The sequence below is a fragment of the Panthera onca genome, chromosome D1, assembly GCF_046562875.1.
Source record: "Panthera onca isolate mPanOnc1 chromosome D1, mPanOnc1 haplotype 2, whole genome shotgun sequence".
NCBI classification, from domain to species: Eukaryota; Metazoa; Chordata; class Mammalia; order Carnivora; family Felidae; genus Panthera; species Panthera onca.
Window position 1 is genome coordinate 51,854,860 of NC_138348.1, and position 285,564 is coordinate 52,140,423.

The 285,564-nt window shown below is 43.5% G+C and overlaps 10 protein-coding genes, 1 long non-coding RNA gene and 1 pseudogene across 31 annotated transcripts; 6 read left to right on the top strand and 6 right to left on the bottom strand.

Moving 5' to 3' along the window:
* Positions 1 to 6,482: 6,482 nt before the first annotated feature.
* On the top strand, positions 6,483 to 29,179 carry APBB1 (amyloid beta precursor protein binding family B member 1). 5 transcript variants are annotated; one of them, XM_060605845.2, is made up of 15 exons: positions 6,507 to 6,614; positions 14,017 to 14,751; positions 18,854 to 18,967; positions 20,493 to 20,668; positions 20,761 to 20,817; positions 20,897 to 20,982; positions 21,097 to 21,160; positions 21,608 to 21,757; positions 22,110 to 22,237; positions 22,645 to 22,759; positions 22,909 to 22,993; positions 23,274 to 23,357; positions 28,083 to 28,198; positions 28,346 to 28,522; positions 28,607 to 29,179. In XM_060605845.2, the coding sequence occupies exons 2-15, from the start codon at positions 14,031 to 14,033 to the stop codon at positions 28,772 to 28,774; spliced, it is 2,241 nt and encodes a 746-aa protein (XP_060461828.1). In that variant the 5' UTR covers positions 6,507 to 6,614; positions 14,017 to 14,030; the 3' UTR covers positions 28,775 to 29,179. The 5 variants fall into 5 exon arrangements, with proteins under 5 accessions (XP_081646448.1, XP_060461829.1, XP_060461828.1 ...); XM_060605848.3 differs by lacking the exon at positions 6,507 to 6,614 and adding an exon at positions 6,665 to 7,036; XM_060605846.3 differs by lacking the exon at positions 18,854 to 18,967 and having other exon boundaries at positions 6,489 to 6,614.
* A 132-nt stretch (positions 29,180 to 29,311) lies between these two features.
* SMPD1 (sphingomyelin phosphodiesterase 1) lies at positions 29,312 to 33,981 on the bottom strand. 2 transcript variants are annotated; one of them, XM_060605850.1, is made up of 6 exons: positions 33,488 to 33,981; positions 31,803 to 32,575; positions 31,087 to 31,258; positions 30,588 to 30,664; positions 30,238 to 30,383; positions 29,312 to 30,095 (listed from the first exon to the last, which is right to left on the bottom strand). In XM_060605850.1, exons 1-6 carry the CDS (start codon positions 33,767 to 33,769, stop codon positions 29,686 to 29,688), a joined length of 1,860 nt encoding a protein of 619 aa, XP_060461833.1. In that variant the 5' UTR covers positions 33,770 to 33,981; the 3' UTR covers positions 29,312 to 29,685. The 2 variants fall into 2 exon arrangements, with proteins under 2 accessions (XP_060461833.1, XP_060461834.1); XM_060605851.3 differs by having other exon boundaries at positions 29,961 to 30,115.
* Positions 33,982 to 34,092: 111 nt separating this feature from the next.
* Positions 34,093 to 152,386, top strand: LOC132661377 (uncharacterized). 6 transcript variants are annotated; one of them, XR_009602193.2, is made up of 6 exons: positions 34,093 to 34,682; positions 49,664 to 49,750; positions 134,029 to 134,196; positions 134,719 to 134,938; positions 142,091 to 142,376; positions 152,076 to 152,386. It is a non-coding gene; the product is annotated as an uncharacterized LOC132661377 (long non-coding RNA). The 6 variants fall into 6 exon arrangements; XR_009602192.3 differs by lacking the exon at positions 152,076 to 152,386 and adding an exon at positions 104,478 to 104,606 and having other exon boundaries at positions 142,091 to 146,158; XR_009602191.2 differs by lacking the exon at positions 152,076 to 152,386 and having other exon boundaries at positions 142,091 to 146,158.
* CAVIN3 (caveolae associated protein 3) lies at positions 85,604 to 93,381 on the top strand. The gene is made up of 2 exons (XM_060605856.3): positions 85,604 to 86,099; positions 86,645 to 93,381. The coding sequence occupies exons 1-2, from the start codon at positions 85,716 to 85,718 to the stop codon at positions 87,044 to 87,046; spliced, it is 786 nt and encodes a 261-aa protein (XP_060461839.2). The 5' UTR covers positions 85,604 to 85,715; the 3' UTR covers positions 87,047 to 93,381.
* Positions 111,989 to 113,160, top strand: LOC144613013 (TBC1 domain family member 12-like; annotated as a pseudogene).
* Positions 136,208 to 146,714, bottom strand: CCKBR (cholecystokinin B receptor). Of its 3 annotated transcripts, none has more exons than XM_078433145.2 (5): positions 146,165 to 146,714; positions 138,419 to 138,670; positions 138,026 to 138,275; positions 137,559 to 137,731; positions 136,208 to 137,368 (listed from the first exon to the last, which is right to left on the bottom strand). In XM_078433145.2, exons 1-5 carry the CDS (start codon positions 146,313 to 146,315, stop codon positions 136,830 to 136,832), a joined length of 1,365 nt encoding a protein of 454 aa, XP_078289271.1. In that variant the 5' UTR covers positions 146,316 to 146,714; the 3' UTR covers positions 136,208 to 136,829. The 3 variants fall into 3 exon arrangements, with proteins under 3 accessions (XP_078289271.1, XP_060461835.1, XP_060461837.1); XM_060605852.3 differs by lacking the exon at positions 146,165 to 146,714 and adding an exon at positions 139,307 to 139,533; XM_060605854.3 differs by lacking the exon at positions 146,165 to 146,714 and adding an exon at positions 139,265 to 139,533.
* A 5,677-nt stretch (positions 152,387 to 158,063) lies between the features above and the next one.
* CNGA4 (cyclic nucleotide gated channel subunit alpha 4) lies at positions 158,064 to 169,731 on the bottom strand. Its single transcript, XM_060605844.3, has 7 exons — positions 169,418 to 169,731; positions 165,276 to 167,731; positions 165,040 to 165,141; positions 164,731 to 164,837; positions 163,764 to 164,409; positions 162,639 to 162,988; positions 158,064 to 160,930 (listed from the first exon to the last, which is right to left on the bottom strand). The coding sequence occupies exons 2-7, from the start codon at positions 165,335 to 165,337 to the stop codon at positions 160,470 to 160,472; spliced, it is 1,728 nt and encodes a 575-aa protein (XP_060461827.3). The 5' UTR covers positions 165,338 to 167,731; positions 169,418 to 169,731; the 3' UTR covers positions 158,064 to 160,469.
* Positions 169,732 to 169,973: 242 nt separating this feature from the next.
* FHIP1B (FHF complex subunit HOOK interacting protein 1B) lies at positions 169,974 to 203,806 on the top strand. 7 transcript variants are annotated; one of them, XR_009602190.3, is made up of 14 exons: positions 169,974 to 170,086; positions 180,278 to 180,606; positions 180,734 to 181,372; positions 181,741 to 181,899; positions 182,089 to 182,175; positions 182,366 to 182,533; positions 186,074 to 186,153; positions 186,418 to 186,623; positions 187,008 to 187,787; positions 190,248 to 190,426; positions 190,584 to 190,746; positions 193,197 to 193,385; positions 200,007 to 200,256; positions 202,371 to 203,806. XR_009602190.3 is itself a non-coding variant. In XM_060605835.3 (13 exons), exons 2-13 carry the CDS (start codon positions 180,469 to 180,471, stop codon positions 200,081 to 200,083), a joined length of 2,865 nt encoding a protein of 954 aa, XP_060461818.1. In that variant the 5' UTR covers positions 169,974 to 170,086; positions 180,278 to 180,468; the 3' UTR covers positions 200,084 to 202,337. The 7 variants fall into 7 exon arrangements, 5 of the variants coding, with proteins under 5 accessions (XP_060461818.1, XP_060461816.1, XP_060461820.1 ...); XR_009602189.3 differs by lacking the exon at positions 202,371 to 203,806 and adding an exon at positions 201,290 to 202,337; XM_060605835.3 differs by lacking the exon at positions 202,371 to 203,806 and having other exon boundaries at positions 200,007 to 202,337.
* CD1H11orf42 (chromosome D1 C11orf42 homolog) lies at positions 193,944 to 198,925 on the bottom strand. Its single transcript, XM_060605838.2, has 3 exons — positions 198,776 to 198,925; positions 194,438 to 195,236; positions 193,944 to 194,169 (listed from the first exon to the last, which is right to left on the bottom strand). The coding sequence occupies exons 1-3, from the start codon at positions 198,845 to 198,847 to the stop codon at positions 194,039 to 194,041; spliced, it is 1,002 nt and encodes a 333-aa protein (XP_060461821.1). The 5' UTR covers positions 198,848 to 198,925; the 3' UTR covers positions 193,944 to 194,038.
* Positions 203,807 to 203,929: 123 nt separating the features above from the next.
* Positions 203,930 to 207,047, bottom strand: OR52W1 (olfactory receptor family 52 subfamily W member 1). 3 transcript variants are annotated; one of them, XM_060605841.3, is made up of 4 exons: positions 206,885 to 207,047; positions 206,486 to 206,608; positions 205,739 to 205,801; positions 203,930 to 205,623 (listed from the first exon to the last, which is right to left on the bottom strand). In XM_060605841.3, the coding sequence occupies exon 4, from the start codon at positions 205,061 to 205,063 to the stop codon at positions 204,101 to 204,103; it is 963 nt and encodes a 320-aa protein (XP_060461824.3). In that variant the 5' UTR covers positions 205,064 to 205,623; positions 205,739 to 205,801; positions 206,486 to 206,608; positions 206,885 to 207,047; the 3' UTR covers positions 203,930 to 204,100. The 3 variants fall into 3 exon arrangements, with proteins under 3 accessions (XP_060461824.3, XP_060461823.3, XP_060461825.3); XM_060605840.3 differs by lacking the exon at positions 206,486 to 206,608; XM_060605842.3 differs by lacking the exons at positions 205,739 to 205,801; positions 206,486 to 206,608.
* Positions 207,048 to 242,807: 35,760 nt separating this feature from the next.
* OR52B2 (olfactory receptor family 52 subfamily B member 2) lies at positions 242,808 to 243,875 on the top strand. The gene has a single exon (XM_060605832.3). The coding sequence runs from the start codon at positions 242,907 to 242,909 to the stop codon at positions 243,873 to 243,875; it is 969 nt and encodes a 322-aa protein (XP_060461815.1). The 5' UTR covers positions 242,808 to 242,906.
* A 37,925-nt stretch (positions 243,876 to 281,800) lies between these two features.
* Positions 281,801 to 282,766, bottom strand: LOC144613080 (olfactory receptor 56B34-like). The gene has a single exon (XM_078433994.2). The coding sequence runs from the start codon at positions 282,764 to 282,766 to the stop codon at positions 281,801 to 281,803; it is 966 nt and encodes a 321-aa protein (XP_078290120.1).
* Between the last annotated feature and the right edge of the window lie 2,798 nt (positions 282,767 to 285,564).

The following is a 285,564-nucleotide window of genomic DNA, read 5'->3' on the forward strand; positions in this document are numbered from 1 at the left end:
TATTTATTTATTTTGAGAGAGAGACAGGGAGAGAGACCGAGAGAGGAGGGGGAGGGGCAGACAGAGGGAGACACAGAATCCAAAGCAGGATCCAGGCTCTGAGCTGTTAGCACAGAGCCCAATGTGGGGCTCGAACTCACGAACTGTAAGATCATGACCCGAGCCAAAGTCAGACACTTAACCGACTGAGCCACCCAGGTATCCCTCTTCCTCTTTCTATGCGGGTTAAATTCCTAAATTCCTTCTTTGACATCATGCAAGTGAGCCATACCTCTCTTTTTTTTTTTCTTTTTATGTTTGTTTATTTATATTGAGAAAGAAAGATAGAGAGTGAGCAGGGGAGGGGCAGAGAGAGAGGGAGAATACTAAGCAGGCTCTGCACCATCAGCTTGGAGCCTGACATGGGGCTTGATCCCTCGAACCACAAGATTATGCCCTGAGCCAAAACCAAGAATCCGACGCTCAACTGACTGAACCACCCAGCTGCCCCAAGCCATACCATTCTTTTTTTTTTAATGTTTATTTATTTTTGAGAGAGAGAGAGAGAGAGAGAGAGAGAGAGAGACCATGAGTGGGGGAGGGGCAGAGAGCGAGGGAGACAGAATCTGAAGCAGACTCCAGGCTCTGAGCTGTCAGCACAGAGCCTGATGTGGGGCTCTAACCCATGAACTGTAAGATCATGACCTGAGCCGAAGTCGGACGACTAACCAACTGCACCACCCTTGTGCCCCCATACCATTCTTATGGCCATCTACCAACCTTCTGCTATGTCCTCTCAGTTGGTGAAGCCATCCAATTAGTATGACCAAACTCTGACCCTACTCATTATTCACAATTGCTCTTCCTGTGAAAAAAATGCCTTAAGTTCCACCATCCCACTTGTGACCACAACCTCTTATCCTTATGTTTCTGCCTCCTGCACAACTACATTCTCCTTCTCCACCTCCTTGATTTTATAGAGATGTTTGATCCCTTAATTATCTCCCAGTCCTCCATCCCCTCAAAGCCATTCTTTCCTTACCCTAGGTGAACATCAAGATTGATCACCTGAACAATTTACTTAACAATACTTTTCTCTGTCCCCTCTAATTTCTACTTAATCTAGCTATAAAAAAAGAAAAGAAATATAAAAACCAATGTTAGGTCAGAAAAAGAGTGAGAACTTTAGAATCAGTCATGTCTGAATTCCAATCTTAGCTAGGCCACTTACTAACTCTGTATATTTGAGAAATTTAGCCTCTCTGAATTTTGTGAGTGGTGTATGTGTGTGTACATGCATGTGTGTATGCAAAAAAGGAATGCATATTGTATTGATGGCTGTTCAATAAAAATACAGAAATCATTCCAGATATAACAAGTAGAGGAGGATTTAAAGCAAAGAATTTGTTACAAAGTTGTAAGGGGGGGGGGCAGCTGGCTGGCTTGGTCAGTAGAACATGTGACTCTTGACCTTAGGGTCATGAGTTGAAGCCCCACATCGGGTGCTGAGCTTACTTAACAACAACAACAACAACAACAACAACAACAACAACAACAACAATGTAATGGAGATCTGCAGAAGCATAAAAGGGAAAACAGAGTTATTCAGAGACCAGGAAACTACCATTCACCTTGGTTTAGAGGGGGAAAAGGGAGAAAAGTTATTGCCCAAGAACCAAGGAGCTGGAATGTACACATCTACACGAGTGGATCAAGGAGCTGGAGCCTACAAATCTGCACTAGCTGCTGATGCGCCCGGAGTTTGCACTGCTGATGCTACTGGAATCACCTCTGCTTTTGCTGGGCAGGAACCACTGCTGCTGATGTTGCCAGAGGCACCTCTCCCTTCCCCCTACTCTCCTCATGCTACAAAGGCATCTGAGAAATGTGGCTTTCAGATTTCCAGCCCAGTTAGTACAGGGGAGGCTACAGAAGAGTGGGTGTGGGGATGAGTACCAATAGGCAGCATCTGCCACATATATTCATCATATATGAGTTGGGTGATAAAACCTAACTCAAATTAGTATTAATTAAGCACAAAGTAAATTTACTGACTTATGGGACTTTAGGCAGAGGTAAATATAGGTATTAAATTGATGTTGTCAGGCATCTGTCTCACTCCACCCCTTAGCTCTGCCTTGAGTTGGCTTTGTTCAGGCAGGCTCATCCTTCCCTGTGGCAAGATGTCTACCAGGTTTGCCTTCTATGAACACCTCTTGCCCAACAGTTGCAGGAAACTGCTCATATTCCATCATGTACCCATTTCTGAATTGATCACTTTGACCTGACTCTAGGTTAGGGATCCAGCACTGACATGGATATGGGACTGAGATGATTCCCGTCTGAACCACACAGAGTGGGGTGGGGATGGATCTTCAGAGAAAACTGATGTGCTGTTACCAATAAGAAGGGGGTGGGTGCCGTGCAGATAACAACAATGGCAACAACATGTTCACGACAGGGTAATACCCACCTTATAAGGTTTTTCTTGTTCTTCATCCAAACATATTCCTTCCTCAGATAAAGATTTTGACAATATTGATATCACCAGGTGCAAAATCCCTCAACCTCTTGCCTGCTCCACTTTATTAATTACCCTACCTATACCCTTGTCTTCATTCCTATCCATTCAGCCCATAAAGTTAAGGTGTCTAATTCTTCTCCATGAACTCTTGATCTTACCTCCTCTTATTGCCTCCAGGATCTCCCTCCATCTCTCATCATCTTTTTTATTTCTTTTTTTTTAAAGTTTACTTTGAGAGAGAGAGAGAGAGAGAGAAAGTTGGGGTGGGGCAGAGAGAGAGGGAGAGAGAATCCCAAATAGGCTCCGTGCTGTCAGCACAGAGCCTGATCAGGGGCTCAAACTCACCAACTGTGAGATCATGACTTGAGCAAAAGTAGGATGCTTAAATAACTGAGCCACCCAGGTGCCCCTCATCATCTTTTTTATTTTCAAATTCATCTTCTCCACTGGTATCTTTTTGTAATTTATACCCATGTTCAAGTCTCTACCATCTTAAAAAGACAAAACCAGAATCTTTAAATTCACATATCACTTTTCAGCTGTCTATTCCTTCTTCCAAATTTCTTGAAAGGGGATGGGTCTGCACTTATTTATTCTACTTCCTTATTTTCATTTGTTCAATGTTCTTGCATTGTGGCTTCTGCCCTCATTTTCTGCTGACACAGATCATATCATGAGGATCCAGGCCTTCAATGTTGCCAAATTCAAAGGATACTTTTTTATTGGAAATCTTTGCTGCATTCAATGCTGTTGACCACTTCTTCCTCCTTGAAAGTCTTTCCTCCCTTGGATTTCTTCCATGACATTACTCTTTGCTGATTGTTCTCTTACTGTGTCTTCTCAGTTTTCTTCTTAGCCTTCTTTTCCTCTGCTGGCTCCCCAAATGCTGGTGGTACTCCTAGACTTCACCTCAGTCCTTTTCTCTTCTCACCCTATATCCTCTTCCCAGGAATATACTAAAATAGTTCTGTTCAAGAAGGGCATTAAGCAAGTCCTTGCTAGGCCTAGCATCTGACTTATGAATGCCACTCCATATAATATTTGGAAATATTTTACTCCTTATAGATTTTTCAAATCATAACAACCACCCAGAAGAGGGTTTATTGAATAAACTACAAGAAAAATTGCAATATCAAAGCAATACTTATATACAGTGGTATAAAAGGCTGCCTTTGCATCATTAAGTGTCTTTGCTGCTAATAGAGATGAAAGATCTATTCTTCCATATAGGTGACACAGGTGCCAACTGCCTGGTAATGTTAAATGGCTGGTTTATTAATCCAAAAAGCGTAAAGCCAGTATTCTTGGTATGTGACTTTGGATAGATTTGCTTTTTTTTTTTTTTTAAGTTTATTTATTTATTAATTTTGAGAGAGAGATAGAGAGAGAGAGAGGGAGAGAGGTGTGTGTGTAAGCAGGGAAGGGGCAGAGAGAGAGGGAGAGAAAATCCCAAGCAGGCTCTGCGCTGTCAGTGTGGAGCCCGATGCAGGATTCAAACTCACAAACTGTGAGATTATGACCTAAGCCGAAACCAAGAGTTGAGTGCTTAACCAACTGAGCCATCCAGGTGCCCCTGGATAGACTTGCTTCTAAATAAAGTTTTTTCCTAATAGTTTCAAAGTAATAACTTTAAAAGATTGCTGCCTCAGAGGGATCTACATTGGTCAGAACCACACACTGAGCATCTGAGGCAGTTCATAGGCTATTGATTGCTCTGAGGCCATGGAGAGCATTAGAAATGGAGAAGAGATACAATAGAGAAAGGATGGGTGAAGGACACAGTTTGACTCCCCATTATTCAGGAAGCTTTGCAGACTCACGAAGGGATCAGGGATTCAAGAAGACTGTGTGTAGGTCAAACTGCACTATGTGTGAACTGTACAATTTCCTTTTTTACATCTTAGGTAATTAGACTCCTTTCCCCACCTTCCCCACCCTGTACTGTGTGCCTCTGGTTATCTGAAGAGATTTCCCTGAATACTGCAGCCATCCTACTCAATGGGATTGGGAAGACAAGTATTCTGATTTGTAAATGGGTGATATTTCTGGATTTTCATTTGCTCCAGCAGAAATCCAGAAGTCATCTCTTTATTCATACTTCCATAGCCAATCAATCAAATGATCACTATTTTTGTGAATTCTACCTACTGAATTTTTGTTAAACCTATGCAACTTTCTCCATCCCTACTCCCACCACTATAATTATTTGCTACCTAGACTACATCAATTGCCTCCTAACTGGTCCCCACACTGCCAATTTTGCCCTCCTCCTATCTATTCTCCACTTAGCAGCTGAAGTGATCTCTAAAATACAAGGGGGAACATTCTACTCCCCTGCCTCAAACCCTCTGATAATTATTTATTCCCCTTAAAATAATGTCCAGAACGCTTAGCCTAATATACAAGGCCCTTTTTGATTTGGTACCTATCCACCTTTCTAGCTCATCTAATAAGATGAGAATACTTCTCCATTCTCACATCCATATTGGCCTTCTTGTACTTCTCCTTGGCCTTGGAGTGATTTCCTCTTCTTCTGGATGACCTCCATCTCCTTTACCCCTTCCCCTCTCATAAGTGCCACTGCCTTATAAAAGCCTTCCCAAACCTCCCAGGCCAAATTTAGTCTGCTCCTAGCATCCTGTCCATCTCCTTCAAGATAGTCATGACATTTCTAACCACATGTTAATGTCTCTTTCCCCTGTTATTCAAGTTTTATGAATGTGGGGACAATGCCATGTATTCTTGTTTCTTTACATGTTCCTAGCACCAAGGACAGTGCCTCACAATTATTTGTTGAAAGAAAGAATGAATGAATGAGGAGGACACCCTTCCTCTCTTGGATAATTCTTACTCATCTTTCAAGAACCAAGGTCAGATATTATATCTTCAGATTGGGTTACAGTAAAATCTGATTCATCTTTGGATCCTTAGGTTGTAGGTTGGGACCTGGTACATGGTTCATATATCATAAATGTTTGTCAAGTCATAATAAACTCTTGGCCAGGAATTAATAATTATTGAAACTGAATGATGGGTATATGATGGTTCATTATACTGTTAAGTCTCCTTTTGTATATATTTGAAATTTTCCATAGTAAAAAAATTTAAAACATTCATATTCACCTCAAGTCAAGTGAAAGTGTAGTCAAGGATGATCTTGAGGCTTCTGGCTTGGACAGTCTAGTAGAGGGTGGTGCCATTCACTGGGAAGGGCGAAGTAAACTGTATCCAGGCTACTGTGTATGTGTGTGTCTGTGTATGCGTGTGTTGGGGAGAGTTCTTTTTCACCACAGTGAAACTTCTTAGAAGGCCAATAAAAGGATGAGGTAATGAATTTAGATTTGGACATCTTTAGTTTGAAGTACCTTGAGGGCTTCTCCAGTCAGTTGTTCAATGGTTAGCATTTCCAATAAATTGAAACCTCTGCCTTAGAAGAATGCACCAGGCGAAGATTTCTGGATGGTAACATTCCCCCTCATATCCTTGATGGCCTCCTGGCCGCTGAGAACTATCCCACCATCCAAGGAGTAGTCTGTGCAGCATGGAGCCCCTCCGTACCTTCCTTCCCTCTTTTCACCCACATTCTCCCTTTTTCCTTCCCTCTCATGAATTTCTACCAGGGAGTGATTTATTCCAGACATTCTAAAGCCCTTGGGTGTCGCAGCTTTACCTTCAGCAGCAGGGGTAGAGTGTTAAGAGACATATGGGTTTCAGTCTGATTTCACCACTTACTTGTGACTGCAGTCAAGTCGCTTTACCTTTCTTAATCTCAGCATCTGTCTCTGAAAAATAAGGATAATAGTGGCGACCTCACAGAGCTGGTGTGAGGATGCATGCCTGTAAAAGGTTTAAACACAGAGCCTGGCACAGTGTAAGCGATCAATAAATACGATCTATTATTATTATTATTATTATTGTTACCAACCCTGTGTCCTCATTGCCTCTCCACCAGGACGTCAGGGACTGTTGCCGCAAGAGTGGAGCAGGCTGTCTCCTCGGGGCCCCTCCCCGCGCCGCCGCGGCCCGGCCACCGCCACAGCCGCTCCCGCTCCAGCCTCGTCGGTGCGGCGCGCGCGGGAGTGCGGGCCCTGGGCCCTGCGGGGCGCGCTCGGTGAGTCCGGCGCCTCGCCACAGAGGGCGGTGCCGGGCTGGACAGGGGTCTGTGGAGGCAGGGGCAGAGCTCTGGGACCCGGGGACCCGGGCGCAGGGCTGGCGGCTGACCAGGGCGGCTGGGCCGCGGGGCGCCCTGAGATCCGAGCGTCCCGCAGGGTGCGGCCCTCGGCTAAGCTGCGGCAAGTGTCGCCCGCGACGGGCTCGCGCGCCCGTTCCCGCGCGCGGCCCAAGATGGCGCCCCTCCGTCCAAACCGCGCCCCCCCTCCCCCCCGCCCCGCGCGCGCCTCCGCCGCTCGGGGCGCGGCCCCGCGGCCCGCGCGCTCCAGGGCGGGGGATGTTGTGATGGAGAAGCCGCCGCGGAGCCGGAGCCCCGCAGCCTGAGCCACCTCCGCCACCTGGGCCTGGGGCCTCCCCGCGCAGGTAGGAGCTGCCCCTGCCCGGTCCCAGCCCCGGAGTCCGGATCCCGACCTCCCCAGCGGTCGGCGGACCCCGCAGCCCCTTCCCCACGCGGCCTGGGTCTCCCCCGGCCAGGCCCCATCCTTGCGGGCGGTCCTCCAGCCGCGCACATTCCGACCATCCCCCTTTCTCTCCCTTGTAGGCTCCACCTCGGTCCTCACAATGCCCCCTCCCCGACCTTTACCTGGTGCCCCTCCGGGCTGGAGAGGGGCGAGTATGGGGGACCCGAAACGGGAGCAGGTGGGGGATGGGGGTTGGGGGAGGGGAGGTCAAGGGCTGGGAATGGGACGTGGGGTGAGGTGGACAGAACCCTGGCGGATTTCTCCAGGGTCCCAGGCCTGGAATCTGTCAAGCCGCATTCTGTTGCCCTCGGCGACTAAGGGGTGTGCCTTGGGGCCGGCCGGCTGTGTCCCCAGCTCGGCGAGAAGGCCTAGCACTAGCTGAAACACTCCTCCAGGGCAGCTTTCCCACCGCCAATTCGGAGGTTATTCGGAACGTATTTTGCAACTGCCTGTGCATTTCTTGCATTCCCAGCCCCTCGAGACTAGTCCCAGCTCTCTCTACTCTTTCAAAGCCGAAACCTTGCCTACACTTGCTGTCTTCATTTCCTCACTTCCATTCATTCTTAAAACCTCTTCAATTTGGTCTCTGTCGCGGACACCCACTGAAACTGCTGGAGCCAAGGTCACCGGAGACCTCCAGGTGGCCAACTCCGAAGGACACTTTTCTGTTATCCCCCTTTACCTTTCAGTAGTATTCAGTGGTGTGTGGTAACTGTCCTGGAAGCATTTTCCTGGTTTCTCTTGTCCGGCATTGTCTGCTCCTTCGTGGTCTTCATTTGTTACCTCCTTCCCCCCCCCCCCCCCCCCCTTTAGATGTTGGTAAAGCTTTTAGTTCCATCTTGAGCTATCTTCTCTCATTATGTACTTTCTCCTTGGGTATTTTATTCACTACCAAGCCTTCAAATTTCATATATATATTCTGATGATTCTCAGATGTTTATATCTGGCCCAGACCTCTTTTCTGAACTCCAGATCCAGCTGCCATCATGACATCCTCATTGAAGTTCAACAGAAATTCCAGACCTACAGATCCGAAGCTGAATTATCTTCCCTGTGTTCCCTCTCTACCCTTCTTCCAAACCTGTTCTCCCTTCAGCTTTCAGAAATGGCTACTTTCCAGTCAGTTATCCAAGCTGGAATACTGGGCAACATTCTAGATTAACCTCTCTCACCCTCTGTATCCCTCACCCTCTGTATCTAATGTCACCAAATTCTGTCACATCCACTACCTAATTTTCAGATATTTTCCATTCATTTCACTCTGTTCTCACTGATACTGAATTTAATCTAGGCCAAAACTCTTTTTTTCCCTTCATTGCTCTAATAGCATAACCTCTTGCCTACCTCCCCTTAAATACTCTGAACACAGTGTGATCCTTTAAAAAAAGTGGCATCTATCTGATCAGTTATTCATTCAACAAATATACTTTGAGCACTTTTTATATATCTGGTACTGTGTTAGGCACTGAAGATATAATTATGAGCAAAATAGACTGGGATCTTGTCCCCACAGAGCTGATAATCCAGGAGGGAATCAGAGAAGAGTAAAATCACAAGTGTAATAAATACTGTGAAGGAAAGGTGGATGGTGCCTTGAGAATACATAAAAGCACAAGCTAAACTGGTCTGGGAGATAGAGAGAGGGCCAAGGAAGGCTTCTCTGAGAACATGACATTTGAACTAAGATGTAAAGGATGAGTATCAGTTAGTTAGGCTGAGTGAGGGTTAGCAGAAGGAGGTTCCAGGCAGCAAGGAAAAATCACATGCAAACACCTTGTGAAAGGAGAGAGCATCATGTCTTCGAGGAATCAAAAGAAGGCCAGTGAGGCTGGAGAGCAGAGTGCTGATACTGGAGAGGAAGGCAGAGGCCACACTGAGCAGGACAATTTAGGCCTTGTTAATAATTATGATCTTAAGGTCTTTGTCCTTGGTACAGATTGTGATAGTAGTGGATGTGGAGAGTAGATGAAATCCAGAAATTTTCCTCAGAGAGAAAATTATCAGTATCTGGGGATGGATGGAATGTGGGGAGTGAGGGAGAAGCTAGTGTCAAGGATGGTACCCCTGCTGCACAACCGGAAAGGTGGTTATATCACTCCATGAGCCAGGATCCTAAAGGAAGACTAGTTAGGGTGTGGGAGAGAGAAGCTTAAGCAGGCATGTTTGTCTGAGAGGCCTTTGAGACATCAGATGGAGATGTTGAGTAGGAAGTTGAATGTACATGTTGTGGAGCTCAGATGAAGGGTCTGAAATGGAGATGTAAATTTGGAAATGAGCAGTGTATAGGTGGCATCTGAAGCTATGGGCATGAATAAATACATTGAATATTTGGTGAGAAAGAGTAAAGGGCATAAGAACAAGCCATGAGAAACCCTAGTGTGTGACAGTTGGTAAAGGAAGATGAGCCAGCATAGGGGGCTAAGGAGCCACGGGGCAAGAACTAGAGTGTAGGAAGAAAACCAGGAGATGTAGTGTGGGGAAGCCATGGAGGAGAGCCATGGATGAAAGTTGGATGAGAGGCAGGGTGTTGAGTGGTGTTGAGAGTACAACCAAGATGCTGTGTGGGTTGGATTAGATGACACAGGGTCCTGTTGACCTTGGCAGGTGTTACCGAGGTGTGCTGGGAATGCAGGCAGGGTTGGAGACGGCTGAGCAGTGAGTGTAAGGTGAGGAAATGGCAACAGTGAGTAAAGACAGCTCTTTCAAGAAGTTTGCTTAAGCTGGGGAGAGAGAGCAGCTAGTGGTGCTGGAGGAGCATCTGTCAAGAAACATTCTGTTTTTAAGCTGGGAGATAGTGAATCCCATTGAGAAGGAGAGGTTGATTATATAGAAGAAAAAATGGATAAACAGTGGTAGAAAATTCCTGGAAAGGCATGAAAGGAAGGAGCCAAGTAACAGATGAAGCAGTTGGTCTTAGGAAGAAGGAGAAAGGGGTAGGTGCTGAAGTCAGCAAATTTGTGTTTCTGGACATTCTCCAACTGCTGGCTTCCATTTCCTCTGTGAAGGAGGAGTGGGAGGTCTTCCGCTGGCAGGGAGGGGTGGTACAGGGGGTGGTCCAAGGACAGTTGTGTTTTTGTCTCAACTTAAAGGTCCCTTCCTTGGGGCGCCTGGGTGGCTAAGTCAGTTAAGCATTTGACTCTTGATCTTAGCTCAGGTCTTGATTTCAGGGTCGAGTTCAAGCCCTGCATTGGGTTCCATGCTGGGTGTGAAGTTTACTTAAAAAAAAAAAAAAAAGTCCCTTCACCAAGTTGGGTCTTTGCCGATGTCTAGGCTGGAATAAGCCTCAGACTCCTATAGTGCCCTGTTCCTCCCCCATCACAATACGCCATCATTTATTCAACAAATAGGGAGTGCTTATTGGTGCCAGGGACTGTTCTAGACACTGGCACTACACTGCTAGATTGTGTACATCACTGGGGAGAAACCATTTCTTTATAATTCATCACTCTTCCCCATGCCTACTACAGTGCCTCACAAATAGTAAGCTGGCAGGCTAGAGGACTCTTGACCTTGAATAGGACTCACCCCTACCCCTGTGGTCTGATATCAGCTCCTTCAGGCTTAGTGGCCACTCTTTTAGCTCCTTGCCTTGAGCCAGAATCCATGTGGATCTTTCCATCCTTTGAGAGGGATCAGGGACTCCCAAGGAGAAGGGAGAAGCTGGCATGTGCCCCTTCTTAAAGATACTAGTCATCCTTTGACCTCAAAAACTTAGGTGATGGTACCACACAGTGTCTTGAACCAGGTGCTCAGGCTTCAGTATTTGTTGACAACAGAGCTGCCTCATTTCTCCCCCAGTACTTTCTGCCCTGGTGACCGGAGGGACAGGGATGCCCTGGAGTCGAGCTGGCTCTTCACCGTCTCAGCCTCACAGTATATGTGCCCATCCCAGATCACACCTCCAAGTGCTAAGGAGATTGGTCCCATCCTGACCTCTTAGAAACCTGGAACCATATACTGCTGCTTCAGAGAAGGGCTCATCATCTCCATCATTCTCTGAGTTTGCCAGAGTCATGGGGTCTTCTACATCCTGGAACTCATGGAGATCCGACTATTGAACAGACTCAAGCCAGGATGTTGGTTTATGCTGACTCCATCCCTCCCTTTTTCCCTAGATCTCGGTCCTTGCTGCTCTGGGATTCCTGCCTTCATCATTCTCCAGCACCTTACCTAACACTCCTATTGCCCATCCCCAGCCCACAGGACCACACAAACCTGTCTCAATGTCTGTTGCCACTAGTTCTGGGCCTCCTAATTCCTTTCTTCCCATATCTGTCTCCTCCATCTTTCCCTTCCATCCACACCAAGGGCCCACTCTGTCATAGACGCACAGCACACACTCCTTGGTAATGGGAATGTGAAGTTGAATAAGACTTCACTGGGGCACTGGGTGTCGTGAGACAGAGGAGGGAACAGTCTCCTGAGCATGAGGAGAGAGGACTGAACCAGAAAGGCTCACTGCTTAGGGGCTTTGACTGCTGAGCCAACTTTTGAAACATGAGCAGAGATTCTCACATGGGGACGTAGGATTCCAAGCTGGGGGAGCACTATAAACAAAGAGCCAGGGTTGTGAGGGTACGACCAATTCCGGAATCTGCCATACTTTGTGAGGGTGGAGTGTAAGGTGTGAAAGAAGGAGGGAAGGGGGAGGAGGTCTGAGAGGTCATAGGGATTGGCTCAGGTAGGCTCTTGGTGTCCTGCTAATGAGCACAGACTTTATCCTGAAGGCAGCACTGAGCCATCTAAGTTTTCCAACTGAGGAGTGACACAATCTGGTTTCCATTTTTGGAAGATTACTGTGGTTCTAGGTAGCGGCAGAGCCATTTATTTTTCTCATTTATACCAGTGACCGTGAGTTTGCTTATTGCCCAAGTGGAGCCACACCAAGCAGCCAGCAGTTACATGTGAGGCAGATACACAGACAACATGTTTTCATCTATGCCCCAGACGTATACACAGCATTGTGCTAGGGGCGGAGGAGCTGGGCAGGATGGAAGGGTAGACTATGGCTCCTGCCTCAGGAACGCGCACTGCGCCTGAGAGACAGCAGAATGTTGCTCAGGCAGCCAAAAGCACCTCACCAGCAGCCTTGGCTCAGGGCTCAGAGCTGCACTGAGGTGCAGAGAGACCCGGGGCCAGAGGTTCTGAGGGAAAGAACTCCCCAGTGGGGCCAGGGGGAGAGAGAACTCTCAGGTGAGAAATCAGGGAGAAAGAGCCATATGGTAGGAGTCAGAAAGAGAGGTGTGTGTTGAGGGGCAGTCAGTGAGGGAGAGCTGTGCTGGGGGGAAGGGTCAAGTAGGAAGAGAGGACTCCAAGAGAGGGTATCAGGGAGGGGGAAGGGTGACACAGTAGGAGCTAAGAGGGCCAGGATGAGAGAGAATTGGGTAGTAGTTGGTCAGGGAGAATGACCTGTGAGGTGGTGGCAGGGAGGCTCCAGGAAGTAAGCACTTTATAGTGGGGGGGTCACTGAAGGAGAGCAGCAGAGCAATGGAAGGTCAGGGAGATGCGGAGGGGAGGGTGAGGCCTTAATGGTGGGATTGTTGGGCTATGTGGCTGGAAGGATAGGTAGGCAGAGAAGGTGGTCCACAAAGGGCTTGTAAGGAGATGGGGTCCAAGGGGATAGGAAGTGGGTGCTGTCACTGTGGAACAGGAGATCCCCTCACCTGAAGGGCAGATGGGGTTTAGTTGGGGCACTGTTGAGACACAGTAACATGGCCAAAGTGTGCTTTCTGAAACTGGGAGAGGAGATGATAAAATGGGGCCTTTAGGAGATGGGAGGGTGGAGTTATACATTCATTCAACAAATATTTATTGAATTCTTATTCTGTGCCAAGAGTGTGTTAAGCTCTGAACATATTGCATTGAAAAAAAAAGACAAAATCCTCCACCATGGAACTGAAATTATAGTCATGAGGAGATAATCATAAAACAGATAATAATAATAATGTTGATTAATAGCTTGACAGTCTAGGCACTAGGGAAGGTTTGGGTGTAGCTGAGAGAGGGATTGGTGGCCTTCAGTTTTAAAAGGGTATCAGGGAAAGTGTCACTGAGAAGGTGACAGTTGGATCAAGACCTGAAGGGCTGAAGAGTATAGGTCAAAAGCCCCTGCAATGATCCAGGCATGGGGCATTATAGGAGCTGGCAGATGGAGTAATGCCCATGGTGAGACACTTTATAGAAACAGTCATCAAAATGTAGCTTCAACTGGCCAAAGGAGCCACGGATTGGAACTGAAGGTCCTTCCTCTGTGACCTTCCTTCCTAGGTCCATGCCCTTGAGGGATGGCTCTGCAGCTCATTCTCTCCTATTCTTACAGCCCCTAGTAGGGGTGGGCTTCAGGGCTGGTTGAGCCCAGTGATTTAACAACAATGGGAACACAGCCTGGGGAGCTCACAGTAGGGGGCTGTGGATAGCAATGTGGCAGGAGGAAGGGAGCAGTGAGTGTCCAGTGTCCAGAACACATGAGCCAGTCCCACGCCAGCTGGGTCCCTGGCACAATAAGCACCGGTCGGATAAGCTGGGGGTGGGGATGCACAGAGAGCCATTGTGTGGAGGCTCTGCTGTTGGGAGCGAGGGCAGAGCAGGGGCTGGCTGTACTGTCCCAGAAAGCTCAGGGCTGGGGATTTAGGGCCGGAGTGGACTGTGGGGCCTGGCCCCAGCCTTTGGTGGAGATAGGGTTGAGCAGGTGATGGTGAAGGGGGACAGCAGTTGGGCCTAGTTGTTGTCATGGGAAAATAGCTCACAGGACATGGAGTGGTGGGTGCTGGCCTGCTGTGTGTAAGGGAGATGAGGAGGTGCAGAGCACAGCCCCGGGCAGAAGCAAGGGTGCTGCTATCCAGACCTGGAGGCTGAACATGGTCTCCTCTCCCGACCCCGCAGGATCTGCCAAGGCCATGTCTGTTCCATCGTCACTGAGCCAGTCGGCCATTAATGCCAACAGCCACGGAGGCCCCGCCCTGAGCCTACCCCTGCCCCTGCACGCTGCCCACAACCAGCTGCTCAACTCCAAGTTGCAGGCCACGGCTGTGGGACCCAAGGACCTGCGCAGTGCCATGGGGGAGGGTGGTGGGCCTGAGCCAGGCCCTGCCAATGCCAAATGGCTAAAAGAGGGCCAGAACCAGCTCCGGCGGGCTGCCACGGCCCATCGTGACCAGAACCGCAACGTGACCTTGACCCTGGCAGAGGAGGCCAGTCAGGAGCCTGAGATGGCACCCTTGGGCCCCAAAGGCCTGATGCACCTGTACTCTGAGTTGGAGCTCTCCACCCACAATGCAGCCAACAGAGGGCTCCGAGGATCTGGTCTGATCATCAGCACCCAAGAGCAGGGGCCAGATGAAGGAGAGGAGAAGGCAGCAGGGGAGGCCGAGGAGGATGATGAGGAAGAGGATGAGGAGGAGGAGGAGGAGGACTTGTCTTCTCCCCAAGGGCTGCCTGAGCCCCCGGAGAGTGCGGAGATGCCCCCCAGACCCCAGGCCCTTGCCGACGGTCCCCGAGAGCACAGCAAGAGTGCCAGCCTCCTGTTTGGCATGCGGAACAGTGCAGCCAGTGATGAGGACTCAAGCTGGGCTACCTTATCCCAGGGCAGCCCCTCCTATGGCTCCCCGGAGGACACAGGTACCTTAATGGAGCTTCACTTGGGGAATATGGGAGGGCAATAGAGGCCAGGGCCAGCCTGGGGATGAATCACAGAGCACATGTCCTCAGTCCTCAGCAGACCATATCCAGCCAGGTTTTCCTGAACGAAACCATTCCTGCATTCAGAGTGCTTGCACAAGTTGATAGATCCTCCCGTCATGCACACCCTGATGGATGGTAAACTAGGTGCGTTTATGGAGTACTTACCAGGTACTGCCCTGTGCTCAGCATTATCATATTTAATCCTCACAGTAATGTTGTGAGGTAGAGACTGTTATGATGTCTGTACTACAGATGACAAAAAAAGGAGGCCTGGAGAGGTTAAGTAGCTTTCCTAAAGTCACAGACAGTCTGGGATCACAGTAGAACCGAGTCTAGACCTGAGCTCTTGGCCCTGCATACCCTGCCACTGATGCACACAGCACGATGAACCAGGTGCGCTTGAAACAGGTTTTAACAGGCCGGGTCTGGAGGCAGCAGCAGCACCTCCCCACAGAGGTCTATTTGGAAAGACTGAGGTCGGGGATTATGTGCAGAGACCCCTCTGGGCATTGCAAGGGTACCATTTTGTATCCTTTGTATCAGGAATGGAATATTGACTAAAAGGAAGTAAAGGAAGAATAAACATATTCTTCTTTGTAGGGTGGGTGGGGGGAGAAAATAGATATTAGGACTCCAAAGATTGATCATTAAATGTGTTCTATTTAAGTAAATTGAGTCTCCATATTTGCTCATGTCACATAGAGATGCAGACAGGGCTGAGGAACAAAGGACAGAGATAATGGGCTGTAGCTACTATCCTGGACTTCTGTGGGCTGGGGTGTAAGTAAAGATCAGGAAAGACTCTTGTGTGTGCCTGGCAGCAGGCACCATACCAGGCCCCAAATGGTAGAGCCTTTGCAGGGGGACATGCAGTTCATGGAGGTGAGCAAAGGGCAGTACACCATCCCCTTTCAAAAAACTTGTTACAGACGTTTTCAAACATCTACAGAAGTCGAGAGAATAGAATAATGAGCCCAATTTACCCATGACCCAGTTTCAACAATTATCAACACATGACTAATCTTGGTGCATCCATACCCCCACCTACTCCTGGGCCCTAGCCTAGGTTATTTTGAAGCAAACACTCAAGCCCAAAAGTGTTTACCCATGCATTTCCAAAAAACAAAACTCTTTTAAAAAGATCTACAACATTATTGTCATGAACACAAAATTTTAACAATAATTCCTTAATATTATCAAATATCCAGTTAATGTTTATAATTTCCCAGTTGTTTAATAATGACCCCCAACTCAGCTATTTAAAAAAGTTTTGATTGTTTGAATCAATAACCAAAGAGTCCCAGACCTTTTGGCGGTGGATGTGTATCTTAAATTTTCTTTTGGATCTGTATATTGTTGTTTCATTCCTCTGTCTGTCCTCTATTTTTGCTTGCAGGTTGTTGTTGTTGTTGTTGCTGTCATTTTAAATTGGAGACACTGTGTTTTTTGTCTTGGATTTTCCATGGTCTGGATTTGCAGACGCTCTCGCTGTGGCAGTGTTGAACAGGTTTCTCTTCCCCTAGATTTCCTGTAGATTTGGGAGTGAGTTCCAGAGCCTTGATCAGACTCAGATTTGAGAGGTTTTTTGTGTTTTGCTTTTGCAAGAACACTTCATAGGTGGTATTGAGTACTTCTATCAAAGACAAAGTCTGATTGCCTCTCTTTTTGTGATGTTAGTGGCCTTCGATGGTCATTGCTTGGACCCCCTTTAAAGGGAGCAGCTGCTAGCTACTCCACTCTAGCTTGTTTTTTATAGGGTTGGTGGGGGGAAATGTAGTTGCAGTGGAGCCAGTTCATGCAACTTTTCTAGGTAAATGGAAAACTGGACATTGATGTGAAATATTCCAGTTTCTTTTTTTTTTTTTAATTTTTATTTTAATGTTTATTTATTTTTGAGAGAGAGAGAACGTGAGCAGGGAAGAGGCAGAGAGAGAGAGGGAGACACAGAATCTGAAGCAGGCTCCAGGCTCTGAGCTGTCAGCACAGATCCCGACGTGGGGCTCAAACTCCTGAGCTGTGAGATCGTGACCTGAGCTGAAGTCAGATACTTAACCGACTGAGCCACCCAGGTGGCCCCCCCCCAAATTCTTTTTTTTTAAAAAGCACCATGCAGGCCCCACCAAATCTGAGTCTTGTATCGGTCTATAGGCTGCTGGTTTGCAGCCCCTGTCCTAGCGGTGGGTATGAGTCAGAGGCCTGATTGCTCAGGGGCTGCTAGGATGGTCACTGCAGTAGCTGCCCTTGTGAGTCTTCTGGGAGAAGGAGGATAGAACTGCTGAAGGAGTGGGAAGGGTATGCTGGACACGGGCATCAACCTCAGTGAGAGACAATGGTCAAGGATCAAGCTCTGGTGGAGACTGTGGAAGTTCAAAGTAGTGAGTGGTGTGGGGCCAGCCTAAGGAAGGGGCTGAGTCACTGCTTACTCTTTTGTAATTGTGGTACTATGACCATGAAGGCCACAGAGGAAGTCTGGACTCCTGAAGGAATGGAGTAGAATTGAACAAAAGTATTTTCTCCTTCCCATCTTAGGATCTCCACAAAGTTGTTTATTGAATGCATAAGTGCATGAATAAATGAATGAATGAATGGTGAACGGATGAGCAAAAGAACTTTATTGCCTGTGTTGGGTTCATACTCGGCACCAGGCCTTGTCCTAGATGCTGAGAATGCATTCTACAAGGGACCTGCCCTTATGGTACTCACAGTCTAGTGGGGGAGACAAAGATAAACAGGCAGTTCTGATCAGCATGGTGAGCACTGGGATGGGAGAGATGCAGGAGGGGCACTCAGCCCTGCCTATGTGCATGGTGGGGGGAAAGGGGTGGGCCAGTTTTGAGAAGTGACCTTTACATGGATGCCTGAAGGAGGAGTGGGTCATAGCCAGGTGAAGATTGAGGGAGGGAGGCTGGACTTGGAAAGGATGAGGGGCTTACCAAGCAGGGAGAGAGAGAGACAAGGAGGGAGCGGGGGTGATCGGAGATAAGGCTGAGGGGCAGAGGCTAGGGGCTCATAACAGCACCCAAACCCTAGGAGTTTAAGTTCTATCCTGAGAGCAAGAGAAAACAATTAGGAATATTAAAGTGGAGAGTAGTTTAGCATTTTGGAACAATCAATTTTGGGTTGTAGTGTGCAGCCCAGATTGGTGGAGATGAGGTTGGAGGAGGGAGCCCACCTGTGAGGCTGTTGCAGTGATCTGGGTAAGAATTCCAGGTAGTAGCTTGGACTACTGTAGTGACATGGGAGTGGAGAAGAGGAGAGAACATTATGCGATTCATTGACTCCTGAGTAAATGGCCTCTCCTGGTTTCACCATGAAGGTGTGCATGGATGAATGAATGAACACAAACCTTTGAATTCGTGCGTGAGTGCCTGAATGAGTTGATGCAGGAGTGAAGATTCCTGAAAAAAATGTGTGCATGTGGCAGCAAAGGCCTGAGTGGGGCTGTGCTTGGAGGGAGATGTGCCAGGCTCCAGAAGGGCCTCCCAGATGGTCAAAGCGGGGAGAGCGGCCCCTCCAGGACAGATCGGAAGGATGAAGCTCTTTGAAGCAGGAAGGTACAGGCTACCAGGGATGGCAGATGGATTGGTATGTGTGACTCAGTCAGAAGATGGTGAATTGGTCTCCAGATTCAAAAGGTGTATGACCCTTCATGAAGAAGGGTGTGGCTGTGTAAGGCATGGTTGCCCTGGGTGTTGGTGTTCCTGAAAGGTTTGATAGGAGAGCCCTGAAGATGATGGAGGGCTCCTGGGGAAGAGCAGGCATTCTAATTCCCTGGGGCCTCAGGAGAAGGGAGGGTGGAGGGAGAAGAGGTGGTAATGGCTACCTAGAAGGCTGGACAGGCAAGAAGAGCCCCTCCTCTGTGAACCCACCTCACTTGGAAGCTGAGGGTGGTGAGATATCTTGCTCAAATAAATGACTCTCACATTAGGTGTGCATCCACCTTGGGTATCCGCGCCTGCTCCCAGTCTCTCTGTGCCCGGTTGCCCAGCAGCCTGGGTCTGGGGACTGCCTGTATCCTCACTGCTGCCTCTTGGACCAGTCAGGATTCCTGGTTTCCTTGGTAACGGGAAGCACGTCAGCAGTCTGGGCGCTCCCAGCCATCCTGGTGCTGCGGTTGCCGAGGAGACGCTGCAGCCTAGCTGGGCCCTGGCAGGTGAGGGGGGCTGTGATGGGAAGCCCCAAGCCCAACCTGAAGCTTGCTAGGGCCCAGCCCTTAAGGCCCACTTTTGGCCTCAAACTGCCGGGCAGGTTCTGGGCCCGGGAGGGAGCTCTGGGAGCCCTGAAGCCACACCCTTTTTGTTCTGAGAGGTACAGGCTTTGCAGGGCCCCAGGTGGCTGGGGTATTCCCGAGGGGTTGAGCTTCCTGGTGTCCCCAAGAAAAGGTTTAACTGTGGTGCTGTGGCGACTGCTGCTGCTGCGAGGTGGGATGGAGATTCAGGATTGGGGGAGGGGAGCCAGGATTAGAAAGAAGAGATGTAAGCAGGATGGGCTGGGGTCTTATGAGGACCCTCCATCCCCACACCAAGGAGGTCCCCTCCTGTGGTGGTCCTGGCCCCTCCTTGGCGAGCGCCAGGCGGGGGAGGATCTTGCCTGGCAGGCGCTCTGCCCTGGTGAGAAGGGGGTGGGATGAGCTTTCCTCTGCAGCCCAGCACCAGGCTGTGAGCCCAGCTGTCTGGGCTGGAGGGGCTGTGAGGAGGGAGGGTGGAGACAGGAGGGGCTGGGAACCAGCGCCATGTTCTCCCAGGACTTTTTCCTGGCCATCATCCTGCAGGACAGCAGTCCAGGTGAGGGGTGGCATGGGGCTGGGCATAATGTGGGGTGGGGCTGGGTAGGAGGAGAGGCAGAGGAGGCATAAGCTGGGCCACAGAGCTGGAGTGGTGTGGCTCTGCTAGGGGACGAAGAGTGTATGTCACAGGTATGTGTGCATGTGCATGAAATATTTGCCTGCGTCTGTGTGTGGTAAAGGGTCTGGGTGTGAGTGTCTGTGGTATCTGCACACGTGTGGCAGAGGTTGAGTGTGCACTCACTATTTGTGTGGTACCCACACATGCTGGGGGTTGTTGTGGGTGTGGTCTCTGCGCACATGTGGTGGGAGCTGATATATATAACTGTGTGTGTGCACACCTCTGTGTATGGTGTCTGCATTAGTGTATGGCTGGAGTTGGTGTGTGTATGTATGTTTTTGCCCTTGCACATGTGGGTGCCCCTGACTTTGATACCTGCCGTCTATATTGGCATTTTCTATGTGTGCACATCCTTGTGTTTCTGTGTTTCTGTGGCTGCACAGGTGTGTAGTAGGGCTTGTATGTGTTGTGTGCCTGAGTGCACATGTGTGTGCAGGAGCTGATATGTGTGTGCACCTGAGATATGGATATGTATGATAGGAGGTCAGTTGGGGTCACCCAACCTCCCTCCTTCTCTCTGCCTTCCTCCTTCCCTCTATGTAGCCACATTAGCTAGGCGCAGGGTCCAGGGGGAGACCTGAGTCATGTCCCCTGCGGGTGGTCCCCCATGTTGTGATTCCAGACTGCAGGCTCTAGGAGGAAGCAGGAACCTTGTGCTGGAGCCCTCCCCTCATTCCTCCCTCTGTACAGTGGAGTGTCAGTGAGGGGACTGGGCATAAGTACCCACTGCTTGTTGGGTGGGCACACCCTCATCAGCACCCCCCAACCCGGCAGATTCCTTCTGGAACCCCAACGCCTTCGAGACGGATTCCGACCTGCCGGCTGGATGGATGAGGGTCCAGGATACCTCAGGGACCTACTACTGGCACATCCCAACAGGGACCACCCAGTGGGAGCCCCCGGGCCGGGCCTCTCCTTCACAGGGGAACAGCCCCCAAGAGGAGTCTCAGGTGAGCTCACAGGTTTTTTGTCCAGGGATGGAGGGGTGGTGCTGCTGGAGCAAGATGAGCCACCCATTCATTGCTCCCATCCCTCTTCCTAGCTCACTTGGACAGGCTTTGCCCATGGAGAAGGCTTTGAGGATGGAGAATTTTGGAAGGTGAGGGGACCTGCTTTATAATGGGGGAACTGGAGAGGGGGCATCATTTTGGTCCTGACTCCTCTCACCCCTTCCCAAGGATGAACCCAGTGAGGAGGCCCCTATGGATTTGGGGCTGAAGGACCCTGAGGAGGGGACATTGTCCTTCCCAGCTCAGAGCCTCAGGTGAGTGGGAGGGCATAACACAGTGGGCTAGCCGGGGGATGGATCTCTCTGGGAGAGGCCTTGGGACAGTTCCCTGTTTGGTGATCCATACTAAGTGTTACCATCTTCCTCCAGCCCAGAGCCATTACCCCAAGAGGAGGAGAAGCTGCCTCCACGGAATGCCAACCCAGGGATCAAGGTTTGTTCAAGACCAATGCCCATTCCTCAGGCTGGAGCTCCTGTGTGTGTGGGAGACCCCCCTCATGTCATGTTCTGGGAGTATCTCTGGTCTCAGTAAGCTCTCCAGGTCCTGAGTTAGGAGCTCCTCTAGTCTTAGCACAGACCCCTGTGTCAGGACCAGAGGCATGTCAGTGTTTAACTCAACCAGCCCAGTGGCTTGGCGGGGGTGGGGTGGGGATCCATCCAGGCTTGGCTCAGATGCTTCCTTGTACTAGCAGCGGTCTCCTCTGAGACCAGCACCCCTCCCACCAACCATATCCTGTTTGGGGAGCTCAACATACCCTCCCAGATTCCATGTTCTGAGTCAGGAACTCCTCTGCTCTCAGCAGGAGAGTGTCCCATGTTGGGGGTCCTCCGGTTCTAGCTCAGACCCTCTACCTCCCACCCCCTCTTCTGTGTCTGGCAGTGTTTCGCCGTGCGCTCCCTAGGCTGGGTGGAGATGACCGAGGAGGAGCTGGCCCCTGGACGCAGCAGTGTGGCAGTCAACAACTGCATCCGTCAGCTTTCCTACCACAAAAACAATCTGCACGACCCCATGTCTGGGGGCTGGGGGGAGGTGAGGGCTGAACTGGCAGGTGTGGTACAGTGGAGAAGGGAAGGGAGCTGTGAGGGAGAGGAGAGCTGGGCTGCCTGAGCAACGGCGGGGTGATGGAGGTGTCAGCCCCCCAAGTGACAGCCCTGTGACATGGGTGTGTGATCCCAGGTTGGGGCCTTGGGAGATGGTTTCTAACAGTGACTGGATGTTAAAAGGAGTCACATAAGAGATGACAGATGTGACCTCTACTAGAGTGAGGCTTGCATGGTGGGTGGTCCAACGCCAAGGTTGGGGGTGCCCTGAGCTGGAGGTGGCAGAGATCAGCACCTCCCCAGCTGGGGCTCCACTGAGTGCTTGCTCTCTGGGCCCACAGGGAAAGGACCTACTGCTACAGCTGGAGGACGAGACACTAAAGCTGGTGGAGCCACAGACTCAGGCCCTGCTGCATGCCCAGCCCATTGTCAGCATTCGCGTGTGGGGCGTCGGGCGGGACAGTGGAAGGTGGGAGCTGGGCCTGGGATCCTAGGGCGGGGACTCATCCATCAGTCAGAGTGGGGGCTCTCCTCCCTAACTTTATTCTTTGCCTCTCTTGTGCTGCCGGACCCAGAGAGAGGTACTTATGCCTAATTTACCTTCCTGTTCCTCCTCCCACACTTGGACCAGACACCTCAAAGCACCTGAGGTCCCCTATTCTGCCCTGCCCCTTCCTGCCCGCTGTGCTCACCCATTTTCCCCTCTTCAGCATGCTTGCCTGTCTACCCATCAGCCAGAAGGCAGCACCCACAGGACACCATCCCGAGGCTGGAAGCCCTGAGGAGCTGCGATGGACAGGGAGGGTGTGGGTTTGTAGGGATGATGCCTCGCACTGGATGGCACTGGGAGACACTGAGGTGCCCCTCCCCCAACAGGGACTTTGCCTACGTAGCTCGTGATAAACTGACCCAGATGCTCAAGTGCCACGTGTTTCGCTGTGAGGCACCTGCCAAGAACATCGCCACCAGCCTGCATGAGATCTGCTCTAAGGCACGGCCCCCTCCACTCCTTGGACTAGCTGCCACCTTTGCTCTACAAGGATGTGGGTGGGGTCACTGAGTTGGGGTGGGGGGGCTCCAGGGCAATGAAGCCCTAATGGATTCTCCCTCGCTCCTCCCCTCCGCTTCTCCCTTCCTCAGATCATGGCCGAACGGCGTAATGCCCGCTGCTTGGTAAATGGACTCTCCCTGGACCACTCTAAACTTGTGGATGTCCCTTTCCAAGGTCAGTGACACAACTTTTCCAGATCCAGCTCAACTGTGTTAGCAAAGGTGCGGTGACTCAAGAAAAGGCATGTGCTACTACATGAACATGATAAAAAATGGGCACATGGAGACTGAATTCTTTGGAGCAAATAAGTGAAGGGACTCTGGTTAAAGGCAGATGGGGAAGGGGTGGAGGTGAGGACTTGGCTGGGTGCATGTCCAGCTTATGCCCTCGTGGTGGGGACTGGGGGGTGAGCAACACCTGCCACCACAGTTGATCCTCCTTTTCTTTTCCACAGTGGAATTCCCAGCACCCAAGAATGAGTTGGTACAAAAGTTCCAAGTCTATTACCTGGGGAACGTGCCTGTTGCTAAACCTGTTGGTATGTGTGTTCTTTACCTAGGGACCACCAACACTGATCCCAAAGCAATGCTCCCACCTTCTGCCTCCCAATACCTCTTTTATCAGACCTTCCTCATGCTTGATGTCACCTTGCCCTTTAAAGGTACACCTCCTGTACCTCTGTCCCATCTGCACTCTGTGTCCTGCCTATAGCAGCAATTGGCATGCCTTTATGGAGTGTGAACCAATGAACTAGGCAAGGGAGACCAACTCTTGCATCCCGTGGAAAAACTTTGATTGGGTTGGGAGGTAGGTCTTAGATGACTGGAAACACCAAGTAGCAGCTGGGAGCTGGGTTTGGTATTACAGCACTATGAGCTGTGAGCACCTAGAGAGGAAGCAGTGAGCATAATTGTGAGATGCTTTATTGTTTGTGAAGTACTTCTATATATGTCATTTAAATTTTATTTTTATTTTTTTAATGTTTATTTTTTTGAGAGACACACAGAATGCGAGTTGGGGAGAAGCAGAGAGCAAGGGAGACACAGAATCTGCAGTAAGCTCCGGCTCTGAGCTGTCAGCACAGAACCCGATGGGGGGCTTGAACTCGTGAACTATGAGATCATGACCTGAGCCTAAGTCGGATACTTAACCGACTGAGCCACCCAGGTGCCCCTTTGTCATTTAAATTTTGATGATCCTATGAAGTTGGGATTTTGGTAATACCCATTTTGTAGATAAGGGGACTGAGAGTAGAAATCTGGTTCTCACTTATATTTCCAGTGCTTTCACAGTACCTGTTATTTATTTGTTCATTTGGCTAACAAATACCTATAAAGCCTACCATGTGCTAGGTCCTGGGAGAACAATGGCCACAGCTTTCATGGAGGTTACAGCAGAAAAAAAAAGGAATTAATCAAATAATCATATTAATAATAAATGTGTAATTACAAATGAACATTCATTGAAAGAAAGTAGCAAGGTGCTATAAAACTTGTAACAGAGGAACTTCATTTTGTTTAGAATGTCAAAAAAGACTTTCTTGAGAAAGTGACATTTGAACGAAGACCAAAAAATGAATAGGAGCTAATGTGGCAAAATGGGATAGAGATGAGAATAAAGCAGGGGAAGATCATTCCAGGCAAAATGAACAGTGTAGGGGAGGACCCATAGTGGAAGGCATTTTGGTACTTCAAAGGCATTGAGAGAAGATGATTGGTGCCAGATGACGCTGGGAGCTGGGTAGCAGTCAGACACTGTGGGACCCCATAGGCCATGTTAATGATTTGTCTTCATCCTAAGAACAGCAAGGAGCTATAGAAGAGTTTTCAGGAGGCACTTGGCATAATCAGATTAGAATGTTGTAAAAGCTTGCTTTGGCTATGCCATGGAGAAAGATGTTTAGCAGGTGGAAGTGGACGTGAAGAACTCAGTTGAGAGGGTCTTGGAGTAGTCATGGCTGGTAAGAAGAGTATTGTGGACTATGGTGGAGCTGAAGAAGAGTGTGCAGATTCAAGAGATGTTTAGACAATTAAAATCAAATATCTTGGTGATTGACTGAAGGTGGGACGAGGGACAGAGGCATTCAGGCTGACTCCTGACTTCCTGGCTTTGGGAACTAACTGGATGGTGATGTCATTCTCTAAAGGTAGCAGACTTTGGAAGAGGCCAGTTTTGGTATAGAGATTGGAGTTCAGTTTTGGACATGCCAATTTTGATGTGCCTTGGGGAAGCTGAGTGGCAAACTCAGGTTGGCAGCTGAATTCACAGAGGAGAGGTCTGGGTTGCAGATTCAAATGTGGCATTATTGGGTTATAGAGGTAATCAAAGCCATGAGTGTAGAGAAGACTGACCCCCGAAAGTAGGCAACCCACAGTGAAAAGAGAAATGAGGCTAGGCTTAGCTTTTAGGTCCTCCAGCATTTAATGGACAGTACAGGAGGATGAAGTTGACAAGGATAGTGAGAGCAGCAGGAGAGAGGCCAGAGGAAAAAAAGAGACTGCTTCAAGATGTGGTCAGTTGTCACATCAAAAGATACTTAGGAAGAACTCAAAAGTGTTTGGTGAATGGATAAACAAATCAAAGAATGAATGAGACTTGCTTCAAATGACATGACCAGGACATGGTAGACCTAGGACTCAAACCTGGTCATCTTCAATTCTCTGCTCTTCCCCTCAAACAATACTGACTTTAATGACCAGCATCTTATATCCAATGAAGGAACCCTTCTTGGAAAGGATGGGGATTGAGGTGGGGTTTGAAAGAAGGCCTGGATTTGCAGCGGGCAATTGGTATTCCAGTTAGGTTCAATGGCACTGCCACAGACATGGAGCTGGAGGTGAGAAAATCATGTTCAGGGAGCAGGAAGGAAGCTTGGCTGACCTCTTCACCTTTGCTTTCGTTTCTTTCTGCCTTTCACCCTCAACTTTCAAACCCTCATTGCCTCTTCCAGTTACTACCCCTACTCTCTTGTCTTTCTGCCACCTTACGTAGGTTCTCATAATGATGAAGCAAGCATCTGCAATCCTTGACGCTCCTCTGCTGCCTGTCACCTTGATGGGTCTGCTCTGTTGAGTCCCTAACCTCACTTCTTGGTTTGTCTTATGCTCCCTTTGTAACCTCTAGGAGTTTAGCATTGGCCCCTCCTAAAGCTGCAATATTCACTCAATCATTCATTTATTCAATGAATAAGTATTGAATGCCTGATTTGTGCCAGACACTATTCTAGGTTCTTGGTATACATGAATGAACAAAACTGACAGACTACTGCCTTCAGGTAGCTGACATTCTAGCCAGGAGAGAGAGGCAATAACAAAATTACATACTATGTTGGAAGGCAACAATTGATCTGGAAAAAAAAATGCACAGTAGGATAAGGGGTATTGGGAATGCAGGGCTGGGGTTCAGGGTGTAGGTTTCACTCCTGAGTTGTTACCAAATATGGCAGACTTTCTAGGCCACTTGCTCCACTACTTTCCCCCGCTCCACGCTGATCCTCCCCCTCCTCTGAGGCCAGGCCCCATCCCCACAGCCCCATGAGCTTGTTAAGCTGTTTGACTTCGATATCTTGTCCACACTCATGGTCTTCAGGAGTTTCCATTGAGTGGTATAAATGTCGAAAACACCACAGCCCTTGGCAGTCGGATCTGACCCACTCAGGACTGCCTGTGTTGTCACCGTTCTGTGGGCTTCTAGGTTCCTCGGTTATGCCAGTTTGGATGCATTTGCCCATGTTGCCTTCAGGGTGACTTGCTCGTACATCTGGAATTTCTTCTGTGCTAGGGTTGGGGACATGGGGATGAATTAAACTTGGCTTCTGTTCTTGAGATGGTCACAGCCCAGTATGGAGAAAGGTTTTCTAGCAGTTACCAGATGTGCTAAGAGTTGTTCCTGCAACATCCTCTCTCTTCCTTGCAGCAGGGAAGGCTTCTGAGCGGGACTTGGATGAACCCCAAAGGATGAGTATCGGGAGTTTCTCAGTCAAGAGGGAAAGGGTACTCCAAACCGAAGCTTTTCCACAGTTGCAGCCTGTGTCCCTTGAGGGCATCCTCTTCTCTTACTCTGCATTCCCCATTTGCCTAGTAGGGCATTTGCCAGGACTAGATGTTAATAAATGCTACATAAATCATTTGAAGCTCCGGGAGCAGTAAAATATGAGGCTTGACAGCTCAGATGAGGCCAGTTTTTGGAGGACATGCATGCTTGGGAGAGGAGTTTGGCCTTGATCCAGTCAGAGGTGAGATGAGCAAGGCCAAGATGAGGGAGGACTTTCGAGGAAGACATTTGTCCTCTTCCTTGTCCTCTGCCCAAAGAGGGTCCATGTAGTCTGCTCCTTTGGGAGCCCGAAGGCACTGAGAGGGGCAAGAGGGCCCAGGAGTGGCCCACAGGGCTGCATGCCTCCACGTAGGCACTGCTTATTCTAACCTTTTAGCTGCGAAGGTAAAGACCAGTAGATCACACTGCCTGTTCATGAGTAGTGCAGGGACCAGCACCCATGCAGCACCATGCTATGTGCTTCTCCTGCCATGGTTTTCTGCTGAGTGCAGGCAAAAGTGGGATGCAGGAGTGAAGTGTTGAATAACAGTTTGAGATGGAGGAAACCACTGTGTTACAGAGGAAGTTGATTGATCTAAAAAACCAGGAATCTTGCATTACTTCCTTTGAGCACATTATAGAAATTACTGAATCCAACTAAGATTTGACATTCCTTCTACTTCTGAAAACTAGGAATATAAAGAAGGGAACTTTAAGCATTAGTTTCCTTATCTGTAAAATGGTAATAAAAGAACCAATTGGGAGATTGTCATAGGTGTAAATGCAATTGTGCACTATAATGATGTAGCACGGTGGGACACAAAAGTCAACTTACCTCAAGTGGATACAAAACAAACCAAAGTTTGGGTCTTGGGAGAGGAGTGGCCTTTAGGGGCTGATTTGAGAGTTGTTGTAGTGTGACGTAGTTGAATGTCTGAATGTGGGTGAACACTGAGCCAAGATGTGGGGAGGTCAGAGCTTTGGGGGATCAGCTTATTTAGGAGGCTGAAGGAAGAGTCAGAATCAGGTGAAGAAAACCAAGCCTAGGATTCAATATTGAAGAAACCAGAAAAGTGCTAAATTACTGAAGCCAAGTAAGAGGGTACCAAGGAAGGGATATCTGTGCAGCATTGTACAGGGCTGTAAACTGGTGAAATGGGGATGGAGCAAAGGACCTGGGGTAAACTCTCCCCACCCCTAGTGGTATCATGTTTGTGTCCATATCTTCCAGGGGTAGATGTGATAAATGGGGCCCTGGAGTCAGTCCTGTCCTCTAGTAGCCGTGAGCAGTGGACCCCAAGTCACGTCAGTGTGGCCCCTGCTACCCTTACCATCTTGCATCAGCAGGTAAAGACTGGGATGGGAGAAGGCATGGCTGTGCCTCGCCATGGAGGGGAGCCTGGGGTGGTGGGGGAAGAGCTGCCAGTAAGGTGGATGTGCTCAGTGGAAGAGAGGGTTGGGCTGTTCCTTTCTAACTGGGCTCCCTCCCTCCAGACGGAAGCAGTGCTGGGGGAATGTCGGGTGCGTTTCCTCTCCTTCCTGGCTGTGGGCAGAGATGTCCACACATTTGCATTCATCATGGCTGCCGGCCCAGCCTCCTTCTGTTGCCACATGTTCTGGTGCGAGCCTAATGCTGCCAGCCTCTCAGAGGCTGTGCAGGCTGCCTGCATGGTAAGTGGGTAGGGTGATGGAGTGGTGATGCCCACCCCACATGGGGCAGGCTGGAGAGTGACTGCCGCACCTGCCTCTTTGCAGCTCCGCTACCAGAAGTGTCTGGATGCACGCTCCCAGGCCTCCACCTCCTGCCTCCCGGCACCCCCTGCAGAGTCCGTTGCCCGCCGTGTAGGGTGGACTGTCCGTAGGGGCGTTCAGTCGCTGTGGGGTTCCCTCAAGCCCAAACGCCTGGGGGCCCATACCCCCTGAAGTCCTCAGTCCTCCCTCCACCTGCTTGCATTGGGCCCCAGGGAACTCAAGGGTATGGGGCAGGGAGGGGCCCTAGAGGCTATTGTTAGGCCTCAGGCCCCCTCAAAGCTGCCCCTCCCTAGTAGCTGGGATTCCCTGCCTAGGGGCTGGGGAGAGAGAGACCTAATCCCTTCGGGGAAATGACAATATCGGATTGATAAGAGGAGCAAGAAGCAAGGCCAGCCCCAGGCTCTCCACCCCCATGTTTCAGGTGGAGCAGGAGGAACTGGTCTAGGCCAGGCCCTATCTTGGTAGGGTCTGGCAGGGGCAGAAGGGGGACTGGTCCAGGCATGGGTCCCCTCCCCACTGTTCCATGGGCACCTCTGCTGTACTGATATCACTAATAAAGTCTGTCTGCCCTGCTAAGGTGTGTGCCTTCCTGTGCCTGCACCATACCATCACCCCCAGTACCCTGATCCCTCAGTTAGGATTATATTCCCAAAGCCCCCTTCCCCTGCCTCCTTGAAAAAAAGAAAGTGGGACACTTGCAGAGGGGTCTGGAGTCCAAGTCTCTTATCTTTATTTTAATGGCCTGACAACCAGGCAGCAGCAGTCCAGGGTTCCTGGCTGGCCAGCACAGGCCTGGGGTGAGAGCTCCTGTGTGGTCTGCTGCGGCAGGACCAACTTAGACCTTTGCTCCATAGTTATGAAAGGCAGCAGTCCCAGGGCAGCTTAGATGCTGGGCACAGAGCAGCCACCCTCTCTCCTGTATCTTGCCAAACCAGCTCCATGAAAGAAGGTCCTGTTTCCCCAGTGTGCTTGGGGCTCAGGGATAGGGTTTTCCACCAGATGCTCTTCTTACCACAGCTGTCCTCTGGAGTTTTTGCAGCTTTCCTCACATTTGCACTTTCACAAATCTGGGCCATGGGGTACTAGCAGAAAGATGGCCTTGGCTGCAGGCTCTGGACATCAGGGAGGCTTCCATCTGGCACCAGATGGCGACATAGAGCAGGGCTATCCGAGCGAGCTGAGAGCTGGGCGCACAGTGTAGTCAGGCGGCAGGGCATGCCACAGGGCTCTGAGGGGGGGTGGCCCTTATGGTAGAGAAACCAGAAGGTCTGGAAAAGTTGTGTGTCACCCCGCATGCGGTACACCAGATCATGCCAGGCGGCAGGCAGTGCATTGGGCAACCCGTAGGTTTCTCGAGCTCTATAGAGACGCTGCCAGTGTGGTATGGCTCCTGGCTCATTAGCCTGTGTCAAGTTCAGGATGTAGGTCTCATGATCTAGGACCACATGAGAGCTCCCCGGATAATTGCCATCTATTTGGTAGACCCGGTAACCTGCAAGGAGGGAGGGCTGACTGGAAAGGGAAGGAACCAAGGCAACTCCAGGGAGAGGTCATATGTCCCGCCTGCCCCTTGCCAGCCATGGCCCCAACTCTGTTTCTGCTTCCTCTATCTCAACAACTCCCACATCACTCACCAGGATTAAGGCCGATGTAGGTGGTGGCACTGGGTGCCAGGAAGGCTACAGACAGTGGCCGGCTCAGGGTCTCCTCATCATAGAATACCTCAAACTCATCCACGTGGGTGTGGCCAAAGAACTGACCAGCCAAGGTGTTCTCATACCTGGCCAGAAGACACTAATTAGATTCAGAAGGTTTTAGGGACAGGGAAGAAATCTGGGGAGATGGGATGCTTTCTTTCTCCACACATTGAAGTAAGTAGCCTCTCTACCCCAAAGGGGCACCAGGAATGATAAAATACCCAAAGGAGTTTTCAAATGAACTTCAGACTCTTCATCTACCCCTCTTCTCCCCACTTCCCTCCTACCTGGCTACAATTCGATAATAATTCCAGCTCCAGCTTTTCAAGCAGTGCCCTGGGGGGATGTGGCCAATTATATGTACCTGTAGGGAGAGTTAAGGGAGGTTATCAGGGAGAATGCCCCTCTATTTGCTAGATGGAATGCTGCTTGGTTCATCAATTGTTCAATAAGGCCAATTAGAACTTGAAATTTGGGGGGGGGGGGGAAGGGGAAGGAAGGTTATGAGGACAAGGAGGGGTCTAGGCAGCCCTGGCCAGGAGAGTTGGTACTCATCGCTCTTACAACAGCTATTACTGCTGGCCAGAGACGGGGAGTGAATGAGAGCTCCTAAGGGGGACCAGGAGCTGAACTCCCAGGGAATCCTATTGTTGGAACTCCAGAAAACCAGGCTTCTCTGCTCACAGACGCTCTGGCTCCAGATAGGAGTATGGTCATAAAGGGCCTGCTTCTCCCCGCCACCCCCATGGAGCACCTATCCACCATGTTCTCACCACTTTCCCTCACCTTGTCTCCTCGATCCTCAGCTGCCTGAAGCTCTCCTACCAGCCACTGGAGCTGTCCAGCAGGATCTGTGGAGTTGATCAAGAGCCAGAAGTTCTCACGGGAACAAAAATTCATATTGAGAGAGATGAGGCGGAGGCCAGGGCGTGGGGAAAGGGCATAGAACCCCCCAATTCTGAAACAAAGTGAACACAAACGGTCAGCACTCATTCATAATCCTGGTCCTGTGCTCACAGTCCTATACTAAGCATTTGGGTGGAGGGCAGAGGCATACGGGACATCATCCCTACCAAGGGGCTCACATTCCAGCAGAAAACCAAACAGCACCAATTATAGGGCCCATATGACTGGGCAAATGGCTCAGAAAGCTAAGGGCTCTAGGCCTCAGAGATAAAAGAGAACTATAATGGGAAGCAAGGGCCATTCAGAAGGAGTATGATCTGGACCTGGAAAGTTGGGATGTTAAAGTTGCAGGGGGAGGGGAGGTGTTTTAGAGGGCCAACATGAACAGACACAGACTAGCATGGAGAAAGTATGCTGTCAATCCTGAGGGAGAGTGGCTGGACAGACATAAGGGCAGAGGTGGAGTATGGGGTCAGAGCCAGTGAAGACAGCTGAGGACTCATGCTAGAAGAGTCACAGGTATGCCCAGGTCCCCTGCTCCCTTCACTATTATCCACTTTCTTTTCCCTTCCTGGGTTTCCATGGACCTCAACTACCTGAGGGTGTGAAGGGCTTCAGGAGGGAGCCAGGACTCCCATGCCTTGGCCATTGCCTCATAGAGCCAGCTGGAAGAGTGATTGCCCTCTATGAAGGGGGGAGGGAAGCCATTGACAGGTGTGCTCTCATGGTTGCCCACAGCAGGGTACACAGGCACTGGCCCCAAGAACTTCTTCACAAGGGCTGTGACAGTGGTCAGGGCCCGAAGCTGGTCCTGACGTGATTGGTGCCAGATATTGTGGGCGGGGATGTCTCCTGTCCAGTACACCATATCAAAGGGGCCGGCAGGGCCCAGCCCGCTCAACAGGCTCTCCAGGGTCCGCAGGGGCAGGTCACACTTGCTGTACTCGCCCCAGTATCCAGCACCTGGGCGGGAGGCAGGTGGCAGGCCAGAATCCTGGCGGCAACACAGTGGGTTCTCACAGTCAGGATCTGTGCCCTCCAGGTAGTCATGATCCCAGTGCAGGTCAGTGAGAAAGAGGATGCGGCTGACAGGGGCGCCTGGGGCCGGGGGCTTGGGTGGTTGTGGGGCCGGCTTTGGTACAGCTGGCAAAGAGATGTTCCAAGATGAGAAGACGTCCCAGTGCCCACAAGTGGAGCCCAGGAGCAGACCACAGGCCTCAGATGGGCTCAGCACTGAACGTGTCCACACCTCCACCACATCATCTTCAAAGAGCTGGACAGTTGACTGGCACACAGCGGGCGGTGCTATCTTCAGCAGTTTGCAGAGCTTGGTGGCTATGGAGCCCACCCACTCCACACCGGACTCCTTCTGTGGTGGGAAGAACCAGTGACGAGAGGTCAGAGACAGCACAGGGACCAGGCCAACCCCTGGCTACCACCATCTGTGCCTTCATATCCAAACTGGAGCCAAGCCAGACTCAATGCCACTGTGGTGAAGAGACCTCAGAGCACCCCCTGACTCCCACAGATATTGCCCTGTGACTCAGGCAGCACCAGGCCAGTACTTCCTCTTCAGCTCAGTAGGCAGTGGCATTTCAGGCCTTTTGCTTGCCTGGCTGGCTTCCTCAGTCACTGTCTGCAGAGTGCCTTGAAATTCGGGCTGGGCAATATAGCTGTCCAGTTTGGGGACACACACAAAGGCAGGTTCCCTGGGGAGACCTGCAAAACTCACCTACCAACCAGCATTCATCATCCCATCAGGATCAGGGCAGCCCCATCTACTCCCACACCCTTGGATCTTTCTGAATTCAAGTCCCTTTTGAGCAGCTAGTACAGGCATGGTGCTCCGGATTAGCGATGCCAAATGTAAGGCACAGGGGGATTCAGAGTCAGATATACCAGGAAAGGAGTCCCAGCCTTGTCGCCAGCAATGTGCCCTCGGTGAAGTTACTTCACCTCCCCCAGATGCTCTTCATTTGGCAAATGGAGATACTGTAATGAAAACACCTCACAGACTTGACTTGACCTGTATAAAGTGGCTAGCACAGTGCCCGGCATATAATTTGAGCTCTTTCCTTACTTCACAAGGTCACAATGGAGGTAGTGGTGGCGTGTAGACATGGGTGTCCCTAAAGGAGAGCAAATCCGGTAAAGGCTTGTATCCTTCAGCCTCTTCATCAGGGATGCTCTTCATGACCCCAGCCCCAGCCCATCCACTCCCCGCCCCCGCCCCCGCCAGCGCACCCTTGGCTGCTCCACTGCAGGCCCTTTAAGCGCTCACCTTCAGCCCAAAGTCGATAGCGGTGAACAAGCTTTTGCAAACTGGGCAGCTGAGGTTCCACCACCCAAAGGCGTCACGGAGCTGGGGCACTAAGCGACCGACGTGTTGGCTTTGGACGGGAAGAGGGTGGGCCCCGGCCGGGGCCCAGAGAACCAACGCCAGAATCAGAGGCAGGCCCATCCACAGAAGCCTCAGTCTGGGGGATCCTCGGGTCCGGTCCGATTCCTGCTCCGGGCCGGACCTGCGGTGGCCCTGGCCGGGAGATACTCCATGGCGGGGCATTGCCCGGCTTCCTAGACAGGGCTGGTTCACCCCTCCGGGTCCCCCGGGTCTCGGCCCTGGCTAGCTCTCAAAGCGCGGGGCAAGACCAGGGACTGCCGAAGAGCCCCCGAGGCAGTCGGCTGACTGCTCCGCGTCCAGCCGCAAGGCAGCTCCGCCCCTTCCTCTTCCTGGGTTCCCCAGCAGGAGATCTCCCCAGCAGCCGGGATCCGGGTCGGCGAGGGAGGCTGAGGGGGCGGCGCGTACCAGGACCCCGCCCATGCCCCGCCCCGGCTCTGACCGGACTGCGCGCGCAGCTGAGCGGAGGGAAGCTGTGTGCGCCCTAACCGCGGGAGGTCGCTGTCGTAGCCCTTGTACATGCTGTGGAGGCAATCAAATGTGGCTGGTGAAAGGCTCGCGGAGGCTCCTAGGCGCCTGCTCTCTTCAAACCTGGACTAAATTCCTGGAATAGCTAATTGCCAGGCCCACCTGGCACACTACTGGCCCACCACAGGGAAGGAAATCTGGAGAACAGCACGCCCTAGTAGGGCAGGGATTCTCACACTGAGTGTGTTGCCTCTGCCCTGAGAGCGCCTCCCCTCCATCTCCCCTGTTCTGCCACAGGCACCAGGACCCTTGAGTCACCCTGAGAATCTTTGAGTCACATTTGATGCAGAGTTCCTGATGGAAGGGGCTCTGAACTCGTGGGGACACCCATACATTTACCTTACAGATGAGGAAACTGTGGCTCAGAGATGGTGAAGTGACTAAAAAGGAGTACAGATCATACAGCGAGGAGGACCAGGAACATGAACTAGAACTTGGGTGTCCCTTGCATCTATGATGGTGAAAGTAACATTTACTGAGCTCTATGCATGTTCCGGCACGGATCCAGACACTTTAGAGTTACTGTCTTCAATTGGAACAACCCTAAGAAGTAAGTATAATAGTATTATTACTTCCATTTTGCAGATGGGGAAAATGAAGCATGGGGAAGTTAAGTGGCAGGACAGCAGTTAAAACCTGAGCTGTTTACCTCCTAGAGTGCTTCTCCAAGATCCACAGAGCTACCAAAGTCCTGTCAGTTCTTTCCTTTGAGAATTTCAAGTGACTCTTTTCCTGAGTTCATCAGGGCACCATCTCAGAGTAATTGTAGTATAATAAGTATATTTGGTCTTTGTCTCGAATTCTTGTTCAGGGCATTGAGCTCCTAAAACCCTTTGAATTTCCTGGGTGATTGAGTGCTTTTGTTATTTATACTACCCCTTTTCAATCACACCTAAATTTATGCTAATGAGCCTGAAGATGGGGCTGGTGACTTAAAGACAAAGTGATTAGAGGGTGAGAAGTTTCAGCTCCACCCTCAACCTACAGGGAAGGGAGGAGTGGAGATTGAGCTCTTTATCTCTTTGATAGTTTCCTGTTGGTGAATTTAAGGAGTTGCTAGTAGGGTGGCACACCTGGAGAGCACATGACAGCTTCATGACATCCCCCCCCCCCCCCTTCTGTGCCTTATCCTGTGGATTTCTTCCATTTGGCTATTTCTGACTATACCCTTTATAATAAACTGGTAAATGTAAGTAAGGTGTTTTCTGAGTTCTGTAAGCTGTTCCAGCAAAATATCAAACCTGAGGAGAGTGTCCTGGAACCCCAGAAGCTGGACAATTCTGTGGGACTGAGTTCTTTAATTTGTGGGATCTGATGCTGCCTCTAGGTAGTGTCGGAATTTAATTGAATTGTTGTATAGCCAGTTGGTTTTGGAGAATTTGAGAGTTGTTAGGTATCACCAGAAGTGGTGTCAGAAGTAGGATATGCTGGGGTGCCTCGATGGCTCAGTCAGTTAAGCATCAGACTTTGGCTCAGGTCATGATCTCACGGTTCATGGGTTTGAGCCCTGTGCTGACAGCTCCAAGCCTGGAGGCTACTTCAGATTCTGTGTCTCCCTTTCTCTCTTTGCCCCTTCCCTGCTTGTGCTCTCTCTCTCTCTCTCTCTCTCTCAAAAATACATAAATAAACACTTAAAAAAGGATTTGCTAAAATAATAATAATAATAAATAAATAAAATAAAATAAAATAAATAAAGAAGTAGGATTTACTGGCCTGGCCCTAGCTTATGAAAACATGTGTTTTGGGAAAAGAGAGAATGAAAGGGTGGAGGAGAAGAGGAGGAACCTTTGATTCCTGGGTGGCAATGTTCACATAGTCACCCATAGTATCAAACAGTAATTGTGCTATAATCAATTACTAAAGGTAAAATTTACCAATGGAATTTAGAGATGGATCTAACTCCTGGGAAATTGATTCACTGGATGCTTAAGGAAATGGAAACTAATAAAAAAGCAAACTATATAATCTCTCTTTCTCTCTTTATTTATTTTTGAGAGAGAGAGAGAGAGAGCACTCACAAGCGGAGTAGGGGCAGAGAGAGAGGGGAACAGAGGAACCAAAGTGGGCTTGGCACTGACAGCAGAGGGCCCAATGTAAGGCTTGAACTCACCAACTGCGAGATCATGACCTGAGCCGAAGTTTGATGCTTAACTGACTGAGCCACGCAGGTGCCCCCAAACTATATAATCTCTTGGTTGTTGTTATCTGTAATCGCTAAAATGAAAGAAAGGTAGAGGGCTGGGTGAGACCTTGATGCTGGACCAAGCTCAGATTTTGGTTAGTCTGGGTTTTTTGGCTTATGTCGGGACTATTGAGAGTACCTCTAAAACTCTGTCATAAGAAGATGGGCCACAAGGGAGAGGACAAAACCAAGAAACTACTGAAACCAGGAGGTATCATGTGAGGGAGTTGTTTTATTTTGTAGATTAGTATCATCAACTTCCTGAAGAACCTTTACTGAAATGGATTGTGAGTGTGACTAATTTAGGGGCAGTATCTTTGTTTTTACATGCTTCAGCATGGAAGAGCATGTTTGGGTTGTTACTGGACCCATAGCTCACTATGGAAAAATCGCAGATGGCCATACAGAGACACAGAGGGTTATTCCTGAGGAAATGACCAGCCTGCTAGATTGGATAAAACCACTCCCATCCCCCACCCCCCACCCCCCACAAGTAACTTTCCTGCTGCAAAATCAGTCCAAGAAGCCTTATCAAATTTGGTGTCTAAGCTTCCCTTCATGGGTGTTACTGATGTTAATAAAAACATTAGATTAACAAGAGAATGGGGAGACAAAAAGGGGAGAGTCAAAGTTCATCTTGATGGACAGCAGGATGGACATATCTAGATGGTTATTAAGAAGAAGATTTCAAGTAGCCCCATTTGTCCTTAACTATTGTTGCTCTCAGTCTCTGTCCTTGCTATGTAAGAGGACATTGATGACCCTCAGGGCCCAAATTCTACCTGTTTTCCAAGATCTTATCCCATGAAGTCCTTTCCTTTGCTCACATACTATTTCCTTAACAGTATCTTTCTTGCTCACTCCCTTCTTGCTCATTTGCCCAATTCTCTTTCTTACAGTGTTCTCTTTCTTACAGTTCATATAGTTGGTTTTGGTGGAACCATTATCGATGCATATCACACACCCTTATCCTTCTGAGTAGGTTATCAAAAGCCCCTCTTCCCCTGACATGGATGACATTATTCTTCAGGAATTGAATTAGATTCTGAGACAAAGATGAACATGCAAGAGATTTCTTCAGGGACGCCTGGGTGGCTCAGTCAGTTAAGTGTCTGATTTTGCTCAGGTCATGATCTCATGGATTGTGAGTTCAAGCCCCACATTGGGCTCTGTGCTGACAGCTCAGAGCCTGGAGCCTGCTTTGGATTCTGTGTCTCCCTCTTTCTATGCCCCTCCTCAACTCATGTGTGCGTATGCGTGTGCTCTCCTTGCTCTCTTTTTCTCTCTCGAAAATAAATAAACATTAAACAAAGTTTAAAAAAAAAAAGATTTTTTCAGAAGTGCTTTTGGCATCTATAGCTGTGGAAGGATGGGAAAGATAGTGGGATTGAGCAGAGGGACATGTTGAGCTTTGATGCTACCTCAGTAGAGACCTCAGCAGACCCAGTGGGAGTTCTGAAGCTGGGATGACCCTTCAAAGTTGTCCTGAAATGGCATGAGGGGGCTTGCTTCATTTGGGGAAGTTCCTGTGGGTGCTGATAGCTGAGGGCTTTCTGTTGAGAGCAGGCCTAACAGATGGGAGAATAAGTCCTTCGTTCCTGGAGGGAGACCAGGCGGCAATGACAGTGTTTACCACAGTCCGTCCACCTCGTGTGCCACTTGGATCCATTTCTTCATATAAGTTCTGGGAGCAGTTCCCCCAGCATTGTGGTGAGCCTCTCTCTTCATGGTGGAAACTTAGAAAAGGAAAGCTGGTAGGAAGAATTATGGTTACTGTAACTGATAGCAGGATAGCAAGGGATACCCATCATTTTTCTTTTCTACCGCACATTCTAGATTTCCTTCCTCCTTAGCTAGCACCTCTGCTGATTTCAGTGGCTTTACCTGACGGTGTGATCCAGACTTTTACTCCTGAGGTGTGTGAGCATCTGGTATCCATGCCGTCCTCAAGCCATTGCTTCTGCATTTTTTTATTTTACCATCAAAATAGAGGAGGAGAGTGTCAAGAGGCTCCCGAGTGGACAAGCTGATGCCAAACTATTTCTCCTCTATCTCTTTTGTGTAGCAGCTGCCCTGCCTCCTCTATTCTTGTAATTAGTATCTACTCTGTGGCCAAGATGGTGATGCTTCTTCTTGCCCTTCACACAAGGAGCCAAAAGTTGCTGGGCAGCAGCTATACTCTCTCCCCTGTTGGACACATTTTCCCTTTGGGAATCAGGACCTCTAAACCTGTGGGGCCTAGCATTGTAGGGACAGGAAGCACAAATTCTCCAGGCAGATCATAGGAGTAATGGTAAGAAGCCAATTCCTGTTTCCTCCCTTGTTTTTGGACTCATGCGTTCTACCTGTTGGGCACACTGCATAATATGAAGGTTGCTATTTTAAAGTGGACACTGCATGCTGGAAGACAGCACGCTGTCTTCTCTAGGTATCACTTTCAAGTTTATGCTTTAGCTGTGCCTTCACCAGCCCATTCCATCACTGTATCAGGCTGGCAGTTTCTGGGTTGTGTGGTATGTAATGTGACCAGTGGGTTGCCTAGTCATGGGCTCACTTTATACCTCCTTTGCCAAAGACTGGGTCCTTGGTCTGATGTGATGGGATTCCATGCCGGTTGTTCAAACACTGTAAGCTCTTAGATGATGGTGATGGTTGACTCCCAGTGGGCAGGAAAGGTAAAACCATGCCTGAAATATGTTATTTATTCCTGACAAAACAAACTGCTTCACCCTTTAGAGTGGAAGGAATCCAGTGTAGTCAACTTGCCACCAAGGGGCTAGTTGGTCTCTTCAAGGTATGGTGCCATCTTGGAGACTTGGCTTCTGTTTTTGCTGCTAGCAAGTTTGCTGCTAGCAGGTTAGACACTTGACATTTGGCAAAAACCTTTATCAGGTTTGGTAAGTGGGAGCCCACCCTATTGGGCGTATGGGAATGGGTTTCTAATGATTAATGCTGACGCCTAGCCTCTATTTTGGGAGGAGACTCCTATCATTTCTATTGCTGTCAGTGAGTCCACCAACTCAGCAGTAGTGTTTTCTGCCATCAGCCTTGGCCTATATAGTAGAGCCATTATGGAATGTCTTGGTGATGCTGGTAGCCCTCCTACCAAACATTCCTTATTACTTTGGCAAATTATGTATCCTGTGGAATATAGTTATTTCATGAGTTTTCCAACCTTATAAAGTCTATCCTTCTTGACACCCACTTTCTGAGCCTTTTTATCTTTCCTGTCAGTTACGGCATTTCTGCCTCACTTGGTGCAGGCTGTCACTTTCTCCGTGCTTTTAGCTGCAGATTAATTATTTTACACTTTTCATTACTCTTTTCTAGAGCATCCATGAGCTTAGCTATAATCACTCAACTTCCTTATTCTTTTTTTTTTAATTTTTAAAATGTTTATTTATTTTTGAGAGAGACATAGACAGAGTCGACCAGGGGAGGGGCAGAGAGACGGAGACACAGAATGGGAAGCAGGCTCCAGGCTCCAAGCTGTCATCCCAGAGCCCGATGTGGGGCTCAAACTCATGGACTGTGAGATCGTGACCTGAGCCAAAGTCAGACGCTTAACTGACTAAGCCATCCAGGTGCCCCTCAATTCCCTTATTCTTATAGTTACAGATTCCCTCATGTTTCTCAAAAATCTGATTCACTGAACCAGCCAGTGCATTTCTTTTGCATCCCAATTCACCAGGGACTCTCCAACTCCACCTAACTGATGCTGGGTCCCTGTCAGCTGGGTGGCGAGTGATCCTGCTCTAAAATCCCATGTTAGCATCTGCTTTCTTAGAGCATCCTGGCACCAGCTGCTGCAGGTTGGGTTATCCATAGCAGACCCTAAGATGGAAATGAACTTGCTGGAGGTTTCTTAGGGAGTACTCTCAGGATAACCTCTGTGAAGGAAAGGAAGCAAGTAGGATTGGGCACGGGGAGAGGATGAATGTTGAGGCAGTCTCTGCAGAGGCCTCAGCCAACCCTACAGTGGGTTCTGAAGCTGAGAAGACTTTTCAGATTGTTCCAAGCTGAATCAGGGGGACCGAGCCTTTGCTCCCTTCTAAATTAATTGGTCATAGGATGCTTCAGAAAGGGGGTATGACCTTGGGCAAGGTGGCTTTCCTAGGTGAGGGCTTCTGTATGGGCTCATCATTGAGGGCCATATTCCAGCAGCACCCCCAACAGCTGGGGGGGCCAAGTCCTTCATTCCTGAAGGGGAACCTGGGTGACCCATAGCAGTGTCCACTACACTCCTATTCCTAGGGTCCATCTTAAGAAAGGACATAAATACAACTTGGATATCCTATGGCCTAAGAATCATTATGAGCAGAGTTCTGTGGGGCTAAGAGTGAGAGTGGTAAGGGCCACTTTATTCTTTATTTTCTCTGGATTTTAGAAACTCTGAAACCTATTTTGGAGGCTCCTAGGCTACTGGACAATGGGTAAAACTCAGGGAAGGGGAGAGGAGCCTGGTGTTAAAGATCTAAGGCTCACACAGCCCCTGCTTCCATAGCAAATTGGGTGCCAGGCTTGGAGAGTGATTGGCATGGGAATAATATGCCTGGTTGGGACAGAGAACTTCCTAGTTAATTTGGACTAATTGGATCAGGTACCACTAGGGTACCTATGCTCTTTTGTGTCAGGAAACCTGTTCAAATTCTGTGCAGGTAACCAGCCAACTCTCCAGCTGCCTTTAGAACTGCAGATTAAATCCATAATCGCCCCTCCTCCCTGGCAGCAGCCTAGAACTGATGGGAAGAGGTCCCCCTCTTGTGGATATTTTAGGGAGTACTAGAGAACTAGGAATCTATGGATTCCAGGGCATGGACCCTGAAGAAATGGAATCTTCTGACAGGCAATTGCAACAGTGTGTCCCAAACCCTCCATGGTAGGGACTGTGGCTGTGGGGATGGGCATTAGATTCAGTCTCCTGGGTTAGAATCCTGGCTCTGCTGCTCACTCATTGTGTGACCTGGAAAAAACACATCACTTTCTGAGCTTTGATTTCTTCCTAGATGACATGGGGATAATAATGGTGCGTGGTGGTTGTGAGATTCAGTGAGATCCCAAGGACTTAGAACAGTATGTAGTGTCGAGGAGGTGTTTAGTGTCTGATGCATCCTGTTAAGCTACATCTTCCATCTGTACTATCATTGCTTTAATGAGGTCCAGCTCAGGGCTCCCGGCTACCCATGCCCCATTCATAGTATCCATTGCAGGGGAGAGGAACTTACTGTGGTGAGGTGAAGGCCAAAGGAAAGAATGTGGGAAGAGGCATCTAGGTGGCTCAGTAGGTTAAGCATCCGACTTCAGCTCAGGTCATGATCTTGTGGTTTGGGAGTTCGAGCCCCGTGTCAGGCTCTGTGCTGTCAACTTGGAGCCTGGAGTCTGCTTCAGATTCTGTGTGTCTCTCTCTACCCCTTCCCTGCTTGTTCTCTGTCTCTGTCTCTCTCTCTCTGTCTCTCTCTCAAAAATAAGTAAACATTAAAAAAATGTTTTAAAGGAAAGAATGTGGGAAACTTTGAAAAATCCTTTCCCTCACTGCCCTCACTTCCACCTAATTACCCATGGAAGATGTAGGGAGCATTTACCTAACAGATGGTGACTTGGCTCCTTTTATTGCCAGGCAGTCATACATTTATTAGCTCAACACACACACACACACACACCCCACACACTCATACTCTGTTTGTCTAAACAAAAACCTCACAGAATTCAGCCTCCCTAGAAAAGCCCTTTAGTCATCTACTGTTATTCATGCAACCTCTCTCTCCCCACCCGAATTCCTTATGAAAGGATTCTTTCAGTAACAACAATTCCCTTCAGAGGGGGGAGAGAGAAATTTTGCATCTAAGAGAAATAGAATTTAGAAATTTCCCTATATTGTTATACTAGTAACTGAGCAATTCTAACCAGTCCAATAGGAGTTTCCATGGGGGACATGTGGAGAGTTGTGGGAGCAGAGAGGAGGCATGTCACCTGGATCTGAGGGCCTTCGTGCAGGTTCCCTAGGAAGTGAGTTACGTCTATGCTAGGACCAAAGAATGGAATGAGACTAATGTCCCTGCAGAGGGAACTGCAAGTGCAGTCCTGTGGCAAGGAAGGGCTTGCAGGTTTGGGAACTGAGGCAGAAGACAGTATGACCACAGGAGCCCTGGGAGGGAGTTGGAAGGTGTATGAGGCTGAGGCTGGAGACTGGCACTGGCCAGAGTAGGAGAATTACATTAGAGTTTAGTTTTAATCCCCAAAGGAATGAATGCATTTATTATTAATTAATTAATTATCCAGCCATCCAGCCAGCCAGCCATTCAGGTGACACATATGCAGAAGTTTATTCTGCGCCAAGTGTTGTGCCAGGGACCCTGAAACACAGAGATGACTGTGCCCCAGCACCTCCCACAGACAGCTCATGGTGGTGGGAAGACACAGACATGAAGCACAGACCTACGAGAAAGGGCTCCTGGAGACAGCTTTCTTGGTACTGTAGAAGCCAAAGGAAGAAGTGGTTGATTCCCGCTAACTGCAGAGAAAAGGTTCATGGAGTTGAGGACATTTTTTCCAGGAGGCCAGTCTTGAAATATGAGTTAGTATTTGCCTGGAGAACGAGATTGGGAAGAGGTTTCTCCTTCCTTTTCAATGCTTGAGATGTACTAACCATCTTTCAGAGCCTAAACAACAGGCTCCCAGATTTCTCAGGGCCTTTGCACCTATACTGTTCCTTCTACCTAAAAAGATCTTCCCTCTCCTTTCACTTAATTAACCGCAACTCATTCTTTTAAAAAAATGTTTATTTATTTTGAGAGAGAGATAGAGAGCAAGCAGGGGAGAGGCAGAGAGAGAGGGAGACAGAGAATCTCATGCAGGCTCCACACTGCCAGCACAGACCCGGATGTGAGGCTTGAACTCATGAATCATGAGATCATGAATTGAGCTGAAATCAAGAGTCAGACGCTTAATGGCTGAGCCACCCAGGCACCCCTGCTACTCATTCCTTAGTTCAACTGTGACTTCCTTGAGGATGCTTTCCCTGATCTATTTTTTTCTTTTTCTTCCTCTTTCCCCTTTCCCTCTTTTCTCCTCCTTCTCCTTCCCCCTCCTCCTTGTCCTCTTTCTATCCTACCCCCCCTTCTCTTCCTCCTCCTCCTCCTCCTTCTTCATCCCCCACCATAGTTCTCATTGCAGTTATAACATTGCATTTGTTTATGTGCTTATTTAATTACTGCCTGCCTTCTCCAGTACACTGTAAGCTTCATGAGAGTCGGGACCATGTCTAGTCTTGCTCCCATCGTATCCCTAGTATTCACCACAATGTCTGCCAGTGCCTCCATAAGATTGTTTGCTTGAATAAATTGGAAGTGAGAGGATAAGCAAAGGGCCAAAAGCATGAAACACTATGCAAAAGAGGAAATTTCCAAAAGTTTAAATGAAGGCTAGTTGTGCAAGGAGATGCAGGGAGATAGGCACGGCCCATGTGTTGAAGAGTTTGGTTGCAAATTTGGACAACTGAGTATTAAAGGATTTTATTGGAGTTTGTCCCGAAGGCTATGGAACTTCAGTGAGGAGAGCCAGAGAGATCAGCTGGTAAAGAGGGTGATAGGTGAGGTTAGAGATGATGAATTCTGAAGTGGGATTTAAGAGGGGTGTTTGGCAGGGAAATAGATAGAAGAGATACCTGGAAAGCAGCATCCACAGAACCACCTGGATGCTGTGGGAACAGGGCTCTTGATGCCTTCCAAGTGGCCACCTCAGATCTGTACGTAAACAAATGAACACAGGGAGCACTTGAATTAAAGACACCAAGGTTTTTGTTATAGCTGATAGGCAGATGGAGCACACATGTAAGAGTTGGGCTGGCACAAGAAAAGGGATGCAGCTTCCTCTGAGGTTAAAGGTAGGTGTAGGAGGACAGAAAACAGAAGGATTGCAAAGTCCAGGTGATCTTTTAGGAATTGAGGTCACGTAAGCCATAATAACCTGCTTCCTCCCCCATCTGCCTAGTTCCTTGTCCATCAAGTTTTACCTTAGTCACTCTAGCACACACAGGGCACCCTCCCTATGCTTCACCCGAATCACACTCATCTAGCACCCAGCACTACACAATTACTCAGTGGTTTCCCCAGGAGATCACAAGTGATGGGGGGTAGGGGGGCAAGACCTTCAGTGTCTCCCATTTTATCCCCGCTCCCTGGCATAATGCCTCGGGTATAGTAAAGGCTTACTGTTTATTTGTTCAAAGAGAAAGGAGAGGTTTTCTAGTATCTAATCTAATAATTTTATATACATACTCCCCTTTCCCTCAGTAAAACCTCATTCCCCCCAAAGAAATTTTTTCAACTGTGTTTCTTGGAAGTTTAGCTTCCTTGAGGGGAAGTTTGAAATAAAACTGTAACCTTTGCTTGAAATCAACTTGTGTAAGTTGCTTTAACAAAGCCCTTGCTTTGCTTTATGTGAGTAATAACACCCACACTTTTTTGTTACATCAGTGTGAGGACCACACCCTATGTGTTTCATTTTGAAAACCAGTTCTCTTAAAACCAGAAATGCAATATATTCACATGTTAAAAAATTTGTTTTCAGGTACTTAAAGGGTTTACTTTAACTAGAGAATGCTTCTTCCTACCCCAACTCACTGAGCCTTTCTTTGGAGAGAAACATGGTTCCTTTTTTGTGTGTTTTTTAGAATGTTTCTAGAATGTTTCTACTATAGAGAGAGTGTGTGTGTGTGTGTGTGTGTGTGTGTGTGTGTGTGTAATAGAATGTTGAATGGGACTTCTGATGCCTCAATTAAAAAAATTTTTTTTTTAATCTTTATTTTTGAGAGAGAGAGAGAGACAGACAGACAGAGTGCGAGTGGGGGAGGAACAGAGAGAGGGAGATGCAGAATCCCAAGCAGGCTTCAGGCTCCGAGCTGTCAGCACAGAGCCCGATGTGGGGGTCGAACTCACAAACTGTGAGATCATGACCTGAGCTGAAGTTGGATGCTTAACCGACTGAGCCATCCAGGCGCACCAGTGATGCCTCAATATTTTGACCAAAGCTCTAAGGTTAGACAATATACATACCCAAAGGATTACTTGAAAGTTGGCTGAGCAGATCCTTTCACCCTCATCCTAACATCCACCTTTGGTCTACATAAAAGAAGTCTAAAAATTCTATGGCAGTTAAGCACAGGGGCAAGTGCTGTGATTCTTCTAAGTATGTGTATGTTTGTGTACATGTGTGGATGGCAGGAGGAGGCTGCTAAGGAAACCACTAAGTGATTGGTAATCTAGTATCTTTCTTGGGGAGAAAGGCTTGGGGAGTTGCAGAGACTTATACCCAACGCAATCCCAATACAGCTACCACAGCCAAGTATGGTGAGAGAGTTCTTGGAAGAGCTTCATATGTGACATAGACTCTCCTGCCTCCTCTCCCACCTGTATGTTTCAGGCGGGGAGGCTGGCTGGAGTAGCCCTCAGCGTGAGGGCGAGGAGAGAAGGCAGTGATGGGGTAGTGTGCGTGCTAACAGTATGTGTCTAAGTCACATGAATACCAAAGAAAAGAGCTGAATGGGAAGGAACCTTGTGCAAGGGGGCACTTGGTACTGCAAGAGGAGACAACAGAGTATGCTTCACTAGAGAGGAACTGAGGACGTGGGGACTCAGGACATTCACTGGAGGGTGCATACCCCTTCCTGCTCACTTCTTCCCCATCCCCCAGGTCAGAGAACTGGACACTGTCCATATCCCTAACAGGGCCTCTGAAATCCACACATGTCCCCAAGAGAGAGCCATATTCAGACACCTCTATACAGAGGGTTATGCAGAGCTCAGTTACAGCAGGCCAGTGCCACAGTATAAGCTCACACCCACACACCCCATGTGGACTCTGGAGGAGCCAGTTGCAGAAGGTGAAGGAGGTGGATGGAAAATGAAAGCACTGTCCACACCTCTTTTATTATTACCAGTTCCCAAACCACAAGACTGGCCTGAGATGGAAGTGCAAGGCTGGTGGGGGAAATTTTGAGTTGGAATCATTTCAATACACAGAAGTAAGCTTAGTGTTAATTATCAACTTGAAACTATTTTCTATCTGAAAGTGACTGTAAATTTATGGGATTAGTTTGAGACATCATGGGAGGGGGCTTGTGAAAAGGGCATTCAGTGGGGCGTGTGTGAAGGCTGTGTTCAGAAGGAAAGCTGAGGCATGTTTGTGCTCCACTGAATTCAGTTCATTCAATAAATCCATTGCGTCTGTGTTTATAGGCTTGTAATGCAAAATACACAAAGGAGACAACAGTACATTGTTTCTTCTGCTTAGCAAAGTATCTTTTCATATCAACTGGCAGAGAGCTAACTTCTGGATAGTTCCAGGGAAACAGTGAATCACATGGGCTTTTCACTGGATTCTGAACAGAGGGCAAATGCCCAGGGGCAGACGAGGATTGAGGTACACTATCTGCTTTAACCTGGTACTGTACTGGAGAGGGATGCTTGGGCCTGAGGCCACAGTGAGACTTTCTATGAATCTTCTGTCCTGGCCAGCCTTCAGCTAGATTTAGACTTTGGGATAGGTCCAAAAGATGGGCTTGGCCCATGGCCCATCTACTGGGAGAGGAGAGCAACACATCTTTAGGACCGTCTCTAAAATAATAATACCCTGGGGCTCCTGGGTGGCTTAGTCAGTTAAGGTCTGACTCTTGATTTCAGCTCAGGTCATGATCCCAGGGTTGTGGGATCGAGCCCCATGCTGGGCTCCGTGTTGAGCATGGAGCCTGCTTAAGATTCATAACAAAATAAAAAATAAATTAAAAAAATAAAAATAAATAAATAAAAATAAGCATCTGCCACACACACACAGAAAGATTCTCTTGCTCTCCCTTTGCTCCCCTCCCCCTCTTCCTCACTCAGGCTCTCTCTCTCTCCCAAAAATAAAAATAAAGATAAAAGAAAATGAAGTGAAATACCCAAACTTTTTATTTGCAAATCCCTATGAATAAATGATTTTTCAGCACTCATCCTCAAATGTTGCTTCGTTTACAAATTATATACAAATTTATAGTCATATTGTTTTTCTTTAATGACTTATTAGAATATAAATTTGAGAATGAAATAAAAGTAAAAATAAATACCCGTTCTAATAACCTAGTGTATTATTCTTTCACCTCCATGGATTGGCCTACATGCTGTACCGCCTGGGATGCACATACTCAGCTGCTCCAGAAGGAGAATCTAGGCCTGACTTGAGAACAGAAGTGGAGGAAGAGATGCTCCATGTGGGCCTGCAGGTCCCAAGAGAGAGCAAGAGCCAGGAGCCTGGGCTGTGGTTTGGCAAACACGGCTTCATCTCACCAACTGAGTTACAAGTTCGATGAGAGGAAAAAGAGACCAGAAGTACTCTTCCAATAGAGTTTTCTCTTGGAGAATGGAACAGAATCCTTCCCCTCCTTGAAAACTTCAGGATGATAAGAGTGATAGACAACTCCTCCTACTTTAAAATTTAAAATCAGTGTAGTATTCCACTATCATGAGATATCTTGGAATATTTTTCTTTGTGTGTGTGTGTTTTTCCTTTCTGCATGTTCCAGCTCTAGACTGGGGTGGGAAGATTGCCATTCATGGGCCAAGTCTGGCCTGTTGCCATTTTTTTGTGGGGGGACAGTCTGTAAGCTAAGAATGGTTTTTACATTTTTAAATGGTTAAAGAAAACCAACAGAAAAATGGTATATTAGGACATACAAAAATTATAGGAAATTCAAGTGTCAATATCCATAAATAAAGCTTTATTGGAACACAGCCACCTTCACTCATTTATGTGTGAAGAATGGTAGAGCGGAGTCGTTGCAACAGAAGCCCAATGAACCTCAGACCCAAGGTGTTTACCGTCTGGCCTTTTACAGGAAACGTTTGTTGAGCCTTCCTCTAGAGAATTAGAAATAGCCATAGTATTTCAAGGAAAAATAGGATTGTTGTAATAGTAGGAATGCAAGTAGAAGCAAAGGGCTAATGTTAAGAGTGGTGCGTTTGTATCTGGGGTGTATGTTTATTTTTAAATAAGTTTTTGAGAATAAAAAAGAGAAGGGGAGAGGTGCCTGGGTGGTTCAGTCAGTTAAGGGTCCCCAACTCTTGATTTCGGCTTAGGTCATGATCCCAGGGTTGTGAGATCAAACCCTGCATCAGGGGCTCTGCACTGAGCATGGAGCCTACTTAGGATTCTCTCTCTCTCTCTCTCTCTCTCTCTCTCTCTCTCTCTCTCTCCCTCTCCCTTTCTTCTTCTTCTTCTTCTTCTTCTTCTTCTTCTTCTTCTTCTTCTCTCTCTTTCTCCCTCCCTCTGCCACTCCTCTGCTCATGTGAACTCTCTCTCAAACAAAACAAAACAAAACAAAAACGGAAAGGGGAATCAAGGCATAGACTTCATGTCATTACAGTGATAGGGAACAGAACAAGGCAGGTAATTTAATTCCCCTTCTCCTTGCCCTGGAGAAACTAGAAAAATCTTTGGGACTTCAGATTGCAAGGAGTTGGTGGTAAGAGGTGGGCTGGGGGTCTGGAGGAGAAGATCAGACTGGGAGGAACTGTTATGCCAGGGTCAACATCAGATGGATGAACAGCCTGCCCCACCACCGTCAGGAGGCCGTTTATCCAGCTAAAATTCATAGATTCAACTACCATGGAATTTGGGAGAAAGGCTATTGGAGGACATTAATAGTCTCAGCCATACTCCCCCCCCTCTGGCATCTTCAACCTCTCCTGCTCAATTTGAAAATTCAACTGACACTCCCTCTTTAAAAATGAAGTAAGCAGGGGCGCCTGCGTGGCTCAGTTGGTTGAGCATCCGACTCTTGGTTTCCACTCAGGTCATGATCTCCTCATGATCTGAGGCCCCACATAGGGCTCTGTGGGTTTGGAGCCTGCTTGGGAGTCTCTGTCTCCCTCTCTCTGCCCCTCCCTTGCTTGTACATGCTCTCAATCTCTCTCTGAAAATAAAGAAATGAAAAAAAAAAAACTTAAAAAAATATAAATAAATAAAAATAAGCAAACAAAAGTAGGACAAAACAAATGCAATCCCCTCTCTGGACCTAACCTGATCTCCAACTATCCCCGTTTCTCTGCTCTCCTAAACAGGAAGCATCTCAAAAGAGCTCTCCACACATGCTGTCTCCACTTCCTCACCTATTTGTCCTTCAAAACACTCCCATCTTGTCTTGACCCCACCAATCTACCAGAACAGCTAAGGCACCTATGACCTAGGTGGACAGATCTAATGGACACTCTTCGGTCTTTCTCTTCTGGATCTGGACATATTTGATTGTCTTCAAGCACTCCCTGCTCTCTGCTTCTCTGACATCTCAGTTTTGGCTTTTCTCCATTTCCCCGCAGCCTGTTCCTTCTCAGTCTTTCACAACATTGACTTCCTGTGTCTGCCTTGAAGAAAACCCTGTGAACAGGAGGTACTGCAAACACAAGGTAAGTGTACTGTTCACACATTATCTGATTTCACTGATGGATGAAAGAACCTTGTTGTTGTTGTTTTAAATGTTTATTTATTTGTTTTGAGAGGGAAGTGGGAGGAGCAGAGAGAGAGAGAGAGAGAGAGAGAGAATCCCAAGCAGGCTCAGGGCTGTCAGTACAGAGCCCAAGTCAGGGCTTGATCTCAGGAACTGTGAGATCATGACCTGAGTTGAAATCAAGAGTTGGATGCTTAACCCACTGAGCCACCCAGGCACCCTGAAAGAACCTTGGTTTTATAAGCTACCTGCTAACCCAGCCTAGCATCAGTGGAGAGTTCAAGATGTAAAGAAAAGAATCTGGGCTGATATGTGAAATCATGGTTCTTCTCTTAGCTTCAAATAGCATCAAAAACTCTAGATCCTGTTTATGACACTCAGTTCCCAGTATTGCCCTTTGTTAGGGCTTTATGCTCTTTCTCCTTAGAATGCTTAATCTCACATAGGCAACTTGTAATATACTTGTATTTTGCCCTTGTTGGGATGGGAGAGGGAGCTTCCTCTTCACCAAGGCAGCTAATCTCAGCCTCTATTACCTAAGAGTATATGAAGTCATTGTCTGACATAAGGACAGATCCCATAATTGGGCCTCCTGCTTGCCTGGCTCAGAACCTTATTCCCCTTATCTTTCTTGTCTTGCTTAAATCTAAGCCAAGAGTCAAGGCAGGTGTCTTATTTTCTGCAACAGTTTTCTTTTTTTTTAGTGGTTTTTCTTCTAAAAATATCTCTTATCTATACCTCCCTTATGACCCTGTATGCAGTGTTACTAGTAGCCAATGATGGACTTTCTTTTGCTTTTTATCTACTGAAGAGCTCCAGCCAAAATCAGGCTTCCTGTTTTAACTTTCTTGAGCTGATGTAGACATTTCAACCACTCAAAGATGCTTAGAAATCACTGGGGCTGAGGTGTGTAGGTCTCACCTCACTGCAGAGTTGGCTGCTTTCCAAGTCCTATGATGCTGTGCAGCATGGGTAGGGCAGGTGACCTTCTAGAACTTGCCAGGTCTGTTGTATCCTTTATGTTGAAATCTTATTTGTCCCTCTCGCCATTTCTTTGGATTGGAAATGTTCAAATTCTTACTTTCATTTATTGTAGTCAGAATTTAATCCACATAGTCTGGAGGTAGTGGGGAATAAAATCAGATTCTGGGCTCTAGTGTCTTAGCAGCTAAGAATGGAAGGAGGAAGCCTGGAAGCTGAGAATTTAATCAAATTATCACAACATGACCCTGAGACAGGTACTGTTATCATCCCTAGTTTATAGGAAACGGAGGCTTGGAGAGATTAATTGACTGACTGGTAGAGTCAAGTCTTGGGACTTGCTTTCAGGTTGTCCAAACCCTGGCCATGCTCTCAAAATTCCAATGTCCACATCCCATTGTGAAAGTCTTGCCAGATAGAAACAGGCCTATAAAATGTCAAGCTTTCCTCCAATTTAGGAAATAGTTGTAGATATCAGGATGCCATGTAAACCTCTCAGAGAGTGTGCCTCAGGGACTGGACATCATTGAAAAGGGGGGAAATTCATGTGAAACTCCAGTGTCTACCAAGAACGTAATGAATAACTTTAACATAACAAAAAAGGTCTTTTCTCTACCCTTGGTTCAGTAAGAAGATATCTAGAGTTGTAATAAATGACTAAGGAGGTGGTCTGATTCTTTAGCTTAAAAATAGAGTTTTGGTTTTCTATCCTTGGACAGACAGATCCCTATCACTGTAGTATGAAGATATAAATGAAGAGTGTGGATGGGAATTTGCTGATTTGAGGAAAGTTAGAAAGTTGTGGATAGCACAAAAGCCAGTTGATTAGGGAAACATAGTTAATATTGTGGGACAATTTTGGCTTTGTAGGACTATTACTCTAGTTCCATACTTGTGTATTAGTCATGATAAGTAACATTAGCTGCTTTAAGAAACAATCCTAAAATGTAAGTGTCTTAACACAACATGGGTTTACTTTTGGCTCTTGTCACTGTCCACTGTGGTGAAAGAGAAGCAAGGAGGACACAGGTAGGTGGAGGTTCTATCACCTTCAACTCATGACTTCTGGAATTGCCTGGATGTTGAAATCCAGGCATCAGGTGGGGATGGGAGTGAGGGTGGGAAGAGAGAGAGAAAGAGAGAGGATCGTGCAGATGATCTAGGCTTGGAAGTAGTTTTCATGAAGCACCAGACTTGGAATAGTGCCTGCTGCTACTGCCCAAATTCCCTTGGCAGGAAGTAGGGCAAGGAGGAGGCCTGGGGAGGTCTGTGGGCCAAAGTGGAGAGAACAGGGATATTGCAGAGCATTGCAGCCTCTGTTGCAAGAGCTAATTGAACTTGACATTCCCTCCTTGCATTCTCTCACCTTCTCAGTGTCTCCACCTACAGGAGCTCAAAAACTATGTGGAATTGTTGAATGACTTAGTGCTCAAGCTTGGATAAAAATTCAGGCTTTCTAATTTTTAACTCAGTGTTCTTTTACCCCCTGTATTTACCTGATTCAGACTGTGTAAGAAGATGACTGTTTGGCGGGGGAGAGGTCAGTGTGGGCTAAGGTGAATGAGAAAGGCTCCAGGGGAAAGCAGAACTTGAAGTGGATCCTACAGTTTGTGTAGGATTTGGATGGGCCAATCAGAGGCACAGCACATTCCAACCCAGTTTGCAGACATAGAATTGGGCTCAGCCAATGAGTTTATTTATTTATTTATTTATTTATTTATTTATTTCAATTTCTAATCTTTTATTGATTACAATAATTTTAAATAAAAATTTTTTAAAGATAACACATTTGCATGGTTCAAAATTCAAAAGGCACCAAAGGACATAGAAATGAAAACAAATCTGTCTCCCATCCCTATCCCCCGCCCCCATTAGCTCCCCTTCCCAGAGGCAAACATTGGTGTCTTTCTAGAGACCTGCGCATTTAAAATTAATATTTGGATTGCCTGTCTCCTAATAATTTCACCATAGCAAAGCATTATATTTGCTAGTAGGATCAGATAAAAAATTGTATTTCAGAGTTGTTTTAGTTTGTACTTTAAAGAAATTTTTTAAAAATCTTTATTTATTTTTGAGAGAGAGTAAGACAGAGTGGGAGTGGGGGAGGAACAGAGAGAGAGGGAGACACAGAATCTGAAGCAGGCTCCAAGCTTTGAGCTGTCAGCATAGAGCCCAATGCAGGGCTCGAACTCGAGAACTGAGACATCATGACCCAAGCCAAAGTCGGCTGCTTAACCGACTGAGCCACCCAGGTGCCCCTAGTTTGTACTTTTTTAAAGTAAAGTTGATCATTTCATATTTAGAGCTGTCCGTATATTGTTTTATCTGAACCCTTTCCTTTGCCCATTTTTCTGTTGGATTATTATTCTGCTGGTATTAATATGATTAATTTCTAGGAGTTTTTTTTCCATATTAGAGAAATTAGGACTTTGTCACTAATATGAGTTTCAGTTTTTTCCAGTTTGTCTTTTCTTTTATGGTAGTTTTTTCAATGCAGAATCTCAATTTTGTGTTGTTAAAATTTTGATCTTTTCTTTTATGGGTTATGAGTTTTGGGGGATACCTAGAACGATCTTCCATCCTCCAAGATCCCTTTTACAAAAATCCTGTTTCTTCCTCTGAAGGGAGGAAATAGGGACCATGGCCATATGGATCCAGACACAGACCCACCGACAGCACTGCTGGTCTCAGCTAGTCCCAGGCACCAGAGGACACAGAAAACTTTGATCCCTCGAGTCATGGGGTTGGAGCAGGGGCCTTGCTTATAGGAATCCAAAGGCCTTACTGGTTCACTTCTGACCAAGGGGGGAAAAATAAGAAAAGGGGACTCTAGCTGTCTACAAAGTGATAAAGAAGATCTGCTGCCTATTCTGGGAACTTTTTGGGGGGGTCAGTTTGACCCAGAATCAGCATTCCTTTGTCTCCTGAGAGCCAGATGATCACAGCCTCACATACATTTTATGTGTTGATGAATTCCAGATTTATATCTCCAGTCCCAGCCCCTGAGTGCAGATATCTCTAACTTAACTATTTCTAAAATGGAATTTGAGATCTTTCATCCTGAATTTGGCACTGCTCCAGTCTTCCAAACCAGGGATTAGGTGCCTCAACCTACATAATGATTTGTACCAGGGACTTGGAGTCATCTTTGGCATTCATCTCTCTTTAGCTCTAAATTTTATCCATCACCAAGTCGTATCTATTTCCCCTCCAAAATCTGTCCTGAATCCTGCTACTGCTAACCTCTGCAGCCACTGTCTTAGCCAAAGCTGTGTCATGTCTTGGGTAGATTGCTTCAAGTTATCTTAACTGATTTCCTGCATCCATCCTTGCCTCCAACCTCATAGTCTACTTCTCATAGCTGACTCTTCAGGTCTGTCTTCTCCCTCCCTCCCTGCCTGCTTTTCATGTTGTGCCCTGCCAGATGGATATGGAGTTCTCTGAACAGCCTGGCCCACTGTGTACTATATACATCAGTTCCTTCTTCAAATACCTTCGTATCCTTTGACCCCCTGGCAGACTCCTACTCACCCTTCACATCTGAGCCCTTTTCTGCGCTGCTGTCCCCTGCATGCAAACCCTCAAGCCCTCATTTAGGTGATTCCAAACACATGTAGAGGCTCATTTAATGTTTGTTTGAATGAATAGATGAATTTGAGTGGAATGAAGACCAAGGAGGGAAGGGCCTGACTCATGCTGGGGTATGGAAGAAAGGGACAAGGGAAGAGTTAGCAGTAGGGCCTGGAGGAGGTATCAGGCCTGGTGAGATGCTGGGTCTGAGGCCTTTGCATGGCAGGACCGTGGTGATGTGATGGAGACCTTGTCTGTGATGGGTCTGGGGAAGTGTGGGGCTGACACATAAATGTGTGGTCTGGTGTTGGGGGGCCAGCAGAAGTGAGCCCCAGGTGGTAATGGGTAGGCCGCCCTGCTATGGAATCTGGTCTTCTCAGGCCAGAGTTCCTGGGATGGGATTAATTGCCTTAGCAGAGCCCAATTTCCTCATGAGACCAGGGCACAGCTATGGCCATATCTGAAGCAGGGACCAGGAGTAAAGGCCAAAAAAAAGATGGAAATCCCTGGTGACCAGAAGCCTCTGTTTTGGACACCAGGGGGAGGGAGCCAGGAGCTCCCCAAAATGCCACTCCTTATGCCCACTGGGCTCTGAGTAAACGTGTGTAGTTGCCGAGGTACAGAGGGTTCTGAATGAGGGGCTCCACGTGACTGAGGGGCCGCAGGTGACTGAGGGGCCCTGGTCTCTGGGAGCCATAAGCTACAGGTCCTGGTCACTGAATGGCCTGTGTGTAAGGCCAGGTCACTGAGGGGGCCTGAGTGAGAGACCCTGGTTACTGTGTAGCCTGAGTGAGGGGTTCTGGTCATTGAAGCCCAAGTAAAGGTTTCTGGTTATTATGGGGCCTGAGTAAAAGGCCCTGGCTGCTGGGAGCTGGAATTAGGGGCTGAGTGAGGGGGCTTGATCCCTGGGACCTAGGGGCCATGGCCACTAAGGGACATGAACAGGGTCCTCTGATCACTGCAATCTTAGTGAACTTGAACCTTAGTGCCAAGAAATTTGGCAGCTGGGTTCTTAAGGGGAAGGCCACTCCATTAATCCTGAGCTGAGGTACTTGGGGAAAGCTTCCCAGTGCCCCCAATCTGCCCAGCACGCTCTGCATGTTTTAGGCCTGACCAGCATGGCTCACAACAGACAGCAGGTGGCACTGTGGCCCCATGCAGCCTGGACTCACAGAGGGGCAGCTGGCAAGCAGTCCTTGGGGTAAAGTTCAGCTGAGACAGGCTCAGGGGCAGACTCAACCAGCTTTGGGAGCTGCAAGGCCTGGAGGTGGGGTCGGGGGGCATTAGGTGGACTCTAACCAAACTCCCTGGGGTGATGGTCCATGGCAGATCCCCTGGAGGCAGAGGATTCCGTGCTGTGGGTTAGGAGTCCTGTGTCTGTTCCATATCCCAGGAGCCAGGGCAGGCTTGAGCAGTAGTTCTGGAGCACAGAACAAACTTTACTCAAAATCTGGCCTAACACACCCAAATGCACTTTCACCTCTGGATCGGTTCAGCTATCCCAGTCCACAGATCCAAGACAAACCAGGATCCACACTAAACATTAGAGCTGTTGTTTTGCATAACATTCAGTGCCTTGTGAAACTCAGATAGAATTAGAGTCTGTTCCTTGCCATAGCCAGAACTTGTCACAGCCCAGAACTTGTCAGTACCTCACATCCCAGGGCCTGGTCACATTCCAGGACCATGTCACATGACAGGGCTTTGTTGTACCTCAGATACAGCCACAGAGCAGGGCTCTGTTATTTTTTGAATAAAGGCACATCGTAGGACCTTGTCAACAGCCTAGATAGAGCCTGTCCTGTCAGTACTTCCCAGGATCCTGTCACAGCCCATGCTTGACCTTGAGCTGTGACAGTATTGGGTATGTGACTGAGCCCTGAAATGTGCCTGAATTTGAGAGATACAGGGCCCAGGGCTGTGACTGTATCCACAATGTACAGTAACTGGTCCACAGACTTGCACCTGTGGTTTGGCCGTCATCAGCAATATTCAGGATCAGCCTCCGTAATGATCATGGTGACAAGTGCTGTGGGGGCATACAGATAAAGCAGTTCTTCTCCAACTATCTGTGGGGACCATTTTTGTTTTTTAAATTTCCATTTTGGATCCATTACAGACTGACACTTTTGTAAAATGCAGTTAAATTGCTCAGAAAATGAAATTTAAAAAACACACAAAATATAAGCCCATAACTTTTAAAAATACAAGCTTCATTTTAAAATAATTTTAGATTTACAGAAAAGTTGCCAAGAGTATAGAGATACTGTATAACCTGCACCCAGCTTCCCCTAATGTTACCGTCTTAGATAACCAAGGTACATTTGTCAAAATTAACAAATTAACATCAGCACAGTATTATTTCCTAAACTACGATTCTCTTCAGATTTTAGTAGCTTTCCTGCTAATGTCCTTTTTCTATTTCAGGATATAAGCCTGTATACCACACTGCATTTAGTGCACTTTTTTTTTTTAATGTTTATTTATTTTTGAAAGACAGAGTGCAAGCGGGGGAGGGGCAGAGAGAAAGGGAGACACAGAATCGGAAGCAGGATCCAGGCTCTGAGCACAGAGCCTGCCGCAGGGCACGAACCCATGAGCCATGAGATCATGACCTGAGCTGTAGTTGGATGCTTAACCGACTGAGCCACCCAGGCACGTCTAGTGCATTTTTTATTATTGGATTCCAATGACATAATTATTCTGTCAAATTGCTATATAAGTTTCTAAGCACTTAGTCTTAATTTTGGAACTTATGTCATCATGGACTGGTACAATTTGTGGCCTGGTACTGGCCCACAGGCCACACCTTAAGTAGCACTGGCATGAAGAATAGTTATTATATTTTTAGTGGTATAGCAGGGGAGTGAGAAGGATAGGAGGCAGCTGGCATGAAGTTAGAGTACGGGGTACAAAGGAAGATGGTAGCCATGTGGGTGGGCCTTGGGATGGCCTGCTTAGAACAAGATGGTGATAATGGAGGCATTTGGGAAAGAAGTCCCAAAAGATACCCAGTAAGGCTGTGAGTCTGCATTTGTTTGCATTGCACTGAGGTTTGCATTGCACTGCTGCTAAACACTGAGGCTACAGCATAAATATCTGCAACAACCAGCAGGTCCTGATGACTATGGGAACTCACTGAGCTATAAAGGTGTTTGGGTGGAGGGGTGCCTGGGTGGCTCAGTCGGTTGGGTTGAGTGTCTGACTCTTGATTTCAGCTTAGGTCATGATCCCAGGGTGGTGGGATTGAGTCTGAGTTGGGCTCTGCGCTGAGTGTGGAGCTTGCTTACAATTCTGTCTGTCTCTCCCTCTGCTCCTCTCCCCTGCTTACACACACTCTCTCTCTCCAAATAAAGTTAAAAAAAATTATATAAAGGTGTCTGGGTGGAGAATATAAGACTTGAAAAGATAATGATGCATATGGGGCCAGAGATTCCAAGGTCTGACCCAGGGCCCTGCTAGTCCATGGACTCTGGTGAGTCTGCACAGTCTTAGGAAGACTCAGGTCTAGGATCATATGACAGGAGACCAGGAAGCATAGAGTTTCAGGGATGGGAGCAATCCCCTCACCCCTTCCGAGGAAGGAGGAGACCAGGACAAGGGGGCTGTGTTCATGCTTTAGGGCCTCCCTTCATCCTGAATATGTTGTGATCTGGGCCTCCAGCAAGTGGGTAATGTAAACACTTTGAGTGTGTGTCTCCCCATGTAGGCAGGGGGGTAGATAATGCAATCTCAGGGAAGGTTCTGAGAATGAAATGAAAATCACATGGAAATGCTGTCATGACACCTGCGTGGAGAAGGAGCTCCTTTGTCCTGCTCCAGACAGCCAGCTAGAGTCATTAGTTTCCTGTCTTCACCTCTTTCTTTTCCTCCAGGAGCTGGAATCAAGTAGGGGTGACCTGGCCCAGGTCCCATTACATCCCAGATTCTGCCAGCCCCCTCTTCTTTGCATTAGTGCCACTCAATCCTCCGGTGTCCATCACCTGTAAGATAAACAGGTTGCTGCTAAACACTTTCCACACTTTATCATCACTGCTTATTTTTTTTTAAATGTTTATTTCTGAGAGAGAGAGAGTATGTGAGTGGGGAAGGATGAGGGAGGGGGGGATAGAGGACCAAAGCAGGCTCCATGCTGACAGCAGTGAGCCTGATGTGGAGCTTGAACTCATGAACCATGGGATCATGACCTGAGCTGAAGTCAGACACTCAACCGACTGAGCCACCCAGCTGCCCCTCTTCATTGCTTATTTGATTGTGAGAATAGCGATGGCAGAAACTGCCTGGCTTATTCTCCAGTCTGTTTCCAGCACCCAGCAAGTGCCTGGCCCACAGTCGATATTTAACCAGTATTTGTTGAATGAATAATTGGGAGGAAAATATGTGATTTCTTTCTTTAGACATTTTCGAATGTAGTTAACAAAGAGTAATACAGAATGTACAGTCAAGTGTCAAAATAATTGTTGTTTGGAACAGAAAGGTTGCCTGGAAAGAAGATGGCCCTGATACACATGAGTTCAATAAATAAAGGTGGAATCAGGAATCACTGGTAAAGGAGCATATTTATTCTATACATGGTCTGGGAAAATGGGCTATCATCAAAGAAAAAATAATTGACTCTTGCTTATGTTATATGCCCAGAGCTTTCCAGATGAGCTGAAGAGCTTTAAAAACCTCAGAAGATGGGGCGCCTGGGTGGCGCAGTCGGTTAAGCGTCCGACTTCAGCCAGGTCACGATCTCGCGGTCCGTGAGTTCGAGCCCCGCGTCAGGCTCTGGGCTGATGGCTCGGAGCCTGGAGCCTGTTTCCGATTCTGTGTCTCCCTCTCTCTCTGCCCCTCCCCCGTTCATGCTCTGTCTCTCTCTGTCCCAAAAATAAATAAAAAACGTTGAAAAAAAAAAAAAATTAAAAAAAAAAAAAAAAAAAAAAAAAAACCTCAGAAGCACTAAACTGTTTATCAAGTCTCTAGAAGGAAGTAAATTTCCATCTTAGAAGCAACAGAAGCTGACACCAAGGGGAAGGTTAACTGACTTGACTAGAAGTATTTCAGGGGCAGCTGGGTGGCTCAGTTTGCTGGGTGCCCAACTTCAGCTCAGGTTGTGACCTCACAGTTCTATGGGTTCGAGCCCCATGTCGGGCTCTGCGCTGACAGCTCAGAGCCTGGAGCCTGCTTCAGATTCTGTGTGTGTCTCTCTGCCCCTCCCCCACTTGCAGTGTCTCTCAAAAATAAATAAATGTAAAAAAATTTTTTTAAAAAGTATTTTAAACTTTTGCATGTTAGAAAAATAAAGGCAACCCAAATAAAAAGGCAAAAAAACTAGGGAAATATTTGTAGTCAGCTGCTGTAAGAACTTCTATAAATTGATTTTAGAAGAATACACTGAGGCCCCAATGAATAAAGAGTATATCAGGTAGTTTCCAAAAGAGGAAAGACAGAATGACACTTAATCTTAATAATTAAAGATAACCAGGGGTACGTGGGTGGCTTAGTTGGTTAAGCGTCCAACTTCAGCTCAGGTTATGATCTCGTGGTTTTGAGCCCCACATCGGGCTCTGTGCTGACAGCTCAGAGCCTGGAGCCTGCTTTGGATTCTGTGTCTCCCTTTCTCTCTACCCCTCCCTTGCTTACTCTCTCTCTCTCTCTCAAAAAAAAAAAAAAAAAAAAAAAATTCAAGATAACCAACCCCAGGAGGGAAAGGTCCATGGTGGCCAAAAGAGTCAAGGACAATTCCAAAGGTGAGTTGGAGTGTGGGCTTGTTCTCACAGATGTGGCCTGATGGAGGTGGAGGGAAGGGATGCCATACATTTGGGTGGCACATCCTGCTCACTAGCCTACCCCGGCTTCCCTCTGAATTTGCAGGCCTTTTGAGGCCTAGAGCTGGATATTCTCCCTACTGTCTCCCTGGCCACCATTATCCATCTGTAATGGAAGCAACTTCCTTCGTGGGGAAAACCACTGTAGAACCTCCGGGAGGTCTAGCAGAGGGGTGTTCTGGTAGAAGAATTCTGGCGGTGGGGGTAGGGAGCTGGCCAAGGACCCTGACTTGTCCTGTCCCACCTTCCCCACAACCTTGGAGTTTTCTGACCTAAAAAGCGCTTGCCCACCTCTGCCTCCAACTACTAACTGGGGTTGAACTCATTTTTTTACAACTCTTCTGGAAATGTGGGTAAACTTTTCTTTATTTTATTATTATTTTTTTAATAAAGAATATTGATTTTTTTAAGTTTATTCATCCTTTGAGAGAGAGAGAGAGAGAGAGAAAGAGACAGAGAGCATGAGTGGGGGAGGGGCAGAGAGAGGAGGACAGAAGATCCAAAGTAGGCTCTGGTGTTGACAGCAGAGAGCCCGATGCGGGGCTTGAACTCCCAAGCCATGGGATCATGACCTGAGCCAAAGTCGGATGCTTAACTTACTGAGGCACCCAGGCACCCCCAAAACTTTCTTTAATTCTTCTGAGTATAACTCAAACTATCATTATCATTTTAGAGTCTTTTCTTTATATGACTTAAAATGTTTATTTATTTATTTTGAGAGAAAGTAGGAGTGGGGGAGGGGCAGAGAGGGAGGGAGAGAGAATCCCAAGCAGGCTCTGTGCTGTCAGCATGGAGCTTGAACTCACGAACCACGAGATCATGACCTGAGCTGAAATCAGAGGTGGACACTTAACCAACTGAGCCACTCAGGGGCCCCATCTTTATATAACTTTTAATAAATGTCTTTTAAAAAATTATGCAGGCCATACATATTCATCAGAGAAAGTACAAATATAGCTGGCACTTCTGAGTTTTTCTGAAGAATCAAAAGGAAGAGAAAATAGAAAGTTCACCACCAATCAGATTTCCAAGGACAGCACGCAGACCCCACAATAAGGAGACCCTGCTCTGCTCGGAGGCTGTTCAGGCACCTAGGCTGGCTTCCTCTCTTCCCAGTTCCAGACCCACCTATAGCTGGGCACCTCCACTCCTTCCACATCGGAGAGGTCTCCTGACGTCATTGTTGCCTCCAGAACACAAAACCCTGATTCATATTTGCAGCTCCTTCCTGCTGGCCTCCCACTTAGCTCTCTTCCTGGCCGAAGGAGCTAAACTCATTCGCAGCCATGTGCATAAGCCATTCTCAATCTTTTTTCCACCCACTACGTGTGATGGATGACATCCATATTCATACACACTCTCAAAGGTTAAACCCAATTTTATCTAAACCTGGACAGGATTTTTGCAGGAAATGAAAGTCGGTGGTAAAAATAACTATTACATCTCAATGCAGTACGATGATTTGAAATTGGCCTGTTAGCAATCTGCCCACTCCTGGCTACTGCACACGTGGCACAGGCTTTGGAGAAGCAATACCTGAGTACTGGCATGATGCCACTCCTTCTTCTCCCAAATTAGTGAAGGTGTCATTATTATAGGGATAATCTTAGTAGTTATCTAAGACTCCAATGCCTGACATTGATCAGTGCACACTTATTGAACACATGAGTGAATGAACCCATTTTGGTGTGAAGCCTGCATGCCTCTTACCCTGACTCTTAGAAACCTTGCCTTCCCTTTATTCCTCTCTCCCTACCCAGATGGTTCTACCAGCAGCTCTCTGGGGGTACATTTTTCTAAACTTAGTTTGCTTTCTTGTTTGGCCTTTTGGTGCTAGTCTGGCATCCCAGCCCTGACTGGTTGGCCCTGTTTTCTGGACTTCTTTACCCACATTTTGTCTTTCCAGTCACCAGGATATTCTCAAGGACTTTATTTAGAGTGCAAGATTTCTCCAATCTTTTCCTCCCTTAGCAAGAGCTCTAGGTTGGCTGTCCATCTAGATTTTGACTCTTTGACAGTATCCTTATGCCTTATCCACTTCTTTTTTTTAATGTTTATTTATTTTTGACAAAGAGAGAGAGAGCGCGCGCACACACACACATGTGCATGAGAGGAGGAGGGGCAGAGAGAGGGAGACAGAGGATCTGAGGCAGGCTCTGTGCTGACAGCAGTGAGCCCAATGCGGGGCTCAAACTCACGAATTGAATTGTGAGATCATGACCTGAGCCGAAGTTGGACACTCAATGGATTGAGCCACCCAGGTGTCCTATGCCTTATCTACTTCTTTTATAATCCCCCAGAGCATGCAGCATAGCCCTAGATACATGTTAGGCCCATCTTCTTTGCAGCATGTAACATACTGTTTATTAACTAAGTAACAGTGTAGTTTGTCTAACATCTGTGTCTCCCATTTGGAGGTACATTCCACAAGAACAGGGATTCTGACAATTTTATTCACTGTTGTATCCCTGGCATCTAGCATAGGGCCCAGTACATAGTATAGTTCAATAAAGATGTGTGATCAGAATGATTGAATGAATGAATGAATGAATGAACTGAATGATTAACCCACAATGACTTTGATAGGCAGGGGATGGTTTTGTTTCTTTGAAAGGAAGCCTTAATGCTGAAGGATCTGTTTGTAAAAGATGAAACAGGCCTTGGGGCAGTTGGCAACCAAGAGCAATGGTTGATGCTTAAAGGGCCTCCATGGGCAGTCTGGTCAAGTGCAGGGGAGCCTACTGGGCCCAAAATAGAGGGAACAAAAGGTTCTGAGAGGGCTGGGAATGGGAATGGGATGGTGAGTCACAATTTCCTATATCCATTGCACTGGTTTCTTCCATAATCATATTTACTTTGGACACTGTACTATGTTCCCAGCGGATCTGGGTAAAAGTAGAAGTTGGTTTGTTTATCTGTTATACTGTTCATGTGGATTAGTGTTTGGCAATAGCATTTCAAAGAGGGTTATTGCTAATCACTTCTGATGCACATGGAGTGGGGCAGAGGTGGCCAGAACTGGTCATTTGGGAGATTATCTCTGGGAGTTACCAATTAGCCCAGCAGGCTCACACTTCCTCATGGGACATGGGCCCAGCTGTGGTCCCTGTCTGGACAAGGGGCCCAGGGACAAAGCAGGAGGCAGAAGTCCTGGAGGCAAGGGGCTTTGGCAGTTTCTTAGGGGACCAGAGGTGAGCAGAAAGTAGATGGGCAATCTGAAGGGACTGTCTAGCTCTTGTTACACTTACTAGGCCTTAATTAAGTCCGCTTGATCTCTGAGCCCCGAATGATGGGCACCAGGTCCCTGAGGGAATGGGGCTGAATCAAGACTGTTAAAGGTCTAAACATGTTTAAGATTATTGTCGGTCTCCATATGTCATTCAAAGTAAAACAGTTAAACCATAAAATAGGTGCAAGGAAGGTCAATACAGTTAAGGTTTATCCTGTGATGGTCATATTGATGTTTTTCTGCAAATATCAAATTCTTATTAAAAACTTTTTTTTCAGTTCTGTTTTGGTGGCTCTTCTTCAATAATTCTATAAGGTCTTTTCCTTCAGCCTGTTGAGGAATCCATCCCTGTGGAGGGGTCTGAGGTAGAGGCCCTTGTCACTGAGACCTGATTGAGAACTGGCTCTCTGAGAGGCCAAGTGAGGGGCTAAGGGGATGTAGGGAAGAGCTTGGATAACTGAGTGAGGGGTCTATGTGAGGGTCCTGGTCACTGAGGGGGTTGGCCTAAGATGTTGTCATGGAGGTCTGAGTGAGGATCTCTAGTTGCTGACAGTGCTGAGGGTGGGCTCTGGTCAGTGAGGGGCCTAACAAGGTGCTCTGGTCACTGAAGACCTGAGGAAGGTTTCCTGATCACTGAGGCATGCATCTGTCAATGGCCTTGCTTACTGAATCTTTTGATGGAGGCATCTGGTTACCAAAGACTAAAGGAGAGGTTTCTGCCAGAAATTCTTGAGTGTGGTCAACAAGCCCTAAGTAAGAGGCTTTACTCCCTGAGAGGACCAAGAGGATGTTTGGGTCACAGAATTAGGGTTGCTACCTTCTGAGGGGACTGTGGGTTGAGGGTCCTGGCTTTGAGAGGTTTGAAGAAAGAGCTCTGACCACTGAGATATGGCTGAGGGTCTTGGTCAGTGGGAAATATAAATAAAGTCTCCATCAAGTCTGGACTCCTATAGGTGGAGAAAACTGCCCAGTGGGAGTCCAATAACAGATTCTATGGCCAGATTAAACCTCCCCTTCCTCCTTCATTCTGATCTGCAGGCCTCCTAGTCACCAGTAGATGGCACTGCAGCTTCACACGAGGACAAGGCTGCTGGCTTGCGTCCTAAGGTGGGGTCCAGGTGCAAGCTGGTAAGATCAGAGAGAATTAGTTGGTCCTCTGACCAGATTCCCTGGAGACAGGGAGGAACCAGGCTATGATGGACGAAGCAGATCCCCTAAACAGAGGCCACCTAGAGGCCAAGTCCTCTTAATCTCCAGGCCAACTAATTCTAAATGCAGTGTGACTTTTTATATTTGATTCATTTCTACATTCATTTGTTCAGCAAGTCCAGTACCTAGTAGAATTTGTGCTAGGCACTGAGATACAGGGGTGGTTAAAGAAGGTTGCCGTTGTTGAGAAATCTATAATCTTGGAGGTGAAACATTAATGTAAACAAAATAATTACAATACATATGATAAGGACTATAATACAAGATGTACACTATGCTGTAGAAGTCCAGGGAAGGAAGGAATACAGCATTTGGGGAGTTTGTGAACATAAGAGAAGAAAGAAGTGACCTTGACCCAGGGTCTCAAAGTATGATCAGGGATTTTGTTTGTGAGACACCAGTGAGGGAAGGTGTGAATAAAGATGTGGAGTCTGGAAGAGTGGGATCTTTGTGGACTCCAAATGTCTACAGTAGAAGGAACAAGATGGGGATGGGCTGGAAGGGTGATAAGGAGTAGGGATGACAGATACATAGGTGGGTAGATCATTAAGAACCTTATAACCCACGTTTAGGGATGCAGTCATGGCTGTTTAATGCATGAAGATTCAGGAGGGTTTTCAAGTAGGTAGATGGAAGTCACCTCTCTGTTTAATTCACCAGTAGCCAAGGTGTGGGAGGCTTAGGGAGGAACAGATTGCATGCAGGAACCAAGGTAGGCAATCAAGTTAGAATTTATTGGAGTTAAGTAAAGAAGGGAGATAGGGAGAAGAAAACAGATTTGGGGGTATTTAGAAGGGAGGATGAATAATAGGATGTTGTGCCAAAGTAGATGTGAAAAGTTAAGAGGAATGAAGAATTTAGGAAAATAATAAATGTGAATATTTACTGAGCATTTAATATCTGTAACACTTTATCTCAGTCATTCTGACAGCACTCCATAATATAGGAATTATTATCCCCATTTTCAGATGGAGAAACTGGAGTTCAGCAAGGCTATATGACTTGCCAAAGGCCACACAGCTAGTTCTAGCCCCAAACTGGTTTTCCTGTCTTCAGCCTTATCCTTCTCTAGATCACCCTCCACACTGCCATGAGATAGAGCTTCAGAAAATCCTTCCTGAAAATGCTTCAGTGGCCCTCTACTGTGTATAGGGCAAAATAAAGCCAAAGCGCTTCACAGTTGCACGTAAAGTCCTTGGCTATCCAGTTCCTGCTACCCTCAACCTTCCCCCACCCCATTCTAAGGATCAGGCAGACAGAGCTGCTGGCAACTAACTCCCTAAAGGGTCCCCTCTTGTGCCTGTATGCACTCGCATATGTGGCATGCTGGTGATGCACATCCCACCCAGAAACCCTCACATATACTGACCCTTTTCCTTATCTCTACCTATATCCGCCCTGTTGCCTGACCAGCTCCCACTTGCCTTCAAGTCTCAGCTTAAATGTCACTTCCTTAGTGATTTCCTTAAATGTGACTTCCTTAGCCTTTTGTGACTCACCCTCAACCCCACAAGGTTAGGTCTTTGCATAGTGTCCTTTCCCGGCATTGAGCACTTTTCTTTTATAACATTTACCACAATTACAACTCAGTATTTATTTTCATAACTATTGACTTAGTATTAGTCTCTTCCACTAGACTATCAGGCTCTTTGGTAGGAGGGCTCTATCTGAGGATATTCATTACAACTTTTTTGTAACAACAAAAATGCCTGATTTGCAGAAAGCTCTGTAAAGGACACAGATGTCCTTTGGAAGAATTGGAGCATCCTTAGTCATAATTATATTTTAATAACCATTCTCAAAATGTTGGCTTCCTGACTCCAAGATTCTTTTACTACCCAAGTCAGGAAAATTTCCACTAAGGTGTTGTAGCAATGATTCCACTAAACTGGAAACTGGTCATTTTACATTTCTGTAGACACACAGCAGAAAGGGAACAAAAGGTGTCCTAGTGTTGTCTAGGATGATTAATCTTGGCGACTGTTAAAGAACAAAAATTCAACTGAGTGAATCTGAAGATTTAATGGGCTTTATTAAGCTATTCATGAATCCTTGAATTCATGGGGCAGCACCCATGTAGCAAGTAGAGAGATGCTCTGAAGAGTTGTACAAAAATGCAAAGGGTGTGGCAAGACATTTAATTTTAATTAATTAATTAAATTATTTATTTTTATATTAAATATAATTTATTGTCAAATTGGTTTCCATACAACACCCAGTGCTCATCCCAACAGGTGTCCTCCTCAATGCCCATCACCCACTTTCCCCTCTCCCCCCACCCCCCATCAACCCTCAGTTTGTTCTCAGTATTTAAGAGTCTTTTATGGTTTGCTTCCTTCCCTCTCTGTAACTTTTTTTTCCTCTTACCCTCCCCCATGGTCTTCTGTTAAGTTTCTCAGGATCCACATATGAGTGAAAACAAATGGTATCTGTCTTTCTCTGCCTGACTTATTTCACTTAGCATAATATCCTCCATTTCCATCCACATTGCTGCAAATGGCCAGATTTCAGTCTTTTTCATTGCCAAATAGTATTCCATTGTATATATAAACCACATCTTCTTTATCCATTTGTCAGTTGATGGACATTTAGGCTCTTTCCATAATTTGGCTATTGTTGAAAGTGCTGCTATAAACATTGGGGTACATATGTCCCTATGCATCAGCACTCCTGTATCCCTTGGGTAAATTCCTAGCAGTGCTATTGCTGGGCAGATCTATTTTCAAATTTTTTGAGGAACCTCCACACTGTTTTCTAGAGTGGCTGTACCAGTTTGCATTCCCACCAACAGTGCAAGAGGGTTCCCATTTCTCCACATCCTCTCCAGCAACTATAGTCATTTTTAGTAGTAAGAAAAGAAAGGATTGTTTCAGGCAAAGTCACTTCCCTTCTAGGGGAATGGCAGGGGGTCTTTTCATGCAGATTAGCTCATCTTCTTTGGCGTAGAGCATGGAGAGGGCCCACATGATGGATATCCTCATTGGTGCTGACCAGAAAATTTCTGACTCACTGGTTAATATTACATTTCTATAGGAGGTTGAAATTGCGACTGTTACTGAACTCAAAGGGTTTGCAGCTTGGGAGGCATCAAATTGAACACAACCCAAGGAAATTTGTAAGCAAAGAACTTTTTATTACTTGTTACAAGTAGGGAGACATGGAGACAGCTCTCAAAGCACTATCCTCCTGTGGGGTTAGTACAGGAAGCTTTAATTCAGTATATTAGGGGGCGGGCAGAGAGCTGAGGCACCTTTGGTTCAACTGCGCATGCCTGCCATGCCAACATCTTAGTGCATACATCATAGGTTTAAAAAATGGTAGAAAACTCCGCCAGTAGAAGGAGATCTTAGTATTGAACTAAAGGTCACTTCAGGACAACTCTGGGTGGGGTGGGGGGGGGGGGCTTCTATACAGGTCCTCAGCTCCAATCTGGCTCAAACTGGCTTAGTAAGGGGCTATCAGGTGAGTCACATCTAGCAAGAGGCTATCAAGTGAAACACCTAGTTGGGCTTCTCTTCACCTGCACCTGTGTGTTCTGCAGAACAAAATACATTCCTTCCCTGCTTTTGTTCCTTCCTTCCTCCCTTCTGCTGATAGCTTTTACCTCTCTTATTTGAGTAACTTCCTGTTGCATCCTAGCTAACACAATTAGGTTACTATTAAGCCCTGGTTTGGTGACTTGGCTTAAGTGACTCCATTTTGGTCCTATGGTTTCTTTCTTTCTTTCTTTCTCCTTCCTTCCTTCCTTCCTTCCTTCCTTCCTTCCTTCCTTCCTTCCTGCCTTTCTTCTTTCTTCCTTCCTCCCTTCCTCCCTCCCTTCCTTCCTTCCTTCCTTCCTTCTCTTCTTTCCCCAATCCAACACCACAGTGTTTATTCCACCCTTCTCTTTTTCCTTGTTTGTAATATATTTCTTTGACAGGAGAAATTGGCTCTCATTACCTACATTATATAGTGGATCAACCCTAGTATATGCATAATTTCAGAACTGGTAATCGATATCATTATGAGGAACACATCTTTGAAATACAGTATACATTTATGGACACTACTTACAGGATCTTTCAAAATATAGTTTTCCGAAGTAAATTTGGTTTCACCTCCTTCATTGTAGTTATATCATTCGTTAAACAGGTAGGTTGATTTACCGTAGTTTGTATTTTAATTTGCGTTCTCCCCACTACCTGGGGTATTCATTTTTCCTTTCTTTAAAAAAATTTTTTTTAATGTTTCTTTATTTTTGAGAGAGAGAGAATGTGAGCAGAGAAGGGGCAGAGAGAGAGGGAGACACAGAGTCTGAAGCAGGCTCCAGGCTCTGTGCTGATAGCTCAGAGCCTGAATTGGGGCTCAAACTCGTGAACAGTGAGACCATGACCTGAGCTGAAGTTGGACACCCAACTGACTGAGCCACCCAGGCACCCTAATTTTTCCTTTCTATACAGTAATATTTACTCTTTGTGGGATACAGTTTTTGGCAAATCCATAGGATTGTGTAAACATCAATGCAGTGGTGCCTGAATGTGATCCACACATGAACAGTGATCTGAAGTGTATAGTTCAGTGCATTTTGACAAATGCACAGACCTATGTAACCTATACTTCTGTCAAGATATAGAATATTCTCAGTTGGTCAGCCAGTGGGAAAGGTGAGCTGGAGGCCGAACAGAGCAGAGTGCTCCCCAGTATATAAGAACTGAAGATAGTGTGGAAAGAGCAGGTGGACTGGGGTGGAGGTCCTCAGGCAAGTGGTGTGTGCCTACGGTTTTCTTGTTAACACTACTATTAGAGAAAAGTGCTTTTCCCTCCCTCTCAATGGTTTGTTTCATATGGAGGGAGCTCCTCTGGAATAACACCCTTGGCCTCTCTCTCTCTCCAGAAGAGAAGTCAATAATTTATTGGAAAATTTGAGAACAAACTGAGCACATTGCTTCCACTCCTCCATTTCTCTCTTCGGAAGTTAGACTGACCACAGAAGCATGCATTCTGTAGGACGTTGTAAAGGGACTTGTCCAGCAGGGAGACTTCAGTTTTCTAGGATAATCTGTAACTGGATGGGTAAGCCTCTCTTTATTTCTAGGGTTCACTATTAGAAAGTTAGTTTACCCAATTATGTAAGTCACCTTCTCCAGTAATTGCTTTATCAGTAATAAAAGTAATATGTTGACTTCTATCTTTTAATTGGTTTTGAACTCAGGAGAGGGAAAGAGCGGGTTATTGAGTGAGGATCCATAGAACTTCAACATTCAATTCACTGGATCAGAAGCCTTAAGAAATAACCAGGGAGTAGAATTTGGGGACCCAGCTAACATGTGAAGAGGCTTTTGATGAGGCCAGGATGCATAGCTTTAGTAAGCATGTATTTGTGATTGCATGGTTTGTGGCAGCTTACATGGAGCCATGTGGCTGGCTTGTTTATGGATGGAGTTGATTTTTGTCAATTGCAACTGGACAGGCAACTTCAGGTTTTTGGTGCTAGATATGTGAGACTTTCTCTTTGGTGGGTCCCCACAACTCTCAGGACTTTATCCACAGGTGAGGATCTGTTTTTATGGAGGCAGGACTGTGGGTTGACTTTAGGGTACAAGGGCGGGTCTTTCCCTGCCTTCAGCCAAAATGCCTCTAAGTGTATGTGGGTGGCCTCAACATTTGTAAGGGCAGGATTTAGGCAGACACGACTCTGGGCCAGGGTGCTAGGGGAGTGGGGTGGGTAGGACACGGCTCAGCTGACTGCCCTCAGCAGATGCCTGCTACACAGGATCTAGCAAGCTCGTGCTGGCCACACTGCTCTCAGAAATGGCACAACCACAGTAAAAGTGAGAGCCTTAGGTATAATGGCTACAGTTTATCCTTGTACTACACAGGTATTAGAATTAGAATTAGCATTTGTGCATGGGCCATGTAGGTCACAGAGATGCTGGTGGATTACAGTGCCTTAAAAAATGGGTAGCTGAAGCAAGGCTTCAATCATGGAGGAAAGAGAGTCCTTCTGTATATGAGCTTTCTAGACATGCGGGGTGCAGAACAATTGTGTATCAGTTGTATTATTCATCAGTATGGATAGGCTTCTCCAAATTTGATCCAAAATAATGTTGTTTTGAAATTACTTCACTCAAGAAAGGGAACCATGGAGAGACTAACCTTCTCTTAGACATGTTGAGAAAACCAGAACGGATGAATAAAAATGGGGAAAGGAGATGCATCTTGATCTAATTGCTCTTGAAGAGGATATAAGGACAGAGTAAGATGTCTGAATCTTTATTAGCTCAGAGACAGTGATTAGATCCTAAATAAATCTAGAAAGATAAAAAAGTCTAGATTTTGTAGCTCATGACTGGAATGACTCACTCAAAAGGATTCCAAATTTAGTAAACCATTAAGAGACAGCTTCTTAAATTGAGAGAGATCATAGTATGAGCAAATTATAAAGTTGTAGCTTATTTTTGTGTGTGTGTGCCAAAAGTATTTATTGACTTACCAGTTTATCTACTGAGATCGTTTGCCAAGAACATTCCAATTTGACTCTACCAGGTTTTCTCAGTACCTTCAACTGTATGAGAATTCAAAACACTTACAAAACCCCACACACAACCACAATGCCATTCTGACACTCAAAACTTATTTCCTTAATATTATTTAATATTCAGCTAGCATTACAAAATTCAATTAGCATTCAAATTTCCCAGATTATGTCATTTTTTTTTCCTGCTTGTTTTAGAATTGGAATCCAAATAAGATCCAATCATTAATATTAGCTTATAAGTTTCTTAGATCTATTTTTTTTTTTTTAAATTTTTTTTTTCAACGTTTTTTATTTATTTTTTGGGACAGAGAGAGACAGAGCATGAACGGGGGAGGGGCAGAGAGAGAGGGAGACACAGAATCGGAAACAGGCTCCAGGCTCCGAGCCATCAGCCCAGAGCCTGACGCGGGGCTCGAACTCACAGACCGCGAGATCGTGACCTGGCTGAAGTCGGACGCTTAACCGACTGCGCCACCCAGGCGCCCCTCTTAGATCTATTTTAATCTATGCATTTGCTTCCATCTTTTTTTTTCTTTGAAATTTATTGGTTGAGGAACCTGAGTCATTTATCCTGCAGAATGCCCCACAGTATTCATGAATTGCTTGGATATTATTGAAAATGTTCTTTGTCTCATATATTGCTTGTGAATTAGTAGTTAGATCTAGAGACTAGATCAGATTCAGATTTGCTTTTTGATTTGACCTCTTGGGGCAAAGAGGTCATTTCTCTGGGAAGCTTGGAAAGAATGAATTGGCTATGCTCAACACAATTCCTCTGGCTCTCTTTAGCCAGACTCTGGCAGGATACACATATTCTGCTCTCATCCATGAAGTAAAATTTAAAGGGGTCTTCCTTGGATGGGGTGGGAGATGGAGTGGGGGAGTAGGGAGTGCTACAGTTTTCTTGTACAATCTGTGAATGAGTGGGCTAGTTTCCCTAATCCTGGGGTTCAGGATCAAGAAGACCAGTTACTAAATGATAAAGCCACATCTGTCAATGTCAACTTTATTAGTAGTGTTGTTATTTTAATCTCTCATTTGCCTTATGCTTTTGCATTATTTCTCAACTGATTCAGAACTAGGGCAGAAAATGGGGTGGGGATTATTTATTGGAATCTCTAAACTCTATAACAACCACCAAGGATCAATAGATGAGCTACTTACATTAGACAAGCTTCTGTGCCTGCCTTGCACACAAGTCCTGTAAGAGTTGGTCATATTGACTGTATTCATCTCATTCTCTCACCCCTGGGCAATAACTGATTGGACCTGACCCAAGGCTACCAGTTAGATGCTCACTCTTTTTATCTTTCAGGAAATTCTACTAAGACACAGTGACTTTAATCGTTTGACAGTAGGCACTCGAGCTGGATTTGGATGGCCATTTTCTGGCCCTGTGCATCGCTCATAACTAGGCACAGAGAGTTAGCTTTAGGGAAGCAGCATGGAGCAGGCACACAAAGAAGAGTGGAGATAAGAGATCAGGAGGCCTTTGAGAATCAGAGGGAGAAGCCTGGTTCTCTGACCTCCTTATTCTAGTCCCCCAGGCTTTTTTTGGTCTTAGAGTCTGTGAGGTGGTCACTTCACCCTAAGTTGATGAGATGGAGGAATTATACTCATTGTATAATGAGTGTACATCACCATAGTTTTGAAGAGACATCACCATAGTTTTCTGGAAGAATTTCATGACAGGCTCACTTGAGGTAGAAGGTGAGAAGCCAAGGAGTCCGAGTATGGACAAAACATCTGCTGGAGCAAGGAAAAGCATTTGCTTACTCTGGAGAGAGAGGGAAGAAAGAGAGTAAGAGTGTGGAGGGTAGAGTCTGTGACACTGATGTGACACTTCCCATTTCCACCCTTCCAAAGTTCTAGAGTTCTTATCTCTTCAAATAGGAAATTTTCAATGTTCTTAGTGAAAATTGATGAAGGGGCTGTGCTTGATGCCTGGATTCATATGGAAGAATCAAGGCAGCATGAGGGAGTGTGGGAGCCCTGAGTGTGTGTGGATGTAGTAGAAGTGGATCAGAGTGTATAGAACTTTGGGCTTGAAACTGAAATTTAGAACTAATTGTAATTGGATGCCATCAGGTCACTTGGAAGGGAAGCCTCCCTCACTTCCTCTTTTAAAGGGCAGTGTCCTCTGATCAATATGAAGACCTCAAAGCTTTGGTCATATTGCCCTTCAAATTTATCCTCTCTGCTAGGCTATCTGTCGTTGTGGTTATTTCCCCCTGCCCTCAGCGTAGCCTGTCACCACCAGGAGCTCCTCCTCACAGACACCTTGAGATCTCCAGTACATCAAAGGAGGAGGTGTTTGGGGCAGATCTTCCCTCCCCTCACAGGTCTCTCCCTCTAGTCTCTCTCAAATTACCAACAGCCTTAATGGTTATATGCAGGTGTCTTCATGGAAGAGTTGAAGCCATTCAGAAGGGAGATTCACTGTCAGAGAGGGGAAGGATAAAGTGCTCCTAAATTTTTTTTTGAGACTTTTCCTTTAGTTCTCAAAGGGGTGGTATGTACAGCTCTAGATCATTCAGGCTCCTTGGATTTCAGCTGTATAACTTTTCCTTCTTATGGGCCTCCTTTTAAAATTTGTTCCATTTGAAACCCCACCGGTTTCCTCACCTATCATATAGGAAGGGATCTCACTTCTTGGGTCTTCTCTCTTCAAATTCACCATCCTCACCGTACCCCAAAGCCCCAGTCTCTGTGTGTCAATTTGAGATGAGCCCCCAGGACGTTAAGCTAGTTAAACATGGTGACTGTTGTCACTCAAGTCTTGAAGAATTGTGTGTGTGGGGGGGGGGGGGGCGGGGGTGGGAGGAAGGAAGAAGAGGAAGAGGTTCTGGATCTGTACTTAGTTGTGGATTTAGATTTTTCTGGCCAGATTTCCTTTTCCATATTCCTACATGTGTGAGCAGGAATCATGTCAGTTCATTTGATGGATAGAATTGTTATATTAGCTCATCCACTGCTCCCAGGAACAGACATTAATTTTTAGAGAGTACTATCTAGACTCATATTGAAAAAGGATATATTTCCTCAATTAGAAGGACATCTCGCCTTTTTCCCAGAGTTAGTGGGCCCCATTATTGTTCAGAAAAGAGGTCTGGTTTCTTTCCTGCTCTGCCTGGGAAGCTATTGAAAGAATAAATAAGCTATATTATCCTTTAATGGCTCCTCCCTTTTGTTAATTCAGGAAAGCCTCCAGACTCAATAAATTGTTTCAATAGTCTGCGTTGGGAGCTGGGGTAGCTGCCAATTCTTTTACAATAAACCCACCTTCTCTTAAATTAACCAAGATAGTTTCTGTTCCTTGCAACCAACTGATCCTTGTCTAGAAGTGAAAGTGGTTCTGGCAAGCATGTTTACAAGCAATAGAGCTTCAAAAGATGTGGATACCATCTCCAGCATTGCTGCATGGTGCCAAGCGGTAAAGATTCTTTTATCCTGGGAAGAGCAGTTTGGTGAAGTGTAGCCAGCTTGAGTGGGCTTCTGCTTATTGCAAAAAAGTAATGCCTGAGTAGAATCCAATATAATAGAGGCCTGGAGAAATATGTGAGGAACCCTTGGCATGATTTCTTATTCTGCCATGTCTGGTAGTAAAGTTAACCTTTAACATATTAGCACAATTCTAGGCGAATTCACCAAGGGTTCAGACTCTTCTGGAATGAAGGTTTGGGTCAGTTCACCTCGTAAGGAAACCCTACTGATTAAAAGCCTAGGCAACATGAGATTCATTATAGAGAACAGACAAAATAAAGACCAGGTTTACTTCTAAAACTCAACCATCATTTTCTCATCCAACTGGGATGGGATTTTATTTGAATGTAAATTGAGCTTATTTTTATTTTGTATGTTTAACTCAATCTGTTTTCTGAGCTGTTTAACTCCAGTCTTAACCAACTTCCCTTTCTCTGTCTTTCTTTCCCTCTTCCTCACAATATTTGACACTTCAAATCTTCCCAGTTTCTTTTGCCCTCTCATTCTAATGGTCCCTGAGTGACTGAAAGGGTATGAGAGGGAGTCCCTGACTTGGCGATCACAAGCTTCAGTCAAGGACACTGTAGTGCAGACCACTTTTCGAGAGAGAGAGAGAGAGAGAGAGAGAGAGAGAGAGAGAGACAGAGAGAGACAGAGAGAGACAGAGAGAGGTGTCAGGAAGGAGGTCTTTCTGCAAGCCTCCTCCCCAAGATCCAGGTCCTGCAAAGTTTGTGCACTACGTGGGTAAGTGGAAGGTTCCCCTCTGGTTATCGCTTTCAGTTTCAACCAATACACTATGTGTTGGCCTCTTGAGGCATCTTCTGGAGGCTTAGGTCCTAGATCTAGCCTGGGATCATGGGGAAGCTTAAAAAGTTCAGCCATAGAAAAAACCTTCTTTTTTCCTTCCCTTCACTCAGGTGTGTAGATGGAACAATCCAAGGCCCATGAGGAGCCTAAGCAAAGGGTTATTTACAGAGGAGGAAATAGACACAAAGCAAAGTAGTGCATTCCTTTCTATACTTTCTCAACTTGAAAAAAATTTTTTTAATGTTTATTCATTTTTGAAAGACAGAGAGTGAGCGGGGGAGGGTCAGAGAGAGAGGGAGACACAGAATCTACAGCAGGTTCCAGGCTCTGAACTGTCAGCACAGAGCCCTACACAGGGCTCAAACCCACGAACCCTTGAGATCATGACCTGAGGCGAAGTCAGATGCTTAATTGACTGAGCCACCCAGGCTCCCCCCTTTCTCAAGTTTTGTTGCCAGAATATCACCGTAGTCGACAGGCTCTCCTTCAGTGTGGGCACGTCTGGCAATGAATGTGATGGTGACTCCTCTTGGACTGGTGTGCTGCTTCAGAGAAAGCCAAGGAGCATCAGTGACACCAGCAGGGTTCACTACTCCAACCATTGTAGTCCTGACCTGTGACCGAACTCAGTCTGCCTATGGTGTTTCCCAGACCTCTGTCACTGCTTCTCACTGGTCTCTCTCTCCCAGGGTTGCCTATCAAAAGCAGGGGCTTAATTCTTACTAACATATTTATTCCTAAAGACTGTCATTGCAAGCATGATCTACTGCTTGCTGGTGCTCTACCTTTAGCAAAGCAAACTTTGTGTTGTTGTTTTTTTCAATCAACAAGTTTGTATCGGGCACTTTCACGTTCTAGGTTCTTTTGTGCTTAATACTTGTTATTAAAACTAAGAACTAAAATATGTGTGGTAACCAGTTGTGGATAGATGTAAGATTACATTTACTTTTTTATTCAAAACTGTATGCTCCAATCTAAACATACTCATCCTTCTCATAACCCTCACATCCCTTTCCAGGGTGAGGCAGGCTTGCAGTGAACATCCTAGATTGTTTTCATTATAGCAACTTCAGCAGAAGGTTCTTGCAACACTTCCCCCCAAAGGATAAAATCAACAATAGTAATATTCCCACAATCAAGGTAAACCATGTCAGAAGGTATGTATTGAGAGTGCTGATCGAGGTCCTGAAGAATTTCAGAAACTGCCCTCCTGTATTCTTACCTACCAATTTTAAATGGTCTCAAATTCTGATGGAAGAAATCACTTCTCCATTAATTGCTTTGTGATTTTATTCATACTGATCATTTCTTGTCAAGATGTGGCTTTCAGGTAAAATGGAAGATTTCTTTGTCTCATCTATCAGAGAAACTTGTGAGATTGTTATTGGTAACATTTGGGGTGGCTCGCTCACCCCATAGTATTAACTAGAGTAATTCATTAACTAAGGGCAGTATTAACTAGAGGTGTGTGGGTCAATAGGGTAGCCATTTGCCACATGTGGCTGTTAAGCTCTTGAAATGTGAGTTGTGTGACTGAGGACTTAATTTTAATTATTTTTATAAAAATTTTTTAATGTTTGTTTATTTTGGAGAGACAGAGAGAGACAGAGCAGGAGCAGGGGAGTGACAGAAAGAGGGAGACACAGAATCCGAAGCAGGATCCAAGCTCTGAACTGTCAGCACAGAGCCATATGTGGGGTTAGAACCCACAAACTGTGAGATCATGACCCAAGCTGAAGTCGGATGCCTAACTGACTGAGCCACCCAGATGCTCCCCTAATTTTAATTTTTAATTGTAGTTAAAATTAAAATTTAAACAGCCACATTTGGCTAGTAGCTACCATAACTGGACAGTGCTGGTTAGAGAAATCCTTAGACAGATTTAGGAAAATCGGTTTTGGATCACACTGCTTGTATTAGGTTTTACCAAGCAACACTCTAATCTGACTTCCTGAGGATCCTTCACCTCCTAGCTTAATTGCAAAGAGCAGTTTCCATTCTTCCTTTGAGGATTTACACTGGAATTTTACAACATTTATAAGTATAAGCAGCATCCAGACATTGTAGTTTTCTATCTCTATAAACTTTCCTATTCTAGTTGGAGCCATATAAGTATATGGTTTCCTCCATATATTGTACAAATTTTCCAGTTGCAGAAGTATAGATCAGTATATATCTATCTTTCCCTTTTCCTTCCTTCCTTCCTTCCTTCCTTCCTTCCTTCCTTCCTTCCTTCCTCTTGCCCACTACCATACCCTTCCTTCTTTCCTTCCTTCCCTTCTTTCTCGCTCTCTTTTTTAACATAAATCTCTAGCCCACATCAGGAGGACAGCTCCACCCCCCTCCTATATTCCCCCACCTAATGAACTTCCAAGCAAACTAACTTTTGGCTGAATTTCATGCCTCTAAAACCAGCTCCTCCTCTTCCCCTTAGTCTCTTTCCTTGGTCCAGGCCCTGAAGCAGCCCTGTGTACTCCTATGGAGCAGGAGTGCCTTGCTTATTGGTCTCTGGCCCATTCATTGTGTGGCTTAGATGCACCTTGATGACAGCAAGGATGTCTTAAATGTTGTGTCCTGACTGTGTCAATTAATACATCTTTCATCTAACTCTTCACAATAAGGAGAAGTCATAATTAATCTGCAGCTTCCACAAACAGACAAATTGACTAGCTTGGGGCAGTAGACTGATTTTGTATAGTATATTATCTCCATGAGATTCAGTGGATTACTGTGATACCATCACATTTGGGACTTGATACCACAAAGCTGGGATCCCAGCCTCAAGGATCATGCCATCTGTCACAGGGACCATTCTCACTCCTGGATTAAATGGGTAAATTTGCAGACCTATGAAAACATTGTTACTTTTTTTTAGAGCCTCTCAACTGCCATACCTGGCTGGTTTAGTGAATGGATTATTATTCATATGGTCTGGTTCTGAGAGTTTTCTCTTCTGCTTTTAAAATTCACTGAATCCACACAGGCTAAGAAATATTCAGTAGGGTACTTTGTGTTTGCAGTATTGCTAAACTATGCCAAATGCCTTAAAGTAGGATGGGATGGCACAGCCAAAGCTGCTCTTTGGTAGGATAAAGTTCACTTCTCCCACTTCCCTAGTTGAATTGATTAGCAGCTATGTCTTTTTAAGACACCAGACAAATGATAGTTATTTTTCAAACAAAATCTCACAACTAAACACCATCCAGCTAATGTAGTGCTAAATCTTATGAGTCCAGGGGCACCTGGGTGGCTCAGTTGGTTAAGTGTTCGACTTGAGCTCAGGTCATGATCTCATGGTTCATGAGTTTGAGCCCTGCTTCATGAGTTTGAGCCCCGCATCGGGCTCTGTGCTGTAGCTCAGTGCCTGGAGCCTGCTTTGGAGAGCCTCCCTCTCTCTCTGCCCCTCCCCTGCTCTCTCTCTCTCTCTCTCTTAATCTCTCTCTCTCTCAAAAATAAACATAAAGAAAAAATCTTATGAGTGCGATTATTTCTCAGTTGTGATAGACACTGGGTAGTACATAATGACTTCTGGTACTTCTTGGGTCCAGCCTGAGATATACAGGGGGCTCTTTGTACTAAGATGAATGTGGTTTCAGGACTCTAGCTTGTACAGTTTCCTGTTTGTCGCCACTGGTCTGGAATTGCTGCCCATGGCACTGTGGTCAAGCCTGTCTTCTGTGCTCCATTCTATCTCTCAGTCTAGAGGGCTGCCCTGTGAGAGGTAGGGCACACCATTTCCTAGTGATCCGCCCTCTCCTTTATTATTATTTCGTCCTGGGTCAAAGGCTATAGTTGAGAAATGCCATATTAGCTTAAGGCAGAGGGCTGCAGTGGTTTTGATGGTGGTTATCTGCCCAAGAATGCCTCCCCCCAACTTAGAGCCCACTGAGTTCCTCAGATTACAGAAGGAGGTTCAATAGAGTCTATTCAGTAAGTGCTTCCAGGCTTTTGACCTTTTGGAAGGTCCTAGGACATTTTTGTAGGAAGAGCTCAATTCCCACATGCTGATAGTTGGTTCCAATAGCAATAATTACATACTCTAAAACTGGGCTCCTGCCAATCTCGGTTTCATCTCAGGTGCATGATGCTCTAATGTGCCCAGTGTCCCTCGGCCGAAACATCTATCCATGACATATTGATTAACTTCATTGTTAAAATTGTTTTTTCGGGGCACCTGGGTGGCTCAGTCGGTTAAGCGGCCGACTTCGGCTCAGGTCATGATCTCACGGTCCGTGGGTTCGAGCCCCACGTCGGGCTCTGTGCTCACAGCTCAGAGCCTGGAGTCTGCTTCAGATTCTGTGTCTCCCTCTCTCTGACCCTCCCCCGTTCATGCTCTGTCTCTCTCTGTCTCAAAAATAAATAAACGTTAAAAAAAAAATTGTTTTTTCCTCCTCTAATCCTTTTGGTGGGTGTCTATATGAGTAATGGTTTCCTAGGGCTGCCATAACCAATTACCACAAATTTAGTGGCTTAAAAAATAGATATTTATTCTCTCCCAGTTCTAGAGGGTGGAAGTAGGAATCAGTGTTGATAGAGGTACACATGGCCGGAGGTTCTGAGGGAGAATCCATTCTATGCCTGTCTCTTAGCTTCTGGCAGCTGCTGGTGATCCTTGGTGTTCCTTGTCTTGTGGCTGCTCTCCAATTGCTGTCTCAATCTGTATATCATCTCTTTTTTTTTTTTCTGTGTCTCTGTGTTTTCTCCTTTTCTTACATGGGCACCGTTCATTGAATTTAGGACTTATTTTATTTTAAATTAAAAAAAAATGTTTATGTATTTGGAGGGGGGGAGGAGCAGAGAGGGGGAGAGAGAGAATCCCAAGCGGGCTCCATTGTCAGCACAGAGCCTGACATGGGGCTTGATCTCAAGAACCTGTGAGATCATGACCTCAGCCAAAATCAAGAGGCAAATGCCTAAACAACTGAGCCACCCAGGCACCTCTAGGACCCATTTTAAAACTGGAATGATCCTATCTCAATATCTTTAATGTAATTACATCTGCAAAGACTCTATTACCAAATAAGGTCACATTCACAGGTATCAGGGGTTAGAACTTGGACATATATTTTTTGGGACAATATTCAACTCACTAAAAATACGAGATACAAAAATAGTGGTTTGATTTAATAGTATGTCTGAATTTTATAAAAAGCATCCTCAAGCCTTTTGGTCATAATTTACCATTTTAGGATCTTCCATCCAGTTGGTGATTTTGATTTCTGGAGTCAATTTGGATTCTTAACTTCCTGTTGCCCCAAACTTCTAGCTCTCTTAATTGCCAGTGGCACAGAGCTCCCTCATTGTGTGGAATGGCCTTACCCCTTCCGTAGACAGGATGTTTATGACAAAAGGTGGAAGGTAGTGCCTGTCCACTGAGGCTCATTCCCTGTTAAATGCATGGTTCTGCCTGTGTTGTACACTGTTACTTTTGATTCAAGGGTAAAGTCCCTGGAGGATACCCAGTTTGTTTGGGCAGCTGAAGGTAAGGTTCCAGGTCAATTAACTCACATAGCCATTCCTCATCCTTTCTTGGACATTCCACCCCCCACCCCCACCCATTTAATAATCAAAGACTGACAGCCTGTATTGCTACGTGAGACAGAGAGTTCCAGTTTACAAAATAACTCAGCAACCTCTGGTGAATCTCTCCACTAGCTTCTAGTGGTAAGCCAGCAACTGTTTTTCAAAAACAGCATAATTCTCAGAGGCTGGAAACATTGTCTTAGCCTAAAACCCTAAATATTTCTGCTATATTTTTCATACTAGGGTCTGCCTACCCACCCCCCTACCCAAAACATTTTATGAGAGAGGCAGAAATCACATAGACCTCAAGTCTTATCTTTCTTTCCAACTTATGGGACCCAAGGGCTAGAGCTGACCAGACTGTGCCTTGTAACTTGGCCAGGGCTGGTCACTGAAGCTCCTCTGAACCCTGTCCAAAGTATGTGTCCTTTTGGATAACCCAAGATATGGAGTAAGAATTCCAAGGTGGAGCATATGCTGACTCTAAAACCCAAAGTTAATGGAACCTGAAGACTCCTTGTAGAAAATAGACAATTAAATTAACAGTTGCCCAAATATAATGGATCTTGCAAAAATTAATGGAATGCTTCACTACCTGTCATAGGCTTAAGTACCACTACTTCTTAATCCCTGTCTTCTGGATTCCTTGTAGTGGGTCCCGAGACCTGATGGCACATAATCATCCCCTTAGGTATAATATTAAGAACTGCAGTGCTTCTGCCACTTTTGTTTCATGGGATCTTTTCAACATCACCTGACCAGTGAGAAAAGAAGAGAGAAACAAGGATGCAGAATGATACCACCTAAGGCATTTGTAACCTAGTCTGTCCCTTTTAGTGGTTTCCTTTGCCCTCCTCTGATTTAAAGTAAAGGGAACATCCAACTATTCTTTTTGTTTAATGTTTATTTATTTTTGAGAGAGAGAGAGAGAGAGAGAGAGAGAGAGAACGAACAGGGGAGGTGCAGAGGGAGAGGAGGACAGAGAAAATGAAGCAGGCTCCATGCTGACAGCAGAGAGCCTGATGCAGGGCTTGAACTCATGAACTGTGAGATCATGACCTGAGCCAAAGTTGGATGCTTAACCAACTGAACCACCCAGGTGCCCCTCCAACTATTTTTGATACTGGCAGAGACAGAGGGCCATCCTTGAGCAGATCTTTGTTAGGCAGACATATTCCAGGCAGATTTAACCCAGATGAAAGGTGTAGTGGCTTTTTTTCTTTTTTTAACAAAGCCAAATCCTTCCTCATGGTATGACAAATTCTAGGACAGGGATGGACCAGTGTAGAAAAGGAACCCTTAACAAGTAGAGTAGGCAATACCTTTGTTTTGGTTTTTTAAAGCATGTGTTTGCTCCACCACCATAGCATTCCATTCATTTTTGCAAGATCCATTATTTCTGGGCAACTGTTAATTGAAAGGTCTATGTCCTAAAGGGAGTCTTCATGTTCTATTAACTTTTCCTACAGAGAATTTCATACTTCTACAGAATGGAGAAGGCCATTGAGGGGGCAACCTATGTAAGGGAATACTGTGATACTATGGTGATTAATTAATAGATACATTAGTTTCCCAGGGTTACCAAGGTAAATTACCACAGACTGTGGCCTAAAACAACAGAACTTTATTCTCTCACAGTTTTGGAGGCTGGAAGTCTGAAATCAGAGTGTTGCTGGGCCATGCTCCCTCCAAAACTTCTAGGGAAGAACCTTTCCATGCCTCTTTCAGCTTCTGGTCATTTCAGGCCTTCCTTAGCTTCTGGCAGCATAATTCCAATCTCACTTCCATCATTGGATGGTGTTCTCCCTGTGTGCCTTATGTCCCCTTCTTATAAGGATACCAGTCATATTGGATTAAGGACCCATGCTTCTCTAGTATGATCTCATCTTAACTTGATTACATCTGCAAAGATCCTGTTTCCAAATAAGAACATATTCACGGGCATCAAAGGTTAGCACTTGAATATATATATATATATATATATATATATATATATATATATATATATACAATTTTTTTGGCGGGGGTGGGGGACACAATAAACCTACAACCAGTGGGTTTCTACTTTTAATGCCTACACCAAGAAGTTTGAGGGAGTGGGTAGCAGCCACACTCCAGAAATCTTTAAGACCAAGTTATACTGCCTTAGGGGGTATCGTTCTGCATTCTTGTTTTCTTTTTCCCTCATCTTAATTGGAAACTGCAATATGGCTTCTTCTTGGATACTCCATGATCAACATTGTAATACTGTAATTTCTGTCAATCTGGGCTTTGTTGACTCAGGGCATTCTTCTGGGTTGCCCCAAGTTTTTTTCTTTTTTTTTTTTAACCTACCTTTTGGGCTCCCATTTTTCAACACCAGCCAGTTCCTATGACTTTTATACTTAAGGTTTTAGAGAGACCAGTAGAATCATCAATGGCTTTATTCCTAAGTTTTAAGCTCCTTGTTCTACATATCCAGAGAGGGATTTAGCAGGCCTTTGAAAAATACCTACCCATGTAGTCTTGCTTCCAAATGCTTTTGACTCCCTTAGCATTGCTCAAGGCTGGTGATTCTCTCATATGCTTCCTCTGGTAGCATTTTGATTGACTAATTCTGGCAGTGCTGAGATTTTTAAAACAGATATCCACTTTTCTTCCCATACCATCCATGTTTCTAGGGAAGCTCAAGAAGTGGGCCTAATTTGTCAAAAGGTAATTATCAGCTCTCTGATCACTGATGGGTGAAGGAATTCAGGCTAAAGCCTACCAATGCATGATACTTTCCTAGCTATAGAATTTGGTTCTGAAATGGCCATGTAACCCAGTGGAAGGCAAGTAGATTCTGGGTGGCTTCTGGGAAATAGATGTCCTAAATTGTAAGATGGTCCCTTTTTTTCTCTTGACGGTGTGCATAGATATGAGGCCTGAAACTGCTGTAGCCACCTTGTGCCTAGCTTGGGAATGAAGCTGACACTTGTAGGGGGGAACAACTGAGAGATCTGTAGAGAACTAGATTTGAAACTGTGACGGATCCACAATTAATCATCACTCTATGGTAGTGTTTTTCAATTATGTTTAGATTGGATTTCTTGTTTTTAGGAACTGAATTGGGTTTTCTGTTCCCTTAGTTTGAAAGCGTTTTATCTGGCATATCCTGATGGGTTTCTTTGAGCAAATACAGGTCTAATGGAAGAAATGGTGATTCCCATCAGGCTCCCAAGGGAGTCCATTTCCTCTGTGCTAAGCAGAGGACTCAGGCTCCATAACCTCATATCTGTAGAAGTCAGTCATCAGCTTAGCACCCCCCAGAAATCTGGCAATAGATGCCATCCTTTGCAGTACTTCTGTGTCAGACCATGGATTTTTTCCATGTAACGATGCTAAGTAATACAGTTTCTTCCACAATTGTTATCAAGCACCCCTCATAGATTGGGTGAGGAGAGGAATAGAGTTTCCCAGGATCAATGGATTGCTTGGATTCCTGAGCCTACACTCAGTTTACCAAGTACTGTTAAAGACAAGACGGGATTTTCCAAACAGATGACAGTAACAATTCATAATCCACAGTAAGTGGATCCTCTGTGTGCACTCTCTCCTGCTCTACAGCAGCAGTTTCAAATCTTCTTCACTCTCTGCAGATATTCTCACCAATTTCTAGAAAAAGTAAAAAAAAAAAAAAAAAAATCAGGCAGGAGCCACAACCAACCTCCATGAAAACAAAGACATACCAGCACCTGCTCTAACCCTTTGTTTTTTAATGTGTATTGATTTTGAGAGAGAGAGCGAGCAAGAGCAGGGGAGGAGTAGAGAGAGAGAATCCTGAACAGGCTCTGTACTGTCAGTGCACAGTCGTACCCACAGGGGCTTGATCCCACCAACTGTGAGATCATGGCCTGAGCAGAAATCAGGAGTCAGTGGCTTAAGGGACTGAGCCACACAGGAGCCCCTACCCTAACCCTTTTAAGGGTTTCAGAGGAAGAAGAGGTGTCTTGTCTGCCCTCCAAGCTTAGGGTGTAAGAGCTAGGTGTCCCGGGGCTTTACCCTTGAAACTCAAAGAAAGGGAGGTAAGAGAACTAGAAGAAAGAAAACAGGGTAATGCTACCCAACAGTAAGAGCTAGAGAAGCAGTAAAGGAGGCCTGTGGCTAAACCCTGGCGATGACTACTATTAGGAAAATACCAGAGGATGCCCCGCCTGCTGGTGCGCTTTGAGCAGCCTGTGCGGTCGTAAAGCCAGGCCTCCAACCTAAATGGTCTGGCGTCTGAGTCTGTAGGTTAGCTTCCCAGGGTGTCCCTGCCTACCGCTCCCAGCCCGAGGGCACAAATACAATCCTCAGAAGCGAGGGAGGCCGAAGGCGGTGGCTGTGGAAGCCCCTCAGGTTATCCTTGTGCCTCTCTTACATAGTTTCTTTGCCCACTCGATGTGCACAACAAAATTTTCCATGGCTCACCCTTTGCGGTGGTGAAAGTACATTCCAGAAAGAGACACACCAGCGAACTGGGCCCGAGGAGGGGAACTCAAACTTACAGGGAGCAAATTTGGGGAAGGGGGGCGGATACTAAGCCAACCTGCTGCCCTGCGGGGGCTACCGGGGCGGGGCAGCAGAAGGGGGAGCGCTTACGAAGAACCCCGCCGCCGCCATCCCGCGCCCCCCCTCCCCGTCCTGCCCCCCCAACCCCCACCCCACGCCTCCCGGGACGGCCCGCTCCGCCTGCCTGAGTCACGGCTGGAGCTGGGGAGGAGCCGGGAAAGGAGGCCCCAGCCCAGAGTGCAGCCAGCGGCCGCAGGGAGACCAGGCAGAGAGGCCGGAGATCATGGGGGAGAGCGCGCTGGAGCCGGGGCCTGTGCCCGCAGCGCCGGCGAGGGGCCCGGTGCACGCCGTGACGGTGGTGACGCTGCTGGAGAAGCTGGCCACCATGCTGGAGGCGCTGCGGGAGCGGCAGGGGGGCCTGGCTCGGAGGCAGGGAGGCCTGGCGGGCTCTGTGCGCCGCATCCAGAGCGGCCTGGGGGCGCTGAGCCGCAGCCACGACACCACGAGCAACACGCTGGCACAGCTGCTGGCCAAGGCGGAGCGCGTGGGCTCGCACGCGGACGCCGCCCAGGAGCGCGCCGTGCGCCGCGCCGCCCAGGTGCAGCGGCTGGAGGCCAACCACGGGCTGCTGGTGGCGCGCGGGAAGCTCCACGTCTTGCTCTTCAAGGTCAGTGACCACAGGCGTCCCCCACCTCCCGGCCACCATCTGGGCCAACCCCACCCCCCACCCCCCTTACCCGGCCGCCTACCACACCCGCATTCCTGACCCCATCCGGTGGAACGGACTTGCAGAGCCGCACCCACTTCCCACCACGCTGCCCCATCCCTCAGAGCCTGAACGCAGCCTGGCCAACCAGGGTCGGCCAGCTCGAGCTCAGGCCACGTACACCGAATTTGCTCCAAGTCCCAGCCCATCCCTGAATGGAAATAACGGTGGCGGAAGTGCATCCTGCGACCGTTCCCTGCCTCCGATTCTTGCCCCTGCGACCACCAGCCTGCTTAAGCGGGTCCCACCTAATTTCCAAACTTTTGCAGTTTGCCAGTAGCTCCCCCCTCTCCACCCCTGCCCCCTGCTCTCCCACGCCTGCCTTTTCTATGCCTCTTGGGCCCGCCCCAAGGGTGGGGCGGTTCCCCGGTGTAATTGAGGAGTGAGGCTCAGGCTGCTGCGGGGTAGGGGACTGCCTGGGTCAGAGCTGTGTTCATCACATGCAGGAGGAGGCTGAAATCCCAGCCAGCGCCTTCCAGAAGGCGCCAGAGCCCTTAGGCCCGGCAGACCAGCCCCAGCCTGGCCCAGAGCAGCCGGAGGCCGAAGTTGAGGAGAGCTCAGACGAGGAGCCTGTGGAGTCCAGGGCCCGGCGGCTTCGGCGCAGCGGGTTGCAGAAGGTACAGAGCCTGCGAAGGGCCCTCTCTGGTCGGAAAGGCCCCGCAGCACCAACGCCCACGCCAGTCAAGCCACCTCGCCTAGGCCCTGGCCGGAGGGCTGATGGCCAACCAGAAGCCCGGCCTGCCCTGGAGCCCAAGTTGGAGCCAGAACCTCCACAGGACACCGAGGAAGATCCCGGGAAATCTGGGGCTGCTGAACCCGCGGTGCTCCAAGTAGAGAGTGCAGCCTGAGGGCTGGTGCTGTCTGCTTCTCTTGTGCCTATGCCTAGTCCCCAAATAAATCTCCCTCTCCCAATGCAGCATTCACGCCCAAATAAGGAGTGAATCCTGCACCCATAGCCCAGCTCTGGCCTTCCCTTCCCAGTGCCTTCAGTTTAGCCTGCATCCTCTAAAAGAGAAGCAGCTGCCCACACCTGCTTGCGCTCCCCTTCAATAAAAGTAATGTCACCTAATCCAGACTCCATGTGAAGGGGTGGGAGGAAAAGGCTTGGAGGAGTAAGACAAATGTCGGAACCTGGAATGTGCCTTCAATTTCAACCAGATCATTGTATCATTTCTCAGGTTCCCACTGAGTCTTGGGCACATAGAAAAAACCTGCTGGCCATTTGCTTCTTGAGCACTTTACTTGTGGAGAGGCATCCAGTACAGTCTCTTGCTGTAGGTGCTCAATAAATGTCAACAAGTGGTTTTCCTTTTAGTTTCTTCTTCCTTTTCCATCTCTTAAAAGTTGGGCTTTCCGCTCTTCTCAGCCTTCTCATTCTGGGTTGTCCTCTGTGAACAGACTGACTCCCAGGCCTTTGCCACCAGCCATACACACTCCAAGACCACTGTCCTGAGCCGCAATTGAAATGTACCTCAAGTCAATGTGTCCAAAGGAAGCAATCTATCTTTTAATTAAATTCAATTTCAATTTAGTATTTATTGAGCACTTAGTATGTATCATTCAAAATGGCATCTCCTCTTGCGTTTTCTTTACCAATGAATGTCACCACCATCCACACAGAAACCTGGGAGTCCTCCCTGGAGGACTCCCTCTCTCTCTCAATCCTCTCCCCCATGGAAACAGTTACCTCTGCAGTCTGACCACTTTTTGAATACCCATGGCCACTGCTCTGTTTTAGGCCTTATCTTTCACCTGACCATTATTTGAACTGCCAATCTGATCCCATCATCCTCCTGCTTCAGACCCTCAGTGGCTCTTCATCACCTTCAGAATAAAGTCTGAGTTCTTGAATATTCCTTCAGCATCTTTAATACAACTTTTTGTGATCTGGTTCCTGCCCATTTTTGTAGCCTCATCTTTTGTCGCTTCTCCTCATTCTATTGAATTACACTGAGCTGTGTGCTCTCATTCTCATCTCTAACTCTCCTGCAAAACTCAGCAAGGCACCCCTGTTTCAGGGTCAGGTGCTTCTCTTCCTTGCTCCCAAAGCACCTCCTCTACACCGCAGTGCTACCTGTCTGGATTGTGATTGATTGCAGTTACTCTCCCCATCCCATCCCACTACACTGTGGCTCCTCTGCTGTAGGGATTGTTTTATTCATTTCTGTATTCCCCATGCCAGATACCATGCCTGGCCCACAGTAGGCCCTCATGCAGCAAGAGCATCACAGAAGAAATGGGAAGTGTGAGGGGATTAGCTAGGGATAGGAGCATGGTTGTCAGCCCATTCAATCAGTTATTGTCATATGAAAACATTTTTGAGTACCTAATGTGTTTGTAGGCCCTGAGGCCTTTAGGGACTTCAGAGTTTAGGGAGATGCAAACATGATGATGTAAGTGTAGTGATTGTTATGTTATTTTGAGACAAAAGAGGGAAGGGATGCAACCTAACCTGAAGGAGGATAAGTGGGGGATGTTTAAGGCCATATTCTTGGAAAAGGTAAATAGCGAGATGGAAAACAGGAATGGTGTGTGGCAGTAGAGCTCAGTGGTTATAGTTTGGCTTCTTAGTTCCTTCATCTTTTTTTTTTTTTTTTTAAGTTTATTTTTGAGAGAGAGAGCGAGAGCAGGGAAGGGGCAGAGAGAGACGGGGTCAGGATATGAAGGAAACTGCTGACAGCAGAGAACCCGATGTGGGGCTCGAACTCACGAACGGTGAGATCATGACCTGAGCTGAAGTTAGATGCTCAACCAACTGAGCTACCCAGGCGCCCCTCTTCATCTATTAAATGGGCAAATGATAGCCTCTATTGGGCTGTTGTGAGGATTAAGTTACGTAAGTATCTAGCACAAGTGCCTGGAGGAGAGTTTGTTTTAGGTGTATAATTCGTTCACCCAGTTATTCAACAAATATTTACTGAACTTGGAATTTCTGCCAGACCCTGTTTTAAGAGCTGGGGATACAGTGGCACATGAGAAAGACAGGATCCCTGTCTTTGTGGAGAGTGTAGGGGGAGACAGGCAATAAACAAGCATACTATGAGACAGACAAAAACAAGCAAACGTATGTACTAGGTCTTTCTGGTTATGGGCCCTGAAGGAAAGAAAGAAGTAAGGATACAGATAATGACTGGGGTAGGGGAGTACTTTAGATGAGGAAGTCGGGGATTTAAATTTTAAAAAAAAAATCTTTAAAAAAAAAATTTTTTTTTTTATTTTTGAGAGAGAGAGAGAGCAGGGGAGGGGCAGAGAGAGAGGGACACACAGAATCCGAAGCAGGCTCCAGGCTCTGAGCTGTCAGAACACAGCCCGACATGGGGCTCCAGCTCACAAACCTTGAGATCATGACCTAAGCCGAAGTCAGATGTTTAACCAACTGAATTACCCAGGTGCCCCAAGGAAGTTGGGGATTTAAAATGGGAGCAGAATTCACTAGTGACTTACAACTTTTTTTCTGATGAATTCAGTTAGAAGAGTCTAAGCTCCCACTGACTATGACTGGCGGGAAGTCTATTATCAGTCACTTTAGGGCTCCTCTCCTTTCTTAGGTTGTACAGTTATACCAGGAGGTTCACACCATTTCCTGGTCTCTCAGACCTTGGATGCCTCTGCTGCTATTGCTTCTCACGGCCACACGATGCCGCTGTTGGGGTACCAGTGTCCTGGTTGTTGTGTCAACAACCCAGAGGTTTCCTGTCCAGCTCTGTACCTAGAATCCGGGGTCCTTCCATAGAGGCTGGCTCTGCTGTAGCTCCATTTCCTTTGGAGAAATTCAGGACTCGTTCTGCAGGCTTCCAAGCCTTAGTATGCAGACTGTATCAGCTTCCCGGCAGCCACTCCTTTTAAGGTTCTGCCATCACAGAGGGGCTGGTCTGAGTAGGCTCATTTCTCTATCCCCAAGGAAAAACAAATTCTTGTTCTTTTTCCAAATCCTTGGAAACCTACCCAGTTTCCCTCTTTCAACTCGTAGACAAATCAAGAGCCCAGCTGCACATTTCTTACATAAAATGTCTTGATAGTTCACGGGGAAGCACATGAAGGCTCAGAGAGCCTGCACTCTGACCTTAGGAACCTAAAGCCTCAGCTAACTTGGATGTGTGTGTGTGCTACTTTTTATTCCTTCCTGGTGCTTCTACAGCAGAAGTGATAAAAATCAGTTAAAACAAAACTAACTTATTTTCTTAATAGTTCTCTTTGTTACATTTTGTTCTTCATCATTACCACTATTGCTGTTGTTATTAATATAAACTAAAGGGAGTGGAGACTGACACAGAGTACCAACTTGTCATCCAACATATGTGGCATTTAGGTGGCTGCTTTAAGCAATGGGGAGGCACACTGGTGGATTACCAAAATTCAGAGTTTGGTTCTCAGTTCTTCAGATGAGAAGCACAATTTATTATGTGTTCCAACGTGATTAGGCTGAGAGAGACTGATCTGCAATAACTGAACTTAGAAAACACTGGTTTACCTTGAGTGCTGGATTCATTACTTTTTGTGAGAAATCCAACTGCTAAGTGAAGTAGAACAGTCTAACTAGCTAGTCAGAACCTTTTCCATCCTGCAACATGGGAAGCCAAAGTAAGATCTTAAAGTGTAAGGAGATAGAATTGTAGAAATGGGATGAAGAAAATCAATAGGATTATCAAACCTGGTATGACCATTTTCTGCTGTGATATTCCTCCTACATGGATAAGAATATGTACATTCCTGGCAGGAAATTTCTTCCCCTGTTAAGTACTGGAGATCCTTTTGACTTTCCTTTATTGAGACTTGAATCATATAACCTTATCATTGAAGGGAATCCAAAAGCCATACAACCCACCTGCATTTCCATCACAACATCCACTACCATTTTTTTACCTATCCTTAGCTGGCCTGTGCTTGAAAAAGGCGGGTGACAAGGAGTTCACTACCTCTCAGGCAACTGTGTTTTTGGGCAACTTTGGTTGATAGGAAACTTCTTTATACTGAGATCAACATCTGTCTTTATGATTTCTCATATGTGGCAGTTGGCCACAAACAAATAAAGAAACAAAATTTCTTTATTTCTATGATGTGTGTGTCCTTGGAGTCCAGCTTCAGTGGGCCACACAGGACTGACTCATCTAAAACATCCTTTACATCATCTTCCTCGGGTGAAACACTGCTGGTTTATTCAGCCATTCGTTGTGATCTATTATCAATCTTGGTCATTCTTTTTTGGATTGTTTTCATTTACCCATATCCATTTGGAATAGGGATGTGCCAAGGTGCATAGAAAAAAGTATGGCTTTCATAGTCAAAGACATGGGAGCTTCATTGCTGGTGAATGATAATTTCCTTTTTTCGGCTTTCCTATGAGGATTAAATAAGATTTTTTACTTGCCCATTCATTCATTTTATATTTGTTGTGCTAGGTGATGGAGATGGATGGTATAGTATGTGGATCGGGATATAATAGAACTGTAATAGAGCGCTCATAGAACTGGCAGTTATAATAAAGTTTTAAATAAATGCTATGATGCTAGAAGTATAAGTTGCTATGGGAGCACACAAATGCAGCCTCTAACCTAGCAGGGGTGGTAGTAATTACAGAGGAAGTTCTCCTGAGGAGAAATGATCTTCCCTCCAACCTGATTTCTATTTCTTTTTTGTCCTATTGAATTAATTATATAAGTTTCTCAAGTGACTTTTTAGAAGGACCTGAGATATAGTAAAAAAAAAAAAAGTATACTTATCTCAGTATCTCATAGGAAACACTAAATGCAACATATCTCAAACTGTGCTCATCTTTTCTCAGAAGTCAAGATTCTCTTCTGCATTTACTTTAGAAAGTGTTAGAACCAAAGACCTGACCCTTTGCCCCCACCCCAGCCCACCCCAATCCTTACATCCAATGAGTCACCAAGTCCTATAGATTCTTTATTAAGAATTCTTGTGAACTTTTCTCTCACAAATAACTAATAAATTTGGACCATTATGGAAACTTGAGAAGAAACCCTGTGCCATAGGAAGGCAGAGCTGAGAAATGGAGAGACACTGAATATCACACTTTGCTTGTGGGCAAAATGGAGTTAATAGCACTGTCTACTTTGTGAGTTTGTGAGTTTGTGAGTTAAGTGAGTGGATATATGTAAAATGCTCAGGATGGTGCCAGGCATGTGAGAGTTTAATGTTTGTGGTTGTTTGCTTATGCTCACTTGTTCCCTAAATTTAGTCAGGCAGGAACTCAGCACTTGCCACAGACATTTTCATTTATGTGAGCTAATAAACATACTTTTTGTTTAATCCCAGTTTTGCCTTTGTGTGTGTGTGTGTGTATTTGGTTTTCCCCTGAAAATGAAAGATTCCTAATAGACATAGCTCCATTGACACTGGAACCAACATGGAAGGCAAGGGCAACATCTTATTGTTCGTTGTTATCTCCAGCATCTAGCGCAGTGCCTGGCACAGAGTAGGCATTCACTGAATATTTGGAGGATATGCAAATTTATTCCAGTGAGGTGCTGGGAACACAAGGATGAACAAGAACCTGCCTGGAGGAGTTGGCTCATGGATGAGCCCTGTTTATTGTTCTTTGGAACTCTGTTGTTTCCTCTCAGGGTCAATTAAGGCATAGTAGAGACAATGGCTGGGGCCCACAATCCTTTCTGGGCCGTGAGAGTGTTAATTTTTATGATCAGAAGAAAAAAAAATGAACTTTTAGGTAAAAAAGTGTTTTAATATGTAATGTTAATGTATTGGCCTTTACCTTTATACCAACATAATTGTAAAATATAATTTTTTTAATGGATGAAGGAGTCCATGAGGGCAAAAGTGCCTAGAGCCCATGGAAGCCACAAGGCAGTCTTGCTTCCTTGGTCTTTTGTCTTCTTTCTCCTTGGAGTTTTCAGGAATTTTTTTTTTTTTTCCTCTCACACTCATTCTCACATACTCAGTCCCTTAGTTTGATTCTAGCTTTCTCTTTTTTTATGTTCTTTGGCTATTGTTTAGAATTACCCTCAGAGGTGCCTGGGTGACTCAGTGGGTTAAGCATCCTTAAGTATCTGACTTTGGCTCAGGTTATAACCTCACAGTTTGTGAGTTCGAGCCCCACAGTTCCTGATGAGTTCAGAGACATTCAGGGTTGTTGGGCTCTGCTTTGGATTCTCTGTCTCCCTCTCTCTCTCTGCCCCTCCCCTGCACTCTCTCTCTCTCTCTCTCTCTCTCTCAAAAACAAATAAATAAGCATTAAAAAAACAATTAACCTCAATTATTTTTTTATTAAAAATGCAGTAGGTTCACTATATGTCATTATTTATTTTTATTTTTGTTTTTTTTTTTCTTAAAGATTTGTTTTAAATAATCTCTAGACCCAGTGTAGGGCTGGAACTCCCAACCCCAAAATCAAGAGTTGCATGCTCCACCAACTGAGCCAGCTGCCCCTTGTCCTTTTCTTGTTTTTAAAGAGAGAATTTGTTTTACTTATTAAATTTTAATTCCAGTATAATTAACATCCAATGTTTTCTTTTCAGGGGTACAATATAATGATTCAACAATTCTATGCATTACTCAGTGATCATGATATGTGCACTCTTAATTCCCCCTCACCTATTTCACCCATGCCCCCTCTCCCAACCTCTCCTCTGATAATTACCGAAGTTCTCCATGGTTAAAAGTCTTGTTTTTTAGTTTTATTCTTTTTAGCTTCCTTTGTTTGTTTGTTTTGTTTCTTAAATTCCACATATGAGTGAAATCATATGGTATTTGTCTTTCTCTGGGGCTCCTGGTTGGTTTAGTCAGATAAACATCCGACTCTTGATTTCAGCTCAGGTCATGGTCTCATGGTTGCGTTCATGAGTTTGAGCCCTTCACTGGGTTTCCCACCGACAGACGGAGCCTGCTTGGGATTCTCTCTCTCTCTCTCTCTCTCTCTCTCTCTCTCTCTCTCTCTGCCTCTCCCCTTCTTGCACTCTCTGTCTCTATCAAAATAAAATTAAAAAAAAGGAAAAAAGATATTTGTCTCTGACCGATTTATTTCACTTAGCATTATACTCTCTAGTTCTACCCATGTTGTTGCAAATGGCAAGATTTAATTCTTTTTTATTGGCTGAGTAATATTACATTATATATACATACATACACACACACTACCTCTTCTTTTTCCATTCATCAGCTGAGGGACATTTGGGTTGCTTCCATTCTTAGCTGTTGTAAATAATGCTGCTATAAATATAGGGGTGCATGTACCCCTTAGTGTTTTTGTATTTTTGGGGTAAATACCAAAGTAGTGTGATTATTGGATGGTAGGGTAGTTCTTTTTTTAACTTTTTGAGGAACTGCCATACTGTTTTCCACAGTGACTGCACCAGTTTGCATTCCCACTAAAAGTGCACTAGGATTCCTTTTTCTCCATATCGTTGCCAACACTTGTGTCCTTTATATGCTTTCTTCATTCATGTAGCCATATCCATGCTGCCTCAGGCCCTCAACCACCAGCCTATGTTCAGCTCTGCAAGCTTTATTCCTATTAGAATGAAACCACTACTTTAAGGAAGCTCCTTGGGCCAGCAGCCTACAGACTCTATTCTCATTGCTATAAACTAAATTTTGTGTATTCTGCACCTCAGGATGTGCCCATTCATCTTGGAGAAGTACGTTCTGCTGGTTCTGCACATGTTCATCTTCTGGGATTTGCGGCTGGGATCATCCTTGCTCTGATCTTCGCTGCTAGATCTTGTGGCTCTTACAAATTTCCTAGTTTCATTAAAGATGCAGAGTTTGCATTTATGTTCCTCTTTGCTGCTTTAAGATTTTTTCCAAGATGATAAGATGATGAGAAAAATACACAGGTAGAGCAAATATGGGGCCTGGTGTAGTAAGTATGTACCACTTCCTTCCCCCTGACAGTTTAGGAAACTTAAAAATTGATTTTATAGAATATAAGTCCAAAGAAGGTGTTAGAATCATCTGAACATAACACAAATACTCCTGAAAATTGAAGGAAACTGTAACCTCATCCAGAGGATTGCTAGGGAACATGAAGCCCAGAGTTACTAGTTACTCCAAAAGTTGGAGTACTAATTTCTCATACAGCATTCCCATATAATTAATGGAGACTAGTAATTAATAGATAATACATACAAAACTTATTGATGGAGTTTTCTCTAAAATTTCCTAGCCCTTACAATTTTGGGGGATTAAATTATAGACTTAATTTTTCCTTAGAGTCCTAATTTGAACCTGCATAATTTTTCATACATGTATTACACACACAACCTACATAGAGATTTTAAAACATTTCAGTAGTTGCTTTCATTGGATTCAGTTTCATGGAAAACCTTTGGAGACCTCTCTATAGCTATACACGCACATGTATACCCATATACATATGTATGAATACACACATATATACTTACATATCATATATATACACACACAAATACATATACAAACATACATATATGTCTACCTCAGAAAATATTTCATAAATATTTATTTAATTTCACTATATTTCATAGATTTCATAAATTTCCAAAACCAGTTAAGAATGTCAAGTTACAACTAAATTGATATAACATTAAAATGCAATCAAATCCATACTGAAAATTATTAGAGAAATAGTTACATTTCTGAAAACTTAAATAAGCAAGTTTGTGTAGAACAGTATCTGTAAGTCCACCTTATTTTCACAAACTCAATTCACAAAGGACATTTCACTTTTTATTTCATGATATCATTTACATTTAGTTCTCCCAAATATCAAGCCAGATGTTGTATAATTTTTTATATAAAAGCAGATAGAGAACATTTAGAAAACTTCAGTCATAAAAAATTTCAGGCACTTCAGTTTTGGCATAAATAATAACTGACTCTTTGTATGGATTAAAATATGTTCTTTTCATATCTTGCAAATGCATTTTCTATAATAATTTTCATAATTATGACAGAGATGAAGCATGTGGCCATCTTTAAGGGTTAAGGTTTATAATCTATTTCACCATTAAAGAAATACCCAAGTTGAAGAATAATACATCTTTTAGTTCTGTTATATGCTTTCACCACTATATCTTTGGGTTTAAAACAAAACATTTAGGATAAAAGTTACTAAAATTGGAATTGTGCAAGTTAACTTAAGAAACTTCATAAAGGAATTTCACTAAAGCAGGAGTTGTGATAGATTCCCTTCCCTTCTTGATTCTGAAGCAGCTCTCTCAAGGTAGAATTGTTAAGTGGTTCAAAAGACCCCCCTCCACCCTGTTTCTCCCTCTAGAATCTCTATATGGGAGAAATGTCTTGATAATTGTCTGGCTATATTTCATTTTAAGTACCTGTATTTTTCTCCCTGTATGTTGCTTAATTCAATCTATCAAGATCATACTTATCCCTGAAAGAAAAAAATCATTAAAAAATCATTCTGAAGAAAAGTCATGACTTTAGACATGATTTAACTCATAATGACATTTTACTTTCCTTAAATGGACTCCACCTTACTTACTTCAGTATACTTGAGAACTATAGATCATTCTGGAATACACAAAACTAATAGTTTTAAAAACTGTTTTGACAGGCAAATCACACATTTAGGTAGAACTGATAAGACTTATAATTTCTCAACTTCTCACATATATAAATCACACATTCATTCTGGTCAAGACACGCTCTTCAAAAAATAAGTTTCAGAAAGGAGTTTCTCATATTTATGAATGGAAATTTAATGTTCCCAATTAACTATTTTTAAACATTTGCTTAAAAGGCATCTATTTAAGCAAATGTATTTGGAAATGATGTCACATAATTTCAAGGTCAGAATACCCTCTCCTGTCCCCCACTCCTGTTACTCTCCTCCATGGACAGAGAGATTACGTATAGACATTCCAAATAAATAATTCAGAGTTCAAAAGCGTCAATTTACAATCAGCATAGACATAAGTACTCATAATTTCAATGTTTAGCTTGTTTCCAGTCTTTTCTTTGCCATTCCTTTAGAGAGGGTCAGTAAATTTGGAGACTATACATATCTCTACTATTATCCCCCCTCATGTTTAAAACCTTGACTTCTATCCAATTTCCTTTGCTAAGTTAAGATTCTTCATTATTTCAGATATTCTCTATTTTATTTATTTTTTTAAGTTTATTTATTTATTTGAGAGAGAGGAAAAAAGCTCGAGTGGGGGAGGGGCAGAGAGAGAGAGAGAGGGAGAGAGGGAGAGAGAGAGGGCAAGAGAGAATGGCAAGATGGCAAGCCAGCTCCATGCTCAGCACACAGCCTGATGCAGGGCTCGATCTCATGAGCATGAGATCATGACCTGAGCCAAAATCAAGAGTCGAATGCTTAATCAGCTGAGTCTCACAGACACCCCCAGATTCCTCTCTATTTTAAAGTTGACATATAGGGGCATTCTACATAAAGTAGGGAGTATTACTTCCTTGATTTGGTGGAATTTGTTTTTAAAACTTGCAGAACATTATGTGGATCTCAAGTAGTTGATGTGCCCAGGGATATGCAAGAAGATCAGAGGATAGAGACCTTAGCAGAAGGGAAAAAACCCAAATAGTATCCATTAAGGGTAGCTCTTAAAAGATCATAGCACCACCTGGCTATCATGCAAGAACAAGATCTGGTAATAGGAAATTCCTAATCCCTAAACGATGATGTAGACTCAACAGAGTCCATGATGAAAACTGTGGCAGGCATGGGATACATTTGTAGGGAGTGTGTGGAAACTGCTTCCCACCACCAAAGCAGCCCCCTTTTGGGTCAGTGGACAGATGAACTGCTTATATAGTGCATACTAATGGAAAGGACCCTCTGCATATCTACACAAAGATGTGCACTATGATTATTATTCAGTTACTGTTCTATGAGTTCTACCGTAGGTAATAAGAAAGAAAGAATAAATATGTGAAAAGATATCATTAATGGTAACTTAGAAAATGTAGAGTAATATAAATTGTGTGATTCCATTAAAAATATATATGTATAATATATATGTCATAGAAAACAATTTACTTTTTGATAGTGGGATGGGGAAATATACACTTGTATTTTTCATTTTTGATTCTTCGATTATTTGCACTTGTGAATATGTATGAATTTTGATAATAAAAAGTGGAAAATTTTACCATTCTACTTAATTCAGAAGTCCTTAGACTATAAATAACATAGCTCTATCTTTCCTTTTTTTTTTATTCTAGAGAGAGTGAGTGATGGGGGAGAGGGGCAAAGGGAAAGAGAGAGAGAGAGAGAGAGAGAGAGAGAGAGAGAGAAAGAATCTTAAGCAGGTTTCATGCTTAGTGAAGAACCCGATGCGGGACTCATTCCTATGACCTTGGGGTTATGACCTCAGTCAAAACCAAGAGTTGGACGTTCAACCCAGGTGCCCTGGTCACTTCATATAATCACTGTCAATTTTTTTTAATATTTCTTAATCAAACTGTATATATCTTTCACAGCAGAAGTATGAGCAGAAATTTTGAGTTAAGAATTCTGTAGCTTTTTTCTTTATATAAATTTTGGCTTTTATTCTTTCCTTTTTCTCTTGTAACTATAGGACTATGCATAGCCCAGGAAAATTCCATGATGAAGAATTAAGTAATCAGAATAGGAGATAATACCACAAAGAAAAATACAACATTCACAATAATGAAATTTCATGCAGCTATCAAAATTATGGTTTAAAATCATTTTAATTATATGAGAAAAATTTCAAAATACAATGGTTTGAAGTATGAGGAAACCAAATCATTTATGCAGTATGATCCCAGCTACATTTTATTTTTTTATTTTATTAAAAAAATTTTTTTTATCTTTATTTATTTTTGAGAGAGAGAGAGAGAGAGAGAGAGAGAGCGAGTGGAGGAGGAAGAGAGAGAGGGAGACACAGAATCTGAAGCAGGCTCCAGGCTCCGAGCTGTCAGCACAGAGCCCAATGTGGAGCTCAAACCCATGAACCGTGAGATCATAACCTGAGCTGAAGTCAGACCCTTAACCAACTGAGCCCCCCAGGCGCCCCCCAGCTACATTTTAAAATTAAAGTGTGCTGGGGCGCCTGGGTGCCTCAGTCGGTTAAGTGTCTGACCCTTGATTTTGGCTCAGGTCATATCTCATGATTTATGGGATCGAACCCTATGTGGGGCTCTGTACTGACAGCTGGAGCCTGCTTGGGATTCTCTGTCTCCCTCTCTCTATGCCCCTCTGCAACTTGTGCGTGCTTGTGCATGTACTCTCTCCCTCTCTCTCAAAATAAATAAATAAACTTAAAAAAGAAATTAAATTAAATTAAAATGTGCATAGGAGGAGGAAGACTAGATAAAAATGTTAACTGTGATGATAGGACAAATCACATGTTTTCTTCTTTATACTTTTTCCTTAGTTTCCGAATCAAATTATTTCTGAACAAGTAAAGGAAAAAGTACATATTTAAAACATGTTAAACAACAATAATAGACTCAAGTAAATAAACGTGGTCAGAAATGAGGATGGAATTTATGAGTGTGAAGTAAAGGTAGGAAGATAGAGGCAATTCTATGCTGAGAGGCTCTATTTAGTAAGAGGGCCTCATATGATTTATACAGAATGGGGTCTTGAGCCTGTACATTTGTTTTTCCAGCATCCAAATAAGGGGCTTTCAGATTGTGTTGAGAAGCCAAAAAAATGCAGAAGATAGATAATCTTTAGTTAGAGCCCTAGTCTCTGCAGGCAGCTGTCCCTCTCTTGACAGAGCTTCAGTAGTGGAGCGCTCCTGCAGGCATATCTCCATCTTGTCAGCACAGAGAAGAAAATAAAACTGCAGGCATCTGAGTTACTCATAGGGAACTAAAGCTAAATAAAGAGGAGACAGGGTGGAGGTGGGTGGTGATGGCATGGATCCTAAGCATGGCTTTCAAAGCATAAATACTTATGCTGCACAGACTATCTACAAACTGGGGATGTAATTGAACAGACAGCATGAAAAGACAGGAGTCTTCACTGGAGAAAAAATAAGACAAGATAGCCACACCCTGTATGATCACAAACCTCTTACATATACCACATTTAAAGCCGGGGTCTCAGAAAACAAGCTTGTCATCATCCACTCCATTTCCTTTTTTCTCCCTTACTTCTGTCATATTACTTAAACAAAGAGGCCATTAGACTGAGGTGGCTCTAATGCCCGGGTAGTCCACCTAAGCATACCAAACTCTAAGCCTGTAAATGCTTTGAGGTTGCAAAATTGAAACCTAAGGACATCCAGTCACAAACAGCCAACTAGGCTTTTTAAGCAAGAGCCAATCAATAATTTCCTTATCTTGCTTCTAGAGGCTCTCTATATAAGTCTTTACCTTGGCTCCTGTCATGGAGTTCTCCTAGTCACTTCTGATTTGGCACTATCCTGTTGGAATGGATAAATGCTTAAATAAACTTAAAAATTTTAATATGCTTCAGTTTTGTCTTTTAACACTTCTGTTAACCTTACCTCCATTGTCCCAATTCCCAATGCTCAAACATTTTGTCTCCTCTGCAAGCATCTCATATATATAATTGGTCAACAAATCTTGAAGGAGCTAGGTATGCAACATTTCACAAATCTAGTCTCATTTCTGTTACATTGCCATTATCCTCATTTAGAATCTTGTTTCTCATGTGGGCTCTTGAAAGCATCTCTTAGATATCCCTATTCAAATCTATGTCATATAATCAGTTGGTCAAAACACTTGATTCAATTCTTGATTTTCTCAAAAACTTGTGATCTCTTCTTCTTAGCCAAAGTTGCATTGTTGTGTGATACTTGTTATATTCTGTTTGTATAATTGTTCCATTCCCCACAATGCTGTTAATTTTTCGAGGGCAGGGATATATTGAATTTATCTTTCAGTCCTCCATAATGCTACATGTATTTAAAAGTCATAAAAATAGGGGTGCCTGGGTAGCTCAGTTGGTTAAGCATCTGACTCGTGGTTTTGGCTCATGTCATGATCTCAGGACTCATGAGTTTGAGCCCTGAATCTGGCTCTGTGCTGACATCGTGGAGCCTGTTTAGGATTCTCTGTCCCCCTCACTCTCTGCCCCTCCCCCACTCACGCTCTCTGTGTCTGTCTCAAAAATAAATAAACAAACATTTAAAAAGTCATAAAAATAATTGTTTCATGTAATAGTGGGCCTTTGGTATATAATTATTAACTTAGCTTCCCTATCCTCTTACCTCAATTCTAAGAAACTCCTCCTAAAAGCATGCCTTAAGTAAGAGAAATAAGGCTGATGCTTCCTCTTGGAACCATAAAAACTACATCCTGAGCACCTGTTTCCCCCCATATCCTCCATCAGTGGTGGAAATACATTAATGTGCAGTCCACCCAAGATACTGAGGTTAACAAAAGACTCTTAATGATAGAGAAAAAAGTGTGGGTTGACCATGGGAGGTGGGTAGGAGATGGGCTAGATGGGTGATGGGTACTAAGGAGGGCACTTGTTGTGATAAGCACTGGGTGTTGTATGTAAGTGATGAATCACTGAATTCTACTGAGACCAGTATTGCACTGTATGTTAACTGAAATTTAAATTTTAAAAGGGGGGGAAATCAACTTAAAAATACTGAATTATCATCCCTTTTCCATAATTGCCTGTTTGCTGGAAAGTGTTAGCACCTCTATCTCTGTTGGGGATTGATGTCCATGAAGTGTTTACTACTAGGCACAAGTAGATGCAGATCCTGCAATTTGATAGACCCAAGTTCTTTATTTTATTTATCTATTTTTTTAGAGAGAGAAAAAGAGAATAGAGAGAGTATGAGTGAGGGAGAGAGAGAGGGCAAGAGAGAGAGGGAGAGAGAGAGGAGGATCATAAGCAGGTTCCATGCTCAGTGTGGAGCCCCATGTGGGGCTCCATCCCATGACCCTGGGATCATGACCTGAGCTGAAATCAGGAGTTGGACACTCAACCAACTGAGTCAACCAGGCGTTGTGATAGACCCAAGTTCTTAACTGCACATAGTTCTGGACTGACTGCTATTATCCTGTCATTACCACGCAGGATGCTCTGCTTACTTTCCTATAAGCTCTTTGCCCTGCCACTAGGAATCTCTGTTCCTCACGTTCTCTTCCACTCTGCCGTTGCCGGTGGGCCAGGATTCTGCAATAGAGTTGAATCTCCCTGCTCTTGCTCCAGCCGTGGTTGGAGGTGCTCTCATTATGTCCCTGGAAGCTCATTCTTTCAAATATTCTTATTTTAGAAGGCATACCTGTGTTACAGGATTTTGCTGTTCTACCAAAAACTCAGTGCAACCTTTCTCTCAAGGGAAGGGCTGGGATCTGGATCTTTTCTCTAGATCAGTGGGTTGGGGGACTTAACAGAATACCTCAAATAGACTCATGGCTCTTTGACTTTCAAGTATATTACTCAGACAGACCATTATATGTATTAAACATTATGATAGTGTGTGTTTGGGGGGGGGGGTAGTTTGTTCTTCTTAGCCTTTGCTTTTAGCCACTAATATAGTCCCAGACTTCCAAGGTGTATAAGCAAGTAAGTATAGGATATTTAGTTATGACCATTCCTCCCCCCCCACCCCCCACCTTTTTTTTTCTTCCTGGAGGACAGACACAATAAGACCCATATGTTTGCCTAGTACTTTTCAGGTTATACTAATGAGAAGGAGTTGAATAGGAAAAATGGAGCTCTGATCTAGATGAAACAAAAGTCAAAGCTTTTTTGAAGATGGCAGAATACTAAAACATAAGGATAATAGAAATGCCTGAAAATGAAGAAGAGCTTCCAAAACAAGACAAGAAATCTCAATACCTATTGACAAAAGTAAAACATTAGTATAATAACAAATTAAAGAGCTTAACACCATCTACAAAGAACAAAGCTACAGAAGCCAAACCCTAGAGGGAATCTCTGCAGTGTGGTAGATGTTGAGTGGATGCATTTTCCAGCCACATAGAGACATTAAGGGGGCAGCCACATAGATCCAGCTAGAGTTATGTTCTAATTTACTGATCCCTATTTCCCCTGGTCACAACTGACCGGCCCAGGACGAAGCATTACATCCAAGCTAGGTCAATCACAGTCCTTTCTCTAGACCTTTGGTTCTCAATTAGACATGATTTTGCCCCCAGGGGACAGTTGGCAAAGTCTGCAGACACTTTTGAGTGTCACGAGTGGCATCTAGTAGGTAGAGAGGTCAGGGATGCTGCTAAACATTTTAAAATGCACAGAACAGGGGCGCCTGGGTGGCGCAGTCGGTTAAGCGTCCGACTTCAGCCAGGTCACGATCTCGCGGTCTGTGAGTTCGAGCCCCGCGTCAGGCTCTGGGCTGATGGCTCGGAGCCTGGAGCCTGTTTCCGATTCTGTGTCTCCCTCTCTCTTTGCCCCTCCCCCGTTCATGCTCTGTCTCTCTCTGTCCCAAAAATAAATTAAAAAAACATTGAAAAAAAAAAAAATTTAAAATGCACAGAACAGCCCCCTACAGCAAAGAATTAGCCTGTCCAAAGTGTCAATAGTGCTGAGACTGAGGGGTGCCTGGGTGGCTCCGTCAGTTAAGCATCCGACTTCAGCTCAGGTCATGATCTCACAGTTGGTGAGTTCAAGCCCCACGTTGGGCTCTGTGCTGATAGCACAGAGCCTGGAGCCCACTTTGAGTTCTGTGTCTCTCCCTCTCTCTCTGCCCCTCCCCTGCCCCTGCCCCTGCTCTCACACACACACACACACACACACACACACACACACACACTCGCTCTCTCTCTCTCTCAAAAATAAACATTAAAAAAAATTAAAAAAAATAGTGCTGAGGCTGATAAACTTCACAGTTGATTGAGCCTTACCCAGACTGCTCCTCACATGGATACATACAGTTTAAAAATTGGGTGAAAAGTATTTCCCTGGTATGTGATGATGAGATGGGGGAGCTTTAAGTTTTACTTATTCTTGACTCACAAAGAAGACATTGCCTAGGATTCACAAAAACATTATAAGGATCTAAGTTGTAATTCAGATAAATTGTTTGGTAGAGAGTTTGGTTTATTTATTTTTTCTTATGGCTCTTTCTCCACAGCATTCAATATAAGAGACTGTGTTGAAGCATTAACTGAACCGTTTTTACTGTCAGTTCTAATGAATCCCTTACTCAATCTGGCATCCAGTAATATGGAACCAGTTATTTCAGTGAAGACTATAGCCTATTCCTCTGCCTATGGTGCATGATGGAAAAAGATGCAAAGTTAATTTAGGGTAAACTTCTGCTCCACCAATGATATTACATTAACAACAACAACAAAACTCAGGTGTGTATGGAAGTAGTCTCATAGGAATTGGGGAAATTTTCTTTTTCTTTTCAGAAGTGCTGGTACCCATTACTAGGATACCTACCTGAGTCTTTATTATGATGCTACAGGGTTCTGGGATGTGCCAACAAAAAGGCACCGATGAACAAACAATATCAGAGCCACCAGCAAAACGAAATAAAAGTAACAGTATGTAAGATTATTTGCAAGAAGGGTTTTCCAGGGCAAGAAACAAAAAGACAAGAGTATGTATATATATATATATGCATTTTTCAGAGGTATTTAAAAACTTTTAAGTGCTTTATGATTGTGATTTGGGCGTGATTACACAGAAGGCAGAAAGAGACAAGGTGTAGATCTAGTGTAGATACACGTCACCATCACAGCGGGAATTTAAAGGAGGCTTAGTGATGTAGAAAAGAGCATTAAGGCCAGTGTATGTGACCAGACTTGTCAGCAGTTTGTCTGAATGTAACAAGGAAGATTTTAAGACAGAGCCTCTTGCCCACTTGAGAGTTGTGCCTCTTACAACTGTAGCTGTTGTGTCAAAACAGCCACATCACCATCATAGTGCCTGGTTTGCTGGATTGTCCAGCTCAACCAAAACCCAGGGGAGGAAACAGAGGGCTTCTGAGATGGAAAGTACTGAAATGCTTAGGGGAAACTCAGTGGTATCTGGAGGGAGATATATTTCTGGAAAGCATTAAGCACTGGAAAAAGCTTATATAGATCATACTGGGGCTACTGAATATTTCTGTTTTATTTCTGTTTAACTTCCCAGATGTCCAAGAGGGGTAGAGATAAAATAAAACCCACAGGTAAATAAGTCCTGAATGTTACATTCAGCTGCAATGGATTGGAGAGAGTCAAACAAATCATTGTTCTTCTGTTGGGGATGGCAGTTGAGCTGCATGTAGGAACTTATCTAGTACATATTTCAATGTTAGAGTAACTCAACTGTTGTTGCAGATGTGTTCTCAAACTTAGTAGGTACTGTTAAGAAGAATGGGGGTGAACAGAGGACAAATAAAAACATTTTTCTGGTCAGGTAGTGAGCACCAAACACCTCCTGTGTCCAGAGTAGGGGGTTAGGGGTGTCTAACATGTGATCTAGGGTGAGAAGCTGTTGGGCATATAAACCTTTAATCTTCCCTGAAGGTGTCAGAAGCCAAGGCCTTTCTGATAAGGGGGTATCACTCACATCTTTTACACGGCTCTGAGTCAATATTACATGGATACTGAGTCAGGTCTCAACAAGATGGCCCTGAGCAAATGAATACTGATCCCTTTTATTGTGTTATGCTGCACCATCCTTATGGCTGTATGTAAACTTGGAAACCAGAAACATAGCTCTTCTATCATTCCTCTCATTGCCACTTCTTTTCCATCAAAGATTATGCTTTCTTGGCCCACAGTTGAGGGGTTATCTAACATGCCATGCCTGCCAGGCATCTTGTTAGGTACCACTTCCTGGATGGCTTTGCTGTGATCAGAGGAACCAGGTTGCACTTGAGTCAATGGTTGTTCTCCCCCACCCTCTTATGGCTATAGGAACCCACAACCCTGTGAAACAAATCATCTTGGAGCATCATTACAACAGACCTTTGGTTAGTTCTCACAATGTGGACAGACTCAGGTTTCTAGTGTATTGTTCATTTGGGCATGACCCATTACAAAAAAAAAAGAGGGGGTCATCTCCTGCTTCAGTTCATTTTTGGGTATGCCATTATCCTATCGCCTCTGGAACCCTTGGGATGCTCTTTTGTTGGGTGGTCATAAACATGTCCTTAACCTATGCCTCGTTTCACAGTCTGGGAAGAGGATACACTATAGTCATGAATTCACAAGTCTTATCCTTTTGTGAACAAGACCAAGCACTGCTGTGGTGGGTAGTGAAGATTGACAGTGTTGATTTTAAACCATACTATTTTGGACTGAGGAAAGCATAAGTGTACCCCCACCCTGGGGCTATTTTGTATTGTCCTGATTTCTAGGATGCTTAGAAAACTAATGTTCATATGCTCCTGCTTGTGTATTGTCCATTGTATGAGGAAAGTTAACAGTCCTTATAGGGACTTTGTGTCCAGTGGAACCAGAGTGATTGACTCATCCTGGTCTTCCCATGAGTGTCCCTTCTTTACCACCAAAAGTCTGGATCCAGGAAATTCTTCAGTCTCAGGCAAATCAACCTGGTTACCCATCCTGAATAAATAGAACTCAATATGGCTCTGGTCAAAGTGTATGGAACTAACAAGATTTATGAGGTCTAGCATTTTTTTTTTTTAATTCAAGTTAACATACAGTGTAGTCTTAGCTCCAGGAGTAGAACCAGTGATTCATCATTCACATATAACACCCAGTGCTCATTCCCAAAAGTACCCTCCTCAATGCCTATCACCCATTTAACCCATCCCCCCCAGCACCCTCCAGTCTGTTCTCTATATTTAAGAGTCTCTTATGGTTTGCCTCTGAGGCCTAGCATTTTAAAGAAACTTTATATAACTCTAGGTAAGTATGTTCATCGGCAATCCATGCTGTAAAAAATGAGGCTTCCATTTCTAAACCATGAAGGGCTATATTGTGAGGATATTGAGTTAAACCACTATGAGATTCATTCAACAACTATTGAGTACTTAGTATGTGCCAAGAATTTTTCTGAGTATTAGAAATAGATAAATAATCAGAAAAAAAGTCCTTTCAGAGAACAAATTTTCAGGAATACAATCAGAGGCAGGTTGGCATGCATGCTCTGAATGAATTGTGGGCTAAATGAGCATAATGGTCAAACCTTCCCGATACAAATTTGGTGAGGAAGACTGGGAAACCCACTAGCAAGATGTTTTCATGTTTTGAAGATATATCCCAATGTTTTCTAATCTTGATTGTGCATCCTAGAAGAAAAATGTTGGGCATGAATGTTCAATATCTGAATATTTATAAATAGTATACATGTTCTACTATACTAATAAACATATACACAAAAATAGAAATAAAGCCTGTCCTGAGTCACCCCTGAGATATTGCATCCAACTTTGTTTTTTTTAAGTTTTAAAAAAGTTTTTATTTTGAGAGAGAGAGGGAGAGAGAGAGAGTGCACAAGCGAGCATGAGTTGGGGAGGGGCAGAGAGATAGGGAGAGAGAATCCCAAGCAGGCTTTGCACTGTCAGTGCAGAGCCCAATGAGGGGCTTAAACCCACAAAGTGTTAGATCACGATCTGAGCTGAAATCAAGAGTTGGACACAACTGACTGAGCCACCCAGGCTCCCTGCATACAACTTCAGAGATGACTAATATATTCTATGTCAGTTCATAGATGATGTGATAATGGCTTCTGGAAGAATGCAAAGAATTCTGTACAGCTCAGACTACCTGCACTTCACACATATTTCACCATAATATGTGCCCTCCTGGGGCTTCAGGATTTGCTTGACTATGTACATGATCATTGTCATTACCAAAACATGCATCCCTCAGTAGAGAGCTGGATCTTCCTAACATGTCCTTAAGTATCAGAGTATTACCAAGCAAACCCAGAAGTGAGCGCTACCTTGGGAGCAAGTCAAGGCTGACAGTTATAAAAGCCCCAAGTCAGCAGTTGGCAAGTCTACTGTCAAGGCTAAGGGCATGCTAGCACAATTTTGACAATTTGGGAGACTTTAATTATAGTGCAGGGAAGAAACCCCCCGCAAAGCATCTTTGTTTAGCACAAGGCTTTTCTAACAGGTGAGTCAAAAGTGGGGGGAAAAATGAGAAGTTGTACTGTGAGCATGTCATTATTAACAATTTGCTATACAACCTATCATGACTGAGTCCTTTGTTTCTGGATCATCTAATTTGGGACAAAGCTATTTTGTGGTGGGAAAATAAACTTATGGAAAATTGAGAAAAGACATTGTTAGTGGGGGAAGGTTTCTTTCCCATGCCTCTGGTTTTCAGAAGAAGGAATTTTTCCCTAAACCCTCCAGCTCTAGGCCTTATTCCTCCTTATGTGAGTTAACTGAGTTTGGGAGGGAACTGGGCATGTTTGCCTGGCCCTGACATCCCTTTCGCTCTAGGGTCCTGCCCGTTGGTGGTGAGTAGGAGCCTTGCTGGTTGTGTTTGATTCCAAGGGTTTTCAGGCTGGACTGTAACTAGGTAAATCTAGTTCCAGAGTTTGGGAATGGGGAGTCCTCTTTTGCCACATATCTAAGCCATGTACTTCCAACCAAGCTTTGTTAGTGAAATTGGTTTTTCACCTCCGTCTGCTTTACTCCTTCAAAAGTTAGTCAGGGCCTTCTAATATCCCAAAATTTATTATCAGAGTTTCTTTATAAAACTGTACCTGTGAGTGTTCACTTCTGGCAGTCATTGTATAGGGAGTACAATGCAGTTTACCTAATGTCCAAATTAGAAAACAGCTATGGAAGATTATATGAAGAACCAATTCCAATGAATTATGAACATAGTGAGTGTGGGTGTGTAATGGACAGAGCCTATGGCAAGAGTATAATTCAACAATGCTTTCCATGTCCAGAATGTCCAGAATTCCAGAATCGTAAAGGATTCTGTAAACATTGTTCAGAATGTGCCCTGCCAGGGAAAGAGAAACCACATCACAAATGTGAATTCTAAATACATAGTTCTTTTAAAAAACTACCATAACTAATTATAACCATGTTGGCTCAGCAAATATATCCCCATTAGGTCATCTTTTTTTCCGGAAGCATAATACCACTAAGAACCCCTACAAAATATTCTCTTGGTAGGCTTAAAAAGTTCCTCCCCTGGTAAGTACTGCCTGAGAATCAGCCTTATGCAAATGCTTTGCAGGCTATGCACATCTTACATACTTAGGGAAGGAGTATCTTATATACTGAAGGAAGGGGTATAATATTCCAGGACACAGGTGCTAAGCACTGTAGTAGAGTAACTTGGATATACTAGAATTACTTATAAAATCATCCCCGCAACAACGAAAATCCTTACCATGTGTTACTTGTGATTCTTAAAGATAATCCTCACTTGAAGGGAAATATTTCTCTTTTGATATACCAGGCTAGTATTACAGAGAGAGCAAGAGTTGATTTAAAAAATAAATGGAGGGTTAGCATTGCTAGGAATTTACCCAAGGGATACAGCAGTGCTGATGGATAGGGGCATTTGTACCCTAATCTTTATAGCAGCATTTTTCAACAATAGCCAAATTATGGAAAGAGCCTAAATGTCCATCAACTGATGAATAAAGAAATTGTGGTTTATATACACAATGGAATACTACTTGGCAATGAGAAAGAATGAAATATGGCCTTTTGTAGCAATGTGGATGGAACTGGAGAGTGTTATGCTAAGTGAAATTAGTCATACAGAGAAAGACAGATACCATATGTTTTCACTCTTATGTGGATTCTGAGAAACTTAACAGAAGACCATGGGGGAAGGGAAGGGGAAAAAAAAAGTTAGAGATGGAGGAAGCCAAGCGATAAGAGACTCTTAAAAACTGAGAATAAACTGCGGGTTGATGGGGAGTAGGAGGGAGGGGAAAGTGGGTGATGGGCATTGAGGAGGGCACCTGTTGGGATGAGCACTGAGTGTTGTATGGAAACCAATTGGACAATAAATTTCATATAAAAAATAAAAAATCAATAAATGGAGGGGCATCTGGGTGGTTCAGTTGGTTAAGCATCCAACTTTAGCTCAGGTCATGATCTCATGGTTTGTGAGTTTGAGCCCCGCATCGAGCTCCACACTGACAGTGGCAGTCCTGCTTGGGATTCTCTCTCTCACTCCCTCTCTCTTTCCCTCTCTCTCTGTCCCTTCCCTGCTTGTGTGCTCGCTCCAAAATAAACTTAAAAAAAAAAAAAGGAAAATAAAGTCAGTTGCCCTTCTGATCAAAAGATAACTGAGTGGGAGAGGGTTTTCCAGGGCCCTGCTGAGTTTAGCTGCACCCTAAGTCAGGAGACTGTTGGCCAGCCTCTGTTGAAGTAGGGAAGTGGTACCAGGAACTCTGTCATCAAAAGGTAGTAAAGGATAGTTCCACCCTCTTTGACCATACTTCTACCTTGCCATGTGGGCACAACAATGAAGTTTTCTGTGACTTTGATTTAAACAAACTTCTAAATTCCCATGTGGCAGTTGCTTCAGCACTACCTTGCTTTGTCTGTGACAGTTAGAATATGAGGATCTTTAATTTGTATTTTCTCCCTGAAGTATACTTCTGGAGTGTAAGCAGCCCTTTTTAAGAAGACTGAATGACCAGGACAATAACTGCCAAGAAGTCTCAGGCCACCTCAATCAGTAGAACAGAAAAAACACTAAGTAGTTTCTGAACAGGGCTGCCACCATAAAGCTTCTAGAAAGTTTCTGTGTTAGGTTGCTACAAGGTCACCAAACCGGGTTGTCTCAAAAGTCTCTTGACACTTGTCTGAAAGTCTCTAGGCCCTCTGTGGCTGACGCAAAGACACAGGGTACACGTGACCAACCATTAAATGGCGATTTAAATCATTAAAAGTTAATTTTTAAAAGCAGGCATTAAAAGTTAATTTTTTAAGCAGGTAAATCATGACTCTGTTGCAGGTATTAAAAAAACAATTGATGAAAATTTTATTTAGCTTATTCATGAGGAAACTAGTGGTGTGTTACAACCAGGTCAAAGGAGAATCCCAAGAACAGACATAGGTCTGGAAAATTGTAAGAGATGTGCAAATAGAGCCAAAATTGGTTTTTCAGTTCTTTCTTTCCTGGACAGAATTTGTTTGCATGTCTTTGGATAAGAATTCTTTGGCATTTCTGTGTGTTATCTATAATTTACATAATCAGCATCAGACAATCAGCTTTAGAATGACCACACATAATTTTCCATTGGAGCACAATTTTTCCCTACTTTTGATTAAAAAGAATCTTAAAGATTCTTGATCATAAAATGAGTCTGGCCTCATTACACTAGGCCTGATTATTTACATAGTTGCAGTAAGAATATTTACCAAAAGGCCTTTTTAAATTTTGCTCTCTTGTTTCCATAAGGAATCTTAGGTTGGACTTCTAAAAGTCTCTATTACTTGCTGTCCTGAGGCTAGGAGGCCAAGTCCAAGAAACTTTATCCACCAGATTACTTCTACAGTACCCATCCATTTTGGGTGACTTCCTCTCTTCTCAAAGTCCTCAAAGAATCTGCAGGCTCCTGGCCTACCATGAACATAAACTCCCTTACCAGCTCTAAGGTTGGAACCTGTAAACCAGTTTATCTGGGAGGGTTTTGTCAGCACTGTCTCCATAAAGTCAACCTTCTATAAAAGTGACTGATCAACAGCTGGCAACAACAACTTCCCCAGGTCAACAAGGAGCCGCTCATCTCTCTTCCCAGTGGCCATGCCCACCTAGGGGGCCTGGCAATGGGGTGACTGATGGTGTAGGCATCCTGTCCTCCACAGAGCTGCTGCTTGGTGGCTGGGGACACCAAAAACAGACTTGGAGCATCCAGAAGTCAGCCTCAGGGGTCTGAGCAGGGTGCAATCCTCCCCTGAGACAGAGATAGATTGAGATCCTCAACCTGCCCTTGGTTGTCTGGAACTTTTAACAAAAATGGCAAAATGAGTGCCGACCAATTGTCCATAGTGCTCCTGGTGAAAAATGTGGTAAACTCCCTCCCACAGAGAATCTTCAGAAAACTTCCAAAAATCATTCAGCAGGAATATGAAACACAAACAGGGAGGACCTGTAAACCACCACTTTGGTCTTCAGGACATGAGAATTTTGAATTTGAGCCACTTTCTAGCACTGTTCTGATTCTTGAGTATGGACCATCCTGTGACTGATGATTGCTTTTGTGTCCTGTTTAGGAAATCTTTGCCTACTCCAGGGAAATCTTCCTGTCAAATCTGTGGAGGAAGATTTACCTCAATGACAGGAACATTAGACCATTGAGCTGAGTCTCAAAATTGAGTAATTTAAAGCAGTACATTAAAAAAAAGATTTAAGCATAAAGAAAATCTTACAAATGCAATGGTAAATTGGACCCGTGAAATATCACCCAATTGGGAAGTAATGCATAGTAAGAAAAAAGTTTGAGAATTGGGGTGCAGGGATTGCTCCCTACTGTTCATGGTAAAAGTTCAGAGTCTAGCTGTATCACCCCTGAACTTTGTGAAATATTTCTCTCAAGAGGAAAGGAACAGTGGAAAAGCTTTGGTGAAACACATTCTTTCTAAACATGATATAGAAGGTGTATCTGTTGATGATCCAAATGCCCACCACAATTAAGCTGGACATATCCTATGCATTTCCATCTCTACATCTTTCAGAAAGATGGTCTGAACCAGAGTATTTTTCTGTAATATCTAAGGAGTAAATGCATGTTACACACCTGATGTTGGTTGTGTCCAAGGGATGTCCTTCATCGAGGCGGTGCTCATTCTCAATTTGGAAGAGACAGTTGCCTTCACTATATTTGGAAGTTTAATGAATAAGCCATGCCAGCTGGCCTTTTTCTCTGTGGACTGCAATAAGGTGTTGAACATTTGAAGTCTTCTTTGGGGAAAATCTCTTCAAAGTGCTTCTTCATATCAAGTGTTATGGTCTTAATATATATATCACCAGACATATACATGATAAAGGACTGCATCTTCACACTGTATCACAAACCACTACTCTACTTGGTCCAGCTTGTCCATTTTGAGAGTATTTCACGGAGATGGGGAAGAATTTTTGTTTAGAACTGGGCTTTGTGTCCATAATGAAGGATGTTAAGGAAGGAGACAGGAATAACAGCACTGCTTTGAACAGCTAATCTTCATAAATCACAGACTGACCGAAATGTAAAACAAGTATTTTTGGTAACAGTTTTTGTTTCCTATGTAAAAAGCATGGAGGAAAGTTGGAGAAATCCAAAAGAATCAAGAGATGGAAAACAGCTGATGTTGAATGTTGTGTCCCAAGTAAAGGAAATGAGTAACCTGTTAACAATATTATTAAGAAAATATTTTGTAAGCAGAGCCATTTTACAAAGGAGAAAATGTAAATTCCTAGTTCATACTTCATAATTTGGGGTGGACAGTTGAAAGCAATATTTTAAAATAGTTTTGGGGGAAAAAGTAGTGGCTGGTAGTACCCCATTAAATAAGGGTCATTCTCAAATATGACATTCCAGACAAGGCCTTGGTTGCATACCAAATTTTCCAATTAGAGCCAGTAAAAAGGTGGTTAAATTCTTACTGAACCTATGCAAATAACTCTATTACCATCTAAAAGTAAGTGCGTATAATAAACGTTTCTGGATTTGGGAGGGGGTGTCAGGCAGGGAGAATATCATTTAAGAATATTCCATTTTAGTTCACAAAATCAGAATCTACTAAATTGTTATGGGTTATTGGATACCTTACATAAGAGAAAGGGCTTCCTTTTATATCCAGAAAATACAGCATTAAAACAACATCAACAACATTCCAAACAAATACCTACAATCATCTTTTATCAGTTCATTCAGTCCTGTGTAATTAAGTCTTGTTCTTCTGGATCTTAGGTTGGCAGTATCATGAACCTATCAGCTTCTTGACTACAAAGAATTTTGGAAATCTTGACTTAACCCACTGTACAGTCTTAAAATTGTTTAGGCAATGATGTCAGAAGCCTGTACCCAAGATCTATTCTTCAGAGTGTCAACAGTTTAAAGTATCTAGTACAGTCCTTTTCCATGGGCTCTGAGATCATGCTTCTTTGTTGAAGATGTAACTCTTGTCTGGCCTGCAGCTCATTGCAGAGCCTTTGGGGAAGTATCTGAGTAATAAAACTATCTGTAGATGCCAGAGACTTAAAATGACCATGTCAATTACAGAAGAGCGTTCATAACCAGACTGATGCAACTGACAAAGAATTTTGGTTATTTCAATGTCATGCAAAACAAAGAGGTATCCAAGAAAATAAATAAAGCTTTAGTCAACATGTCTATACATATAATGATTAAGGCCATTTTCAAAGATAATAGTGAATATGACATTTGATTTATAATAACAGATGAGCACGCTTTTTTTTACAGAGGAAATATTCTTGAAATATGCAAAATTCCTGAGTCATAATATATATATGCAGTATACTAAGAACATACACAAAATGTATCAACAATATTGAGAGATTCAGAGTAGGTCTTAAACATCAGTATTTTAATAAAAACCCTATAGATAAGTCTGATGTTTATCCCTAAATGAAAACCAGTGGTCTCTATGTGAGGTCCAAATGAAAGAAGTGAGGTTCCAAGTAAGTAACCATTTAAAATAACTGAAATTATGACTGGTCACACCACATTCCTGTTGCTAACATGAGACAATGCACCATCAGGATGCTGATAAATAGAAACACTGACAAATCTTCAGGGACTTCCCATAATATTTATAGTAATATATTTATAGTAATTTATAGTAAAATATTTATAGTAATACTATTTTACCTATATAAATCTAACCTAGGGAAGACAGAGCATCTTTTCTGATTTGAATGACTCTTTCCATGAAACTCAAAGAATAACATAACAAATAAAACCTAATTCTCTTTAACACCTCTCTTTTATAGGTTAAAAGAACAAATCTTTGGATTTTAGAGAGGCAAAACCCATTAAGTTGTCAGGAGATTTCAACAGTTAAGATAGGATCATGGGTACCTAAGAAACAATGGTTGGCTTCATTTCAAAGTGACAACAAAACATCTAAAAATAAGCGTGACTGTAAAGAACCTTAATTCTTTCCTAAGTAAGGAGATTGTTTGCTTTTTAAAAATAATCAAGAACATAATAAAGTTAACATAAAGCACAGAAAATTATTCTGTTAAGACAACCTTATGCAATCTAGACAGTTTACACAGAAGAAAACGTTTCATGTTAGAGGAGAAGGCAATAAACAGTAAACCAAGGAAACGAGACCATCAAAACTGGGCAAACTTTGCAAAGACTTTAACACACTTCACAGCTTTTCAGACTCAGGTTTTATAAACCAAAGCAAATAAAATGTATTTCTGGACAGAAAGTAGAATAGTGGTTGCTAGGGTCTTTAAAAAAAAAAAAAAAGTAAATGCAGAAATCCCAAATTCTACCAGGCCTGGTATGAAAATTGCCTTCTCAGTGGGCATAAGACTCTTGAGTGGGGCTCAAAACAGACAAACAAATGAAAATAACTGGGGAGTTTTGTTTAATGGGTACAGGGTTTCAGCTTGGGAAGATAAAAAATTTCTGGGGATGGATGGTAGTGATGGTTACTTAGCATCATGAGTATACTTAATGCTATTGAACTGTACATTTTAAAGTGGTAAATTTCCAAGTTATGGTCTTCATTTTATATTCTGGAACAAATTTATACGTTATTATAAGATCCATCTCAGGGCATCTGCAATGTCAGAACTAGTTGTATAATATTCTTAAGATGTTATTAATATGCAGTGCATTCATTTTTGCTATCTTCAAGTGATTCAATAAATAACTATTTCTCAATTTCAATTTCTAATATGTAAGTGTTGATAGTTAAGACCCCCCTATCCCCGCCCCACAGTTTCCAACATATACACACAAAGCTTAAGTTTTAAATTACCTAAAGCTCTTGGAAATTATCTTTAAGCTGACACAGTACAAAACAAAATTACCACTGAAATAAAACGTTTTTAAGAATAATGATTCAATTTAGCTATGCACAAATTTCCACTTTTTTCATAATCTTAAGGATTACGAGTAATGTTAACTTATTTGATGATCAGTAAAATCTGTATAAGTTTAGAAAAAAAAGTATCCAAGTAGAATACTGTTAGGAATTGCACTTAACACTAATAAATCAGAGAAAACATAGCTATTATTAAACCCCAAATATTGAACTAATTTCATTTTGTGAAGATGTATTTAAATTTGTGTACTTGAATTTTTAAAAGGTTATTGAGTTGGTGTAAGAATATATATTTTAATGTAGCACTTTTAAAGTATTAGAAGTTTAGTTTCACTGCTTTCTGAGAATTTTAGGAATATTTGCTTTATGCACATATTTATCCCTATTAGCCAATCAGAAAAGAACTCTTTGTAATCAAATATATTAATACCTCTAGTGGTGAAAAATATTATACAGTCATACAATGAGAGATGAAAACCTTTCTAAACTACAGACACATACACATACAGAGACAGATAAAGAGATAAATTTCAGTCAAAAGTAATAAATATAGGAGCACCTGGGTGGCTCTGTGGTTGAGCGTCCAATTCTTGATTTTGGCTCAGGTCATGATCCCAGGGTTGTGGGATTGAGCCCCATGTCAAGCTCCATGCTTAAGATTCTGTCACTCCCTCTGCTCCTGTCTCCTACCTGTGTTTTCTCTCTCTCTGTCTGAAGAAAAAAAGTAAATGCAGAAATCCCAAATTCTACCAGGCCTGGTATGAAAATTGCCTTCTCAGTGTGACTCTTGATTGGGGCTCAAAACTGACAAACAAATGAAAAGGACTAACAATCCAGATTCTCCATTGTCTCTCACCCAACAGAAAATAGATTTCTATAACCCATTAACCCAGTTATAAAGATCACCAATGGTTAGACCATAAGAGCAGATTCTCCCATCACTGCTGCTACTAATGAGTACTGGCTATAAATGAACCAAAACCAAAACATAAATTAATAAAGAGGAAAATTTAAATTAGGAAAATAGCAAAGATGCCCTGTCACTTTGGATACACCTCCCAAGAGCCAAGAAGAGATATGCCCAGGCTTAAGCAGCCCATAGGAAGTGCACTTCTCTGGTTTACCTGGCTCTCTGTCAGATGAATCCATTGGGCCTTTTGGGCAAAGACCTCCAAAACTGTAAAAAGGTCATTTTCAAAATAAAAGTACGACTCTCCTGCACATATGCATATTAAAGATTCTTTTGTTTTAATGTTTTATTTTTGAAAGAGAGAGAGACAGAGTGCAAGCTAGGGAGGGGCGGAGAGAGAGGGAGACACAGAATCTGAGGCAGGCTCCAGGCTCTGAGCTGTCAGCACAGAGCCTGATGCAGGCTTGAACTCAGGAACCAATCATGACCTGAGCTGAAGTCGGATGCCTAACTGACTGAGCCACCCAGGTGCCCCTTAATGGTTTTCTTTAACTCATTAATGAGGAAGCAGATGAGACGTTATAACCAGTTTAAAGGGGAAATCCCTTTAAATCCCTTGTGTGTGTAGAGGGGGTGGGGAGTGGTGTCCGTGTCAGGTGTTTTGCATTGCTATTACCTACAGCTCTGAACTGTAAAATAGCTCCAATAGAATTAGAATCAGGTAGTGGGAAGGATAGTATTATTGAAGCTCCACGTTTTTCCTGTATAAGGTTATCATTAAGATTGAGATGCTGATGCCACTCCATATGCTAGGAAAGATATGGTCCTACTGGACCGGCCTATACTTCAGCCACTCCCAGGTACCACCTCATTACTCCAGAATTATGTTTACCTCCCTCCTCCAAGCCCAGCTAGCCCCATGGCTTTCATCTAACCAGGCAGGCACTCCTACCTCGCACCCACATTTTCACCAGCCTGGACACTCACATGGGAAAACAACAACAACCTTTCTCCCATGTTTCACCTTTCTCCCATACTTCTGAATCCTGATGCGAATAGCTGAAAATTAAAATATGTATTTTTAAACTTGAATTTGTTTAAAAATCCCAACTTTAGCTCCAACATAAAATGAAAATACCCATAAATCTAAAAGTATTTGCCTTAAATGGCTTTCAACAAGAAAAATAGAAGGATTCTCTTATTTCTCTGAAGCCCAATTCAGAGTCATGGTAAATTGTCCAATCTCATTCCTAAGTGGTTAAAAAAAAGAAAAAAGGAATCCTCCTCCAAAATACTGTAATAAACTGTTAATAAGGACAGAAAGACAAAAAGGAAGGCAACTTGTCACTCATATGTTTAAAATAATGCTCGAAAAAGGTAGAGATGCTTCCTTCTCCTCCGGGGGCTTTAAAATGAAATCCCGAGGGTGCATAGCTAGAGCTAGAAAGCACATGTTAAAATGAGAGATGTCTTGGATGCAGCCAGGTGCAGCCGAGGCCCAGGGAAAAGGAGAAAATAGTAAGTGACAGTTCCCCTTAGTTCAAGGCAGTTTGTAAGACCACCTACAAGACCAGCAAAGCAGCTAGTTGGTGACAGTCTTGTGACCCTGAGATTAACACCGACTCCTCAACCCCTCAAGGTCTGAGGTTTGAGGAATTTGAAAAAAGACTTTGGGAAAAAATAGTTGAAGCACTGTGGCCTTCCCTCCCCACTGCCTCCCTGGGAGGCTGAGCCTTTCCTCATCTCAAGTCTCCGGAGAAAGGGCTTTCAAAGATTAGTTGGAAAACAGTGTTCCTTAGAATTGAGAGGGCCAAAGCGACTGGTATGGGACCCATGCCAGAGAAAATTAAAAGCAAAAGGCCGTGGCTAGAGTCCGGGATGAGGAGTGTGTACACCATTAAACGCAGAACAGAAAAGAGCTTGCACCCCGTGGGTCGCCTGGGGGAAGGGAGAATATAAGCATGAGGGTTTTTTCAAGGAGCCCCTGCCCAGGTGGGCTTCCCACCAGAGGCTGCTAAGCAACAGGGGCTGGAATCAAATGCAGAAGCCAGCAGAGCAAGTGGCGAGCAGAAGGCGGCGTTGTCATCCAGTGTTGTCCCTGGAACTTAAGTTCTGAGTAAAGGAGTCTGTATTGAACACCCACCGAGGTCCTGGAACACCACCACCAAGCACTTCAGTTCCCCTAAAGGCCCTTCTTCCTCTTATTCTTTCCTCCTTTTACCTCCACCCCAAGTCCTGTAGGACCCACACCCTAGAGGGAGTGGAGGGGCAGCAGAAGCATTAGGTGGGAAAGCAAACAAGCCAGCTGTACCACTCTGCTCCTCTGGCCCCTACTTCCCTCTCCCTCATGTCAGGTTTCCAGCCTGAATCAGCCTGGCTGGGGAAGTAGAGGAAGGGGAAATATTTGCCTCAAATGAAGTTCAGAGTTTTAACTATTACATGGGACTGGACATTTCAGTGACTGAAATGAGACTATTTTATGACTAAAAGTGACTTTTTTTTCTAAGGGTGTCTGGAAAAACTACAGGGACCTACCTGAGAAACCAGCTTCTGAGCAGAGAGAGCAGGAATGAAAGTGAAGCTTTTTTATGATCACACCCTATCAAGGCTACCTTTTTTTTTTTTTTTTTAACATAATGGCTATACAAGTTTGCTCCAAAGAGGACAGACAGCCTCTTTCCCAACCTCTAATAAGCCAACCACTATTGCCCTAAAAAGGTTCTGCAGGACTTCAGAAATTTTCATCCAAGCATATCCAAGCTGGAAAAACACCCTGCAGGCTTTAAGAAACTTGTCAACCACAAAGGACACAGGAGCCAAACAGGAAAATAATAGCATGGTTTCACATCTCTTTGGGGGGTCTTCTTATTTTGAATATTCCATGAGATTCCTCAGACAGGAAGTTCTAGAGCTAGCTTTACCAGAGGAGGAAAAAACCCAACAACAACAACAATGCTGGCTCATCCAACTGGTCAAAACCATGGAGAAATCAAACCATACCAAAGATGCAACAAATTCTAAAAAGTCACTCACAAGGCAGTTCCTTGTATTTTCTGAGACTTATATCCTAGGAGGCATGCCAAGGAACCTTTGGGTGAATTCCAGAAACACTGCACCTTGGGAGTGGCAGGCAGACCAGCTACAGCTAGAGCCCCTGTCAGTCTCTCTGCTGAGAGCAGTAATGTCCTCAAACCAATCTCTGATACAAGTTATAGGTTGAGGAAAAAATTAGCTTCAAGGACCATGTGCGTACACAATTTCAGTGTAAGCTATGCTATTTATTTCTAACCACAGTGAATGGGTGCATTTACTAATGCAATAGGCGCATTACCATCATTTTTCCCTCCATAATATCTCCAAGTATCTTAAAACATATGTGATGAAGAGGGGCTTACAGAGTTACAGGTGCCGATGATTTCAACATTCCTTCAAAATCTACCGTTTACCTGTATATGATAACCTATCATACTGGGATGGGTGATTTTTTAAATCACTAGGGTACCTGTAAAGAGCAGATGTCAGGCTGCTTACGTGGAATCCCTGCAGGACTACCATAGCAGAGACTGCATGGGCTCAAGCAGCCAAGGAATTCCTGTACAATAACCAGCATATGCAAAAAGGGGGGAAATTCAGCAACTTGGGCTAAAAATGAACTTGGATCTGAATAACTAGAGAGGAAGAATTCAAAAATTGAATCCTATGTTTCAGTATTTCTCAAACTTGAGTGTGTAGAGTAATTACCTGGGGGTTTTGTTAACATGCAGGTTCTGATTTAGAAGGTCTGGGGATGGGCCTGAGAGTCTTCATTTCTAACAACTTTCCAGGGGATGCTGACTCTTACTGAAGGGAATAAGTTGAAGACAGACAAGAGGGAAAAATGGAATGACATGGAGGATCGGAAGGCCAATACTCACCCCTGGTCATGCTCCGAGGCCACTTCCGGGGGAGTACTTTTAGATTCTTTAGCAGCTAAATCTTCTTGGAGGAGGCTGTTGCAGAATCCCCGCAGGAGAACAGTACCACCCCATTTATCTTGGATCTGTGTGGCGTGGAGTCAGGAGTAGGGTGTCCCCTACATTTGGAGGAAAATGTCATGGCTCCTGGCTAGTGAAACCCTAGCAGCAGTGACAGCAGTGTTCAAGGAGAGTGGAGTACTCCAAGGCGTGGAATGGATGAACAATGGCAAACGCCACACAGGAATTCATGGATTGCATGCATGAGACATCACTGGTGAGTCCCAGACATGAATTTCTTGTGGCGGGGGAAAGGGGGAGTGGTTTAATGGGCATAAGAGGTAGAGAAATATGTGACCTCTCAAGAACCACACGTGTGCTCTGTAAGAGCCAGCACTCAGAGGGCATCGTGGCAAGCTGCTTCAGCCAGAGAAGCAGAAACCTCCTGCAGAGAAGGGAACACAAAAGCATCACCCCATCAAGGAAGGCAGCACTTGCCTGTTTGCTTTTCCTTCTTCCCCAACACTAGAGGGAAGAACTTTTTTTTTTTTTTTTAACGTTTATTTATTTTTGAGACAGAGAGAGACAGAGCATGAATGGGGGAGAGTCAAAGAGAGGGAGACACAGAATCCGAAACACGCTCCAGGCTCTGAGCTGTCAGCACAGAGCCCGACGCGGGGCTCGAACTCACGGACCGCGAGATCATGACCTGAGCCGAAGTCGGCCGCTTAACCGACTGAGCCACCCAGGCGCCCCTAGAGGGAAGAACTTTAAGATGTGGGAGTACCTGAGACTCAGACTGTGCCCCTTTCTCTCCTCCTCTCTACTCTGATAATATATATATTTAAAATGTTCAACATTTTTTTCTGTGATTTTACAATTCTGGAATCCACTTTTTTTTTTTGCATTTCCTTATCAATTTATAAGACCTCTTTAGGTATATTAATAAAAGGAGAACTTTCTTGTGGAAAAAAGCCCAATGGCTTGAATCTTAGAGGTGATTCGTTATTAGCAACAGTAATAATGGCAGCTAACTTTTATCAGCCACTATTTTCTAGATACTGTTAGATGTTTTACTGTTAGATGCTCTTATAAATCCTCCTCACAACCCTGTGAGGTAGGAACTGTCCTCTCAATTTGACAGGAAAAGGAAACTGAGATTTAAGCAGTGTAGACCACTTGTCCAGTGTGTCCCAGTCGGTAAATACTGACATCAGGATTCGAACCCAGGCACAAGCTCTGGAAAAGGAGGCAGGAAAGGCATTAGGGTCTTGAGAATTCAGAGGATCTTGGAGAAGCTTAGAGTCCCTTTCCCTGTCTCTTTAAAATAAATATGGTGAGAAATTGCCCTGGGCTAGGTACTGAGCAGAGAATGGGGAGGGAAGCAGACACAGCCACAGAGCTTACTGTGTGACCGAAGAGAGCCACAAACACAAATAAGAATGTCATCTTAAGTATTTGTGTGAGCTATGAAGAAAAATTCAAAGGGCATCTACAGAGGAGTGGAGGACCATTTAGACCAAGTGAGTAGGAAAGGCTTCTCTGAATGAGAAGTATATAAACAGAGACCTGACAAATGAATAAGTTAGTCAAATAAAGTAGGGAAAAACATTCTGGGCAGAGGAAATTGCTGTTGACAAAAAGTATTCCAGGACTTTTGAACACATGAAAGGTGCAGGGTAGGTGGGGAGGGACTGGAGTAGGCAGGGACGTATTTAAAATCCCAGGAGGGGATCACAGGGTCTCTACTCACTACTCGGGTAGATTAGTGAGTTTCGGCATTTGGGGGCTTAAGTTTCGGGATTTGCCAGTCAGTTATGGGGTCAGAAAGCCCTCTCTCAAGGTGTGAGGATCAGGGTCCTGAGGCAGAGGTCCTCATCTTGGGTTTTCTCTGACTCAGAGGCTCCTAGTCTCATGGTAGGGTTTTCAGGTTTCTGCTCCCTCTGCCCACCCATCCTCTCAACCCTAACCTTGTAAGATCTTCTGCACTATGTTTTCAAATTGTTCGTTCATTTCCACCTGGCCCTTTTTCACCTTCCTGTCCAGGCATTTCCCCTGTACTTAGGAAAGGAACAGCTCCGTTTTCTTGCTTTCACTAGAACCAACTTGGGCATTTTATACCTTTATTCCTTTGCTTAAAACTATTTTTCTTTCCTAGAATTCCATTTCCTATTTATAATTCACCTGAAAAAATTCTGGAAGTCTAGACAGTAGTCTAGTTTAGAGTGTACTTCCTTTACAAAGCTTTCCCAGGTCCCCGACCATCAGAACTCCTATTTTGTATGCTATTGGCCATCCGATGGTAGCCTAGCCTCTTGCCTTAAAATATTTTATGCACATTTATGTCTCTAAGTTAGTGAGCCTGTCCAGACATGAGCCATGTTACATCCATACCTTCACAGGTCCAGCCTCTTATTTGTACTTTATTCTCCCCTTTCCTACAGCAGGAAATATTTATTCACTCAGATTAATCAGTAGCTTGGCCAGTTATTTAAGCCTCACCTCCTAGCTATAGTCCTACTCTTCTACGAAGGTGAGAATCACCTGGGTGCTTGTTAAAAAGTCAGATTCCCGGTTCTACCCTAAACCTAAGGAGTCCTGCTGTTCACAGGAACAGACCCCAAAACTGTATTACTAACAACTGCCTCAGGGAACCCTTATCATGACAGAGTTTGGGAAAATTCTACTGAGTATTATTTAGGTAGGGGAATTATCAGGCACATCCTAAGCTAAATGTTTGTTCACTCACCTTCCCCCCCCCCCCCACCCAGCTGAACAGATGTTATTGCAATAGGAGTTGTTTTTCTGAAGCCTCCAGCCCTTCAAAAGGGAAGGAAGGAAATATGTTTTAGATATAGAAGTATTTCAAGATAGATGTTTGGAACTGGAGACCTAGAGAATAAATTTGCATAGAATAGACCAGAAACACAAATTTGGGAGAGAGCCTGTGCAGAACAGAAGCACCTAATTACACCAGGAATATAATTCTCATAATCATCCTTATAAAGTAGGTTTTATTATCTACATTTTGAAGATCAGGAGACTGAGTTTCAAAGCGGTCAAGTGACATAAGTCACAGAGTTAGTAAAGCATAAGAGCTTCCAAGTAATGTGTGATTATTCATTTAACAAATATATAATAGGTGTCTCCCATGTACTAAGCATGTTTCTTAAACATAATTTATCCTTTTCTCTAGCAGCTTTTAAGCTTTTCTTTTTTTCTTTGGTATTCTAGTTTGATTATGATGACTCTAGGTGTTGATTCCCTTTGTATTTGTTGGGATTCAGTGGGTTTTCTTAATCTGTGGCATTCTTGCTAGAGGCTGCCCTAAATTCTCTGCCACGTGTCTACTAACAAGACCAAGTAACTAACAAGACTGACACTTTTATAACATAACAGTCATGGGAATGACATTCTATCACTTTGCCATATTCTCTTGGTAAGATTAAAGTTGGAAGTCCCTCCCCTTACACTTGGGAGTGGGGTGGGAGATACCGTAGAGCCTGCTCACCACAGTCTATTAATAGACTCCCTACTTGGCCAGTCTGTGCCTCTGATTTTCGTACCCTGGGACTCATGATGCTGTCAAAGTGGTCTAATTTGGGGAATATGAGAGTGCCTTCAGGGCAAAAGTGGCTCCCATGCCTTCTTACCCATTCTTAAGTCTTCCCTTCACTTTTTGGCATGACAATTCCTTATTGTTTTGTCATCTCTTCATTGATCTTAAAAAAATACTTCTTATATTTTGTTCAGTTTTCCTGTTTCAGGTTGTTTTCAGCTATAGGGTCGATCCAAATAACATAGCCCACCATTATTGGGAAAAAGAAGTCCTGATTTAGTGTTTAGAAGATCCACACTCAGACTGCTGTTTGAGGAAGGCCTGTAAGGATGCAAGCATTGAAGCAGAAAGATTAAGTAGTTAGTTACTTTAATAATCCAGGTGAGAGATGATAGTGACTTGGTATAAGGTAGCAACAGTACAGAAACCTTGGACAGAAGGGGTAACAAACATTTAAAAACATGTACGGGGTTTATATCATTTTCTCTCAAGTGTAACAGTTAAGACTAGAATTATATAGAAGCTCGTTAGGACTCTGGATTCTACTAGGTGATGGTATATTCCAGCATTTTTTTTTACCCTTCAGTTCATTATGCTCCATTGCAACCCTACCTACCATCAGACAATCAGTTAAAACTCTATGTAGTCAAGCTACAAATTTTTAGAGGACAATCCCTGAGCTAGTGAATAGTAAACTTCCATGTACTCCATTGACAATGTAAAAGATTTTCCATTTTTCTATAGATAACAGTGGGGAAGTGCATCTGCAGCCTCAGAGGTGGATGCCCCCCAGAGTCCTCCTGAGAGAAGTCTCTTAAAACAGTCTGCAGCTTTGAATTGGGTTTGTGGTTTAAATATCCTCTCAGACACCCTTCTTTGTCTAGGTTTGAGAGGTTGGTGTGTTCTTAATAAGGTTCTTCAGGTCACTGACACTCTTGTGTTGCACTCTAGTGGTCTTTATGTTTCCTTCTGTTCACCCGACATCATCTTCATTTAGATGGTTTCAGCCAGGTTGGCCTGGGTTTTCTTGTTTCACCACCTCTGCTGTTCTGCAGTATTCAGCTGGGGCTTTGACAGGGACATTCCTATCTCTTCCAGGAGCCCACCCTAGCTCAGATTTAATACCCTAGACTCCAAGCTGTCTTCCCCCCAACTGTAGTTTGATCCCAGCTGTATTCCCTGACTTCATTTTATGCCACTTTCTGCCCTAGTTATTGTGCTCCAGCCTTTTGGGGCCTCTGTTTCCTCAACTCACCAAGGTCATTCCTGCCCTATAGACTCCATCCTCTATTCCATCCGCCTGGAAAGCTTTCTCTAGACCTTCCTGTACCTGGCTCCTACCCACCATCCCAAAGTCCCTGAATCCTCTCTTGTGTTCATCATCAAAAGATTAAAGGAACACCTAAGTTATACAGATCCTGCGTACCAATCAGAAGAATGGTCAAGCACATTGTAGAACAATAGGGAGGGCAGGCAAGCCAGTTTAAGACACAGATAGAAGGCTGTAGCACTGCCTCACCCCTGAAAACAAAGGAATGGCCGTTTTGCTTGTGCATATTTGATACCACTAACCAGTGAGTCCTTTATAGCTCTGCTATGGTCAGAATGTTTGTGTCCACCCAAAATTCATATGCTGAAATTAACCCCCCAAAGTGATGGTATTAGGAAGTGGGGTCTTTGGGGGTTATTAGGTCCTTTGGGCAGAGCCCTCATGAATAGGATTAGTACCCTTAGAAAAGAAGCCAAAAGGAAGCTCCCTTGCCGTTTCCACCATGTGGTGTTATAGAAAAAGATAGCCATCGAGGAAGCAATCTCTCACCAGACATGGAACCTGCTAGCACCTTGGTCTTGGACTTCCCAGCCTCCAGAACTGTAAGAAATTTCTGTTGTTTATAAGCCACCCAGTCTATGGTATTCTATTATGGCGGCCCAGACAGAGTAAGCCTCCCAATTTCTAAACTGATGCCTGATAGAGGGGTCTCAGAGATGCTATAGAGGGACCTGGAGACCTCAGGCCCAGGGTAGGGGTATCTGCCTCCTGGGCTTTATCAATGAGAAGGTAATGATTTTTTTGAGTCTGGAGACTTTATTTTGTGGGCTCATCAAGTCATCACCTCTGTGTTACCTCTTGTCGCAGAGTCGCCTCCTGCTATAATTATCTTTATTTCAGACTGCCTGATACCGGCTTCACTAAAATCTCAACCAACCTATTGTTTCTACTCAGTCATTTACTTGATCTATGACTCTGGGCAAATCATTTCACCTGAGTTTAACTTGTTTGCCTGTAAAAAGAGGGCAAGGTAACCATCTCATGATCTTACCAAGGCTGTCGCAGGGACTGGATTAGAAGATGGGAAAGCACTTTGAAAGGGTTAATTACACATTATGTGATTGGGAGGTAGGATTATTACAGTTATCTGCACTTTGCCAGCTCAAAACAATTACAACCTAACTCTGTAATAGTTTCAGCAGTGTCTTCCAAGTCCTGCTGAGTGAGGTCTGCCAGTCATCAAAACATATTAGAATTAAGGCTTACCCAGGCAGCTACTTCTGGACTCCACTGGAACACTTGTTTTCCTGTCCCCGGTGATCGACCCTCCCTGCTGGAGTGAGCACAGAGGCTCTCCTCCAAAATCCTCTTTTACCCCCTCAGGAGAACTTCCCATTCTCTGGCTTTCCTCTGCTCCAGGCCCATCGATCCGCCTTTCCTATGGATCACCCAATCAAACCGCCCCTCCTTCCTCTCCGTTTCCCCTCCTGGGCTTCCCATTCCTACAGAGCCTCCCTTGCGCTCACCCTCCTCCCCTCTCTGCCGCTTCCCTGTCTCCCAAAAGCCTATTTCAGCCAGCGACCGCTCCGTGCTTCAGCTTCTCTCCCTCTCATTTCAACCGTTCCCGGCTTCAGCCGTTTCCCGCGCGCGGTTCGGGTTCTCCCCACCGGGCGTTGTAAGTTGAAAGCTCTCGCGCGCCGGTGGGCGCGAGCCCAGGGGGCGGGGCGAGGTTCGGGCGGGGCGACCGCAGCCGAAAAAGGCGCGGATGCTTTATCCCTGGGGCTGCCCTAAGAGAGGTGACCGTACCAGCAGGAACCCGAAGATGTATGGCAGAGCCTGGCACAGAACCACCTCCCCTGAGGACGCTTCGTAACTCTGCGGCTCCTCCTGAACTGGCTTGGGGCGGTCTCTCCTTCAGGCCTTGCCCTTCCGAGGACCCAACTCTGTAATACAGTACAGAGGTAATACAGTTACAGCAGGACCCAGTACCCATCCATGGGAGCCGTCTGGATGAAATAACTTATTTTATAATTGCTTTACTAACTGGTAAATTATAACTGTTACAATTAAAGTTAATATTTGAGGAAAACACTATGCTGATAATGAAATTGTACCTTTGTAAGCACCAGCAGTGTTTGCTTCTTTGGAGACCAAAATTTACCTCCAGAAGCTGACCATCCAAGTTGGACACTTCCATAGAAAAGAGGCCTAGGGTACCTCCCAATAAAGATTACACTTTGAATATAGGCATACAATTTTGCTCCCCTTTTAAACCCCACCAAAACCACAGTAAACGGATTTTTTCAACTAATGCATTATTTGCAATATGAGTGAAACTGAGAGGAAGCTAGGAAATAGGATTTCCTCATCCTCCTAGGCCAAGATGTAGAATGCATCCCCATATCCTATGCTCTGTTACCCTCTGGTGCCATGCTGAGCATTGCCCTGATCCCCGAACTGACTTTAAAGGGATTTTTATTTTAGTTATTTATTTTTTTTCAAGGGATTTTTAAAGTCATAAATCCTCAGAGATGGTGAGAAAAAGAGAGATGACAACATTTTGGGAACTAAAAAATAGATGGACAGGTGTCTAATGATTTAATAGAGCCTATAACTGTACAGGGTAAGCCAAGAACTCCACAACTAAATGATAGATCCCTCAAAAGGCTTAGGATTTGATGTTCAAGGTATCTCTGGAAATGGGGTAGAGGGAAAATAAAAGAAGATTGATTGAAAGCTGTTGAGAAGAAGGTACTGCTCTTCTAACTAAGCAGAAGCAGGAGATCTGTCTGGAGAAGATAAAACTGAAGGTCTTTCAGGCATAGTTGAAGCCAGGGAGACCACAAATACTGGACACTTAAGTACACATGAGCACATTAAAGGCCTGGTAGCCACCCCACTCCACCCTGCAGTCTTCCTCCACTGGCTCCCCAGGTGATGGGACCCAGGACTTTATTTTCTGTTCATAAAATAGGAAAAGTTTTCTCTAGGTGATCTGACCAGCCTAAGAGGAAAGACTTAAAGATCCCAGCATCTGGAGTTCTCCAACAGCCCAACCAGGTCACTCTACAATAAAGCTCCAAGTTGACAAGCTCCATCCACTGCTCAAAACTGCCCATCAGCTGTTAGTCCTCCACTTTTAAATTAAATCCTGTCCTACTGTGAATAGGACTGACATGTATAGCCAACAAAATTCCAAAATTGACAGCCACTGTGCAAAGCTGAACTTTGAACTTCATAGAACACCACCTTCAAAATATTGGTTAAAAGGGGCGCCTGGGTGGCGCAGTCGGTTAAGCGTCCGACTTCAGCCAGGTCACGATCTCGCGGTCCGTGAGTTCGAGCCCCGCGTCAGGCTCTGGGCTGATGGCTCGGAGCCTGGAGCCTGTTTCCGATTCTGTGTCTCCCTCTCTCTCTGCCCCTCCCCCGTTCATGCTCTGTCTCTCTCTGTCCCAAAAATAAATAAAAAACGTTGAAAAAAAAAATTAAAAAAAAAAAAAATATTGGTTAAAAAAAAAAAAATCCCAACCTATAATTATATACCTGGTTAAATTATGAAACCACTGTGAGGCTAGAATTAGGGATATATAGACAAGTTTTCAAAAATTTACCTTCCATGCATCCTTTCTCAAGAAGCAATTAGACTATGTTATGGCTGGGACTAAGGTAAAGTAAGTGAGGTGCCTTAGGTGCAAAATTTAAAGAGGTACCAGAAAATTTAGCAATTAAGATAAGGAATTTTTAAATGTCATATTGAGGAAAATACAAATTAATGCAAAAAAAATCCATGATGGAAAAAAAAAAAAACATCAGAAGGTGAAATAAAGATAGGACCCAACAGGGCTGGGATTATGGTGCAGGGAGTGGGGCTAAGTAATGCAAGTGCAGGTGTGGGTCCTGCCTTTATTAAACGTTTTGATATTATGTTGGTTATACAAGTTAACCCTACTTTATGTGGGACAGGACTACATAAAGACATGAATACAAGGAGGTGAGCATCATCGTAGATCACTTTGGAGGCTAGTCATCACGATAACAAAAGTTATGTGACAATTTTATTGGGTAGAAAGGGGAGTATAGGAGTATGTGTTTCTGGTGGGCTGGTGGTAGACATGAGAATTAACTCCTCATACTCCATGGTGGATAGTCAATACATAATACTGCCAAACAGAAGAACCGAGAAATAATGTTAGCATGTTATGAAAAGATATGGGGATAGGGGCGCTTGGGTGGCTCAGTCGGTTAAGTGTCTGACTCTTGATTTTGGTTCAGGTCATGATCTCATGGTCATGGGATCGAGCCCTGCATGGAGCTCCGTGCTGGGCCTAGAGCCTGCTTAAGATTCTCTCTCTCTGCTCCTACCCTGCTTGCATGCTTATTCACACTCCTGCTCTCTTTCTCTCAAAAAAAAAAAAAAAAAAAAAAAAAATACAGGGATAAATACTAAAAAAAATGATAAAAGATTTGAAAGTGATTCCTTCTGGGGAAGGAATATGGGAGAGGAGCAAGACAGGGGGCTGGGGACTGCTATTTGCCTTAGTGTTGTAGAACTAGTTGACTCTCTATGTTTTGTACCCATATGACTACTAAACAATTATAAGTAAATGTTTGACATTTCAAATGAAAGTCTCTGAGGTACTCATCATGGGGAAGGCAGAAGTTTGTTGGACTTTATTATATGATGTTATGACTAAGCATTATTTTTACTTTGGGTTACATACGGAGGTGGGTGCTAGAATTGTTTTAATGTTGGGGCTTCCAACAATCTTCCTGGGCTTGTACGTTTTCCAGGGGAGATAGCTTCTCCATCTCTTGTGACCCTCACAACTACATAATAAGGCATGAACTATCCCCGGATGAGGGATACTGTCAGATGAGGGAAACTGAGGTTCAGAAAGGGAAAGTAACCAGTCAGAACTAATGGTTACATAGTCAGTAAGTAAGTGGCATTGAGGTAGACTGGGTACCAGATCCTTCCAGTAAGACCAGTTTTCATACCAGGAAACTGCCATTAGCTCCCTATACTGTAGCTTCCTGTTGGTCTCCTCTGGCCAGATCTCCACTATTGCTGTCTAGTTCTGGTTTGACCTGTACCAGCATTCCAAGTTTGTGTGTGTGGCATGTCCCTGACATGTGTGCAGGGTCCTCCACCTCTCTGACTGCAGGAACTAAACATTCCAGGCTTAAAGCCAGACTTCTCTGCTTCAACGACCCCATCGCTTTTGCTCTTGCCTTTTCGGGGCTGAACTACAGAGCCACACATGTAGGTGGCCTGGGGGCTGCTTCAAATGCCCTGAAGAGCTGTTCATTACTTCAGGGCTGACTAATACTGCTGCATTTGGAAGCATTGGGGAGTTACTTCTGGTTTGAGGAAAGGGATCCCCCCACCCCCAAACTGAGTTCCACCTGGAAGGCCCTGCCCATCTCCAGGTGAGGGCTTTGCATCTGCCTCTCCCTGCCCACACACAATGTTGTAGCCCTGTTTCTTGAAACATAGATGGGATCATGTATCTGATTGGGAATATCTTATGTTTCTGGCTTTCTCATGTTGCTTACAGCTTACTTGTTTCACCCTGGGAAATTGGACAGCCTTATCACCCAAACCAGCCTCATCGTTCAAATGTATACTTCTCAAGATCCCTTCCATGTCTTATCTCTTATTACTTATATGCCTAGGTGGGTTCTGGGACTCAAAAGTGTTTGATTAAGACAAAGTAGTACTTCACTGGGCCTAATCAGTAAGCCATTTTCTTCCCTCAAAATGTGGCTACATGGCTGGGTTAGATTCTGTTTCCAGAAGACTCACCCTACCAAGGGGGAGGTGCTGATCTTTGTGCATGATGAAGAAGAATCTGCTGACCAAGTGTCTTCTTAGGTTTGGGGATACTGAATAAGGCTCAGAGAATAAGAAACAACCAAAGGAACATTGCTAGAATCTGCAATGAAGGCCACCATTTCCAGGAGGTCCCCCCTCTAGGCATTATATCCCAGCAACAAAGATTTGATCCCAGCTGGCTCCTGCTTTCTTCCCCAACCTTTATGCTTGCTTTCCTCTCCTCTCACTTGTCCTCTGCCAGAAATAACTCCAAGGAATGAAGTCTGTCCACAAAACATCCTTGCTTCTCACTAGTGAGACCTGACTAACCAGAGTGTACAGTCATCCAAGACCCTGGCTTGAGTTGTCTATAGGAGGGGCCAGCTTTTGGCCTAGGCTCCTTCTTGTGCATGTTCACTTTGATGCTTCCCCTTCTCTGATTTGACCTCATATCTGAGACTTAGCTAGGAAACCTTCCTTCTTAGAAGGTTTGAGGGGGTGAGATTTTCAGGACAGTTGTCCCCATCTTGTTTGGGGAAGTGAATCTTCAGGGGCTTTCCTCCGGGGATGGTGATGCTAGAAGTGGGGCTCACCGAGGGATGCAGGTCTGCAGAATAATAGACTTACTTGTTTTTCTACTTTGAGCCCTGAGAAGAATCCTGCCTGAGTGGTTCCAAATCGCTCCCAACTTTCCAGCCCTGAATGACTGAGATCAGAATCAGGATGCATAGTGAAAAGAGCATGGGCTTTGGGGTCAGGCACATATGGATTCAAATTCTGACTTCATTACATTCTAATACCATCTCTTAGCAGGCCCCAAGCTTCCTATTGGACCCAGAGTTCTGCTCCCTTCAGTTAGGGGTGGTCTCTGTCTGCAGAGGACCTTGTTTCCTACTGTTATTCCTGCATGCTGGTCTTAAAGCAGTCTTGAGTCTAACCCTTGTTATGCTATGTGCCTGATACAATGATAAGAACTTTTGAACATTGCTTTATGTAATTCTCAAAATGGCAGTGTGAATTACGATTCAGACATCGATTACAATGTGTTTTTTTCCCCCCACACCACCAAGCAATGTTCTGACACCAGCTGGATGACCTACAATTTAACTCAATCCTGACATTATGTACCTAGAGATAGCATCAGATCCCACAGATTAAGGGCTAAGTCATACAAGACTGCCCCTGACTTTAGATGCCAGTTGGAAGTCCTCGTAGTTACCTGTGCTTCTCACTAACTGGCTATAGATTGGAGGTTCCAAAACCCCTTCCTTGATTTGATTAATTTGCTAGAGCATTCACAGAACTCAAGAGAGACATTTTACTTACTAAATCACCAGTTTATTATAAAAAAATGTAACTCAGAAACAGCCAGATGGAAGAGATGCACAGGGCAAGTTGTGGGCAAAGGACACGGAGCCTCCATGCCTTCTCCAAGTGGGACTTCTCCCCAGTCTCCACATGTTCACCAACCTAGAAGCTCTCCGAGCCCTGTCCTTTTGGGTTTTGTGGAGGCCTCATTATGTAGGCAGGTGTGATTAAATCTCAGACCATTGGTGCTTGAACTGAATTTCCAGCCCTCCTCTCCTCCTTGGAGGTCAGGGGCAGGGCTGAAAGGTCTAACTCTAATCATGTGATTGGTTCTTCTGGCAACCAGCCCCCCCCCCCTTTTTTTTTTTGACAGCCCACAGAAATGAGTCTATTTATTCATAGAAGGTGGACATTAAACTAAACCCATACAACTGGGGGCACCTGGGTGGCTCAGTCCATTAAGCATCCAACTCTTGGTTTCGGCTCAGGTCATGCTTCACGGTTCGTGAGTACCAGCCCAGCATCAGGCTCTGTGCTGACAGCATGGATTCTCTGTCTCCTTCTCTCTCTGCCCCTCCCCCCACTCACTCTCTCTGTCTCTCTCAAAATAAATGAACCTAAAAACTAAATAAATAGCTGTATAAACCCATACAACTGATATATAAAACCAGTCAGCAAAGGAGATTAGATATTTCCAGTAACAGATGGAATGTTCCTGTAGGATAACACTTCCTTCTTTTGAGCCAGCAGATTTCTTAATGTGTTCTTTCTTTATTTTTATTTTTATTCAAATTAGTTAACATACAGTGTAGTCTTGGCTTCAGGAGTAGAGCCCAGTGATTCATCTCTTACATATGACACCCAGGGCTCATCCTGAAAAGTGCCCTCCTTAGTGCCCATCACCCATTTAACCCATCCCCCTCCTCCAGCAACCCTTAGTTTGTTCTCTGTAGTTAAGAGTCTCTTAAGGTTTGCCTCCCTCTCTGTTCTTAAAGTGAGCTAGAGGCTTTAGGAAAGTCAGTTCATCAACAAGTCAAAAAGCACCTTTTGGGCTCTCATCACTTAGGAAATTCCAAGGGTTTTAGGAACTCTGTGCCTGGAGAGGGGGTAAAGACCCAACGTATATTTCTTATTATAAATCACATTTCACAGAAGTTAACGTAATTATTTTTGTTTTATAGCTGAGACTGAGACTCACTGAAAGAACTTGCACAAAATCAACTTTTAAAAGGCAGGCCAGGTCTACTGGAACCCAGGTCTTTAAGCCTTGAAAGACAATGCAGCATGCCTGGAAAAAGAAAAGGTTTTGGGAGCAGACACCTGAGGTCAGTGTTGCCTCAGGACTTCATGTAAGTCCATTAAGCTTTCTCAGCTTCACCTTCCTTTTCTGTCAAACAAAGAGAAATGTTGTGTAGGAGAGAATGAAGTGAATTGGTATATGTAAGATGACTGTCACGCTGCACTGAGAAGCTCCACATTTCCTACCCCCTCTGTCACCCCGCCTTCTAGCCCAGGCTGTCATTTTCTCACCACATTATGCTGTTCCCAGCCCAGTATGGGAAATCAGGCAGGAACACAAGTCAATATGATAGAAGAGAGAAAGCAGTAAGTACTACAGGAGCAGACAAGCTTTGTGAGGATGACCAAGAAGGACTTCTGGGAGGCAGCGATATTAAATTTGGACCTGAAATGTTTGACAGATTTTAAGAGACAGAAAATGGATGGGAGGTCCCTGAGATTCCATATCTGGTAACTAGACAGGGCTTGGGGGAGGGGGTAAGGTGATGGATGTGTAAGTATCTGGTAGACCAAAGGGCAGCACTGTGTGCGAAATGGTGTTATTCAGGCCATGCTTTTGTGCTACCTTCTAGGCTAGCCCTGGGCCACAGGTACTTCAGCTCACACTGGACTTGGAGCCCGACCCCACCCAGCTTCCCACTGCCATCTGGTGGTCATCCGGAGCCCAGGGCCCAGCTCCTGATGGGCCTTCATCAACAATCTCCTTCAGAGTGCTGCAAAGCCTGTGGGCAACCCTACTTCCGCCCCTGAAAAAGTTGGCATGAGAGAGAAAGGCCCAATATCTTGCCTCCAGTAAGTCAGACCAGCTGGGATTCTATTTTTAACCTGCACTGTTGTAGTTGACAGCTTGGAACGCCTTCTCCCTCCTTTTCTTCCTGCATCCTGCCTCTTGCAGCCCAGGGCCCTGTAGAAAGGATGGATGGGAGCAGCCTCAGCACTGGTAAACAAAAGACCACTCTCCTTTCTCATTGTCCTTCACCTGGCCTTTGTCCAGCCTAGTTAGTGGGTGGAGTTAGAGGTGTTACTGGCTGTGAGGTTAACAGAGGCTTAAATCTCTGGGCTTTTCACTGCATAGGCGCCTTCCGTGGCCCTGGTCAGTGTCCTGGCAATTTTGTATCTGTCATTTTGTATTCTTTTTCTTAAAAAGGGCACCCGGTTTTATAAGCTCCAGGCCCCACAAAACTTGGGTCTGCCTCATGATGGGTATGGCTTGTTTGCCATCTGAGCTTAGTGTCTACTTCAATAGGATTATTTCTGTCTTGTTCTAATTTATTGTATGACCTTGAACAGCTTTCTTTCCTGCTCTGGGTCTCTATTTTCCCATCTGTTACAAGACAAAGTGTCAAGAAACCCTCTCACTCTATCATACTTCTGATTATCCATGTATATCCCTGGTGAGGTCACCTGTTCTTCCCTACCTGTCATTGTGTGTGTGAAGGGATGATGTTGCTGTCTCTGCCTCTCTCTGGGGCTGGATCAGTCTCATAGTCAAAAGGAAGCCTGGGCTCTGGGATTCCTCTTATTCAGATCCAGCATTCTCCCCACCTTTGTTGCTGGCCAGTAAAGGTGCTTCCATGGGGCAGAAGCTTGGCCAGATTCTGACACCAGAGAAGAGTGCATTAAAAAAGTTCCTACTCTTTAACTTGTACACTTATGATCTGAGTCCTGGTATTTGAAACACACATTGAATAAACTGAGTCTTATTATACAGTGCTTCCACTTACATTTCAATAAAATTTTAGTAATTACCTATTAATATAGTACCTTAGCAATGGCACCACTTTAGGAGAATGCTTAGGAATCATGATGTGTCATGGATATTCCGCCTGCCACCCCCATCCCCAGCTACTATGTATGACACTAGTGTGTAGGTGGGTCCAGGATGACAACCCAGACAAAATACCCACATCCCCATTTAGCCTCAGACCATGGGCATTTTGGCAGGGGGTCATGCACAGGAGAGACCATGGAAGAAGGACCCAAGAGGGAGAATTCTACAAAATCCCATGCCTCCTCACCTGCCCGCCCCCCCCCCCAAAAAAAAAAAGTCCAGAAAGGAAGTTCAGGAGGAAGCCAAGTCATTTATTATTTCTTGAAGAGTTTGGGTGATGGAGGAGGGTCAGGGCCATAGAATTTAACTGGAAAGGAATGAAGGGACTTTTCAGTGCAAAACAGCCTGTTGGTCAGGGAGGTGTGAGATTAGGTTGGTTGGTATTTTTCAGTGCTGAAATGGGGAAGGGCACTGTGAGGTCAAACTGGGGGTGGGGGGGCGGGCAGCTTGGAGCATCTCAGGAGTCAGTACCGTGCCAGGCTCCAGAGCCCTAAAGAATCAGTGCCATTACTATGTGTATATGAGAGGCAGGCCAGCCTCTCTCAGAATTTCCACTATGTACGGATAGTCCATTGCTAGGGATGCTGTGTCTGTGTGCGTCTAAAGTCAGTGCCCTGTTTCTATGTGCCAGGCTTGGTCCCATATCAAGAGTGTGCCTTATTTCCTGTGTGGGGATCTGGTTTGTTTCTTTTGTGTCAGGTAAGCCACTTTTGTGTGTGTGTTGGGATTAGTCCATGCTTTTTGGGTGTCAGTCTCCTGTGTCAGTGGGTCTGTGTCTCTCTTGTGTCTGGATGGGTCCCTACTTGTAGGAATTGGTGTGTTCCGCCTCAGCCCCCACTCCCTCTCTACCCCTCAGCCAGGCCCCAGCGTGCTGATGGTGGTGTAGCTCAGCCTGGACAGTGAAGCGATGGAGGGGGTGGGCGGGTCCTCATCTGGAAGAGGCCTGGGGCGAGCTCGTGGAGGCCTGGGGCAGCAGCGGGCACATGTCTCAAGGCAGGCCTGGCGAAAGCGACGGTGCATGAAGCAGTAGACCAGGGGGTTGACACAGGCTGAGGCGTAGCTCAGCAAGTGGATGAAAGAGATGGGCGCTCCCGAAAGCGCGCGGTGCGCACCAGAGCTGTCAAAGGCGCGCCACGTGTTGGCACTGTACAATGGCAACCAACACAGGAAAAAAAGCACAACGATCACCAGTAGCATCCGCACCACGCGCTTCTTAGCCAACAGCTTGGCCTGGTAGGGCCGGGGGCCACATCCTGGCCCAGGTGTGGGCGCCGTCAGCGCGGACAGCTCCAGGGTCTGACGAGAGCGCGGAAGCTGCACGTAACAGCCATCGCCATCCTCTCCAGCCAGCCCGGTCTCCGGCCGGCAACGCCCATTGGGTTGGGCAGAACCTGAGTACAGAGGGTAGGCTGTCAAAGCAGCAGGCTGGGTCCTCTCAACCTACAGCCCAAGAACCACCAGACCCCGATTTCCAGCATCTGCGTGTCAGGCTCCTTTCTGCCCCACCCACTCTAGGCTCCACCCCTTCCCAAGGCCGGTGGTAGGGGTGGGGGCCGGGAGGGGAAGCTGGATATCACCCACCTGGTCCTGCCCCGCTCCGCAGCCCTCTTTGGCTTCTGACTCGGCTCTGGTTCTCATTGTCACTGTCTTCGTCAAAGCGAAGCCCTAAGTAGAGCTCACGGGAGATGAGCCCGTAGGCCACAGCCATAACCACACCCGGGACGAAGAACAAGAGCAGGAGCAGCAGTACGGACCTGGAGACAGAGCAGATCAATCACACGGGTATCTGTCCACCTGTAATCACAGATGGAAGAAGAGCAAGGGATCCTTTCTAGGGCTGGTGACCAGGCCCCTGAGGTAGAAGTAGGATTTGGGGGTCCTGCTGGGAAGGGCTAGAGAACTGGGGAGGGACCCCAAATGGGAATCCCAGGGTGGTGGGTGAGGAGAGGGAATCAGAGTATTGGAGCAGCTGGAGGAAGATTCTGGGGAATGGTAGTAAGCAGCTGATGGAGATGGAGAGAGGAATTCCCAGGAATGGGCGCCCTCACCAGGTTTGGCGAACATGTGCACTGGGCCAGCGATGCACGCACTGCAGCACACGGGACCCTACTGGCTGTACGGCGGTGTACACGGGATAGGGCACCATGAGCAGTCCAGAGAGCATCCACGTGGCTATGATCACACGAGCTGCGTGGGACCGTGTCTGCCACACTCGTGCCTGCAGTGGTCGGCAGATGGCACTGTATCGCTCCAGGGCGATGGCCACAAGGCTTAGTGTGGACACGCTTACAGACACCCCTAAACAAGGGAAGAGGAAGGGGTCATTCAGGAAACTTGTACTACATACTCAACCAGTGATTTGCTCAGGCCCTACTGAGAAAGACCCCTATGTGCAGCAAGAACTTTAGGTAAGGAGGGGAGCAGGGGGTTGTCTCACCTACCCATGAGGTAGGAAACCGCCTTACAGATGACTGTGCCAAAGATGAATGTGCCCATGAGATTGGGCAGGAGGGTGAAGGGCATGCAAGCCACAGCCAGCAGGAGGTCGCTGACTGCCAGTGAGAGCAGGAAGGCGTTGGTGACAGTCCTCAGGCGGCGGCTCAGTCCCAGGACCACGATGATGAGCACATTTCCTCCAACACTCATCAGAAAGATCACTGCATAAAGGGTGATCCTGATGGCCAGCTCCAGTTCTGGGTAGGAAAACAGAGGGGTGGCAGCAAGGAGTCTGGCTCCCACTCAGCCAGACCCTCCAAGCCCACTTATTCCCCACATCTCCTACCCAGCTAGATCCCTCTGCATCCCAGGAATACCTCCTCCCACTCAGCGGATGGGTTCACTTGAATCCTTTAGGTTTCTAACCCTTTGAGGCTTAGGGAAATTGGCTTAACTCCTCCTCTCCTTGAGAAGGTCTGTCTCTTCTCAAGCTTTGCTTCAAATTCTCCCTTCTCTTTACAGCCAAGCTTCTTGAAAGGATTATTTGCATTTTCTCATTCACTCCTCAGTCGATTACAGTCCAGTGCCCGATCCATCTCCTCTCCGCCCCCCATCACTGTTTGGACACTTCTCAAGATCACTAAGCTTTAACTGCCAAGTCCAAAGGTCTCTTCTCAGCCTATTCTACTTGATCTCCCTGTAGCATTTGACACTATTGATCACCCACTACCTTTTGAAACATAGGTCAGGTCAGGTCCTTATTGTCTAAAAAAATCCCTCTTCACCTTCCCTGTACTGTCTGCAACCCTTTAGCATGTCTTCCAGATCCTCTGAGAACTGTCCTGTCTCACCTCCTCTTGCAATGCACCCACTTAAGCCACTGGATGACTCACTTTCTTGAAGGCATCATGCACCCTCATGACTTCCTCCATTGCTAACATTGATTTCTCAGCCTGGAATGTTCTTTCACCAACTGCCACTAATACCCTCCCCCCATCACAAATTGATTTTCTGTATCTGGTAAATTCCTATACACCACTGCCCATCAAGACTCAGATTAACTGCCCCCTCTTCTGTAAGGCCTTTCTGGATGCCTCATTTGGAGTTAATCTCCCCTTCCTCTGACCCATGAGTGTTCCTTACACATCTATCAGAATGCTTTTTATTTTCTACCTTGTATTTTAATTATCTCCTAACATTCATTTTCACTCAACAAACATTTACAGAGGACTCCCTCTGTGTTAGGCATTGAGGACAAAGAGATGGACATGACAAATTCCCTGCCATCTGAGAGCTCACAGTCCAGAGGGAAATTTGGGTACATAAATAGACAACTGCCACACAGTGGGATAAGGAGTAAAGCTGGGGGATATACAAAGTGTTGTGGGAGCTCACAGGAAGGACACTAGTGTTGCTGGGCTAGACAGAGGGCTGACTCCATTCATTTGTGTCATTGTCTATTAGGGGATGGATCCATCTTTGGGCCTCTATATCACAACCAAGCAGAGCCAAACAAAAGTGAATTGAATTAAGCTGGACTCAGTCACCCAAGCCCATGGCCTCAGCGTGAGAGACATGAGAGCTTGAGGGGAGAGAAGGCAGGGCCAGAGCCTTCCAGGTTGTGGGGAGGGAAGGGCTCAGAGCTGCAGCTCCCCCTTCTGCAGCCCCATACATTGACTCTTGTCTTAGGCTCTGAATTAAACTGTTCTTATAATGATAACCAACTTATTCAGAAACAGCTGTAGGCATCAAGTACATGCTATCTACAAGAGATTCCTGAACAGAACCCAGCAGTGACATTAGTTCTCAGATCACACAGTCAAGTCAGGTGTTGAATCAGAATAGCAGCTGAGTCTCCAGATCTCCAAAATGCTTTGCCTCCTGCTGCTCCCTCACCCCTCTGTCATTCATCATGCTGCCTCCTTCCCCAATCAAATCTCAATCTCAGTGCCTCTTTCTGCCTCTCTGTACTCCAGTGTGGCATTGCTCACTGTATTATTATGTTTAATTCTCTATCTCCTCCACTGGACTATGAGCTTCTTGAGGACAGGGGCAATGCCCAGATCATTCTTCTGCATATCCCTGGCACTTAGCATAATGTCCTGCAAATAGGAGGTGTTCACACATGCTGGCTAATGAATCTTGAACGAATCTCTTTCACTCTCCACACAAATTCACCTGCTTTGTCCTGCCCCATCCATGCTTCACCTCTGTGCCTCTAAAGCTCCAGCATGCCCTCCTCTCTGCCTCTGTCTCTTTGGAGACATGTCTCCCTTTCTGCAAGGAAGGCTTATGTGTAGCAAATTTGAGGTGTGTGTGAGCTAGTATTCTATCCTGTACTTTTTGTGTCTCCTTCCAGTCTACCGCCCCCACCCCTCCACTTTCCTTAATCTCTCCATTCTATCATCTTTTTCAGATCCTCCTCTGGATGTCTCTCTTCAACTAGTTCTTGAATCAATAACCACACCTCAAGTTGGTACACACCCTGAAGTATGAAAAGCACATTTCTCATTCATTCACCCAGCTGATGTATCCCATGTGTGTCTTGGAACTTGGTGGAGCAGAAAGATGAGATTATGCCCACTCTTATCAAGTTCCCAATCTGCATGGGGACTCCTGAAAACTAGAGGGACAAAGTTCCAGTAAAATTGCCCAGCGATCATACAACACTTTGCTATTTTTCTGGGCATTCCCAGCGATTAGCTTATTTCCAGCCACTACTATCTCTCCAAGTCTTTGCTGTTGAAAGTTAGGAGATGTGAAAAAGATTAATTAAAAGCACTCTTAGAGCCAGTGGCTCAGGGAGAGGGTAGGAGGGATGAAAAGGTAGAGCACAGGGCTTTTAGGGCAGTGAAACTATTCTGTACAGTACTCTAATGGTGGATAGCTGTTACTATACATTTGTTAAAACCCATAGAATAGAGGGGAGCCTGGGAGGCTCAGTCAGTTGAGTGTCCAACTTCAGCCCATGTCATTCTCTCATGGTTCATGGGTTTTAGCCCTGCATGGGACTTTGTACTGATAGCGCAGAGCCTGCTTGGGATTCTGTCTCCATCTCTCTCTGCCCCTTTCCTGCTTGTGCACGCCTGCACATTCTCTCTCTCTCTCTCTCTCTCTCTCTCTCAAAAATAAACAAACATTAAAAAAAATCTTTTAAAACCCATAGAATATACAACCCGAAAAGTGAACCCTGATGTCAACTATGGAATTTAGTTAATAATGTATCAATATTGGCCTATCAATTATAACAAATGTGTTGCATTAATGCAAGGTATTAATAGTAGGGGAAACTGTGTGTGTCTCTCTGTGTATATGGAGGGGGGGTGGGAATCTCCCTGTGCTTTCCATTCAGTTTTTCTGTAAACCTGAAACTACTGTAAAAATAGCCTATTAGTTTTTTCAAAAGTCACTAAAAAGCAATTAGAATGAAGACTTGTGTGTGTGTTTTTGCCTATGTGTATGCATCCATGTGTGTTTGTGTGGTGGAATAGGAGTGATCATGGTGGCTTCGGCAACTAAGAACTTAAGGTAGGGGTGGAAGAATGGGAGTGGCACCTTATAGATTCTAGTGCCTTGACTACCTCTGGGCATCATCCTGCTGGGCCAGAGAACTCAGAAGACTGTGACAGTTCATTTCTGTTTCTGGGGTCTAAAAGATCTGCATTTGTTCTTTCCAGATGGTGGCAGAGAAGTATGAGCACAAAAATCCAGATAATGTGCCAAACACAAAAATCAGGACTTTATAAGAAACAACGCCGAAGCTGCTGATGCCTCAAATCCTGCCTTCCACTGGCATGTTGGATCTGGTCACCCATGAACACAGACATCAAAGCAATACCCATGTGTCTGTGGTGATCATGGACAGCATGCAACTGATTGTGGATGATAGCTGGGCAAATGGTGATATCCGAATGTCAATGGGTACTCACTGAAGGAGCAGAAATAATATGGAAGGATGTACAGGTAATATCAGAGTGAACATTGGATAATAATTTAGTTTTTGAGATAATATCTAAATTCCTAGGTGGGTGAGAGTAATACATATTTTTGTGGACAAGGTCTGAGAAGGGTTTAACTACGTGTCTGTAGATAATGCCTGACTGAGAGTGGGCAAATTTAGACTGTGCAGAGGTAATATGTCTGCGGATAACATCTTGTTTTGTAGATAACATCTTCAGAAAATGTGGATTATATTCAGAGGTCTGAACTGAATGGGGGAATATCCAAATGATGATGGTAGTAGCTGAGTAAGCAGAAAGTAATATTCAAGTATGTGTAGGCAATATTTAGATGAGCATGGATGTGAGATGTTAACATGTTGAGATGTGAAGTGAGAGATCAATCTGACTGAGTAAAATAACTCAGTGCCTGAGTGAACACACGTGATATCTGAGTCTTTGTGGTTAATATCTGAATGTGTGAGACTAACAACCATGATTTTATGGGTGATATCTGGAAAAAGTTAGTTAAGTGAGCATGGGTGATATCTATGTGTGGATGATAAAATGAAAGCAAGTGTGTCTGATGGGTGAGTGACATCTAAATGACTATGGGCATTGTTAAAGTAACTGTGGGTGATACCTGGTTTTCAGTGGTGGCATCTGAGTGAACATTAGCACTCTGGTCTATGTGGGTAACATATAAGAATAATGTGGGTAACATCCATATTTCTACTGGTAACACTGGAGTGAGCCTGGCTAACATGTAGAATCTGAGTGAGTGGCAAACAGTCTTTGTGGGTAACTTCTGACTTCCTGGGTAACATCCACTCTGTGTAGGTAACAACATCCAGATAAGCAAGGTCAATTCTTGCACCTGTGCTCTGAATCACTTCATGTTCTGCTTTCTCAGGGTCCCCTGCTCTGCGGACTGTCCCTGCTCTCTGCTGAGCCTTTGACCTTCCTTTCCTCTGTCTTGGCCCATGCTGCATCAACATTTTAAAAAGACTCTTGCCTCTACTGCACACACATATACCCAAAGACAACCCCCACCACATACCATTCCTCAATCCCATGCTCTTTCTGGCACTATCCTATTTTTTCTTTGCTTCTCTCTCCCTCCCAAATTTCTGGAAAGTTTCATCTACACACCCTGGTTCACTTCTCATAACCTCCTCATGCACCCTCCCAAACCTCAACCAACTGTAGTCAGACCTTAATACCCACAACTCCTCTTAAGGACTTCTTTGTTACTGGATCTGAAGGATGCTGTTCTGTCCTTATTCGACTTATATCAACACCATATGACATCACTTATCCTACCCTGCTTGAAATCTTTCCCTTGCCTTGTCCCTCTGATGGTTTCATCATGGGCTCTCCATCTTTTGCCTGGCTTTTAAATCTCAGTCTTTTTCAGGGTCCTGCCCTGGGACCTGTTTTCTTTTCATCTTGTCATCTTTGTATGATTTTAGCTATTCCTGTGGCTTCCATTACCTTCTGTAGGCAAAGACCTTTTAAGTCTGTATTCCCAGCTTGCACCCCTCCCCTAAGTTCCTGACCACCAGATTCAACAGCTTACTGGCTACCCCCACCTAGGTATCTCAACAGCACTTAAACTCAGTGGGTTCCAAAGTGAATTTATAGTTCTTCTCTTTCAAATTTGTTTCTGTTCCTTTGTTATCTTTCTCATGATATAGCACCAACATCCATCTAATTGTCCAAGCCAGACACCTGGATGTCATCCTTTGACCTCTTCCTCCCTCTCCATTTCTAATGAATCCCTACCAAGTTCTGTTGATTCCACTTCCAGAAGTGCCTCTCGAATCCATCCACTTCTCTCCATCCCCACTGCCAAAACCTTAGTCCAAGCCCATATCATCTTTTATCAGAGAAACAGAATAGCCTTCTAAAGTGTCCACCCCATCCCCCACCCTTTCATGTCTTGTCCTCCAATCCATCTTCTACACTATAGAACTAATCCTGGCTGTACTACGGAGTCTTTCAGTAGTTCCAATCATCCTCAGGATAAAAATCTACACTCCTTAGCCAGGTCTGTGAGGCTCTTTGTAAACCCTCTAGGTTGGTGCTCATCCTGAGTATTCATTTTTCCTCTCTTTTGATGTATGTTTCAGGTACTCAGAAACTGACACACTGAACGAAAGTACCATGGATTTTAACTTTGGGTGTTTACACATATTGTTCCTCTGCTTAGAATGCTTCTTGCCTTTCCTGCCCCTTCGCTTGTCTGGCTTTCTCTTGTCTTTTTAAATTTTTCTTCAATTACCTTCTCAGGAGGCCCACTTTGACCCCCAAGGCTAAGCTAGACTAAAGCTCCTCTTCTGTGTTCCCACAGCCTTAATCTAAGGCACATCCCACTTTGTGCTGCAATTCCCTGCTTACTTGTCTGGCTCTCCCACTAAACTGTGAACTCCATGAAATAGGAACTGTGTTCATTTTTTCTCTGGTTCAATAAATATTTGTAGAATGAAGCAATCTAAGTGAGAGTGTGTAAAAACTGGTCTGAGAAAGCATATACATTATTTTGTGGGATAAATACTCAAATTAAAATTTATTGCCATTTTCCCTTCTTGAACGTGGAATAATTTCCTTCTGCTCAGCACTGCTCCCTCTCTTAGAATCCCCCCTGCTTCCTTTTTCTGCCTACTGAACTCCAACTTCAAGACCCAGCTCCTGGGTTCCCTTGTCTATGAAGTTCTTGGATCCCACCTCCTTTGGATGCCCACAATTCAGACCCTCTCCGGGACTTCTCAGAGTGACTGTGATTTTCCAACTGGTTTGTCTCCCTTCTGCACTTGACTATGGACCGATGAGGGTCCAGACTGGGTCTGTTTCATCCCTGTGTCCCCAGCACCTAGCTCAGCGACAACAGCAGGTGTCCAGAAGACATTTAAGGAAAGAAAAGGTGCAGGAAGGGAAAACATATATCATGAGCTGGGTTGTGGAGAAAATGCGGCTGTTGGCCCGTGGGAGGAGTGAAAGTCATTTTGGGGACTGAGTGAGTGGAAGCAGTGGGGGTGGGGGAGATGGTGGCACAAGAGATAGGAGATGAAGGGGGCAGCCAGGCTCTAGGAGGAGGAAACCTAAGGAAAGGCAGGTTGGAGAGGGTGCTTGGAGGGGACTTGGAGACAGAAAAAGAGAGGGGACAGAGCTTTGATTAGAGTTCCCCTTTGGGAGGCAGGAGGATTTGAGGAGGAGTGAAATGGAGACTGGCATCTCTAGGGTGCAGCCCCCAATGTCCAGCCTAATTCCGGTTTGAGGATCTCTTTTGGGAAGGCTAGGGGTGGGGCAGAGGACACAGGAGATTATATAGCTCTAACTTCCCATTCAAGCCTTCCATAGTGCTCCTTCCCTCAACCAGCCCTCTTCTTTTTCCCAGTCTTGCCTTCTTTTCTTCCTTTCCTTCCCCGCTGTGGCTCTGTGAACTGGATTTAAAAGGAAGAGACCTGGAAGGATAGGCAAGAGGAGGTCCTTGCTTCCTGGCCGTCTGTGTCTAGGAGGGGGCTCTGTGTTGGGCAGGAGGCTGTGTTTGGGGATGACCAGTGGCTCTGGGTACGACCAGGAGACCAGGGTGTGAAGGGGCTCTGATCAGGTGGTGTGAAGCTGTGATGGAGTTTTTATGAGCCGCGGAGGGGGTGGGGGGGGGGCAGAAGTGTCGGGGGAGCTGTTTAGGGACTGAGGGAGTACTATGAGGGGATGGTGTAGGCGTTTGAGGAGGCAGTGGGGGCCTCTATCTCTATCAGTGTGGGGTGCAGCGAGAAGGAGCTGGTGGAGGGGGCTTAGGGAGGCACCCACCTCGTGTCCCGGCTCCGCGGATGCGAGGGGGCTCGCAGCTGAGGTTGCCCGCACCGCTGCTGTTGAGGAGGGCCCCCCCGGGGCGGCAAAGGGAAGCCCCCGGCCCGGGTCCGGACCCCTGCGCGCTCCGGTTCAGCTTTAGCAGCTCCATGGCCCCGGCCCAGCCGCTGCCTCCCCGAGCTCGGCCCGGCGGGCTCCCGCTGCGGCTCCACCTGCTCGCGCCGCTGTTCGGGCGGAGGCTCCCGCCCCGCCTGGTCCCCGCCCCCAACCTTGGCCCCTGCCCCGCCGCTTCTCCTCTGCTCGCCCCGCCTAGGCTCGCCTCCCTCCAGGCTCGTCCGCCTCGGTCCCGCCAGGTGACTCTCCGCCCCCCTCCCACGCTCAGGACTTCTGCGCTCCCCTCACCCACAGGGACAGTCCTCCAGGCTCGCCCCCTCCCTAGCCTCTCCGGTCTTCTCTTAGAGATTTCCTTCCCACCCACTCCCCTTCACCACCGTCCTGGTTCGGCAGAATTCTTGGGAGTGTGAGTGTGTGCGTCCGTGTGTGTGTGTGTGTGTGTGTGTGTGTGTGTGTGTGTGTGCTGGCGAGGGTAGCAGTACGGGTGTTGGAGAGGGAGATGCTGGGTGGGGGAAGGAGGGTCAGAGGGAGCGGCCGCCGTGGGATCTAGCATCTTTCCCCGGTGGGTCAGGGGATGTGGAGGTGGCATCTAACACGGTGGCATCACCCACGGTTACTATACTATGCCTCAGTGGCACCAGTGACCTGGACACCATCGCTACCGTAGTTCTTGCATCTCCTCTCCAAAGGGCTGGGGTCGCCCCTGCATCTGTCTGAGTACCCTTCACCTTCTACCTCAGGGCCCAACACCCAGGTTTCTACCCAAAGCTTCCAAACAACCGTCCTCAGCGGGCAAGGATGTGGGGGCAGCATTTGTTCTCGGGGGAACCTTGACAGGCAAAAGGGCTGCCCAGAGGAAGAGTCTGACTTTGGTGTGAGGGCAGCCTGGGTAGCAGTGAGAACAGCTTAGAATAAACCAGTGAGGGGTGGGGTGATGGTGGGGTTTGGTTCTAATTCTGGCCCAGCACTGGCACAAGAGGGGAGGAGGCGCTGGCTTTTGTGGTCTCCAGGCAGCGCCCACCCTCAACCGACACAATGACGCTCCCTGTTTGCTCTTAGTGCAGGTGGAGCAGCCTGTGTGGGGCGTCAGGTTCCCATGGGAGGGGACCAGAAGGGGAGCAGATCACTGGGGTGCAGCCGGTGCAAAGCTTAAGGGGACATGCACAGAACTGAGGTGTGTTCGGTTCCTTGGGCAGGACTTGCCTCCACTAAGATTTCTGCCCTGCTGGCTATCCATTCTCCTCCATTACAAGGAAACTCCAATATGACCCTGAAATTCCACTCTGCGTGCGGCCCCCAGCAGTAGCTGTTGGAGGTGGGAGCATCAGTCAAAGACCAGATTAGACTGTGGATGAGGTCTGAGTTTACGGGGAATTCAGAGAGCCCTATGCAAGCTGTCTTTCGGAGAGGACCTGTTCCAGCTAGCACTGAGTTTACAGGGGCTGGGACATTGAAGGAGGATTTAGGCTTGAGGTGGGTGGGGATGTCGTCACCTGTCTCCCCTAACTCCCCTCCTCCTGGCACTGCCTGCCTTCCCCATCAGAGTGCCCTGGACCAGAAGAGCCTGATTTGCTGTTTGTTCAGCTCCAGCACAGGTGGCACCTCAGATAACCTGCTGGACTTTTCCCACATTGGATGGCGGTAGGGTGTGGGGGTGGGGAGCAAAGGAAATGTAGGAGAGAGAGGAGTGGAAATAGGAGTAGACAGACATTCACTTATTCAGCACAGTATGTGCCAGCCATAGGGCTGTGTACTCACTGTTTGATACGGTCTGTGCCCGAGTAGCTGCCACCCTCCTGGGGGAAAATGACAGGTAAGCCAATGATTACAATATATGGTTGTATATCTGCTAAGATGCAGAAATCAGAAATTTAGGAATCAGCCTGGCTGCCTTACTCCCTTATGCTCTTTTACCTGTAGTAGAGGCTGTGACAAAAAGTCCAAACTCCTCTCCAAAAATGAGGGATTTATTCTGCACTGCCAGCTGCTTTGGGAGTTGGCTGAGCTCAGGAAAGCCTGCTCAGGCAAGGTCATATTCCCTTCCTGAGGCATCCTACATCCAGTGACTGCTCAGCACAGAGGTACAAAGGTTCAGCCTCCTCACCCCAACAGAGGACAACTCTGAGAGACATGCACAGCTCCTCGTGGGGTTGACCAAAGCCTTTGTGGGGACTGAATTGCTGCTCAGCTTCTCCCTTCACCCAGTCCTCCTTTCCTTGCTCTTGCATACGTGTAGACTCCAAGAGCGCTCCTTAGTAAACATCCTCCACAGTAATCTCTGTCTTAGTCTCTGCTTCCTGGGGAACATAACTGCCTCCCTCCCATAGTCAATCAATCATGAAGTCCTGTTGATTTTAGCCACTGAGCGTTCCTTGACTCGGTCTGCTTCTATCTGCATGGACATTATGGCACTGTTTCTGCACTGCTCTTCTGGCTTCTTCAGTGGTCCGCCACATTTTATAGATGCCCCCTTACCTCCATCCTCCACCTTAGAGTCAGAGTGATATGTGCAGAACACAAATCTGATTGTGCCACTCTAATGACCTCTGCTCTGGGGATGGAGAAAGCCTTTTCACAGAGTCTCTGAAACCTGCATGGTCTGGCTCCTAGTGGCCTCTGTAACTACCTCATTTTAAGTCACTGTCCTCCTTGTTCTCTCCCCTGTAGACACACTGGCCTTTCTTTAGTTCATTTTTTTGGGGGATCTGTGTCCTCTGGTTACATGACTTTTGCACATGCTCTCTGGAAACTTTTCCTTCCTTATCTAATTAACTCCTGATCATCCTTCTCATCTCAGCTCAAGGCATTGGCATTTCTCAGCGATGTTTTTCTGGCTTCTCCTCCTGTGGTAGGCGGAATTACAAAATGGCACTCAGGATTCTCACTTGTGGGTAGAACCTATAAATATGATAAGATGCTACTTCCATGATGATGCTATATGACAAAAGAGATTTTGCAGATGTAGTTAATGTTACTAATCAGTTGACCTCAAGATAAAGAGATTATCCAACTGGTCCTAGCCAAATCACAAGAATTTACTCTGGTTGGCAGCAGAAGAGGAAGTCAGAGAGATTTGAAAAAAGAGAAGGACTTGACACACTATTGCTAGCTTGAAGATGGAGGGGGTCACGTGGCAAGGAATGCAAGGGGCTGTGGCTGGCTTGAGGAAGGAGCCGGGATTGCACCTCAGGAGCAGGTGCCTGAGATTGGCCTCTAGCTGAGAGCAGTCTCTGGCTGAGAGCCAGCCAGAAAATAGGGACTATAGTCCTACAACCACGAGGAACTAGATTCTGTTAATGACAAGAATGAGCTTGGAAATGGATGTTCACCCCAGAGCCTCCAGAAAAGAATTTCACTTGCTTGACATCTTGACCTCAGCCTGGTGACACCCTAAGCAGAGGACCGAGCCATACTGTACCAGACTTCTGGCCCACATGCTTGCGACCTAATAAAAAGATGTTGTTTTAAGCTTCCAAATTCATGATAATTTGTTATAGTAGCAACAGGAAACTAACACACCTCTCAGGAAGAAAGTAGCAAATACAGACCTTGCAAGCCACCCAAGGATGAAAGGATGAATTGGAAGCACTAGAAATTTGTTAACCTTTAGAAAGATTTGGGGTAATTGTTATGGCAGCTGGTGTGGAGAGCAACTTAAGGGGTAGGACCCATTGGGAGTCTATGACAGTAACTCAGATAACAGATGATAGCATAGCGCCTTGACCTAAGTCATAGAGGCAGTGGAGAAGATGGATCCAAGAGATACTTAGGAGGCAAACAGAATCTAGAGGATGCTTCCATGTTGAGGGTGAGGGAGAAGGATGAGATTAAAATGAATAAGGTTTCTGGTAACTGGATAGGGACTCTTTGGTGATTACCTACTCTGTTCAAAGCACATTCATTACTTTTAATCCTCACAAAGAACTCTGCATTTAAGTCCGATATGATTGATTACTATTTTAGATGAAAAAAACTGTGACTCAGACAGAATTTAAGTAACTTGCCCAAAGCCACAAAACTACTAGGTGAAAAAGCTACAATTCAAAGCCAGGGATTTTGGACATCAGAATTCAGGTGCTCATACTATGATGCTTCCCAGAATGATCAGAAGTTTTACTAAGTTTCTCTGATCACCTTCTTTCTCTCATTTTACATAATATTTTTTTCAAATTTTCTTTGGACTTGTAAAATCTCTCATTTCATGTCACACACACACACACACACACACACCCCACATGCACACATGCACATACACCATCATTCACTCACAATAAATAACCCGCCCTCCCACTTCATAGAGAAAATAGTAACCATCAGATAGCAACTCCCACCAATGAATCTGTTCCCTTTTGGACATGGTAAGTTTCAGATGCTTTATTAGACATCTAAGTAGGAATTCCAGTAGGAAGTTGAATGCACAGTTTGCATAAGAAGTAATGCAAACCATAGAATTAATGAGAGTGTGTTAAATAAGAATAAATGAGGAACCAGATCAGAAATCTGAAAAAGACCATATTTAAAGTCTGGATAGGGAAAGGCCAGCCTGCAAAAGACAGGTGGGAGGAAAACAAGGGGAGCAAGCATCATGATCGAGAAAGGGAAAACAAATAAAAGAAATGAGAGGGGGAGGAAGAAGGAGAGAAATTAATTAATTTTGAATGCAAGATTCCTGAGAAGGCAGGAAAGTGTGTAATCCAGAGCCCATGTGGAAGGTTCTAGGTTTTGATAAAAGTAGAGCCTCAATTGTAAGAGGAAGATAGAAGAAAATAGTTATAGATTAAAATAAGTCATGGCCAACCAGCTAACAACTATTATTTTCTAGATGCCTTGGCAGCTAAGCATGGCTTTATGACCATATTCTGGACAGGGTTGTGGGTAGCAGTGATAAGTGCAGCTTCCAGATCAAGCTCTTATAGGAGAGGAGTGGACTGTTTCTTCCTCATTTTCCTTTCCTGCAAGTTGAATGTGAATGTGAGGGTAAGCCATCTCCAGTCATGTCATGAAGGTAACACACCAGGGGTGGTGGAGTGATAAGATGGTAGGAGCCTGGATATTTCATACTCCAGTTGTTTTACTACCCCAAGTTCTTTCATATGACAAAGAAACTACACTCTTAAGGCCCTACATTTTTTTCTCTTCTTGTTATAGCAACTTTTTCTGTATCTTAATTAACACAGTAGGTGCATAGATTTAATGGCAGCTGCTATCTTATATTTTCTATTTTCTCTGTGAAGTTGGAGATCTGGTTATCAGTGACTGGTGTGTGTGTGTGTGTGTGTGTGTGTGTGTGTGTGTGTGTGAGTAGATAGGATTGAAATTTTAGAAGTCAGGATGGCTTAAGAAAACTGTATAAAATGGGAAAGAGGGAGGGGGCACTAGAGGCATGTAATAAGATAACTGGGACCCACTTAGGAGTTGGTGACCATGAATTCCCAGTGGTATCAGTTTCTCCAGGAGCGCTCAGATAGTCAGATGCAAGCATGGAGAATACTGATTGTTCAATTCGCCCAAAGTTGAGATTTTGCCAGTTGGGTGGGATGGAAAAACAAAGGGACAAGGGCACAATAATGGGCAGGACAATGAAGTAGGTAACACAGTCTAAAGTGAGTAATAAGTAGGCTTCAAAAGGTTGCAGCGGTCCAAAATGAGAAAGGGAAGAGAGTAGGGCAAAGAACATATCAAGGAGTGTCAAGGAGCAAAGAGGTGTTGAGAGTGAAGAAGCAGCATTGGTGAGTGCAGAGGACCCCAAATCTGTGTACTGAGTTGTGAAACCAAGAGTTGCTACCCCTTTTTGCAGAGGGTGTACCATCCTCACAGGACTGCTGGTTTTAGCCAACACTGGAGTTGGAGGAGTGTTCAAAGAAGCTGATGTTGGAAAAGGGGTTATGGAAGACGAAACTCATCTGAGAAGCTTTCCTGAGTTAGGTGCCTCTCCTATGTACTTCTGTAACACCTTGTACCTCTCATTATGGTAATGTTTACAATTACATGTTAATAGTTGTCCTCTTGCTTACGTTTATTCCAAAGGTCTGGCTCCTGTCATTTTCTCCAACAAGTTCTCAAAGCACTCTCCACACTACTCTCATTACTTATTTGCAGTCTTTGTGCTCAAGGAACCTTGAGTTGTTTAGAGTTTCATGGTGCAGTCCATGCTGTTCATCACGCTTGCTCATACTGTCCTCTCTAACTAAATGCAGTTGGGCGATGGGGAGGTGAGGGCCAGGAGATGGTGGCTAGAGATTGTTTCAAGAAGATGGTTTATAAGAGGAAAACAACTCCAAATAATAGTTGGAATGGAGAAGGGGGAATACTATGAGCATAGGAGGGGATGAAAATGCAATGCTAAGAGGGTGGAAGTTCGTTTCTCAAATCAGGAAATTCCATCAATGCCAGGGATTGAGCCAGCATTCAGGGAGAATGGGATTGCTCAGGACCAGGAAACAGGGGACTTTAGACCAGAGCAAGGAGGGAACTGCAAAGTCAATATGGGTAACCAGAGGAAAAAGACGTTGACCCTTGTCCCAGAACAAGTCAGAGACCAAAGAGGTCAAGGAAACAAGTGCAAGATGTCCTGATATAGGGCCAACCTCAGTTCTGAGGGAAGCTACTTTTTTGATTCAAGCCTTGACCTGCCAAGGTTGTCATGTTTTTGCTTCCCCTCTGTGTGTGGGTGTGTGCGCGCACACGTGTGTGTGTGTGTGTGTGTGCATGCGTGTGTGTGTGTTGTGAAGGGGAGTGCTGGCCCACCCAGCTTGACGCCTATAGCTAGAATAATTTGCTTTTCCCTTGGGGAAGTCTCAATCACCTAGCTACTGCCACACTGGCTCAAGTGTGGGCACATGATCCTTCTTTCAATATTCTATATCACAATTGAGATAAGAGGAGAACGTTTAAACAACACTTCAGTAAATGTTCTGGGGAAACAACTAAAGAGAGGAGAATATAGTGTGTAATGTACAGCCAGATAGCCTGCCTTGTAAGTTACTGCTTATTCTAGGAATCTTTCAGGTCCACAAAATATCAGCGCTTTACCCAGGAAACCTAGTATTCACACACAGCGGTGTCAGGGTGGTGGGATAGGCTCTGGCTCCTCCACCCCTGACTCTCTCTGTCTCTCTCTCTCTCACACACACACACACACACACACACACACACACACACACAGCTGGGATCCAGTGCTAGGAGAGGAACCAGTCACAGTTTAATCCTTGAGGTGCCCGCTCAGCCCTTCCCTCTGTGGCTCATTAGGCTGCCTTCTCTCCACATCTTTCAAGGCCTTCTCTTGTCTGCATTTCTGTGATGTGCAGATATGCTTCTGTGCTGAGCTCCTGCCCACACTCCCTGCCCACGTAGGAGGCCCTTCTCTTGGGATAATTAAACAAAGAGGGAGCAGGCTGAAAAGACAGACCGGCTGGAGCCAGAGCAGGCAGGGATGTTGGTCAGAGGAAAGAAACCAGGGAAAGGACTACCTTCCGGAGTCTGGGGCTTGTGCTAGGGAGAACAGAGCGCGCGCGTGCGCGCGCGCGCGCACACACACACACACACACACACACACACACACAGGGGCTTGCTCTCACTCATGGTTACACTTGGCTTCGGACATGGGCTTTCGCAGGTAGGTCAAGAGGGGCCTGGATCTCCCATGTCAGGGACTCATTTGAAAGTTAAAAAAGCCACAGGAAGGCTCACTCAGGGAATCACCAGGGAGAGGGCTTCCATGAACACACCCGACTTATTAGCCTGTGGTGCCCTATGGCACCTGTTGGTGAACAGCAAGGCTGAGGACAATAAGCCAAGATACTGAAACTGGAAGGGCACTGCCAGACACAGAGAAAGCCCACGCGTGTTAGATGAAAAGCACAAGGATTTTTCCTGTAGGGAGGGCAGTCCTGAATCCTCCCAGCCAATCAGTAGGGCGACCCCAACAGGGCTGCCTCCGGCTCTGACTCGGCACAACTTCCTCTGTAATGGCTTTCAGCATCATCACTGCTGCGTTTTAGTCTTTGCTAAAAAATCAAGTGTTCTTACAAACCAGTTGAGACCACTATTCTGTCTGTAAGATTCCATTTCTCCCTGTCCCTAAGATTCTAGCTCTTCCAGCTTTACAAGACAATGCAATTCTGAGGCCAGGGCAGGAGGTAGAAAGAGGGGAGGAAAGGGGAACCCTGCGCCCTCTGCTGGCCAGACCTGGCATCGACAGTCCAGTCCAGAGGCCCAGGGCTGAGTAGGGCGGGACAAGGTGTGCCCCCACTGCCTCAAAGGCGCAATCTCTGCTACAGGGACAGGGATAACCGTCATAGCTACCATTCATTATTAAGCAGTTGCTGCTTGTCAGGCACCAGCAGCCAGTTTACAATCATTATCTCATTTACATTTTAATTCTCCAAGCATTTCTTTCAACAACCCTGAAAGTTTGTGTAGGAGGCTGAGAGTCCCTCAGCTAGCAAGTGATAGTTCAGAACTAAAATCGGACTCAGATTGGCTCCAAGCTCTTTCCTATCTGTTGTGCTTTTAGGCCAGCCTAATACTTGCCCTGACTTGGGCCTTGACTCTGACCCCAGCTCTAACGTGGCTTAACCATCCTCCCCTGATCTGAGCCTCAAGCCAAACCCTAGCTTCAGCTTCAATCTAGAATCCACCCACTTTGTCTCCTGCTCCTGGCATCTAGCATTTGCACAGCATCTTTCCTTGAGTTGGATGTCCCTTCTCCCTATGAATCTGATTTCCTCCTGAGCTTGATACTTTATTTCCATCTGCCTCTTGGGCAAGCAGCCAAACTCTCAGAAAGAAAAAGATGAAGTGGGGAGGCCAAAGGAACATTGAGGAGGAGGGTACATCTCAAATCTTAGCCAGGCCAAGGTGTCCTGAGGTTAGTGATCCCAGGACAATGAGTGAGGCCCTAGGTCCTGTGGGAGGGAGAAGAGCTAAGCTGGAAGCAGCTGGGCTCTCAGCAGCAGGGCCCTTGGACAGTTCTTGTAGGACAACTACAGCTCACCCCTGTAGGAATCTCGCAGCAACTCCAAAACTCCTGCCTCCCTCCCAAGCTGTATGTGTGTGGATGGGAGAGCTGGAATTTGCAGCTTTTCTCCAGAGCACTGGGTGGTCCTTTGTCTTTGGCTGCAGCCCTGAGCTCAATGCTTCAACACATTGGGCAGGCTTGCTGGTGATTCACAAACTTTGCTCTGCATTACTGGCTTCTTCTCCCCTGGTTAGCCCCTCTGCCCCCAACCTCCTTACTGCTGGCAACAGTCATTCTTAAGAAAGGAAGGAGCGTGTCTGGCCTCAGCCTCAGAGGAGGCAGTCCCTTACTTATCTCCCTAAAAGAAACAGTAAGGCAGACCTAGGTTTTATTCCATGTGACTTAGGAGCCCTGTGATATTGGGCAAATTATCTAGTCTCCCAGAGCCTTGGATTCCTCATTTTGTTTATTTATTTTTAATGTTTATTTATTTATTTTGAGGTAGGGAGGGGCAGAAAAAGAGGGAGAGAGAGAGAATCCCAAGCAGGCTCCGAGCTGTTAGAGCAGAGCGCAACATGGGGATTGATCTCATGAATCATGAGATCATGGCCTGAGCCAAGATGAAGAGTTGGACACTTAACCAACTGAGCCACCCAGGAACCTTTTGTATTCCTTATTTTAAAATGGGGTAATAATGACCTCTTTCTCATGTAGTTGTGAGGATTAATTGAGATAATGCACTTAACTCAGGACCTGGCATAAAATAGCTTCTCAATAAATCACATCTAATATATTTTTAATTGCTCTATGCATTTCAGTTTCCTGATCTGGAAAAATAAGCACAATAATAATTTAAGCTTCCTAATGTTATTATAAGAGATAATGAGGTAATTTATGAGATAGTAGTTTGTGTGTGTGTGTGTATGTGTGTGCGCGCGCGCGCGCGTGTGTGTGTGTGTGTGTGTGTGTGTGTGTGTGTGTTACATAACAGTATTTTTAAAAATTGGAACTTTCCTTGATTCTCTAAATCAGACAAGTCTCATGTAAGCTTTTAACCACTTACCTTATGGAAGACTTAATTTCCCTTTATGTTTGCTGGCTTTCTTTCCACTCTCTTTTCCCACAATTTAGCACCTTCCAAAAAGTTTCTGGGGGATTTATGTTGGATAGAATATGTGGGTAAGAGGAAGAAGGCCTGGGTTTAGAGATCATGCTGGTTACGTGGGTATGCACCTTGTTCAAGCCTGTGCTCCTACTGGGTGGCGCTGCTCTGAGGCTCCCGTGCTGTTTTGGGCCAGGATCATCTTTCTCCTGTTTCCAGAGACCCAATTCATAGTGTTCCCTATTCTGGGCCCCCTGTGAAAGTGGGGTCCAGGCTGTTTTCCTCCCCAGAAACCCTGTGACAGGTAGAATTTTGGCTCCCATTACCTTGCCCTCTGGTGTTACTCCTGTGATTATGGAAAAAAAGAACTTTGTGGATGTAATTAAGATTAATAATCAGCTGACTTTAAAGTAGAGCCATTATCCTGGATTATCTAAGTGGGCCTAGTCTAACTACATGAGCTCTAAAAAGCAGAGATCTTTCTCAGCCTTGTAATAAGTGGGAAGTAAGAGATTTGAAGAATGAGAAAGATTTCACAACAACTTTGTTGGCTTGAAGATGAAGGGGCCATGTGTCAAGGAAACAAGGACATCAGTTTTACAACCAAATGGAATTGAATTCTTCAATCAACCTCAATGATCCTGGAAGCAGGTTCTTCCCCAGAAAAGAGGCCAACTTGCACAACACCTTGATTTTGGCCTTGGAAGCCCTGAATAGAGGGCCCAGTTGAGCCACAATGTGCCAGGATTTCTGACTCACAGAATTGTGAGATTATAAATGGGTGCTATTATTTTTGAAGAATTTAATTTAATTAACTTATTTTAAATGTTTTATTTATTTTTGAGAGAATAAAAGTGGAGGAGGGGCAGAGAGAGGAGGACAGAGGATCTGAAGCAAGCTCTGCGCTGACAGCTCTCTCAGCAGTGAGACTGATGTGGGACTTGAACTCACAATCTGTGAGATCATGACCTGAGCCAAAGTCAGATTCTCAACTGACTGAGCCACCCAGGTACCCCTAAATCCATGCTGTTAAGACAGCTTAAAAGCTCTTAAATTTGTGGTAACATTATTGCAGTAAAAGAAACCTAATATTCAAGAATCCCATTCCTTTTCAGTCTTGGGGAATCTCCTTTCCTCAGGCTCAGAAGCTCCTGCTTCTTCAACTTTAACCCCTCACAGACAGTTGGACACAGTTCACCTAGGACCCTGGTCATCACAAACTAAAGTTAAAGCGGAGAGTTTCTGAAAATTTCTATTTTTGACTCTGTCATTCAAAAAGTTTTAGGTCTAGGGGATACAGAAACCTAGGTTCTTTCTTATGATGGGACAAGGGATGAAATGACAAAACCCAAATGAGTATCTCAATAAAGTTTTCTGTGACCTAAATAGGTACTTAATACACAGTATTAATACACAGTAATAATACACAGTAATTAGTATTTTTTTGGACCAGAAGATTCTTGTTTTTTGTTTTCATTTTGGTAATTCCAGGACCTTAAAATTGTGTTCTGTTCTGCCCATCCTGACCTAACTCTATTCAGTTTGATACCAAATTGTCAAAACAGTGTCTGTCATCCAGTGATGGAAGTCACTCCACTACTAGAGGGCCCCAGACATATTCAAGATGTCTTCTGGCCTGGGGGCTCTACCATAAGGAATCCTCCTCATCCTGGAACTGCTAAGGCAGAGCTAGATGCACATCTGGCCCCAGAAGTGTTTTGTTTTTGTATCTAGGACAGAGAAGATGGCCCATAATCACCTTCCTTATGCTATAGACCAGGATTCTATGGGGATAACAAAAGCAACCTGTTCTAATAGAGCCTTCTCTCGGACAGGGGTGCACATTGTGGTGTGCCAGTGGAAAGCTTATTCTCAGTTCCCTAAAAAACCCATCAGGTACCACAAAAATGGTCCCTATAACATACCCACCCATTCTGGCAGAGGTGGTAGGAAAAAGCTCTTAAGAAATTGACACACATCTTCCTCCAACATTGGTTACCAAATATATATTTGAGTACATACTACGTGTCAGGCACAGTTTTGGCCTTGAGGATATAGAGATGAATAAGAAAGACTGAGTGACAGCCTGTGGATCTCAAATTTTGTGAGGAAGGGATAACAAATAACTACAGATTTCTAAATGGGTTAATGTGCAATTACCCTCGTAGTCCCTCCTGACAACCTTGACTCCAGCCACAGACAGAGTTCCTATGGCTGAGAAAGTTTTGTTCCAATCTTTCATGTCTGAGTGCACCTATGTCACTCACATATACAAAAGGTTGTTTGGTTTTGAGGACAGCAACAGTTCTGAGGAAATATCTCCATAACTACACATCAGCAGATGCTCCCACACATCCTTCCCTGACAGCACTGAGGGCCCTACCCTTCATTCTCTTATAGTACCTGTAACGATTGTTCTTGATATCCTGTAATTGATGCTGTGGCATCCTGAAATCATGGGCCAACCTGATGACCAGAGTTGTTTACATCTCCTCTGTGGTCTCCCTTTCATGAGTTTTTGAAAATCATATTATAAGTCCTCCAACCCCAAGCCCCCAAATCTGTTTTGCTTCGTGCCCAAGAAGGGATGTCCTCACCTAAAAACTTGCCACTGCTAGCAAAGTAGGAGCTTTTTGCCCATGTTTTCCCCTTGCTCCTTCTGCTTCCTCACTACCCTGGTGCTTCCCTGAGTGGCCTGGCATGGTGCAGCGTGCCCCCTCCTCTTGGGAACTATAAGTAATAAACTCTTCTTTCCATGGCATTGACCTCTATGTGTCACCACTCACATCGTATTGATAAATTAAATCCAAGGTACATTCTAAAATGCCATCTGGCACAGCTTAGACCAAAGACTTGCCAGGCCTTGGAGGAGCCAAATTTGTGGCCAGGTGAATATGATTCAGACATGATATAAGATTCCTCCTCAGAGACCCCACAACACTTTCTCTGTCCCAAACCTACAGGTCTCCCTCCAAGTATGCCAAAGTTACTTAAAAACTCCCCAAACACCAATCTCCAGTTGTCGCCAACCATGATGGTCCACTCTACTTAGTCTCTGTTCACCACCCTGTGTTTTGAAATACCATCTAGAGAGGGAGGGCTGGATTTCTGGCAGTACCAAGGCCAGCTCCAACAACTGACAGGGTACAGCAGGGCCAGGTGAGTGGCCCTGTGTATTCTCCCTTTGAAATCAGTCCTGAACATGGGGTAGCCCTAGCCCCAGGCTCCAGGGCTGGGCCAGAGGAAGGAAGAAGGAACAGGGGTGTCTGCTCTGGTTTACTAAGCTAAGTCAAATCACTCAGAGCTCACAAAGTTAAGGATACATACTCTGGAATGAAATACAAATGGTCAGTGTATATATGTGAATGTATCTATGAAAGCATGTGCACACTTACAACAGTGTGATGCATAACCCTGCTTTGCCTTGGCTCAGCACTGATTCTCAATTCATCATGTACCCCAGCGTCTTTGAATCAAACCTACCAGCTACTGCACAGCCCATGCCCTTCACCCCCATGACTCAGAATTCAGACAGAATTCATTCTGGCCCACCATTGGCTTTGCCTTTTCCTGTCACCCCCATAATGCTTAGGGAGGAGGAAAATACTTTATTGAAGTAAAACCTGCAGGCTACATTTGTGAACTTCCCATTGGGAGGCATTTAAAGGATATCTTGGAAGAAGAGGGCTCTGGGTGTGTTTTTATGTGTTCACAAGGGTATGCACACCTGTGGAAGGCATCTGTGTGTCTGTTGGTGTGTGTCTCACTATATGTGTCTTTATGAGGTGCATGAATGTATGTATGTATGTTATGTGGGTATTAGACATACCTATGTTTGTGAGAAAGGATATGTGTTCTGAAAATGGAAACTCCAGAGAATTTTATATGGAATGCAGTCTTGGGGGGCAGTATGTGTACATTCAACTGTGTGTGTGTGTGTGTGTGTGTGTGTGTGCTGGTGAGTGGGGGATGAATGGATGCTATACTCTTTTACTTCTAAGTGAGCATCTATACCCCCAACTCATTCCTATCTCTGTACCTAGCAGACAGGGTGGCAGAGTTTCTGCAGGCAGATTTTCCTACAACTCTGGATTCCCTTGGAGATTGGGGTCCTAGAGATAAGAATGGGGTCACTCTGGGTCTGGGGGTCCCTCCTGGGCACTCCTGCCCTCTCCACCCTGAGAGGTTCCCTCCCCAGGCTCGCCCTCATCATCAGCCTCAGCCAGTTCCTCAGGCATTGGCCACTCTCGAGTCTGCCACTCTAGCCGTTCGATGCGATAAGCAATCTTGAGTGCGCTGGACTCCAGCTCAGCCAGGAGGCGAGCAAACTTGGTCTGTAGATCATCGAGTTGCTGGTCAAGGCCTCGCAGCCGGGACTCTGTGGCTTCCTGTAGGGCAATCTCGGCTGCCTCGGCATTTACATCCAACTTGTTCATTTTGAGCAGGATCTCACGGCCCTTTTCCTCCATGACGACCTGGGCCTGTGGATACTCGCTCAGGACTTCCCTCAGGTCCTCCTTGCTCAGGCAAAACAGGTCTGAATAACCTAGACTCTTGATGTTGGCTGTGCGGCGGTTCCCAGACATGTTTCCTGTGGCCCGTGGGCAGACACATAGGAGGACAGTTAGTCGGGTGGGTGTGAGGGGGGCTTTTACTCATGAATCAGGACCCCCCATCTCCCTGCTTGTACTTTTGAGCCTCTTTTTCCGTCTCATTAATTCTGTCATCATTCAGTAATATACTGGGGACCAGGCCCTGTACTAGGTGGGTAGCAAAGAACTGCCTGCAAGAATTCAGTCTGGAGGCGATAGACATTGAACCGGATAGTTACAAAATAGTATAGCTGGTGCAGTGTGGACGTATGCATCCAGTGCTGTGAGAAGACAGGCAAAGAGCCCCTAACAAGCTGGCAGACACGTTGTGGAAGACTGGAGGAAGTGATGCCTGGCTGAGAAGGAGGTAAGAGGGGAAGGGCGGGGGCGTGGGGGGCATCCCAGCAGGGGAAGGATTATGAGCAGAGGGATGGAGGTCGGAGCCAGTTAGGCGGCCACAGCAAACAGTAAGCAGTCCAGAGTGGGTGAAGTGCGGGTGCAAGCAGAGTGGAAACAGGAGGGGAGAGCAGGTGATGCCGCATGTGGTAAGCCACCGTAGGGAGTTCAGACCTTATGCTGAGGGCAGTGGCAAGGTACTGAAATATTTTAAGCAGGGGAGCTGTATGATATCATTCACATTTTAGAACGATATTGCTGAAGGGGTTGGGGGGAAAACAGAGTAGGCTGAAAGCTGCAAAGTCTCAGAGCTAGAAGGACTCAGAAGGGTACTTGCCAGGCACCAGGCACTACAATCATGCTGATGACTTACCCGTGGAACTCATTTAATCCTCACAAATAACTCTTTGGGTTTTTAATATCATCCCTATTAGATGAGAAAACTGAGCCCTGGAAAAAGTGAAATAACTTGTCCAAAATCATGTAGACAGCAGCTGACTGCATCCAGGTTGTAGAGCTTGAAAGATCCTTGGAGGACAGATGTGAGGCCTTTGGAATAACTAGAGAGTGGGATCCCCAGGCTGAGAGCTCATCTGGCTTCAGCCAGTTGACAGTGCGGTCACCCCTTGCTGTGTTCTCCCATCTCCTGGGCCTCAGTGTCCCTACCTGTGATTAGGCATATCAATGCCTACTGTGCAGGTGGATGGAAGGAATCAGTGAGCCCGTGTACTGTGCCTGGCCTGGCCTGGTGTTGGTGGAGTGAATGGCAATGCCTTCTTACTACCCTCCTTTCCATTTGGCTGTGAGAAAGTTCCTCCTACTGACTCCCAAGTGTGTGTACTTATTACCTCAATGGTTTTGGACAGTTTCCCAAACCTCTCTGTACTCCAATTTCCTTGCCTTTAAAATACAGATAATGGTAACTACCTGAGTTACTGTGAGAATATAATGAGTTGGTACATGTGAAGCACTTTGAACATGGCATGCAGTAAGTGTGCAATTAATATTGGCTATTATTATTATCATCTCTGTCACTTGCCACTGGTGTATTGGTGCCTTGGGTTGACACACACTAAAGAGATCTACTTCCTCTTCCCGAGGACCCACACTGTGCACTAACCTTGGCTTGGCTTCTTCTCAGGGAACAGACTCTCCATGTCCTGCTTCTCCCGTGAGCCCTCTAGTGACTCAGGCAAGGACCAGGTTTCCTAAATCTGCAGGCCCTGATGTACCATTTGGTCTCAGTATGGGGTTCTGCTATCCCTGCCCCCTCCCTCAGCCCTGTCCCAGAACAAACACTGAGGTACCCACCTTTGATGTTGATGATGCTGATCTCCCCAAAGTAGAGCCCTGCACCAAGCACAGCGTACTGGGTGACACCATCATCTGCCACCACGGCCAACTGACCTTCACGGATGATATACATCTCCCGGCCAATGTCCCCCTTGCGGCAGACATATTCGCCTGGTGAATAGGTCTGGGGCTGCAGCTTCAGCACCAGCTCCTCCAGCAGGCTGGCCTCACAGTTCTGGAAGATCTGCACCCGGCTCAGAGTAGACAGGTGTACAGACACAGCCACTTCGGCCCGCAACCGCTCAGGCAAATGCTGTAAGATGGCTACCTCGTTGGTCATCTTCTTGTTGATCTGCAGGTGCTGGTACCTAGGGACAAGAGCAGCAGTAGTTCCTCCCCAGCCCCCAACATGCCTGCCCCTATTCCTTCCATCAGGGTTCAGCTCAGCTTCAGCCAAGAGTTCAATCACACTGAGATCTCACAGGGGTCATGGGAATACTTGACAGTTGGCTGATGAATATCTTCACTCCAAGGTCTGCTGGTCACTGATATGTTTTGACCTTTTCTCCCTCAACCAAGGCCTGGAAGCCTCCACCAGTTGACAGTGAATAAGACACCCTTTACCTCCTGTCAGGCTTTATCCCACCTACCACCATTCAGTGACGCCTTGTATATCCCACTGATAGCCACTTCAATCACCAGGCCCTGTATCTAGAGGCCCTCTGATTTAGCTCCCCGACTTGCTGACATTTCCTTTTATTCATAGCATAGCATGGATGCCTATGACATAGTCAACCATCTTGTTGGCCATTCCCTGGGAGGTATCACTCTTCTCCCTTTACCTCTTCCAGAGCCATCTGAGCCCTACCAGGCAATGGCAGTTTTTACTCCATGGTCCCCAGGTTATCCTTCCTTGTGTATGAGTTCCTCTCCCTATCAATCTCTTATCCAACCCAGCCCCCCAAGTGCAGATACAACTAATGGAAGACATGCTTTACTAAGCCCCACTCAGTGAACCCCCCAATGCATGCCATGCCCTACTTGCCCTGCCTGGACCTCTAGGCAGTAAGGACCCAGCCATTTTCCTCAGGCTCTATCCAGAACACCTGTCCCTGTCCTGGTCTGGAAGCCCAGCATCCTCACCAGTCAATAACTCGCCGCTCCAGCCGGCGGTTGACGTGCTGCTGCTTCATGTACTTCTTCACCAGTGCATGGTCTGGGTAGAAAGCCGCATCTGCAGTGTTCATATTGTAGATGACAGAGCTCATGCTACCCATGATGGTGGCAAAACCCATGACAGCCAACAGGAAGTCACCCACCATGAAGAGATACTCCTCCTCCCGTGCTGGCAGTGGTGTATCGCCCACAGTGGTCAGGATCAGGGTGGAGAAGTAAAAGCTATAGAGGTACTGGCGCCGCAGACGCTCAAAGCCAGGCTGTGCGGGATCAGGGTACACCCAGGCGTCACGCCCGAAGCCCAGGTACCGGGATAGGGCAAAGTATAGGCAGCTATTCCAATGGATAACAACAAAAATGTAAAGCATCAGTTTGGTGATGCGAAACGCATTTGGGTAAGCCGTGCGGGTCTCTGTGCGGTCAAAGGCCTCAAAGAGGCGAGGCACACGCAGAAATCGGTTCAGCCTCAGCATAGGGGTGTGCAAGCCCAGCTGCACGTAGGCCACATCTGTGGGCATCAGGGATGCCAGGTCCAACAGGAAGCTCCAGGTGCGAACATAGCGACTTGAAATCCTACCCTTGTCCACCACCAGGATGCCCTGGTCTAAGAATCCTGGGGAGGGGGAGGAGGAGACAGGCTGGGGTCAGTCATAAGATGGGGTCAGGTATGAGGCTGAGTCAGGACACCTACCTGCTCTAGTAATAAGGGTGAGGGTGGGCAGGCCAGGGTGGGACAGGGAGACAGACATGGGGACAGGGTGAGGGAGGGCATAACCCTGCCCCAGGGTTACTGGGATGAGCATGGGGGTGTTGTGAAGCATGGAGGCATGCGAAAGTGCTATAAAGGGGTCACTTATGACTAGTCACTTTGTGACTAAGAGGCCCTCTTTTGGAAGGTAACATGGAACAAATGGTCAGTCTTGGGCTCACTGACCTGTGTGAAAGCGCACCACGATGTCCAGTAGGTATAGAAGGTCACTTGTGTAGTCCAGTACTAACCAGGCCACCAGATAACTGTGTTGCAAGTCAGGAAAGCAGGCTCTGTGTGGCAGGGACAGAAGAGATTGGCTCAGGGCATCCTCTGTGTAAGGCAATCTCCCCAAGGCACTCAGCACTCTGCCCTGGGCCCTCTCTTGGGTGCTGCCCCTCCTTCAGGCCCTGGCCAAGAGCCCGCCCCTTTCCTTGGCTGGACACTTGAGCCCTTATCTCTGTTTAAGGCCCTTCCTTTAGCCCCATGCCAAACCTGCACACGATGATGATGAGGTTATACATCACTGGGAAGACCATTGTATTCAGCCACCAGTAGTAGTAATCCCCAGATGGGTCTAGGACAGGCAACAACTTCCTGTGGGCAAGAGGAGAAGCAGTGTTTCATTTTTTTCACCATTAATGTTGACGTTGTCACTGGGGGCACCAAGAAGAATCAGGCTCCATCGAGTTAGGCAGACAGAGATGATACAGGGAAGCAGGATGTCTCACCTGGCCTTGGATGGGGCAGGGGGGCTGGACTCTGTCGTCTTCACTTTGCTCTCCTGGCTCATGCTTCCGTGGTCTGTTGCCTGGATGTGAGATATCCAGGGCTTCTACCTGTGGGTAGCTTCAGGAGGTGGGGGCTAGTGCCTCCCTGCCTGGAAGAGGCTGCCCTTGGTCTCCACTGTGACTCCTCTGTCTTTGGCTTCTGAAGCTCTTAGCAACACAACCAGGGCCAGCCACTATAGAAGGGGTGGAGGCAGTGTGGCTCCATCACCCCGCCCTGTCTCCCAGGGCCTGGGCTTACACCTGCCCAACTAAACATCTCTAATGAGGTCCCAGGAGAAGGTGGGGGTGCATACTTCAGAGGTAAGGCTGGGCCTTGTTGCTCCCCCCACCCCACCAAACTGAACTACATAGGGGTCCTCTAAGTCAGGAGACATGGGTGCCAGTGTAGGCTCAGTCATTCTGTTTTACCTTGTGCAAGTTCCCTGCTTAGGCCTCATTATTTATTCATTTAACAACTATTTACTGAATGGCTCATTTGTGTCAGGTGCTGAACTAGTCTCTAGGGACAAAGAATGCTTGTCACATCAAATGTGAGCTCTGTTTTCATTATCTGCACCCTTATCTACATGACACCCACCTTACCTCATTTCCTACTGGATGAGTGTGATGGGGGGCCATCCTGTGGGGTTTTGCCCCCATTCCTTTCCTGTTATCTCTAGTACCTGATCCTATCAGCTATTCCATGTGTCTTCTAGATCCTCAACCTCCTTCAAATTTCCCTTTCTATGAACATGCTTAAATCTCTCCTATACCAAAACAAAAAAATCCTAAAAATTCTCCCTTAACTTGATTTCCCTTTGACTTCTATCATCTCAGTCAACAAGTCATAATCAGAATACCTGCTTTGTGCCAGGCCAATATCGTGCTCAATATTGGGGAGATAAGATGAATGAAACACATTCTCTGCTCTCCAGAAACTCGGAGTTTGGTAGGGGAAATAGTTGGGTAGATAGGCAATTACATATTCGCTTGATGGTTGCTCTATTAGGTGGATATACAGATGGCTATTACACTGTAAGAAGGGTCCCAACTGAGCCTGGGTTCTGTAGGATGAATAGAAGTTAGGTCTATAGTGAAGAGAGAGTGAACAGGACTAGAGGCAAAGTGCATAGAGTGGGCAAAGGCACAGAGACTTTAAAAAGCATGGATGATTGGGGGACATCAGTTGGTTTCTGTAGAGAACCTGAGTGGCTAGTGTTGAAAGAGAAGGCTGAATGGTGGACAGGGAATAGCTAGGGAAGAGCTTTGTCAGCCATTTTATAAAGCCAGGGTTTTATCTTAAGGCAATTTCTTGTTTTTTTTTTTTTTTTAATGTTTATTTATTTATTTTTGAGAGAGAGAGAGAGAGAGAGAGAAGAAGAAGAAGAAGAAGAAGAAGAAGAAGAAGAAGAAGAAGTAGTAGTAGTAGTAGTAGTGGGGGAGAGGCAGAAAGAGAGGGAGACAGAATCTGAACCAGGATCCAGGCTCTGAGCTGTTAGTGCAGAGCTTGACGTGGGGCTCGAACCCATGAACTGTGAGATCATGACCTGAGCCAAAGTTGGACACTTAACCAACTGAGCCACCTAAGTGCCCCCTTGCTTTTCTGTCTATTTTTTTCTTAGTCTTTTCATAAGCCCATCTGCCTATCCTTTCTGTGTTGGTGTTTTTTAGAACTCTGACCTAGGTGTCTTACTCTCTTTCTGTGCTCCCAGCTCTCTCTGGCCAATCTTGGTTATGCACAGGATCTCCCTTCCCATCTACTGACTCCCAGGAACTCTGAGCTGCAGGCTTATCTATACCACTAACTGCTCACTGGATGTCTCCACTTGGATATCCCATAGTCACCTTTAGCCCATTGGGACTATAACTGAGCTTATGTTTTTTCTCTTATAATCCTTCCCTCTGGCCTTTCAGCTCAAACATCTAAAACTAGTATTTATTTTTATTGCTATCATTATGATTATTATATGATTTTGTGGCAGTTTTAAAAAATGGTCACAAATTCTTTGACATTCTTCCCTTGTGACTGTTTCAACCAATAGAATATAACAAGAATATAACAGAATATAACTGGATCATAAAAGGCCATACAGCTTCCTTTTCTTAATTCTGTTGGGCATGCTCCTTATCTGGAAATCTCCTGTCAGGATATTCCTTCTTGGAACCTAGTTGCCACATTGTGAGAAGCCCAAGCCATAAGGAGCAGTCATATCTCTACTGTGTTTGACAGTCCCAGCTGAGTTCAGCCTTTGAGTTGTCCTAGCCCAGGCATCAGATAAGTGAGTGAAGAAGCCTCAGATGATTCTACCCACCAACTTCAAGTCGCCCTCAGGCATTCAAGTGTCCTATATGAGGCCCCAGGAATTGTTGAATAAAGATACACCATTCTTGCTGTGTTTTGGTTGAATTCCCAGAATCTGTGAGCATAATAAAATGGTTTTTTTATACTACTACATTTGGGATGATTTGTTATACAGCATAGCAACCAGAACAAACATATATACAAAAGTGCACATTTCCTAAGTATACAGCTTGATGAATTTCACAAAGTGAACATACCCATGTAACCAGCACTACAAGAACCCTACTCTTCCCCCTTTCAGGCAATGCTTTTCCAAGGGTAATCACTATCCTGACTTCTAATACCATAGTTGAGTTTTGCCCGTGAATGAACTTATATAAACTAAGCATCAGTTTTTATTCCTTCTGTTTTCCTTTCATATTCATCCAGTCCTCAAGCCCTGGTGCCCTATCTTCTAATGTCCACATGTCCATTTCTCTGTAACTTTACAACTTCAGTTTGATCCTTATCAGTTTAACCATGTATAAAATTTTTATAGTTCTCTATTATTCAATAAAATCTAAACTCCTTAACATGGCCTCAAAATCTAATAACTGACTTCTATCCATGTCTTCAGCCTCATCTCACAATGTTTCCTCTGCATGTTCCCTAGGCTCCAGACATGTACTCATTATAGTTTCCAGAGCACCTCCTGCATTGGTATGGGCTGATCTTTTGGGCTGAAACTGCCATTTCTTTTTCTTTTTTAAAAAAATTTTAACCCTTATTTATTATTGAGCGACAGAGAGAGACAGAGCATGAGCATGGGAGGGGCAGAGAGAGGGGGAGACACAGAATCCCAAGCAGGCTTCAGGCTCTGAGCAAGCTGTCAGCACAGAGCCCGTTGCGTGGCTGGAACCCACAAACCGGGAGATCATGATCTGAGCCGAAGTCAGACGCTTAACTGATTGAGCTACCCAGGTGCTCCATTTCTTTTTCTTTTTAACTACTTTATATTTTAAACTAATTTCAGGCTTACAGAAAGTTGCAAAAAAGGTAAGAAAAAAAAAAATAAAGTTCCCCTAAACTCCTCACCCATGTTCCCCTGTTATCATATTATATAACCAGGGAATTAACATTGGTACAATACTTTGATCTAAGCCATAGCCTTGATCTGAAGCTTTCATTTCTCTTAGTTTCTCATGCTCTTGCTTGTTTCTTTGCTCAGACGTCATTTACTCCTCAAAGGCTCCCCTAAGCCCCTTCACCCTTCTTTGCCTTCATCCTCTGTACATAAAATCATGTTAAGTGCTGCTCCTTGATGGCAACTATTACACTACATTGCAATTATCTGGCTAAAGGGCTGAGGTCTTGCAGGGCAGAGACGGATTCTAATTGATCTGGAATCCTATCCGGCATGGAGGTGCTTATTCCGTGTTCCTTGAGTAACTGAACAAGACAGTATCCAAGGGATCACGGGGCATTAGGTGTTGGGGAAGCTAGGGAGGGGGCGGTCACCAGCCCGGTACTGTCGTCCAAGCCATGTGTGCAGATGGAACAAAAATGAAGTAGGCCAAGGGCGCCTGGGTGGCTCAGTCAGTTAAGCGCCGCTCTGGATTTCCGCTCAAGTCATGATGTCACGGTTGGTGAGATGGAGCCCAGGGCTTTGCGCTGATGGCGCGGAGCCTGCTTGGGATTCCCTCTCTCTCTCTCTCTCTCTCTCTCTCTCTCTCTCTCTCTTTCTCTCTCTCTGCCCCTCCCTCTCACGCGCTCTCTACCTCTTTCAAAATAAATAAACATTAAAAAAGTGTAATAGTCTTACTGCAGTCAGCTATCTCTTGGGCTCAGCTTTTCCACAGGCCCTGCCCACCTACTGACTCCTCCCCTCAGGCCTACCCCTTCGTGCTAGCCCCGCCCACTCCAGCCAGCTCTTCCATCCTAAGCACCACCCTGGACCATTGGCCCCGCTCCTTCACGTTAGTCCCTCAGCCTCAGCTCTCTCCCAAACCCTGCCCCTTGGCCTTTCCCTGCCTCTTAAAGTTGCGTCCCTCCTTAGGTCCCGCCTTCTGCCCTTCTGGTTCGACCTTTCCTCCTCAGGCTCCGCCCCCCGCCCTGTTGGCCTCCGCCTTCCCAGGAGTCTTCTCCTATGACACGCTGGAGTCCTTCAGAGGGGCGGGGTTTACAGCACAAGGGGCGGGACCTGGAGAAGGGGTGGTACTCCTCGCTCGGAACTTCGTCGGCGACCCCGCCCCTGCGCTCGGCCGTTGCCAGGAAACAAGCCTCGACGCTCCGGCTCTGGCCGGGTCCAGCCAATGAGCTGGCACGCCACTGCCCAGCGGTGCGTCGCTGGGCGGTTACGTGTGGTGCGCGGGGGCGCGGGTTGCGTGTGGCGCGGGGCGGGGCGCGGCTGGTGCGCCTCAGGAGCGATGGCGGCGGCCTGAACTCACCTAGCACGGCTGCGGCGTTCGGGCCTGGTCAGGGTCGGGATTCTGTGAGTGAACAGCAAGTATGGGCCGCAGGGCCCGGAGATTCGCATGAGGGGCTAAGGGACTGTGGAATGACGGCACCGCATTTATTGACTGTACCGGTTGTGAGGGCACTGGGTGAGGGGCTGGCATGTGGTGAGGGGCCGGGTGTGAGTGTCTAAGGTAGGGGAGCAGGGTAAGAAGAGCCTGAGGATGAGTGGGCAAGTGAGGAGCTGGGTTGTAAGAGGGGCTGGGGATGCTTTTCAAGAGACGAAGGGAAAGGGACTTGTGAACACAGTTTACTGAGGGGCTGAGGCACCTGTGGGCAGAGGTGAGGGCAACGCTGGGACCAGAGTAAGAGGGTACGGCCTGTGCGGGAAGGGGAGAGTAAAGGGCAAAGGCCGGAGCATGCGGGCTGCTGGGGAATGGGTGAGGGAGCTGAGGGTAGGGCATGGAGGGAAGGAATGAGGATTGTGAGGCTTGGATAAGGGTGAGGTAAGTAAGTCCTTCTTCGATGGACTGTCCTGCCTAGTGAGAGCAGTAGTTTCAGATCGAGTAGGACAGCCTGGGTGGAAGTGTTGTGCACTTGGGTTTTTGAGGACAGAAAATTGAAGGCATCGTGGGCAGTAATAACTAGGATAATGAAAATAATTTTTGAGGCTTAGTTTTCAACCAGAGTAATCACTGAAACTGCCGGTTTCTCAAGTTCCTCTTTGGGACTGCAAACTTGAAGATGGTTCCTCGCATGGAGGTTTTTTGGCTATGACCGCCCATGTTTGTTTTCTCTCCACCTGCTCTGGGCGGTCTTACTCCACTGCTGCTCCTCACCTATGCTTAGCTGTGCTCTGACGGTTGTCATCTAAATTGGACTAACCACTTTGAGTTGCTAATTCTACTTTTATGAAAGTCACATGGTTTGTTACATACAACACTATGTTTAGGTTCTCAAGCAGAATGGCTTTGCTCTAAGTCACTTTCTTACAGTTGAGTTAAAAAACCCTACTTTATTGAGGTAAATTGATATACAGTAAACTGCTCATGTTTAAAATGTACATGGGTTTTACCATATGTTTACATCTGTGAAACCATTACTACTTTCAAGATACAGAACATTTCTACTACACTCAGAAGTTTTATCCTATCCCTTTGCAACTCATTCCTCCGTGCATGACACATTTTGGGGTTCATTTTATTAGTATCTTGCAGGTCCCTTTCTCCCTGCCAACCACATGTACATGAACATTTTTAAAGTTCTAGGGGTGCCTGGGTGGCTTAGTTGGTTAAGTGCCCAACTCTTTGATTTTGACTCAGTCACGTGTCTCATGGTTTGTGGAATTGAGCCCTGTGTGGAGCTCTGTGCTGACAGCATGGAGCCTGCTTGGGAGTCTCTCTCTCTCTCCGTCTCTGTCTCTCTCTCAAATAAATAAATACATACAAACAAAACAAACAAACAAACGTTAAAAGTTCTAGAAAACTGAGTTGGCACTCAGTTTTAATGGACAGTTTGCTTTCCTACCACTACATTTTCCTCTGTAGTCACAGTTGGCCACAGAGCCTAGATACCATCCTCAACCTCAGGGAGATTTAGGCCTTTCCTGTCTGGACAATTCTCTTGAGAATTAAGGGCAACCCAAATCCAAGTGGCCAGTCCGTTCCAGAGTCTCAGCCTCAGAACCAACTGTTCTGACCCATGGTATGTTTTCATTGCTTCTTTCCAGAGGCCAAACATTTTTATGCTAGTGTAACCCTTGACCACCTACCCTGGTGGGCAGAACACTGTAGAACCAAATGTATCATAACAGGGTTTAGAGCAGTGATTCCTAAACTCTGGGCCAAGGACAGTGCCAGTCCATAATAAAGTTTTCATCCATCCAAGGTGGAAGGAGAGAAAGATAACATATGAAACATGAGTTTTTCATAAAGATAAGTTTATTCTGAGATTATTCTATTCTTTTAGTGAAAGTGCTTTCTGACTGATGAAATAATGGTGATGGTAGATGGTGGGTTTTCAAGAAATGGTCTTATTTACCAAAATAAAAAGTAACAACCCTATTTGTAAAATTTTTTAGAAATTATTTTTATTAGTTCCTGAAATCCAGAAATTTAGAGTGATGATGGTGTGGCTGTTGTATCATGTTGAGGAACATGTGCTTATACAGTAATTCTATATAACTTCTGACATTTGAACAACATACATTCAGTTTCACATTTCACTGGGTTTACACACTTTGTGAAGTAGGCAAGGGCTGGAATTCTTATGTTATAGATGAGGAATCATATTCATAAACCAAAGGTCACATAGTATACAGTGGCAAGGCTGAACCCAAAATTTGGTCTCCTGAGAGTGACTTGGGGAAAGAAGGTTTGTAACAGAGTGAAGGTGATGTGGACTAAAAGGCACGTTAAGTATGGGAAAAGTTGTGATGACATGAGGGCATTATATTGGCAAAACCATCTTTTATCATTTGTAATTAATGCAGTTCCAAAAGAGATTAAAGACACTTTGAGGGTGACAGAGAGATGGGGCTTCTGTTTAATATTGTGGCAATGACATGGGAACAGGTATACATAATACCTGGTTCACATTGTGATGGTGACAGGACAAGTCATGTCATCAGAAGGTTCTTAGGGGACTGTAAAATTCTTGGGTGTTCCAGAGAAAGTACTGAGTTTGGTAAGCTGTACTGAACTCTGTTGAAATAGTAGTGTAGTAAGTATAATGGATTTTGACTTACATATGCAGCTGGGTGGTAAATCTGAGAAGATGTAACATAAATGAGGGTGATGATACCTAGATAGAAACATGTTTGGAGTGCTTTATGTAATCATTTATTGCACATCGGCTATTCGCCAGGCACTCTAGTAAATACTGGAAGAACAAATTCATTCATTCATGTATTAATTCCTTTATTCATTCAGAAAATACTTTTTCAGTATGTAGTCTGTCCTTGTGATGCTCACATTTTATGAGATAACAAGATAGAGAAGACATGGTCCTCTGTGGTCTCAAGGAATTCTAAGTCAGGTTGAGAGAGGTAGATACATGAAAAGACAATTTCAGTTTAGAGAGAGAGTGTTAAATACAAAAGTATATCATGATGGGGTGGTTACTTCTTTATCTAGTGTGTCTCTCCCTGTATTCCAGTCATATATATTCAGTGATCTACCATATATCTCCACAGGTATCATAAAATTAACATGTCTAAAACAGAACTCACTATCTTTGCTCTGAGAGCATGCTTTTGTAGCATATTCTGTGTCTCAGTCTAGGCAAGGACTTCAGTGTCATCTTCATTCTTTCTGCTCCTTTATGCCCTGTATTTAGTCAGTCACTAAAATCTTTATGTTTCCCTTTAAATTATCTCCTCTTCATCTCTGTGGCTACATCTTCACTGTTAAAGCTTTAGTTTACTTCCTCCTCATCTCTGATCTGGATTCTCACTCCCTCCCCCCCAACAGTCTCCTGCCTTCAGTCTTGCTCTTTTCTAGTCTTTCCCTAGAATGATCTTTCTAAAAATACAAATGTAATCATAGAGCTCCTCGCTTAAAAACTTTTGGCTCTTTGTGTTCTGTAGGACAACATCCAAATTGCTTAATATGGCATCATTTGGCCTCAACTCACCTCTCCAGCCTCATCTCCTGCCACTCTCTACTTTGTGTTTTAGCTTGAATAAAGTCTTCATAGTTCCCTAACATGTTACTTTTTTTAAGCCTTGAGATCTTTGTAATAGCTTTTTCTCTAACTAGGGACACTTTTTCTTCTCTGCCCAGTGAACTTACCTTGTTCCTTAGGATCTAGTTCAGTCTCTTCTCCTCTCTTTGACATCTTCTTTGTCATCATCACCTAAGAGGGGTGGAGAGAGAACCATGTGTGACATAGGGATTTACTGTTATAAAGGAGAGTCACCATGACTGAGGTTCACGTTGTTGTGTAAGTCAGGTGAGATTCCCTGTAAGAAGCAGAGGTGGTATTGGGGAGAGGGGAGGGAGTGAGTTGGCACCACACATTGATAGCCCATTTGTCTTATGCATAGAGGCTGAAGGATGGACAAGCAGGGAGGATGTATGTAAGCTGAGCTCTAGATTAGGCTCCTGTGAGGTCCCCCCTCCTTTTGTATTCCTATGAGGTTTTAACCAGATCTTTCTACTTTCAGTATTTACAGTAATAGCTCATTCGTGCCTCTAATGTCAGTAGTCAGTCATCTTGCCTGGGAAGAGCCACTGTAGGGAGAGAAAGCTCGGGACTTTACTGACCTGTTCTCGAGAGGTCATTTTGATTTCTCCCTGTCTGCTGTAGGTATCGCAGGTGTATCCCTGTCCCCAGCTCCCTCCCTCTCTTGCCTCTCCCAGGGCAAAGGTTCCTCAGTAAAACTGAGCCACCTCCTTCCTACCTGTGCCTGCTATTCTGAGGTTGGTAGACACCCTTGCTGAATGTACCTGTAAGGTACATTTTGTGCCCTAAGATGAGTGACTGAACTTGGCTATTTGTGGGTCTAAAAGATTAGCTCTTTCTTACCCCTTTTCCCCTGTGACTGAGTCTGATGGTAAATCTGGGAAGAGGGGTATACTTTTTTATAGACTTTGCTGTGGCAGGAAACGGCACAGTAATAGAGTGGTGATTCCATTTTCTTTGTCTTGCTTTTGAACTTTGCACAGTTAGCTGGGAATGAGAGAGTCTTAAGTAGGTGACAGGAACACCAAGCTATGGTCTCCTTTTGTATTTTTACAGTTTGTGAAGGGGGCCCGGGTTAAGTGTTAGCTTTTGGGTTCTGAGACACTGATTTCAGTATGGCTTTTCTTTTTGAGGTCTTTGAGAAGAGTTGGGGATCGGGAGGGGTGAAGAAAGGTCCTGGAGGCTAGTCCCTCTTGAGTTTGTGAGCAGTGCCCTTTGTTGGTCAAGTAATAAAGCAAAAGTGGGCACCCCAGTTATATTGCAAGGTAGGAATTAGTTGTTAATCTTTGGAAATGAGTCCTAGCAGCTAAAGGCAGTTTAGTTTTGGACATGATCAAGCTTTACTTTGCTGACACTGGATGCTTGGCTCATCTTTTGCTTACCAGGGTATGAGTGTGAGGTGGTGGGGTGGACAGGTCAGAGCAGGCTAGATCTCTCCTCTTAGAGGTGAGGATATCTTGGTCAGATAGGATCAGGAGAGGGAATGGGGAAAGGAAAATGCCATTTACAGAGCACCTGCTTTATATGCCTAGTGTGCTACATAGGTTATCTTATTTAAATTTTTAAAAAAATTTTTTTAACGTTTATTTATTTTTGAGACAGAGAGACACAGAGCATGAATGGGGGAGGGTCAGAGAGAGAGGGAGACACAGAATCTGAAACAGGCTCCAGGCTCTGAGTTGTCAGCACAGAGCCCGATGCGGGGCTCGAACTCACGGACTGAGAGATCATGACCTGAGCGGAAGTCGGACACCCAACTGACTGAGCCACCCAGGCGCCCCTCTTATTTAATTTTTAAAACAGTAACAACACTTATTTCATCAGGAGTTTATGTAAACTGAGGCTTTGATGTGGGAGGTGATTTTTTTTAAGGTCACACAACTGGAAAATGGTGGACTGGGATTCAAACCTTTATTTGAGGAACACCAGAGCTCCTGCTTTACCTACTACTTTGTGTTATTCTTACTTGATGTTAGGGCCTCTCTTTGTTTTCAGTCCTCAGATGAGATTATGATTGAGAAAGCATTCTGTAAGCAGTAATAGATATTCTTCTGTTATTCAAGGTCTTCAGGGGGGCAGATTGAATGCATTTGGTTTGGGAAGAATTTGATAAAGGGATTATATTTACGAGGGCATAGGCAGAGTTTAAGGAAACCAATAAGACATAATGCTAATAATAGTGAGAGAGCTAGTAGAAGGGGACATTTCTTATTAGTATTCTCAACTGTTGGCTTTGCCCTCCCCAGCCCATGCTTACTTGGTATCTTCAGTACTTGGGCAGACAGATAAGTACCTTTTCAGTGCATCCCTGCTGCTGGTAGTTACCAGTCTGTATGACTGTTTGATGGTTTATAGGAAACCACGTATGAAAGACTGAGCATCTGTTCTGTGGCTCTACCACCTTCTCACCCCTTTCTCTTCCCCACCCCGACTCTCCTGGGTGAGTGAGTGAGTGAGAGAAGATTAGGTGAGTGGTGGGGTGGTAGTAGATATTAGCTTCCCTTTTTCAGATTTCAGATTTACCTGAACTGGCACCCATCCTTTATTACTATTTTCCTTCTCAGAGAAAACGGTATACATACTTCTTTTTCTCAGACTAGTGCTATACCTGATTTTTCTATTATCCCCATTGTATTTATCCACAACCTGTTACTTTTCTTCATACTTCTTTTCCTCACTTGACAAACAACCTTGAGGCTCCCCATAAAACCAAACCAAACCAAACCAAACCAAACAATAAAAACTCTTTTTCTTGGCTTCCCACCTCCAACCCCTCCTAGTTTTTTTAAGCTGTTGGCTCTGTTTGCATCCTTCTATGTCACTGACTTTCCAGATAATTGCATTTTACATTTCTTTGGCTCTTGGTCATTCTTTAATTACTTTCCTAAGTTTATCTAAAACTAGATTGCTAAAACTGACTGTTTTCAATCTTCATTCTACTTAGTCTGTCTGTAGACTCTATGTTATGGCAATCTCTAGTTTCTTGAAACTTCCTTTCCTTGATTTTTAGATTATCATTATTTCTTGGATTTTTCCTTCCATTTCTGGCTACCTTCACAGTCTTCAAAAACACCTCTTCCTTTGTTTTCCTAATTCCTGGTTTTCCACAGAATGTTACCCTTGGCTCCTTTCAGGATCTGCTGATGTCTTTGGATGATTCCATCCCTCTCTATAGCTTCATCTATCACCAATTAGTTGTTGACTTCTGGATGTATATCCCTATTCTTGATTTCACTCTTGAGCTCACGTATAATATTTCTATTTGCTTTCTGGACATCATGGATATCCTATAGGTGTCTCAAAGCTTAACATTTCCAAAACTGTATTCATCCTTTTTTCTAAAACACTGCTCCCTTTGTTATGTGTTCCTTGCCTGTTAAGCATTATCTTTTACTGAATCTCTTAGACTTCATATCTGAGTCTTCTCTTCTCCTCCATTCATTTGTCAGGTCTTGTTGCTTCTACTTCATGGCTAAGTTAAATGTGGAGGCAGATTATCTGCATTTGCATTCTAGTCTTGCTTACTAGCTAGCTAACTTTACAGTAAATCTAACCTTTCTAGGCTTTGATTTTCTTATGTGTAAAATGGAGATACCAGTACATCTAGAGTTTTTATGGGATTTAAATGAGCTACTATATATAGTACTTAGAAGAAAGCCTGGCACATAGTAAGTGCTCAATATATGTTAGCTATAATTGGTTTTAATTCAGTGTTCAGCTCCACAAGTATTTTTGAATGCCAGGCACTGTGTTGGCACTGTGATTGCAAAGAATGAATGATAATGGTCCCTTTTGAAGGAGCTTGGTATTATTGGCAGAGATATTACAGGTGTAAATAATTTCATTATCACATGGGACATGCAAAGATAAAGGTGAATATCAGATTTATCTTTTCTAATCCTGCTCTTACTTCATCTGCCTTCTGCCTGTCTCATTCACCTTATTATACTTCTATCTGACATATTTTTAAAGGCAAATTTGATCTTGTCATTTCCTTGTCTAAAAAATCTTTTTTGTTTCTGGGATGTCAATAGATAAAACCTAAACTCGTTAGCCTGCTATTCACTGCTAATTATAAGCTTCACCCTTATTTACCCTTCAATTCCATATTGTTTCTCTCTTCTCTAAGTAGTCTGTGATTATGCCATCCCCAAGTTGGAACTGTTTTTCAGATTTGTCATGTTCTTTCATAGTGCCATATTTTTGTACATACTGGTTTTTTTTAATTAAAAAAATTTTTATTACTGCTTACTTATTTTTGAGAGAGACTGAGTGAGAGCAGCAGAGGGGCAGAGAGAGAGGGAGATACAGAAGCAGACTCTAGGCTCTGAGCTGTCAGCACAGAGCCCGACATGGGGCTTGAACCCACGAACCGTGAGATCATGACCTGAACTGAAGTCAGACCCTTAACTGACTGAGCCACCCAGGCACCTCTCTACATACTGTTTTTAGCATGAAGGTCTTTTCCTCTACTCTCTTTGTTGCCAGTATTTCAGTTGTTAAAGATTTAAGTCAGAAGTCATCTCTTTTCTGGAATCCCCATTATAGTCTTTCATGCAGAATTACTTGCTTTCATATCCCTGTGATACTTTTGTAAATACCTCTGTTTATAATATTCATTGGAGGTATTGTTTATGCTCCCCTCCAACTGTTTTTATCTGTCTTTGTATTTGCATTGATTATTTAGCAGAGTGCTCAGTACATTATCAGTACGGATGTACAGTGAGTGAGCCCTGGCTGCTGTTTAGGGCTGGCCCTGCCCTTTATAAAACTGTCTCCTATTTTACAGACGGCTTGCTTAAGTATAGTTGCTACCTTCCTTTGGTTGTGAGTTGGTGGTAACTGTAAGAGAGAGTATCTGGGTGGAAGGGGATGGTGGTAACATAACCCGAGGGCTAAGTGTGGGGCTATTGCCAGGTCTCTAGGTTCCTTCAGCCCTTGTTGAGCTTAAAGAGGAAGGACAACTGAACCACGCCTTTCCTCTGAAGTTTTTGTACTTGTGAGAGATAATACTGCTGAGGCGGTGAGGGGTGTGATGGAGAAGGAACTGTGAGCCATGGTCTAGGCCAACAGCTATTTTGGTACTTTTTCCCTTTCCCTAGTGAGGGTGTCATGTCATGGCCCCAGGAGTGAGTGTTGGCTATATCTGGCAGGAGTGGGGTATCTGTGTGTATATGGGAATGTGTCCCTGTGCTCTTCGCTGGAATGAAAATTGTTCCACTCTTTCGGTTGGCTCTGGATTTCTACCCCTTAAGAGTGTTCAGCTAGTTAAGGGTCTCTTGGGTTGTTTCCTACTGGGTGGGATTCTAGGGAGGGACTGTGATAGGTAGAAAAATATTTCTTCCTCAGTAGTCTCGGAGGGCTGGAGTCAGATCAAGATTGGGTTCCTTCTTTCCTTCCTTCCTTCCTTCCTTCCTTCCTTCCTTCCTTCCTTCCTTCCTTCCTGATTTTATTTTTAAGTAATCTCTACACCCAACACCCAACGTGGGGCTTGAACTCACAATCCTGAGACCAAGAGTTGCATACTCTACCAACTGAGCCAGCCAGGCACCCCAAGACTGGGTTTCTTGTTCCTTCATTCATTCATTTGTTTATTCATTCATTCACTTAAGCATCCACACGTTGAGCAAATATTTACTGAGTCCCTAGGTATTGCTCCAGGTACTGGGGATACAATAGTAAACAAAACAGACAAACCTTGCCTTCAGTGAGCTTACATTCTGGTGGAGAAGCTAGACAAATAAGTGAGTAAATATTTTTTGATAGTGAAAACTGCTAAGAAGGAAGATTAGGAAGCTAGAGAGTGAAGGTGGGAAGATATACTACTTAAATAGAATTAAGTAAGGCCTCTCTGAGGAGACAGCATTCAAAAAAAATGGAGTGATATGAACAATGTGAAGATCAGGGAAGAGCACTCCAAGCCCAGAGAATAGAGTATTCTAGAAGGCCTGTGTGAGTAAAGTATGAGTGAGGAGGAGGATGGTAGGAAGTTAATACAGATTAGATCATAGAGTACCCAGAGGCCAAGGTAAGGGACTTGGATTATTACTAGTGTGATGGGAAATCATTGGAGGGTATTCAAGAGAGGAGAGATGTAACATAAGTTAGGTTTTAAAAATATCACTCTGGTTACTTTGTGTAGAATAGACTGTCAGGGGAGGGAGAAACAAGACTGGAAGCATGGACACCAGATTGGAAGCTATTGCATAGTAAGACATGCTTTGAGGGTATAGGTGATAGGGTTTGCTGATAAACTGGACATTGGAATTAAGGAAAAGGAGAAATAAGGATGATGTTCAAGTTTTTGGCCTGAGCATGTAGGTGAATATTGGTATCAGTTCTTGAGATGGAGAAAGCTGGAGGAGTGATAGGTTTGGTGGTAGGAATGAGTTCTGTTTTAAACACGTTATATTTAAGGTACTGTGTGTTTGCATATGTGCGTGGAATTTTCAGTGGATTGGTGGCTCTGAGTTCTTCCTGTTGGGGAGAGGAGAGAGGCAAACTCCTCTGTTGATTTCTTCCTTTCTCTCTCTCTTTGAATTAGATTTGTAGGTCTGGACTCGGCCGTGACCTCTGGGCTCGCTATTCCAGCCTGGTGTATCTTCTGGATCCATGGCCAGCTACTGGCCCCTGCAGACCGGATGAAGCAGACTAGAGACACAAGTGGAGAAAGCTGCCAGCTGGCAAATTCTCAGAGTGTGGCCCTCTGGCTACTGGCCCTGCCCAGCCTGCCTCATGGAGAGGATGAACTGGTTGAGCAGATTGGCCTCCCGGGGCCCTGGGCACCGTGTACCTCAGGGGTCCAGTCTGCAGGCCCCTGTCATGGCTGACCCTGAGACCTGCCTCATGGTCTTCAAGAATCACTGGTCCCAGGTAGGAGATTCTATACCAAATGGCCTAATCCACTGGCTCCCTGAGTTCTCCTAACCTTCTGTTCACTCTCACCATCCCATTTAGTCATCATATCATCTTAGATTCCTTCTATCTTCTGTTTCTCCAGGTAGTGCGAATCCTGGAGCGGCAAGGCCCTCGGGCAGCTCCTGGGGGTGCAGATGATCTCAGTGCTGTGCGCAACCACACTTACCAGATGTTGACACTGCTGGTAGAAGATCGTGTGGTCCCCTCAGCCCCCACGACCCCTGGGCCCTTGCTGGAGTTCGCTTTGCGTGAGGACCTGCTAACCCGTGTGTTGGTTTGGCAGCTTCAATGGGATGAGCTTGGGGATGGGGTTGAGGAACGGCGGGCTGAGCAACTGAAGCTGTTTGAGATGCTAGTGAGTGAAGCTCGCCAGCCACTGTTGCGACATGGTCCAGTTCGTGAGGCTCTGCTGACCTTGCTGGATGCCTGTGGCCGTCCTGTGCCCAGTAGCCCAGCACTGGATGAAGGCCTGGTGCTACTTCTCAGCCAGCTGTGTGTGTGTCTGGCCCGGGAACCTTCATTGCTCGAGTTCTTCCTGCAGCCACCTCCTGAGCCTGGAGCTGCCCCCCGCCTTCTCCTCTTTTCTCGCCTTGTTCCCTTCGTCCATCGGGAGGGCACACTGGGCCAGCAGGCCCGTGATGCCCTACTCCTGCTCATGGCTCTGTCGGCCGGGAGTCCCACTGTGGGCCGCTACATTGCAGATCACTCTTACTTCTGCCCGGTCAGCACCTCCTGGGATGGGGGGTAGGGTATGGTGTATAGACACTAGACAGCACCTTGCTATCCAGAAGATGTGGAGGGGCTATGTACTGGGTACTTTTCCTTTAGGTGGTAGCCCCCTGGGTTTGAAAACAGTGCCTGGAGTTGGGGTGGGGATGAAACATGGGCTTAGGTGGACAGCATAGATACTAAGACTCTTCATGGACCAGTGTTCCCAGGTGATGTCCTGGCACATTGGATAACTAAATATCTGCTTGAGGAATAGTTCTTTCCCCTTGTCCCATCAAAACTCTGGGTTAATAGCTCCCCTGGTTCCCTTTTATGTATTGTCTGAGCTTTTGGTAACCTGTCCTTGGGGATGGCCCCCAGGTGCTGGCCACAGGGCTGAGTGCTCTGTACTCCTCACTGCCCCGCAAGATTGAGGTTCCAGGGGATGATTGGCACTGCCTGCGACGGGAGGATTGGCTGGGAGTGCCAGCCCTTGCGCTCTTCATGAGTTCCCTAGAATTCTGCAATGCAGTCATTCAGGTGGGATTGCATCTTCCCAGGAGGACTGGTTCTTGGTCATTCTGGGCAAATGGGGTGGGAAGGGGGCACATTCCCTGGAGTTCTGCTGTTCTGCCATCTTGGGGGTGGGGTGCCTGCTTGTACCATTCTATTCCCTTCCAGACAGTGGCCACCTCACATTCTTCCTCCTTCTCTGTTGTACCCCTACAGGTGGCTCACCCTTTGGTGCAGAAGCAGCTAGTTGATTATATCCATAATGGGTTCTTGGTGCCTGTCATGGGCCCTGCCCTGCATAAGGTGAGAGTTATGGGTGGCAAGGCTGAGGGGTGGTGACCCCAATGCCAGGACCAATGTGGGAAGCAGTGGGCTGGGTACTCTTCCCCTTTTCCCTATCTTCTCCTGGTTCCTACTTAGAGCTCGGGGAAAATAACTTAGTACATGTTCAGGGAAGCCCTAAATTTCCAAACTTTCCCTCCCCTTCGTCCAGACCTCTGTGGAGGAGATGATCGCCAGTACCGCCTATCTGGAGCTTTTCCTACGGAGTATCTCAGAGCCTGCTTTGCTCCGTACCTTCCTGCGATTCCTGCTGTTACACCGGCATGACACCCACACCATCCTTGACACCCTCGTTGCCCGTATTGGCAGCAACTCCCGGGTATGGCCCCTACCTCTGTCCTGGCTTACCTGGGTGAGCCTTCTTCTCTCTCTGAACTTTGTTCTGGGAGGGTGTGCCTGCCCTTCTTTGGCCTTTGTCTCCAGCAGTCACTTCAAAGTTAGGTGGCATTTACTTTCCAGTATTAAACTTTTGACCACTTTGGGAGTAGCTCCCTTGCTTTTGTAATATATGAATCTAGAACACATTACTTTTTCTGGATAACTGGCTCCTCATCATGACTAGGGGTTTTGCCATTGTGCTGTACTTGCGATGTAGCATTGGCCTGGGGTTCTCTTCAGCTGTGTATTGTACTGTGGCCTGCTGTGGGTGACTGAGATCACTTCCCCAGGTTTTGTGTTTGCTTTGATAGGTGATCCAGCTGCTACTGGTATGCTTAGCTTTTTTCCCCTTTGGATTTGCCACATTTGAAGTGCTGTAACTTGGGGCACCCATCTCCCCACCTACCTACTTAAACATTCCTTCCTCCTGAACATTTTTACTGAATGTTTTACTTACTGTTTTCTCCTACTAAGGATAAGTGGTAAACAAGGTAGGCATAGTTGCTGGTATCATGGAGCTTCCTTCCTTTATACAAACCCATTAATAAAATAATTGCAAGTTGTGGTCACTGTTATGAAAAAACCAAACAGCTATTTAGAAAATAATAGGGTGGTCAGAAACCTTTCTGAGGAGGTGACATTGAGCTAAGACCTAAAGGTCATGAGGGAGTTCACCTATTGAATAACAAGTGGAAGAAGAGTCTGAGCAGAGGGTGCAGCATGCACAGTACATGAGATGGGGATGAGCGAGTGTATTTGAGGAAATAAAAGACCAGTAAGACTGGAGGTGTAGTGAGCAAGGGGGAGAAGGGAATGAGGTGGAAGTAGAGAGGTAGGTAAGATTCAGTCATGCATGGCCTTGTAGACCATGGTAAGCAGTTTGGATTTTAATCAGTAGAAATATGTATGAAAGAGGAGTAAGTAGTTTCCAATAATAAAGACCCAGAGTCTTTCTAGGGGAATAAAGCATTCATTTAGTCATGAACTTTATGCCATTTATTTAGCTCTGGAACCATTTTTTTGTTTCCTTCTTATAACAAATTGAGGTTCCCTAGGTCCTTGTATTTAAAATAGAAGTTCTCAGATTACTAAAGGTTCTGGAAAACTGTTGAAAATCATTCAGATACATTGAGATACCTGGTAGTAGGCCTCTTGGTAGGTGAGGTTTTGGGATAGCTGTTTTGTGTAGGTGAGGTTTTTGAATACTAAGGGTATGGATGAAGTATTCTACACTGACTTTGATTAGACCAGTGTTTCTGAACCAGGTGCACACTTTAGAATTTGAAAATGGCAACAGCTACAGCAGTTTCTAAGGTCCCTGCCTTAGATTTCTTGGATTATAATATACAGGGCATGTGTATTTTTACAGTATTCCAAAAAGTACTTATGATACGTGCCTGGGTTAATTAGGAATTATTGTCTAAAATCAATAGCAAATAGATGTCAAAGCTTTAATTTTACAAAGATACCAATTTCGCATTATGCTAAAGTTAGACCATGGTCTTTTATCTATTCAGCCTGATGGAATGTCCTCTTCGTGTTTTGAGACAGTTAATTTCCTTCTTGAGTTGATTTTTTTTTTTTTTTCCTATGTTGGGCTATCTCCATGTTCCTTTTGTCTTAATCTTATCCTCACTTCTTTGACTCTCTCTCATTGTCTTTAGTCTTCAGCATTTGATTTTATTAGTCTTGCATTTGGTCCTCTCGTCTCAGGAGCCTTCATGTTTTTGGGGTATTTCTTCTTGTTTCCTGCTTCTTGGAGGACAAGATTGTTTCTGATTTCAGGTTGCCGGGGCTTTCCTTTCTACTGTTTGGCCTTTTTTAGTCTTGATTCTGCTGCCCTGACTTTGAACTTCTTTAAGCTTGTCTTTTGTGGCTTCAAGTGAATCATGCTGGCTAGTCAGTCTCTGTGCCTGTTTTAGTTTCCCATTGCTGTCATAACAAATCACCACAAACATAGTGTCTTAAAACACACAAATTTATTATCTTACAGTTCTGTAGGTCATACGTCTGACACAGATCTCACTAGGCTAAAATCAAAATGTTTTCAGGGCTGTGTTCCTTTCTGGAGTCTCTAGGAGTGGATCTGTTTCCTTGCTCAGTAGGGTTGCTGGTAGAATTTATTTCATTGCAGTTCTAGGACTGAGATTCCCATTTTCTTGCTGGCTGTCAGCTGAGGACCATTCCCAGATTCTAGAGGCCAACCAAATTCCTTGGTTTGTAGCCCCCTTCTTTCATCCTCAAAGCCATCAATGGTGGATCAAGTCCCTCTCAAGCTTCAGATATCTTTTTGACCCAGCTGGAAAAGGTCCTGTGCTTTTAAGGACTCAACTGATTTGATTGTGCCTTCCTGGATAATCCATGCTACTCTCCCCACCTCAAATTTCATAACCATAATCATATCTGCAAAGTACCTTTTGTCATGTAGGGTAAAATACTTACAGGTTATGGAGATTAGGACCTGGACATCTTTGGGGGACCATTTTTCTACCTATCTCACAACCTTTCAGTGAGTGTGAATATTTTCATTGTTAAAATGGTTATTTAGGGTAAATCTGAACATCCTTGCAAATATCCAAATATGTGAACTGATATCTAATCTCTTTCCCGCTGCAGTTGGCTTTTAATCTTCCCACATTTATTTAGTAAATGATGAGCATCTAGACTGTGCAGTGTGCCCTGGCCTAAGACCCAATAGTCATCTTCAGGGAGCTCTAGGTATACCTGCCATAAGGGAAGTAGAGAGAAAGTGCTGTGGGGATTCAAAGGAGTAAGGGAGAGCTTACTTGTGTCTGTTGTCTTCCACTCTCTTCGCCTAGCCAGAGAAGAACCACCCTTCTTATTTTCTAAAACAAATGGTTTCCTCTATTCTGGACCCACCTATTTTTTCCTTTTCCTGTCAGCTGTGCTTGAGCTTTTCTTTCTTCTACCTTCTTAGAGATACATCAGTGTTGGAGAGGTGACTCAGACTCCATGTTCACAGCCCCGCCCACTTCCCAGCTGGGATTCTTCCAGGTTCCCTCTGGTTTCTTGTTGGTAGGCATTTAGTTACTGTGCAGCCGCAGTCTCTGCTGACAGGCATTCACTTAGTTATCATATTGTTGTTGTCTCCTGTTAGTCATTCACTCAGTCCCAGTATTTCCTAAGGTCTTTCTTCATGGGTATTCATTCCATTAAGTACTACTGGAATCTCTGCTGACAGGGGTATGTAACCAGAGAGTCTGCTGACATGTGTATGGTCTGTAGAAATACAGAACGTGACACATGGTTCATTCCTATCTGTGAATAGTGAGGTCTTGCCTACAAAGATCATGTGATCATTTATTTAATACGCAAATGATCATTATGTGCCAGGCCCTATGCACATGCTACTCTAGGAGTGGTTGGTTGGGCCTGGGGTTGGGGGGTTCCCATTTGGTAAACACCTTGGTGGGTAGAGAGCTCTTATGGTGACTCCCTCCCTCCTCCCCCACCCCCCCAGCTCTGCATGGTCTCTCTGAGTCTCTTCAGGACCCTACTGAACCTCAGCTGTGAGGATGTCCTGCTGCAGCTGGTTCTCAGGTACCTGTGGGGGCAGGGCTGAGGGATGGCTGATCCTGAACTCTCAAGGCCTTGTGCATTGCTGGGGCGATGGGTTGTATTGGGGTTGCTCATGTGGAGCATGGCTTAGCCATGTAGTTCCATTGGCCTGGCTTAGCCATGTGTTTCTATTGGCCTGATGTTCTTGGAGCCTGTCTTGGCCATGTAGTTCCATTGGCCTGATGTTCTCCCAAGCCCTGTCCTTCCTTCCTGATCTATCCTGTGCTCCTTTTTCTGCTTTCCCAGGTATCTTGTCCCGTGTAACCATGTGATGCTGAGCCAGAAGCCAGCTGTACGTGATGTGGACCTATATGGACGAGCTGCAGACAAGTTTCTCTCCCTTATCCCACGCTGTTGTCGGCATCGTGCCCCTAGCCCACCCCGTCCAGAGCATGCCTCATGGGCACGAGGTGGGCCTAGCAGAGAGGCAGGGAGAAGGGAGGACACAACGGGTATGGCCTGGGTTCTGGGGAGCCTAGCAAGAAGGTGGGGTTTGGGTGCGGGGAGGGAGATGGCCATGAGTGGCATTTTCATCTTTGGGGAGGTTGATGCCTTAAATCCACCAAAGAAATTTAGCTTCTGAGCAAAGCTGTTCCTCTTCTTCATTCCAGTCATGTATTGTTTCTATTTTCCATTGTTTCTTTGGTATTGGGGGTGGTGAGAGGGGGTGGTGGATACAGAAAAGCTTAATTTGGAGGGTGGAGAATCAGCTGCCTAAATAGGTCACACTTCTTTGCTGTTTCACTGCCTTCTCTCTTAGTCTCCCTAGGTGCCTTATTCCTCCTCCTGGCCCTCTGTCTCTTTGATTCCTCTTATGTTTTTTTTTCCCTCTGTAGGCCCTGGAAGCCCGAGTGTTGACTCCTCTTCTGTGGTGACAGTGCCCCGGCCCTCCACACCATCTCGTCTGGCCCTCTTCCTGCGACAGCAGAGTCTGGGTGGCTCGGAATCCCCAGCTCCAGCCCCTCGCTCACCAGGGCTTGCTGCATCCCCAGCCTCCAGCCCTGGCCGACGGCCCAGCCCTGTGGAGGAGCCTGGTGAGCTGGAAGACAATTACCTGGAGTATCTGCGTGAGGCACGCCGTGGTGTGGACCGGTGTGTCCGAGCCTGCCGTACCTGGTCTGCCCCCTATGATGGCGAGCGGCCCCCTCCTGAGCCTAGTCCTGTTGGCTCCCGGACTAAGAAACGCAGCCTACTGCCTGAGGAGGACAGGGACAATGTGGGGGAAGGGGAGGAGGAAGAGCTGGGGAGTGGAGGGCTTTCTGGGGGTACAGGGGAGGGCCCTGGCCACCTGCCCCCTCCCCAGCTCAATGGGTTGCCAGGACCATGGCCTGAGGGGGCCAAGAAGGTTCGTCGGGTGCCTCAGGAGGGGGCTGGGGAACTGCCAGAGAGCACCTCCGAGGGCATGGCAGGACTAGAGGGCTTTGGGCAGGAGCTCCGGGAACTGGAGGTGGCATTGAGCAATGGGGGGGCTGGCTCAGAACCCCCACTAGAGCCTCCACTACCTCTTGAGGAGGAGGAGGCCTATGAGAGCTTCACCTGTCCCCCTGAGCCCCCCGGCCCCTTCCTCAGCAGCCCTTTGCGGACGCTCAACCAGCTGCCAAGCCAGCCCTTCACTGGTAAGCTACTTAGCCTAGGCCTTCCCCTTTGCGTACTCTTTGCATGTATTCAACATGTTTGTGCTGATTTCTGAGACTTCTTGCCCATGTCATTTCCATGTACTTGCCTAGCTCCTCATCCATTTTGCTTGGATCCCTTCCAGATACATGTCATACTTGGGTCTCTGTGTCTGTCTATGTGTCTTCCATGCTTGTGCTGGTTTGAGTATTAATTTATGTCTGAGCCTTGTATGTTCTATGTGCATGTTCCTCCTCTTCCCCAGTCTGGCCATTTCCTGAGATTGTGATCAGGATGTGTTTGGTGTTTCCTGGTAAATCACAGCAATATATCTGAACAATACATATGGAGGACATATGTGGTGTTCTGTATGTGAGGCATCTGTAAGCCATGCTGTTCCATGCTGTTCCCACCTGTATATTTGTCTGGGTGTTGGGTCTCCTATCAACTTTTCTGTGACCTAGGATCATCTCTTCTGGCGTTCTTCCCCCTACTCTGCCCTGGCCTCCTTTCTTCTCGTATCTCTTTAGAGAAGGACTCAATTTCAGGTTTTTCCTGTTTTCTGTCCTTGTACCTTGTTGGTTGCTATAATTACCCAGTAAGACTTTCTTACAGACTCATCATTAGTAGTAAGGACTGAAGCAGATAGAGTGAAATGCCTCTTTGAGGGCAAATGACAAAAGTGTAGCTCTGATCTCCCCAACTGAGCTCTTTTGGTCTTTCTAAAGACCCTGGAGTCAGACCTGACCTGAGTGACTGGGCTAACTCCTCTTTGTTTTTATTTGAGATCCAGCTTTACCATCCCAGCTCTTATCTGGTTCTTATCCTTACTCCCCACCTCACTCTAGGGGGAAAACAAACAAACAAAATACACCACCTCTGAGAAGCAGTGTCTAGACACACCTTGAGTTAGTGTCCCTTCATATCATTGACGCGTGTAAACCACTTACTGTGATGCTGGTACCTTGGGAGAACTCAGCACGTGGTAGCTTTTTACAAGGATTGTCATCTTTTGGCTGCAAGGCAGATATAAGTTGACCAAGGTATACCCCCATCTTCTGGTTGTTTGTAGTCAAGTTATTGTGCCTTGAGCAGTACATGTCCTAACTGGGCCTGGGATATGCTGCCATCCTGCTTGCATAGCATCAAGGCTTCTGCTCTAGAGTCACGACAACTCCGTCTTGCAGACTACAGAAAATGTGTTTCCATTTATTTAAGCTTTGCTTCTTCCTGCTCAGTACCATTAGAAGGTGGTATGCAGGTTTTACCACATTCTTGAAACATTAATTGAAGCTGTGTCCCTTTTCTTCTTTGTAAACTCTTCTGAGCTTTTTGAATTTTCTCATGTAAGAAAGTCCCAGGAAATGAGAGAAACAGAAGGACAGAGTTATGGGGTGTCTTAGGACCCTGTTAAGCTAGAGTTGTATGGAGCTAAGGCCAGTCAACGTGCATTTGGAGTGGAGAATGTTCTAGGATCTTTTTTGGAATTCATTGCCTCTTTCCCTTCGTTGCTCTCCTGTCTAAGTTCATGGTGCAGTTCTTAGGTTTAATCCCTTTCCCTTACAGATCACTGGTCAGACAGACTGATGGCTCTAGAGTCCTCCTGCTGGTGATCTGGCTCAGTTGAGGCCAGTTTTCCCAGTAGATCATTCTAATCCCTTCTGTTATCCTCTCACCCAGCAAAGAGTCTGTTCTGAGTCAGTTTTCTCTGGCTCTGAACTAAACTTTTTTCTACAAATTCTCTTCTACCTTCTTGGTTCCCAGTTCCTGAACAGAGCTGATTTCTTCTTTGGGGTTCCCAGAGATTTCTCCCCTGTCTTTTAAGTTGGCCTTCGTAGTCACCTTTGTCTTTGTTACAGTTCATTCTTGCTTTCTTTCTGATCCAGGTGTAGTGTTATCCTCTGTCTTGTGTGTAACCTGATTCTTCTTTTGGTTCTAATCACTTTCTTGCTTGTTCTTTCTTCTGTTATGTCTCTTGGGTGAAACTTTTTAAAATACTGAGAGACATTATATAGTGTATAGTTATTACTGAAAACTTATAATTTGCTACATCTTGGGCTAACTGCTTTATAGGAATATTTCTTTGATCCTTTTAATAACCCTGTGAGGTGGGTATACTTTATTTTGTTAAGTAGGACACTATGCTTAGAGAATTTTGATTCATCCAGCAGCTTAACTAGTAAAGGATAAAGCTGGAATTTGAAACCAGGTCTGTCTGACTCCAGAGCCTATGATCTGGCTCTTCATCCTGAGTGTAAAGCTGGCATGTGGACTTTTGGGTCCACATGGTATCTACCATTTCATCTCTTCCAGAGTAGGTGATCACAGGATACTTAAATATAACCCAGACACTGACATACAAATGATTTTCATCTAGTGGCGGGGGGTCTCTCGGTTTTGGGAGGAATGCGTGTGATGTGCATTGTGTTCAGGCCTTGTATCCTTGTGCCCAACCTCCCCAGGCCCCTTCATGGCTGTGCTCTTTGCCAAACTCGAGAACATGCTGCAGAACTCCGTCTATGTCAACTTCCTGCTGACGGGGCTGGTGGCCCAGCTGGCCTGTCACCCCCAGCCCCTGCTCCGCTCTTTCCTGCTCAACACCAACATGGTCTTCCAGCCCAGTGTCAAGTCCCTGCTGCAGGTGTGCGATGCATGCATGCATGGGTGCGTCCAGGCTCCATGGTGGGCCAGGCCCGCAGCTGGAGTGACCCTGGGGGGGCTGGGAACAGGCCCAGTGGGATTAGAAAGGACCATCAGTGTAGAGCCACACAGAAATGTCATGAAGTTGTGCTTCATAGGTGCTGGGTTCTGTGAAGAATAAAATTGAGAGCTTTGCGGCCTCCCAGGAGGACTTCCCAGCACTGCTATCCAAAGCCAAGAAGTACCTCATTGCCCGTGGCAAGTTGGACTGGGCCGAGGGCCCTGCAGCAGGACCTACCCCCCGCCGCTCCGATCCCCTAGGTGAGGCCTACCCCACCACTCCAGTCCTCTTCCTACCTTCCCTAGATAGCTAATTAGCCCAGGTTAATTGAACTCTTATTAAGGGTGAAACCTTGTGCCATGAACTGAGGAGTTGTAGAAAATTGAGTCTTGATGTTTGTCCTGTGGCTTCTGGTTACAGGATAAAATACAGTTGTGTCCTCTAAGAGCCAAATCAGCAGCACTAGCAAAAACTGCTGAAGTAGTAAGACAGGCAAGGGGACAGAGTAGTCTCTAGGTTGAGGTATTGTTACAGCTTGGGAACAGGAATGGCATTTGACATGGTTCTTGAGAGATAGATAGGACTTGGGTAGCCAAAGGAGTGGGATGGCTTTTTTCTTTTGTCCAGGCAACAACACGAACTATTTTGTTGGAACAGGGGATTTGGAAGGTGGTGAAACAGTTGGCAATAAGGCTGGAAAGATATGGCCAGAGTTCAGATTAGGTTCTCAGATTAGGAGTTGGACTGGGTAGAAGTTGTGATCTTTTGGTCAGTGAGAACCCACTGGAGGTTCTTAGATATGAGAGTGGAGAGATAAGCATATTAGTTCATGTGCTAAGTGAATTGGAGCCAGGAGAAAATAGAGTCAGGAGGCTTCTGCTGAAATGCATCTGTGACCTGCAAGGCTTGAATTAGAATAGTGGGAACAGGAAGGAAGAATTTGATAATGTGGAAATGAAAAGGAAGTCTTGGCAGAATTTGGTGAATGGTTGTGAGGCACAAGGAGGAAGGAAGAGTTAAATGTGACCATGCAGTTTTAAATCTAGATCTTCTATCCGCAAGTGTCTGAGCATTTGCTGTATGTACTAGCCATTGTCTTTGGTACAGGCTACTCAGGGAGGTATAAGATGAGACCTCTGCTTTTAAAGAGCTGACAGTCAGTCTGGAGAGTGACTAGAGAAATGTCATAACTGGGGAAGCAAGGTCCCAAAGGTGGTGGAATAGTGGGATCCGTTGCACCAGGAAAGGAATAACTTTGGGCAGGAAAAGATTTTTTTTCCTCCTTTTGAGGCAAATGAGGATAGATCAAAGGAGGAAGTGATATGTACCCATGGAGTTGTGAGGTGTGGAGGGAAAAGTCAGGAAATTGAAGTCTTTTATTTGCTAATCAAAGTAGGAAGCAAAATAATATGCTAAGAGCAAGAGAGCAGGGGTGAGATGGAGGTATTAGAGATGTGGGTTGGGAAGACAGTACCAGAACGGTTATTATTCAGCTGTGAGGACCCAGCTGAAGTTCCTTAGCATGATTTCTTCATGTGAATATGTCTTATTTCCATAGTGCTAGTATTGTGTTCACTGTAGAATAAATAAGAGTCTAAGCCCTTGAGCTCACAGATTACTGTATGAGATAGAAGACCTATATATAAACTAGAAACAAGTTATTACAGTACAGTATGATAAAGGCAGTGAAATGGGAAGTCAGTGGAGGGCAAATCAGAGGTTTTTCAGAGGGGTGGGGATAATAAGATTAGGCCAAGGACGATGAAAACAGGGGAGAGCAAAATTAAGGCCTAGAAGGCTACAAAAGCATGAAAGAAGCCTGGAGGGTTCCAGGAAGAGCAGATCTGTGTGGGCACAAAAGCAGGAGTGGGTGTAAAGAGTTTGGAGAAGGGGTTGGAGGGAGCATGTGAGCCTGGTTGTGAAGGGTTCTGAATGCCGTATTTAGTTGGCCTGTACAGCGTACCTCTGTAGCCAGTATTAGAGATAGAGAGTGGAAACTGTAACATGATCTAGAGACTAGATCCCTAGAGTCTAGGCCCTAGAGATGGGACAAAGATCCAGAGACAGGAATCTAGGAAGAAAATTAGGAGAGACAGCAATGTTTTAAATGGTTCCTTTGAGTCTAAAGTGAGGTGAAGTTTGTCTGGCCATGTGAAGTTGCCTAAACTGACATGAGGTGGGAGTGGGCTTTGGTGGATCTAGGAGAGAGACTGGTGGTTGGCGAAGTGATGGCACAGGAGATCAGATTCTGGAGGGATAGTGGAGTATGATGGAAGTGGTAAAGCCCTTGGACTGTGATTGGATATACACCCTGTAGGTGTTGAAGGAGTAGAGGCTGTGGGTCCTGTGTTATAGATAGTTCAGGAGCATAAGGTAAGCCTGTGTTATGGACTGAGGAGATATAGCTTAGTGATGGTAGAATAGCAATTGGAAAGGGAGGAGCAGTTAGAGAGTCCCTCAGGGTGAGAGGGCATGGAGAAGGGGTCTTGGCTGGGAATGAAGCAGTTGTGTTGACTGACCGAGAAGACTAAGGGTGATGGTTGGCTTGGTGGGGAGGCTGGATGGAGGGAAAAATGCTGGGCAGGCAGCATTTTGGTTTTAGAGTCCTAGTCCAGATTACTGTGAACCCAGGGAGGGGGGCATCTCTCAGACCGAGAGAGCATGCCTTACCCCAGCACCTTCACGATCCCTGATACCCATTTATTCCCAGTGAAGAGCCGGAGGCCATCCTTGGGGGAGTTGCTCCTGCGGCATGCACACAGTCCAACCAGGGCCCGGCAGGCGGCACAGTTGGTTCTTCAGCCTGGGAGAGACGGCGCAGGACTTGGCCTAGGTGGGGGCTCCCCTGGGGCTTCAACTCCGGTTCTACCCCCTCGGGGTGGGGCCCCTGAGCGCCAAGGTGAGGCTCTGCGAGTCAAGAATGCTGTCTACTGTGCAGTCATTTTCCCTGAATTTCTCAAGGAGTTGGCTGCCATTTCCCAGGCCCATGCTGTCACCTCGCCTTTCTTGTTGGATACTTCAGAGGAGGGATCTGGTCCTCCTGTCTCAGGCTTTGGGCCCCTCAATCCTTAACTTTCTTCCATGGACAATCAGGGCCTCCAGTGGCCTGGGCTGGGGCCGGGGTATAGGCTCCTTTTTATGTTTGGAGGCAGTGGTAAGAGGACTTTTTAATTTATTTCTGATGAATGTTTTATGGAGAACTTGTTGCAATATGTATAAAAGGGAAATCTCTATTCTCTGCTCATTCTTCTTTCCCACCCTTTTTCTCTGGGGCTGGGGCCCCAGGAAGGTTGTACATAAATAGGAGGTCAGGGGTATTTTCTCTCTTGTGAGGACATTGGTTTTAAGGTTTTAAGGTGCTTCTTACACCGTTAAAGGGTGAGGGGTCATGGAACCTAGGGGAAAAAAGTAGGGACTCTTCTCCAGCCCCAAGACAGAAGAAGCAGCATGGGCCCAGGATGGTTTGGGGGAGCAGCAGCTGATGTTTATTGGGGACCAGTATCCCTATGCCGGATCTTGGGGGCCTTGCCCCCTGAATCTCTCGCCTCAGCTTCATTCGTCGCTGTCGAATTCTGAGGACAGACCCTGCAGCAGGGGCAGGGACATGGAGTGCCGGTCGGGGTCCCCGGGGCCCCCACCCTGGACTCCTGGTGCGGGGCTGCGGGGGCTGAAGAGCCAGTTCTCTGCCAGGGTTGGGGATAGTCACAGCTTGACTCATGCCCTGGTCTTTCTGCCTTCCTGGTCCCTCCCTCTGGCCCTCTGCTGTGCCCACCCCCTCACCAGGACCATGCTTCCATCTCACCACCCCTGGCTCCCTCCATCCCCTTCACCAGGATCTGGTGTGGTATTAGGGGTGCTCCACACATTCCTGGGGCACACATTCCTATATTCCCTATGCCCTCTCCCTTCACCAGATCCCATCCGTCTCAGCTTCATATCCCCTAGCAGTACCTGACAGCATCTGGGGCCCCCTGCGGAAGGGGTTTCGGCCCTTGTAGGAGAATCTGGTGGGTCTGCCCTCTGGCCTTTCCTGAGGAGGTGGTGTAGGTGGGGCTGGGGCAGGTGGGGGCACATCAGTAGCTTCAGCGGTATCGGTAGGGGTTGACATGGGGGCCAGAGGTGGCATGATCCCAAGGTTGGGTCTGACCCAGTTGGCCCCATGGGGCAGTGTATCTTTGGTCAGAGGCTTCTGTGGTCCCAGCACTCCTTTGGGCTGCAGTGAAAACTTGAGGCAGGAGAAGGCAACAGGCAGGGACCGTTGTAACCGGAGCAGCTGGGGCTCTTGGGCTGTAGGCAACAGCCCCAGCTGCAGCCAGGAACAGGAGAAGACCTGGTAGATGACATAGATGCTGTGGGTGCTTCGGAGCCAGGGAAGATTTTGCTGTAGGCTCACCTGAGCTGGTGGCAGCAGCAGGAAGGCCACCTTCTTGCGCAGACCACCCATGTGCAGGCGGATCCTGCAGGGCTGCCCATCCAATATTCGCATTTCTTCATAGGCTATCTCTTCCCGGCCGTTTGGTGAGTATTCCCGAGTGCAGTGGGCAAAGGCACCCTCAGATCCTACCTGCTCCAGGAGGTTTGGTAGTGGCCCTACTGGTTGTAGTGCCCGCCGACCCTGCCGAGTTGGTAAAGCCAGGCGAGTGTGGGCTGGTCGGGACTGCTTCACTAGCACACCCAGTAGGTCATAGCAGGCTGCATCCGACAGGAAAGGTACTGCCACTACGTTGGGCCCAAAGCGCTCCTCGATAACCTGCAGATGGCCAGTTTATAGGTCAGGGACTGAGTTAGGGTCAGGAGTTACCTGGTAGCCTACTCTAGATTGACCCTCCTGCTGTTCCCTGTGCAATTATATCTCTACAATGTGCTCAGACGGGTTCCTGCTTATTTCCTAGTTCTCTCCTGTAGCAAAACCTTGAATATACTATGTGCCAGACCCTGCTGGATATTGGGAATACATAAAAGCATGAAATTTTGACCTTATCCTATTATAGCCTGGTCTGATGGAGGAGACAAATATGTACACAGTAGTCAGCTAAGTAAGATAATAGAGAACACGGGTGTGGAGGAGATGGGTGGTGATTTAACAGCTTTTTTCTTTGATAGAAGAGGATCAGAGAAGGTTTCTAGGTGGTAATATATGAGCTTTGAAGGAATCAGCTAGGTAGGAGGATGGTCAATCCAGGGAGAGGATACAACCAGTTTAAAAACCAGAATTTATTAACTAGGTGGGGCACCTTCAGGAACACGTAATTTCATTGCACTTAAACATAGGGTATGAAGAGGGACAAGCACACAGCAACTAGACTGAAAGATCTTGTTTGTATGCAATGTGACAGGAATTTGGTCCTGAGGGCAATGGAAAACCACTTGAAGGGCTCTGGGCAAGAGGGGAAAGATCAGAAAGGCGCTTTAGAAAGTTAATTTTGAGCAGGAAGACAAAATAAGGGGAGAGAAAGATCAGTTAAGAGTATTGTAATACTGCAAGCAAAACATGGTGAGGCCTTCAACTAAAATAATGGGGGAAGATATTTAGGTTATGGAATTAGTAGAACTTGATCACTTTAAGGAATGTGAGAAAAGGAATCCTGAAGGATTAGTTATTAGATGATTGATTGGGTGGGTGATGTCATTCACCACAAATGGGTACACAGAAATAGGTTGGAATGACCGTTCTTAAACATTTTCTGTCCTAACTGCAGGACAGAGTTCCTTTAGGGATTTGAGGCCTCATCTTTGAAATGCTGGTTCTTCTAGTACGCTTTCAGGGATTCTAGTTCCTCTAGGTTTTGTCCTTCTTGTCTTGGCCTTTTTTGGTTTGGTTAACCCAGTTCTGGAAAGTTTAACTTCATGACCGACTGGAAAATCTTGTACGATCCTTTCTAGTATTTGTACTTAGATGTGATCTCAACTCATCAAAGATACTGCTAGCTCAGACTTCTGGCTCTGTGGTCTGCTAGCCAGTACATAAAATTCCTTGTTTGGATCCCTTTCCTGTTTGAGACCTGTTCTGTTTTCAGAATAGCATTTTTGCTATGTTCTACTGCCCTTCCTCAGCTCCCAATTCCCACATGCCTGTCCCCTGGCCTTGCCCAGTTTGCCAGCCTTCTGGTAGAGTTCATCAATGATCCCTTATGGTCAATCTGTTTTTTGCTACATAGAACTGTTTTTGGAAGTGCTGCCCCATAGCATAAGAGGAGGGAGGGTCGCTAACTGATCTAGTTGTGTCTGCACTATGGACAAGCTGAAGTAGCTTGAAGAGTACTGTCCTTTGTCACCTGGCCAGGGAAATACATGGTGCTTTTTCTTTTTTTTTCCATTTGAAATACTAGTGTTTATCATGGTGCTTTTTCTCAATCTGCATGGAAGAATTTCCCATAATTCCTTTTCTTTGCTTCATTGGGACTGAAATACTTTATTTTTGGTGGGGGCATCAGGCTGGAGAACAGTTCTCTGAGAAGCTCTGAGAAGGGCCAGTTGGGTTACCAGGGGTGAGAGCAGAGCATTGGTGGGTTGGCATTTTTGTTTAGAATGTTCTGCTCCATGACAAAGAAAGCATAGTGACCAAATATAACTTCAGAATCCTACCCTAGCTGCTTCTTTGGTCCCTAGGATCCTATACAAATAAGACAAATAGGAGTGTCTCCAGGAGGTACCTCTTTAGTGGGATTTTGACATTTAAAATACCTATTCTTATGGTCCAAGTTTCTGATCAGGTGAATCCCTGATTTAGCTGGAGGGTTTTTCCCAGAATAGACATGAATTTGCCATGGTGGGGAGGTTTATAGGCTCTTTTTCTTACCCTTGAGGCCCCCAGTGGTTATCCTAAAATAGGGAAAATAGGGCACTCAGTTCTATGCTAGGGGGACTGTTCTTTGTAGAGTCACCATGTGAGACCACTACCTGTTCCCACTGCACCTTTACTTCTGGGTAAAAGTTTTGTGGAACATAGAAGCCTGCAAATTTAGATCTCCCAGGGGCAGCCTGGGAAAGTGAGGTTGGAAAACTTTCTTCCTGGGTATACCTCGGCTGGTATGAATTCTGAATGAGGAGACTTCCAGCCATATGTTGGTTAGCTGTATGTTCTACAAAGTGCGCAATAAACTATCAGTTCTGGAGAGAGGAAACCAGGTTACTCAGAGGTGTCCTGCTCCTTGAATTTGCCACATATCACCAGTGATTTATTGTGTATCTCTACTTTGCCTTTCCTGACAATTTTCCATTTAAATAGGGAATTTTTCTGATGCTCAGAGATGTAGCTGTCTGCTGGTTGATGACTGCATTTACTTTCATCGTAATGAAATGCTTGATCTTGTCCAGGACCAACCTGCTGAAGCTAGGTACTCTGATATTTGTGAGGGCCTTGGCTCTCCTGTTTCTGCTTCCCTGGGAAGCTGACCTTTGTGGTGAGCTCCATTTCTAATGGGAGCTATATCTATTAAGGCTGTTTGAGTCTAGTAGGCACTACTTTAAGATGGTTGTTTTAAACTTGATAGAAGGGCTGCCTTCTATGAGTGCTTTAAATTCACTGTCCTTCAGATTATGTAACCAGAACCTGATCCCTAAATTCTCCAAGTTCAGAAATTGTGGCCATCTAGATTTGGCAGGGGTACTTGCAACTCAGAGCTGACATCTGCCTGCTCCTGAAAATCTCCATATTTGGCTCAAAACCCAAATTTCCCATTTTGTGGATGTTAAGGTGGAGGGGGTATCTGTGAAGAAGTCCAAGCTTTTTTAGAAAGCTTACAAGGCCCTTCATGATCAGCCTCTGTACCTCTTTGACCTCATTTTCACCACTACTCATGTGAACTCTGCTCTACAGACTATTTGCAGTTCACAAATATGCAATTTTTTTAAATCCTCTCCTGGCTTTTGCATATGCTGTACTTTTAATTATACACTGTTCACTCGCTCACCCACCCACCCACCTGCTCACTAACTCATTTAGGTGTTTATTAAACATTCCTCTTTCCTCTATGTGAGAATAATTCCGACTTGCCTAGCTAGAACGTCACTCTCTCCAGGAAGCCTTCCTGACCTCATAACTCCTACCCTGACTTAGCACTTGTCTCTGTTCTCAGAAATTCTTACTGCCTTTGAAGGAACTTCTTGCTGTTTTTTGCAATTGTGATTAAATTGGAGTGTGTACAAAGCACTTAGTACAGTGTCCAGCGTGTAAGTAAGCACTGAGTAAATATTATTATTATCTTCAAGCTACCCACCACTTCCTACGCATAAGTTGCTCAGACCCATCTAGGTCACACTTTGTTCCTTTCTCTTTAGCTCTCTTACTTTATCCTTGATGAGGGTCCAGGTGGCATCGGCTTCATCCAGTGTCAGCAGGTGGGGGGTACCAACCAACATGGTGGGGTATGGGAGAGGTTAGGCAGGGCAGTGGCTGCTGCAGGAACCCCAAGCTGCCCAGAGAGGTGAGGCCCCAGGCCTTAGGCTTTGACCTACTATAGCATGAGATCATAGAGGTCCTACTAGATAATGGGGCTTTGGGTGAGGGGAGGGCAGTCACTTTCCTAGCCTCACTATATGCACAGCATGAGTCCATACCCTTGAGTCACTTATCCATTCTCCTCCTTAGGGTAGGAAAATGCAGGGGTGCTTGAGTGCATTTGTGTGTGTGTGTGTGTGTGTGTGTAGTTCTTGGTCTGAGTTCTTTTTTTTTTTTTTTTTTTTTTTTTTTTAATTTTTTTTCAACGTTTTTTATTTATTTTTGGGACAGAGAGAGAGCATGAACAGGGGAGGGTCAGAGAGAGAGGGAGACACAGAATCGGAAACAGGCTCCAGGCTCCGAGCCATCAACCCAGAGCCTGACGCGGGGCTCGAACTCACGGACCGCGAGATCGTGACCTGGCTGAAGTCGGACGCTCAACCGACTGCGCCACCCAGGCGCCCCTGGTCTGAGTTCTTAAAGGAAGCAGAATCAGGCTTCCCCCTTCAGCAGCCTTATTGAATCAATTTGCTGTGCTGCCTTATTAGCTGCAGGTGACTTCTTCATGAGGTTGGATAGGGGTCCTGAAGGACACACTGGAAGTATAGATCAGGACTTAGACTGAGAACCAAGCAGTAGTTCTTAACCTTGGTCATACTTTGGAATTACCTAGGAGCTTTAAAAACTATAGATGCCTGGATCCTACCCCCTGAGATTCTAATTTAATTGGTCTGGAGTGTGCCTGGGCATCAGGATTTCTAAAAGCTCCTCAGGCAATTCTGATGTACAGCCTGGGTTGAAACCCATTATTAATGAGTGGGTTACAATTGCAATGAATACCAGGTGTATGTGTAGGAGGGTGTCATGCTGAGTGGTGACAATGTGGAGGATAAGAATCTAATTGGGACAACGTTGCCTTAGTAACTGGAGAGGACTTTCAGGAAGCCAGAATTACCCAGGTAAATTTGAGGAAATTTTTCTTCATGCACCACTCCATGTCCTAGGGAGATCTGTGTCTGTTTGGCACTTACCTACTGCAGCCCTAATCTATGTGTGATTTCCCCTTGTGTCTCTGTCCAGAGATCTCAACCTGGTGTTTGCTGGAGAAGAAGAGTGTTTTTTCCTCAGAGAAGAACCACTCTGGAGAGCCTTTCTAGTAGCTACTCTCTGACTCTGCCTCTTATCTGTCTAAAGAGTCTTCTCTTGAGTCCCTTTTGAGAGTCTCCTGCATGCCTAGGAAGACCACTTCTGTTTGGGGAGCATCCTTTCCTATGCTGGCCCAGCATGTAGAGCTGTCCCATAAAGTCGGTCATCGTCTGAGCTGGCTGAGGTATGAATATGAGGCACAGGGCATGGTCCTACATGATGTTACTGGCCTCAGGGTAGGTTAGAGCTAAGGGTATATATGGGTGCTCCGTCTTTAAACAAAAGTTTGGCTGTGGGCATGGGACTGCGCTCCAGGAGAGGAATTAATATCAAATATCCCATGTTAGAAGCTATGCCAAACACGCTGAATCTGTTATGTTGGTTAATCCTTTTAGTAACCTCTTGAAGTAGGTACTATTATTTCCTCATTTTACAAGTGAATTAAAAGGCTCAGAGAGGTTAAGTAAATTAGTGCAAGGGATACACTGAGTTAATGGAGGATCTGGGATTCAAGCCTAAGTCAGCCTGATTCCAGCTTTTAAGTTAAAATTTAAATGGTAGTCCCTTTTTGGTGAAGGGAGAAACTGCTGTGTTCCTTCTGCTCTTGAGTGTGTGGTGGGAGGGCGCCTGCTCCGTGGATGTTCAAAGTGGTGTAATGAAAAGGAAGTGGGCAAGGTGAGAGAAATGCTTCAGAGACCAAACCAGAAACCCCAGGCTCCTTGTCAGGACAAGCACAACCAGATCTCTTCCTCTAGTGCCCTCTTAGCCCTATACCAGGAGGGATTATCTGGTATAGCATAGTTGGCACCTCTGTTCCCTCCAGAAGGGAATCCTGAGTGAGGTAGACAGCAGTGGGGAGAGAGACATACACTAGGACAAGGCACACAGATGTGGGGCAATACAGACAGTGCAGGGAGGCAGAGATGCAGAGGTCCAGAGACGGGAGTTCCTGATAAACACGGGTATCCAGATCCTGATGGGGTTCCAGAATGAGAAGGGGGTGGAGTGTAGGGATAGGGATGATGGGCTGTTGGTGAAATGTGATAAGAATTTCAGATTCTCATCAGGGGGGCTCAGAGGGGAAATTGGGTACAGATGAACTCTCAGCCAGAAGCCCATATCTTCTGTTTTGCTGATGATCATGATTCTTTAGGCTCCCTGCATTCCACACTTTCCTACCCTGACATTAAGTGAGACTGTATTTCCCTTTGGCTCAGAGTCTGAGACTGAAAGTTACTGAAGGAAAATAGATGACAACTGAGTGCTGGATGGAGTTGATGAGCCTCAGGACTGGGCTGTTCGGGCCATAGCCTGCTCATGGGGTTGCCTCCAGTGTGGCACATTTGGGGGTTTCCCTGGACACAGATCATCTGCAACGTATCTGAGTGGCGACTGGACCGGACAGCATGTGAAGAGAGGGGCTGGTTATTTAGGGAACATGAGGTTCTCTGCAAGAGGCTTCAGGGCAGTATAGAATCGTGTTGATAGCGAAGACTTCCAAGGGATAAAGAGCCCTAACTTCTCTCAGGCTATAGGGATAAGTGTACAAGTCTCAAATCCCTTATTTGAAACCTCCAGGGACAGATGTGTTTTGGACTTCAGAATTTTTCAGATTTTAGAAAGGGAATATAGTGCCTTTATTGTATATAAAGGAGTACTCCACTGAGGTTTAGGACAGTGCCCTATAATCAAACACATCAATATTTCTGCAGCTAAATGTATGAATATTCACACCAAGTGAAATACATAAATACTATAAATACCATCGTGATGTTTCAGGTCAGGTTTTTGGCCAAAGTTATGAAAAAAACATTGTTTCTTCAAAGATTTTTATTTTGGAATTGTGGATAAGGGATTATGCGCTTAGAATTACTCTCAGGTTTTGTGAGGAGTAGGGGATTGCTGGTAGTCTTCTGAACACATCACATGGTAGGTATGTGTGTGCTCTCCATCCAGACAAAATACTAATGTCCAAGGGTGTGGATTTTTGGCTTGAAGAAAGTTCTTGCAATGAACAATGCACAACCTTGGACTCAGCTGTGCTGGGGAGCTGTGCACAACCAGAGAATGAAGGTGCCTTAGACAAGAGGTTTCCTGTGGTGGGAAGGTGACAGAATTCATTGCTTGTGAACATTGGCTGCGTAGGATTTCCCTTTTTCATGTACCAGAGGGGAGAGGCAAAAAATGTGTGCGTGTGTGTGTGTGACAAGACTGTCACACGTACATTTCTTTATAATAATGTTGTAATAAATATCTTACTGCATACATCTTTGTTCACATCTCTAATTATTTTGTCAGGATAGATTTATCAAAGAGGAATCCCTAAGAGAAGGATATGGACATCTTAATGACTCAGTTCCGATCAGGATTAGAATTTTGTCATAATTATCCACAAAATCATTGCCTGAGGAATTTTTTCAACTCAGAACTTCATGAAAAAGATTAGTCTTGAGAATGACTGAGGCCACAAAGGAAAACTGTCGATCTTCTCAATGTGACAACACCTCTGAAAATCACGCAGAGCTTCTGGGCTTTCTCTTTAGCTCCTTGTTAGTGAGGACCTGGTGAGACCCCATGTGGCCCTGAGAAGATGTCACCTGCCTTTTCAGATTTGCAGCCGCCTGTTCTGTGTGCTTTCCCGTGGTACTTGGTCCAGCTGTTTGTGCTGAGTGGTTAGCATTGCACTTGGCTTCAGGTCCTCATGGCTGACTCCAATACCTGCAGTTATGATAGTTTTCCCAAAGAGCTTGGGTCTGCCTGTGCAGCCTGCAGCTTTCCATGACCTTCTAAAAGTGAATTCCTGCTTTTTGTCTGAGATTATATTCATTCTGGGCTCCACGCTGGTGTGAAAGATCTTTTGCACAATGTCCCTTCCATTGTAATCTTAGCTGAAGGTCAATCCCCTGTTACACCATGTGTAATATCTCTATTCTCTGGTAGCCACAGCAGTGTGAAATATTCCTATACCAACATCCTGTGCTTCTAGTGATGTTGGCCAGTCCAAATGGGGGTGCTGATATAGATTTTATTTGGGAATTCAACATTCTTGGCTGAGGATGCAGAGAAGAGCAAATTGGTAAGAGACCACAGTGACTAGACCTCAGGCAAGCAGGTAAAGTGGCTACAATGATTTCCTGGGATATCAGAATTTCTTTAAAAAAATTTTTTAAGTGTTTATTTTTGAGAGAGCATGAGTGGGGGGTGGGGTACAGAGAGAGACGGAGGCACAGAACCTGATGTGGGCCTCAAACCCACGAACTGTGGGATCAAGACCTGAGCTGAAGTCTGATGCTTAACCAACTGAGCTACCCAGGTGCCCCTCAAAACTTCTTTAAGTTGGACCTCTGGCTCCTAAGGGAGAGTTCTAGCCATTAATTCTTGAGATATTGACAGGAGAGTGGAGGTAGGGGAAATAGACCCTAACCCATGAGACCAAGGGGATTCTCTGAACTAGGAATGGCCAATTTTGGGACCCCTATCTGGACACATTATCCAGATTCTCAGAATGTGGGGAATAAGCCTGTAACTTCTTCCCTAAGGACAGAATCTGGTTCCAGGAATGAAGAGGGCTTTGAACCCAGAAAACTACCCAAGCACTTTCCTCCAGAGGCAGCTTCACTCTTCCCAGGTCCCCAGGTCTAGAATCAATAGAGGAGCTTTTGTGTGGAGACATGGGCAGACTTAGGTTAAAATAATGGAAGGGGTGGGAAAGGAAGTTTTCTTTAAGTTAAATCTTGTGTACTATGAGCCATGGTAATTCCTGATTTTATTTTCCTGCATGGTAACATGTAGCCCCCTGCCTCCTGCCTCCCAAGCAAGATATGTGGATAGACCAAAGTCTGCAGATGCTAGGGATATGTGTTGTAGAGGCTTCACAGCAAATAATTTATTGAGTGATTATCACAGTCATATGTAGACAGTGGGACAAAGAAGACATAATCCACACCTCCAGGCCCTGGACTCTTCTGAATATTCCTTCACCTCCACCACCAGGCTCCATTGTTTTTTTTTTTTTTTTTTTTTGCCCATTAGAACTGGCTTTTTCTGAATGTGAAGATTTCTAGGAGTCGGTCCCTGATTTGCTTGGTGCGGACCCCATAGATGAGTGGGTTGAGGGCAGGTGGCAGCAGCAAATAGATATTAGAGAGAAGGATGTGTACGGGCTTTGGGACAGTGTGACGACCAAAGCGATGTGTGAGGTAGGAGAAGAGACCAGGTACATAGAAGGCCAGAATGACACATATGTGGGAACTACATGTGCCAAAGGCCTTAGCACGGGCCTCCTGGGTAGGCAGCCGCAGCACAGCATGAGCAATGAGCCCATAAGAGCCAGTGATGCCCAGGATATCTATACCAGACACAGCCAGTGAAAGCGCCAGCCCATACAAATTGTTGGCCCGTGTGTTGCCCACCACCAGTTCTACCACCGCCATGTGTGCACAGTAGGCATGGTCTATGGTCTTGGCCTGGAAGTGCTCAAATTTCGCCACCAGCAGAGGGAAAGGCACAACAATAGCCACAGCTTTCAGTGCCAGTGCCAGGACTACATAGCCTACACGGGCTTTGGTGACTAGGAGAGGGTAGTGCAGTGGACGCCCTACTGCCACGGCACGATCACAGGCCATGGCCAGCAGTACACCAGATTCTACAGCAGTCAGTGCATGAACAAAGAACATCTGGACCAGGCAGGCACTGTATGGCACACGCCGGGGCCCAAGCCACAGCACAGCAAGCAACCCTGGGGCTATAGATGTAGCTAAGCCCAGGTCTGTGGCTGCCAGTGCGGCCAGGAGTAGAAACATGGGCTGCTGCAGTGTGGAATCTATCTGCACCAATGTCAGCAGTGCTCCATTGCCCAGCAGGGCCAACAGATACATGGGCCCTAAGACCAGTGTCAGCCAAGCCTGGGCAGGCCCTAGCCCTGGAATGCCAGTCAGCATGAAGAAGGTTGGGCGTGGGAAGGTGGAGTTGGAATGTGGACCTTCTGCCATCCTGTGGAGGGGGCAAAGCTTTAGGGTTCATGGGGGCATGACCCCTGAAAGGGGAAGGATAAAGGGAGAGATTTTGGGGGGGTATCACAGTGGCAGAGACCCATCCATGGAGTATGTGTAGGGGTAGTGCAGGGTTGGGGGACCACAGGGTTATACCTTTGGTTGGGGGTTTTGACAGATAATCAAGGTCACTACACTAGCTTGGATGGGAGAATCCTTTGTGCCTGAAAGCCCATGAGTGTCATAGGGGGAGACCAGGGGAGACACTGGTCATGAGGAAGGAGGGCCTCACTGCTGCAGTGGCTGGTACAGTTGGAGGTCAGCTGAGAGCTGTGGCTGACATGAAAGATTTTCTTCCTTAGGATCCAAAGTAGAGTCCATCTCAGTCTCTGTATGATGGGGAGAAAGCCAGAGCTGGTTGGGTATCAGGCCCCAGGCTGCACTGTCCTTGACTGTATACGCTTAGGCAGAGTTTCTGGGCCTCAGTTTCCTCAGCTCTACAATGGGGGTGGGCACAGTAGTTGCAGTGTTGTCCATCTTTAACATTCTGGGCATCAGCCCTGGAGAAGAAAGTAAAGAGAAAAGGAGAAATAGGAGGGTGAGGAAGATGGGACTGAGTGGAAATGGAAGCCTGATGTGACCAGAGAAAATCTGGTGGGTTTTGGGGGTGCTTACATTATTTTTAACTTGATACTTAAGTAGTAAACTTGAACACCAGCTGGAGGTTTGAAGTTGGGCCTAGGAAGGAACAGAGAAAGAGAGAAATGGCAGCAAAAAAAAAGGAACTTCTCTGACTCCCTACCTTCCTCATGATCCAGAAGGGGGTCCCGCTAAAGTCTTATTTCTGGGGTGCCAGAGGGAGTAGAGGTGACAGAGGGGGAGGAAATGGCACTCAACCCAGAGTAGCAGCCATACGTGGAAGAAGCATCTCTGACGTTGGAGGAGGCAGGGTGAGTAGAACTGATTCCACGCAGACTCTAGCTTACTGAAGATTAATAAACATGGAATGGATAAATGAATGAGGAGGAAAACACCAGCAGAAGACTTGACTGGAGAAAGAACCTGTGCACTGGGTGTTGGCAGCTTCTCTTCACCTTGACCAGTGCCTATGGGGCCCTTTATGAAGCTGTTCCACTGGCTTCCCTCAGGGCCCTTACCCCTCCCACCTGTGCCACATTAACTCTTCCCTGTGCTGCCTCCTTGCTCTGTGCTGACAGGTAACTTCAGGAAGTAGAGCAAGGAGGCAGAGATGGGGGCAGCAAGGAAAGAAACAGACTCCCTGAAGTCTGGGGAGAAGACCTTGCTATATTCTTGAATAGCATGCGTCCCCCTCTGTTGTAATTACTTCTCTCTCTCTCCCACTAGGCTGAGTTACAGGCAATGCTTCTTATTAGCCAGTATCTCCACTGCTCATCACAGTACCTGGCATGTCGTTGTCCACGAATATATATTTATTGCTTTTATTTGTGTGACAGTACTGCTGGCCCAAACAGCATTTGTTTGCTGACCAACATGGGCTCCTACAGTTTCAGGAGCCTTAGGTATCTATGGAGATGAGAAAGAAAGACATACCATCAACCCCGAGTCCACTGGGTATGACTCTGCTCTAACGAGGCAGAGCCTAAAAATCACCACGTTATACAAAATAATGCAGAAAAAACAGGACTTGCGGGAAAGGTGGCAGTAGGGCACAACATTCCAAAACATCACCAGTGACACATTTAAAAAAAGGATAGGACCCTAATCAAAATGGTGGCACCGTTCTACATATGTTACCTGGTTAGAAAGCACAAAAACACACCAGTAACTATGACACATTACCTTGAAAAAGACAAGGAGTTTTCCTTGTGGAAACATTAGAAGCAGCTTGTGAATAACTGAGAAACGGTAGAAGGGGAGACTACGGGAGTCCCCCTTATCTGTGGTTTCGCTGCTGCAGTTTCAATTGATTGCCCGCTGCCATCAGCTGCGGTCTGGAAGCAGATGATTCTCTGACGAATCGTCAGAAGGTCATCTGTAACCTAACGCCACGTCACAATGCTGCGTCATTCCCCTCACTTTGTGTCCTCACGCATTTTATCCTCTCACGCATCATCACAGGAAGAAGGGTGAGTACAACACAGTAAGATATTTTGAGAGAGACCACATTCACATAACTTTTATTACAGTATTTTGTTATAACTATTAGTTATTATGGCTAGACTCTTGCTATGCCTAATTTATAAATTACACTTTGGCATAGGTAATGCATGTATAGGAAAACACGGTACAAGGCATACCTCGTTTTATTGTGCTCCGCTTGATTGCGCTTCACAGAGCATGGTTTTTACAAATTGAAGGTCTGTGGCAACCCTGCTTCTAGGAAGTCTATCGCCATTTTTCCAACAGCACTTGTTCACTTTGTGTCCTTGTCACGTTTTGGTAAATTTTGCAGCATTTCAAACTTTTTCATTATTTAAAAAACTTTTTTTTAATGTTTATTTTTTATTTTTGAAAGGGGGGGAGGGGAGGGGCAGAGAGAGAGAGAGAGAGAGAGAGAGAGAGAGAGAGAGAGACACACACACAGAGAATCCAAAGCAGGCTCCAGGCTCCTTCGCTGTTAGCACAGAGCCCAAGGTGGGGCTCGAGCCCATGAACTGCAAGATCATGACCTGAGCTGAAGTCAGACACCTAACTGACTGAGCCACCCCGGGCACCCTGCAAACCTTTTCATTATTATTATATTTGTTATGTTGATCTGTGGTCAGTGATTACAACTCAATGAAAGCTCGGATAATGGTTAGCACTTTTTAGCAATAAAGTTTTTAAATTAACGTACTCTGCATTTTTTTTTTTTTAGACCTAATGCTATTGTACACTTACTAGGCTACAATACTGTGTAAACATAACTTTTATATGCACTGGGAAACAAAAATTCATTTGACTCTATTGCTATATTTGCATTAACTGCGGTGGTCTGGAACTAAATCGGCAGTATCTCTGAGGTATGCCTGTGTATGTAGTTTGGTACTATCCATATTTTCAGACATCCACTGGGGTTGTTGGAACGTATAACCTGCACATAGCAGGGGACTACTGAATCCGAAATTGGGTGGAATGTTCTAACACCAGATGTGAATGAGTGTGGTTCATAACCTGAGTGGTGATAGGTGTTTTAGGTGTGTGGATGTTGGATTTTCCTTTGCTGCTTTGTTCAGCAGTTTTGAATGCAGTTTTGTGCATTCACCTAGTTTCTGGCAGAGGGAATCATACAGTAAACAAATATGAAATTCACTCAGTTCCAACTTACTCAGTTGCCTAATGTAGCAATTGGTTGGAACAAATTTGCTCTTCAAAACCAGCTTTATAGCAGATCTGATTGAATCTCTTTTGTGCCTGGCCCGGTACCATATGGTGAGGATACAATGGCAATAACAAGGCACTGCTGCCCTCAAGGAGCTCACTGTCTAGTGGACTCAGTGATGCAAACTGTTGTTGGAGGGCTACTTTAGTCATTGCATTCATTGAGGTTAGTATCAGATATGGTGGGAGCACAGGGAAAGGAGCCTTTCCCTCTTCTCTGAATTATAGTAGTGACTGCAGTTTCCTATGTGCAGGCACTGCTCTAAGTCCTATTCCTACAACATGTATTTGCAATGGGGTACAAAGATTCCTCCATTTTACCGACAAAGAACTAAGGCACAAAGATAAGTAACTTACCCAAGGGCGCACAGTTAGTAAATAGCAGTTAGATACCAACTGGGTCTGACCCTAGCATTCTTGCTCTTAGCCACTGCTTTAAACATTTCTGCTGAGATTTAGCACATGAATAAGAGTTTTCTAGGATATCTGGGGCAAAACGATCTGTTCCTGGGAGGGGAAGTTCAGGTTGTCCTAGGATTTCTGAGGGATTTGAGGAGCACTTGGGAGGTAGGGACAGTGGGTGGAGAGCTGAGAAGGAGACAACTGGGAGAAAAAAAGCCCTTGAATGCCATTATATCCAATGGCCTCAAGAGACTAATGGGACTTTTGGCTGACATATTCTTGTCCTGGACATAACTGTACAAAAGATTGTTCATAAGATAAATCACAGATTCTTTAAGCCCAACAAAATTGAAATCATTAAGTTCCTGCAAATCTGCTATATTCTGTGTTGCCCACTGTCTATTAATCCAGGCTGTATTGGGGGATATCATTGACTTTTTCTGTGGAAAAGTTCCTTTTTTGGTTTCCCAGGCCCCAGTTCAACATTACAGAAGCTCTCTGAACAGATTGGGGGATCACCTAGCTGGTCTTTCCCTCTGACATTGGCCATTGGAGGAGGGTATCTGACAGTATACCTGTGACCTTGTGGGGCTATATGTCAGAGCCTGCTCCCCAGGGGTGGATGCCAGCCCTGTAGAGGGGGTGAAGGTAGAGAGGAGGAGGAGGAGGGCTCATTGGCTAGGAATCAGAGGGCTCTGGGAATTGACCCTGAATTTCTCACTTCTTTGACAAATGCAGCTACTACCACCATCTGCTATAGAATAGTGTTTCCAGAGATCAGCTTGTGTCGTATGAGTCTGCTCCAATTTTCTGCTTACAGTGACCAGTGAACAACAACATATAACAGTAGATTATCCATTTATAAGTAGATTACAGATCAGAAAATCTTGGGTCCTAGTGGTGCCACTCAACACTGAATCCTTTTCTAGAAACCTATTAAGACAAACTCTTAATTGGTCAAGTCTCAATTCCCAAGCGAGTATGAGAGCCTTCTGTGACCAGTAGCGCCCCCAATAGCCCAGGCGTTTCACTTCCCCTCAGTTTCTGGTGGGGTAGAGAGACTCTATAAGCCCAAGGTAAGATCAGGTGGCACTCCATATCCTATGGAGATGTGGATGACATGGAACCACCATACCACTCAGTTTTCTAGGTCTTCCAGCTTCACTTCCCTCCCCGATCTGAGGCTACCCAGTCCTTCCATGAGAACATCTTTAGTATTCCATAAAGCTCTGGGGGTACTGGGAGCCCCCAATACCAAGGATAGTGGATATTCTGGCGCCAGTGTTACAAATTTGTGAGAGGAATTATTCTCCCTATCATAATAGGATCTAGTAGAAGTCAGTTTCTGGTAGGGGTATGGAATAGGTCAGATCTAATTTTTATCAATTCTCCTATAGTATTGTCTGCTGTCCTTATCCATTTTCCCTTCCTCTGCAGTGGGGTCAGTCCTTTGGATTGACTCTTTGACTATAGATAGTACTGACTCTAGTGTTCTCTTGCATACTGAGGTCACAGTTCCTGTCTTTGTCTCCCAGACAACACTGTAAGACAGAAAAATTGGGTTGTGGTGTTGAAACCTCCCTCTTAACTTGTCCAATCATTCTTTCCCTTCAATGTGAGGCACAGAAGAGGCATTTTCTAAGTCTCTCTGATCAATAATTGGCTAAGGAGACCAGTGCTGGGTTGGTCTTCCAAAGACTTTTCTTACAGAAGACGAGTAGTTCTCTCTAAAGGCTCTCTAGCATTTAGAAGGGGATTTCTGAACTATGTTTACTGGGCCCACCTTTTGAGAAATTAATTCCCTGAAGTTCTTTTCTGAGGTAATATGTAGCACCTTTATCTTTTCCACCATTACCTCCCTTCCTGTAAGCTCACATTGCATGGCTGAAACTCTTACAACCAGGAAAGTACTAATGTCATTCACAGAATCCAGCAAACATTATTACGAACTCATTACGTGTCAAACATAGTATTATGAATGGGGAAACAGCCACTGAGGCCCGCTTCCTTAAAGAGCTTGTGTATCTGCCTCCTTTCATCCCCACTGGAGTATGTCCCATTGTACACCCCACAACCTTAGAATATTGCAGCAGCCTCGTAACTTGTTTTTAATATTCTTCATTGTTTTTTTTGTCATGCTTTTACTTGAGAAGTGGTTAATATATATAAAAGTACAAAGAATAACCAATGCACACATTATCAAGACGTTCAAAATTGATAATTAACTACCATTTTGTCCCCCCTGTTTTCAGTTCCTTTTTAATAAAGGTAATAAAATTTACATATAAACCCTCTTTTATCTCCTATAGTGTTTCATTCTCACCTTAGAGACAATTATCATGAATTTTGTGTATCTTTCGAATTCAGTTTTTATAATGCTTTTGCTAGTTGGTGCTTTTAGATGTTTACATAAATTATTTCCTACTGTATACAGGAAATTATGTTTTGAGTTCTGTTTATGCAGGTTTACAGAGCTTTATCATCCCTTTACATGTCTACATGGTTTTATAGCATATGATTATGCCAAAATTTATTTCTTTCTTTACTGGTAGACTTACTGTTTCTGGAGATTTTGCTGTGTATACTGCTATTTAATATTTTTGTACATGCCTTTTTTTCCACATGGATAATAGTTTCTCTTAAACAAACATCTAGAAGTGGAATTTCTGGGTTATTAGATATGCACATTTATATTTTTAGCAGATATTGTTAAATTGTTCTTCAAAATAGTTGTTCCAATTTGTACTCCCAGTAGCAGTTTATGAGAGATCCTGTGTTTCAGCATCCTTGACAGCACTTTATATTATCAGACTCTTATGTTTTCGTCAATCTGATTAAGTAGAAACATGAGCTCATTATTTTAGTTTATATTTTAAATATATTTATTGGTCGTTTATATTTCCTCTTCTGTTAATTGTATGATCATTTCTTTTGCCCATTTTTCTGTTCAGTTGCCTTACCCTCCCCTCTATATTTTTTGTACACCTTTTCTGTATATTCTAGATACTAATCCTTTGTTTATGTTGGAAATACAATCTTCCAGTCTGTTAATGATCTTTTAATTTTGTTTATGGTGTCACTTGCCTTACAGAAAATTTGAATTTTAATAAAAAGCACCTCTAGGCCATGTACTTTTGTGTATTATTGAATAATTCCTTTCCTACCCTGAGATTGTAAAGGTTATACATTTTATGGTGTGTTTAGACATTTTTTTTACATTTAATTCTTTTAATCCATCTGAAATTTATTTTTGTGTGTATGATATGAGACCAGGGTCTAGTTTTATTTCTTTATTTTTCTTAAAAGGAAACTTGGTTGTTCTAGTATTTTTCTACAATAATATACAATTATTACACACTAAGTTCTTATATATAATAGATTTGATCTAGGCTGTGTTCTCTATTACATTAATGTTATATGCTAATTCCTCACCAATATTACTGTAATTATCTTTATATCTGTCAGGCAAATCACTTTCTTATTCTTCTCTGTGTGTGTGTATCCAGAAACATCTTGGCTTTATTTGTGCCTTTATTCTCTTACATGATTATTAGAATCACTTTGTTAACTTCCATGAAAAACCTTGTGGGATCTTAGTTGGGAGTAAATCTAGCTTATAGATTAATTGAGGAGCATTGCTATCGCCTGAATATGGAAGCTTTCCATTCATAACCTGTTATATCTTACTGTTTATTCAAGCCCCCTTTTATTTTATTCAATAAAATTTAATGATTTCTCTGTGATGACAATGTACTTCTTTGGAAAACTTATTCTAGGTCGCTAACAGTTTTAAAAATCAATTTATTGTGGTAAATGCGCCCATATTAAGTATATAATTTGATTTTAGACACAAATGTATATACTCATATAAGCACCATCCCAAACAAGAAATAAAACATTTTTATCATCCCCAAATGTTCCCTTGTTATTCTTTGTGGTTAATTCCCTGTAACCCTAGCCCCAGCCTCAGGCAGCTAATAGTATACTTTCTGTTTTTTTTAATTTACTTTTACTTTTTCTAGAATTTTATATAAATGAGATCATGTACTATTTTGTATATGACTTCTTTCGCTCAACATGTTTTTGAGAGTCATCCATTTTCTTTTTTTTTTTTTTTTTAATTTTTTTTCAACGTTTTTTTATTTATTTTTGGGACAGAGAGAGACAGAGCATGAACGGGGGAGGGGCAGAGAGAGAAGGAGACACAGAATCGGAAAGAGGCTCCAGGCTCCGAGCTGTCAGCCCAGAGCCTGACGCGGGGCTCGAACTCACGGACCGCGAGATCGTGACCTGGCTGAAGTCGGACGCTTAACCGACTGCGCCACCCAGGTGCCCCAAGAGTCATCCATTTTCTTGAAGGTATCATTAGTTCATTCCTTTTTATAGGTGAATAGAATTCCATTGCACAAATATTCCACAATTATTTATCCATTATTCTTTTGGTTGACGTTTGGGTTGTCTTCATTTTTTAACTATTATTAATAAAGCTATAGTGAATAGTGGCATACAAATATTTGTGTAGAAATATTTTTGTTTCTCTTGGGTAAATACCTAGGAATCGTATCAGTGTATCATGTGGTAAGTGTATATTTAACTTTATAAGAAGCTAAGAAATGCTTTTCCAAAGTAGTCATACCATTTTTCATTCCCAACAACACTGTATGACATTTAGAGTTATTTTACAGCCTTGCCGGCACTTACTGTGATCAGGCACTGGACTAAGTGCTTACATGTATCACCTCATTCAATATAATGTCCCTGTGAGGTAAGTGCAACCATTATTTCCATTTTACAAATAAAATAACTTACATGTGGATAGCTGACTTCTGATCACAAAACTTTGAATGAGTCTGGATTTGAATCCAGGTCAGTGTGAGTCCCAAGTGGATCCTTTTCATGACTATATAGTATCAGAGTTACATTGGCTTCATAAAACTAAATCAGGTTGGCTTCCATCTTTTTATCATGGGTAATTTATGCTTAGCCTGCCTTTCGCCTTCCTTCCCTAGACCAATGTACCAATTCAGGATGAAGGACCACCAAACTTGCTTTGTCTAAAATCTGTAGGTGAATAAGATAGCTTTTCTCCTAACCTCTAAATTTTCTTGAATATTCTTGCATCCACTCAAATCAGTGCCTTCTTTCTCTTCATTATAGCTTCTGTACATAATACATTTAGGACTTATCTGCCCCTCCTCTGTGGTTGCATTGTGAATTTTATGTCACACAACTCCTTCTCCAAAAGCCTGCAGCTGTGCCCTTTAGCTTCCCTAAAGACACACTCAATGTTTCATAATTCCCTGGCCAGCATCCCTTCTTCTCTTCCTTCCCTTGTGCACTGAAAGCAATGTAAAACACCCTGTAGAAGTTGCTACACTATAAGTGTGTCACTGACCTGGGCTGAGGATTCATTGCAAATGTCAGTTTTGTCTCAGTTTTCATGTCACTCAAATCTGTCTTCTCAGCAACGTGAACAGTGCCAGTGCCACTTTCTGTATTTTGATAGTCACTTTTGTGTATGTGTTCCCAATCCATCTTTCTCCCTTTTTGTGTGGAGGGAGCAATACCATAGAGTTGTCTGATAGTCTAGGGAGCCTGAGTATGTACTATCTCTTGAGTCTGGTGAATTTATTGTCACACAGTCATCTTCCTTGTTCTGATTGCTTCTTCTGCTTAGTCTGTAATCACTTAGTCTCAGCTTTCTTCTCACTTTGGGGTCTCACCACCACTTCCCTGAAGGTAAGAGCTGCATTTCCCTCATTTTGCAAACTTTGTATTATTTGAATATCAGTGTGCTAATAGCATCCAACAGTCATATTCATACATTCATATTCTTTGACTTTCATTGTTTTGGATTGTTTGACTTTTTCCAAAAAATCTGAAAATATTTAAAAAAAACACCTTTTCATAATTGTCTCTTCCCTAAATCCCCAAATTTCATGGGTGTTTACTGTAAGCAGAATTCTAAAGATTACCAAGAAAAAATTTAATAATCTCTCTTCATCTTGTCCTCTTTCCAACCCTTGCTCTACTATGAAGTAATTTTTCTTAACATCCTGCATTCTTTTACGCTTTTCTCCATGCTCATATGTAGTTATATAAACACTTAGAGTTTTAGTTTTTAATTTTTATAATTTTGGGAGCAAATAGTATATTTTACATAATTTTCTTTTGTTCATTTGACAAATATTTATTGCAGCATTTACTTTTATCAAGTACTACACTTAGGTGCTTAACAGTAATATATTGTATATTTTTCAGGTCAGTGTGTTCTTTTTAAATAGTTGTATATGCACATACAGAAACACACACAACACACATTTTTGATTTTGAGGTAATTATGGTTTCATATGCAGGTATAAAAAACAATGGTGAGAAATTCTGTGTAATATTTATTCAGTTTCTCTTGGTAGTAACAAATTGCAAAACTATAGTGCAATACCACAAAAAGGAAGTTGACATTAATACTGTCAAGATACATAACAATTTCATTACCACTAAGATCCCTTTTCTTGCCCTTTTATGGGCACACCACTTCCTTGCCTCCCTTCTACACCCCTTTCCATAACTTCTAGCAACTGATTACCTCTTCTCCATTTTTATGCTTTGTCATCTGTACAATGTTATATAAATAGAATTATATTCGGGATTGTTTTTTTGACAGCATAATTCACTTGAGATTGTTGTATGAATCAGGTAGTTCATTCCTGTTTATTGCTGAACGATATTTTATGGTATGGATATACCACAGTTTGTTGAACCATTCATTGTTGAAGGACATCTGGGATGTTTCCAGTGTTTGGCTGTTCCTGATAAATTTCTACAAACAATCATGTATGAGTTTTTGTGGGAGCATAAGTTTTCATTTCTCTGGGATAAATGCCCAAGTGTTCAATTGCTGGATCATATGGTAGTTGCGTGTCTAGTTCTATAAGAAACTGCCAAACTGTTTTACAGAGAGAATGTGCCATTTGTATTCCTACCAACAGTATATAAGTGATTCAGTTTCTCTCATTTTTGTCAGCATTTGGTGTTGTCACTATTTTGTATTTTTAGCTGTTGTAAGAGGTGGGTATTGAATATCTTATCATGATCTTAATTTGTATTTCCTTCATGGCTACTGATGTTACACATCTTTTTTGTGCTTATGTGCCATCTGTATATCCTTTTCATTGAAATATCTCTTCCTGTCTTTTGATAATTTTGAATTGGGTTATTTTTGCTGTTGAGTTTTGAGAATTCTTCATATATTCTAGATAGCAGTCTTTTGTTAAACATGTGGTTGGAAATATTTTTCGCTCAGTCTGTAGCTTCTCTTTTCACCTTTTTTCACAGGGTCTTTTGCAGAGCAAATTTTACTCTTGACTTAGTCTAACTTACTTTTCCCCTTTTATGGACTGAACTCAACTCTAAGAACTCTAAGAACTTTATCTCAACTCTAAAAACTCTTTGCCTAGACCTAGATCCCTAATACTTTCTCCCATGTTTTTTCCTTACAGTTCTTATAGTTTTAATGTTTTTTTTTTTTTTTTTAATTTTTTTTTTTCAACGTTTTTTATTTTATTTTTGGGACAGAGAGAGACAGAGCATGAACGGGGGAGGGGCACAGAGAGAGGGAGACACAGAATCGGAAACAGGCTCCAGGCTCCGAGCCATCAGCCCAGAGCCTGACGCGGGGCTCGAACTCACGGACCGCGAGATCGTGACCTGGCTGAAGTCGGACGCTTAACCGACTGCGCCACCCAGGCGCCCCAGTTTTAATGTTTTTTACTGGCCTGTGATCCATTATGAGTTAAATTTTGTATGGGGTGAAATTTAGGTCGAGTTACACTGTGTGTGTGTATGTGTGTGTGTGTGTGTATGGATGTCCAGTTGCTCCAGCATCATTTGTTGAAATGGCAGTTCCACTGAATTGCTTTTACACCTTTGTGAAAACTCAGTTGAGCATATTTGTGCGGGTCTGTTTCTGGATTCACTATTCTGGTCTTTTGATCTTGTCCTCTGTCAATATCACCCTGTTTGATTACTATAGCTGTACAGTAGGTCTTAATAACAGCTAGAGTAATTCTTCCTATTTTATTTCTCCTTTTTGTCAAGACTGTTTTAGCTATTCTAGATTCTATATCTTTCCATGTAAATTTTAGAATAATTTGTCTATGTCTACAAAGAAATCCTGGATGAGATTTTGATAGGAATGTCATTAAATTTATAGACCAATTTGGGGAGAATTGCTATTTTTAGTGTGTCCTGTCTTCCAACCCAGGAACATGGCATGTCTCTCCGTTTATTTAGATCTTCTTTCTTTTAACAAGCATTTGTAATATTCTGCATAATGATCTTATTCATGATATAAATTTACCTAAGTATTTCATTTTCTTTGGGGTGATTGTAAAATTTTTTTGTCAATATCAAATTTATTAGTTTATCTTTTTATTGTCATTCCCATCAGATATTCTTTTTTTAATTTAAATTTTATTATTTTAATTTACATCCAAATTAGTTAGCATATAGTGCAACAATGATTTCAGGAGTAGATTCCTTAATGCCCCTTACCCATTTAGCCCATCCCACTCCCGCAACCCCTCTCATAACCCTTTGTTTGTTCTCCATATTTAAGAGTCTCTTATGTTTTGTCCCCCTCCCTGTTTTTATATTATTTTTGCTTCCCTTCCCTTATGTTCATATGTTCTGTGTCTTAAAGTCCTCATATGAGTGAAGTCATATATTTGTCTTTCTTTGACTGACTGATTTCGCTTAGCCTAATACCCTCTAGTTCCATCTACGTAGTTGCAAGTGGCAAGATTTCATTTTTTTGATTGCTGAGTAATACTCCATTGTGTGTGTGTGTGTGTGTGTGTGTGTGTGTGTGTGTGTGTGTGTATACATCTTCTTCATTCACCCATTGATGGACATTTGGGCTCTTTCCACACTTTGGCTATTGTTGATAGTGCTGCTATAAACATTGGGGTGCATGTGCCCCTTCAAAACAGCACACCTATAACCCTTGGATAAAAGCTAGCAGTGCAATTGCTGGGTCGTAGGGTAGTTCTATTTTTAGTTTTTTGAGGAACCTCCATACTGTTTCCCAGAGTGTGGAGTGATTATAAATTTTATTGTAGTTTTTTAAACCAGTTTTTTTTAAGGTATTGTGGACATATAAAAAGTGGTACATATTTAATGTATGCAATTTGATGATTTTAGGTATAAATACACACCCATGAAACCATCACCACAATCAAGGCCATAGACATATCAATCTCCTCCCGTAGTTTTCTCTTGTACCCTTTATTATTATTATTATTATTTGTGTGTGTGGGTGTGTGTGTGTATAGTAAGAACACTTAACATGAGATCTACACTTTTAGCAAACTTTAAGTACATAAGACAAGATTGTTAGCTCTAGGCACTATGCTGAATGATAAATATATAGAAATTATTTATCTGCATGACTGAAAGTTTTCATCCTTTGACTATCACCTCCTCGTTCCCCCTTACCTCAGCCATTGGCAACCACCATTCCATACTCTGATTCTATGAGTTTTGGGCACCTGGATGGCTTGTCAGTTAAGCATCTTACTTTGGCTATGCTGACAGCTCAGAGCCTGGAGACTGTTTCAGATTCTGTGTCTCCTTCACTCTCTCTGCCCCTCCCTCAATCACGCTCTATGTCTCTCTCAAAAATAAACAAACATTAAAAAGATTTAAAAAAATCTATGCGTTTCACTCTTTTAGATTCCACATATAAGTGAGATCATATCTTGTGTGTCTTTCAGTATCTGTCTTATTGAACATAGCATAATGTTTATTCATGTTATGTTGTTGCAAATGGCAAGGTTTCCTTTCTTAAGGTTCAATAATATTCCATTGTAGGTTATGCCATATTTTCTTTGTCTATATCTCCATTGATGAACATTTAGGTTATTTCCACTCTTGACTATTGTGAATAATGTTGCAATAAGTATGGGAGTATAGCTGTCTTCAGGATCCTGGTTTTATTTTATTTTATTTTTAAATATAATTTATTGTCAAATTGGTTTCCATACATCACACAGTGCTCATCCCAACAAGCGCCCTCCTCAGTGTCCATCACCCACTTTCTCCTCTCCCCCACCCCGCATCAACCTTCAGTTTGTTCTCAGTATCCAAGAGTTTCTTATGGTTTGTCTCCCTCCCTCTCTGTAACTTTTTTTTCCCCTTCCCCTCGGTCTTCGTTAAGCTTCTCAAGATCCACATATGAGTGAAAACATATGTATCTGTCTTTTAAGGGAATTAAAAGCAAAAGTGAACTATTGGGACCGCATCAAGATCCTGGTTTTAATTTCTTTGGATAAGTATCCAGAGGCGGGATTGCTGGATCACATGGTAGTTCTATTTTTTATTTTATGAGGACCCTCTATACAGTTTTCATAATGGTTATACCAATTTACTTTCTTACCAACAGTGTACCATGGTTCTCTTCACTCATTGCCAACGCTTGTTATCGTTTTTAAAATACTATCCATCTTAACAGGTGTAAAGTGATATCTCATTGTGGTTTTGTCTTTTTTTTTTTTAAAGTTTATTTATTTTGGGAGAGGGAGAGAGAGAGAGTGAGCAGGGAAAGGGCAGAGAGAGAGGGAGAGAGAGAATCCCAAGCAGGCTCTGCACTAACAGCTAACAGCTAACAGTGTAGAGCCCCATGTGGAGCTCAATCTCATGAGATAATGACCTAAGCCGAAATCAAGAATTGGATGCTTAACCGGCTGAACCACACAGGCACCATTCATTTATTTACATTTCTCTCATGACTAGTGATGTTGAACACCTTTTCACATACCTTTTGGCTATTTATGTGTCTTATTTTGTGTGTATGTGTCTTCTTTAGACACATGCCTATTCAAGTCCTTTGCCATTTTTTACTTAAATTGATTCTTTTCTTGCTAGTAAACAGAACAAGTTCTTTATATATTTTGAATACTGAGCTTTCATCAGATATATGGTTTGCAAACATTTTCTCCCGTTCCATAGGTTTTTTCATGGTGTTGTTTCCTTTGCTGTACAGAAGCTGTTTAGTTTGATGTAATCCACTTTGCTAATTTTTGCATATGTTCACTGTGTTTTTGGTGTCATCCAAAAAATCATTGCTAGGACCAATAAAAAGGAGATTTGTCCCTATGTTTTCTTCTAGGAGTTTGTGGTTTCAAGTCTTTTTTTTTTTTTAATTTTTAATTTTTAAAATTTACATCCAAATTAGTTAGTATATAGTGCAACAATGATTTTCAGGAGTAGCTTCCTTAGTGCCCCTTACCCATCCCCCCTACCACAACCCCTCCAGTAACCCTCAGCTTGTTCTCCATATTTATGAGTCTCTTCTGTTTTGTCCCCCTCCCTGTTTTTATATTATTTTTGTTTCCCTTCCCTTATGTTCATCTGTTTTGTCTCTTAAAGTCCTCATATGAGAGAAGTCATGATTTTTGTCTTTCTCTGACTAATTTCACTAAGCATAATACTCTCCAGTTCCATCCATGTAGTTGCCAATGGCAAGATTTCATTCTTTTTTATTGCCAAGTAATACTCCATTGTATATATATACCACATCTTCTTTATCAATTCATCCATCGATGGACATTTGGGCCCTTTCCATACTTTGGCTATTGTTGATAGTGCTGCTATAAACATGGGGGTGCATGTGTCCCTTCAAAACAGAACACCTGTACCCCATGGAAAAATGCCTAGTAGTGCAATTTCTGGGTCATAGGGTAGTTCTATTTTTAGTTTTTGAGGAACCTCCATGCTGTTTTCCAGAGTGGCCGCACCAGCTTGCATTCCCACCAACAGTGCAAAAGGGATCCTCTTTCTCTGCATCCTCGCCAACATCTGTTGTTGCCTGAGTTGTTAGTGTTAGTCATTCTGACAGGTGTAAGGTGGTATCAATTGTGGTTTTGATTTGTATTTCCCTGATGATGAATGATGTGGAGCATTTTTTCATGTGTCAATTGGCCATCTGGATGTCTTCCTTGGAGAAGTGTCTATTCATGTCTTTTACCCATTTCTTCACTGGATTATTTGTTTTTTGGGTGTTGAGTTTGATAAGTTCTTTATAGGTTTTGGATACTAACCCTTTATCTGATATGTCATTTGCAAATATCTTCTCCTATTCTGTCGGTTGCCTTTTAGTTTTGCTGATTGTTTCCTTTTCTGTGCAGAAGATTTTTATTTTGATGAGGTCCCAATAGTTCATTTTTCTTTTGTTTCCCTTGCCTCCAGAGACGTATTGAGTAAGAAGTTGCTGCGGCCAAGGTCAAAGAGGTTTTTGCCTGCTTTCTCCTCAAGGATTTTGATGGCTTCCTGTCTTACGTTGAGGTCTTTCATCCATTTTGAGTTTATTTTTGTGTATGATGTAAGAAAGTGGTCCAGGTTCATTCTGCATGTTGCTGTCCAGTTTTCCCAGCACCACTTGCTGAAGAGACTGTCTTTATTCCATTGGATATTCTTTCCTGCTTTGTCAAAGTTTAGTTGGCCATACATTTGTGGGTCCATTTCTGGGTTCTCTATTCTGTTCCATTGATCTGAGAGTCTGTTCTTGTGCCAGTACCATACTGTCTTGATGATTACAGCTTTGTAGTATAGCTTGAAGTCTGTGATTGTGATGCCTCCTGCTTTGGTTTTCTTTTTCAAGATTGCTTTGGCTATTCAGGGTCTTTTCTGGTTCCATACAAATTTTAGGATTATTTGTTCTAGCTTTGTGAGGAACGCTGGTGTTATTTTGATAGGGATTGCATTGAATATGTAGATTGCTGTGGGTAGTATCGACATTTTCACAGTATTTGTTCTTCCTATCCAGGAGCATGGAATCTTTTTCCATTTCTTTGTGTCTTCTTCAGTGTCTGTTATAAGCTTTCTATAGTTTTCCGTGTATAGATATTTCACCTCTTTGGTTACATTTATTCCTAGGTATTTTATGGTTTTTGGTGCAACTGTAAATGGGATCGATTCCTTGATTTCTCTTTCTGTCACTTCATTGTTGGTGTATAGGAATGCAACCAATTTCTGTGCATTGATTTTATATCCTGCAACTTTGCTGAATTCATGAATCAATTCTAGCAGTTTTTTTGGTGGAATCTTTTGGGTTTTCCATACAGAGTACCATGTCATCTGCGAAGAGTGAAAGTTTGACCTCCTCGTGGCCAATTTGGATGCGTTTTATTTCTTTGTGTTGTCTGATTGCAGAGGCTAAGACTTCCAATACTATGTTGAATAACAGTGGCAATAGTGGACATCCCTGTGTTGTTCCTGACCTTAGGGGTAAAGCTGTCAGTTTTTCCTCATTGAGGATGATATTAGCGTTGGGTCATTCATATATGGCTTTTATGATCTCGAGGTATGCTCCTTCTATCCCAACTTTCTTGAGGGTTTTATCAAGAAAGGATGCTATATTTTGTCAAATGCTTTCTCGGCATCTATTGAGAGGATCATATAGTTCTTGTCCTTTCTTTTATTGATATGATGAGTCATGTTAATTGTTTTGTGGATTTTGAACCAGCCCTGCATCCCAGGTATAAATCCCACTTGGTCGTAGTGAATAACTTTGTTAGTGTATTGTTGGATCTGGTTGGCTACTATCTTGATGAGGATTTTTGCATCCCTGGTCATCAGAGAAATTGGTCTATAGTTCTTTTTAGTGGGGTCTCTGTCTGGTTTTGGAATCAAGGTAATGCTGGTTTCCTAGAAACAGTTTGCAAGTTTTCCTTCCATTTCTATTTTTTGGAACAGTGTCAAGAGAATAGGTGTTAACTCTTCCTTAAATGTTTGGTAGAATTCCCCTGGAAGCCATCTGGCCCTGGAATCTTGTGTTTTGGCCGATTTTTGATTTCCTTACTGGTTATGGGTCTGTTCAAATTTTCTATTTCTTCCTGTTTTAGTTTTGGTAGTGTATATGTTTCTAGGAATTTGTCCATTTCTTCCAGATTGCCCATTTTGTTGGCATATAGTTGCTCATAATATTCTCTTTGTATTGTTTTTATTTCTGTTGTGTTGGTTGTGATCTCTCCTCTTTCATTCTTGATTTTATTCATTTGGGTCCTTTCCTTTTTCTTCTTGATCAAAGCAGCCAGTGGTTTATCAATTTTGTTAATTCTTTTAAAGAACCAGCTTCTGGTTTCATTGATGTGTTCTACTGTGTTTTTGGTTTTGATAGCATTAATTTCTGCTCTAATCTATATTATTTCCTGTCTTCTGCTGGTTTTGGGTTTTATTTGCTGTTCTTTTTCCAGCTCCTTGAGGCGTAAGGTTAGGTTGTGTATCTGAGATCTTTCTTCCTTCTTTAGGAAGGCCTGGATTGCTATATACTTTCCTCTTATGACCGCCTTTGCTGTGTCCCAGAGGTTTTGGGTTGTGGTGTCATCATTTTCATTGGCTACCATATGCTTTTTAATTTCCTCTTTAACTGCTTGGTTAGCCCATTCATTCTTTAGTAAGATGTTCTTCAGTATCCTAAGTATTTGTTACCTTTCCAAATTTTTTCTTGTGGTTGATTTTGAGTTTCATAGCGCTGTGGTCTGAAAATATGCACAGTATGATCTCAATCTTTTTGTACTTACTTAGGGATGATTTGTGTCCCAGTGTATGGTCTATTCTGGAGAACTTCACAGGTGCACTTGAGAAGAATGTATATTCTGCTGCTTTAGGATGAAATGTTCTGAATATATCTGTTAAGTCCATCTGGTGCAGTGTGTCATTCAAAGCCATTGTTTCCTTGTTGATTTATTGATTAGATGATGTGTCCACTGCTGTGAGTGGGGTGTTGAAGTCTCCTACTTTTATGGTATTACTATCAATTAGTTTCTTTATGTTTGTGATTAATTGATTAATATATTTGGGTGCTGCCACATTTGGCGCATAAATGTTTACAATTGTTAGGTCTTCTTGGTGGATAGACCCCTTGATTATGATATAATGCCCTTCTGCATCTCTTGATACAGTCTTTATTTTAAAGTCTAGATTGTCTGATATAAGTATGGCTACTCAGGCTTTCTTTTGTTCACCATTAGCATGATAGATGGTTCTCCATCCCCTTATTTTAAATCTGAAGGTGTCTTTAGGTCTAAAGTGGGTCTCTTGTAAACAGCATATAGATGGATCTTGTTTTCTTATCCATTCTGTTATGTCTTTTGATTGGAGCATTGAGTCCATTGACATTTAGAGTGAGTACTGTAAGATATGAACTTATTGCCATTATGATCCTTGTAGAATTGGAATTTCTGGTGGTGTTTCTGGTCCTTTCTAATATTTGTTGCTTTTGGTATATATATATATATTCATCTTTTGTCCCCTCAGAGAGTCCCTCTTAAAATTTCTTGTAGGGCTGGTTTACTGGTCACAAACTCATTTAATTTTTGTTTGTCTGGGACACTTTTTATCTCTCCTTCTATTTTGAATGACAGTCTTGCTGGATAAAGAATTCTTGGCTGCATATTTTTCTGATTCAGCACACTGAATATATCCTGCCACTCCTTTATGGCCTGCCAAGTTTCTGTGGATAGGTCTGCTGCAAACCTGATCTGTCTGCCCTTGTAGGTTAGGGACTTTTTTTTCCTTGCTGCTTCATGATTCTCTCCTTGCCTAAGTATTTTGTGAATTTGACTATGATATGCCTTGTTGATGGTTGGTTTTTGTTGAATCTAATGGGGGTCCTCTGTGCTTCCTGGATTTTGATGTCTGTGTCTTTCCCCAGGTTAAGAAAGTTTTCTGCTATAACTTGCTCACATAACCCTTCTACCCCTATTTCTCTCTCTTCCTCTTCTGGGACCCCTATGATTCTGATGTTGTTCCTTTTTAATGTGTCACTTATTTCTCTAATTTTTAAATTGTGCTCTTTTGCCTTAATCTCCCTCTTTTTTTCTGCTTCATTATTCTCTAAAGTTTGTCCTCTATATCGCTGATTCTCTGTTCTGCCTCATCCATCCTTGCCACCGCTGCATCCATCCGTGATTGCAGCTCAGTTATAGCATTTTCCTGGCTATTTTTTACTTCTTTTATCTCTGCAGAAAGGGAGTCTAATCTGTTTTCGACTCCAACTAGTATTCTTATTATCGTGATTCTAAATTCTGGTTCAGACATCTTGCTTGTGTCTGTGTTGGTTAAATCCCTGGCTGTCGTTTCTTCTTGCTCTTTCTTTTGGGGCGAATTCCTTCATTTTGTCATTTTGAAGGGAGGAAAGGATTAATGAGGTAGAAAAACTGAAATTAAAAAAAATTAAAATTAAAAAAATATTAAAATTAAAAATTAAAAACACACACACACACAAATTGAATAAATTATGCTAGTTCTTAGGTGTGTTTTGGTCTGGCTGTTGAAAGTGGTTTGACAGATTAGAGAAAAAAAGGGGGGGGGGAGAAAAAAAGAAATTGTTTGAGAATTTGAACAAATAAGTACACTGTAGTAGACTAAAATAAAATTATGGAAATAAAATAGTATTTGAAAAATTTACATAAAAGCAAAAAATATAGTAATGAAAATTAAATAAAATTATTTTTAATAGAAATTGAAAATAAAAATGAAGTTTTTCTGTTTCTGCATTCAAGATAAAGAAAAACGAGAAAGAGAAAAAAAGAAAAAGAAAAGAGAAAAAAGGAAATTGTTTGAAAGTGTATACACTGAAGTAGACTAAAATAAAATTATGAAGTAAAATAGAATTTGAAAAAATGTACATAAAGGTAAAAAATAAGTAATAAAAATTAAAGAAAAATATTTTTAATAAAAATTGAAAATAAAAATGAATTTTTTCCTCTTTCTGTATTCAAGAAAAAGAAGTGTAAAAGAGAAAAAACAAAAAAGGAAAGAAAGAAATTGAATAGATGAACCTGCTAACATATTGAAGTAGGACTGTAATTACTTCGTTTTCCCGTAGAAGTCAGTGTAGTGCTTTGTAGTCCATAAACTAAGCCGGCTACGAGACTTGTTTCTTGAAGACTGAAGTTGGCCCAGTTGGGCAGGGCTCAGTATAACAGCTCTGCTCTCCACTAGATGGCGCTGCTAGTCTAGTCGGGTGGATTTTTGCAGTGCTGGTAGGTGCATATGTGCATGTGGGGGAGAGGTGAAAATGGCGCCACCCAGCTACCCAGTCTGTTTTCCTGGATCAGCTATTGTGCACCTGTCCTCTGTCTTCAGCTTTCATCCACTCCCTGCTTTTTCACTCTCCGTGACCAGGCCCTAGGCAGTACCTCTCTCCCAAGTTTTGTCTCAGATGCAGCTGTTTTCCCTGGCCTGTTACTTCTGAAGGACTGCAGATTTGACCCGCTCTGCCCCTCTGCAGGAGGGTCTCACTGAGCAATGGCCGAATGTCAGCAGCACCCAGGAATGCTTGCTGGACCCTGCTGCTGCCGGTGCCCCAAGGCTGTGGCCAGGTGCCAGCCTGCCCCAGAAAAAGTTCGTGAGATAGTGTAGCAGCAGTGTTTCAGGGATTATGGAAAATCAGAACACACATCTGGCACTAGGATTCACCCTTAACGACCTTGTGCCAGCACCAACGAATGTGGCCATTTTCTGAGGTCTGCTGGGACCAGGTGGCTTCAACAGTGTCCACCAAAGTCCTTCCAGCAGTGGAACCACTTTTCCCCGTGTGGTCTGAGAACCTCCCAGCCCCCACTCTGTTCCTGGGGATTTGCCCTTCCCACCAGAGCACCACCAGGTAACAAGCTGTGGAGTTTCAGCCTTTGCGCTCCCCTTGTTTACAGTCTTAATGTAATTTAAACCCTCTCCTTTCTCCTTTTTCCCTTTTTAGTTTAGTCCCTGTAGCTGTTTCCAATGTTCCACTTTCTCTCCAGCTGCTTTTGGGGTGGGGGTTCCTTTCCCATATTCTCCTCCCCTCCCCTGTCTCCATCCTCTCTCTGCCTGCAAAAGCTGCTCCCTACTCTCCATGGCTTCTTGCTCCCAAATTCACCTCTCTGCACCACATACCTGCTGAATTCTGTGGTTCAGGTTGTGCAGATTGTTGTGTGAATCCTCCAGTCAGTTTTCTAGGTGTGTAGGATGGTTTAGTGTTGGTCTGACTGTATTTCATGGACGCAAGACACACAAAAAAATTCCATGCTGTTCCACCATCTTGGCTCCCAGCCTGTGGTTTTAAGTCTTACATTTAAATCTTTAATCCACACTGAGTTGACTTTGTGTATTATGTAAGATAAGAGTCCAAGTTTATTCTTTTGCATCTGGATATCCAGTTTTCTCAATACCAATTATTGAAGTTCTTTTCTCAATTTGGCTTCTTGGCATCTTGAAGATTAGTTGACTGATATGTATGGGTTTTTTTCTAGGGTCTCTATTCTGTCCCATTGGTATGTGTATCTGTTTTTATGTCAGTACCCTACTGTTTGATTACTATAGCTGTAGCATTGTTTTTTTCAAGATTGCTTTGGCTATTTATAGTTGTTTATGGTTTCATATGAACTCAGAATTGTTTTTTTCTATTTCTGTGAAAAAATGCCATAGGAATTTTGATTGGGATGGAATTGACTCTGTAGATTGCTTTGGGCAGTATGGATATTTTAAAATATTAATTCTTCCAATCAATGAATGGGATATCTTTCCATTTCTTTGTGTTCTCTTCAATTTTTTACCAAGGTTTAATGGTTTTTAGTGTATAGATTTTTTACCTCCTTATTTAAATTTATTACTAAGTAGTTAATTCTTTTTGATGTAACTGCAAATAGGATTTTTTTCTTGATTTCTTTTCTGGATAGTTCACTGTTAACATATACAAATGCAACTGAGTTTTGTGTGTTGATTCTGTATCATGAAACTTTACTGAATCCATCTATTATTTTTATTGTTTTTTTTGGTGGAGTTTTTAGAATTTTCTATCTATAATGTCATGGTATCTGCCAACAGAGACCATTTTACTTCTTCCTTTCTGATTCAGATTCAGATGATGTTTATTTATTTTTCTTGCCTGATTGTTCTAGCAAGGATTTCCAGTACTATGTTGATCAGAAGTGGTCAGAGGAGGCACCTTGTCTTTCTTCTGATCTTGGAGGAAAACCTTTCAGCTTTTCACTCCTGAGTATGATGTTAGCTGTGCCTAACATATATGGCCTTTATTATGTTGAGATACATTCCTTCTTTAAAATTTTTTTAATTTTTGTTTATTTTTGAGAGAGAGACACAGAGTGTGAGCAGCAAGTGGTAGAGAGAGAAAGGAAGACACAGAATCTGAAGCAGGCTCCAGGCTTTGAGCTATCAGCACAGAGCCTGACATGGGGCTCGAACTCATGAACCATGAGATCATGACCTGAGCTGAAGTTGGATGCTTAACCAACTGAGTCACCTAGGTGCCCTGAGATACATTCCTTCTATATGTAGTTTATTGAGAGGTTTTTTTAACCATAAATGGATGTTGAGTTTTGTCAAATGCTTCTCCACATCTATTGAGATGATCATGATTTTTATCTTTCATTCTGTTCGTGTGGTGTCTCATATTTATTGATTTGATATGTTGAAGCATCCTTGCATCCTAGGGATTGATGCCACTTCATCATGTTTTATGATTTTTTAATGTGCTGTTGTATTTGGTTTGCTAGTATTTTGTTGAGCAGTTTTGGTATCTATATCAGGGATATTGGCCTATACTTCTTTTTTTCTTGTAATGTCCTTGTGTGATTTTGCTATCAGGGTAATGTTGAGCTTGTAAATGAGTTTGGAAGTGTTCCCTTCTCTTCAGTTTTTTGGAAGAGTTTGAGAAGGATTGGAATTAATTCTTCTATAAATGTTTGGTAGAATTCACCAGTGAAGTTATCTGATCCTGGTCTTTTCTTTGTTGGGAGTTTTGGTTACTGATTCAACCTCCTTACTCATTATTGATCTGTTCAAATTTTCGATTTCTTCATGATTCAGTCTTGGTAGGTTGCATGTTTCTAGGAATCTATCCATTTTTTGTAGGTTATCCAACTTGTTGGCATATAATTATTAATCATCCTTTGTATTTCTGTGGTATCAGTGGTAATAGATTCTGTGGGGTTTTTTTTCTTTCTTATTTTGTAGGCTCTTCTTTCATTTCTGATTTTATTGTTGAGTCTCTTCTCTTTTTTTCTTCACTTGATCTTAGCCAAAAGGCCGAGAAGCGATATCTTCTCTTTTTTTCTTAATGTACCTAAGGGTTTGTCAGTTTTGTTTATCTTTACAAAAAATAAACTCTTAGTTTTGTTGATCTTTTCTGTAGTTTTTCTGGTCTTTATTTCATTAATTTTTTCTCTAGTCTTTATTATTTCTGGTAACTTTGGGCTTAGTTGTTTTTCTAGTTCTTTGAGGTATAAATTCAGGTTGAGATTTTTTTTTTTTTTTTGCTGCATCCTATAAGTTTTGCTACGTTGTGTTTTCATTCAATTTGTCCTAAGCCTTGAGTTGCTATGTTAACATTTGAAGGAATCATCTCCTCCAGTCTTTGCTGACTGGCTTCAGGAGAGAAAGATTCACCAGTCATACTGGTGCAGAGATTCTAAAGGTCCCTAAGACCTTTTCTAATAAGGCTGCTCCATTTTTCTTGTTCCCTCTTGAGGAGAAATTCTTAGGATTGTGTGTCTTCTCTTGATCCCACCAAGCCAGGCAGGTGCTGAGAGGCTCGCACTTATTTTCATTAGGGTGGTACCCTGAAGTGTTGTGCACCTTCTCCATACCGGGAGAGTCTAGTTGACTGCTGATATCTGTGTGCTGTGTGTGGACACACACACACCATCTGCAGAGGAGTGCAGGGTGCTGGCTATGGGGAGGACTCACGAAATGCTGGGGCACACACTGGCTACTTGGGGGTGTCCATAGGTGAAGTGTCCTTCAGGGTTTGTGGATGTGCTCTTGGTGGAGACTGCAAGCCAGTTAGGAGGAATTTTGGTTGAGATCCTTGTGTTGGTGGTCAAGAGCCCTTCTCCCTTTTTCCTGCTTGTAACTATCTCCAGACGATTCATCCAGGCTGGTCCCCTTAGTGTTCTGGAAGGGGGGTAAGACAGAAGTGTTCCTCTTGGGCAGTGTCCTACAAGGCTGGGGAAACTGGGTGCTGACTTCACTCTTTTTTGTTTTTGTGGGAGAGATTGCGAACTGAGGGGGGTCTCTCTTGGCACTGAGTTGTACTCTTTTGGGGAAGGAGTGATGTAATCAAAGTGAAACCATTCTTCTTATCCTATATAATGTCTTTATTCTAATTCTTTTCTTTTTCTTTTTTCCCCTCAAACAGAGTGCTGGAAACTTTCAGTTGGATTCCTGGGCTTCCACAAAGGTATTTTTGTCTATGGGTGACTGTTAAAATTGGAGTTTGTGTGGGGGTTTGAGGGTTTAAATCTATTATTCCACCATCTTGCTGTCATCACTAAATGGTATTGTATCTTTTTAAAAAAATTATTATTTTTTTAAATTTACATCCAAGTTAGTTAGCATATAGTGCAATAATGATTTCAGGAGTAGAATCCAGTGATTTATCCCCTACATATAACACCCAGTGCTCATCCCAACAAGTGTCCTCCTTAATGTTACTTACCCATTTAGCCCATCCCCCACCTACAGTCCCTCCAGCGACCCTCAGTTTGCTCTCTATATTTAACAGTGTCTTATGTTTTGTCCCCCTCCCTGTGTTTATATTATTTTTGCTTCCCTTCCCTTATGTTAATCTGTTTTGTATTGTAAAGTCCTCATTTGAGTGAAGTCATATGATATTTGTCTTTCTTTAATTTTGCTTAGCATAATATTCTCTAGTTCCATCTACATAGTTGCAAATGGCAAGATTCTATTCTTTTTGATTGCTGAGTAATACTCCAATGTTTGTGTGTGTTTGTGTGTGTTTGTGTGTGTGTATGTATATATATATATATACATACATATATACACATATATACATATATATATGTATATGTATACATGTATGGCACATCTTCTTTATCCATTCATCCATCGATGGACATTTGGGCTCTTTCCATACTTTGGTTGTTGTCGATAGCACTGCTATAAACATTAGGGTGCATGTGCCCCTTCAAGACAGCACACTTGTATCCTTTGGATAAATACCTACTAGTGCATTTGTGGGTCGTAGGGCAGTTCTATTTTTAATTTTTTGAGGAACCTCCATACTGTTTTCCAGAGTGGCTGCACCAGCTAGCATTCCCAGCAGTGCAAAAGGGTTCCTCTTTCTCTGCATCCTTGCCAACATCTGTCATTCCCTGAGTTGTTAATATTAGCCATTCTGACAGATGTGAGGTGTTATCTCATTGTGGTTTTGATTTGTATTTCCCTGATGATGAGTGATGTTGAGCATTTTTTCATGTATCTATTAGCCATCTGGATGTCTTCTTTGGAAAAGTGTCTATTCATGTCTTTTGCCCATTTCTTCACCGGATTATTTGTTTTTTGGGTGCTGGTTTGATAAGTTCTTTATAGATTTTGGATACCAACCCTTTATCTGACATGTCATTTGTGTATATCTTCTCCCATTCTGTTGGTTGCCTTTTAGTTTTGCTGATTGTTTCCTTAGTTGTGCAGAAGTTTTTTATCTTGAAGAGGTCCCAATAATGGTATTGTATCTTTGGTTTTTGGTTTTCACATGTTTTTTTGTTAGCATGTAGAAATGTGATTGATTTTTGTGTGTTGATTTTGTGTTTTAAAAATTTGTTGAATTCACTTACTCATTCTAGGAATATATATATTTTTGTAGATTCTTTGGTATTTTATATGTATATAATAATGCTATCTGCAAATAGGGACAGTTGTGTTGTTGCTGCTGCTGCTGTTGTTGTTGTTATTATTATTTTGGTCTTATTTCGAGTATCACGTGAATAAAATTGGTGAGAGTGGATATCTTTGCCACATTCCTGACCTACAGGGAAAATATTCAGTCTTTTAGCATTGATAAGATGTTAGTTGTCAATTTTTTGTACATATTCTTCATTATGTTGAGGATGTTCTCTATTCCTGAGTTGCTAAGAGCTTTTATTATGAATGAGTATTGAGTTTTATAAAATGCTTTTTCCTATTTCACTTGATATGATTATTTGATTTTTCTTCTTTAGCCTGTTAACTTGCTGAATTACACTGCGTAATTGTTGAATGTTGAACCAGCCTTGTATCCTGGGGGGAAAAAACATCACTTGATTGTGGTATATGTAATTTTTAAAATATATTGCTGGATTTGATTTGCTAATATTTTGTTGGGGAATTTTAAGAGATACTGATCTGTAGTTTTATTTTTTTCTACTGTCTTCATCTGTTTTTGATTCAGGGTAAAGCTTGCTTTATGAAATGAGTTGGGAAGTATCTTCTCCTTTATTTTCTGGAAAAGATTGTGTTAAGTTTGGTGTTAATTCTTCTTTAAAGTTGGTAGAATTTTGCAGTGCAACCATCTGGGCCTGGAAATTTTTTCAGAAGATTTTTAATTAAAAATTCAATATTGAAAAGAGTTAGAGAGGCATTGGTTAGTTTCTCCTAAATAGTCAAATTTGTGTAAAGTTGTTCAGAATATTTCCTTATTATTTGTAAGTAATAACAGAATTTATAGTGATATATTCTCCATTTCATTCCTGATACTGGTGATTTTATCTTCAGTTTTTATCTTTGCCAGTTTTGCTAGAGGTTCATTAATTCTGTTGTTTTTAAGGAACCAGCTTTTTATTTCATTCATTTTTCTCATTTTCCAATTAATTAATTTATGCTCTAAACTTTGTTATTTCCTTCATTCTGTTTGCTTTGGGTTTATTTTCCTTTTATTCTTCTAGTTTCTTGAGATAGAAACTAGATTCTTGATTTGAGATCCTTCCTTTTTTTTTTTTTTAATGTAGGCATTTGATGCTATAGAAGTCCCTCTCATCCATTGATGGATACATGGATTAAAAATGTGATATAAATACATACAATGGAATAATATTCAGTGTAAGAAAGAAGGAAATCTTGCCATTTGTGACAACATGGATGGACCTTGAGCGCATTATACTAAGTGAAATAAGTCAGAGAAAGACAAATACCTTATGATCTCACTGGTATGTGGAATCTGAAAAGACAAAACAAAACAACAAAACTGAGCTCATAGATACAGAGAACAGATTGGTAGTTGCCAGAGGTGGAGAATAGGGGAAGGGTGAAATGGGTGAAGGTGGTTAAAATGTACAAACTTCCAGTTCTAAAATAAATGTCTTGGGGGTGTAATGTACAGTATAGTGATTATAGTTTACACTACTGTGTTATACATTTGAACATTACTAAGAGATTGGACATATGTCAATTATATCCGAATAAAAATGCAAAAAAAATCCCTCTCAGCACTGATTTAGTAATATCCCACACATTTTGATATTTTATATTTTCATTTCCATTCAGTTCTGTGTTTTTAAAGAATTACTTTGATGACTTCCTGTTTGACCCATAGTTTACTTAGAAGTGCATTGTTTAATTTCAGGTAATTAGAGATGTTTCTGTTCTGTTACTGCCTTTCAGTTTGATCCCATTATGGTCAGAGAACATAATATATGTGATTTCAGTTCTTTTAATTTGACTGATATTTAGCCCCAATTTGTCCAATTTAATTTGGCTTTGTTTTTTCTACCTCTACTCAAGCTTACAATCTTCCCTGGTCACGAAGAATAACTACTTATTCAGGGAGTATGTCATATTCTTTAATGACTCTTTTACATATTTTTCTTTCTTTGTCTTACATTTATCTTGAACTCCTATTTTCCTTTCAAACACTTGGCTACTCAGTTCAAATATCTCTTCTTGTGATATGTTGTTCTCTAACTCCATGGGAAGTAATGGGTGTTTCCTGCCCTGTTTTACCATAGAGTTTTGTGTACATCTTCATTAAAGATTTACCAGATTGTTATCATTTTTGCTTGTAAATTATAGTCTTCCAATATTGTAAGATACTCCAGAGCAAGGACTACATATTATCTAAATTCTGTAACCAACACCCATACTCAATCCATGCTAGCAGTTCAAGTGTGTATGTGTGTGTTTTAATTATTTGATTGAACGAGTAAAAAAAATGAATCATATATTAATCAGGGTTCTCCAGAGAAAAGGAAACAATAGGATATATCTCTTTCTCTGTCTCTCTTCCTGTTATCTACCTACCTATCTATCCATCCATCCATCCATCCATCACCTATTTTTCTTTGTTTCTTTTTTTCTCTTTCTTTCTTTCTTTCTTTCTTTCTTTCTTTCTTTCTTTCTATCATCTATCATCATCATCATCTGTCTATAAGAGAAGATTTATTATTGGAATAGACTCACATGGCAATAGATGCTGAGAAGTTCTATGATCTGCCATCTTCAAGCTGAAGAATCAGGAAAGCCAGTGGTATAATTTAGTCTGAGTCCAAAAGCTTGAGAATTGGGTGGCTGATGGTGTAAGTCCTGATCTGAGCCCAGAAGCCTATGAACCTGGAGCACTGATGTCTGAGGGCAGGAGAAGATTGATGCCTCAGCTCAAGTGGGGAGAGTGAATTCACCCTTCCTCTGCCTTTTTGTTCTACTCGAGCCTTTATCTGGATTGGATGAGACCCACATGCATTGCTGGGGGCAGGCTCTTTTATTTGGCCTATTGATTTAAATTTTAATGTCTTCCAGGTTTGCCCTCACAGACATACCAGAAGTAATGTTTTACCAGCTATCTGGGTATCCCTTAGGCAAGTCATATTGACATATAAAATTTAATATCACACTTTTAAAATAATTTTTACACATTGTTTTAGAGCTGTGTACTTTAAGTTTTTTAGGGAATGCTTAGAAATATAGAAAAATTTAATAAGGTGAAAATAGAGCCACTCTAATTGTAACAAAACACCATCATTACTAATTTATAGTGTTTTATCTCCACCAATTTTCTTATGTAAACCAATAAATTCCAATGATGTAAGAATGCTTCCTTTTGGCATTTAAATAAATGATAATGTTGCTGTTATGTGGTGTTTAATTAAAAGAAAATATTAATAGCCCTGCAAGTTCCATTTTCCTTAAAAAATAAAATCAAGTCCTCCAAAATTTAGTATATTTTTAAACTGTTATCTTAATATTTTTCATGTTTGCGACCCAGGGAACATTTTCTAGTTTTTACAATAAATAACAATATTAAGTAGGAAAATCACCCATTTCAATAGCATTGTTTTATAAATGGAAGCAACTCAAATAATGAGAACAAGTCAGTAGTCAATATTACTATGATATCACACATCCCTTGACTTAAATGCCTCACCACACACATTAAAGAGAACTTTAAAAAGAATAGCCTGGATTAACAATAAAGTTCAGTTGAATATACATATGTTTCCAAAACATAAACTTCAAAATTTTTATAATACAACTCTTGTACTCTTATAGAAAAATTAGAATGTAGGAATAAGCAAAAAAATAAATAAATAAACAACACTCCTAATATCACCTTTTAAGGAACTTACTCATTGTTAATATTTTCGTGTACATGTTCCCATGTTTCTAATATATGCCAGCTATATTTAAAAAAGACCGAACTATACATTTTGGTTTTTTTCAAGCATTTGTCCTAACTCTATATGTAAAATTATGTACATATTGGGAATGATAAATATTAGACGTCTGACATGAAAAATTTTCCTGAGGTTTGTTTTATGGCTGAGGATAAGGTCTATCTTGGTAAATGTCGAAGGGTGCTTGAAAAAAAAATGTGTTCTATTGTTGTTGGGTGGATGTTCTATATACTTCGACCAGATCATGTTGACTGATTGTGTTGGTCAGTTTCCTATATCCTTGTTGACATTCTGTCTAGTAGTTCTAATAGTTGCCCAGATAGAACTTCAACACTGGGGAGGCTATTGAAGTTGCAAATTATAATTGAGTGTTTTCTGTTTCTCCTTTCAGTTCCAGAATCTGTTTTTGCTTCATGTCTTTTGAGGCTCTGTGTTTGGTGTGTATTTACTTAGGATCATTGTATCTTCCTGGTAAATTGATCCTTTTATCATTATGTAATGTATCTCTTTGTTACTAGTAATTTTCTTTGCTTTGAAGTCTACTTTATCTGATGTTAATATAGCCACTCCTGATTTTTTTTTTCTGATGAATGCTTGCATGATATATATTTATCCATCCTTTTATTTTCAACCTACCTACGTCATTGAATTTGAAGTGAAATTTTTGTAAACAGCATGTAGTTGAGTTCTTTTTTTTTTTTTTTTAAATCCAGTCTCTGTATTTTAATTGATATATTTAGACCATTTACAGTTAAGGTAATTGTTCATTTGTTAGAGCTTAGGCCTACCATCTTACTATTTGTTTTCTCTTTGTTTCTTCTGTGTCTCATTTCTCTATTTCTGTTTTCTTTCCTTTCTGTGGGTTATTTGAACATTTTTAGGATTCCTTCTTGATATATTTGTGGGTTTTTGAATGTATGGTTTTGCCTGGTTTTCTTTGCGGTTGTTCCATTCACATGTATACATGTGACTCATAGTCCACTGGTATCAACTTTTTACCACTTTTAGTAAAGTGTGAAAACCACAGTTCCACTTAGATGTCTCTTTGCTCTTTCTACTTTTAAATATCATTGTCTTAAGTATGATATAATATTATAATTTTTATTTTAACCATTGAATGTTAAATAAAAAACTATGAGAAGAAGAATTTATGCATATTTCTGCTCCTATCATTGCTCTTTGTTCCTGATGCTCCCCCCCCAAATCCTTCTTTTGACAAATACAGATACACATGAAACTCACACTTCTCCATATGTAGAATATTTTCATCAAAGAAACTCCCTCTTCTTCATCCCACTCCAGAGGCAATCATTCTGATTTATGTTACCACAGACTAGTTGTTGTCTGCTGTAGAACCTCTTATAAATGGACGCATATAGTGTGTAGCCTTTGTATCTGGCTTCTCTCACTCAACATAATGATCTTGAGTTTGATTCGTATTAATGCATGTTTTAGTAGTTCATTTTAATTGCTGAATAGGATTCCATTGTATAAATATATCACAATTTGTTTATTCCATTCTTCTATTCATGGGCATTTGGGTTGTTCCTAGTTTTTGGCTACTATGATTAAAACTGCTATGAACATTTCTGTACAAGGCTTTTGTGGATTTAAGATTTATTTCTCCTAGGTAAATCCCTCAAAGTTGGGTTGTTGATTGGGTTGTTATTTCCTTTTTTCCTTATGGGGTTCCTAGCAACTTTTTGCCCTGAAAGTTGCAAGATAAGTTGGGAAGAATTACTTTCCTCTCAGTAATATTAGAGTACTTTAATACTCTAATCAAGTGACCAAAGTAAATTTTGGTTTTAATGGAGCAAACATTTTTTTAAAGTTTTTTTACTTATTGGGAGAGAGAGAAAGAGAATGAGCGGGGGAGGGGCAGAGAGAGAGGGAGGGAGAGGGAGAATCCCAAGCAGACTCCATGCTCAGCATGTAGCCCAATGTGAGGCTTGATCTCACGACCTGGAAATCACAACCTGACCTTATATCAAGAATCAAAGGCTTAACTGACTGAGACACCCAGGTGCCCCAATGGTGTAAACATTTTAATCAATATTTAATTTATTCTGTTCTTTTTTCTTGAGTGATTGATCCTGTAGGGCTGGTTTCTTCAGAATTAGTCCTCTTAGCTCCCTTAATCAGTGTTTCTGGACTGAATCTGAACACTTTGACAAGTTCACTTGGGGACTTTGTCTTCTCCTCTTATCAGCTGCTTGGTGTCTGTAAACCTCTATACTTTTATCTGCCAAATGATTATAATAATAGTCCTTATCTCATTGGGTTGGTCTAAGAATTAAATGAGATACTTTATGTCAAACCCTAACACAGTGACAGGGATGTAATGAAGGCACATCAAATGTTAGCTGTTAATTGTGTTAATATTTTATTGCTGGTATTTCTGTCTGTTCTTATGCTGTCTTCAAGTACTTTCTGTGCACTTTTTCTTCTGGAGTTACTAATTATCCCTAGAGTTAGTGTTCCCTGTTGGCATTAGAGGAAGAGTTTTCTTTTCTCCTTTGGTTCATTGACCCCATGCTTAATAATCCCAGGGGTGACTCTTGACACCTGCCTCCAGAAGAAGGAAGCATGTGTCTCAGTCTAAATATAAGCAGGAATAGTGATACCCCCTCATGTCAAGATGATCAAGCTCCAGCTTTCCCTTTCCTTCTCATTCCTCTTCTCTCAGAACAAGCAATGTTTTGAGCTCTGTTCTATCACTTTGTCAGTGCTTCAACTGATACTATGATATAGTAGGTGAGTTTAAGAGCATCGAGGGTGGCAGGGGGAGGGATTGGCAGGAGTGTGAGTGTGTGTGTTTAGGAGTATCTGTGAAGAACAGAGACTAGAACTGGGAGAGAGGAAGTAGAGATGTGAGAATGAGACAAAGGATGACAGATTGCAGTATGGCAGAGCACAGGGTGGGAAGGATGGACACTGGGGGAAATGTCAGTGGGACTAGGAGGTGGCATGAGAATGCAGAATGGGGAAGAATGCCAGGAGAATGTGGGGGAAAAGACTCTTCTTGATTAAAAAAAATTTTTTTAAGTAGCCTTCGTACCCAGTGTGGGGCTTGAGATCAAGAGTCACATCCTCTACTGACAGAGCCAGTCAGGAACCCCTGATAAATGTTTGAGGGCAATTTATAGAACAATCAGAATCAGGCTGTACCAAGGCAGGGTTTATCAGTGGGGGCTCTTCATGAAAATGGCTCAGATTTTGATCACCACCTTGGTGAAACAGGTAAAACTACTGGTGAAAGATTAACTTACTAATTCCATGGTCATTTGTTCAAATTATTTCCTAAGTACCTATGATATGCCAGACTCTGTGCTTAATGCTGTGAACTCCCGGTTCCAGAGTGAGGAGGACTCTTGAGGAAACTTTTCTTGGTAATCTGGTTAGCAGGTGTGTCTAAGCCAGAAAAGTTCTCCCCTTTCTGTCTTCCGTCCTGTACTTTGCAGAACAAGTATAGAGACTGGGACAAGAGAGTGTGCTTTGGAGCTGGGTTCTCCATGTTTTTGCCATCACAACATAAAAATATGGTGGATGATATTTACACATGATACACCACCATATGCTTACTCAGATTTTTACAAAATCTTCAAAATACAGGGAGTGAAACAAATGGGTAGGTGGAAATTTTTCTTGAGATATTTATTTATTAAAAAATATGAGTCACTATGTCAGTGAATTAAGGGTATATCAGCACCTCTACAGTATAGATAACACTGACTTAAGATTATGAAAACATTTTACATCCTGGCTTTAAGTGCATGTAAGAGTGAAGTTATTAGAGACAAATCTGCATTTGCTCCAATTTATTAAAAGAATAAACCATTCACAAATTTTTGTACCTTATGTACAAAAGGAATGTCTTGTGACACATCTTATAACTAATCTTTCCTATATATTTTGCTGCAAACAGAGGCCACCCTTTTAACGTGGGTTGAGGGGCAGGCTGTTTTATCCATTTGGGACATGCTTCAGGGTGTAGAGCCTGTACTTTTTGAAGAACCTAAGAGTGGTATGGGGTGCCTGGGTGGCTCAGTCAGTTAAGCATCTGACTCTTGATTTTGGCTCAGGTCACGACCTCATGGTTTGTGAGTTGGAGCCCTGCATTGGACTCTGCATTGATAGTGTGGAGCCTGTTGGGATTCTCTCTCTCTCCCCCCCCCCTCTCTGCTCCTCTCCCGCTTGTTCTCTCTCTCTCCACCCCCCCACCTCCCAAAATAAATAAACTTAAAAAGAATAAGAAAAGAACCTAAGAGTGGTGAAAACCACTTGAGATCTGAAGCACAAAGAAAATGGGAAAATAAAATTACTACTCATTTAAGTAAATATCTACATAATACAACTAGGCCAAAAAGTAACTGATTCACTCCTATATGGTTATCTAACAGTTATACTGGATGTGGTTTGTGAGTGCATTTTAATATGTTGTTCTGATGTTAGGAGAGTCTTCCAATGTTAAAACTGCATGAAGACATAAAAAGCTTTTACATAACTCCCTAAAGAGAAAATGGGAATAACCAAAAAATAGAGTTGGTTGGTACTTGCAGGAAGAAAAGAAGACACTAGGAGGAAAAAGAGACAGTAAAGTCTGCTCAGGGAGCTGTGGAAAGAAGTGGCTCCATTTCTCCTTAGTCTGGACTAAGTCTTTCCCCTGATGCTCTCTCCTGGCTCTCCTTGATTCTAGAGCTGAAGCTCTGATGCCCATCATTCCATCCTGGGATTCTATAAATGATGGAGACAGTCTCTGTTTCTCCTGACAGATGGGTGTTTTTCAAAGCTTACCAGAGAAGCCTGCCAGGTAGTTAGTTGTGACCCAAGCTAAGTTCATCAGTGGTGGACCTGCCTGGTGCATCACCCAACCCTCAGGTCTTGGTTCTGAGACACCAGGTCCATCTGAGAGATCTATTCTCAGGCTGTTTTTCTCTCTTTGGGCACTTTTCTCATCCCTTTGTACTCTTCTTTATCTTGGGAAAGGAATTTTCTTTGGATATTTGGATGAAGAATAAGACTTTAATGTTGCTGAATATTCATTAAGGTGTTTTGCCTATTGAGGAAAACAATGGGACAATGGTCAGAGAGGCTTATAAATAATAAGAAGAAGAACAATAACCTAGTCTTTGGAGCACTTTATCTGAATTAACTGATTTAATCCTCCTAATTACCGCATGCAGTTCATTGCTAGTCACATGTTACAAATGAAAAAAGGTGTGCAGGAGTAAAGCAACTTGCCCAAGGTCATGCAGCAAGTCAGAGAAGAACTGGGAAACTAACCCAGGAAGTCTGGCTCCAGAACTTAGTGCCCTCACATAATGCACCTCTTCCCTCCCACTTAGTATGGCTCCTTGTGCCTTCTCCACCATTCTGGATCTTCTCTCTCATCTAGATATTCTCTTAGGGTCCTGGGAGGTACTTTCTGTGAGACTTTGGATGTCCCTCTTTGTGCCTGTGACTTTCTTCTCTTCTTATCCCTCTTCCTAAATGAGCCTGGAACCCTCTTGCTGAGAATACTCAGCAGGGTTGAGATGGGGCCCTCAGAAGCCATTGAATGAAATGAAAGTCCTTCATCACACAGACAGTAACCTTCTTTCTGCAACCTCAATAACAGCTATCCATGCCTCGATGCGTTTCTCCCTGCCTTGCCTTTGCTGGCTCACTATTGGAATTTTTAAACATCATTAGAATTATAGCAGAGAGCTGGAGTTGTTTTTATGAGGACTTATATCAAGTATTTTTTTATTGAGAAGGGATGCATTAATAACTAATGGGGTTAAGAGAAGTGAGGAAAACTTTCAGTGAATTTTCTTCTAAAGAAAATGAATTTGTTTTCTGGTGGCGCTTTTGTTTACATAAATTTGGTGCCAATGCTTTAGAATAGAGGCAGAACAATGCTACCAGTGGCTCTTCTTCTCTGTACTTATCCCAGCAAAGCTCAGCCTCTCATCTAAATAGAAGTTGAATGAATATTTAAAATATACTGGCTGGAAATATGTCATGTTATTAGCTCACCTGGGGACCACACTTCCCTGAATCTGGCCCTGTTCCCATTTCTGTCCCCACCTATATAGTCCCATTGATTCCTTCCCACAGCCCTTCATGCACTGAACAAGCGCATCTGCATAGGGGCAGGGGGATAGCCTCATAAATTGGGGCTTTCATTCCTTTCGATGCCTTCCTCCCTGGGACGCTCTGAACCATTATCAGTAGATCCAGCTAGTATTTATTTGGTAACTTTATACTTCTTATTCTCTCCTTATTCTCTCTTATGGTCCCTTTTCTCCATATTCCCTTCCAGAGTTTTAATCATCTTTTCTCTAGTCCTAATAGTTGCAGATGGTCTAGAGCTTCAGAAGGAAACAAATCTTACCTGAGTAGTGGGAAAAGCTAAGGCAAGAAAGACTTTATGCTTACCCTTTCTTATAGAATGGAAACCTGGATCTTTCTGAGGGTGAAAACAAGTGGGGTAGGAGGAGGGCTATCTTAATGGAGCGACAGGGGAGTGTATTGGTTCCCTGTACTCAGAGTAGTACAGAGTAGTACTCAGAGTAGTTCCTGGGGGGCTCTTAAGGATAGGGAGATCTAGCCTAGAGACACCTTTATGGAACCATTTGGGGAGGAGTATGAGAAATCACAAGGAGCAGGTGATGAATATGGCCCCTCTCAATTTCTTTGGTTGCTCCATTCCTTGCTGCCTTTAGGGAAGATTTTAATTTGAGTCAGTGTGGAGAAATACATACCTTAAGCTTCTTCTGGATATCATTTGGTGCTCCATTTTCATGCATAGGAAGCCACAAGTGCCAAGATATTAGGCCAGTCTCATGTGAAATATTCAGAATAATAGCCAGATAAATTTAATATGATTAAATATAATCAAATTAGAATATAGTTTAGCTAATAGATCTTCAGGAAGGAGATACATTGTTATGAACATAGGCCATTACAATGTGGTGAATTTTAAGGAAGTATTTTAAGGTTAAAATTTGAGTAAGTAGAAGTGGAAGGGAAGGGAAATTCAGGTAAATAGAGAAGGAGCAAAATCTTGGGGGACAGGAAAAAATATAACACAGGTAAGGGCACAAATGCCACTTGTATGGAAATGGTAGAATGAGGTCAGAAAGGTATGGTGGGGCCAAATTTTGGGAGTAGGGTGACGGAGGCAGGGTGAAGCCTCTATTGTTTTGTTTTTTTAAATATTTATTTATTTTGAGAGAGAGAGACAGAGACAGAGACAGAGAGAAAAAGGCAGAGAGACAGAGTGACCCAAGAATCCCAAACAGGCTCTGCACTGTCAGTGCAGATCCCGATACAGGGTTTGAACTCACGAACCGTGAGATCATGACCTGAGCTGAAACCAAGAGTCAGATGCTTAATTGACTGAGCCACCCAGGCGCCTCTGTCTCTATTGGTTCCAGAAGCATGACTGACACAGAAGGTCTACATGCTAATGAGGCATCAAGGGTCAGAAGTCATTCCTACACTCAAGTGAGCATTCTCTGGGAGAACTTGCCTGTGGAGAGTCCCATGGTTTAGAACTTGATGCTCTCTTGTATGATCTCCATACACACTCAGAGATCCTTTCTGTTCCTGTCACCTTCAGCAGACTCATCAGCTTCTGAGTCATTATAGAGAGGACTCTAAAGTGCATCATGACTCACACCAACTTTACCATCTTTCACCCTGCAGTTTTTGTCCTACTGGGCATCCCTGGATGGGAGGCTTACCACATTTGGCTGTCAATACCCCTCTGCCTCATGTATATCACTGCCATTGTGGGGAACAGCATCCTGATAGTGGTCATCATCACAGAACGTAATCTTCATGAGCCCATGTACTTCTTTCTCTCCATGCTGGCCATCACGGACATCCTGCTGTCCACCACTACCGTACCCAAGGCTCTAGCCATCTTTTGGCTCCATGCCCATGACATTGCCTTTGATGCCTGTGTCACCCAAGTTTTCTTTGTCCATGTGATGTTTGTGGGGGAGTCAGCCATCCTATTAGCCATGGCCTTTGACCGCTTTGTGGCCATCTGTGTCCCCCTGCATTATACAGCCGTGCTAACATGGCGTGTTGTGGGAAGGATTGGTCTGGCCATTGTCACCAGAAGCTTCTGCATCATCTTCCCAGTGATCTTCTTATTGAAGCGGCTGCCCTTCTGCCGGACCAACATTGTCCCCCATTCCTATTGTGAGCATATTGGAGTGGCCCGCTTGGCCTGTGCTGACATCACCATTAACATCTGGTACGGCTTCTCAGTGCCCATTGTCATGGTCATCGTGGATGTGATCCTAATTGCTGTGTCTTACTCACTGATCCTCCGAGCCGTGTTTCGTTTGCCCTCCCAGGATGCCCGGCACAAGGCCCTTAGCACTTGTGGCTCCCACCTCTGTGTCATCCTCATGTTTTATGTTCCATCCTTCTTTACATTATTGACCCACCGCTTTGGACATAACATTCCTCGACATGTCCATATTCTGCTGGCCAATCTTTATGTGGTGGTGCCACCAATGCTCAATCCCATTGTCTATGGTGTGAAGACTAAGCAGATCCGGGAGGGTGTAGCCCACCGGTTCTTTGACATCAGGACTTGGTGCTGTGCTTCCCCTCTGGGCTAATGGCTCCTCAGGAATCTGTCCTCCAAGCTTTATCAAGGAAATTAAGTGTGAAATACAGGGATTTCCTGGACTAAGAGGGCTTTTACTTCTCTTCCTCTTTTTCTTCGTGGACCTTCTTTGTGGTCCTCCTCCAACTTTTCTTTTTTCCTCTTCTGGTTCTTCATCTTTGCCTTCTTCTCCTGTTTCTTTGTATTCTTTATCTTCTTCTCTTCTCACACCCCTCCTCCACAACCCAGGAATAATAACTAAGCATACATGCTTCTGATGTGAACATTTGGTATCTTCAGTAGACCAGACGTACTCCAGAAACACAGAGAACTGAACATAACATGAAGTGAGTTATGAGTACATGGATAAAAAGTTTTAACATCTGAAGAGATTACAGTTTCTTTTTTTTTTTTTTATCTCCAAATGTGCGTTGATTCTTTGTACAAACTCAAGTAGCTCTTCACTCACTTTTATAATGGCAGTTGTTTTTGAAAAACAGTCATACGTGTCCTTCAGCCATCTGGAAAACTGCTCATTCTTCAAATTTCAGATCAAGAACTACTTTCCCTGAAAACTCTTTCCTGACTTTTCCAGGCAGTCCAAGGTTCCTATCTTTGTACACTGATTGCATCTTGTACAAATCTCAAAATGTATGTAGTGAATTGTAATAGGTTGTTTATTTATTTGTACCCCTAATTGATTGTAAATTCCTTGAAATCAGAAGAGTATGTGTCATTCATATTTGTACTCTCAGTGCATTATAAAATGCCTGGGACACAATAAATGTTTGAAAAATGAATGGGAGCACAACTACCCAATTACCTCCTGATGTTAGAACAGCATTTCTCTTATGCACTTAAATGATCAGCTAAATTAGTCCACACACCAGGGATGAGTAAACCAGTTCCTCACAAAGTCACTTTGGTGTCAGGGAAGTAAACAAGCTGCAGATTGCAGAGTTTCTTCTTGCATGTTTGCTGTAACACAGACATCAGGGAATAGACTAGAGTAGGAGGAAACAGGTCACTCTTGATTTTCTCTTCTAACCTTGCTCCTACCCTTCTCATTATTAGTAATTATAGCACATTGTTCCTGGACAGGTTAGCAAAGTTGGAGTAGTCTCTTGGAGTTCACAGTCTTGACCTTCATTCTTTCATGCTTTTTCAGAAAAGGTCATGTACACTCATTTCTTCAACCACCACTGATGCAAATGAGTACAACATCTCTTTCTCCATCCTAGAACTCTTTTTTGGGGTATTAGATGTGTAAATCTACATATTAACTGGATATCTCCTCCAGAATGTAGAACTATATCATTCAGGCTAGCTTTTCCTCCCGTTCCATTCCTTTTCTTAGGAACTAGATTATGATGATTCCAGCAACTACATTGAGCTGGAAACCCTGGGGGAATTTCTCAAATTCCTCTCTGTCCTGTTCCTCAAGAAGTTAATGATTGTTACCAATATTGATTGTACCACTAAATAGCTATGTGGATAATACTTGGGAGTCCTGTCAGGATTAAAGCATTGCCCCTGTTGCTTTCTAGCTGTATGAATATGTGAAACATATTTCATTGGTAAAATAGGGATAGTAATAATATCTCATAGGGTTGTTGAGAGGATTAAGTGAAATAAACCATATATGTAGTAATTAACACAATCCTTGTCTCATCATAAGTATCTGAGAAATATTTCATTAATGCTAAGTTCTTAGTATTGTTAGTCTTCTTTGTAACATTGCCTCTACCAATTAATTATGTCTGTTATCATCTTTCACCTCAGATACTGCATTAGCTTCTTAATTGATTTCATTGTTTTCAGTCTTTTACACTGTAACCTAAACTACCAATTGACTCGAAGTTAAACATTCTAAAAGGCATGGCTAATGATACTGCTTTCTGTCAAATACTTTCAAGTAATCTTCATTACTTATAGAACTGTTTTCCATAGAATATTCTACAGAAATAGCGGATATCATAATGGATATTTAATAAAAAAGTTTCATGGTCAAATAACTGAAAAATGCTTACACTCTGTGGTCATGCACATGTCTGTCCAAGGGAAGGCTAGAGTTTGCAGCGTATCTCCACACTAAAGTGACCATTGATACTTGTGTCCACATCCATATAATTTTTCTGAGAGCACTTCACTTTATATCTCTAAAATAACCTACTGTTCCATTAGCCACAGTTTAGAAATCATGGGACTACAGGGTAATTTCTAAACTAAGCATTAACTTCATAATCTAGTCCTAACTGACTTTTCCATTACTATCTCAAAACACACCATATAGTAATACATAGATAATAATAATAATTAAAACAATACCTAATGTTTATTAAGAGATTAATCTATTCTGGGAACCATGTTAAGTGCTCTGCTGCATTAGCTTATTTAATCCTTATACAGCCTTATGAGATAGTACCTTTGCTATCTCTGTTTTATACACAGGGGCACCCAAGGTTCAGAGAGGATGAGTAATTAAAGCCATTCAGCTGGCAAATGGTAGAATATTGATGTCAATTCCTTTTTGAAGTCTTCGCCAATACCCCCCAAGTCAGAGGTGATAACTTTGTCCTCTGGTTCTCCACAGCAATGACATTAATGGTTTCAACTGAATATTAATTACTCTATGAAGTCATCAGAACTTGGGTTCTGTGAGAGTAGAGAATATGTCTTACTCATCACTATAGTTCCAGCATCTAGCATAGGGTTCCCTATGTATATTTATAGATTGACTAATTTGAAATGTTGGTGAGATGTTTGACCTCTGGACCCTTCACTGTTAAATATTGTCTAATTTATGACTGAAAATCATTTGGACGGACACACACACACACACACACACCACTTAATTCCTTGTGATCTATTATTTCTTCTACATCTCCACAGGTTTCTATGTACATTGAGGTCTAGCAGGTATAGGCAGGGTTTTAATGTTCTATGTATTGACTAGCAGCAACTCAAATCCAGTCTGTCCATATCTTAGCCAGAGACATGGAGTCATTAACAGGTGCTGTGTGTACAGACTGCTGCAGGTAGGACATAGATTGCCCACCCACTCTGGTTCCTGGGTGAGTGATCTCTGGAGATTAGTCCTCCTGGGGTCTGCTTCTGTCTAATTGAACCAGACACACCCTAAAGACCTAGTGGAATAGAAGCTCTCTTCTTGCCCAAGGGATTCCTGTGGATGAGGTTCAAATACTGTCTGTCCTATTTTGCTCCAGCGTCTGCATCTGTCTGGTTCTTTCACATGTTGGGGAAGAACTTTCTCTTGATCTTGGGTAAGTTTCTGGGAAGGTGATAAATATTTGGTTCTCAAGAATTTTAGGTTTTCCTGAAATAAACTGAATAAACTATTGATTCAGATGAGATCTTCTTGAGTCCTCTGGATAATGTAGTATAAGTACACACTTGACCTCTTAAACTGCTGCAGAGGTTTTGACTATGCAGAGCGGGGAGTATGGCTGATTTTTTCCCCCAGAATTAAAGTGGTTTAAAAAAATATTGAACACTGAAAAGTAAGTGTATTAAAACTCAAAGCATTAAGTTTAAATATACTATTTATATAAAAGTTAGAATTTATTATACTTTTACTGGCTTTGGTGGGAGAAATTCATAGATAATGCTGCCAAAATAAAATTAGGGAAAAAATGAACCATTAAAATCACATACAACACACACATATATATAGGTGCTCCCATTTTCCCTTTTGTCTTGGGCTCTGATATGGTTCAGTACAGCATGGTCAATTCTGTCTTTACTTTAAATTTTGATATATTGTTCATCATGGATATTTTGCATTAATTTTGATTTAAAAATTGTATTAAAATATTACTTATGCTGTTTACTGATATTTTGGTGCCTGCTTACATTTTTCGCTGAGCTAAGTTCTCACTCATTTCCCTTTAGTCCTGATCTTAGGAGACTCAACACCTGGACGGCAGAGCACAGTTACAAAGACATGCAGTCCTGCTTCAATCTTTATAAACCTGATAGTTAGAAACGTACCTTTCAGTTTCAGGAGCAAAGGCATTTCCCTTTGTGTTCAAGCCAAAATGAGGTGGGATTTTCTGTTACTTATAACGTGAAGTGTTATCATGGATACAAGAGAGAAGAAAAGAATTATTCATTTTAATTTTCAGTTTGCTTTTTCACTTAACTGTACACCATGGCTGATACCTTTTTTCTTAAAAATGGAAACAGAACATTCTATTGTAATGTATATGCCATGATTTATTTATTGCTTGACTGATGGATATGAAAGCTGTAATAATTTCTTTTATTACAGCAATGATATAGCAATGAATATCCTTATAGATATATCTTTATGTTCTCATGCTGTGCTACCAGCACTGGGGCTAATTGTTTTTGTTGTTTTCCAGTCTGGTAGGAAAGCTATGATATTTCAATATGACAGATTTTTTTTTAACATATTGAACATCTATTCTTGTGTATATTGGCCATTTTTCTTATAGTGTGAATTGCCTATTTTGATTCTTTGCACATTTTCTGTTCATTCCTCATTCATTTATACTAACTTTTAATGTTTAAAGATATTAACCTTTTGTCTATTTTATGTTTTATAATTTTTTCCTCCTAGAATTATTTATTCTTTTGGAATTTATTCTTGTCTACATTGTTGCATAATTGCATCATTCAATTATTACTATCCATGAAATATCATTTTCTTATCGTAGAAAGATCTTTCCAGACTTAAAAATATTTTCCTATGTTTTCTCCTATGAACTTCCCTTTAATTTTTAATAATTTTTGGTTTTGTTTTTAAAATGTACATCTTTGGGATGCCTACGTGGCTCAGTCAGTTGAGCACCTGACTCTTGGTTTCGATTCAGGTAATGATGTCATTGTTTTGGTTTTGTGGGTTCAAGCCCTGCACTGGGCTCTGTGCTGACAGTGTGGATCCTGCTTGGGATTCTCTGTCTCCCTCTCTCTCTGTCCCTCCCTACTCGTGCTGTCTCTGTCTCTTTCAAAATAAATAAACTTAAAAAATTAAAATATACATGTTTAATTTATCTAGAGTTTTTATTTGTTTAGTGAGGGAGGTGGGAACTAATTTTATTCTTTTACAAAAATATCATTGTTCAATATCCCAGTGCCATTAAGTAACTAGGCCTTCCTTTCCCCACTAAACTGAAATGGTATTTTATCACATTTAAAATCCCAAGTATATTATTTTTTGTGCTCTCTATGTAGCTGTATTGACCTGGACTAACAATAACTGACATTTATTTAGTATTTTTATGCTAGGCACTACACTAGGAAGTTTAAAGAAAGTATTCAATTTAATCCTTTCAGGATAAGTATGAATAGTTCATTTTCACAGATTAGGCTAATTTTCTGAAATGTGAAAACTTGCCTTTTGTCAGTAATCAGAAAGTTGGAAGCCCAGAATTTGAACCTGGGGAAGGCTTCTCAGATGATAAATATTTAAGCTGTGAATTGGAAGCCCAGTAGGTGTAACAAGCATCAAAGGTAGAAAGTATTTTCCAGATTAAGAGAAAAGCTTGAGAAAAGTTAGGGAGGTTGGCAAACTCAGGTGTTGTGTGGAGAATAGATCATGGTCTAATTTAGATGTGTCAGGATGCCTGAAGGAGACTAAAGCTAGAGAAGAGAGTAACAGTGGGATTGTGGAAGGCTTTGCATGCTTGAGAAGTTGGGCTTTATCTTGTAATCAATAATTCATTAAATAAGGGTTGTAAGAGAAAACCCAATAAGATTTTTGTTTGTTTTGTACATACCACCCGGGCCACAACATAACTGATGTAAGGGTTGAGGATAGGAAGCTGGGAGATGGGGAGCCCAGTTAGTTAGGATGCCACTGCACCAGAACAAGTGAAGGATGATCAAAGCCAGAATAGGAGGCTGTAAGTGAGAATGGGGAGGTATGTATGGATTCTAGACATTGCTGAGGTATGACCAGAAATCTTTATTTATATTTATATTTGCAATGATAATGTAGGAGGTAAAAGCATAACATTATATGTTCTAAGTCAAGGCATTAGTGATTGATTTAATTATCTAATGTTCAACTTTTGGTGAAGTTTATTTGTTCTGCCCACTGACTCTCATTTTCTATAGTCTTCATAGAGAGACTCCCAAAGAAGGCCTGTTTGGTGCTAACTTCACCACCTTCCACCCCACCGTGTTCATTCTACTTGGCATCCCAGGACTGGAGAACTACCACACCTGGATTTCTCTCCCCTTCTGTCTCATGTACATCACTGTAGTCTTGGGAAATGGAGCCCTCATCCTTGTTGTCCTCAGTGAGTGCACCCTCCATGAACCTGTGTATGTCTTCCTATCCATGCTGGCTGGCACTGACGTTCTGGTATCTACCACCACCGTTCCCAAAGCCCTGGCTATCTTTTGGTTTCATGCTGGGGAGATTGCCTTTGATGCCTGCATCACTCAGATGTTTTTCTTTTTTTTTTTTTAATATGAAATTTATTGCCAAGTTAGTTTCCATACAACACCCAGTGCTCATCCCAACAGGTGCCCTCCTCAATGCCCATCACCCACTTTCCCCTTCTCCCTCACCCCCCATCAACCCTCAATTTATTCTCAGTTTTTAAGAGTCTCTTACAGTTTGCCTCATTCCCTTTCTGTAACTTTTTTTTCCCCTTCCCCTTCCCCATGGTCTTCTGTTAAATTTCTCAGGATCCACGTAAGAGTGAAAACATACGGTATCTGTCTTTCTCTGTATGACTTATTTCACTTAGCATAACATTGTCCAGTTCCATCCATGTTGTTATGAAAGGCCAGATTTAATTATTTCTCATTGCCAAGTAGTATTCCATTGTGTATATAAACCACAACTTCTTTATCCATTCATCAGGTGATGGACATTTAGGCTCTTTCCATAATTGGGCTATTGTTGAGAGTGCTGCTATAAACATTGGGGTACAGGTGCTCCTATACATCAGCACTCCTGTATCCCTTGGGTAAATTCCTAGCAGTGCTATTGCTGGGTCATAGGGTAGATCTATTTTTAATTTTTTGAGGAACCTCCACACTGTTTTCCAGAGCAGCTGCATCAGTGTGCATTCCCACCAACAGTGCAAGAGGGTTCCCGTTTCTCCACATCCTCGCCAGCATCTATAGTCTCCTGATTTATTCATTTTAGCCACTCTGACTGGCGTGAGGTGGTATCTCAGTGTGGTTTTAATTTGTATTTCCCTGGTGATGAGTGACGTTGAGCATCTTTTCATGTGTCTGTTGGCCATCTGGATGTCTTCTTTGGAAAAGTATCTATTCATGTCTTCTTCCCATTTCTTCACTGGATTGTATGTTTTTTGGGTGTGGAGTTTGGTGAGGTCTTTATAGATTTTAGATACTAGCTCTTTATCCGATATGTCATTTGCAAATATCTTTTTCCAATCAAAATTGCACCAGCATTCTTCTCAAAACTAGAACAAACAATCCTAAAACTTGTATGGAACCACAGAAGACCCTGAATAGCCAAAATAATATTGAAGAAGAAAACCAAAGTGGGAGGCATCACAATCCCAGACTTTGGCCTCTACTACAAAGCTGTCATCATCAAGACAGCGTGGTATTGGCACAAAAACAGACACATAGTGGAATAGAATAGAGACCCCAGAATTGGACCCACAAAAGTATGGCCAACTAATCTTTGACAAAGCAGGAAAGAATATCCAGTGGAAAAAGGACAGTCTCATTAACAAATGGTGCTGAGAGAACTGGACAGCAACATGCAGAAGAATTAAACTAGACCACTTTCTTACACCATTCACAAAAATAAACTCAAAATGGATGAAGGACCTGAATGTGAGGCAGGAAAACATCAAAACCCTAGAGGGGAAAGCAGGAAAAAAACTCTTTGACCTCAGGCACAGCAATTTCTTACTTGACACATCTCCAAAGGCAAGGGAGTTAAAAGCAAAAATGAAGTATTGGGACCTCATGAAGATAAAAAGCCTCTGCAGTGCAAAGGAAACAATCAACAAAACTAAAAGGCAACCGATGGAATGGGAAAAGATATTTGTAATTCTGACTTGAAGTTTGTTACCTGAGGAGGATGTTTTAGATGTGATGCATGTGAGAATTTCCAATATTTCTAGCGGCTGCTCTGCCTTCTGCTTACCTTCCAATACTGTATGGTAGCCATCATCATCTCCAACATTATTGCCATTATAACCACAAGTTTGCTCTATGAATAAATTTAGGTAATAGATATAAAAGAGTGCTTTTTAAAAAAATTGTTGAAAAAGACTAAGGTTGGCATTAATTACATTTTACATGTAAGGAACTATCATCATATATTAAAGACATTTCTTAACTCATGCAGGAGATGCATTGAGTGACACAGACACAGCCATTACCCTTAGAAAGCTGGTTGTCTGAGTTGGATACATGAATGAAGAACTAGTTATGGAGGTCTGTGCTCATAATACAGAATATGATACAACACACAGATATTCAGATGTTAAAATGATGAAGTAAACTAATAATCCATGAATTATGTCTTCTTCTATATCCATACTTCCCCCCCACCATTAGTGACAGTTGTATGGCTTTAAATTCCATTTCTAAATTAGAACGACTTCTAAATTGATATCTTTAGCCTATACTTTTGCTTTGAAATCCACATTCATATATTCAACTGTTTCTTGACATCTCCAGTTATATGTCTCATAGGCATCAAAAAATAAGCCTGTCTCTATTAGGATAGCTTAAGCTATGCTGTATTTCAGTGAATTAGCAAAACAAAGTTCATTCCTCTGTCATTTAAAGTATGGTGTGTATCAACAGAATGTATTCTCTATTAGGGAACTCAGGAATCCTGGTTCCCTGTCTTGTGAAGTATTGTCATAGCAACATGCATTTCTCTAAGTTGCCAAAGCAGGGAAAGAGAGGGAAAGGTGAGGCACTCCAATTATTAATTGCCTTGGTCTTGAAGTGATTCATCTTTCTTGCTCACATTTTCCTTGGTGAGCATGTTATCTTACCAAGGCCACAACTCAATTGCAAGGGAACATGGGAAATGTAGGAGAGCTCATGTGTTTGAAGTGGGTGCTCCTTATCTGTGCACTTGTCTGCCTGTGCTTTTGATCACTTAATATTTTTGTGTTCTCTTCTTCTCATGTATAGAACACACTCAAGTCATCTCTACTGGAGAAACCCTAAAGTCTCATCGGGGCACTTTGCCCAGCTCCAAGTGTAGGATCTTCAGGTGATATACAAGAACTTCTCTGTCAGGAGTGCCTGGGTGGCTCAGTCGGTTAGACATCCGACTCTTGGTTTTGGCTCAGGTCATGATCTCATGGTTCTTGGGTTTGAGCCCCGCACTGGGGCTTCATGGTGGCAGTGAGGAACCTGCTTGGGATTCTCTCTCCCTCCCTGTCTCTCTCTCTGCTCCGTCCCCCTCTCCCACTGCTCACATGCTTTCTCTCTCTCTCTCTTAAAATAAATAAATAAACTTAAAAAAAAAGTTATCCATCAGATATGGTTGGGGTTTTTCTTGGTCTGGAGACCTATGATTTAAATTTTTTTTAAGTTTATTTATTTTTGACAGAGAGAGAGAGAGAGAGAGAGAGAGCGCTAGTGTGAGCTAGGGAGGGGCAGAGAGAGAGGGAGACACAGAATCTGAAGCAGGCTCCAGACTCTGAGCTGTCAGCACAGAGCCTGATGCAGGCCTCAAACTCACGAACCAGGAGATCATGACCTGGGCCAAAGTTGAACACTTAACCAACTGGCCCACCCAGGCACCCCTGGAGACCTATGATTTAAAAGGAAATTTATCTGCTCACTCCTCACTCCCTTATTAAATATATGGTAGAATAACAGGGACATTTAACAACAATAACTTCTCCCATTTGGAAAGATGATGAATATGAGACACACATTAATCATTAATTCATAGCAATTTTAAAGTCTCCACTGGGCAGACACTGGGAAGGCTCTATGGCCTGGGTTTGGGAGAAGTTTCTTTTCTTTTTTGGGAGAGGGGAATGGTGGAGCAGTTTCTACTCTCTTGTCCATTCCTCTCTGTGACCCATGGAAGCATCTCTCTGGAAGCTTCCTTCTTTTCTGTTATCTTCTTAGGCCATATCTAAAATGGGAATTGGGGAATATGTCCTTGGGGACAACACAGCTTTCTCAGCCCACTTCCTGGTGCTGAAATGCTGGGTTCCAAGAGTCAGGTTAACTCTTCAATAGTGAAGGGATTTTTTTAGATGAGCTCTTGCATTTTTTTTTTTTTGGCAATATATGTTGATTAAAAACCTAGTATGTTTCCTTTCTATTTGGTTCCACTTATGCGCCAGTAAACATACCCCAAATCTTTTAAAGACATAATTCTCAAATTTTCTCTATTTTTCCCTTCATCACTTCATGTACATCTCTGAACTAAATGGAGGCTAATTTGGGACTATGATGCCTTAGTGGGAAGGTACTACCTTTAATTTGATCTTTCCCCTCACTTGCTTTATCCATCTGAGATGTTTATTGAAGAGCACACTCATAACATGATTTTTATCTTTAGGCAGGTTAATTTACTAAGAAATTTTGCTTGAAGCTTTAAAAAGCCATTTCTTACTTTTTAGAAGTGGTTATGTTAGGATATGTGGCAAAGAGGGATTAAGGTTGCTAATCAGCAGATATTACGCTGAATTTTTTTGGCAGGGCCAGTAATCACAAGGGCCCTTATAAGGGAAAGAGGCAGGCAGAAGGGTGAATGAAGTGTCACTGAAATAAGTCAGACAGAAAGAAAGACAAATACTGTATGGCATCATTTATATGTGGAATCTAAAAAATCCAAACTCATAGAAACAGTAGAATAGTGGTTACCAAGCATGGGGGGGGGGGTTGGTTAATGGGGAGATGTTGGTCAAAGGATACACACTTCTAGTTATACAAAAGTAATTCTGGGGATCTAATGCACAGCATGGCAATTATAGCTAATAATATTTTATTATATACTGAAAGTTGCTAATAGAGTAGATATTAAATGTTCTTACCACTAAAAAAATGATAATTTTGTGATATGATGGAGATGTTAGCTAACACTATGGAGGTAATCATTTTGCAGTACGTAAATATATCAAATCAACACACTGTACCCCTTAAATTTACACAATGTTATATGTTAAATATATCTTAATAAAGTTGGAGAAAAGAACACTTGAAAGAGCCATTAGTAGTCTCATTCAATCTGCAATATCATTTTTTCTTTTCTGTATGAATAACAAATAATGTTTTATTGTATTAAATATCCAAAAAGTTGAAATTGTATTATTTTTAATACAGTCACTAAATTAGTCTGATTCTCAGGATTTTTGAATGGCGAGAAGCATATCTAACTAACAGGATTTTATGAAGACTAAATGATACTGTGTTTGGGGCAATTTTTAAGCTGCCAAATACTATATATATAGGGCATTGCTATTATTCTTATGCTCCTGCCAGGTGGACACATGAAAGATACTGGGTTAATCTCGAGGCTTCTTCAATGAATACCTCTCTCTTCTCCCTACACTCTGGAGTCTGAAATTGCTGATCATTGGTGGAAGGATCACCCTGAGCTTCTGGAAAAGGATGCAGCTTCTCTCCTTATTGCTGCCTCTAAACATAGCTCTCTTTTTCACCCATCCCAGTTGAAGAACTGATTACTTGTGGCTCTGCTGTGGGCTTTCAGCCTCCATGTCCTGCCCTGCATTAAACCACTCTGGCTGATCATCTCATGGTTTCTACCACTGCTCCACATCCATCTAGATTCTGTCCTCCGAGGAGCTGATGCTCAACTATGGATTCATCTATAAGTTTCCTGAAGGCTCCCCTCAGTGAATGGTCCAGAATAGTTTTTTTCTGATGCACTAGGAAAAGCTACATTTACTACTGTCCTGTAACACACAGACTTTGTTAGGCAGTTGTATGGTACAGAGCCCTGTACTAGATATATTGTTTTGTTTATAATTTCACTAGAGAGGTAAAAACAGTAAACAATCATCTAGTCTCCACCAAAGGTGTACATGGAATCATTTGTCCAGATTTTGAGTTTTATTGCAAAATAACTTTAAATACCTCTATGTGGATTGCACTTTCAAGGCATGTTCTCTTCCATTATCTTTAAATTCTATCAGTATCCTAGTTATATAGGGAAATAAGGCTATTCCCAATGTACAAATGAGAAAAAAAAATAGAGAAGTTAAGTAAGTGGCAAAGGACGCTGTTCTGCCGTTTGGGTTGCAGTTGACCAAGATAAAACACAGGTTGTAAGCAAAATTGGAATCTATGAGCTTGAAGGAAAGATTTAAAAATTAGGCTGTTGGAGGGGCAAGCATATTCAACCATAGGAAGGACTGGAACTAGTCCTGTTCATCTGGCATCTCTATTTTCTCTGTGTGGTAGTTATATATCATGCTACAGGTTGGTTTCTCTACAGCCTGGAAACACAGTTTCTGAGTTTTACATTTAAAATTTTTGTTCACTGCAGAGTGACTGCCTAAAAATTTTGGAGAAGGATCTCTTTGGCTTAGTTGAAGTCAGATGCCTACTCCTAGTCTAAAATGTTGGGAGGAAGGAGTGGTGCTGCCTTGTCAACTGTATGAGTAGGGAGGATATTTTTCAGAAAAGCAAATACTGAAAGCTAGCTGTCAACTACAGTTGTGTGGCAGATCAGGGGCAGAAGGGCAAAGGATCTATATTTTTTTATTCTTAGAGACTGCTATATTTAAGTGTATTTATGCATTTACTGTCTATATTCCCTTTCAGACTATAAACAGTATGAGGGTGAGGTCATGTCTTCCTTATTTACTACTTCATCTCGAGCATCTCACACTCAATCAGAAAAACTTTATCATTTTTTTTTTTAAGTCCTTTTATCCCAGTAAACTCTACACTCAACAGGGAGCTTGAACTCACAACCTCAAGATCAAGTGTCAGGGTCCCTGAATGGCTCAGTCGGTTGAGCATCTGACTCTTGATTTCTGCTCAGGTCAGGGTGTCACAGTTCATGGGATCAAGCCCTGTGTCAGGGATTCTATCTCTCCCTCTCTCTCTATCCCTTCCTCACTCGCATTTTCTCTCTCCTTTTCAAAATAAATAAATAAACATTAAAAGAAAAAGATCAAGAGTCACATGCTCTACTGACTGAGCCAGTCAGGCACACCAAAAGCTCTATTATTCTTTCACCAAAGCATATCAAATAGTAAATGTGACAAAGGGAGAGAGAGAGTGAGGAGAGATATCATATTGAAAATAGTTTTTAGTTTTATTTTTAAATTAATATTATTTCATGAGAATTTCCCCTTGTAATTATAAAGTCTTATAGACATGCTTTTTATGGACTGCATTTTATTTTTTGAGTAATGATGCAGTAAACATTTTTCTAAATATAATTCAGGTTTTATTTAAACATGATTTCCTTTAAATAAATATTTAGGATGGGTTACTGGTTTTGTTTATTTTCCTTATTCTTTTTTGTAGTCTATTTCATTGATTTCTATTCTGTTTTTATTATTTCAGCTGGTTGCTTTAATTTTAATTCTTCTCCTAATTTCTGAAAATAGTTTACAGATTTGAGATTTTTCTTTATTTATTTAAAATATTTTTAATGTATTTATTTTTGAGAGAGAGACAGAGTGCGAGCGGAGGAGGGGCAGAGAAAGAAGAATACACAGAATCTGAAGTAGGCTCCAGGCTCTGAGCTGTCAGCACAGACAGAAGATAGGTCAGCCCACAAACCGTGAGATCATGACCTGAGCCAAAGTTGGATGCTTAACTGACTGAGCCACCCAGGTGCCCAGAGATTTTTCGTCTTTTTAAATGTATGTATTTAAAGCTACATTTAAAAAAAAAAAAAGCTATAATTTTCCATCTATGCATGCTGTAGCTGCATTCCATACATTTCGATATGTTGCATTTTAATTTTCATTTAATTAAAATTATAATTTCCCTTATAATTGTCTTTTACCCCTGGCTAATTTAGGAGTGTGTTATTTTATTTCTAAACATCTGGAGATTTTTCAATTTTTTTTTTGAATTTCTAATTTAATTCTTTTGGGATTAGAAAACATATATGTAGCAATGTGGATGGAACTGGAGTGTATTATGCTGAGTGAAATAAGTCAGTCAGGGAAAGATAGATATCATATGTTTTCACTCATATGTGGATCTTGAGAAACTTAACAGAATACCATGGGGGGAAGGGAAGGGGAAAAAATAGTTACAAACAGAGAGGGAGGAAGGCAAACCATAAGAGACTCTTAAGTACAGAGAACAAACTGAGGGTTGATGGAGGGTGGGGGAGAGGGGAAAGTTCCGTGATGGGCATTGAGGAGGACACTCGTTGGTATGAGTGCTGGGTGTTGTATGGAAGCCAATTTGACAATAAATTATATTTAAAAAAAAAGAAAACATTTTGTATGATTTCAGTCTTTTAACTTTTTTTCTCAATGTTTGTTGAGGCTGGTTTTATCATGTAGTCTGTGGTCTATTCTGGAGAAATATTTAAGTGTACTCAAAAAGAAGTACATTGTTGTGTCATTGGGTGGAGTGTTATATAAATATCACTTATAATTAAGTTGATTGATAGTGTTGTTCAAGTCTTCTGTATTCTTTCTGATATTATGTCTAGTTATTCTATCAATTACTGAGGGTGGCATATTAGAATCCCTAACTATTGTTGAGCTGTTTCTCCCCTCAATTATGTAAGATTTTGCTTCATATATTTCGGGGGGGTGTATTGATAGGTGCCAAACATTTATAGCTGATATATCTTGCTAAGGTATTGATCTTTTTAGCGTTATTAAATGACTCTAGAAATATTTGTTTTAAAGTCTATTTTATCTGACATTAGTACAGTTGCTCCAGCACTTACGATTTTTATTTGTATAGTTTGTATATTTACTTTTTTTGTTTTAAACTGTTTGTACTTTCACAGTACTTTTGATTATAGTATTCAGTCCCTGAATATTTGATGTTATTATTTGTATGTTTGGATTTATATCTGCCATTTTGCTTTTTGTTTTCTATGTGTCTCAGCTTCATCTGTTTTTTGTTCCTCTATTACTCCTTTATTACCATTTTACTTATTTTGCAGGAAATAAATAATTTACCTATGTATTTACCATTCTTAGTTTCTTCATTTCTTCCTATGGATTCAACATACTGTCTGATATTATTTCCTTTCCTCCATAATTTTCTTTAATATTTCCTATAAGGCACATATGCTGGCAATGAGTTTTCTCAGTCTTTCCCCTCCCCCCCGCCCCTGCACACCCCGTCTGTGATTGTTTTTATTTTGCCTTCATTTTTGAGGGATAATTTTGCTGGATATTGAATTCTTGGTTGACACCAAGAACTTTTAGAATTTGGGCTATGTCATTCTATTCCCTTCTGGCCTCCAGAAGTCATTATTATTATGTGTGTTCGTGATGAGTTATTTTTCTCTTGCTGCTTGCAAGATTTTTCTCTTTGTCTTTAGTAGTTGACTCTTATGTGTGCAGATGTAGATCTCTTGGTTTTTATCATAGCTGGGACTCTGATTGTCTTTGATATGTAGATTAATTTTTTTTCATAAGGTGTTTTTTACCAATATTTTTTCAGAATATTTTCTAGCTCTGGTCTTACCCTCTCTTTTTATGAGAATTGCATTACACATAGACTGGTATCTTAGGTCCCTGAGTCTCTGTTCATTTTTCTTTAATCATTTTTTCTTTTTGTACTTCAGACTGTATACTTTCTATTGATTTATTTTCAAGTTCACTGTTTTTTTTCTTCTGCCATCTCAGATCTGCTGTCGAGTCTCTCTGGTGAGGGTCCCCCCTCCCCTCCCACCAGTTATCATACTTTTCAACTTCAGAAATTCCATTTGATTAATATGTATAGTTTCTGTCTCTTTATCAAGATTATCTGCTTGTAGAGTCACTCGTCATATTTTTTTAAAAATTCTTTAAGTATGGTTCCCTTTAATTCTTTGAACAAATAATAGCTGTTCTGAAGTCTGTCTTTGATAAATACAACATCTGGGTTCACTGAGAGTAAGTTTTGATGATTACTTTCTTGTCTCAACCCTGTACATCATACTTTCTTCTTTCTCTACATGTCTCCTACTTAAGAAACAAATTTTCAAATTTTTAAATTTTAAAGTAGACTTTTTAAATAGCTTTTTTTCCTGATTTTTTTCCCCCTGTGCAAGTGTTGCTGGTTTGTTTGTTTGGAGTAACTTGTCCTGACATCTGTGGAACCTGTCTCTCCCACAGCGCTCACCTGACTTCTCTGCTCAGATATTTTTAAACTTAAAATTTCACTACTAAGCCTAGAATTTTATAGGTTTCCCTGTATCTGCATAACTTAGTGGGCTACCAGTGATATATCAGATGTTGTGTCTAAATACCATTAGCCAGTAACAGTTGTGTCCTCTGCTGTGGATCAACTTGGGAAACACATTCAAAGTTCAGGCAGTTTTTAAGTTTGCCTCAGCTTTTATTTTCTGTCAGTCTCCTTGAATGTTTTATGCATTTGTACTCAGCTTCTGGACAGCTTAGGATGTGTGGAGAGTTTGGGCTCTCTTTGTTCTCCCTTGAATGTTTGTACAACCCTCAAGTCAGGTGGGTGTGTGTGAAGAGCTTATCAAACCCTCTGTGCTTCTCTCATTGCTAATATCTCCCTGCAAACCTCTGGCCAGGCTTCCAGTCTGCTGTTAACCCCAACTATGGCATCATCCTCTGGCTAGGATGACTGCAGGGCTTTCCCATTTGGTACTGGATATGGCTTTTCCACTCTTCCTTCCAAATCAAGTCAGCCCCTTCTGGTAGTGAAGCTACTGATTTTACACCCAGTCTTTCCCTGGTGACACTGTCATATTGATCAAGCTTGGAGGAGGTTGGAGGAAGTTAGATGGGAGCCATTCCAGGCAAGAACAACAGATTCCTGTGCCTTCTACCTGACATTCAACAACTGTTCAGTAGATGCCTTTCAATTTGTGGTTTTCTTAATGGTGAAATGCATAAAGAATCTTAATTCATTGTGTAGGATATTTGGGTATTTCCCACTCTTTGGTAAGCTGATGGTTTTCATTTTAGTAGTGGTTGCCCCAGTTTATCAAGGCAAAATTACTAAAATACAGGACACTTCCTACAACATTAAAAGCTTCCTTGTTGTATTTAATGGCATAAGATTCTTCTACTTATGGTTCTCTTCTAGCATAACATCAGATGCCTGGGGCAAAAGATGAAAGGAAGCCTTTTACATATCATTTTTCTGCTCTTCCTTAAATCTATTTACTAAATTTGATACAAATTTCTCTATTTCTTGATGACGTTGTTTTGAAATAACATTGTTCATAAATAGAATCTGTAATAAAGGTCCATCTAACTTAGTATTGTTCACCAGTATTGCACTTGGTCACGTCAGAATGTTCAATTTTCTTTTAAGTTCTTTTTTTTTAATTAAAACCATTTTTTTTCAATATATGAAATTTATTGTCAAATTGGTTTCCATACAATACCCAGTGCTCATCCCAAAATGTGCCCTCCTCAATACCCATCACCCACCCTCCCGTCCCTCCCACCCCCCATCAACCCTCAGTTTGTTCTCAGTTTTTAAGAGTCTCTTATGCTTTGGCTCTCTCCCACTCTAACCTCTTTTTTTTTTTTTTTCCTTCCCCTCCCCCATGGGTTTCTGTTAAGTATCTCAGGATCCACATAAGAGTGAAAACATATGGTATCTGTCTTTCTCTGTATGGCTTATTTCACTTAGCATCACACTCTCCAGTTCCATCCACGTTGCTACAAAGGGCCATATTTCATTCTTTCTCATTGCCCTGTAGTACTCCATTGTGTATATAAACCACAATTTCTTTATCCATTCATCAGTTGATGGACATTTAGGCTCTTTCCATAATTTGGCTATTGTTGAGAGTGCTGCTATAAACATTGGGGTACAAGTGCCCCTATGCATCAGTATTCCTGTATCCCTTGGGTAAATTCCTAGCAGTGCTATTGCTGGGTCATAGGGTAGGTCTATTTTTAATTTTCTGAGGAACCTCCACACTGCTTTCCAGAGTGGCTGTACCAGTTTGCATTCCCACCAACAGTGCAAGAGGGTTCCCATTTCTCCACATCCTCGCCAGCATCTATAGTCTCCTGATTTGTTCATTTTGGCCACTCTGACTGGCGTGAGGTGATAGCTGAGTGTGGTTTTGATTTGTATTTCCCTGATGAGGAGCGACGTTGAGCATCTTTTCATGTGCCTGTTGGCCATCCGGATGTCTTCTTTAGAGAAGTGTCTATTCATGTTTTCTGCCCATTACTTCACTGGGTTATTTGTTTTTCGGGTGTGGAGTTTGGTGAGCTCTTTATAGATTTTGGATACTAGCCCTTTGTCCGATATGTCATTTGCAAATATCTTTTCCCATTCCATTGGTTGCCTTTTAGTTTTGTTGGTTGTTTCCTTTGCTGTGCAGAAGCTTTTTATCTTCATAAGGTCCCAGTAATTCATTTTTGCTTTTAATTCCCTTGCCTTTGGGGATGTGTCGAGTAAGAGATTGCTACGGCTGAAGTCAGAGAGGTCTTTTCCTGCTTTCTCCTCTAGGGTTTTGATGGTTTCCTGTCTCACATTCAGGTCCTTTATCCATTTTGAGTTTATTTTTGTGAATGGTGTGAGAAAGTGGTCTAGTTTCAACCTTCTGCATGTTGCTGTCCAGTTCTCCCAGCACCATTTGTTAAAGAGACTGTCTTTTTTCCATTGGATGTTCTTTCCTGCTTTGTCAAAGATGAGATGGCCATACGTTTGTGGATCTAGTTCTGGTGTTTCTATTCTATTCCATTGGTCTATGTGTCTGTTTTTGTGCCAATACCATGCTGTCTTGATGATGACAGCTTTGTAGTAGAGGCTAAAGTCTGGGATTGTGATGCCTCCTGCTTTGGTCTTCTTCTTCAAAATTACTTTGGCTATTCGGGGCCTTTTGTGGTTCCATATGAATTTTAGGATGGCTTGTTCTAGTTTCGAGAAGAATGCTGGTGCAATTTTGATTGGGATTGCATTGAATGTGTAGATAGCTTTGGGTAGTATTGACATTTTGACAATATTTATTCTTCCAATCCATGAGCAGGGAATGTCTTTCCATTTCTTTATATCTTCTTCAATTACCTTCATAAGCTTTCTATAGTTTTCAGCATACAGATCTTTTACATCTTTGGTTAGATTTATTCCTGGGTATTTTATGCTTCTTGGTGCAATTGTGAATGGGATCAGTTTCTTTATTTGTCTTTCTGTTGCTTCATTGTTAGTGTATAAGAATGCAACTGATTTCTGTACATTGATTTTGTATCCTGCAACTTTGCTGAATTCATGTATCAGTTCTAGCAGACTTTTGGTGGAGTCTATCAGATTTTCCATGTATAGTATCATGTCATCTGCAAAAAGTGAAAGCTTGACTTCATCTTTGCCAATTTTGATGCCTTTGATTTCCTTTTGTTGTCTGATTGCTGATGCTAGCACTTCCAACACTATGTTAAACAACAGTGGTGAGAGTGGGCATCCCTGTCGTGTTCCTGATCTCAGGGAAAAAGCTCTCAGTTTTTCCCCATTGAGGATGTTAGCTGTGGGCTTTTCATAAATGGCTTTTATGATGTTTAAGTATGTTCCTTCTATCTCGACTTCCTCAAGGGTTTTTATTAAGAAATGTTGCTGAATTTTGTCAGAGGCCTTTTCTGCATCGATTGACAGGATCATATGGTTCTTTTCTTTTATTAGTGTGATGTATCACATTGATTGATTTGCGAATGTTGAACCAGCCCTGCATCCCAGGAATGAATCCCACTTGATCATGGTGAATAATTCTTTTTATATGCTGTTGAATTAGATTTGCTAGTATCTTATTGAGAATCTTTGCATCCATATTCATCAGGGATATTGGCCTGTAGTTCTCTTTTTTTACTGGGTCTCTGTCTGGTTTAGGAATCAAAGTAATACTGGCTTCATAGAATGAGTCTGGAAGTTTTCCTTCCCTTTCTATTTTTTTGGAATAGCTTGAGAAGGATAGGTATTATCTCTGCTTTAAACGTCTGGTAGAACTCCCCTGGGAAGCCATCTGGTCCTGAACTCTTATTTGTTGGGAGATTTTTGATGACTGATTCAATTTCTTCGCTGGTTATGGGTCTGTTCAAGCTTTCTATTTCCTCCTGATTGAGTTTTGGAAGAGTGTGGGTGTTTAGGAATGTGTCCATTTCTTCCAGGTTGTCCAATTTGTTGGCATATAATTTTTCATAGTATTCCCTGATAATTGTTTGTATCTCAGAGGGATTGGTTGTAATAATTCCATTTTCATTCATGATTTTATCTATTTGGGTCATCTCCCTTTTCTTTTTGAGAAGCCTGGCTAGAGGTTTGTCAATTTTGTTTATTTTTTCAAAAAACCAACTCTTGGTTTCGTTGATCTGCTCTACCGTTTTTTTAGATTCTATATTGTTTATTTCTGCTCTGATCTTTATTATTTCTCTTCTTCTGCTGGGTTTAGGCTGCCTTTGCTGTTCTGCTTCTATTTCCTTTAGGTGTGCTGTTAGATTTTGTATTTGGGATTTTTCTTGTTTCTTGAGATAGGCCTGGATTGCAATGTATTTTCCTCTCAGGACTGCCTTCGCTGCATCCCAAAGCGTTTGGATTGTTGTATTTTCATTTTCATTTGTTTCCATATATTTTTAAATTTCTTCTCTAATTGCCTGGTTGACTCATTCATTCTTTAGTAGGGTGTTCTTTAACCTCCATGCTTTTGGAGGTTTTCCAGACTTTTTCCTGTGGTTGATTTCAAGGTTCATAGCATTGTGGTCTGAACGTATGCATGGTATGATTTCAATTCTTGTATACTTATGAAGGGCTGCTTTGTGACCCAGTATATGATCTATCTTGGAGAATGTTCCATGTGCACTCGAGAAGAAAGTATATTCTGTTGCTTTGGGATGCAGAGTTCTAAATAGATCTGTCAAGTCCATCTGATCCAATGTATCATTCAGGGCCCTTGTTTCTTTATTGACCATGTGTCTAGATGATCTATCCATTTCTGTCAGTGGAGTGTTAAAGTCCCCTGCAATTACCACATTCTTATCAATAAGGTTGCTTATGTTTATGAGTAATTGTTTTATATATTTGGGGGCTCCCATATTCGGCTCATAGACATTTATAATAGTTAGCTCTTCCTGATGGATAGACCCTGTAATTATTATATAATGCCCTTCTTCATGTCTTGTTACAGCCTTTAATTTAAAATCTAGTTTGTCTGATATAAGTATGGCTACTCCAGCTTTCTTTTGGCTTCCAGTAGCATGATAAATAGTTCTCCATCCCCTCACTCTCAATCTAAAGGTGTCCTCAGATCTAAGATGAGTCTCTTGTAGACAGCAAATAGATGGGTCTTGTTTTTTATCCATTCTGATACCCTATGTCTTTTGGTTGGCACATTTAGTCCATTGACATTCAGTGTTATTATAGAAAGATACGGGTTTTGAGTCATTGTGATGTCGGTATGTTTTATGCTTGTAGCGATGTCTCTGGTACTTTTTCTCACAGGATTCCCCTTAGGATCTCCTGTAGGACTGGTTTAGTGGTGACGAATTCCTTCAGTTTTTGTTTGTTTGGGAAGACCTTTATCTCTCCTTCTATTCTAAATGACAGACTTGCTGGATAAAGGATTCTCGGCTGCATATTTTTTCTGTTCATCACATTGAAGATCTCCTGCCATTCCTTTCTGGCCTGCCAAGTTTCAGTAGAGAGATCGGTCACGAGTCTTATAGGTTTCCCTTTATACGTTAGAGCATGTTTATCTCTAGCTGCTTTCAGAATTTTCTCTTTATCCTTGTATTTTGCCAGTTTCACTATGATATGTCATGCAAAAGATTGATTCAAGTTATGTCTGAAGGGAGTTCTCTGTGCCTCTTGGATTTCAATGCCTTTTTCCTTCCCCAGTTCAGGAAAGTTCTCAGCTATTATTTCTTCAAGTACCCCTTCAGCACCTTTCCCTCTCTCTTCTTCCTCTGGGATACCAATTATGCATATATTATTTCTTTTTAGTGTATCACTTAGTTCTCTAATTTTCCCCTCATGCTCCTGGATTTTTTTTATCTCTCTTTTTCTCAGCTTCCTCTTTTTCCATAATTTTATCTTCTAGTTCACCTATTCTCTCCTCTGCCTCTTCAATCCGAGCCGTGGTCATTTCCATTTTATTTTGCATGCCGTTTAAAGCGTTTTTCAGCTCCTCCTGACTGTTCCTTAGTCCCTTGATCTCTGTAGCAAGAGATTCTCTGCTGTCCTCTATACTTTTTTCAAGCCCAGCGATTAATTTTATGACTATTATTCTAAATTCACTTTCTGTTATATTATTTAAATGCTTTTTGATCAGTTCATTAGCTGTTGTTATTTCCTGGATATTCTTCTGAGGGGAATTCTTCCGTTTGGTCATTTTGGATAGTCCCTGGAGTGGTGGGGACCTGCAGGGCACTTCCCCTGTGCTGTGGTGTATAACTGGAGTTGGTGGGCAGGGCTGCAGTCAGACCTGATGTCTGCCCCCAGCCCACCGCTGGGGCCACAGTCAGACTGGTGTGTGCCTTCTCTTTCCCTCTCCTAGGGGCGGGATTCACTGTGGGGTGGCGTGGCCTTCTGGGCTACTTGCACACTGCCAGGCTTGTGGTGCTGGGGATATGGCGTATTAGCTGGGGTGGGTAGGCAAGGTGCACGGGGGCAGGAGGGGCAGGCTTAGCTCGCTTCTCCTTAGGTGATCCACTTCAGGAGGGGCCCTGTGGCAGCGGGAGGGAGTCAGACCCCCTGCCGGAGCGGTGGCTCCGCAGAAGCACAGCGTTGGGTGTTTGCACGGTGCAAGCAAGTTTCCTGGCAGGAACGGGTTCCCTTTGGGATTTTGGCTGGGGGATGGGCGGGGGAGATCGCGCTGGCGAGCGCCTTTGTTCCCCGCCAAGCTGAGCTCTGTCGTCCCAGGGCTCAGCAACTCTCCCTCCCTTTGTCCTCCAGCCTTCCTGCTTTCTGAGCAGAGCTGTTAACTTATGACCTCCCAGATGCTAAATCGCGCTTGCTGTCAGAACACACTCCATCCGGCCCCTCCGCTTTTGCAAGCCAGACTCGGGGGCTCTGCTTGGCCGGCGAGCCGCCCCTCCGCCCCGGCTCCCTCCTGCCAGTCCGTGGAGCGCACACCACCTTGCCGCCCTTCCTACCCTCTTCCATGGGCCTCTCGTCTGCGCTTGGCTCCGGAGACTCCGTTCTGCTAATCCTCTAGCAGTTTTCTGGGTTATTTAGGCAGGTGTAGGTGGAATCTAAGTGATCAGCAGGACGTGCAGTGAGCCCAGCGTCCTCCTGTGCCGCTATCTTCCGACCTGTTTCCTAAAACCATTTTTTAATGTTTAATCATTTTTTGAGAGACAGAGAGAGAGACAGAGCATGAGCAGGGGAGGTGCAGTGAGAGAGGGAGACACAGAATCTGAAGCAGGCTCTAGGCTCTGAGCTTTCAGCACAAAGTTTGATGTGGGGCTCAAACTCACGAACTGTGAGATAATGACTTGATCTGAAGTCGTTCCCTTAACCGGGCACTCCTTCTTTTGAGTTCTTGTTTCTCAAGGAGCTGCTCCAAGGTTTCCTGGCACTGCACTGCCTAAGAGACTCCAGCAGCTCTATGAGGCTGGCCCCATTCTTCTCTTCTTCGCTGCTACTGTTGCCCTTGAAATGGGTGTCTTGGATTTAATTTAAAGGTCTAAGATTAACTCATTATTTTTCATTGTGCTATTATACCATGTCTCTTGTTTCTGGAAAATGTTCAGAAAAGAACAACTGAGATGGCCATAATAAATCCTGAAAGGAAGATTACAGAAGAAGCAAAGAAAGTCAGAGGGGAATTAGTTCATGGCTTCATGTCAGTTGTATTTTTTTACATGGAGCAAGAAGATGTGGACAAAGCAGATGTAAACATGAATATTCTGATTTTTCAGGAGGTAAACACTAAAGACAAAATAGATACAGCCCTTCTTGGAGGTCTTTCAAGGAAGAACAAGAATTCAAAACAAGAATTATCATAATGGTATTCTTTTGGATATGGTTTAGATGTTTTCACAAAAACACATTTGAAAGGTATTTTTCAAGTTTGAGGAAATTGAGGTTCACAGAAAAAAATGATTTATTTGAGGTCAGAGTTTTAAATGATAAATGAGCTGGAGCTAAAATCTTAGTATTCGGTATTTAGCTGTTATGCATGTTTTGTTAAACTATTGTTGATAGCTTAATAAAAACGGTTCTTTCAAGGTATAACCTTCTTTCCCTTTTTAATTGCAAAAGTTACATTGAAAACATATTAAAACCTATATTTTTCAATTTATTCATTTTTAATACTGAGATATGTAAGATGATTAAGTTAGCAATAATTTCCTGCCACTTCCAGATTTTAGTAGGACTTTTCCAAGAACATTATTTATTATTTATTTATTTAATTTTAAATACTTTACTTAATATTTTTATTAAATAGGATTATTTTTCCCATGTAGTCATTTAGATTTTAACTGACAAAACTGATGGGTACCATAGAAATGTTAAATGAGAAAAATAATGAAGTTTTGCCAAAGTTCCCCCTTTTGTAAGTTTTTTAAAAAATTTAAATCCAAGTTATTTAACATATAGTGTAATAATGATTTCAGAAATAGAATTTAGTGACCAAGAGCATTATTTTAAACATATGTAATACCATATATATCCTTAAATGAATTTTAACATGTACTAGATTTAATTACCATAATTGCCATAGATAGTTACATTTAAATATTTAGATATTTGTACTTAAGTGAAATCATTGTTCACCATATATCTTTTTGTAACAGTACCTCCCCATTTGTGGGGTCTTTATTTCAGTTCAAATCTCGCATGGCTATAGAACATTTTCCCGTTGTTTTATCAGCAAGGGAAAATAGGCAATATACCTTGAATGAATTAGAAAATCATCTTTAATTCAGAATTTTGATTGCTATTCTCATTGCTTTTTTTTCTTTTTTTTCCTTTTTTTTATTGGTTCATTACAAAAGATGTAACTCATTTATCTTGAAGAGATATAGTCTATAGTGGGAGGAATATATTTGTATTGTTTTATTTTTCTCCAAATAGTAGAACAATGGTTTTATTTTTTTATTAATTTTTTTTTACATTTATTTATTTTTGAGAGACAGAGAGAGCACAAGTGGCTAGGGGCAGAGAGAGAAGGAGACAGAATCCAAAGCAAGCTCCAGGCTCTGAGCTGTCAGCACAGAGCCTGACACGGGGCTCGAACTCACAAACTGTAAGATCATGACCTGAGCCAAAGTCGACGCTTAACTGACTCAGGCACCCAGGCACCCTGTAAAATAATGTTTTTAATTTCTTTTCCCATTAACTACTGATACCTCCTTTTATGTACAGCGAGTTCTTATGTACACTGGGTCTCCTCATTCTGTTCTATTTTTTCTACCTGTGCATTGTGAGGAGATTACCATAGTGAACAAAACTTCTCTAGATTTATAAGAGATTTGACATACAATAGCTCTCTTTTCCACTAATATTTTACATTTAAAAATTTTAAACTCTTATATTTAGACTGCCAGAAACACCTAAATTCTTTTGTTGATTTCCAAAGTATCCAAATTTAATTGGATTCCTACAAGATATGAAAATTAATTTATAAAAATTAACACAGTCCATAAATTGGCTATTGTAAATAAAGCTGAAATAAACATGGGGATATGTCTATGTTTTGAATTAGTATTTTCATTTTCTTGGATAAATACCCAAAGTGGAATTGGTGGTTCATATGGTAGTTCTATTTTTTTCAAGTTTATTTATTTATTTTGAGAGAGACAGAGAGAGAGAGCAGGGGAGGAGCAGAGAGACAGGTAGAGAGAGAGAATCCCAAGCAGGCTCCACACTGCCAGCTCAAAGCTCAAACACACAAACCATGAGATCATGACCTGAGCCAAAATCAAGAGTCAGACACTTAACCGACTGAGCCACCCAGGTGCCCCAGTAGTTGTATTTTTAGTTAAAAAACGTTTTCCTTTTTGTTCAGCAGTTTGATTTGTCGCTTACTTTACTTAAATTTTCCTTTACATGTGTCACTAAAGGACATTAATTTATGTCTCAACATTTCACATTTTTAAAAAACAACTCTACTTGAAGTTTTTCTAATGGAATATTTTTCTAGAGTTTATTTTCTACTTAACTGTTGCTAGTACAGAGGAAACTTGCTGATTTCTGTTATTTTGCTTTGGGTTAGCTTCATTATTTTAGTGTCCACTATAAATACTTTTCAGTTCACTCTTTTGATTTTTCAGTAAAACATCATTAGTATTATAAAAATGATAATTTGGGCTTTCTTTTCCAAATATACCTCTCATTTATGGTCTTCTGTTTTGTTTTAATGAGAACGACTTTAAACAATAGTAGCAGCCAATCTCATTTCCCCCATTGATTGATTTAATACAATCTTTTATATTTTATATCAAGAATGGTGTTCGTTTTTGTGTTTTACAAATAAAACCAATGAAAAATGTATCTTAGGGTGCCTCAGTTGGTTAAGTGTCTGGCTCTTGGTTTTGGCTCAGGTTATTATCTCATGGTTTGTGAGACTGAGCCCTGCATTGGGCTCTGTGCTGACGGTGAGGGGCTTGCTTGGGATTCTCTCTCTTCCTCTCTCTCTGCCCCTCCCCTGCTCACACACCTGCATTCTTTCTCTCAAAATAAATAAACTTTAAAAAATAATATATTTTATATACTGCCAAAGTTCCAAATCATGAAAGAATTGAGACTCATGTTTCATAAAACCCTCTTATTTTGGGACTCTGTGTGTCGTAAGTTATTATTCAAGACTCACTTAGCTTGGTCATTTACTTACCAAATTTTTACTGAGAGCCTCCTGCATGCCTGATACTGTGACAGCCAGAGTTTGTTTGTTTGTTTGTTTGCACATTCCCCTGGCTGGAGATCCCCACTGTCTGCAACATGGCCATGTCAGAGCTCAACCCCAACTCTTTGCCCTCATTCCCAGATATAGCTCTTAACCCTTTGCCCAGGTGGAGAGACCAATGGAAGGTAATGAAAGGCAAATTGAGAAATTCAACAGTGAGCCAGATTCATAGACTGGGACAGAACCCTGGGGAGGTGGACTGCCTCCATTGATCCCCTCCCAGAGTCCTTGACAGTGGCTGGTTTACTTACTACTGCAGGAGGGGCCATGAAGATGTCCCCAGGCTGGTTCTTCCTTCTGGGCTCCTTCCCCTCTCCTGGCTGTCGCTGCCTGTGCTGGGCCTTTTGTTGCTGAGAGCAGATCTGTCCCTCTCTTACCACTCCTGGGTTTGGGATATAAATCATAGCCATGAAATCACCTGGTCTCAGTCTGACTCCCCTGGGCCCACCCCATGACACTCCTCAGTGTCACCCAACTGCCTCTGGGGCAGGTCATCTCACTCCAGCAGGAGGAGCCTGCAGTGACTTTGGAGGCCTCTCTTGGCCACTCTGGGAACAAACCTAGTCCTAGGACATGGGGCCCGCAGGTGGACAGCTCTGCCATGTTGGATTGTTGGAAGAAAGGGTGTCCTTGTCTCAACTTGGTTTCCTCTCCACTCAGTCTAGCAAGTAGTTAGTTCTGTTGTAACAGGACACAGAAGTTCTTAAGTATCACCATGCTATGCAAAACCCCACACAAAGAAACCACAGGATTTATGGAAAATGGAGTTAGGAGCATAGTACTCAAAAACATTGTCAGTGACACATAAAAAGATAGAAAACCAGGTAAACCATAGGAGAGTTTGACACATGTTAAGAGGTTGAGAGAAATACAAATGCTACAATGAACACAACACTCTACGTTGAGAAGGCCATGAAGTTTGCTTGTGGGCATGGACAGAAGAAGGGCTGCAGCTTGTGAGTTATGGTGAAGTGATAAGAGGAGCTTTGTCTGAAATCAGATAGAAAGTTGTGAAGTGTGGGAAGGTAGTTGATGGGTGTTAGCAGTGTGTGTGTGTGTGTGTGTTGTGTATCCTGTAATGCTCACTCTCAGCTTGATACAGTTTCTGTGTTTGGATTGCACAAAGCCAAGTGTGAAACTCAGTTATCCTCAAATTGTTTCATAATGTATTGCTGGTGTTGGCACATGTTTGTACATTTAAACCAAGTGACATAGCAGAACTGACTGTATCTCCCTTTTCCTGTGTCAACAGTCTTCCACTTTCCTGAATCTTCCACCTCAATATTTGAAGATTTTAAGGACCAAGAACTTAAAATAACAATCTTCACTGCACACACTTGTGCATGTATCTTTCCATGGCACTTCCCAGTTGCACCCCTGTATCTTCAGGATCTGCCTTTCACTGACTCAGCCTCTGTAAGAGTCATCTTTGTATATTGCCCTCACTTCCTCACCTTTTTAATCTGTAACTATAAAAATCTGTCCTATGGCTACATTGAAACTACTTTTGCTAATGACTTCCATATTGCCTAATTGAATGTGCACTGTAGTAGATAGAGAACTAATAGGAAACAGATGGCCCACTCAAATTAAAAATTTTTTTTGAATTAAAAAAAATTTTAATTGAGGTATAATTGACAAGGAACATTATATTAGCTTCAGGTGTACAGCATAATGATTCAACATTTGTATATATTGGGAAATGATAACCAAAATAAATCCAGTTACCATCATCCATCACTATATGTAATTACATTTTTTTTTCATGTGATGAGTACTTTCAAGAGTTACTCTCTTAGCAACTTTCAAATATACAGTACAATATTATTAATTATAGTCACCATGCTGTACATCACATTCCCATGACTTACTAATTTTATAACTGGAAGTTTTTAACTTTTGACTCCCTTTTCCATTTTGCCATCCCACCCCTGCCTCTGCAACCATGAATCTGCTCCCCGTATCAGTGAGCTTTTTTTTTTTTTTAATTCCACATATGAGTGACACCATACAGTATTTATCTTTCTCTGTCTGACTTAATTCCACTCAGAATAATGCCCTCAAAGTCCATCATGTTGTAAATTGCAAGATTTTATTTTTTTTATGGCTGAAGAGTATTTCTGTGTGTGTGTGTGTGTGTGTGTGTGTGTGTGTGTGTATCTCACATATTTATCCATTCATCCACTAATGGACATTTAAGTTGCTTTCATATCTTGGCTATTGCAAACAATGCTGAAATGAACATGGTGGTATGTATGTTTTTGAATTTGTGTTTTCATTTTTTTTTGTAAATACCAAGAAATGAAATTGATGAATATATAGTAGTTCTATTTTTTTTTTGAGGAACCTCCATACTGTTTTCCATAGTGGCTGTACCAATTTACATTCCTACCAACAGTGCACAAGTGTTCCCTTTTCTTTACATTCTTGCCAACAGTAATTATTTCTCAAATTAGAATAAATAGAAAATTTCCAGTTAATTTAATTAGAATAATTTAAGAAGGCTTTACTTACAAAGGGACTGTTATAAGGATGCCATTAGTAATATCCTAAGTGATAGTGTAGTTACCTAGGGCTAGTGACAGCACTTATCACCACCTCTATTGTGAAGGCATGGGTCCCTGGGATCCTGAAGTAGAGAGTTGACACAGAGAATTTTACCTTGAGAGTAGCTTTTTTGGTTGATGATGTTGAATTTATCTTATCTCTTTAGGTGTGAGTTTTGCTTATTGATTTTAATGTCACTTTTTCATGTTGATTTTGCTCAAATATCAGGTTGTATCTCGTGTTAAATAAAATTGTACTGGGCATGAAGAGCAAGTGGAAGTTGATTTTTTTTTCTTCTGCTGTTGCCAGCAGTGGGGAAGAGAACACAGATCAAGTCTGGATACCCAGTTCCACTAACACAAAAAGCAGGGTTGAGCTGGGGTAAAGTGTCAGGGTGAATAGATTTAAGCCCTGGGGTGAGAGTGGAAAAGTATTGGAGGATTTCAGGGGGAAGTTAATCAATGGGATATGTCAAGCACATTGAATTATTCCTGAGGACTGCCAATGTTTTTGTCTGTGATTAGGCCATCTGTGATTGCTAATTGGCACTCTTAGAAGTTAGGCTGGTGCCCTCTACAGGGACAGGGAGATGGGGTGCTATCTCTTTGAACGTTTACATTTCAGGAGATAGTTCCCAGGTCATTGAGAAAGAGATTTCCAAGGTTGCAAAACTGGCAAGAGGTTAGGAGAAGACTTACATCCACTTCAAAGGGTCAAAGAAAGAGTTTACAATAACAAAATATTTTTAAGTTTTATTTATTTATTTTGAAAGAAAGAGCACGAGCAAGGCAAAGGCAGAGAGAGAGAGGGAGAGAGAGAATTCCAAGCAGGCTCTGCACTATCATTGCAGGGGCTCGGACCCACAAACTGCAAGATCATGACCTGGGCTGAAACCAAGAGTCCAATGCTTAACTGAGTCACCCAGGTGCCCCTATAATGACTAGTTTTCTGAAGCAAATACCTGAAGTAAAGGGAGACCAGGGGCTTATAGTCATGAAGAAACCTGTGTACAGTTTAGACCAAGCCATTTCCATCTTTGGTTGGTTGTTTTTTCTAGTAGACAATCTTGGGATGTTGCTGCATTTGTTTGGTGGAACCTGTTTTAAGAGAGATATGAGGTATACTAATAGCTTGATTTATGCTTCAGCTTATTTCCTATGCTTCATGGGGCATGGTTGCTTATAGCCATGTGGGTCATTGTCATGTTTTATGACCCAATCTCTAATGTTCTGGAACACTCACCAGTGTTTCTTGACTTTTGGCCTATTTCTTGGTTCAGGAGTGCATGTGCATCAGGAGAGACCTGCCTGGTCTTACTCTTACTGGTGTAAGAGTGCCTGCCTGGTAGCACTCTTACTGTGCTACCCATTCATCACTAGGTTGGTTTGCTCTTGGCTCTCTACTTCTCTTAGTCAGACATTTCTCTGTCTGAATCTATTACCATGCACCTTTTAGGCTTTCATTTTTCCATAATTCCACCACAGTTGCTTTTCATCTTTGGAGTTTTCCCATATTTTTTGTGTTTCATCAGTGGCTTTCCATTTGTTTTGTGTTATTAGTTGATGTTATTAATTTATTTATTATAACATATGTTCTTAGTGATTGCTAGGTTTTGGAGTGGGAGTAGGAAGCTGTAGTAAGTGTTGAGATTGTCATATTGATCCAGAAATCCTTGGAACTTATTTACTCTTTGGAATTTTTGAGACTTTCTTCATTACCCAATATTTTATTAGTTTTTGAAAATATTGCATGAAAAGAATATGATGTGTATTATGTTATTACTGGGAATTAGTTTATTCAGCACTCATTCAAACCCACCTTTGCATAACTTTCCACTATCATAGAGGCTGGGAATCTAAAAGTTTTGTCTTTTGAGTCTTTCTTGCAACTTGAGATGAGCAGCAGACTCATTTTTGACCAATCATATGTGAGTAAAATCTGTTGAGCTTTCTTTTTAAATTTCTTCTTCTCTGGAATATGGAATTATACATGGAGTACAGTAGCATAGTTTAGAATGGCACTGCAGAAAGTACAAAGACCCTGGTCACCTGATGGCACTGTAGAGCTGCCTTAATCTCTCTGAACTGCCAGATTGTGTGTGTGTGTGTGTGTGTGTGCGCGTGTGTGCGTGTGCATGCATATATCATGAGATAAATAAACACCCAATTTGGCTAACCACTATATTCTGTTGTGTCTTATATACAGCTAAACACAATCCTAATTGACAGCTTTTTTACTCACAGAAGGAAGCATATGTTTTCCCTTTTTGGTGTTTTGTGCCTTTGTGCTGGCCAGTCCATTGTCATAACTCCTGGTTTCTGTTTACTTTTTACTCGCTGTCTGGAGTAGGGGAGTGTTTTAATCTGAGAAGTTAATGTGAAAAAGAAAAAAAAAGGTCTACCAAGAAATTGTTAACATTTAGTTAATTGACAGAGCATACTGAGGAAGAGGGTATAAAAATCTATAACTTGGGCACCCCAAGTACATGTTTTGGTGGTTAATTTTTTTTCCCTTTTCCTACTTATAGCCAATACAGGCTTTTGGAAAGAAGTCACTATACATTTACGAAGTGAGGAATTACAGGGGCGCCTGCGTGGCTCAGTCGATTGGGCAGCTGACTTTGGCTCAGACTCCACACCTCCTCACTGCTCAAAGGCTCATAAGTTTGAGCCCCACGTCAGGCTCTGTGCTGATAGCTCAGAGCCTGGAGCCTACTTTGGATTCTGTGTCTCCCTCTCTCTCTGCCCCTCCCCTGCTCGAACTCTGTCTCTGTCTCTCAAAGATAAATAAACATTAAAAAAAATTAAAAAAAAGAAGTGAGGAATCATGCTTCACCTACTTGAGAGTGGTATAGTTACATAAATTATTTGGAAATTTTCTGCATGAGAGGTTTGTTTATTCTCCCCTATGTACTTATTTATTGTATCACTTATTTATATCAACATGGACTCATGGATACTTATTTTATATTTTAGTTATAATCTAATATGAGAACTTCTGATACATGAAGAGCTTTGAATCATCACTCCTGTCCTTACACCAAAAAAAGCTGAAGAAAAGGAAATTCAAGGACTTTTCATAGAACCATCAAAGAAGTGACATTGCAGGGCAACTGCCACCCTGAAATTTGGAGAGACAGGTGAATACAGAGAATATGGCTAGTTGGAGAAGGTGCTGGAGGCATAGACTGGTAGGTACTTCCAGGGTAATTTTTACAAATCCTGGAGTACAAGTGTAGTTTAGCATGAGATAGAAGTATTTGGAGGCTGCATTCTTAGGGAGGCTCTATACCTTATATCCAGCAATCCCAGCAGATTCTCACAATAAAGATGCAAGAGGGGTCCCCTGGAAAGTTAACATTGTGAAATAATTCCAGAGCATTTTCCTCATCTCCAGAGGAAGAAATATTATTGGAGCAAAATACAGGCTAGCAGATCCCACCCCCCATCCCTCCAGGTAGAATATGTGTGCTATTCCTCAGACACTCCTGGCTATCCAAGAACAAAGGAAAGGGATTTAAATGCTTGCCATGGTAATGTGGGAAACTAAGGCAAATAAAAATTAAATTCCCTTAATACCTACAGCCCATTGACAAATCCTTGAAACCGGCAGAGTGACCTCCCTCTAGGAGCTCAGTGGCCTTGATGATGACACTTTGCTTGGGGCAAAAGAGAACCTTAGCTTAACTTTATCCCAATCTCTAGGATCCTTTAAGTCTACTTCTTTTTATCTCAACTGCCCCAAGATATATGCTGGCAATCATACTCCAAGTTTATGCCCCGCCCCCCATATGCATCTGAAGGGTCTCATGACTGAGGTTTTATTTAATGATAATAAATAGCTAGCAACAGCTAGCCCCTCAAGGTCCTGGAAACCTTGCTTCCAAAATTCCTTAGAGACTTACTCTATCCCTGACCCCCTGTCAACCTGAGGGTATATAATGAGTTACCTGACACGACCCCAGTGTAGCTCTTCCTGCCCATGGGTCCTGTCCCCATGCTTTAATAAAATCACTTTCTTGCACCAAATACGTCTTCAATAATTCTCTCTTGGCTGTCAGTTCCGGACCACCCCACCATCACCCAAAACTTCATCAGAGCCATTTCTCACCTAGAGGAAGGGTATTCCTCTGACTCCAGGAAGTGAGTTAACCCTGTCAACCTCAGTTTTCTGATGGATCCAAGAAAAGTGGTTGGTTTTCCAGCTTTAATGTAAGGATGCGAGTGACACTTCTAAACTTTCTCTGCAAGTGAGCTAAAAGGAAGTTTTCTGAGTCTCACAATTGTTTTTTAATTTGTTAGTTTTCTAGTCTCTCTATACCCATTTAAAGATGTTTGTCCATCATTTCTACTTGTTCTCACTGGGAGGCTTTGTCTGAGTTATCCTGTCAGCCATTAGTGGAAGTGGAAATCCAATCCCTTGGATGGCCAGAATAGAAGAAATTCTAGTATCTTTCTTTTGAGACTTATTTTTTCTCCCTGAAATGTCAAAAGGATCTCAAGTACTTAATCCAAACACTGTGTTGAAAGAGTAACGGGCAATTTGACCCGTCCATTAGTGCACTACTATTTATCAACAGTCAGTGCTTCTGTTCTTGGTGTGTGGGATTGTTGTGGGGTTGTTGAGTGCAAGGGGCAAGAGAGAATTCTTGAGACTTTGTAAGGTGCAATTTAGTAAGTTTATTTGAGTAGCAGGGGACAGGACCTGTGGGCAGAAAGAGCTGCACTTTTTGCTATGTGAAGCTGGTGGTTATATGGTTAGTGCTTAAGGGAGAGGGGATGTACAGGGAGTATTAGATCATAAATGTCTTCCTCAAATTTCTACTTGTAAAAACTACTTCCGCAAGATTTCTTAGGTGCTTATTGATGTGGAAAATATTGGGGTTTGGGACCGATGGCCAAGAAACAACACTTGAGTGTAAAAAAGTGGGCAGAAAGAGCTGCAGTGGGGTTGTGACTGGTAACTGATTATATACTTTCAAGTTGGGAGGGGGTTAGGGATAGCCTAAGTCGCTAAGGAATTTTGGAAGTAAGGTTTGCCAGACCTTGTGGGGGGCTAGCTAGTGTTATGCAAATGTCATTTATTATTGTTTAGTAGAAACTCAGTCATGAGACCCTTCAGATATATATCAGTGGGCCATATGCTTGGAGTATGATTGCCAATATATATCTTGGGGGGACAGAGATAAAGGAAGCTTCTAAAGGAATTTTTATATGTTAAAGTAGACTTGTAGGATCCTGGGGGACGGGCTCGTTTGCCCCTAGCAAAGTGTCAACATGGAGGCAACTGAGCTCCTAGAAGAATGTCTCCTTGTTTCAAGGACTTGTCAATGAGCTGTAGGCAGTAAGGAAATTTAACTTTTCGTTTGCCTTTGTTTTCCACTTCACTTATCATTCGGTTTAATATTAACTGTCTGTAAGATATGTAGGCACTCATGAGACCCTTTAAGGATGTAGCAACTAGCACATATTTAATCCCTATCAGAACTATGCAGGCTATAGGTCAGCCTTTTGGGCTACAGGTGAACATTTTTATGCTTCTATCCTTCATCAAGTTCACTGTTAAAATCAGGTAAAAGCACATGGTCCAATTCTGCCTTGTCTATAGATATAATAAAGGCCTTCCTATCCAACTCAAAAGAAAGATGACTCAGTTCTTTGAGTTTATTAAAACTAAGTTTCTCAGTCTTGGGCTTTGTGATTTTGTGATTTGTAAGGAATATATATTTGGTTATTCAGATGACCAAAATATATTTTTCCTTTGTATTTGGTCTTATCCATGGTTCCTGTATCACAGCTTCTAAAATCCTTGGAGTTTCCTGTGATAAGAGAGATAAAGATGTCTTCTGTTATGTTAATGAGGTGACTTTTGGAAAGCCCTTAAGTAATCTAAAGATGGGGGCTGTTTGCCTGGAGAACCAACCATGTGATTAGAGAGTTGGAACTTCAGTCTCACCCCTATTTCCCAAACTCTGGGGAGGAGGGAGGAACTGTAATCCCCATAAAAAAGGACTGGGTTCAGATCTCTACCCAGCTGGTGAACACATGGAGACACCTGGAGCGGGCATGGAAGCTCTATGCCCTTAACACATACCTTGCCCTCTGCATCTTGTCAGTCTAGTTATTTCTTGCTTATATCTTTTTATAATAAAGTGGTGGTCTACTAAGTAAAATATTTCTCTGAGTTCTGTGAACTGCTCTAGCAAATTAAGGGAACTCAGGGAAGAGGTCCTGGAAGCATCTGATGTAGAGCCAGTCTGTCAGAAGTACAGGTAACATCTTGGACTTGTGACTGGTGTCTGAAACTCAAGTAGGGGTCTTTAGAAACTCCAGTCTGTATTGTTGGTCAGGAATTGCAACTGGGCATCTGAAGCAGGGTGGGGAGGGTACTTTGATGCTATTCCCCAGTAGATAGTGTTAGAATTGAGTTGAATTCTCAGACACACTATAGTGTGTTGCTAGGTGGTGTGTGTGTGTGTGTGTGAGAGAGAGAGAGAGAGAGAGAGAGAGAGAGAGAGAGAGAGAGAAACAAACCCCTCCCCTCCAGCTCTATGTTGGAATTGGGTCTGGGAACTCTAGAAGAGACTTATAAGTTTATTGGCACAAGTTAGGTTTTTCTTTCCAAAGTCTGTCACGATGGCCGTATGATTAGGTCGGGGGACTTTCTCAAACTTATTCACATGTTAGTTTGGAGCCAAAATTTCACCCTTGCTGGTCTATATTCTGGCATTAAAATAAATAAAAAATAATTTTACCAACTTTCTTCTCTCTCTGTCCACAAACTCATATCATTTCTCTTATGGAGACAGTTCTACTTTAGAGAACTTTGCTGACCTGTATATGCCAATGAAGTGCAGCACCTCACTGGGATTTTCTTAGTTCGTTAGGGAAGTTCAAGTAATGTTGAATGTTGAAAAAGAAACTTTTTAGTTTTTAATGCAGATTGACTCAAGAGTTGTTAAAGAATTAGTTGTTAAAGAGTTGTTAAAGAGTTGTTAAAGACTGGCACCACCCACGCGCCCCAGTAGGTTGAGCATCTGACCCTTGATTTTGGCTCAGGTCATGATCTCATGGTTCATGGGTTTGAGCCCTGTGTCCACCTGTGTTGAGAGCACAGAACCTGCTAGGGATTCTCTCTCTCTCTCTGCCCCTCCCCCACTCACACACTCACTCTGTCTCTCCTCTCTCTCTCTCTCTCAAAATAAATAAACTTAAACAAACAAACAAAAAAGAGTTATCAAAGAGTTTGTAAAGTGACAAAATAATTCCTGTCAAATACTTGACTTAGATAACTAACAGAGTCCTTTAGAGTGACACTTTCTAGAGTGACTCTTTCTAGAAAATTTAAAATCTGCTGTATTTTCCATTAGAAAGGAAAACTGCTGCCAATTTTATATATTTTTCAAATGTTTATTTTTGAGAGAGAGAGAGAGAGAGAGAGAGAGAGACAGAGCATGAGCAGGGGAGGGGCAGAGAGAGAGGGAAACAGAATCTGAAGCAGCCTCCAGACTCTGAGCTGTCAGCACAGAGCCCAACCTGGGGCTCAAACCCACAAACCGCGAGATCATGACATGAGCTGAAGTTGGATGCTTAACCGACTGAGCCACCCAGGCACCCCTGCTGCCAACTTTTTTTTTTTTTTTTAATGTTTATTCATTTTTGAGAGAGAGACAGAGCACAAGCAGGGGAGGGAATAGAGAGAGGGAGACACAGAATCTGAAGCAGGCGCCAGACTCTGAGCTGTCAGCACAGAGCCAGACATGGGGCTTGAATTCACAGACCACAAGATCATGACCTGAGCTGAAGTCAGACACTTAACCGACTGAGCCACCCAAGTGTCCCAACTTGACCTACATTCTTATAACTGATAGGGATCCTATAGAGTGACTATAGAGGATTTAAAATGTGCCGTGTTTACTATTGGACAGGAAAATTGCTGCCACCTTTTAAATGGAATATTGTTTTATTAAAAGACAGGAGATTTATAATTTCACTTGGAGATCATTCCTTTTTATTGTCATCTTAATTTATGTTTTTAAAAGTTAGTAGTAAGGTTGAATAGAGAGAAAAGGGTAAGGGTTAAGAACAGAGACTCTGGAGCCTGAAGGCTTAGGTTCTAACCTCACTCTGCAACTTCCTTCCCATTTGACCTTGGCCAAGTGTCTCAACTTTCTTGCCTCACCTGCAGAATGTGTAAATGACAGTTGTACGTGTTTCATAGGGTTGTTGTGCAATTCTATGAGTTAATATTTGAGAAATGCTTAGAACAGCGCCTGGCACATAGTATACACTTTACAAAACAGGTGAGTTAATTTGAATCGATATTGCTAGCAACTGGGAGACATGGAATTTTAACCCAGGGCTGTTGTGCTCCAAAGCCTGTGCTCTTTCTGTAATACCAGTTGTAAAATTCTGCCATCAAAAGTTGGCTCACTTCCTGGACACATTCTCACCCAAACCAAGCACCCTCTGGAAGCCCACTCTCAGCTCCTGGGTCCGTAGGGCATACACCATGGGGTTAAAGGCTGGGGGCATAACATTATGCAGCACGTTGAAGAGAACAGGGATGAAGGGGACCTTTCTTCCTGCCAGGTGGGTGACAGACAGTACAATAACGGCTGTGTAGAAGAAGACAATGAGGATGAGATGGGAGCTGCAGGTACTCAGGGCCTTCGATGTTGCTTCAGCAGAGTTCAGCCTCAGCACTGAGCGAACAATCAAAGCATAGGAAGCAAAGACCAGACCCATGTCACCCCCAAGTGTAACCCATGCCAAGGCCAACTGGTATACTCTGTTAATAGTGACGTCATCACAGGCCAGACTAGTGACCCCCAAATTAGAGCACAGACAGTGGTCAATTTCATTTCCGGAGCAGTAGTGTCGCTGGGCAGCCAGTACAGGCAATGGGATGGTCAACAGGCCATTCCTCAGCACCATGGACAGGATGGCTTTGATCACAGAAGCCTCATTGACTATGGAGGAGTACTGAAGGGGGTAGCAAATGGCTACATATCTATCCACAGCCATGCAGAGGAAGATGCCTGACTCCATGCACATGAAAGTATGGATAGCATAGATCTGAGCAAAGCACTCGTGGAGGCTGATGGCCTTGGCATCAAACCAGAGAATGGCCAGGATCTTGGGCATGATAGTGGTAGCCAGGCCAATGTCCACGATAGCCAAGATGCCAAGGAGCTGATACATGGGCTGGTGCAGGGAAGGCTCATGTTGGATGGTGATCAAGATGAGGATGTTGGCAATGAGAGCTAAGATGTAGAGCAGAGCCAGGGGCAGGGAGAGCCAGTGCTGCCACTCATGAATGCCTGGGAGCCCCACCAGGATGAACTCAGACACTTGAAGCCTTGAGCTATTGGTTATACTCAGGGTGGTATCCATATGATGGGATGTCTTCTTCTCAGCATCTGCCTATGGATTAAGAGAAAATAAGAATAGGCAGTAGTAAGCTCAGCTGAGGCTCAAAGTTTGTGTAGAGGTAGAAGATTCAGATAAGTCCTTTTTAACATAATGTATCCTCAACCCACTTGGACCCTTGGAAAAAGTTCAGATAAGAACAGCAGAAGAGGAATGCCTGAGTGGCTCAGTCAGTTAAGCATCAGACTTCAGCTCAGGTCATGATCGCGCAGTTTGTGAGTTCAAGCCACGTGTTGGTCTCTGTGCTGACAGCTTGCAGCCTAGAGCCTGCCTTAGATTGTGTGTCTCCCTCTCTTCTCTGTCTGCTCTTCCCTTGCTCACACTCTGTCTCTCTCCTTCAAAAATAAATATATATATATATTTATAGTGACACCCAAATTGTATAGATAGACATATAGATAGATATAGATAGATAGAACAGCGGAAGAGCCAAAATAGATTCTAAGAAAATGATTTTAGCAGAATAAAAGTGAAGATTTACCAGCTTTGTTTTCTGGAAATTCTGGATAGATTTTTTCATGCGTCAGGGAATACAGACACAAACCAGAAGACTAGTACATTATAAAGATCCCAAAGTTAGAGGGCAGAGCTGTTTTCTCCATTGTTGGGGATATTCAGGAGGAGACCAGGCAGCCACAGGGAGAATGCTGACCATGTTTTTATTTTAAACAGTGCCTGTAGTTGACAAATAAGTTTTGACAAAAATCGTGTCATTTGATCTTCCCCAGACAGGGGTTGTTATTTACATATAGGGATATAGAGGTTGAATGATTTCACTAGGTAAGAGTCCTATATATTGAAAACACTAATAAGTGAGAAAGTTTCAGCAAAATTTTAATCTCTGGCATGAAGTCATAGCTAAAAGGTCAGTACTATGTAGGAATATCACTTGTTTCCTCCTCTGATTATGAAAGTGATGTTAAAGGCATATATAAAGCTATATTTTAAAATCATCAATTTTATTAATAGATGATCTAAGGAGACAAAATTACCACCATACTTCCCACCACTTCCAGATTTTTGTATGGTATAGGTTTAAAGCAGCAGGCATTTATGACACAGTTTAGACTGATTTGGGTAAGTTCACAGCTCATTTTTGATACTCAGTCCACCTCATTCTCTCATTCTCAATTTTGTTCACTCTTGAATTGTGTGGACTATCTCTCAGAGTTTGTATCAAAATGTGTACAGGCATTATGGTTTCAGGAGCCTTTAATACCTGACAATACCTGAGAATTCTTTTTCTTTTTTTACCTTTATTTATGAATAATACCTTGCCTTGTTAAATATTTAGGTATCAATATTTCCCTTCCAAATCTGTATCTGTGCTGTGTTTGATGGCATTAAGTATAAGATCAAGGTTCCAGCCCTAACCACCTGTGTGAAGAATGAATGGCTATGCCATTTATAATTATAATAAACATATAGTACCATGAAATTGATAAAGACAAATAAGAAAAAATAAAACCATAGCACTTTTAGAAAACAAAAAAAAAGTTGAGAAAAATAATCATAAATCAAAATCCCAACAAACAAAGGTAATGGTTTTTAACATTTTAGAATATTTAATTTTCAGCATTTTTCTTCACTGAAAGAAAATCTTTTAAAAAAGTTTTTAATTTATTTTAGAGAGAAAAAGAGAGCATGAGTAGGGGAAAGGAGCAGAGGGAGAGAGAGAATATTAAGCAGACTCCATGCTGAGCATGGAGCCCAATGTGGGGCTGGATCCCACGATCCCAGGAGTCAGACACTCAACAGACTGAGCCACCCAGGTTCCCCTCAACTCTTGATTTCAGCTAGGTCATGATCCTAGGGTCATGGAATCCAGCCCTGCTGCAGGCTCCGTGTTGAGTGTAGAGCCTGCATAAGATTCTCCCTCTTTTAATAAGAATTTATGGGTGGTCTCCATAGGAATCTGTGAATTTTTTAAATTTATGTGGAAAAACTTTTACATTATTCTGAGGAGATCTGTTTGGCTTCTATCAAATTCTCAAAACATTCAATTATTCAATCAAAACACAGTTACAGAAAACCATTCTTTACTCAAAATTTTGGCCAAGATTCACTTCCCTATGACTTTTAATTTTTAATGCTTGACCTTCTGGGTTTTTTTTTTTTTTTTACATTTATTTATTTTTCAGAGACAGAGAGAGACAGAGCACAAGTGGGGGAGGGGCAGAGATGGAAGGAGACACAGAATCTGAAGCAGGCTCCAGGCTCCACAGACTCCAGGCTCCGAGCTGTCAGCACAGAGCCGGATGCGGGATTCAAACTCACAAACTGTGAGATCATGACCTCAGCCAAAGTCTGACGCTTAACCGACTGAGCCACCCAGGCACCCCCCTTCTAGTTTTGTGATGCAACTTATTTACATGGAATTAATTTTGCTGTTAATGAGAGGTATGTAAATAAAGTGATTTTGCATAATTAAACAATGGCTTCTACATCCCTTGACAAGTGATTATTATGCCTCTTTTGTTGCATAGAAAGTTTTGTATGTATAAATTGTATCTGGGCACTCACATTTTTTAATTTTTTTCTGATTAATTTTGTGCCAATATCAAACTGAGTTAAAAATTTTAGTTTTATAATAAATTTAATACAGAAGAGAAATATATTCCCTTATTATTTATTCTCTTAAAATTTAAAGGCCTTTTTATGTGCTTATTTTCCAGATTAAACTTAGAATTCCTGCATTGGTTTCTAAAATAACAATTTTGGTTGGGATCATGTTAAATTTGTGGCTTAATTTTGAAAAGCCA

Coding starts and splice junctions, on each gene's coding strand:
- CCKBR (XM_078433145.2), bottom strand. CDS start 146,315: ATGGAGCTGCTAAAGCTGAACCGGAGCGCGCAGGGGTCCGGACCCGGG. Junction 138,276..138,418: donor GGCGGTTTCCTACCTCATGG/GTAGGTGAGACA, acceptor TCCCTTGTTTAG/GGGTGTCTGTAAGCGTGTCC. Junction 137,369..137,558: donor GCGGAGCGGGGCAGGACCAG/GTGGGTGATATC, acceptor CTCTGTACTCAG/GTTCTGCCCAACCCAATGGG.
- CAVIN3 (XM_060605856.3), top strand. CDS start 85,716: ATGGGGGAGAGCGCGCTGGAGCCGGGGCCTGTGCCCGCAGCGCCGGCG. Junction 86,100..86,644: donor TCCACGTCTTGCTCTTCAAG/GTCAGTGACCAC, acceptor CATCACATGCAG/GAGGAGGCTGAAATCCCAGC.
- FHIP1B (XM_060605833.3), top strand. CDS start 180,469: ATGGAGAGGATGAACTGGTTGAGCAGATTGGCCTCCCGGGGCCCTGGG. Junction 182,534..186,073: donor GTATTGGCAGCAACTCCCGG/GTATGGCCCCTA, acceptor CCACCCCCCCAG/CTCTGCATGGTCTCTCTGAG. Junction 190,427..190,583: donor GTGTCAAGTCCCTGCTGCAG/GTGTGCGATGCA, acceptor TGTGCTTCATAG/GTGCTGGGTTCTGTGAAGAA.
- OR52B2 (XM_060605832.3), top strand. CDS start 242,907: ATGACTCACACCAACTTTACCATCTTTCACCCTGCAGTTTTTGTCCTA.
- OR52W1 (XM_060605842.3), bottom strand. CDS start 205,063: ATGGCAGAAGGTCCACATTCCAACTCCACCTTCCCACGCCCAACCTTC.
- CNGA4 (XM_060605844.3), bottom strand. CDS start 165,337: ATGAGCCAGGAGAGCAAAGTGAAGACGACAGAGTCCAGCCCCCCTGCC. Junction 164,410..164,730: donor CGTGGTGCGCTTTCACACAG/GTCAGTGAGCCC, acceptor CCCCCTCCCCAG/GATTCTTAGACCAGGGCATC. Junction 160,931..162,638: donor CAGCATCATCAACATCAAAG/GTGGGTACCTCA, acceptor CACGGGCCACAG/GAAACATGTCTGGGAACCGC.
- LOC144613080 (XM_078433994.2), bottom strand. CDS start 282,766: ATGGATACCACCCTGAGTATAACCAATAGCTCAAGGCTTCAAGTGTCT.
- CD1H11orf42 (XM_060605838.2), bottom strand. CDS start 198,847: ATGTTGGTTGGTACCCCCCACCTGCTGACACTGGATGAAGCCGATGCC. Junction 195,237..198,775: donor GGACCCTCATCAAGGATAAA/GTAAGAGAGCTA, acceptor GGCCATCTGCAG/GTTATCGAGGAGCGCTTTGG. Junction 194,170..194,437: donor GGGGCCCCAGATGCTGTCAG/GTACTGCTAGGG, acceptor CAACCCTGGCAG/AGAACTGGCTCTTCAGCCCC.
- SMPD1 (XM_060605850.1), bottom strand. CDS start 33,769: ATGCCCCGCCATGGAGTATCTCCCGGCCAGGGCCACCGCAGGTCCGGC. Junction 30,384..30,587: donor TATTATCGAATTGTAGCCAG/GTAGGAGGGAAG, acceptor TCTTCTGGCCAG/GTATGAGAACACCTTGGCTG. Junction 30,096..30,237: donor CTACATCGGCCTTAATCCTG/GTGAGTGATGTG, acceptor CCCTCCTTGCAG/GTTACCGGGTCTACCAAATA.
- APBB1 (XM_060605845.2), top strand. CDS start 14,031: ATGTCTGTTCCATCGTCACTGAGCCAGTCGGCCATTAATGCCAACAGC. Junction 22,238..22,644: donor GTCGGGCGGGACAGTGGAAG/GTGGGAGCTGGG, acceptor CTCCCCCAACAG/GGACTTTGCCTACGTAGCTC. Junction 22,994..23,273: donor TGTGGATGTCCCTTTCCAAG/GTCAGTGACACA, acceptor TCTTTTCCACAG/TGGAATTCCCAGCACCCAAG.